Below are 288,358 nucleotides of genomic sequence, written 5' to 3'. Positions count from 1 at the left end.
GTTGGTTAAGCATCTAACTCTTGGTTTTGGCTCAGGTCATGATCTCACAGTCATGAGATCGAGCCCCACATTGGGCTACAAGCTCACAACACTGGGCTTGTTTGGGATTTTCTCTCTTTCTTCCTCTCTCTCTGCCCCTCCCACATGCACATACACACACACACACACACACACACACACACACACACACACATACTCTCTCTCTCTCTCTCTCTCAAATAATACATAAATTAAAAAAATTTAAAACTGAAGTATAATATGTACAAAAAATACACTAAACACAAATGAATTATCAAGAAATTATCACGAAGTAAATACCCAAGTAACAACCACTTGGTTCAAGAAATAGCACATTGCCAGCACACTGGAAGCCTCCTCTTTGTCCCCTCCCAACTGCCATTTCTTCTCTCCTCCAAAGGTAATGACTATCTTCTTGTCTTCTAATGGTACAGTCTAGTTTTACCTGCTATGAACTTTGTATTAATGGAATTGTACAATATGTCCTCTTTATGTCTGACTATTTTTGCTCAATATTGGTTTGGGGGAGTTATCCATGTTTTTGCACGTAGTTGTAGTTCCTTCATTTTCATTGCTATAAGACTTGATTATTCACAAGCAGTTTTACCTCTAACTTTGAAAGGGACCGGGAATTTATTTTACTTATGCCTCTTAAAAAGCCACGTGTTTAAGAATATGCATACTCTCTAGGCTTCTTAGTTTGTGAATCAACTAAAATCTGTAGACCTAACACATTTACAGAATTATCTAGGCAGCTGAGACTCATATCTAGGCAGCCTCAACCATACTAAAAGGAAAGCTATCTAGGTAGGAAAGTGACAAGATGGTCTTGGATGTACCAGATATAAGTACTAGCATTTGCTTTTTCCCAGAGACCTTCCAGAGTATTTTATAATTTAATGCAAGAGTTGTAATACTGATGAGATCAGGTCAAGCTGAAAGTGTGAAAGTTTGGAGGCAGATGGACCTTTCAGTATCTCTTAAATCACACCCACCATATAGGTAGATGACTGTTAGTTTTGAATTTATGGAACAATTGGTTCCAAATCTGAACAAGCAATGTCTTCCTGAGCAAATGCTTCTTATGAGGTACATTGAATTGAGCTCATATTGAAGAGTTTATTGTCCCAAAGCAAAGCCAGTGAACTGGCGTGTGAATAAAATTCTGCTTCACATCCAGGGCCCGCCTTTCTCTGAACTGATCTCTCCTCTCTTCCCTTTTCTCTCTCCTCCTTCTCCCACATCTGCTAGAACTATTTTCAGAATTCATTGTACAGGCCAACTCCTTTTGACATAACTGGCAGGTTGACTCATGTGACTGGTTAAATTAATCATGGGTCAGAAGTCTGTCATTATGGTATCACATTAGCACTATCATAACTCCTATGTTGTCTTTTGAACTAATTTTCTTCCCCTTGTCCTCAGCTTTACATCTCATTTCCATATTAAGTGAGAGATCCCTGCAATTGTCTTTTCTGTCTTGTTCACTATGCTGGTTTAATTCAGTATCTTCATTGCTGAGCTATTTAGAGTTGGACTGTTATTTCTTCTATTTTGGAAGAGATTTAAGTGGCTGGAAAATGGTGCAGAATTAAATAACAGAGTTTTTACAGAATGTATCTATTTTACAGGAAACACAGTTCTCATAATGATCTTTTGGGCATATAAACTTTTCTGATCATGGTAAGGTCACGGGGTCTTTGGAGCTCAAAGGAGGTCGGTTATAAGTTAGTTAAGAGACCAACCTGTCTTAGAGCACAGTAATATGATCACATTGGAGAACTTTTTTAGTAGCTATTTAGCAGCTATACTCTTCTGTGGGAATAAAACACAATGAAAGTATGTTGGATATATGAGATTTTTGAAAGTGGGACCTATGTTTATTCATCTTTGAATTCCTTGTATGTTAGTATTTGCTAAATATATGGCTGATCTAAAGGAGTTTCCCTTATCTATCCCCTTTCATTTATCAGTTACCTGCATAGATGTGTGATTTAAGAGACACTGAAAGGTCTATTTGTCCTCAAATTTTTGCCATTCCATTTTGGCATGGTACCTGAAGTTTTCACAGTGTTAACCGTCCTCTCAAAGGTCTCTGGGAACATGCTTCTGCTTAGGAACCTACTCCCTTTATCTCCCTGGTAAAATTGCTCACTTTTTTTTAATCAGTTCTGTTTTGAACACAATGACTTTATTTTATTTTATTTTTTTATTGTTTACTTTTGAGAGAAACAGAGAGAGAGAGAGAGAGCACCTGTGTGAACAGGGGAGGAGCAGAGAGAAAGAGGGACAGAGAATCCTAAGCAGGCTCCACATTGTCAGTGCAGAGCCTGACACGGGGCTTGCACTCACAAACCAAGAGATCATGATCTGAGTGGAAATCAAGAGCCAGTCACTTACTCGACTGAGCCACCCAGGTGCCCATTGCTCACTATTCTCGATGCTACTCTCACTTTCCCCACTCAAAACTTCTTTTTTTCAACTTTTTTTAAAAATTTTTTTTATTTTTGGGACAGAGAGAGACAGAGCATGAACGGGGGAGGGGCAGAGAGAGAGGGAGACACAGAATCGGAAACAGGCTCCAGGCTCCGAGCCATCAGCCCAGAGCCTGATGTGGGGCTCGAACTCACGGACCGCGAGATCGTGACCTGGCTGAAGTCGGACGCTTAACCAACTGTGCCACCCAGGCGCCCCATCACTCAAAACTTCTATATCTCCTTCCTCAGAACCTCCATGGAACGTCGTCTGTTTAACCAGATGGTTGTCACTGTCTCTGGTATGGACCCCACCAACCTTGAAGTAGGATTTAGTTATTCTTCACATTTCCCCAAAGAGTATCTGTTCCATACAGATAAGGAATCTTACTCGGGATTTCATGAGGGGTAGACCGAAAAACAGATTTATATATTTTAATTGTATTTCACATTTAATTGTCCACCAGGCATCTCTTTACAAGGCTCACTTCTTGGCTCTACCTAATGTGTCCTACTGTCTTTGTGTTGGTTCTTTCTTTTCTCTCCTGTCCTCCCTGCTCTCTTATCTCTTCCTCTTCCTTTTAACCCCTTCTCCCAATTCTAGTCCCCTATGGATCTCCTCTCTACTCTCAAGGTCTTCGTTTTCTCCTAGAATAGAGAGCAAAATAGTTGTCTCTGCTGCTCTAAAACTTTCAGAAACATTCTTACACTCTTTGCTCAATTAATCAACAGACTCTTCGTTACCCAACTGTACCCTCCTTCGAAGTCAAGGCATGACGATGAATAAGTTATTTCCCTGTGGCATTTGTAATATGTTAGAACCCTTTTTATAATGAATTATTGTTGGTTATGTGTTTCTTCTTCCCCACTGCTCAAGACTGTGAGAAGAAAGCATGCTTTTTTTTAAAGAGTTTTAGTCATCAGAATCTTACATCTTGTCTTGCACATTGTGCAACTATTTGTGGACTGCAGTCAGCTACAGATGCCCTGGATCAGTTAGGATTGTGTTCAGCTGCATATAACTGATAAGCTCTGAATATCAGTGGCTTAAAAATGTGTAGAATTTTCTTCCTCCGTCGGTGAAAGAAGACTGAAGTAGGCATGCTAGGGCTAGTATGGGGAAGTCTCAGACTTCAGAGTCCTCGGCTGCTTCCACCTTTCTACTTCATCATCCTGGTGCATGGCTTCAATCTTTGAGCTCACCTCATGGACAAGGTGGCTGTCAGAGCTCCAGTCATCCTATTTTAGTTGCAAAGCCAAAGAAGGAGGCAAGATGAAAAAGTAAATCAGGGGCTTATTTTAAGGAGCCTTCTAAGATTCGGCTTCTTTTGAGGTGTTTTTCTAATGGACCCACTTGATACTTCTGCTTGTATCTTATTGATTAGAACTTGGTTATATGGCCATCCTATCTGCACGGGAGGCTGGAAACGTGGTCTTTATTTCAGGCAACTATGTGCTCAGTTGAAGATTGGAGTCTCTGCCAAAGAAGAAGCTAAGAATAGCTGTTTAGAATGCTGCTAGCTGTCCCTGCCCTGTCCCTCTGTACTGTCTTTTTGGTATTCCTTCTCACATGACCTATTTGGGAAACATAGTGCTTGGGATAGCTTGATGAGCAGAAAACCATATAATACACATAAGTCTTCAGATGCCGCATGGAAACCGAAAACCAATTGAAGTCCCAGTCTTTTTTTTTTTTTTTAAATTTTTATTTTTTAAGGTTAATCCACTTACTTGGAGAGAGAAAGAGCCTGTGTGCACAAGTGAAGGGGGCTCAGAGACAGAATCCCAAGCAGGCTCCGCAGTGTCAGCACAGAGCCTGATGTGAGGCTCGAACTCATGACTTGAGCCAAGATCAAGAGTTGGATGCTCAACCGAGTCCCCCAGGCTCCCTGAAGTCCCAGCCTTTTTAATATGCTCGCCCTCCTTCATGGGGAGTTTTCCTGTCCTGTTCCTTCTTGCCCGTGATCACCCCAAATGCCCCTGATGCTCCGTCTCTCCCTTTTTCTTACCCTTACACTCAGCTTCTTAATATTCAGAGACATGCTTTGTTCTTCTACTGTTGGCTTGTCCAGAGCTCTCTATGTCTTATATTCCCCATAGTTACTTTTTAAAAAAGTTATTATTTTTATTTTAGAGAGAGACAGAGCATGAGTGGGAGAGAGGGGCAGAGAATCCCAAGCAAGGGCTCCATACTCTTCTTGGAGGCCTCATGCGGGGCTCTATCCCATGACCCCGGGATCATGACCTGAGACGAAATCAAGAGTTGGACGCTCAAGTGACTGAGCCACCGAAGCACCCCTGTGTACCATCTTGTATTGTTTTCTAATATTTTTTGTATTGTTTTCATGAACATAAGTTAGTTCTCCAACTATATTGTAAGAATTTGGAGAGTAGGGACTGTGTTGTTCATTTACTCATTCATTCATTTAGATTCTAATCAGTATCTAAGGCAGTATTGGGAAGGTAGTTGGTAATATATAAATATCTCTTACCTTAACAAACGAAAAAAAGTGAATATGACTGATATGTGCACGCAGAGTAGAGAGCAGAGAAACATTTTTGCTGCAGTGCATGATGGTCCTGTTGACATTCCCAAACAGCTGAAAAAGTTCATATGGAAACTTGCTTGTCATTAGAACTGTTGAGACCTAAGTGAACTCTGTTCAGGATGGTAAGAAATGGAAACTATAATTTTACTTACAGTAGTATTTTATATATATATATATATATGTAACTAATTTTCATATGTTTCATATATATATGTATATATATGTACATATATATGTATGTACATACATATATATGTACATACATATATGTACATATATATACATATATATGCATATATATATGAATATACATATATATGTAACTAATTATATATATATATATATATATATATATATATATATGTAACTAATTTTCAACTGTGCTTTCAGCATTTTAAAAGGGAGATTCACAGGCTTTGAGAAGAATACTCCCACTGGCTTCTGATGTCTGATCAGAGAAGTAAAAATTCTATCCTTGCTCATAAAATATCCACTATTGTCAGAGTATGATTTTCATGGGATTATTTAAATGAGCTTTGAGATGTAGAACTATATCTTAAAGTTTACATGAAAGGTTTAAATGAAAATATTGTTCTATTCCCTCCTCACGTCCACATCAGAGTTGCCTGTATCATGTTTCTGAATGCTCCCCAAGTGCCATTGTTTGAAAAAAAAAATTAGTCAGAGTCTCACTTTCCCATCACAGAATGCTCACAGAAAGTTCAAAATGTTTCAATGGGAAATTGCCCAGTAGAGAGTGATAATCAAAGAGGTTGGATTATAATTATAAAAAAAAAAAAGTACTGCTCTTTCCCAAGAATTTTTATCTAGTATTGCCTTCTCAGAATGTTTTTGGATTCTTACAAATTATGTCTCATTTCTCTTTGTTTTACATCTCTTTTACATTTATCTCCACAAATCTGTTATCCTTAAAAGTGCCAACAGGGACCTCAGCTGCCTATCTCAGAAGTATGCTTTCAGTTGTCACACTGTATCATTTTTTCCCTGCTCGTAATTGAAGACAACCATTGAGTTTTTCTTCTCAGATATCTTTGGCACTTTGATTATAAACAGGTTGGGAATGCAGTGAAGATATTTCTGAGAGTAAGGGAGAAATCTAATTTGCATGATGATGGAGGAAATGGTATCATTTTATAAGAAGCCACCAGCACTTCTATTCTCATAAAGATTCATTAGGGGTCTCGGGATTAATTTTTAAGACTGGGGGTTGGTGGGGAGGGAGGCACCACAGATACCATATAAAAGTCTTCTGATCCAGGTACACCTGGGTGGCTCAGTCAGTTAAGTGTCCGACTTCAGCTCAGGTCATGATCTTGCGGTTCATGAGTTCGAGCCCCATGTCGGGCTCTGTGCTGACAGCCCAGAGCCTGGAGCTTGCTTCGGATTCTGTGTCTCCCTCTCTCTCTGCCCCTCCCCCTGCCTGCATTCTGTCACTCTCTCTCTCTCAAAAATAAATAAACGTTAAAAATGAAAAATAAAAATAAAAAAATTTAACAAAAATGTCTTCTGATCCAAAGTTAAGGACATATGTCTTGATTTCTTTGAGAAAATAACCTATAAACAAAGAGTCAGACAACACTTGAGTGAGTCGTAGAGAAGGGCCATAATCCCACTGATGTGATTACCCTTAGCCATCTTGATAGGAATGGCAAAGGCAATATCAGCAGCAATGGATGAGAGTGGCAGCAGTTATAGAAGCCGACCTGCTAAGTAATGACTAGAGAAGAGAGCTGCTCGTGCTGGTGCTACAGAAGCAAGAATGCTGTCACAGCCTCCCGTGAGAGAACGCAAACTACCGGGTTCCATCTTGCCAATGGGGAAGATGAGGGACACATTAGGACCCTGTACATCTATTTGACACGAGACACTCTGGGGTCTCCTCTGTTGGCCCAGAATTTCCAGAGTACTGAGAAGAAAAAAGATCTTTCCACCATTTCCTAATAATAACAAGACCAACAATAATGACCCTGATGATGAGAGTAGCTAACACACTGTGCTTACTGGGTGCCAGGCAGTGTGCTAAGGGCTTCACAGACATATTAACTCATCCCTACCACTACTTCCCTTTTCCTTCTGACCCCCAAAAGCACCTGATTACTATTGCCAGTCTCTCAAGACCCACAGGGGGCACTGAGGATTGTGTGGGGAGAGGAGACCCATCATGGAGAGCAAACCTGTGGGTTGTTCCTTTGAATCCATACTTCCTCCTAAATTTTGAAAATTGCTTAAAAAACCCCTATTTTGTTCAATTCTTCTCCCCCTATCCTAAATTTGAAAGTAATTTTCACTTGGGAATGGCATTTCTAGGTCCCAGTGGGGAGCAAGTAGGATAACAGAGTGGTGCTGGGCAGTTATGGCTTGCGTGACGCATGATTTATGCATTGGTAGTTTTCCAGAAGAGCAACAGAGTTAGATGAAGTCCATAAAAGGAAGCAGACAAATTGTGCTTCTAGGACTATAGGTAGAGTTTTCAATAGAAGCTGACCATTTCTGCTTTTATTCCTCTCTTAGAACTGCCCCCCCCCCCCCCCCCGCCGCCCTTTTAAGTGAAGGTTTCCCCACAGGTTACTGGGCAATTATCCACTGCTATCTGGTTAAGTGTGACCCTTAATATACTTTGGCAAGAAAAGTGACTTTTGTATTTCAGAATAGGTCGTTGCCTCCCTGCTATTTGACAGTCAAAATAATGGTCAAAAAAACCTTATTCAGCAGTGTAATAAAAATTCGATTTGGTATTAGAGGAAAGCCAAGTATAGTCTGTGGAAAATTAACTGAAAAAACTGATTGTTTTCTTGAAGGTGCTGACACTCCATAGCTCTGATGTATCCTTAACCGAGACTGAAATTTTTTTTTTTCCGAGACTGAAAATTTTAAGCATGTAGAGGAGATTCTGTAACAGTGGGGGCAGAGCAAGAACAAGGTAGTTAGCTGCAAAAATAATAATTTCCAATTTTTATGAAAAGCATCACATACGCTAGAACCAATGTAGACAGATACATAGGAGATGGATAGAGCAATATCTAAGATTTTTCCTGAGGAAATGTTTCATGTTTTCCCTACAGACAGCTCTGATTTTTTTAAATCTTTAGGCAAATTTCTATAGACGTGAAAGCTCAGCCAAATTAGGTAAAGCCGCGTGAAATAAGCATTCTTTTTTTGATGATCACTCTTGTGTTGATGATTTTTTTGATGATGATGATTATCCTTTTTGTTGGACATTGTTGCTGTAGTGAATAGTTAGAATTAACACATCCGAGGGGCGCCTGGGTGGCCTCGGTCTGTTAAGCGTCCGACTTTGGCTCAGGTCATGATCTCGTGGTCTGTGAGTTTGAGCCCTGCGTTGAGCTCTGTGCTGACAGCTCAGAGCCTGGAGCTTGTTTCAGATTCTGTGTCTCCCTCTCTCTGACCCTCCCCTATTCATGCTCTGTCTCTCTCTGTCTCAAAAATAAATACAATGTTAAAAAAAATTAAAAAAAAAGAATTAACACATCCAAGACTCAAGGTTTAGATCAGTGTACTTTGCGTATTTGAATTTAAAAGGCAAGTTTTTAGTGGCTTTGAAACAGAGATTTAAGTTCTGGTTATTTGTAAGTAACAATTCAAATAGATTTATAAAAATTATATTTCTTATCAAGTGAAAGGGAATTCTAGTGCTATAGCTTCTAATTTTAGGTTCTAACATGGTCTCTAGGGGAATTTATTCTAAGGCTATATGGATGGACTATCAGAAAGACATTAAAGTTCTCCAGCCTGGGTGAATTAACACGACAATTAGAAATAAGAGAGTGAGCCTGCCTTATTTTTGCAGTCAGAAGCAAAACAAGGAAAGTGTTTTGTTTTTTAAAAGAAAAAGACTTGGCTCTGAAAAATACTTGTTTGTATGCTTCTGGCTACTCTGATATCCAGGTACATGACATTTCTGCCTAATGTAACTTTATGTGGACAGAAAATATCCTCAGGGGGCCTCAGATGCTGCAGTTATTTCCAACCAATGCCTCGATTGTGGTATAGAGGGAGACACCCTCTAAGTTCCCTTCAACTTTGATTTACTCCCAGTGTTTTTAAGGCCAAGAGGGGCTTTGTTTCTTTCCTGGTTGTCTCGTGGCTGAGTCTCCTTAATGAAGCCTTCCCTCTGGTTTTTACCAGGCTCTAATCATTTAATGGGTTGCTATAAGCCCACCTAACCAGGCCTAGACATGAGCCAGACTTACCTTTATAAAACGGAGATCTGACCGTGTCGTTTCCTCATTGAAAAAACATCCACATCCAGTCTCATACATTCCTGGCAAAGGTGTAGATTGGTACATGCCCTTGGGAACAGTGTTTACCAATATTAAGAATTTTAAAACTACATCTGTCTTTTGACTCAATGGTTCTATTTCTTAGCATCTCTCCTCAGCGAGTAGTCCCAAGCAAGATGCTTTATAAGCAGAGGTGTTTAATGCAGCATTATTTAAGGTAGTAAAAAACTGGAAACAAATTTAATGTATGTACATATAGGGAAGGAGTTAAATAGCCCATGGGCTACCCAGTCAATGAAATATTTTTTAGCAACTAAAAACACTTAATTGCACTATTGTATAGCGCATGGAATAATGTTTTGTAAACATATTAAAATCCAGAAACGTCAAATGCAGAAAAAATGTTGAAACCTCTCCTTTCCTCTTCTCATCTCCACTATCCCACCCTGAGCTGAGGTTAGGAAGTCATCTCCCTGGGAGGATAATAAATCTCCTGTTGCCTTTGACCACTGACAAAAGCTAGTCTTGGAAATGCCCTCAGAAAATGATTTGATACACTAGAAAAGAAAGAAGTAATTTCAGTGCTTTGCTCTGTCTTTGTGGAGCCAGAATGTGGCCATCAGAGGCAAGTGGCTGTGATGTTTGAAAAATATGCAGAAACATTCCAGTTAAGCACCAGCAGTCCTCTGGGAAGGGATTGTAAGCAGGAATATAAGAAATTGGGGTGAGAAGGTTGATACTGCTTTGCATAATAAGGTAAAATATCATCTTCAGTATAGATGGAAACCACATTAACACACACCTAGGAAAACGTTTCTCTAAATCCTTGGCATGAACTGAGGCTATACTCTATCTGAGAATTTTTCTTTGTGTCTGCGTGTGTCTCCGTGTGTTTGCACTTAACATATCAGTTACCTGCTGAACCTATCAGGCAGGAAGACGACATCTTGATCTCACAATGGTGGAAGGAATCCTTTCTATCTTTTATAGAATATTATTCTAGCCTGAGAAACTCAGGCTTTGGGAAGTGTTCCCCTGAGGGGTGTGCCTTCTGGGACTACCTACGTCAGGAAGGAGGTGGAAGGCAGGGTTTTGGGTCTGCACACAGATTCATTTGGTGGTGATGGCTCTCTGTCCTTGGACTATTGGAGCCGTCATATCTGGCACTGGGTTTGCATTTTTTCTTCTGCTCTGCAGTTCCCTTCCATTGCCTCTAGTCTTCCTGAAAGCCTGGTGTTCTCTTCCAACCTTCTGTGGTACTGTTGGGGGGTGATTAAGGGGCAGATCAGTAAAGACGCTCTGGGGCCCTTTCTATCTCATCCTTCTAAGGAGGTCAGTGGCTCAAATAGCATCACTGTTGTGGGAAAGACACTAGGTGTGAGTTCCAGGCACTGGCAGGCAGAGGAATGGGCCATAGCCAGAGCAGAGCTGAGAATGGCGAAGCAGCACTCCACAGGGAGGGGGCGCTATCGAATCGGTGCCTCCAAAGTGCACTGAGACCTTTGGCTACTTCTCCAAATACGTAGACAGAGGTTCCACCTCTGTCCACTAGAACCACCTGGAAGCTTTTCAAAGTTACTGCTTCCTGGGTTCCACTTCATAATAATTGAATCTGAATCTCTGGGGATGGGGTCTGGGCATCAGAATTTTGTAAAACTCTCTAGGTGATTCTGATGTGCAGCCAGGTTGAAACCACTACCTTAGAGAAAGGGATCCGGAACGGGAGAGACAGACCTTGTAATAAATACAGCATATAAATCTCAGAGTAACCCTGCAAAAAACTTCAGAAAAGTTTTTAGAAGTGTGCAAAGAAATACAATCAACGGTCACAATGGTAATTATGTCCAATAGGTCTGGGAACACCAAATTAGAAAATAGTGATTTGTTGTCGCTCCTGTACGTAGAGATGCATATCTCACATCGATTGTCATCTTAAATCCTAAAAACAAGTGATCCTGGTAGATTCTATTTTATTCTGCAGAGGAGAAAAAACAGAGTTCAGAGGTGTTGTGACTTGCCTGAGACCATTCCAGTAACAGGTGCCAGAGATGAGGTTCAAACCCGGCCCAACTGACCACAGAGCTGAAACTTCTTGCACTACACCATACTGCCCCCTACCGACTCCGTCCTCTGGTCATCTCTGCGTGAGAGCCCAAACCAGCAGAGCGTGGCTTTGTTCCACCTCGGTTGGAAACAAGTGCAGGTCCCGTGGCCACTCAGATTTTCCGTTGCTGGGTGCATTTCGACAAGTATTGATTTTGGAGTAACAAATAAATTTCAGCGAGCAGGTGAATATGCAAACATGGTGTCTGCCAATGATGAAGATCAACTATATTTAATAATATTGACAGTAATGGTATTTAGATAGAAGTGACCTTTGCCTCCTCATTTCTCCATTTTTCTAAAATTCCTTTCATGTGTACTTTTATAAGTAATTTTGTTTATTTTACTTTTATAAGATTGTAATTTAGTTTATAGTTTACTCTAGACTAAAAATCTTTTCCATGGCATCCATCTGTTTATAGCCCTATTTCTTCTAAAGTCTGGCTTTGACATATTTACATCAGAATTGCTTTTAAGTGCTAATTGAAAAGGTGTATTTCTGTCCGGCCCCTTTCAAAACTACTAAAATAGAATCTCTAAGGAACCCAAGAAGCTGCAGTTGTCAATGTCCTCCACGTTACTCTTACATATGCCAGTGGTAAAAGATATTTGCTCTTGCAGTCTCCAAAGAGTGAGGGTGAAGTAAGCATATTTCAGCTAAAGTGGCTGAAAGAATTCACCACTCAAAAGCCACTCTCGAAGAACTACTGAAGGCTATACTTTACTGTAAGACAGGAATTGAACCTAGGAGAAAGGATTGGGGTGCAAGAAGCAATGGTGAGCAAAACAGTTGGCAAGCATATGGTAAATCTGAATAATTGCCTATAGCAAACAAAACAAAATAAAAAGGGGGTGGTTAAAATGAAGGAAAATTGAATTAAAATAAGAGACTACCATAAAATGGGGGGAAAAAAAGGTGTTAAACCATTCTGAAATCTTTGTGGAGTTGGAGAGAAGAAAGGAGATGCTGGTTAAATTTTTGTTGGAGGCATAGAAGCATGACCTAAAGGCAAACAACAAGATAATAAAACTATAAAGTATAATTTTGAAGTCTGCAGGAAAAAAAAATAAAAAACTGTGATAACCATAAGAGAAAGGAAAACAACAACAACAACAACAACAAAAAAGCAAAGACAGGAGGAGAGAATGTTTCAAACAAAGAGAATGTGTGGGCAATGTAATAGAAGTGAAGACACTCTATTGTCAGATCTGAAATTTGATTTTATTCTATTTACATGCTAATAACTCAGTCTATTATGGATTCATGGGTGTTGGCAGAAGACACAAGATTCTTGGATAAGATACAAAAGACTTTATTACTCACAGCCTGGCAAGGAGCATAAGCATCATAAGCACAAAACAGCATGTTTGTGTCAGTTCGCTTGTTTCCGAGGCCCTGTGACAATGACACAGAGGGCCCACATAGATGTTTACACGCAGTAGGACATGAACCTGAGCTGGGGAACCTGTTCTTTTGTAGCAAGTGGTAAGCAAGCTTGCTCTTTGTCCAAGAGGGAGACATTGCCTCATCTCCAAAGCTTGCTTGCTGCAGACACAACTCAGAAATGGTCCTGGTAAAGATCGCTTAGGGCTTTGCCGGTTTGGTACATCCAGCAAGATATTTAGGAGCACCAGAGACCCATGGAGGAGTAGCTCTCAACACATATAAGTGAGAATCTGAGAGTAAATCGGTTGGCTGGACTGTAAGGTGCATTGGGTTGGAGAGGAGGGAAAGGAGTGGGGAAGGAGTGGGGAGAAGTAATGTAATAAAAAGTCCCACTGTTAAGGGCCGTTGCATGGCTGCTGTAACAAAATTCCCCACGACTAGGTGGCTGAAACAGCAACATTTACCTCTCAGAGCTCTGCAGGCTGGGAAGTCCAGGATCAAGGCCCCAACAGGACTTACGTAACATCTTAATATAAAGAACATAGGGGCGCCTGGGTGGCTCAGTTGGTTAAGTGTCCAACTTCGGCTCAGGTCATGATCTCACAGTTTGTGAGTTTGAGCCCCTCATCAGGCTCTGTGCTTAGAACCTGGAGCCTGCTCCAAATTCTGTGTCTCCCTCTCTCTCTGCTCCTCCCCTGCTCATGCTCTGTCTCTTTCTCTCCTTCAAAAATAAACTAAAAACATTAAAAAAATATGTAAAGAACATAAATTTGTGGAAAAGTGTCAAAAAAAAGTATTTTGAAAGCTTCTAGAGAGTGGCAAATTGTGGGAAGGCGGATATATGGAGAAAAATAATAGAAGATAAGGGTTCTTTCACTAAGGTTTCAGCAAGGTATGCAGGTATTACCGTCTCTGAGGGAAGAGTATAGAGTGGTCTCCAATGATTAAGAATGGAGACAGGGGGAGGACAGAGAAGTTTTTTTTTAAGAGTAAAAAAAATTTTTGTTAAGTACTCTCCATACCCAGTGTGGGGCTTGAACTTACAACCCTAAGATCAAGAGTCACATGCTCCTTCTACTGAGCCAGTGAGGTGCCCCAGAGAATTTTCTTTGTGCCTGTTTCCTCTCAGTTGCTTTCAGCTCGTAATAATCCTCGTGCCTGAGTGGCATATTTTGGGGGGGTATACTCTGAACCCCTTCAACCACTACATTCATGAATTATGTACATTTAAAAATATACATGAAAATAGATGGAAGAAAGATAAAATGCATAGATATATATATTCAACACTGAATATATTCAATATTCAAGTTCTAATATTTTCTTCCATCTTGCACTAGATTGTTTTATGTACCTTAGTACATATCACTCAGTTTGGAGACCATTGCATCTTAGGATAGTTATCTTTAGAAATGTATCCGTGATATCATAATTTATTTTCTATGATCTACTTACCAGCAATTGGGCTTTTTTTTTTTAATCAAAAAATGCTGCAATGAACATTCTTGGACAGAAATACTTGTTAATTGACGATGTCTGTAAAGTGAATTTTTTTATAGTAGTAATGTCGAATCAAATGCCATATGCATTTTACATTTTGGTAGATGTTCTCAAATTGCCCTATGAAAAAGCTACACTAATTCACATTCCAAATGATAGTCTGTAAAGGTCCTCCTTCCCACTTTCTATAAAACTTGGTATCAATCTTTACAATTTTGTCCAATAAAATAGGTGAGAAATAATATGGTATATAAAAATACCATTTAAAAATAATTAAATTCAAGTTCAAACATTTGAAATTGAAATTAAGCCACTGAATTGTGTGTTTATACCCTATGTCATTTTTTCCTCCCTTTTGGGTATGTATCTCTTAAAGCTCTGGGTAAATGAAGAAAATTAGCCCTTCATCACATATGCTGTGAATATTTTCCCAGGTTGCCTTTTGTTTGTTGAATTGTTTGTGACCATGCAGAAATGTTTATTATTTTTTTACATTTATTTATTTCTTTTGAGAGAGAGAGAAAGAGAGAGAGAGAGAGAGAGAGAGAGAGAGAGAGAGTGTGTGTGTGTGTGTGTGAGTGGAGGAGGGCAGAGAGAGAGAGAAGAGAGAGAATCCCAAGCAGGCTCTGCACTGTCAGCGCGGAGCCTGATGTAGGGCTCCAACTCCTGAACCACAAGATCATGACCTGAGTCGAAATCAAGAATCTGATGCTGTCTGGCTGAGTCACCCAGGTGCCCCTTAACTTCTTCTTCTTCTTTTTTAAAATGTAGTCAAATCAGTAGCGTTTCTGTAGAGACTTATGTCTGGAGCAGCATGAGGAAGGTGGTAACCTCAGCATCCACCTCCCTGAATGCCAGGTTCAGAGCTAGGGTGGGAGGGTGAGACTTAGGGTTTGTGGTGTGGGGGCTGTGGTTTGGGAAAGATCAGCAAAATGGGGGCAGATTAGGAAATTCTTAGGATAGCGAGATCACATGGGAAATATGAGTGAGGGCTCTGGAGCCAGCCTTTGTGAGTTCAATCCCAAGACTAATATTTATAGAATGACTTTGGCCAGGGGTGGGAGGGCAGGTAATGACACTTCCTGTGCCTTTGTTTCTTCATGGAGAAATTGTTAGTATTTTATCTGAGGTTTACATGAGATGAGGCACTGTGCCAGTGCCTGGCAGACAGAGTACTTTATAGAGAAGAAATAAAGAGAACTTGGGCTGGGTTGTAGGAGAAATAGGAATGAATAGACATATCGAAAGATTTGTAGGATGTAGGTGAGGAGGATCAAGAAGAATGCATCACCCCCTTTCTCTGGTTAAAATCATGACCATATTAGTGAAAACAACAGGGGAACACAGTGATGCTGTGGCAGGAAGGTTCAACAGAGACCCGAGAGCCACATAACTTGTTCCAAATTCCAACTCTACCCCGCACTAGCTTTGTACCATTGAATAAATCACTAACAGTTTGGAATAATGATTACATCTCTCTTATAGATGAAGAAATGAAAAGTGAGCTAATATATGTAAAGCACCTAGAATACTATTTGGCACAGAGTATGTACTTAAAAATATTAGCCATTATTATTATTATTAATTTTTTTTTTGCACTATGTCAGGTACCATCTCATTTGAGTTTTCTGAGATCCTTGTTCCTTTCAATATGCACGCACCAATTGTTAAGATGTTCCCCATTTCACCAGGTCCTAACTATTGGGGCTGACTTAAGTCTGCCTTTCCGTATTCTGGATCTATCTTATTCCATGCTAAGCTAATAGCATTCTGTGTTATTAATAGGCATTGATAACTTCATGTTATCCCTCTCAGATGACATTTGCATTTTAACAAGAATTTTCAAGGCCTTGACTCAAAGGAGTGAGTAATGTGGTTATTTTAGGTATCCTGGCAGAGAGAAACGGTCCTTGGGCTGGGCGAGCTTTCCTAAACTCTAAATTTATATCAAGCCAACAGCTGCCTACTCTGCTCACTCAGAATATGGTGTGGGGGTTGTATTGGTGATTGAAGAATGATTTTAAATCAATTAGCCAGTATTTTTGCCAGGAACTGTATTAGGTAATGTGGGGAAGAATATAAAGATGAATAATCCTTGTTTCAAGGAACTTATAATCTCACTGAAGAGATCAAGATGTAGAAAAATGAAAAAGGTAGTTATTCTCATTGCCAAGGTCATAACAGATGTGAGACTGTTGCCTAATGGTCAGTATACCAGTGTGAGGTTTTCAGGGCTAGGTCAAACCAGGAAGGAGATTATCTAAAAAGCTGCTCATAAGATCGTTTTACCACAGAGCCAAGGCAAGAACAAGTGCTTAGAAATGGAGCTGGCTCTGTGGCCAGAAGCACTGAAGGGGGAGATACTGCACTAAGTTTTGCATCAGATGGAGCATCTGGGTGAAGCATTAAGAAAGACTGAGAGCCTGGGCCAAGGACGTGGGAGACCCATGGAACCTAGCATTCTGGCATGTATTCACATGTATTCACATGTATTCTGGCATGACTTACTGAGGTGGGGATGGTTCTTAAGGAGACCAAACTGAGATGAACAAATAACATCTGCTTCCTTATTCGTAAAATGAGGAAGGTTGAAACACATGAGCACTGAAGTATTTCCCAGCTCTGGTAAGTAAATGATTCTAGGACCAGACAAAAGGCAGTCATAAGTAATATTCACATGAGCCACATAGACCCCGGTTTGCAAACCATAACCCATCATAGTTCTTTTGTTCATTTGCTGGGAAGTCTTTCTAGGTTCTTACCCTATCACTTGGATGTGGTAAGAAAATGTAGATTCCGTACCTCTCCAAAACTGAAATGATCTCTCTCCTTTACAAATTCCTGCAAAGTTACGAGAGGGAAGGACAAACAAATTTAGCCCAAGTCAATGATTGAAATAGTCTTCTTAATCTTTCGTCTTTTAGTTTTTAGCCTTCCTCTCCCTGCTTGCCTTACTCCAAGGTGGTGTCCTGATGTATTTGCTTATATAATCCCATGGTATTGAGTGGAGGGAGTCCTTGTGTTCACACAGCTGTGTCTCTGCTTCCTCAGTGATAACAGTCTTCTACCTGGTTACAGCCAGTCCTGAAAGCATTCAAGGCTGAAACCGTTTCCTAGTTTAATTTGTGTTCTGGCCTTCCAAGTTTGGTCAGGGCCCACTGGTTTCTCTGGCCGAATGGGTTGTGCCCCAGCCCTAGTACATGCTCTGGGAAGCCCCTGAGGCCTGGTTATGACTCCCATTTGGATCTGGCTCAATAACTCTGTACACCGTACATTCTGTACGTATATACATTCTGGCCCAGTAACTCGGTACACGGTACATTCATCTTCTGCCTAACTAACACTTTTTCTTGAAACCCCCTCACCAGGCTTCCAACTATAATTGAATCCCGTTACGCCACTTCTCCCAAACCATGCTCACCATTTGATTCACTTTGTTGATAGATAAGGTGATTGTGTTCCAGACGTTCAACATGAAGCAGAACAAAAGTTTTTTGCCCATGAAGTTCTCCCACTTATCTGAGTGTTTCTAAGTCCTCCTTAGCCTTTTAACCCATTCAGTCATTATATACTGAGTACCTATTATGTTTTAGGCTATCTAGGTGCTGGTAATGTAATGGTGAGCCATGGCGAAGAGTAGGGTCCCTGTTCTCACGGAGCTTATAGCGATGGGGGTTACGCCCAGTGAAGAACTCACCAAACAAGTAAATAACTGTGACTTTTTAAGTGTTATGAAAGAAACGAAAAGGATTTTGTGGTCCAAAATAATAGAGACTTATTTGAATACCTATTGTATCAGGAGTGGTTTGGTGAAGGTTTCTCTGATAAGGCACTTCACCTGAGAAGGGTGAGAGGTAGCCAACCATGTGAAGATGGATACAGTAAATCAAGGCATAAAGAACAGCAAGTGCAAAGGCCCTCCACGTTGAAGAGCCTCAAGATGGGTTGGAAAATGACTCACAGATGTAAGATTTTCCTTCCATTCTTATAGGCAAGTGACATAATTTTCAGGCATTAAGATTACTTATTAGAACTTGCTGAGTATTAACCAAGGCCCAGACTAGGGTGAAACAAGTGAGGCACTCACTTCAGGTACAAAATTTAAGGGATGAGCAAAAACTCACTAGTCACACATATGAAATCAAAATCAGTGTAAAACATGAAGGATGGATGGGGCGCCTGGGTGGCGCAGTCGGTGAAGCGTCCGACCTCAGCCAGGTCACGATCTCGCGGTCCGTGAGTTCGAGCCCCGCGTCAGGCTCTGGGCTGATGGCTCAGAGCCTGGAGCCTGTTTCCGATTCTGTGTCTCCCTCTCTCTCTGCCCCTCCCCCGTTCACGCTCTGTCTCTCTCTGTCCCAAAAAAAAGAAATAAACGTTGAAAAAAAAAGAATGAAGGATGGACAAAATATCAAAATTTTAAAGAAAAAGAGAATCAGTATTACTGAGTTTTCCTTTTGCCATAGGCTCCAATATGGCTTGGATGGCACTGGTATTAAGGATCGTTGTCAGGGTGCCTGGGTGGCTCAGTCGGTTAAGCGTCCAACTTCAGCTCGGGTTATGTTCTCACGGTTTGTGGGTTCAAGCCCCACTTGCACGCTGTGCTGACAGCTTGGAGCCTGGAGCCTCTTCAGATTCTGTGTGTGTGTCTCTCTCTCTGCCCCTCCCCTGCTCGTGCTCTGTCTCTCTCAAAAATAAAATAAAAGATTAAAAAAAAATATTGCTGTCATCTGTGAACAGAGATAATTTTACTTCTTCCTTTCGTATTTGGATGCCTTTTCTTTTTTTTGACTAATTGCCCTGGCCAGAGTTTTCAATACTACAGAAGTGGTTGAATAGAAGTTCTGAAAGTAGGCATCCTTGCCTTGTTTCGATCTTAAAGGAAAAGCTTTTAGTATTTCACTACTGACTATGATGTTTGCTGTGGGTTTTTTATATGACTTTCATTATATTGAGGTAGTTGTCATCTGTTACTATTTGTTTAGCTTTTATCATGAAAGGGTGTTGTATATTGTCAAATGCTTTTTCTGCATTATTTGAGATGATCATGTGGTTTTTATCTTTCATTCTGTTCGTATGATGTGTTACATTGGTCAAGTTTTATATATTGAACCATCCTTGCATTGAAAGAATAAATTTCACTTGGCCATGGTGCATAATCCTTTTAATATATGGCTGAATTCAATTTGCTAGTATTTTGTTGAAGATTTTTTGCATCCGTGTTCATAAGGGATATTTATTTGTAGTTTTCTTTTCTTATAGTGTCTTTGGCTTTTGATACCAGGGTAATGATGGCTTCTTAGAATGAATTAGAAAGTGCTTTCCATCTTCAGGTTTTTTTGTAACAGTTTGAGAAGAATTGGTATTAGTTCTTTAAATGTTTGGTAGAATTTGTCAGTGAAATCTAGTCTTGGACTTTTCAGGTCCAGGGATTTTCTTTGTCAGAACAAATTACTGATTCGATCTCTTTACTAGATATAGGTCTATCCAGATTTTCTATTTCTTCATGATTTAGTCTTGGTAGGTTTTGTGTTTCTAAGGATTTGTCCATTTCGTTTAAGTTATCCAATTTGTTGGCTTGCTATTGTTCAGAATATTCTCTTAAAATCCCATTTATTTCTGTAGAATTGGTAGTATTGTCTTCATTTTCATTTGTGACTTCAGTAATTTGGGTCTTTTTTTCTCTCTTAGTCTGTCTAACTGAAATTTTGTCAATTATGTCCATCTTTTTGAAGAACCATCATTGATTTGACTGATTTTTGCTGTTATTTTTCTATTCTTTATTTCATTTATTTCTGTTTTATTTAATCTTTATTATTTTCTTCTTTACGCTAGCTTTGGGATTAGTTTGCTTTTCATTTTCTAGTTCCATGAGGTGTAAAGGTAGGCTGTTGACTTGAGATCTTGGTTAACGTGAGTATTACAGTTATACATTTTCCTCTTAGTACCGCTTTCACTGAGTCCTATATGTTTTGGTATGTTGTATTTTCATTTTTGTTTATCTCAAAATATTAAAAAAAATAATTCCACTATAGTTGTTTTTCCCCTTGAATAAAACTATATATATGTGTATATATACACACACACACACACACACACACACACACACACACACATATGTATATGTATATATATAATTGTTGTCAAATTGGGTTCCATATAACACCCAGTGCTCATCCCAACAGGTGCCCTCCTCAATGCCCATAACCCACTTTCCCCTCTTCCCCACCCCCCCATCAACCCTCAGTTTGTTCTCAGTATTTAAGAGTCTCTTATGGTTTGCTTCCTTCCCTCTCTGTAACTTTCCCCTCACCCCTTCCCCTCCTCCCTGTTCTCTTCTGTTAAGTTTCTCAGGATCCACATATGAGTGAAAACTTATGGTATCTGTCTTTCTCCGCCTGACTTCTTTCACGTGGCATTAATGCTCTCCAGTTCCGGGGCGCCTGGGTGGTGCAGTCGGTGAAGCGTCCGACTTCAGCCAGGTCAGGATCTTGCGGTCCGTGAGTTCGAGCCCCGCGTCGGGCTCTGGGCTGATGGCTCAGAGCCTGGAGCCTGTTTCCGATTCTGTGTCTCCCTCTCTCTCTGCCCCTCCCCCGTTCATGCTCTGTCTTTCTCTGCCCCAAAAATAAATAAACGTTGAAAAAAAATTAAAAAAAAATACTCTCCAGTTCCATCCATGTTGCTACAAATGGCCAGATTTCATTCTTTCTCATTGCCAAGTAGTATTCCATTGTGTATATAAACCACATCTAATTTATCCGTTCGTCAGTTGATGGACATTTAGGCTCTTTCCATAATTTGGCTGTTGTTCAAAGTGCTGCTATAAACATTGGGGGTACAAGTGCCCATATACATCAGTACTTCTGTATCCCTTGGGCAAATTCCTAGCAGTGCTATTGCTGGGTCATAGGGTAGATCTATTTTTAATTTTTTGAGGAACCTCCACACTGTTGCATTCCACCAACAATCCAAGAGGGTTCCTGTTTCTCCACATCCTCTCCAGCTTCTATAGTCTCCTGATTTGTTCATTTTAGCCACTCTGACCTGCGTGAGGTGGTATCTCAGTGTGGCTTTGATTTGTATTTCCCTGATGAGGAGTGACATTGAGCATCTTTTCACATGCCTGTTGGCCATTTGGATGTCTTCTTTGGAAAAGTGTCTATTCATGTCTTCTGCCCATTTCCTCACTGGATTATTTGTGTTTTGGGTGTGGAGTTTGGTGAGTTCTTTATAGACTTTGGATACTAGCCCTTTATCTGATATGTCATTTGCAAATATCTTTTCCCATTCTGTCAGTTGCCTTTTAGTTTTGTTGATTGTTTCCTTTGCAGTGCAGAAGCTTTTTATCTTGATGAGGTCCCAATAGTTCATTTTTGCTTTTAATTCCCTTGCCTTTGGAGATGTGTCAAGTAAGAAATTGCTGCGGCTGAGGTCAGAGAGGTCTTTTCCTGCTTTCTCCTCTAGGGTTTTGATGGTTTCCTGTCTCACGTTCAGGCCCTTCATCCATTTTGAGTTTATTTTTGTGAATGGTGTAAGAAAGTGGTCTAGTTTCATTCTTCTGCATGTTGCTGTCCAGTTCTCCCAGCACCATTTGTTAAAGAGACTGTCTTTTTTCCATTGGATATTCTTTCCTGCTTTGTCAAAGATTAGTTGGCCATACTTTTGTGGGTCCAATTCTGGAGTCTCTATTCCATTCCATTGGTCTATGTGTCTGTATTTGTGCCAATACCATGCTGTCTTGATGATTACAGCTTTGTAGTAGAGACTGAAGTCTGGGATTGTGATGCCTCCCGCTTTGGTCTTCTTCTTCAATATTACTTTGGCTATTCGGGGTCTTTTGTGGCTCCATACAAATTTTAGGATTGCTTGTTCTAGCTTTGAGAAGAATGCTGGTGCAATTTTGATTGGTATTGCATTGAATGTATAGATTGCTTTGGGCAGTATTGACATTTTAACAATATTTATTCTTCCAATCCATGAGCATGGAATGTTTTTCCATTTCTTTGTATCTTCTTCAATTTCCTTCGTAAACTTTCTATAGTTTTCAGCATACAGATCTTTTACATCATTGGTTGGTTTATTCATAGGTATTTTATGATTTTTGGTGCAGTTGTGAATGGGATCAGATTCTTTATTTGTATTTCTGTTGCTTCATTATTGGTGTAAAAATGCAACTGATTTCAGTACATTAATTTTGTTTCCAGCAACTTTGCTGAATTCACGTATCAGTTCTAGGAGACTTTTGGTGGAGTCTATCGGGTTTTCTATGTAGAGTGTCATGTCATCTGCAAAAAGTGAAAGCTTGACTTCATCTTTGCCAATTTTGATGCCTTTGATTTCATTTTGTTGTCTGATTGATGATGCTAGAACTTCCAACACTATGTTAAACAACAGTGGTGAGAGTGGACATCCCTGTCATGTTCCTGATCTCAGGGGGAAAGCTCTCAGTTTTTCCCCATTGAGGATGATGTTAGCTGTGGGATTTTCATAAATGGCTTTTATGATGTTTAAGTATGTTCCTTCTATTCTGACTTTCTTGTGGGTTTTTATTAAGAAAGGATGTTGTATTTTGTCAATTGCTTTTTCTGCATTGATTGACAGGATCATACGGTTTTTATCTTTTCTTTTATTAATGTGGTGTATCACATTGATTGATTTGTGAATATTGAACCAGCCCTGCAGCCCAGGAATGAATACCATTTGATCATGGTGAATAATTCTTTTTATATGCTGTTGAATTTGATTTGCTAGTATCTTGTTGAGAATTTTTGCATCCATATTCATCAGGGATATTGGCCTGTAGTTCTCTTTTTTTTCTGGGTCTCTGTCTGGTTTGGGAATCAAAGTAATGCTGGCTTCATAGAATGAGTCTGGAAGTTTTCCTTCCCTTTCTATTTTTTGGAAGACCTTGAGAAGGATAGGTATTATCTCTGCTTTAAATGTCTGGTAGAGTTCCCCTGGGAAGCCATCTGGTCCTGGACTCTTATTTGTTGGGAGATTTTTGATAACTGATTCAATTTCTTTGCTGGTTATGGGTCTGTTAAAATTTTCTATTCCCATTTGAGTTTTAGAAGTGTGTGGGTGTTTAAGAATTTGTCCATTTCTTCCAGGTTGTCCAGTTAATTGACATATAATTTTTCATAGTATTCCTGATAATTGCTTGTATTTCTGAGGGATTGGTTGTAATAATTCCATTTTCATTCTTGATTTTATCTATGTGGGTCCTCTCTCTCTCTCTCTCTCTCTCTCTTTTTTGAGAAGCCTGGCTAGAGGTTTATCAATTTTGTTTATTTTTTCAAATACCAACTCTTGGTTTCATTGATTTGCTTTACTGTTTTTTTAGATTCTGTATTGTTTATTTCTGCTCTGATGTTTATTATTTCTCTTCTGCTGGCTTTGGGGTGTCTTTGCTGTTCTGCTTCTAGTTCCTTTAGGTGTGTTGTCAGATTTTGCATTTGGGATTTTTCTTGTTTCTTGAGATAGGCCTGGATTGCAATGTATTTTCCTCTCAGGACTGCCTTCACTGCATCCCAAAGCATTTGGATTCTTAGGTTTTCATTTTCATTTGTTTCCACATATTTTTAAATCTTCTCTAATTGCCTGGTTGGCCCATTCATTCTTTAGTAGGATGTTCTTTAACTTCCATGCTTTTGGAAGTTTTCCACACTTTTCCTGTGGTTGATTTCAACTTTTATAGCATTGTGGTCTGAAAGTGTGCATGGTATGATCTCAATTCTTGTATATTTATTGAGGGATGTTTTGTGACCAAGTATGTTATCTGGATTGGAGAATGTTCCATGTGTACTCGAGAAGAAAGTATATTCCATGGCTTTGGGATGTAGAGTTCTAAATATATCTGTCAAGTCCATCTGATCCAATGTGTCATTCAGGGCCCTCATTTCTTTATTGATTCTCTGTCTAGATGATCTATCCATTGTTGTAAGTGGAGTATTAAAGTCCCCTGCAATTACCACACTCTAATCAATAAGGTTGATTGTGTTTGTGATTGTTTTATATATTTGGGTGCTTTGGAATTCAGTGCATAGACATTTATAATTGTTAGCTCTTCTTGGTGGATAGACCCTGTAATTATTATATAATGCCCTTCTTCATCTCTTGTTACAGTCTTTAGTTTAAAATGTAGTTTGTCTTATATAACTATGGCTACTCCAGCTTTCTTTTGGCTTCTAGTAGCATGATAGATGGTTCTCCATCCCCTCACTTTCAATCTGAAGGTGTCCTCAGGTCTAAAATGGGTCTCTTGTAGACAGAAAATAGATGGGTCTTGTTTTTTTATGCATTCTGATATCCCATGTCTTTTGGTTGGAGCATTTAGTCCATTTACATTCAGTGTTATTATTGAAAGATATGGAATTAGAGTCAGTGTGTTATCTGTAGGTTTCATGTTTGTAGTGATGTCTCTGGTCCTTTGTGATCCTTGCAACATTTCACTCACAGAGTCCCCCTTAGGATCTCTTGTAGGGCCGGTTTAGTGGTGATGAATTCCTTCAGTTTTTGTTTGTTTGGGAAAACCTTTATCTCTCTTTCTATTCTGAATGACAGACTTGCTGGATAAAGGATTCTCGGCTGCATATTTTTTCTGTTCATCTCATTGAAGATTTCCTGCCACTCTTTTCTGGCCTGCCAAGTTTTAGTAGATAGGTCTGCTACGTTGTATGTTAAGGCCCATTTATCCCTAGCTGCTTTCAGAATTCTGTCTTTATTCTTGTATTTTTCCAGTTTCACTGTGATATGTCGTGCAGAAGATGGATTCAAGTTACATCTGAAGGGAGTTCTCTGTGCCTGTTGGATTTCAATGCCTGTTTCCTTCCCCAGATCGGGGAAGTTCTCAGCTATGATTTGCTCAAGTACACCTTCAGCTCCTTTCTCTCTCTCTTCTTCTTCTGGAATTCCTATGATATGGATATTGTTCTGTTTGACTGCATCACTTAGTTCTCTAATTCTCCCCTCGCACTCCTGGATTTTTTTATCTCTGTTTTTCTCAGCCTCCTCTTTTTCCATAATTTTATCTTCTAATTCACCTATTCTCCCCTGTGCATCTTCATTCCGCACTGTGGCCGCGTCCATTTTATTTTGCACCTCATTTATAGCATTTTTTAATTTATCATGACTATTGTTTAGTCCCTTGATCTCGGTAACAATAGATCCTCTGCTGTCCTCTATGCTTTTTTGAAGCCCAGCGATTAATTTTATGACTATTATTCTAAATTCTTGTTCTGTTATATTGCTTAAATGAGTTTTGATCAATTCGTTAGCTGTCACTACTTCCTGGAATTTCTTTTGAGGGGGATTCTTCCATTTCATCATTTTGTATAGTTTTCCATCCCTTATGCATTTTAAAAGCTTATTATGTGCTCTGCACCTGCGAGCACTGCTATATTAAAGGAGGGTCATACACTGTCCAGGGCCTGGCCCTTCAGGAGCTGTTTTTTGGAGAGTGTTACTTGCTCTCTGTTGTTGTGACTTTGGTTATCTTATTACCCTACTCATAGTGATATTTTGGACCTTCCACCAGATGTGCTTTGATTTGTTCCTTGGAGTAACCCTGAGTTCGCAATGGCAGAGGCCCAGCAGCCATTGCCTTCTCTTTACTTCCTGTCGGGTCCTTCCTAGGGGATGGGCAGGATCCAGAGGAGGCAGACTGTCTCCCTCTTCGAGCAGGGCAGGAGCCAAAACAATATTTATTTATATTTTTAAAAGAATATATAATTATTTTGGTGGTCTTTTTTCTCCACGTAATTCCTAATTATTTTTCAATTTCACTTCCTTTTACATTAAAAAATTTTTTAAAATGTTTATTTATTTTTGAGAGAGAGGGAGATGGAGCGTGAGCAGGGAAGGGACAGAGAGAGAGGGAGACACAGAATCCAAAGCAGGCTCCATGCTCTGAGCTGTCAGCACAGAGCCCGATGCGAGGCTTGAACTCACAAGCTGTGAGGTCATGACCTGAGCCAAAAAGTCAGACGTTTAACCAACTGAGCCACCCAGGTGCCCCCCAATTTTTTTTTATTACATTTCTTTATTTTTGAGAGGCAGAGAGAGACAGAGCACAAGTGGGGGAGAGGCAGAGAAACAGGGAGACACAGAATCCAAAGCAGGCTCCATGCTCTGAGCTGTCAGCACAGAGTCTGATGCTGGGCTCGAACCCAGGAACTGTGAAATCATGACCTGGGCCAAAGTTCGATATTCATCCAATTGAGCCACCCAGGCGACCCCTCACATCCTTTTACATTTTTAAGTTAAAAACATATTCTGGGAGAATTTGAGCCTACACTTGCTTATTGCTTCCCTATTGTCTTAAAAAAAATTTTTTTTTATATTCATTAATCTTTGGGAGACAGAGAGAGACAGAGCACAAGCGGAGGAGGGGTAGAGAGAGGGAGACACAGAATCTAAAGCAGGCTCCAGGCTCCGAGCTATCAGCACAGAGCCCCATGCGGGGCTCAAACTCAGAAACTGTGGTATCATGATCTGAGCCAAAGTGGGACGCTCAATTGACCCACCGAGCCACCCAGGCGCCCCTTCCCTATTGTCTTTGACAGATTCTTGAGTCGTTGTCTAAAATCACAACAGGCTGCTAAAGACTTGATTTCCTCCTACACTTGATAGCCTGCCATATCAGTTTGTTCCATGTTACAAGGAACATGTAGACATTCTCTTCATTAGCCAGACTTTTGAGTTCACTGTACCACATGCACGGTGTGATTCTTCAAAGTGTGGCAGAGATAAATCCTGGCCGGGAAGGTGCTAGGGGGCTAGAGGTGCGCAGAGTTAATTTTCTGGAGAAGAGACGTTTGGCACTGACTTTCTGGGTCCTGTTCTCAGAGCATCCACTTGGAGCATCGAGCGCGCAGAGACTTCAACTGCACACGGCGCCTCCACAGCAGCGGCGGCTCCAGCTCAGTGAAACGCAATGCGGCGCCTTCAGCCAGCGCGGGAGCCGCACTTGCCCACTGTAGTTAATAGACAGTGTTATGTTAGTTTCAGGGATATACTATAGGGATTCAGCCATTCTATACATTACCCACTGCTCATCATGGTTAAGTGTATTCTTTAATCCCCATCACCTATTTCACACATCTCCCCCACCAACCTCCCCTCTGGTAACCATCAGTTCTCTAAAGTTAAGAGTCTGTTTCTTGGTCTGTCTCTCTCTCTCTCTTTTTACTTTGTTCATTTGTTTCCGAAATTCCACCTATGAGTGAAATCATATGGTATTTGTTTTTCTCTGACTGATTTATTTCACTTAGTATTATACTCTCTAGCTCCATCCATGTTGTTGCAAGTGGCAAGATTTCATTCTTTTTTATGGCTTAATAATATTCTATTGTATGTATGCCATATCTTTATCCATTCATCTGTCAATGGACACTTAGGCAGTTTTCATAATTTGGCTATTGCAAATAATGCTACGATAAGCAGAGGAGTGCATATATCTCTTTGAATTAGTGTTTTTGTAGTTTTGGGGGTAAATACCCAGGAGTGTGATTTCTGGATCTTGGGGTAGTTCTGTTTTTAACTTTTTGAGAAACTTCCTCCCATTCTGTAGGAGTTTTTATTTTACTTTTTAAAAAATTTTCTCTTTATTTTTTTTTTCTCTCTCTCTCTCAAATAATAAACATTTAAAAAATTAAAAAAACAGTGGGGGGCGCCTGGGTGGCTCAGTTGGTTAAGTGGCCGACTTCAGCTCAGGGGATGGTCTTGCAGTCTGTGGGTTCGAGCCCCACATCAGGTTCTTTGCTGGCAGTTCAGAGCCTGGATCCTGCTTCCGATTCTGTGTCTCCCCCTCTCTCTGCCCCTCCCCTGCTTGCTCTCTGTCTTTCTGTCTCTGTCTCTCTCTCAAACAATAAACATTAAAAACATTTTATAAAGTTTCTCTTCATTGATAGTTCCATTTTGCGTACACATTATTTTCTTGACTTTCTTTACGTCTTCCGTTAAGTTCTTTGAACATGTTTTAGATAGTTGTTTTAAAGTGTTTGTTTAATATACCTGCCATTAGGTCTCTTTTAGGGAGAGTTTCTCTTACTTTACTTCTGCCCTTTGAATGGGTCATAGTTTCCTGTTTCTTTGTATGTCTTGTGATATTTTTGGTTAAAAGCTGGACATTTGAATCTAATTGTATGACAACTCTGAAAATTGGATTCTTCTCCTTCCTCAGGGTTTGCTAGTTTTGTTTTATTTTCCTATTTTTGCTTTTGGCTGTTGCGGGCTGTCTTTGTACCAAGTATCGGCCTAAGATGTAAACTTAGTCTTCTCGGTTCTTTTCAGAACCAGTACATTTCCCTGGCATGCGTGGAGACTTTTTACTTCTACCTGCATATGTGGTTGCTTTTTAATGTCCTAGTCCTCAACGCCTTGCTCCCAAAAGGAGAACAAAAGAAAAAAGGGAGGGTGGAAAGGTGCTGGCCTTTTAAATGCCATAGGGATCATTTCAGCCCAAGGGAGAAGGCTTGTAACAATTGAGGAAGGCACAACAACTATGCTGCTACCTTTTTGTCTACACTTCTGTGATCAGAAGCAACAGTTATCAGAGAACAGATTCCCAATGTTTGGTGTACAGGGTCCTTTTTACCCATCCTGGTTCCCACTGCTTGCATGCTCCTAGAACCTGCTATGAGGCCGTAGGGTGTGGGATGAGTAGCTGCTGTGCCAAGAGATAAAATTCACTGAAATTAACCACAATTTACCACCTAAGGCTTACCCTGAAAGTTGCAAACCTTCAGTAGGCTACAGAGTTCCAAAAATGTTACATCAGACAGATTCTGTCAATGCAGGTATCTAGGTAAGGTGACTGATTCCTGGTGCTTCCTACTCTGCCATCTTTCCAGAATCCTCTATCCTCCTAAGGATTACTAAAATTTATAATTCACAAAAGATGTTTGGAATGTCTGTAAAGTTTGAGAGGACTGATCTTTACGAGTACATCATATATGTTGATTTGAGTTGGTAATGGCTTTCTGGTGTTTTACTTATATTCGTTTAGTAAATATTTATCAACATATATGAAAAAATATATTTTGTGAGATATTTTGATATACTTTTGATATATTTTTGTAATTTTTGATATATTTATCAACATGTATGGATAATATAAATACCAGAATATTTTTCCTTTGTTAGATTTTTTTTTCTTGTATCATCATCTTGATTATTCTCAAATTCTTCTTCCACTGGGAATTGGGAATGGACAGAGTAAACCATAGAAAATGATTGAGAAGTGTCAATATATCTCATAAATCAACAGGTAAATTGGTTTGAACAGGCTTTATGGTGGTTTAGGGTAGAAATACGGTTTAGAGATTTAAGCTGCTATTTGACTCACTCACCACCTGAGAGGAGGTGATGGGCCAGGGTTGTGGCCAATAGGGCTGAGAGATGGGGTGGAAACTCCCAATGCAATTCCGTGGTGAATCTGAACAGAGATGTAAATAAAGCTGAAAACAGTTGTGTAGGAGTTCTGAGATTCAGGGGGCCATTAGGCAAGCTCTGGGGACAGCCACAGCTGAAAAGAGCTGGAGGCTGCTAGGACAGCCAGTGTTTAAAACAAGAATCATGACTTCCGTGGTTTCCCATCCTCTGTGTAGCAGTCAGAAGCATTGATTGGGGGGGGGGGGTGCTATGAGTATATTAAGAGTAGAATCAGACAGTATCACCCACTTAGTTAATCTCCTTCAGAACTATCTGAGCTGTGACCTTCTCTTGCTCTGTCTCTATGCCTTTGTTCAATTGTACTTAGATTGCAATCAGGTTAGAAAAGGCAGTTAGACCTCTCATTGTATTCTTTATCAACCTTACCACCCGACAGTTGGTTTGTTGCTGATTGTCTATTTTTCTGGACTGCTGAACTACTTGCACTGGGTAATCAGAAATCCTAAGGTATACCTATAGAGGAAGACCTTGGATATCAGTTGGCCAACTTCCAGAAGAAACAAGGCTCAAGAAAGACCACTGTCTTCATCCTGGATGTACATTGGTAACTATAGTTAGCCTAGAAAGCCTGGGAGTTTGTTAGTGTTCTCCTGGAAACACAGTTGCAGTCCCTGTACCCTTGATTCTGAACATTGTGCTGAGAGTGAGGCCACCTGTCCCTATATCTGTATTTTTTTCTCAAAGAGCTGAGTGATTGCCTAGAACAGCTGTGGGTATTTGTGTTTTATTTTTATAAGCCCTAAGCAACTGAGTGAAAAGCAAAGCCGATTATGCCATTGAGTCCTTTAATATGTATGAACAGGATAGCAGAAAACTGAGTCAACCATGGCAAATATAAGGTTTATATGGAAGAAGAAACACTGAAATTTGGTGGGGAATCAGTGAACAAAGAGGCCAAATATTTGCTTTTTGAGGGGAAAGACTGTTTTCATTTTCTTTACGTTCATTTTAGATAAACTATCTTTACACAAAGTTTCTTTAAGTCCTACAAACACTGACTTTATCAATGCAAGATGGCAGACGTAGCATGGTGGAGGACATGCTACATATAAGCCTAGCAAAGAGAGTTAGATCTTTATGAGCAGTAACCCCTACAGATTGGTTTGTTCTTTGGGCTGTTTAAAATAACGTTCCCTTTTTTTCTTTGAAGCCTACGGAGTTTAAATGTTACTGTAAAGTTCAACATTCACTCTGAAAACTTACTTGTGGCATCATAGCATTAAGTCAAGAATTTAGATAGCTGGAGCCAAACTTCTGGCATTCGTGTCAAATGCCAGAGGGCCTGTGGCCACTGGCTGTCATCAGTCTCCAGGTCAGTGTAAGTGAGAAGGCAGTTTTATTTAGTATTGTGTAGCATCTTACTTGGAATTAAAAGCATCTTGCATCCTTGGATCTACTACTACATTTTTGGTGGTGGTGAGTGGTGACATTTTGGGAAGTTAAATAAATAGAATTTCTAATCTTAATATGAAGACTCATAGATTCCTTCTAGCCAACAAAATTGTCCCCAAATTTGGGGCATTTTGCTCTTTCTTTTCCTTCTTATTTTAAGGTGAACCCAGTTTCTCGTCCCAGTTTGTTATATTTTTCTTCTTTATTATGAAAATGCAACTTAATTCTTATTTTTAAAGCTTTGGAAAACACAGAAAAACTAAGAATAAGAAAAATCCTATTCTAAAGGGCAAGTGTTGTTAGTATCTCTCTTATTTTGTGTGTGTGTGTGTGTGTGTGTGTGTGTTTTCATGATCAAAACCATATTATATGTACAATTCTGTATTCTTAAAAAAATTAACACTCTCATAAGCTTTCTCCAGTGTTATTAAAAATTCCATAAAAAATTCTACCACTGTCTCTATTTCCTTCCCATTCTTTTCCTTCAAAGGTATTGTTGGGGGCACCTGGGTGGCTTACTTGGCTAAGTGTCTGACTCTTGATTTCAGCACAGATCATGATCTCAATGTTGTGAAATGGTGCCCCACAGCAGGCTCCATGCTGAACGTTGAACCTGCTTAAGAGTCTTTCTCTGTCCCCCTACCCCTCCCCTTTTTGTGCTCACTTGCTCTCACTCTTTCAAAATAAATATAAAAAAGAAAAGAATTTATAAAAAAATAAAGTATTTCTTGTCTCACTTTTTTCTTTATTCTTTTATTTATTTATTTATTTTTTTGTCAAAATGCCATTAATGAAATGTTTGCTTCTGGACAAGACAGCATACTAGGGACTGACTTTTCCCTAAGGTCTATGAGGAGATGGCTGTGTCAGTCCAAGGAGGCAGCAGCTAGCTTTTGTGGGCACAATACCAAAGAAGAGTGAGCCTTATAGAAGTAAAGCTCTGAACATCTGAAGAGCATCCCCTCTGAGTTTCATCTGAGGACTTAACATATGTCCGTGAGGAAATGGCTCAAATTTAGGGAAAGAACTACCTAGAAGGACTAGAAAGAAAAGTAATTGGGGTTCATGTAGGGCTTGGAAGAGTTTGTATTACCCATCAGCCAGAGTGGATAGACTTCCCAGCTTACGGAAGTCAGTGCACTCAGGAGGATAACGCTGTTTAGCAGTGGGACAAAATTTGCTCCAGATTAAAAGATGTTCTGGTCTGACATTAAAAAGCATAAAAGCAAGCCTCAACAGGATTAAACTGTTTCCAAGTAACTTTATTCCAAGAAGAAAGCTCAAGAGTATTTGTAGAAATATGAGGGAAAAATCTAGCACCCAACAGAGTAATATTAACAATGTGAGGTCCAATAACAAGTTACTAGGTATTTGAAGAAGTATGAATATGTGGACTATCATGGGAAAAAACCAGTCAATAGAAATAGATATTTCTAGATATCTATCTAATAGATAGAATTAGTAGATAAGAACATTAAAACATATTGTAAATATTTCATATGTTCAAAAAGGTAGATTAAAATATGAATACATTAAGGAGAGACTTGAGAGGTATTTTCAAAAACTCAGAGCAAACTTTAAAAATTGAGAATACAATGTCTGAAATAAAAAAGTATACTAGATTGAATTAACAGCAGATGAATCACCTCAGAAGGAAAGATTAGAGAACTCAAATCTTTGCACTCTGGCAATAAAAACTACTTAAAAATGAAATACAGGATAAAAAAAGAAAGAAGAAAACTGAACACAACTTCAGTGAACTTATGACAAGGTCAGCCTAATGCATATATAATGGAAGATCCCAAAGTAGGTAAGTGGAGACAGAAAAAAAATATTCAAAGAAATAACAACTAAAAAATTTCCAGATTTGGTGAAAACTCTAAATCCACAGATCCAAGAATCTCCAGGAACTCCAGGCGTAAGAAACATGCAAAAAACCATACCAAGTTACATCATAATCAAATTTGTTAAAACCAGTGATAAAGAGAAAAATCATAAAATGAAGATGTGAAAAAAACAAAGATAAGAATAAATATAAACTTATACATGGGAAACAATACAATTAAAGAAAACTTAACTAATGGAGATTTAGCTGTGTTCATGAATTAAAAAATTAGGTGTTAAGATGGAAATTCTCCCCAAATTACAGTCCAGTATGTTTTTTGTTTTTTAGCAATTGACAATCTGATTTTTTAATTGCAAATTTTATTTTAATATAATTTATTGTCAAATTGGCTTACATACAACACCCAGTACTCATCCCAACAAGTGCCCTCCTCAATGACCATCACCCATTTTCCTCTGTCCCCATCCACCCTCAGTTTGTCCTCAGTATTTAAGAGTCTTTTCTGGTTTGCCTCCCTCCCTCTCTGTTTGCAACTTTTTTTCCCCTTGCCTTCCCCCATGGTCTTCTGTTAAGTTTCTTAAGATCCAAATATGAGTGAAAACATATGGTATCTGTCTTTCTCTGCCTGACATATTTCAGTCTCCAGTTTCATCCACGTTGCTACAAATGGTCAGATTTCTTTCTCATTGCCAAGTAGTATTCCATTATATATATAAACCACATCTTCATTATCCATTCGTCAGTTGATGGACTTTTAGGCTCTTTCCATAATTTAGCTATTGTTGAAAGCACTGCTATAAACATTGGGGTGCATGTGCCCCTATGTGTCAGCACTCCTGTCTCCCTTGGGTAAAATCCTAGTAGCCTTATTGCTGGGTCATAAAGTAGTTCTATTTTTAATTTTTTGAGGAACCTCCACACTGTTTTCCAGAGCAGCTGCACCAGTTTGCATTCCCACCAACAGTGCAAGAGGGTTCCGTTTCTCCACATCCTTACCAGCATCTATAGTTTCCTGATTCATTCACTTTAGCCACTCTGATGGGAGTGAGGTGGTATCTCAGTGTGGCTTTGATTTGTATTTCCCTGATGGTTAGTGATATTGAGCATCTTTTCATGTGCCTGTTGGCCATCTGGATATCTTCTTTGGAAAACTGTCTATTCATGTCTTCTGCCCATTTCCTCACTGGATTATTTGTGTTTTGGGTGTGGAGTTTGGTGAGTTCTTTATAGACTTTGGATACTAGCCCTTTATCCGATATGTCATTTGCAAATATCTTTTCCCATTCTGTCAGTTGCCTTTTAGTTTTGTTGATTGTTTCCTTTGCAGTGCAGAAGCTTTTTATCTTGATGAGGTCCCAATAATTCATTTCTGCTTTTAATTCCCTTGCCTTTGGAGATGTGTCAAGTAAGAAATTGCTGCGGCTGAGGTCAGAGAGGTCTTTTCCTGCTTTCTCCTCTAGGGTTTTGATGGTTTCCTGTCTCACGTTCAGGCCCTTCATCCATTTTGACTTTATTTTTGTGAGTGGTGTAAGAAAGTGGTCTAGTTTCATTCTTCTGCATGTTGCTGTCCAGTTCTCCCAGCACCATTTGTTAAAGAGACTGTCTTTTTTCCATTTGGATATTCTTTCATGCTTTGTCAAAGATTAGTTGGCCATACTTTTGTGGGTCCAATTCTCGAGTCTTTATTCTATTCCATTGGTCTATGTGTCTGTTTTTGTGCCAATACCATGCTGTCTTGATGATTACAGCTTTGTAGTAGAGGCTAAGGTCTGGGAGTGTGATGCCTCCTGCTTTGGTTTTGTTCTTCAATATTACTTTGGCTATTCAGGGACTTTTGTGGTTCCATACAAATTTTAGGATTGCTTGTTCTAGCTTTGAGAAGAATGCTGGTGCAATTTTGATTGGGATTGCATTGAATGTGTGGATTGCTTTGGGTAGTATTGAGATTTTGACAATATTTATTCTTCCAATTCATGAGCATGGAATGTTTTTCCATTTCTTTGTATCTTCTTCAATTTACTTCATAAGCTTTCTCTGGTTTTCAGCATACAGATCTTTTACATCTTTGGTTCGGTTTATTCCTAGGTATTTTATGGTTCTTGGTGCAATTGTAAATGGGATCAGTTTCTTTATTTCTCTTTCAGTTGCTTCATTATTAGTGTATAAAAATGCAACTGATTTCTGTACATTAATTTTGTTTCCTGAGACTTTGCTGAATTTTTGCAGATGAGATGATATACCTGGAAAATCCAATATGCTCCACCAAAATCTGCTAAAAAACCAACTCTTAGTTTCATTGATCTGTTCTACTGTTTTTTGGATTCTATATTGTTTATTTTTGCTTTGATCTTTATTATTTCTCTTCTGCTGGGTTTGGGTTTTCTTTGTTGTTCTGCTTCTGGTTCTTTGGGTATGCTGTTAGATTTTGTATTTGGGTTTTTGCTTGCTTCTTGAGATAGACCTAAGTTGCAATGTATTTTCCTTCTAGGACTGCCTTTGCTGCATCCCAAAGCGTTTGGATTGTTGAGTTTTCATTTTCATTTGTTTCCACATATTTTTTTAATTGCTTGGTTGACCCATTCATTCTTTAGTAGGATGTTCTTTAATCTCCATGAACTTGGATGTTTTCCAAACTTTTTCCTGTGGTTGATTTCAAATTTCATAGCATTGTGATCTGAAAGTGGGCATGGTATGATCTCAATTCTTGTATATTTATTGAGGGCTGTTTTGTGACCCAGTATGTGATCTAACTTGGAGAATGTTTCATGTGCACTCAAGAAGAATGTATATTCTGTTGCTTGAGGATGAAAAAGTTCTAAATATATCTGTCAAGTCCATTTGGTCCAGTGTATCATTCAGGGCCATTGTTTCTTTATTGATTTTCTGTCTAGATGATCTGCCCATTGTTGTAAGTGGAGTATTAAAGTCCCTTGCAAGTACCACATTCTTACCAATAAGATTACTTATTTTTGTGACTTACTGTTTTATATATTTGGGTGCTTTGGAATTCAGTGCATAGACATTTATAATTGTTAGCTCTTCTTGGTGGATAGACCCTGTAATTATTATATAATGCCCTTCTTCATCTCTTGTTACAGTCTTTAGTTTAAAATGTAGTTTGTCTTATATAACTATGGCTACTCCAGCTTTCTTTTGACTTCCAGTAGCATGATAGATGGTTCTCCATCCCCTCACTTTCAATCTGGAAGTGTCCTCAGGTCTAAAATGGGTCTCTTGTAGACAGAAAATAGATGGGTCTTGTTTTTTTATGCATTCTTATATCCCATGTCTTTTGATTGGAGCATTTAGTCCATTTACGTTCAGTGTTATTATTGAAAGATATGGAATTAGAGTCAGTGTGTTATCTGTAGGTTTCATGTTTGTAGTGATGTCTCTGGTCCTTTGTGATCCTTGCAACATTTCACTCACAGAGTCCCCCTTAGGATCTCTTGTAGGGCCGGTTCAGTGGTGATGAATTCCTTCAGTTTTTGTTTGTTTGGGAAAACCTTTATCTCTCCTTCTATTCTGAATGACAGACTTGCTGGATAAAGGATTCTCGGCTGCATATTTTTTCTGTTCATCTCATTGAAGATTTCCTGCCACTCTTTTCTGGCCTGCCAAGTTTTAGTAGATAGGTCTGCTACGTTGTATGTTAAGGCCCATTTATCCCTAGCTGCTTTCAGAATTCTGTATTCTTGTATTTTTCCAGTTTCACTATGATATGTCGTGCAGAAGATGGATTCAAGTTACATCTGAAGGGAGTTCTCTGTGCCTCTTGGATTTCAATGCCTGTTTCCTTCCCCACAGCAGGGAACTTCTCAGCTATGATTTATTCAAGTACACTTTCAGCCCCTTTCTCTCTCTCTTCTTCTTCTGGAGTTCCTGTGATACGGATATTGTTCCATTTGACTGCATCACTTAGTTCTCTAATTCTCCCCTCGTACTCCTGGATTTTTTATCTCTCTTTTTCTCAGCTTCCTCTTTTTCCATAATTTTATCTTCTATTTAACCTATTCTCCCCTCTGCCTTTTCTATCCTCATTGTGACCACCTCTATTTTTTTTTGCACCTCATTTATAGCATTTTTAATTCATCATGACTATTGTTTAGTCCCTTGATCTCTGTAGCAATAGATTCTCTGCTGTCTTCTATGCTTTTTTTCAAGCCCAGTGATTAATCTTATTACTATTATTTTAAATTCTTGATCAGTTATATTGTTTGTATCTGTTTTGAGCAATTCTTTAGCTGTCATTTCTTCCTGGAATTTCTTTTGAGGACAATTCTTCCGTGTCATCACTTTAGCTAGTTTTCTGTCCCTTATGTGTTTTAAAAGCTTGTTATGTGCCCTGCACTTGTGAGCACTACTATATTAAAGAGGGGTCATACACTGTCCAGGGCCTGGCCCTTCAGGAGGTGTTTTATGGAGAGTGTTACTTGCTCTCTGTCGTTGTGACTTTGGTTACTTTATCTCCCTATTCATAGTGTTGTTTTGGACCCTTCACCAGGTGTGCTTTGATTTGTTCCTTTAAGTAGCCCTATGGCCTAACAGGTTGTCCCGGTGGGTCCCTGGAAGCGACTCTGTGTCTTTTCCTCTCAGACTCTTGGGGTTCAAAGTTCTTTGACTTCAATACTGCTTTGTTTGAGAGATGAGGGAACTTCGGATCCCTCTGCCTCTCTGCCATGTTGGTCCCACCTCTCTGTTCCATCCCAGCTTCAACAGATCCTGTCACATAAACACAGAGGCTCTTCTTATTTTATAGACCAGAGACTGATGCACACAGAGGTCGACAGCTGCCCAAGGAAGGTTGGGAAGGGGTTGCGAGCTGGGCAGGGTTGCCCCAGAGTCTGTGCACACAAGCCCGGTGATATGCAATCCCACTCCTTGCTCAAAACCCTCCTCACTTTTTTTTTTAGATTTTTTTTTTAAATTTCTTTTTTAATTTACATCCACGTTAGTTAGCATATAGTGCAACAATGATTTCAGGAGTATATTCCTTAATGCCCCTTACCCATTTAGTTCATCCCCCCCTCCCACAACACCTCCAGTAACCCTCTGTTCTCCACATTTAAGAGTCTCTTATGTTTTGCCCGTCTCCTTGTTGTTATATTATTTTTGCTTCCCTTCCCTTATGTTCATCTGTTTTGTTTCTTAAGTCCTCATATGAGTGAAGTCATATGATTTTTGTCTTTCTCTGACTAATTTCACTTAGCATAATACCCTCCAGTTCTATCCACGTAGTTGCAAATGGCAAGATTTCATTGTTTTTGATTGCCGAGTAACAGTCCATTGTGATGTGTGTATATATATATATATATATATATATATATATATACATCTTTTTTATGCATTCATCCATTGAGGGACATTTGGACTCTTTCCATACTTTGGCCATTGTTGATAGTGCTGCTATAAACATGTGTCCCTTTGAAACAGCATACCTGTATCCCTTGGATAAATACTTAGTAGTGCAATTGCTGGGTCATAAGGTAGTTCTATTTTTAATTTTTTGAGGAACCTCCATACTGTTTTCCAGAGTGGCTGCACCAGCTTGCATTCCCACCAGCAGTGCAAAAGAGATCCTCTTTTTCCGCATCCTCGCCAACATCTGTTATTGCCTGAGTTGTTAATGTTCGCCATTCTGACAGGTGTGAGCTGGTATCTCATTGTGGTTTTGATTTGTATTTCCCTGATGGTTAGTGAGGTTGAGCATTTTTTCATGTGTCTGTTGGCCATCTGGATGTCTTCTTTGGAGAAGTGTCTATTCAGGTCTTTTGCCCATTTCTTCACTGGATTATTTGTTTTTTGGGTGTTGAGTTTGATAAGTTCTTTCTAGATGTTGGATACTAACCCTTTATCTGATATGTCATTTGCAAATATCTTCTCCCATTCTGTTGGTTGCCTTTTAGTTTTGCTGATTGTTTCCTTCGCTGTGCAGAAGCTTTTTATTTTGATGAGGTCCCAACAGTTCATTTTTGCTTTTGTTTCCCTTGCCTCCAGAGATGTGTTGAGTAAGAAGTTGCTCGGCCAAGATCAAAGAGGTTTTTGCCTGCTTTCTCCTCGAGGATTTTGATGGCTTCTTGTCTTACATTTAGGTCTTTCATCCATTTTGAGTTTATTTTTGTGTATGGTGTAAGAAAGTGGTCCAGGTTCATTCTTCTGCATGTTGCTATACAGTTTTCCCAGTACCATTTGCTGAAGAGACTATCTTTATTCCATTGGATATTTTTTCCTGCTTTGTCAAAGATTACTTGGCCCTACGTTTGTGTGTCCATTTCTGGGTTCTCTATTCTGTTCCATTGATCTGAGTGTCTGTTCTTGTGCCAGTGCCATACTGTCTTGATGATTACAGCTTTGTAGTATAGCTTGACATCCGGGATTGTGATGCCTCCTGCTTTGTTTTTCTTTTTCAAGATTTCTTTGGTTATTCGGGGTCTTTTCTGGTTCCATACAAATTTTGGGATTGTTTGTTCTAGCTCTATGAAGAATACTCATGTTATCTTGATAGGAATTGCATTGAATATATAGATTGCTTTGGGTAGTATTGACATTTTAACAATATTTGTTCTTCCTATCTAGGAGCATGGAATCTTTTTTCCATTTTTTGTAGTATTGACATTTTAACAATATTTGTTCTTCCTATCTAGGAGCATGGAATCTTTTTTCCATTTTTTTGTGTCTTCTTCGATTTCTTTCATAAGCTTTCTATAGTTTTCAGTGTATAGATTTTTCACCTCTTCGGTTAGATTTATTCCTAGGTATTTTATGGTTTTTGGTACAATTGTAAATGGGATCGATTCTTTGATTTCTCTTTCTGTTGCTTCATTATTGGTGTATAGGAATGCAACCAATTTCTGTGCATTGATTTTATATCCTGTAACTTTGCTGAATTCATAAATCAGCTCTAGCAGTTTTTTGGTGGGATCTTTTTGGAAAACCCTCCTCACATTTTAAATCCATCTGGTAAAGAAACTTTTTCAACAATCTGATTTTCAAATTCACATGGAATTATAAAGAAGCCTGGAATAACTAAACAACTTTGAAAAAGAATAAAGTTTGGGGCTTCTAATACTTGATTTTAAGACTTATTATAAAGATACTGTAATCAAGGCAGTATGGTATCAACATAACCTTGGAAAAATAGTAAAAATCAGTGGGTAAAAGTGACTTCATGGGAACTTTGAATACTAGGTAGGAGATGGTGAAACCCTAGTGCAGTCCAAGACCCAGGAGAGTTGTTTTGAGAAGACATGCTTACAACAAAGTGGCTGACTCACTGTGGTCCCAGCTACAGAAATAAAAACTATATTACTTAAAACAGTATGGTTCTAGGGGCGCCTGGGTGGCTCAGTCGGTTAAGCGTCCGACTTCGGCTCAGGTCATGATCTCGCAGTTCGTGAGTTCAAGCCCCGCGTCGGGCTCTGTGCTGACACCTCAGAGCCTGGAGCCTGTTTCAGATTCTGTGTCTTCCTCTCTCTCTCTGACCCTCCCCCATTCATGCTCTGTCTCTCTCTGTCTCAAAAATAAATAAACGTTAAAAAAAATAAAACAAATAAAACAGTATGGTACTGGCATAAAAATAGAATATGGAACAGTGGAACAGAATACAGAGCCCAGAAATAAACCCACTCACCTACAGTCAACTAATATTTTATGATGGAGCCAGGAAAACTCAATGGGGGAAGGACAGTCTCTTCAAGTAGTGTTAGAAAAACTAGATATTCACATGCAAATGAATGAATTTGACTCCTGTCTTATGCTACTCTCAAAAATTAACTTGAAATGGATTAAAGACCTAAGCAAGATCTGAAACCATAAAACTCCTCGAAAAACTCTTTGGCATTGGTCTTGGCAACTAGTTTTTGGATATAACACTGAAAGTTCAAGCAACAAAAACAAAAATAAACAAGTGGGAGTATATCAAACTAAAACTCTTTGGTACAGCAAAAGAAACAGTGAATGAAATGAAAAGGTTGCCTATAGATGGGAGAAAATATTTGCATACCATCTATCTGATAAGATGTTAATATCAAAAGTATATAAGAGACTCACACAAATCAAGAGCAAAAAACAAGTAATTCAATAAAAAATGAGTACAGGAACTGAATAGACATTATTCCAAAACAAAAAGCCAACAGGATCATCAGGGAAATGCAGATCAATGCTGTAATGAGATATCACCTCACACCTATTAGAATGGCTATTCTCAAAAACCTCCAAAACCCCAAACCAAAAAACCCAAGAGATAACAAGTGTCGATGAGGATGTGGAGAAATTGGAAAACTTGTATCTTGTGGTGGAAATGTAAGTTGATACAGCTGCAATGGGAAACAGTATGGAGTCTCCTAAAAAAATAAAATTGGATCTACCACATGATTCAGCAATCCCACTTCTACCTATCTATCTGAAGGAAATAGAAATCATTACCTTGAAGAGATATCTTCATCCCCATGTTCACTGCAGCATTATTTGCAATAGCTAAGACATAGAATCAACCTTAGTATACACTGACATATAAATGGATAAAGAAAATGTGGTACATGTATACATAGAATATTATTCAACCATAACAAGGAAGGAGATCCTGCCATTTACAACAACATGGATGCACCTTGAGGACATTATGCTAAGTGAAATAAGTCAGACAGAGAACTACAAATACTGCGTGATTTCGCTTACATGTGGAATCTAAAAACACCGAATTCATAAAAACAGAGTAAGACGGTGGGGTTGAGAGAAATGGGGAGATGTTGGTCAAGGTGCACAAACTTCCAGTTATAAGATGAGTAAGTCCTGGGGATCCAATATTTAGCCTGGTGACTATAGTTAACAATACTGTATTACATACTTGAAACTTGCTAAGACTGTATACTTAAATATTCTCACCACACACACAAGATTGTAATTACGTGAAGCAATGGAAGTATTAACTAACCTTATTGTGGCAACCATTTTGCAATATACGTATATGTACCAAACCATCACTTTGTACACCGTAGACTTTTTAAAGTATTATATGTCAATTATATCTTAATAAGACTGATAAATAAGTAAATGGGAAGACTTCTTTAGTCTTCCTTAGAGCAGAAAACCAATTACTAAACATAGAAGAATACATGGTATCAGAAAATCTTCATTTGGCAAAAATCAGAGTAATAATTAACAATAGTGATGATCAAAGCTAGTGAGTGAAAGTGAGGTGAAGACTGAGATTTTATATAGTGAAATTATCTTTCTTCAAAATATTATTGATTACAAAAAGGGGAAAGATATAGCATTACAGTTTTAGGGACCTGACAAATACAGTCTTAACCATGGGAAGTTAACACCACTAGCAACAGGACTTTTGTAGAGATGGGATGGACCACCTACCCAAAGTTGGTTCAGATTTCGAGACCGATGAACACACACTGACACACACAGTCACGCACACACACACACACGCACACCTACCCAAAGTTGGTTCAGATGTTGAGACTGATGAACACACACAGACACACACAGTCACACACACACACGCACACCTACCCAAAGCTGGTTCAGATTTCGCGACTGATGAACACACCCAGACACACAGATACACGCACACACACATGCACACACACCTACCCAAAGTTGGTTCAGATTTTGAGACTGCTGAACACAAACAGATACAGAAACAGACACACGCACACCACACTCACACACTCATACCCCAGGACGGAGAATAGGGCAGGACCCCATGCAGATCTGAAAATGGCTTGGGAGGGCAAGGAGGGTGACTGTTTTTGGCTTTTATTTTGTTTAAGGGATGGAGTTTTTAGGCACAGACCAGGGATTGCGTGGTTTGAATTTCTCACCTACACCAAAAGAGGGAGCATCTGAGCTTTCTTATCAGCATGCCCAGCCGCGGGCAGAAGGAGAGGGATAGAACTTGAAAGACATCAGCTGTCAAACATCTGAAATGAAATCACATTCTTTATTATAGGGGCCAGTTAATGCCATGCTCCACCCAGTAGATACAATGAGAAGAATACACCATCTGTGACAGTCTAGCAAAAATATATTACCTGGGTCTAATCCTAAGAAACATCAGACAAATCTGTGTAGAAAAGAGTTCACACAGGAGACTTCAGAAAAGGCGTTTTCTTAGAAAGCCCTCCTTGTGAGATTGGCCCTTGTTGGCCTCTGGGAACTTGGATTTCGGAAGTGTTCCCACAACACTAACCGACAAGAGTAGCTAGCTCACTGTGCCTAAACTGTACGAACAATGTGGTTTATGCTAATGCCTGTTTCCTTCTGGGAGCCTGGAAATTTGCTAGGCAGAGGTGCCTAATGTGACCGGCCCCCAGTAAAAATGTTGGGCACTTGAGTCCCTGATAAGCTACCCTGGTAGACAAAGTTCACATGTGTGAACTCTAGTCACACTCTAGAGTCACACTCTAGTATCTCTAGTCACTGCTGGGGAAGTTAAGTGTGTCCTGTGTACCTCCACTGGGAGAGGATTCTTGGAAACTTGCCCACAGTTTTCTCTGGACCTTGCCTATTGTGCATTTTCCTTCACTGGTTTTGCTTTGTATCCTTCAGCTGTAATAAATCATAGCTGTAAGACGATACGCTGAGCTCTGTCATTTCTCCTAGCAAATCATTAAAACAGGGGGTGATCTTGAGCGATCCTGACATTGAAAGACATTGTATAAAATGACTGTCCTATAATCTTTTTTTTTTTGATTGTCCTATAATCTAAAGGAATGTCAGAGTGATAGAGTCAAGAAAGGCATACCAGTTGGGAACAATAGGAGATCCTGGACTGGATGCTTCAATAAAACGGGCTACTTCTGGGATAACTGGCCAAACTTGAAATGGGTCTGTGGGTGATGCATATATCGGAGTTTCTTGTGCCAACATTACAACTTTTTTTGCTAAGTTTAGAACTGTTCTGAAATACAATGTTTTTCAAAATTCTGAAAGCATATTTTTACTGGCTGCATAATATTCTACTTAGTGATGCTACCATAGTTTCCTTAACCTAATGGTTCTCAACCCTGGATGCATGTGAGACTCACTTGCAGAATTTCAAAAAATATGCATACCCAACTCCTACCCCTAGATATTTTGAATCAGTTGTTCTGATACACAGCCTAAGCACCATTATTGTAAAAAATAGAGTTCTTTAAGGGATTCCCATGTACCACAGTTGACACTAGGCTTAAAAAACTATGGTAGCAACCAGTCCCGTAATAATTGACTACTTAGGTGGTTTCTATCCATAATATTTCAGTAAGAATCTTTGTACATAAAGCTTTTCCTTGACTTCACATCTGTGGGAGGCCGGGCCCCAGTGCCAGGCTGAGACCGGGTCGAGCAACGGCTCCCTGTTGACTCAGCCAACCCGGTGGTTCCCCCTCCCATTCCCCCACTTTCAAGGGCATACGAAAGCCTTGTCAAGGCTGAGAAAGTTAATTCCTGAAGCCTGTGGTCTGCAGGTGTTGGCAGTAATGCTACCTCCCTTTTTCTACCCCGAGTCAGATAGAAACAAACATGGGAATTGTGTTTTGCTAGCAATCTTATCAACAAGGTCTTGTGACCCGTCTAGAAAATGCACAAGAAACACAGAACTAAATGTTTTGGTTGGCAGCGATTATGTGAAACCTGATTATTCTTAGAATGACCTGATCCATAAGAGTCTTATATTATAAGAGATTGTGTACAGCAACAATAAAGCCGTCACTTGGGCCATCAGCCCAGGGGACCCTCCTGTTCCCAAACTGTCTTCTCTTCTCTCTTTTTTTCTTACATCCCCCTACCCTCAGGACCCTGATCTCGGTGTTTGTTGCGCCGGTCGCGACACACATCAATCCCAGAAGTCAAAGAGTATGAATATTTTTAAGGCTCCTTTTGCTATATTTCCAGATTGTTTTCTTTTTTTAAATTTATTTTTTTATTATTATTATTTTTTATTATGAAATTTATTGTCAAATTGGTTTCCATACAACACCCAGTGCTCATCCCAACAGGTGCCCTCCTTAATACCCATCACCCAACCACCCCTCCCTCCCACCCCCCATAAACCCTCAGTTTGTTCTCAGTTTTTAGGAGTCTCTTATGTTTTGGCTCCCTCCCTCTCTAACCATTTTTTTTCTTCCCCTCCCCCATGGTCTTCTGTTAAGTTTCTCAGGATCCACATAGGAGTGAAGACATATGGAATCTTTCCTTCTCTGTATGACTTATTTCACTTAGCATAACACTCTCCAGTTCCATCCATGTTGCTACAAAAGGCCCTATTTCATTCTTTCTCATTGCCACGTAGTATTCCATTGTGTATATAAACCACAATTTCTTTATCCATTCGTCAGTTGATGGACATTTAGGCTCTTTCCATAATTTGGCTATTGTTGAGAGTGCTGCTAGAAACATTGGGGTACGAGTGCCCCTATGCATCTAGATTGTTTTCGAAAAATAAGTATCCCAGCATCTATTTTACCACATGTACATGCAGCATTTTAAACATTTTTGTGAATATGATAGAGAAAAATGTCGTCTTGTTTTAATTTTTATTTATTTGATTTCTTTAGAGGCTGAAGTGTTGACAGTTGTTCTTGCCCCTAGTGTTTCCTCTTTTGGAAATAATCTTCAGAGCTTTTTATGTACTGGGGCAATAGACTTTCTCTGATAGGTTTATGTAAGTGCTTTATCATAGTCATTGCAGTATTTCCCCAGTTTGCCAGCTTGCCTTTTAATTTTGGGCATTTTGCTTTTTGAGAAAGAACATTTTCTTGGGAGTGAGAAAATATGCTGCAGCAGCAAGAAGAATTGCCAAATTCAAGGCTTGTTCTATATCTGGAAGGAGTTCCTAAGACAGAGGAGGAAGGAAATACTGCAAGCTTTGGCTAAGGGGCTCTGTGTTTTGTGTTTTTGAGGTATTTTGGGATAAGGAACATGTATTAAGCCCCGTACAGTATATTTTGATTTTAATCATAGCTGCCCTATTTTGAGGACTACATTAGAGTAAATGACACGCACTAAATGACTGTTTTTCTCCTTGGCCATAGAGTTCTTGGTAAGTTGGATACTAAATTAATTGTAGCACAGCCTTGAAAATAACAACTTGTTCAAAAAAGGAGTTCACGTAAGAAGTGCCATGTGGGTTGGCAAAAACAGATAGGAATAAGTGTATTGTACTATTTATTATTGAGAAGAATATTCTGGGCTAACCCCAGCCATAATCACTGCAGTATTCAGTGTTTCAGGACAAGAACTCATCACAAAATGATGTTATTTCTGAAAATGCTATAAAAACACATCAAAAGAAGAGAAATGGATTGCACATAGAGATGAGAAATCTGGGAGAGTCTGCAGAAACCTATTCACCCCCGCCCCCCAGGTTAGTGGATTGCTTCAGCCACGTGGGGGAGCTCACAGCTCACTTCCCTCAGCAGTTACTCCACCCCCCCCCCCCCCCCCAAAGAAGGTGACAGCAGACATTGCATTGGCCAAGTCCAAGAACACCGTTTAGGACACTGTGCTAAGGCCTAGAAGTTTTTCTATGCTGAAGGAAAAGTTACATGCAGTTCCTGGTGGCAGAATTTCTTTTCGGCTCCTCATTTTGTCAGGTTTTCTCTCTTTGATTGGCTTTTTGGGAAGACCAGTTTCCCCTTACAGCTGCGGTGATAAAGAGGGCCTTGCTTAGGTGGAGATACCTGCTGCCCCTGTAAGGTCTTGGGGGAAATGGATGGTTTCTAGAAACTAAGAAAAACTTTTCTTTCCTTCCTTGTTTTAATTGTGGTTTGACTGGAATTGTCTTTCTCTCCCCATCAGAGCCAAACAATGAGAATGACTGCAGGTCAAGCAACACCCTCTGGGTAATGAGAGAGAACTGATTGCAGTAGGTTAGGAATTCATTTCAAGGGCAAAGAAGGGCTCTTCTCACAACGGAGCTTCTCTGTAGAAAATCTTGGACTGATGGTGTCAGCAATTGTGGACAGTATATTCACATTCAAATGTTTTGTTTTCCTTCTTATCTTCTTATTCGTAAGTTGGTCTGAGATAAATCTTGATAAGGGCAGGAGCTTGGAGCACTAGGAATGTCTGATAAACCAGAGCTATGAAATTAATCACTAAACAGATGAAGAGCAATGGAAGTCCTTCTCTCTCTGTTATTTCCTTCCTCCCACCTTCCTTCTAAACTTCCTTCCCTCCCTATCCTTCCTTCCCTCTTTCCCAGCCTTTCTTCCTAACCTTCCTTCCTTCCCTCCCTTCCTTCTTCCCTTCCCATCCTTCCCATCTTCCTTCCTCTCCTTCCTCCCCCTTCCTTCCTTCCCTCCCTCCCTTTTCCTTCCTTCCTTCCTTCCTTCCTTCCTTCCTTCCTTCCTTCTCTTCTTCCTTCCTATCCTTCCTTCCTTCCTTACATTCCTCCTTCCCTTCTTCCCTCTTTCCCTTCCTTCTTCCCTTCCCATCCTTCCCATCTCCCTTCCTCCTACACTTCCCTCCTTCCTTCCTTCCCTCCTTCCTTCCTCTTGTCCATTCATCCTTTTTCTTTTGGAGGTGGTTCTATCTAAGATATATCAATAATTGCTTTTCCTGTTTAAAATTAAACTTTTAACTATATAAGTGATTCCTGAATGCTATATTCTCCTTCCAAAAAACCAGAAACCTACAGCTAACGCTACTGAGGAGGCCTATTGCAACACTATCCCAGTACCCCAGTGCTGTATCCCAGGCATGGTTGCAGAGTAACTAAAGGAGGGCTGGCACCAGATTGCCTAGGTTCAAATTTAACTCTACCGATTGGCTGACTGTGCAACTGTAGGGAAGTTACTTAACCTGTCTGTGTCTAAGTTTCCCTATGTGGAAAATGACAATGTTATTAATACCTACTCCACTGGGTAGTTTTAAGGATAAATGTTATAATATATGTAAAAAACTTAAATATCATATCAACTTAATAAACACATAATAAATGTTAGCTGCTATTATGCCATTTCCAACTTGAGATGTATATACTTCTCAATTTCCAGTGGTAACCACTATTGCGAGCTTTCAGAATATCATTTTAGTATTCTTTGTGTGTGTGTGTGTGACAAAATGATATCATATTATATATATATATATATTTTGCAGCTTGCCTTTTTCAATTAGCAGTGATGTTTTGTGATTTATTCATGTTGACACAAATAGATCTAGTGTATTCCTTTTAAAAATTTATTTATTAACTTTTTACTCTTTGTTTAAATATATAATTTATTGTCAAATTGGTTTCCATACAATGCCCAGTACTCATCCCAACAGGTGCCCTCCTCAGTGCCCATCACCCACTTTCCCTGCTCCCCAACCCCCCATCAACCCTCAGTTTGTTCTCAGTATTTAAGAGTCTCTTATGGTTTGCCTCCTTCCCTCTCTGTAACTTTTTATTTCCCCCTTCATCTCCCCTCTGGTCTTCTGTTACGTTTCTCAGGATCCACATAAGAGTGAAAACATATGGTATCTGTCTTTCTCTGCTTGACTTATTTCACTTAGCATAACACTCTCCAGTTCCATCCATGTTGCTACAAATGGCCAGATTTCATTCTTTCTCATTGCCAAGTAGTATTCCATTGTATATGGAATCTTCCTCATCTTCTTCATCCACATCTTCTTCATCCATTCATCAGTTGATGGACATTTAGGCTCTGTCCACAATTTGGCTATTGTTGAAAGTGCTGCTGTAAACATTGGGGTACAAGTGCCCCTATGCATCAGCACTCCTGTATCCATTGGGTCAATTCCTAGCAGTGCTATTGCTGGGTCATAGGGTAGATCTATTTTTAATATTTTGAGGAACCTCCACACTGTTTTCCAGAGCAGCTGCACCAGTCTGTATTCCCACCAACAGTGCAAGAGGGTTCCTGTTTCTCCACATCCTCACCAGCATCTGTAGTCTCCTGATTTGTTCATTTTAGCCATTCTGACCCGCATGAGGTGGTATCTCAGTGTGGTTTTGATTTGTATTTCTCTGATGAGGACTGACGTTGAGCATCTTTTCACATGCTTTTCACGAGAGAGGGAGACACAGAATCTGAAGCAGGCTGCATGTTCTGAGCTGTCAGCACAGAGCCTGATGCGGGGCTTGAACTCACAAACTACAAGATCATGACCTGAGCTGAAGTCAGATGCTTAACTGACTGAACCACCCAGCACCCCCCCCTTTTAAACTGTATTTTCATTTTAAGTTTTTATTTTAATTTTAATTAGTTTACAGTGATATATTAGATCTAGTATATTCCTTTTAACTGCTATACAATGTACTATTGTGTATCTATAATTTCTTTAGCTATTTTCTTTTTTTAAATTTTTTAATGTTTATTTATCCTTAAGAGAGACAGACAGACAGAGACAGAGCGTGAGCAGGGGTAGGGCAGAGAGAGAGGGAGACACAGAATCCGAAGCAGGCTCCAGGCTCTGAACCGTCGGTACAGAACCCCACACGGGGCTCAAACCCACAAATTGCGAGATCATGCATGACCTGACTGAAGTAGGTTGCTTAACCAACTGAGCCACCCAGGTGCCCCCTCTTTAGCTATTTTCTTATTGGTGGATGGTTAAAATGTTACTTATTTTTATCTATGGCAAATAGTGCTGCACAGAACCTTCACATAAGTGTCTGTGCCATATTGTGCATATGTGTTAGTTTCTTGCAGCTAGAAGTCTATATGTGGAACTGCTAGGGTGTAGGGTGGAATTAATTTATACTCTCTCCAGCAGTATCTGATAGTACTCCCTTCCTTAAAACCTAGCAAAAGCTCATTAATAAAATGAAACATTTCTGCCAGTCTAATGGAGAGAAATAATATTTATTTAAATGTTTAATTTTATTAATGACATAGTAGTATTTTAACTTGTATTTCCATGGTTTCTAGTGAGACTGAACCTGTTTTCATGTGTGTTCTGGTTATTTCTATTTTCCCTTCTGTAAATCTTCTGTTCATAACCTTTATTTGGATTTTTATCATGCTGTTAGTCTTCTTCTTATTACTCTGTAAAATAATCTTTTGTTAAGTATGAGGCAAATACTTTCTCTTAATCAGTTTTGCTTATTTTTTAGCTTTGTTCATGGAGTCTTAGATCATTCACACCTAAATTTGGATGTAACCGGGTTGATCAGTCTTTTTTCATGTGTTTGTTTATCATTTTACTTTTAGCATCTTATTTAAGACACCGTTGTGGCTTTAAACTTGTCACAAGTTTATAAGGATATCTATCTATATCTATATCTATATCTATATCTATATCTATATCTATATCTCTGTATCTATATCTATCTATAAAACCATATCCATATATCTGTATATATATGTATATATGTGTGTGTATATATATATATATATATATATATACATATATATATATATTTCTCTCCTCCCCACCCCCTGCAGTGGACCCTTTCTCTACAGGGCTGTGTCATCTTCTTGGTCTATGGTGCCAGAACACTTTGGTTCTACGTAACATGTTTGCTCAGAGACACAGGAAACACTGCAGACCAAGAGGGAGAAGGACTCAAAATCCAATTTGGGATCAGTAAAGGATTGCTTGGGCTTTGGAAGCGCAGCAAATCTGGAATGTGGAAAGGAACAGCACTAGCTTTAAAAATACATTTTTGTCTTGAGAGCAAGTGGAAAGAGAACAGCAGGAAGGATGCCATTGGGGGGATGAGTGTGAGCCCACGTGTTGTAGAGGAGGAATGGGGCCAGCCTAGGAACAGTGCAAGTTTGGAAAGAAACATCTGACTCTACCTGAAGAAATATGAATTCCTTGAGGGAAATGGAAATGGAACACAAGAGTAAGGAATTAGGTTGCATCACCTCAGCATATGAGGTAGAGAAAGCAGTATTGCTGTTGGCCTGAAGGAAAGTTGGAAAATACATAGGAGATGACACAGTGCTGTTTTCTGCACCACCAAAAGCTTGAGAAACGTCGCCCATGGTGACTCCAGCTCAGGAATTCACTGATGGAAGATTCTCCAGGTGGTACAAATGTGGAAACAGAAGGGAACTCGAACCCCAGATGAAGGGTTGTTAAGACTGAAAAACTCCAGGGGTGCCTGGGTGGCTCAGTCGGTTAAGTGTCGAACTTCGGATCAGGTCATGATCTCACGGTTTGTGGGTTTGAGCCCATGTTGAACTCTGTGCCGAGGGCTCAGAGCCCAGAGCCTGCTTCAGAGTCTGTGTGTCCTCTCTCTGCCCTTGCCCTGCTCCTGCTATGTCTCTCTCTGTCTCTCAAAAATAAGTAAATGTTGGGGCGCCTGGGTGGCGCATTCGGTTAAGCGTCCGACTTCAGCCAGGTCACGATCTTGCGGTCCGTGAGTTCGAGCCCCGCGTCGGGCTCTGGGCTGATGGCTCAGAGCCTGGAGCCTGTTTCCGATTCTGTGTCTCCCTCTCTCTCTGCCCTTCCCCCGTTCATGCTCTGTCTCTCTCTGTCCCCAAAATAAATAAACGTTGAAAAAAAAAATAAGTAAATGTTAAAAAAAAAGACTGAAAAACTCCAAAGTTTAAACCAGTCACATCTTCAACATAGATGACATCACAGCTTCAGCCAGCCAACCAAGCAAACAAACATATGACATCTGGTGGGGGAAAAAATAGAGATGAGCAAGAATTGAGACTATGGGGACTAAAGACCGTGAACAGTGGGTGCTTGGAGATGTCCCTTGTAAATGGGCAGCACTGTTATAAGGGAGCAGATACTTCACTCTTAGATGGGGTTTAGACTCAGCTCAGCATTTGGACACAGGAATATGGGAACAGATGTGAAAACAAATTAAGAAATTTCTAATATGCAGAATGAACACCAATAATAAGAAAAGGAACTTAGAAAGCTCTGGGAATTGGGGAGACTCTCAGTCTGAATTTCTGAATCATGCAGGAAGAGGGACAGTCTAAAGGACTGGTGGATTTTTCAAAAAATTTTGGAATTTTGTATTCCTATTAATCTCTTGATTGCATTTCTTCTGCGTTTAAGATCATGGGGGTCGATGGGGTGGAATCAGAAAAAATGCATGGATTATCCTGGCAATGTTTCTTTCTCTTTTACCTCTTTCTCTTTAGAACGTGTCTGTATTAGTCTTACAGCAAATATGCATTTGAGCATTATCCATTCCTCAGATGGATAATTCCTGTTGCCTTTGGTTAGATTGCTTCTGCGTGTTTGGAAGGAAGGCCATTCTTAAGCAAAACTATGATAGTTTTTAACTTCTGACTCCTGATGTGAAGATTTATCTATGGCTACATGGGTCTTTATTTTCTTTCCAAACTTCCCCATCAAATGGTGCTCTGAGTGTATCCTTACAAATTTCCACCTCTGCTCCAAACTTAAAAGACACAGCTATGGGGAAAAACCAAAATAAACAATAATTAATATTTTCATGGGCCAGAAATGGAAACACTCAACAGTAAGCCAGGATTGCAGCATTGGCCTCCTGGGCTATAGGTCTAGAAATAGGCAGAGTTAGGAGTGTCACTCCTGCAGGAGAATGAAAACCAAAGTGACCCACATGTGGTGAGGCACCAGGGCAAGCATCACTGTGTAAAAGCAAAGGCTAGGTGGGCCTTCCCTGGAAATGAAAGGCGGTTGAAATACCTCTGATCACTGCTTTCAGCTTGCTTTCATAAAGCTGAATCCCTGCAGGGGACAGGAGGAAGTAGAGCAAGCTGGCAGCAGGACTTGTTGGGCTTAGTAAGTGGATCTAAAATAGCCCCATCATTCTATGGTTGGTATTGTTCCTCTAGCGTAAGACCTGGTTCTGGACTTGGGTGGTAGGTCTCCCTGGGGACTGAGTGAAGGCAACTGCAAAACTTACAGAAAGGAGTGATCACAGAAAGAAAAAAACAAGACAAAACAACAGCAAGAACAACAACAGCAACAATGAAGACCAACTCCACCTAAGATTAGCCCATCCACATAGAAATCCACTTTTAGAAAAACTACTGCTAAAAAAGATAGTCAACAAAATAATCAGAAGGATTCACTCCTAATGAAGTGCAAAATAATAGGAGCATATCAAGTGATTTAAAAAATTGTGTTCCATATCTTCAAAGAGATAAATAAGAAGAAGTGACAAAATAGAAGTAGGCAGATCTAAGAAAAGAACGGATGGACTACAAACAAAAAGAAGTTAAAAATTGTGAGAGTGAGGGCATCTGGCTGGGCCAGTTGGTGGGGCATGCAGTTCTGGATCTTGGGGTCATGAGTTTAAGCCTCACATAGAGCTTGGGTGTAGAGCTTACTTGAAAAAAATGTGAGAGTGAAAATAAACTAATGAAGTAAAAAACTTAATAGAGTAAACACTATATTGGACACAGTAAAAGAGCACGTTAGTGAGCTGGAACTAAATAAAATTCTAAGTAATATCACATTTTCCCTCTTCCTCTGACAGTCTTGTCCATGAAGGTGCTTGTTAGATGGATCCTTCTTTCTAAGCTTCTTCACTCTAGGTGTTTTTCTACATAACTTGTTTTCTCCTATGGATTAAATTTCCTGCTATACCCCAAAGACATGAAAATATTAGTCACAAGAATAATTGTACAATTATCTGTAACTGCAAACACAGCAGATGATACATGGACCATGATAGCTTTTATTATTGAATCGTCTACTAGAATAGTAAAGCTGTTATTTAGCCAATATAAATGTTATACTTGCCACAAATTGGCTTCTAAAGTCTCCCCTGCTTTTCTACAATAGGCATTATGATGAATAAATTGCAGAGGTTCCATGTATTCATATGACATACAAGTTATGCTTATAGAATTATTCTGACAAGCTTATCTTCTCTTTACCAGTGTGTTCTCTTCATAAAATTGATTTTGAATTTTGAAAATTGCCTATAAGACTTTGGTCTTAACTGACAGGAAGGTCTTTACATATACCTACTTTGAAGGCACTTCATTTTCAGAATTCACTTAAGGAGGTAGACCCAACTTAAAAGGGTTAAATTTGCTGAGAAATCCAGAAATCAACTTCAAGTGCCAGTAGGACCGGTCTTAGCTATTTATGGGATCACATATATGCTTGGAGTTCCGAAAAAGGAATTTGGTTAGTGGGTAGAGTTTTTAAAAAAAAATTTTTTTTGTTTTACATTTATTTATTTTTGAGAAACAGAGAGAGACAGAGCTTGAGCAGGGGAGGGGCAGAGAGAGAGGGAGAAAGGAGAAAGGACAGGATTTAAAAACCATTAAGTCTCTATAAAAAGGGGAGCACAGGGGCGCCTGGGTGGCGCAGTCGGTTAAGCGTCCGACTTCAGCCAGGTCACGATCTCGCGGTCCGTGAGTTCGAGCCCCGCGTCAGGCTCTGGGCTGATGGCTCAGAGCCTGGAGCCTGTTTCCGATTCTGTGTCTCCCTCTCTCTCTGCCCCTCGCCCGTTCGTGCTCTGTCTCTCTCTGTCCCAAAAAATAAATAAACGTTGAAAAAAAAAAAAGGGGAGCACAGAGTCTGAAATTCTGCAGCTGGATACTGGCAGAGCTCTGGTGGGAAGGGCAAATCTCCAGGAGCAGACAGCAAGGTCCAAGGGGTCCTCAGGCCATACAGGGAGAGGCAGTTCCCCTGCTGGAAGAATATTTGGTAGAGGCTGTGCAGTCTTCCCACAGGCAAAGGTCCCAGTGGACCCTGGGGAACAACGACGTTTGCTGGTGTTGGAACAAGGACATTAGGGTGAAGCCTGGTGTCGGATGTGTGTTACCATAATACCGGAAACACTGCTGCTACACAATCACGTGAACTTTTTCTGGGGCAGGCTGGCACCCAGCCACAGTCTCTGGGCAGCGTGGTCATGCAAACATTCCTGGGGGTAAGCCGGCACCCAGCCATTGCTTGGCGAGACCCTTCCCCAGAGGGTTGGAGTGGGTCAAAGCTGCAGGGTCCTCATAAGTGAGGGGTTTGGAAACACAGTCCCATCTGAAATAAAACTCTGGAGGAAAGTGCTGCTTGGCAGGCTGATGGCTTGGTTGTGGACAGTGCAGAAGCAGGGAGTGGATGGAAGCTGGAAACAAAGGAGAGGTCCTTGATTGCCAGTTGGCAAGAGCACAGAGTTCTCTCTTTTTTTTAAAATTTTTTTATGTTTATTTATTTCTGAGACAGAAAGAGACAGAGCATGAGTGGGGGAGGGCAGAGAGAGAGGGAGACACAGAATCAGAAGTAGGCTCCAGGCTCTGAACTGTGAGCACAGAGCCTGACGTCAGGCTCAAACTCACAAACCGTGAGATCATGACCAGAGCCGAAGTTGGTCGCTCAACTGACTGAGCCACCCAGGCGCCCCGAGAGTACAGAGTTCTGATACTAGAGACTGGGTAGCTGGGTGACACCATTTTCACTCCTGCACTACAAGGATCCACCCCAATAAACTGAATAGTGCCATCTGGTGAAGAATGAAGCCGTTACACCAAACCCTGTCCAATTGCACCAACCACACTCTAGAGGAACCCACAAGTCTCTGTCTGCTTAGTTTACAGACTATAAAGTGCTTCATAGTTTGGCTTCTAGGGGAAACTTTTTTTTCAATTTTTTTTCTTTTCTTGAACACAGAAAGAGAAAAAATTTATTTTTATTTTCCGTTTTTATAAAAAAGATTCTTCTTTAATTTTTTTCTACTATTTTTTTTACTTCTTTGTAACTTTTTATTTAATATTTTTAATGTTTATTTATTTTTTTTTGAGAGAGAAAGAGAGAGCGAGGGGAGAGGCAGAGAGAGAAAGGGAGACACAGAATCTGAAATAGGCTCCAGGATCTGAGGTGTTAGCACAGAGCCTGATGCAGGGCTTGAACTCTGACCAGAGAGATCATGACCTGAGCTGAAGTCAAACGCTTAACCAACTGAGGCATCTTGGCACCCCTTTTGTAATTTTTTAAAAATTCTATTTTACTTTCATCATTTCATTTTATTCTGTTTTATTGTATTCATTTAAAAATTTTTCAAACATATTTCTTCCCCCCCCTTTTTTTTCTTTCCCTTTTTTTCTCTATTCTATCAATCTTCTTTCAACAACCAGACCAAAACACACCTAGAAGCTGATATCCTTTATTTGATTTTTTTGTGTTGTTTTTAATTTTTAAATATTTATTTATTTAATTCTTTTTCTTCCTCTAAAATGATGAAATGAAGGAATTCATCCCCAAAGAAAGAACAGGAAAAAATGACAGCCAGGGACTTAATCAATTCAGATACAAGAAAGATGTCTGAACCAGAATTTAGAATCACAATAATAAGAATATTAGGGGTTGAAAAAATAATAAGAAAAATACTGGGGTTGAAAAAAATATAGAATCCCTTTCTGTGGAGATAAAAGAAGTAAAATCTAGTTAGGATGAAATTTAAAATGCTATAACTGAGATGAAGTCTTGAATGGGTGCCATGGAGGCAAGGATGGATGAGGCAGAGCAGCAAATCAGTGATATAGAGGACAAACTTATGGAGAATAATGAAGCAGGAAAAAAAAGAGGGAAAGTAAGGCAAAAGGGCACAATATAAGAATTAGAGAAATCAGTGACTCATTAAAAAGGAGTAACATCCAAATCATAGGGGTGCCAGAGGTGAAGAGAGAGAAAAAGTAATACAAGGTTTATATGAACAAGTAATAGTAGAAAACTTTCCTAACCTGGGGAAAGACACAGATATCAAAATCCAGGAAGCACAGAGAACTCCCATTAGATTCAACAAAAACCGACCATCAACGAGGCAAATCATTGTCAAATTCACAAAATACACAGACAAGGAACAAATCATGAAAGCAGCAAGGGAAAAAAGTCCTTAACCTACAAGGTAAGACAGATCAGGTTTGCAGCAGACCTATCCACAGAAACTTGGCTGGCCAGAAAGGAGTGGCAGGATATATTCAATGTGCTGATTCGGAAAAATGTGCAGCTAAGAATTCTTTATCCAGCAAGGCTGTCATTCAAAATAGAAAGAGAGATAAGTTTTCCAGACAAACAAAAACTTAAGGAGTTAATGACCACTAAACCAGCCCTGCAAGAAACTTTAAGGGGGAGTCTCTGAGGGGAGAAAAGATGAAACAAAACAAAAAAGACCAAAAGCAACAAAGACTAGAAGGACCAAAGAACACCACCAGAACATGAACTTTACAGGCAACACAATGGCAATAAATTCATATCTTTCAGTACTCACTGTAAATGTCAATGGACTAAATGTTCCAATCAAAGACATAGGGCAACAGAATGGATAAGAAAACAAGATCCATCTATATGCTGTTTACAAGAGACCCACTTTAGACCTAAAGATACCTTCAGATTGGAAGTAAGGAGATGGAGAACCATCTATCATGCTAATGGTCACCAAAAGAAAGCCAGAATAGCCATATTTATATCAGACAATCCAGATTTTAAAATAAAGACTGTAACAAGAGATGAAGAAGGGCATTATATCATAATTAAGCGGTCTATCCACCAAGAAGACCTAAAAATTGTAAACATTTATGCTTCAAACATGGAACACCCAAAAATATAAATCAATTAATCACAAGCATACAGAAACTCATTGATAATAATACTATAATAGTAGGGGACTTCAACACCCCACACACATCAATGAACAGCTCATCTAAACAGAAAATCAACAAGGAAGCAATGGCTTTGAATGACCCACTGGACCAGATGAACTTAACAGATATGTTCAGAACATTTCATCCTAAAGTAGCAGAATACTCATTCTTCTCAAATGCACATGGAATGTTCTCCAGAATAGATCATATACTGGGACACAAATCAGCCCTCAGCAAGTACAGAAAGACTGAAATCATATTGTGTATATTTTCAGACAACGCTATGAAACTCTAAATTAACCACTAGAAAAAATTTGGGAAGACAACAAATACTTGGAGACTAAAGAACATCCTACTAAAGAATGAATGGGCTAACTAAGAAGTTAAAGAGGAAATTAAAAGGTACATGGAAGCCAATGAAAATGATAGCACCACAGCCCCAAACCTCTAGGATGCAGCAAAGGTGTTCATAAGAGGGAAGTATATAGCAATCTAGGCCTTCCTAAAGAAGGAAGAAAGGTCTCAGATACACAACCTAACCATACACCTTAAAGAGCTGGAAAAAAAACAGCAAATAAAATCCAAAACCAGCAGAAGATGGGAAATAATGAAGATTAGAGCAGAAATCAATGCTATCAAAACCAAAAAAACAGTAGAACAGACCAATGAAACCAGGAGCTGGTTCTTTGAAAGAATTACCAAAATTGATACGCCCCTAGCCAGTTTTATCAAAAAGAAAAAGGAAAGGACCCAAATAAATAAAGTCAAGAATGAAAGAGGAAAGATCACAACCAACACTGCAGAAATACAAACAATAGTAAGAGAATATTATGAGCAATTAAATGCCAATAAATTGAGCAATCTGGAAGAAATGGGCAAATTCTTAGGAACATATAAACTATCAAAACTGAAACAGGAAGAAATAGAAAATTTGAACAGACCCATAACCAGTAAAGAAATCAAATTAGTAATCAAAAATCTCCCAAAAATCAAGAGTCCAGGGCTGGATGGTTTTCCAGGGGGATTCTACCAAACATTTAAGGAAGAGTTAACACCTATTCTTTTGCAGCTGTTCCAAAAAATAGAAATGGATGGAAAACTTAAAACTCATTCTATGGAGCCAGTATTACCTTGGTTCCAAAACCAGACAAAAACCCCACCAAAAAAAGAGAACTACAGACCAATTTCCATGATGAACATGGATGCAAAAATCCTCAACAACATACTAGTGAACTGGATCCAATAATACATTAAAAGAGTTATTCAGCATGACAAAGTGGAATTTATACCTGGGATGTAGGTTCAATATCCACAAAACAATCAATGTGATACATCAAATCAATAAAAGAAAGGACAAGAACCACATGATCCTCTCAATAGATGCAGAGAAAGCATTTGACAAAATACAGTATCCTTTCTTGATAAAAACCCTCAAGAAAGTAGGGATAGAAGGATCATACCTCAAGATCGTAAAAGCCATATATGAAAGACCCACTGCTAATATCATCCTCAATGGGGAAAAACTGAGAGCTTTCTCCCTAAAGTCAGCAACGTGACAGAGATGTCCACTCTTGCCACTGTTATTCAACATAGTATTGGAAGTCCTAGCCTCAGCAGTCAGATAACACAGAGGAATTAAAGGGATCCAAATCAGCAATGAGGAAGTGAAACCTTCACTCTTTGCAGATGACATGATACTCTATATGGAAAACCCAAAAGATTCCACCAAAAACTTCTAGAACTGATCCATGAATTCAGCAAAGTTATAGGATATAAAATCAATGCACAGAAATCAGTTGCATTTCTACACAAAATGATGAGGCAACAGAAAGAGAAATCAAAGAATTGATCCCTTTTATGATTGCACCAAAACCCATAAAATACCTAGGAATAAACCTAACCAAAGAGGTGAAAAATCCATACACTGAAAACTATACAAAGCTTATGAAAGAAATTGAAGAAGATACACACACAAAAAAATGGAAAAAAGATTCCACACTCATGGATTGCAAGAACGAATATTGTCAAAATGTCAATACTACCCAAAGCAACCTACATATTCAATGCAATACCTATCAATATAATGTTTTTCACTCAGCTAGAACAAGCAACTCTAAAATTTGGAAATGGAACCAGAAAAGACCCTGAATAGCCAAAACAATCCATCCTGAAAAAGAAAACGAAAGCAGGAGGCATCAGAATCCTGGACTTCAAGCTGTATTACAACACTGTATCATCAAGACAGTATGGTACTGGCACAAAAACAGACCCTTAGATCAATGGAACAGAATAGAGGACATGTATGGCCAACTAATCTTTGATGAAGAAGGAAAGAATAGCCAATGGAATAAAGACAGTCTCTTCAGCAAATGGTGCTGGGAAAACTGGACAGCAACATGCAGAAGAATGAACCTGGACCACTTTCTTACACCAGACACAAAAATAAACTCAAAATGGATAAAAGACCTAAATGCAAGACAGGAAGCCATCAAATTCCTCGAGGAGAAAGCAGACAAAACCTCTTTGACATTGGCCGCAGCAACTTCTTACTCAACACGTCTCTGGAGGCAATGGAAACAAAGGCAAAAATGAACTATTGGGACCTCATCAAAATAAAAAGCTTCTGCACAGCAAAGGAAACAATCAGCAAAACTAAAAGGCAACCGACAGAATGGGAAAAGATATTTGCAAATGACATATCAGATAAAGGGTTAGTATCCAAAATCTATAAAGAACTTATCAGACTCAACATCCAAAACAAATAATCCAGTGAAGAAATGGGCAAAAGATATGAACAGACACCTGTCCAAAGAAGACATCTAGATGGCTAACAGACACATGAAAAGATGCCCAACATTACTCATCAGGAAATACAAATCAAAACCACAATGAGATACCACCTCACACCAATAAGAATGGCTAAAATTAACAATTCAGGAAATGACAGATGTTGGTGAGGATGCAGAGAAAGAGGAACCCTTTTGCACTGATGGTGGGAATGCAAACTGGTGCAGCCGCTCTCGAAAACAGTTGGAGTTTCCTCAAAAAACTAAAAATAGAACTATCCTATGATTTAGCAATTACCCTAGTAGGTGTTTATCCAAGGGGTACAGGTGTGCAGTTTCGAAGGGGCACATGCACCCCAATGTTTATAGCAGTGCTATTGACAATAGCCAAACTATGGAAAGAGCCCAATGTCCATCTACAGATGAATGGCTAAGAAGATGTGGTATATATACAATGGAGTATTACTTGGCAATCAAAGAGAATGAAGTCTTGCCATTTGAAACTACATGGATGGAACTAGGGGGTATTATGCTAAGTGAAATTTGTCAGAGAAAGACAAATGTCATATGATTTCACTCATGTGAAATTTAAGATGCAAAACACATGAACTTAAGAGAAGGGAAGCAAAAATAATATAAAAACGAGGAGGGGGACAAAACATAAGAGACTTTTTAATACAGAGAACAAACTGATGGTCGTTGAAGGATTGTGGGAAGGGAGATGGGCCAAATAGGTAAGGGGCATTAAGGAAGACACTTGTTGGGATGAGCATTGGGTGTTATACATAGGGGATGGATCACTGAATCTACTCCTGAAATCATTATTGCACTATATGCTAACTAACTTGGATGTAAATTAAAAAAAAAAAAAAGAACATGTGGGAGTAGATAACAAAGAAGATGGAATATTACATGGCTGTAGAAAAAGAATGAAAGCTCCCCATTTACAATGACATGGATAGACTTAGAGGGTATAATGCTAAGTGAAGTAAGTCAGTCGGAGAGAGACAAATACTGTATGATTTTACTCAAATGTGTAATTTAAGAAACAAGTCAAACAAAAAAGAGACAAACAACTCCCCCACCCAGACTCTTAAATATAGAGAAGAAACCAGTAGTTACCAGAGAGGAGGGAGTGGGAGGATGGACGAAATAGATGAAGGAGATTAAGAGTACACTTATCATGATGAGCACTGAGTAATGTGTAGAATTGTTGAATCACTATATTGTACAGCTGAAACTAATATAGAACACTGTGTGTATATGTACACACATAAACAAAACTGAGTTAAATTTGCAACAGAAATGGAAAACGTGTTTGCACGAGGCTGGTGGGCTGGGAAGAAGAACTTGATAGTAATCGTACAATTATAAACTAAATTGTAAAATACAACCAAATGACACGTTATATAGATTATTTAATTATATAAATGGATAAATTTTTATTTCACATTGTTTGGAAGATTCTGACTAATGCAATTAAATAAGAGAAATAAATCAGAAAGGAAAACAAAACCAAAAACTTAGTGGCTTAAAATAGCAACTGTTTTATTACCTCTAATTGCTCTGTGTGTTGATTGAGAACATTTGGTGGTGTTTGTGGTCTTTTTTGTGGCTGCAGTTAGATGCTTACTGGGGTCCTTGAACAGCTGGGCCTCTCTCCCTGTCATGTAGGCTCAGAATTCTCTCCACATGACCTCTCCATATAGTCTTTGTTTTTAGTAGGGTGGCTGACTTCTTATATTGTGGCTCTGGACTCCCCAAACTAAATTCCAAGAAGGAGAAAGCAGAAGCAACTTATCTTCCTAAAGGCTTGAAGTGGCACTGTATTACTTCTGGCACATTTTGTTGGGAGTCTGGAATCCGTGTAATAGGAGACTACACAAGGGTATGGATTCCATGAGGCACACACTTTGAGAGCCATCTTTGAAAATTAGCCCCCCGCAGTGTTTGTGGCTAGATGTTTGCCATTGGAAGACAGCAAAAATGAGGTAATAATTCCTTAATGATGGACATGATTGCCTTAGAGGTTTTGCTCCAGTTCAGGTAGAAAGCTCCCTATATGTATGTGTATGTAGACATTTGAATATTTGACAGTGCCCACACTTATTGCCTAATGACAGACTATTCAGAGAACATTTATACCTTACTAAGTGAAGTGATATGGGGCTTAACGTCACATACAATGAACTTGAGGCTAGAAGCCAGGGAATTCCTCATCTGAACCAGAAATTGCTGCAATACAGTAGTGTGACTTTGAACGAGTCTAAACTTCCCTAGCTCACTCTTTCCTCATCTGTAAGAACCCTTCTGTGTTTGAAATTCTAGGACTCTAATCACCTGATATTAGGACTGTAATCACCTCATCAGTCCAATACTACTCTCAAGACTGAGCGAAAATATTACCTCCTTTGTCATGCCCTTTCAACATCTAAATCATGACCTCTGTAGAGTGATATAAATTTCTCAGATTTACAGCAGGCAGAGTATGCAAAAATGTTTAAATGTTTAACCACACTTATACAACAATTGAATTGCTAAATCAGACCATAATTCAAATTATTTAGCAATGGGCTGAAACATCAAGTTTGTCATTTTTTTAGTTTCTGGATATAAAACATAGGGGTATGTTTCTTTTTTTTTTTTTAATTTTTTTTCAACGTTTATTTTTGGGACAGAGAGAGACAGAGCATGAACGGGGGAGGGGCAGAGAGAGAGGGAGACACAGAATCTGAAACAGGCTCCAGGCTCTGAGCCATCAGCCCAGAGCCCGACGCGGGGCTCGAACCCACGGACCGCGAGATCGTGACCTGGCTGAAGTTGGACGCTTAACCGACTGCGCCACCCAGGTGCCCCTTTAGGGGTATGTTTCTATGTAGATGCCTGTTTTAATAATTGTGTTAATAGCACTCACTTTGGCAGCACATATACTAAAAAAAATTGGAATAATTGTGTAAATATATATAACCATGTCTGTTTTAGTTGGGATAGACTAGCTGCTAAACAAATAACCTCAGCATTTTTTTTGGCTTTGCATAATAAAAATTCAGTTTTCGCTGATGTTCAACATGGGTTTTGGTCAATATTTCTCTGATGTACCAAATGCTCCATTAGAAAAAAAGTCTTGGTTTAAAACTGATAATTCATTATCAGCTCAAGTCTTGCTTTATAGTAATTCCTTTGATTTCCAGCACATTAAAATCCAAAGTGATTGGCAGGTTGTACTCTGAAGAATGAGAAGAAATACATTTCATCATTTCAATAATTTTGCATCTTGGTAGCTCCCTCAGCTCTTTACCATTTTCACCTCCAAATAGCCAGTCGTTAGAAGCATGGAATTGCTCACTCTCTAGCCCACTAGAGATAGCGCTGGCTAGTACTTTGATAATGGGCTTATCAATGCTCACACTCTCAGATTTATGAAGTGGAAGAAAGATATTTTAGTAATGGGGCAAAATTCACTTCCAGGGAGGATATCTCAGCCATATTGCCGGTTCATGTCAAACACAGATCAGTGGAAAGATAGACTCCCTGACCATATGCTAAGGCTGTACCCTTTTTTGGTTAACTCTCCACATCTGTCACTGGGATAAGTGCATCTCAGTAATAACATGTTGAAGGTGAAAAAGGCAATAAAAAGATATTGTATTTTAATTGTCTTTATGTCTGTTATACAGTATCTTGTTTCCAGAAATGGTTTAAATTTAAAAATTGACTTAGCTGGAGTTGTTCGGGATGGAGAGAGAAGTCACTATCTTTAAAGTACAGAAAATGTCAAAGTTTAACCGCTATTCTCAAGTCTAACAATGACTGCAGACTAGATTATGAAAATGGAGTTGAATAGGGTCTTTTTCAAGCTTACAATGAGTCTGTTTTAGTCTCACTGATGTTTTGGCCAAAAAATTTTTTCCCTGAATGCTAATTAGATCCTCCTCCTTAGTTATACTTAATCTTCCACTTTGAAAATTCTACTAAGTACCACCTAATGGTTAAATTTAGAATAGAAATTAAGGAATTATATTGCTGCTATCAACATAAAGTTAATATATTTCCATTGTGCTAAATTGAAAAATGCAGAAAATAGAAAAGAGAATGATAATTGCCCCAATCTTATTACTCAGAGACATCTACATTTATCATCTTGGAGTTTTCTTTTCCAAATATAGATACTTTTTACAAAAGTTAAATGGCTGTAGTCATACTCTTCATCTTGATTTTTTACTGAGTATCATAAGCATTTTTCATCTCATTACAGATTCTAAAAACTTGATTTTGCCGAGATACTTTATAATTATAAAAATGTCTCAGTATTATTGTAGAAAATTTAGAAAATACATAAAGGTAAAGAGAAGAAAACGAAAATTTCCCCTAATGCCATCAACCAGTAGCTCTTTGGCCATTTTTTTGGATATGAATATTGTACATATATTTTAAATGATTGAAATTATAAGTCATATTCAATTTTGTATTCTGTTTCTGTCACTTAATAGTGCAGTATAAACATTTTCCTATGTTATCAAAACTCTTTGTACATTAAGTTTTAAAAGTTTTATAAAATTTGAATATACGATAATTTATTTTATCAATACCTTGTGTGCAAAAAAATGTTATGTTGAGTATCTTTGTATATAAAATTTTGTTTGTATTTTTGAAATTTTCCTCAGGAGAGATTTCTAAAAGCCCAGAATTTGAAAATATTAAGGCATATAGTTCACATTTCCAGAATGGTGTACCTGTTTGCATTTCTACCAGCAATGAATGTGTACTTGTCTCACACTACATTTTAATATTATTAAAAAAATGTGTAGATGATAGATGAGGACCAACATCAGGTCCCTCTGATCAAGCTGATTCTGAATGGTCAGTTCAGTATCCTGGGGACTTCAGCCATTTGAGTCTTATACCCTCCGTTCTGAACTTAAGGGAGGTTTCCCAACTGATATTTTTAAGTACTGTATATAGTGCAAAGATATCAAGCCTCTTGGCCTTTGGAGTACCTAGGTGGGATCTGAGGTGACCGGAACCCTTGGGATAGTCACCTCTGGCAGACATCAGATTTTTCTGTTTACCTCAGTGTGCCATACAAATATTATTAAATATTATTTTTAATGCAGGCCTGAATGTGACTAATATTGGGGAACACCGCTTCCCAGTTATCTTGATCTTTCTACATTTTTGTCTTCCTCAGAACTACAGAGTCATGGTCAAGAACAAATACTTTGTGAGCCAACCAGTCTTTCTTCATTGCCCCCCATCATACATACATACATGCTATGATGTTCACGGTGGTGGGGCATGCTCACAGTATCTGCAACCTACAATATAACTTGGTAAAGCTCAACATTTCTTATTGTAGGCTGAAACAAGCTCTCTGTAAGGTTGCAAGACTACCTGGGACAAAGAAAATCTCTATTTCTTGAAAGTTTAGACAGCATTTAGACAAGGCTCTGCACTACAGCGGAAAAGATCACACTTTCAGAGATCTTTAAGAACTTTCCTTTAATCAGGGGCACCTGGGTGGTTCAGGTTACGTGTCTTCGTTTTGGTTTTGGCTCAGGTCATGATCTCACAGTCCATGCGATTGAGCCGCACATCAGGCTTTGCACTGGTAGCTTGGGATTCTCTCTCCCCCCTCTTTCTGCTCCCCCTGCCCCCATTCTTTTTCTCTCTCTTTCAAAGTAAATAAAGAAACATTAAAAAATTAAAAGAACTTTCCTTTAATCATACGCTTCTGATGTGACAGTGTAGTAGCAGTAAATATTTTCCAATAAATCACTGCAACTTGCAGGCAAAGCATCTGGGTAGAAGCAGCTTCACAGTCCCCAGGTGCTCCCGGATTTAACAGTCACCCAACTTGACAGCAGACTGTCAAGATATGTTCAGTTTAGTTTTGGTTAAATTCAGTGGGAAATTCTCAGTCCCAATCTTCCTTTTTCTATCAAGCACTGGCACAATTGATCACCCCCTCTTTCTTGAGACATGACTTTTACCTGGCTTCCAGGCACCACACTCCTCTGGTTTTTCTTGTGTCTCACAAGCTGATCCTTTCCAGTCTTCTTGCCCATCTCTCCCTCCTCTTACAGTTGGAGTGCTTCCAAGGTCAGTTCTCAGTTTTTCTATCTCCACTCGTTTCCTTGGTGATCACGTGCAGTGAGGTGATCTCATGGCTTTAAATACCACCTACATTATGACTCCCAATTGTATCTTTTCCCTATGAACTCCATTTTCATATATCCAACTGTTGCCTGTTATAGTAGGAAAGGCCAAGTGGAAGGCACTAGAACTGACTCTATTTAGGAAATTGGTAAACCCAAACCAATATTACATTCCTGAAGGGAGTGTGGAGATTAGTGTTATCATCAAGAACTTGAAAGATGTAGGAGTGGTGATTCCCACCAAATGCCCGTTCAACTGTCCTATTTGGCCTGTGCAGAGGACAGATGGGTCCTGGAGAATAACAGTGGATTATCATAAGCTTAACCGAGTGGTGTTTCCAGCTGCAACTGCTGTACTGTCTGTGGTTTCGTTGCTTGAGCAAATTAACACATCCCCTGATACCAGGTTCGTAGCTATTGATCTGGCAAATGCTTTTTCTCCACCCCTACCTGTAAGGTCCACTAGGAGCAGTTTGCTTTTAGCTGGCAAGACCCAGCAATATACATTCACTGTCTTACCTCAAGGGTATATCAACCCTCCAGCCCTGTGCCATAATTTAGTTTGTAGGGATCTGGATCACCTTTCCCTTCCACAGAATGTCACATTGGTTTGTTATATTGGTGACATTATGCTAGTTGCACCTAGTGAGCAGGAAGTAGCAACGGCTTTAGACTTAGTGTTAGGACGTGTGTATGTCAGAGGTTGGGAAATAAATCCAGCTAAAATTCAGGGTTCTTCTACCTCAGTGGCATTTCTAGGGTGCCAGTGGCATGGGGCGTGTATTTTTTATTCCTTTAAGGTAAAGGATATGTTGTTGGCTTCTTCCTTAATCGAAAAAAGAGGCACAACACCCAGTTGACCTTTTTGGATTTTGGAGGCAGCATATTCCTCATTTGCGTATGCTACTCTGGTCCATTTCCTGAGTAGCTCAAAAAGCTGCTAGTTTTGAGTGGGACCCAGAGCAAGAGAAGCCTCTGCAATAGCTCCAGGTTGCTGTGCAAGCTGTTCTGCCACTTGGGCCATATGAGCCTATATATCCAGTTGTACTAAATATGTCACAGGCAGATAAGGATGCTGTTTGGAGTTTTTGTCATGCTCCTATAGACGAATTGCCACCTAGGCCCTGAGGATTTTGGAGCTAAGTCCTGTCATCCTCTGCAGATAACTACTCCCTTTTTGAGACAACTCTTGACCTGCTATTGAGCCTTAGTGGAGACTGAAAACTTAACTATTGGAAACTAAGTTAATGTGCACACTGAGCTGCCCATCATTAACTGGGTGTTATCTCCCACCAAGTCATAAAGTTGGATGTGCACAGCAATACCAGAGGGAAGTGGTATGTTTGTGACTGAGCCGGAGCAGGCCCCAAAGGCACAAGTAAGTTACGTGAAAAAAGTGGCCCCAAAGCTCATGATCTTTCTGGAATAGACACTTACTCTGGATATGGATTTGCCTTCCAGCATGCAATGTTTTTTGCCAAAACTACCATCTGTGGACTTACAGAATGCCTACCCGCTGGCATGGTATGCTGCACGCCATTGCTTCGGATTAAGAAACTCAGTTCAAGCAGAAGAAGTGTGGCAACGGGCTCATGCTTATGGGCTTCTTTGGTCTTACAGTGTCCCCCACCATCCTGAAGCAATTGGTTTTAAAGAATGGTAGAATGGCCTTATGAAGACTTTGTTACAGTGCCAGCTAGGTCACAATATCTTGCAACCTGGGGCAAGGTTCTGTGGAAGGCTGTATTTGCTCAGAATCAGCATCTAATATACGGTGCTATTTCTCCCAAAGCTAGAAATCATGGGTCCAGGGAACAAGGGGTGGAAATAGGAGTGACATGAGTCACTGTTACCCATAGTAACCCACTGGCAAAATTTTGCTTCCTGCTCCCATGACATTATTGTCTTCTTGCCTGGGGTCTTAGTTCCAAAGACAGGAATGCTTCCTTCAGGAGACATACTGGTGATTCCATTGAACTAGAAGTTAAGACTGCTGTCCAGCCACTTGAAACTACTCATGCCTCTGAATCAATAAGCAAAGAAGGGAGTTAATGTGCTGGCTGGAAAAAGTGATCCTGCCGACCAAAGGAAAATTGGACTACTACTCCACAATGAAAGTAAGGAGTGTATCTGGAATGCAAGAGATCCCTTAGGGTCTCTCTCTCTCTCTCTCTCTCTCTTTTTCTCTCCAGGTTAATTAAGATAATTGACATATAACATAGTGTAAGTTTAAGGTGTATAGTGTGATGATTTGATACACGTATATATTGTGCATTGATTAACACGGTAAGATTTTTTAAAAATTTTTTTTAACGTTTATTTATTTTTGAGACAGGGAGAGACAGCATGAATGGGGGAGGGTCAGAGAGAGAGGGAGACACAGACACTGAAACAGGCTCCAGGCTCTGAGCTGTCAGCACAGAGCCTGATGCGAGGCTTGAACTCACGGACCGCGAGATCATGACCTGAGCCGAAGTCGGATGCTTAACCGACTGAGCCACCCAGGCACCCCTAACACGGTAAGATTAACACCTCCATCACCTCACACAGTTACTTCAAAAAAATTTTTTTTAATGTTTATTTATTTCTGAGAGAGACAGAGACAGAATGCGAGTGGGTTAGGGGCAGAGAGAGAGGGAGACACAGAATCTGAAGCAGGCTCCAGGCTCTGAGCTGTCAGCACAGAGACCGATGCGGGGCTCGAACTCACTAGCCGTGAGATCATGACCTGAGCCGAAGTCGGACGCTCAACCGACCGAGCCACCCAGGTGCCCCTCACATAGTTACTTTTTATGATTTACTCTCTTAGCAACTTTCAAGTATATAATACAGCATTGTTAAACTTTAGTCATCATGCTGTACATTAGATCCCCAAAACGTATTCATCTTAAAATTGGAACTTTGTACCCTTTGACCAACATCTTTTCATTTTACCCAATCCCTCGCCTTTGGCAACCACCATTCTACTCTCTGTTTCTATGAGTTCAGCTTTTTTAGATTCCACATGAATGAGATTATACAATATTTGTCTTTCTCTGCCTGACTTATTTCACTTAGTGTAACGTCCTCAATGTCCATCAATGTTGATGTGAATGGCAGGGTTTCCTTCTTTGTTATGGTTGAAGAATATTCTATGTGTATATATACCACATTTTCTTCATCCATTTACAGGTCTATGGATACTTAAATTGAATCTATGTCTTGGCTATTGTGAATAATGTTACAATGAATATGGGGGTGTAGGTATCTCTTCAAGATTGTGATTTCACTTCCTTCAGATATATACCTAGAAGCTGAGTTGCTGGATTACCTGATAAATCCGATTTTATTTTTTTAGGAAACTACATACTATTTTCCATTTTGTCTGTATCCCTCCAACAAGTGTACAAGGGTTCCAATTTCTCCACATCTTCACCAACACTTGTTATCTCTTTTTTTTTTTTGATAATAGCTTTTCTAACAGGTGTGAAGCAATATCTTATTGTATTGATTTGCATCTTCCTGATGATGGGCATTAGTGATGTTGAACATCTTTTTATGTACTTGTTGGCCATTTGTATGTCTCTCACCATCGAATGTAATGTTACCTGTGGGCTTGTCATATGTGGACTTTATTACACTGAGGTACATTAGTTCTAAAGCGACTTCGTTGAGAGTTTTTTTTAATCAAAAAAAATATTTCTATGATGAATGGATGTTAAATTTTGTCAAATGCTTTTTCTGCCTCTGTTGTGAAGTTGGGTGCTAACTGCACTCTGTCTCCCCTACAAGGAGGTGTTTCTTTCCATGCTGGGCTGGCCAGGCTTGAGAAAGTCATGACAGGGGTAATGAGAAACTCTTTCCTACTGGCTTCAGTCAATTTTTCCTTATTTTTGGGCTCCACCCAGGTGCTGTAATGCCTCACCTGGAATCTATTTTCATGCATGGATAGTTATTCCAATTGGTGTTGCTGGTAGGAGACAAGTACTAGAAATTCTTATACTGCCATCCTGCTTGGGCATCTCTGAGTATCACCATGCCCCATGGTAAAGGTCAATAGAAAACTACAACAACCAATCTAAACAGGAAAACTAATGACTCAGACCCTTCAAGAATGAAGGTTTGGGCCATCCCACTAAGTAAAGAATTACAATCAGATGAAGTGCTGTCTGAAGGCAAAGGAACTACAGAATGGGTTTTGGAAGAAGGTAGTCATAAATACCAGTTACAGGGGCAAAGGAAATACAGAATGGGTTTTGGAAGAAGGTAGTCATAAATACCAGTTGCAGGGGCATCTGTTGGTTGCGCATCCAACTCTCGATTTTGGCTCAGGTCATGATGTCACAGTTGTGGGATTGAGCCCCGCATCAGGCTCTGTGCTGAGTATGGAGCCTGCATGTGTGTGTGCACACACACTCAATAAATGTGCACTCAATAAATGCAATAAATAAATAAATAAATACCAGTTATAACCACATGACCAGTTACTGTAACTGCCATGAGTATTTCCTCCTTGTAAATTTTTTTGATTACAAATGTGTATTTTTACATATATACATGTTTATATTTATAGATATCCACCATATATATCTCTATCATATATATTATACATATATATGACATACATCTCAAATGTTTTTGTTTTCTTCCCTCTCTTATTCCTTTATTATGTAACATAGATGTATGGAATTTATGTCACAGTATTTATTGTTAAATTTACATCATAGTATTTAAGTTACCAATTTGAGTTATGGATATCAAGGAGAAGAATAAAAGTCACTCAAGGACTTGATGCCCTCTTCTGTGGAAAGAGCTAGTCCATTTTTGTTTGTATGCATGATAGTTATATCATGTTTGGCAGAATTATGACCTTGTTATTTTCTTTATTCTGAGATTAAGTATGGTTTACAGAGATTTATATGGGTGCCAAGCTGACAAGGGGTGGACTTTGTGAATGGTTAATTTTACGTGTCAACTTGACTGGGCCACATGGCCCAGATATTTGGTCAAACATTCTGCTGGATGTGTCTATGAGAGTTTTTGCATGAGATAAACATTTGAATTGGTAGACTGAGTAAAGCAGATCGCCTCCCTAATGTGAGTGGGCCACATCCAATCAGCTGAAGTCCTGAATAAGACAAAAAGACTGACTCTCTTGTGAATAAGAGGGAACTCCTCCTGCCTATTTGAACTGAGACATTGATTTTTTTCTGGCCCTTCGACTCAGACTGAAACACTGGCTCGTCTTTGGTCCTGAGCCTACTGGTTTTCAAATTGGAACTTACACCATTGGCTCTCCTGGTTCTCAGGCCTTCAAAGTCAGGCTAGAACTATATATTGACTTTCATGGTTTTCCACCTGCTGACTAAGATCCTGAGACTTCTCAGCCTCCGTGATTGGGTGAGCCAATTCCTTATAATAAATTTCTTTACGTGTATGTGTGTGTGTGTGTTTGTCTGTCTGTGTATGTATCATATTGGATATATTTTTCTCTAATACAGTGCTTTTTTGAGTAATATGAATTACCAGAGTTCCAAGCCATGAGACTACCTTTAATAAAATAAACTAGAGTTTAGATTTTTAATGTACTCATAACTAATACAGTATATAAATATTACAGTAAAACTATTTGATCAGAATTTATAATTATTAATCTAAGATGATAATTTTGCTTTTTGCCATATACCAATAGACATTTTTTTAATGGTTAACCCAATTTTTTTCAAACTTCTAAATCCTGTTTTAAAAATCTTGTTTAGTGTCTACTACTAACTAACTAGTTTGGGGCAAGTTACTTAAATTTTTTGGGACTCACTTTTCCTATCTCTAATATATAATGATACTGAACTAAATATTCTCCAAGGTTCCTTTCCATTACAGTGAGTGATCTGTGGCATTTCAGAATCTTCTGAGGTGAGAAAGAACATGGTGGACTGTATTTTTCAGAGGGCCCAATAAATAGCTGCCTAGTTGTCTCAACAGATTCTGTACAATTTAAAGGAGGGCTGGAGGCTGAAACATCACTCTGTTACTGTTGGAGGACTTCTACTCTCTGTGGGCAGCTCAATCCCAGTAGAAGAGAAAGGGAAGTTGGTCTGAGTATGCCCAGCTCAGATTATTCTTTTCAATTTTACTCATACTCATCAGATAAATCTCATCTGTACCCCAGGGGTGGAGACAGTAAAGGGACAGAGAGAAGCTAGGAGTAGGATGTAATAGACTTCCAATATGCTTTGGAAAGAAGCATAGAGAATGGAAGAATAATTTCTCATTACCAATATGTCAGAGCAGAAGGTATAAACTGGGAGATTAAAATAGGTAACCATGTGTTAGATTACAGAGGCACTTGAAACCAAAGACAATAGAGAGTCTCTGTAGGTACCTGAGAAGGAGCAAGGTGAAAACTAAACAAAATTTAAAGAAAAGCACAACCCAGTGATAAATTAAGAAAAAAAAAATTGGAGAGCAAAGAGGGATTGGATGGATTAGAAAGGAAAGAGGTGATAAAGGCTTAGGCATTTTGTTTTTGAAGGACATATTTCAAGAACAGAAGGGAGATACATGAAACAGGGTTATTCTGTCTTGATCTGAAGGACAGAGTTCATATGATTTAGAGTGGAAGTTATGCCACTATGGTCTTTGGTTCAGTGTAAGAAAGAGTTCAGGATTAGAACTATTGAAATGTGTGTTGGGCTACAGTCAGGTTTTTTTGCAGAGCAGGAGGAATGGTTGTGAGCCAGGTGTGGCTCGCTTTCACGTTGTCTTTGAGTTCAGGAGGTATTTTTATTTTATTAATTTAATTTAATTTAATTTAATTTATTTAATTTTTCTTTTAAAAATTGTGTAAAGTTTTTTGTATTACTTTTATTTTAGTTAGTTAATATACAGTGCAATATTGGTTTCAGAAGTAGCATTCAGTGATTCGTCACTTACATACAACACGCAGGGCTCATCACAAGTACCCTCCTTAATACCCTCACCAACCTAGCCCATCTCCCACCATTTTAAAACATTTGAATAAGTAGTTAATAATTAATCTCTTTTAAAAGTCACCAAAAGTCTGGATTTCCAATTCCTCTTGAAAAATTAGAAGATCTAGCAGCAAAGGGCCCATTTAACTGAAGATCACAACTGGATAGAGCTATGTAGGGACTGCCCCATGTAGACAAGGCACCTGTTCCCTTTTGGCCACAGTCCCAACAACTTCTTCTTCTTCTTTTTTTTCCTTTTCTTTTCTTTATTTATTTTGGGGGGGGAGAGATAAGGAGGGAAAGACAGAGCTCATGCATGCAGGGGAGGGGCAGAGAGAGGGAGAGAGAATGAATTCCAAGCAGGCTCTGCACTGTCAGTGCAGAGCCCTGTGCGGGGCTCGAACTCGCGAGCCGTGAGATCATGACCTGAGCCGATCCAAGAGTCCGACACTTAACTGACTGAGCCACCCAGGTGCCCCCCCCACCACTCCTAATTGCATGATACCTTCACTTTTTTCATTACCTGTCTGGTCCTTCTAGGCATTTGACTTTTCTATTCCTGTTATAGATGGAATCTCTGTTCTGAGAGGGAGGATGAATTTAATGACTTTTGACCCATAACTTCTTTGATACCATGATTTCTTCTATTTTTGTCTAACTTTATTTTATTTTAAATATGACCAGCTTCCTTCTGTTGTGCTATTTTCATTATCCAAATTTTCAATATTCCGGTAATATTTCCTTTTGCTTTGGAACAACCGTGTGAACTTCCATCTGCAATAAACAAAAATGGCCAGCAGAATCTGCAGATAGGCTTGATCCCAGGCAAAATGAGTATGTGGCCAAATTTGTTAGAGGCATTGCTTCTCCCTCTCCCATCCCAGTACTTCCTCATTGAAAATGGAGGCTCCCTTGTTATAGGCGCATTCTTTCAGCTTACCCTCCCTAATCGTTGCTTAACAAAGCCCCACAGCACTCTGCATGGTTCCTGGTTGGCCTATTGGACTGTTTAGCATATCTTAATTTCTGAGAAATTATTCCAAAGCCATGACAAAAAAGCTATATACTCCATAGTCACCCTAAGGAATACTGATCACATGGGATTAGATAAGTGAGAAAATGATTCTAGAAAAGCTAGGGAGAGCTGCAAGGACAGTGAGGGGACAGAAGCAATGGGAAGCTAGATGGCCAAGGGAGCAGTGGTAGGGCAGGGGAGGGGCTGGCAGTGAAGGGATAGAGCAAAGTGTGGGTGCATAACAGAGTGGGTATAGGTTGAACTTCTTCAAGTAGAGATCATAACTACTGTTGTTACCTTTATGTATCCTGGTACTGGACTGGAGGTGGTTCCTTTTGTGTTTCCCTCACCTGGTTGACTGAGCATGGCTTGCATCTCATTTCTTTATAGTGATTGACAGAGAGCCAATAAAATAGATGAACACTTGGTATGATGATAAAAGGAAAAGAAACCCTAGGTACTAAGGAATATATATATTAATAATAACAAAACCCCTACAATATAATATGTATATGCAGTGCTCTACCCCATACGGTGGCTTTTCACTCACAAACATTGCCCCATTTCTCAGAAGAGTCCCAGAAAATGAAATGAAATACGCATCCTTGGGTACCACCAAACTACGGCTGATGATTTGTCCCAAGGCTCATGCTATAGTAAAGCATCATTGTCTTCCATGAGATAAATATTAAATATCAGAGACATAAACCAAACCTGTTACTTCCTTATGATAATTTTATCAACCAGCAAACATTTAACTAACTGTAAGTTCCAAAATATGATCATTGGCAAGTTTGCAGTATGTTAGAATTTATCAAACACTTTCATAGATACCACTTTTAAAATTCCTCATAAGGCTGAAACATGACCTTTGATTCTTCAGCCTTGAGTTGCATGTTCCTCCCACTGCACAGTTGTGCCTTCTGCTGTTCCCAGCAGTTCCTGAGTTTTGCGAAAGTATGTTTCCCATATGCTGTTCAGTAAGGCAGATCAACACCAAATGTGTTGTGTATCCCCAAAAGAATAATGTTGTAATTGAGGATTGCCTTCTTGACTTAGAACGTGAAATACCAGGGTCAGTAAATCAAAGATTAACTACCAGTATTTCTCTTTAAAAGACAATAAAATGGAAATGAATGTGTATACATTTTGATTGCACAGGGCTCAGATATATCATAAAGTTGATACAAAGACCAGAACAGGGGCGCCTGGGTGGCCCAGTTGGCTGAGCATCTGATTATTGATTTCGGCTCAGGTCATGATCTCGCCGTTCATGGTTTGAGTCCCGTGTTGGGCTCCATGCTTGCAGCACAGAGCTTGCTTGGGATTCTCTCTCTCTCTCCCCCATTTGTGCTCTCTCTCTCTCTCAAAAGAAATAAATAAACTTGAAAAAAAGAAGACCATAGCAATCCTAGCTCTACTATATTATAAATATGCCCCATCTAAACAAATACATTGGGTAAAATAGCCATCAATTACATGTGCAAGAAGCCCTACGTATTTAACGTAACAGTATAAAATATTCAATGATACTGTCTTAAGTTCTACATGCAACCATCCTTTAAGAAACTACCACGTGTGTAGTTTTAGTTTAGTAGCAAAGATGAATGAGGCATACTTACACTAAAAATTATTCATTATTTATCTGACATTCAAATTTAACTGAATGTCTTGTATTTTCATTTGCTCCATCTGGCAATGTAAGCCAGAAAGGTCAGGCATTTATTTGTTTATAAGTTTTTTATTTATTTTCTTAAAATGTTTATTTTTGAGAGGGGGGGGTGCACAAGTGGGGGAAGGCGAAGAGAGAGAAGGAGACACAGAATCCAAAGAAGGCTACAGGCTCTGAGCTGTCAGCACAGAGCCCCACGTGGGGCTCGAACTCACGAACCGTGAGATCATTACCTGAGCCGAAGCCGGACGCTTAACCAACTGAGCCGCCCAGGTGTCCCTGTTTATAAGTTTTTTAAAAGTTTATTTATTTATTTTGAGAGAGGGGGAGAGAGAAAGAGAGAGAGAGAGACAGAGAGAGAGAGAGAGAGAGAAAGTGCATACATGTGTATGCGTGAGCAGGGGAGGGGTAGAGAGAGGGAGAGAGAGAATCCCCCAGTTGAGTAGGGCTCAGACTCATGAACAATGAGATCATGACCTGAGCCGAAACCAAGAGTTGGAAGCTTAACTGGCTGAGCTACCCAGGCGCCCCAATAAGTTTTTCATTTTAATTCCAGTATAGTCAACATACAGTGTTATACTAGTTTCAGGAGTACAATCTAGTCATTCAACAATTCTACACATTACTCAGTGCTTATCATAAGAAGTGTAGTCTTTAATGTTTATTTATTTACTTTTTTGAGGCAGAACGTGAATGGGGGAGGGGCAGAGAGACAGAGAGACACAGCATCTGAAACAGACTCCAGGCTCCGAGCTGTCAGCACAGAGCCCCACACGAGGCTTGAACTCACGAACCGTGAGATCATGACATGAGCCGAAGTTGGACCCTTAGCCACCTGAGCCACCCAGGTGCCCCGACAAGTGTACTCTTTAATTCTCTTCACTCTATTTCACCCATGCTCCCACCGAACTCCCCTCTGGTAACCACCAGTTTGTTCTCTATAGTTAAGAGTCTGTTTCTTGGTTTGTATCTTTTTTCTTACCTTGCTCATTTGTTTTTCTTCTTAAATGCCACATATAATTGCAATCATACGGTATTTGTCTTTCTCTGACTGATTTATTTTGCTTAACATTATACCCTCTAGCTCTGTCCATGTTGTTGCAACTGGCAAGGTTTCATTCTTTTTTTATGGCTGATAAGTATTCCATTGTATGTACACACACCACCTCTTTAAAAATTTTTTTTAACATTTATTCATTTTTGAAAGGCAGAGAGACAGAGCGTGAATGGAGGAGGGGCAGAGAGAGAGGGAGACATAGAAACTGAAGCAGGCTCCAGGCTCTGAGCTGTCAGCACAGAGCCCGACGCAGGGCTCGAACTCACGGACCGCAAGATCATGACCTGAGCCGAAATCGGACGCCCAACTGACTGAGCCTCCCAGGCGCCCCCACCACATCTTCTTTATTCATTTATCTATTGACAGACCCTTGGCCTGCTTCCATAGTTTGGCTGTTGTAAATAATGCTGCAATCAATATACAGATGCATATATCTGTTTGAATTAGTGTTTTTGTATTTTGGGGGTAAATACCTAGTAGTGTGATTGCTGAATTATAGAGAAGTTCTGTTTTTAACTTTTTGAGGAAACTCCATGCTGTCTTCCACAGTGGCTGCACCAGTTTACATTCCCACCAATAGTGCACGAGGTTTCCTTTTCCTCGCATCCTCATGAACACTTATTGTTCCTTGTATTTTTCATTTTAGCCATTCTGACAAGTGTGAGGTGATATCTCACTGTGGTTTTGATTTGAATTTCCCTGATGATGAGTGATGCTGAGCATCTTTTCATGGGTCTTTCGGCCATGTGTATGTCTTCTTTGAAGGTATGTCTGTTCATGTCTTCTACCCATTTTTTATTGGATTATTTGTTGAGTGTTGAGTTGGGTCAGTTCTTTGTGTATTTTGAATACTAACCCTTTATCGGATATGTAATTTGCAAATGTCTTCTCCCATTCGGTAGGGTGCTGTTTAGGTTGGTTGATTATTTTTTTTTTTGCTATACAGAAGCTTTTTATTTTGAGGTAGTCCAAGCGGTTTATTTTTGCTATTATTTCCCTTGCCTCAGGAGACATATGTAGAAAGAAGTTTTTATGGCCAATGTTAGAGAATTTTCTGCCTGTGCTCTCTTCTAAGATTTTTATTGTTTCAGGTTTCACATTTAATATATTCTGAATTTATTTTTGTGTATGGTGTAAGAAAGTGGTCCAGTTTTATTCTTTTGCATTTAGCTATCCAGTTTTCCCAACACCATTTGTTGAAGAGACTTTTTCCCATTGCATAGTCTTGCCTTTGTCAAAGACTAATTGACCATATAATTGCAAGTTTGTTCCTGGGTCTTCTGTTCTGCTCTATTGATCTATATATCTATTTTTGTGCCATATACTGTTTTGATTACAACAGCTGTTTTGATTACAACAGCTTTGTTATATAACCTGAAGTCTGGAATTGTGATACCTTGAGTTTTATTTTTCTCTTTCAGCATTGCTTTGGCTATTTGGGGTCCTTTGTGGTTTCATACAAATTTTAGGTTAGTTTGTCCTAGTTCTGTGAAAAATGGTTTTGGTATTTTAATAGGGAGTGCATTAAATCTGTAGATTGCTCTGGGGAGTGTAGACATTTAACAATATTTATTCTTCCAACCCATGACATGGAACGTCTTTGCATTTCTTTGTGTCATCTTCAATTACTTTCATCAGTGTTTTCTAGTTTTCAGAGCACAGGTTGTTTACCTGTTTGGTTAAGCTTATTCCTAGGTATTGTAATATTTTTGGTGCAACTATAACTGGGATTGTTTTCTTAATTTCTCTTTCTGCTGCTTCATTATTAGTGTTTACAGATGCAACATATTTCTGCACATTGATTTTGTATCCTATGACTTTATCGAATTTGTATGTCAGTTCTATTTTTTGGTGGAGTCTTTAAGGTTTTCCTCATACAGTATCATGTTATCTGCAAACAGTGAAAGTTTTACTCCCTCCTTACCAATTTGGATGTCTTTTATTTCTTTTTCTTGTCTGGTTACTGTGGCCAGCACTTACAGTCCTATACTGAATAAGAGTGGTGAGAGTGGACATCTTGGTCTTGTTTCTGACCTTAGGGGAGAGGCTCTCAGTGGTTCCCCATTGAGTATGATGTTGGCTGTGGGCTTTTCATATAAGGCTTTTATTATGTTGAGGTACATTCCCTCTAACTCTATTTTGTTAAGGGTTTTTTATCATGAGTGGATGTTGTACTTTGTCAAGTGCTTTTTCTGCACCTATTGAAATGATTATATGGTTTTTATCCTTTCTCTTATTGATGTGATGTATCACATTTATTGATTTGTGAATACTGAACCACCCTTGCATCCCAGCAATAAATCTCACTTAATTGTGGTGAATGGTTTTTCAAAGTATTGTTGGATTTGGTTTGCTAGTATTTTGTTGAAAACTTTTGCATCTCTGTTCATCAGTGATACTGGCCTGTAGTTCTCTCTCTCTCTCTTTTTTTTTTTTTATGGTGCTTTTATCTGGTTTTGCTATCGGGGTAATGTTGGTCTTCATAGAGGAAGTTTTCCTTCCTCTTCTGTGTTTTGGAATAGTTTGAGAAAAATAAGTATTAACTCTTCTTTAAACGTTTGGTAGAATTTTCCTGAAAAGCTGTGTGGTCTTGGACTTTGTTTGTTGGGAGTTCTTTGATTACTAATTTAATTTCATTGCTGGTAATTGATCTGTTCAAATTCTCTATTTCTTCCTGCTTCAGTTTGGGTAAGTTATATATATCTGGGAATTTATCCATTTCTTCTAGGTTGTCCAATTTGTTGGCATATAATTTTTCATAATATTCTCTTACAATTGCTTGTATTTCTGTGATGTTGGTTGTTATTCCCCCTCTTTCATTAGTGATTTTGTTTATTTGAGTCTTTCCTCTTTTTTTTTTTTTTTTGAAGTGGTCAGGCCTTTATATCCCTCCCTAAACCAGTTCAATGTGGATCACCCATGGAATGGTGTGATCTTAGGCATGCCTGGGAGTGGTATTACTCTCTGACATTGAAGCAATCCCTAAAGGGGCTGACATCTGAGAGTGTCTGCTGATACAAGTCCCATCAGCTAGGGCAACAAACCTTTTTTGAGGGACATTCTGGGCATCACAGCTCCATGTTAATTATACTATCTTTTTGCTATTTTCTTAAGGTAAGCTCTGTGCTCAACATGAGGCTTGAACTCATGACCCCAAGATCGAGAGTCACATGCTCTACCAACTGAGCCACTCAGGTGTCCCTATTTTTGTTGTTTTTAATGTTTCCCTATAGTAACCAGAAATAATAAAAAATCATTTAATTAACTTTAGTACAACAATTAAAGTGAAGATTTTTTTTTCAAAACCAGTCTCTGCAATATTCAAATACTGCATACAAAAGTAAATATGTAAGAATGGTCATTGTTCTTTTCTTTCATTATTGTCTATTTATTAATAAGGACTAGGGGGGCCATACATATGAGTTTTTCTAAGACATTTTTGGCTTACATGTCCTCTTTTGGCTTAAATATGAATAACACCCGTTTCACTCTCAAAAGTTCCTCGGTTTGGAAAAGAAATTCTTTAGTTGTCCTTATTAGGATCCTCTTAGTGCTTCTCATGGCCAATGGGCATTATTTTCAACTTCTGTACAATGAGAAACGATACTGTTGAGCTTTATAACCCCATAGAGGGACCCACTCTCTTTTTCTAGTTTCAGTTTAAGAAAAGTTCTTATAAGGCAAGGATCTCCCCTCTCCTTTTCTTTTCTTTTTAATTTTTTTTAATGTTTATTTATTATTGAGAAACAGAGACAGAGCACAAGCAGGGGAGGGGCAGAGAGAACAGGAGACACAGAATCCGAAGCAGGCTCCAGGCTCTGAGCTGTCAGCACAGAGCCGGACGTGGGGCTCAAACTCACAAACCACGAGATCATGACCTGAGCCGAAGTCAGACGCTTAACCGACTGAGCCACCCAGGCGCCCCTCCCCACTCCTTTTCAACATCATACTGGATTCTAGCTAATGCAATAACACAAGAAAAGGAAATAAAAGGTATACAGATAGGAAAGGAAGAAGTAAAATCATATTTCTTCACAGGTGATATCATCTATGTGGAAAATACAAAAGCATCAACAACAGCAAAAGTCCTGGAACTGACTAGCAATTATAGCAAAGTTGCAGGACACAAGGTTAATATACAAGAGTTAACTGCTTTCTTATATACCAGCAATGAACAAGTGGAATTTGAAATTAAAAACACAATACCATTTATATTAGAACTCCCAAAAGTAAAATACTTAGGTATAAATCTAGCAAAATATGCAAGATCTATATGAAGAAAACTACAAGACTCTGATGAACAAAATAAAAGATACTTCATGTTTATGGATAAGAAGATTTAATATTGTCAAGATGTCAGTTCTTTCCAACTTGATCTATAGATTTAATGCAATCCCAATCAAAACCTCAGCAGGTTATTTTGTGGATATTGACAAAGGTACAGTCCATGAAAGAAATAATTGATAAGCTGGACTTCATTAAAATTAAAAATTTATGCTCTGCAAAAAACAATGTCAAGAGAATAAAAAGACAAGCCATAGATGGGAGAAAATATTTGCAAAAGACACATTTGAGAAAGGACTGTTATACCAAATATACAAAGAACTCTTAAAGCTCAACAATAAAAGGGGTACCTTGGTGGTTCGGTTGGCTAAGTGTCCAACTCTTGGTTTTGGCTCAGATCATGATCTCATGGTTCATGAGTGTAAGCCCTGCTTTGGGCTCTGCGCTGATGGCATGGAGCTTGCTTGGGATTCTTTGTCTCCCTCTCTTTCTGCCCCTCCTCCTCTCTCTCTCTCTCTCCCTCTCTCAAAAATAAATAAATAAACATTAAAAAAAGCTTCAACAATAGAAAAAACAACTGAATTTAAAAATGGGCCAATGACATGAACAAATATCTTGCCAAAGAACATACACAGATAGAAATAAGTGTATGAAAAGATGCTCCATGCCATATGTCATCAGGGAAATGCAAATTAAAACAACAATGATACCATTATATATCTATTAGAATGGCCAAAAATCTACAACACTGATAGCACCAAATGCTGGCAAGGATGTGGGACAACAGAAGTTCTTATATATTGAGATGGGAATGCAAAACGGAACATTCACTTTGGAAGACAGTTTAGTGGTTTCATATAAAACTAATCATATTCTTACCATATGATCAGCAAGCGTTCTTCTTGGTATTTACTCAAAGGAATTGAAAACTTATGTTCACACAAAAGCCTGCACACAGGTGTTTATAGCAGCTTTATTCGTAACTGCCAGAACTTCAGAGCAACCATGATGTACTTCAATAGGAAAATGACTAAATCAACAGTGGTGCATCCAGACAATGGAATATTATACAACACTAAAAATACATGAGCTATCAAACTATGAAAAAATGTGAAGGAATTGTAAAATTACTACTAAGTGAAAGAAGCCAGTCTGAAAAGGCTACATAATTCCAAATATATGTCATTCTGGAAAAGGCAAAAATATGGAGACGTAAAAAGTTTAGTAGTTGTCCAGAGCTGGGGGACGAAGGGTAAATACGCAAAGCACAGAGGATATTTAGGGCAGTAAAAATACTCTGTATGATACCATAATGACGGATGTATGTCATACATTTGTCCGTATCCATAGAATGTACAACAACCAAGAGTGATAGTTATGCAAACTATGGGCTTTTGGTGATAATGTGTCAGTACAGGTTCATCAGTTGTAATGAATGTACCGCTGGTAGGGGATGTGATAACGGAGGAGGCAGGGAGTATACGGGAAATTGCTGTACCTTGCCTTCAACTTTGCTGCAAACCTTAAACTGCTCTAAAAAAAGTCTTAAGAAAATTTCAAGTAAGGACTTGATTGGCCATAGTGAGTCAGTCAAATGTGCCTGGAAGATCAAACAGTGTGAGTGGTCCATCTTAGGTCAGGTACCTGATTCTAAATGAACAAACTATGGCTGGATTTGGAGAGGAACTCGGGGAGCAAGACCATGGATTATAGACCTAATCATGGGGACCTATTTCTTAGAACATTTTCAGAAGTGGGGAGATACCTGAGTAGGGGAGGTTCCCCAAGAAGGGTCCACTACAAATTAATTTAACACAATGCGTGGTGCTACTTGTTTCTGGCACAAAATCTATCACTCAAATTTCAGATGCTACCCCTTCATGAACATATTTTAGGATTTGGATGGTTATGCTCACCTTATATACCCTGGTCATGATTTTAAATTATTATTTTTTAAAGTTTATTTCTGAGAGAGAAACAGGGCATGAGCTGGAGAGAGGCAGAGAAAGAGGGAGACACAGAATCTTGAAGCAGGCTCCAGGTTCCGGGCTCCGGCTCTCAGCACAGAGCCCCACGCAAGGCTTGACTCACAAATGGTGAGATCATGACCTGAGCGGAAGTTGGTCGCTTAAGAGACTGAGCTGCCCAGGCGCCCCATATACTGTTCATGATTTTAAAGTCTTTGAAAATATCCTCTCTCATTATTTATCTTGCCAGATGGTATGGTTCTTATCTTTTTAGGTGTTTTCATCTGGCAGCAGCTTGGTCATTTAAAATGCCTTTTCCTGGATCATGTTTAATTTCTTTTTTTTTTTAATTTTTTTTTCAACGTTTATTTATTTATTTTTGGGACAGAGAGAGACAGAGCATGAACGGGGGAGGGTCAGAGAGAGAGAGAGGGAGACACAGAATCGGAAACAGGCTCCAGGCTCTGAGCCATCAGCCCAGAACCAACACGGGGCTCGAACTCACGGACCGCGAGATCGTGACCTGGCTGAAGTCGGACGCTTAACCGACTGCGCCACCCAGGCGCCCCCATGTTCAATTTCTTTATAGGACTTGTATGTCATACTTTGGTGTGTCATATTTTCTATTTGATTATCAGTATTGTTTTGCTGTCATTTTTAGATAAAGTTGTTTTATTCAGGAGGCAGTCAATTCCAGAGTCTGTTTCCCACATTGGAGTTGAAAGGGTGTGTGTGTGTGTGCACGTGTGTGTGTGTGTGTGTTATTGCCAGCTGCAATTTGGATAATAAACCATGGGTGCAGTGATGTTTGAAGGTGGGATGTATAGCTATTTAGATATATAAATAGGTTACTCATTTCAAAACTTACTTGTTGATAATAAAATTCTTTTATTAGTTTTTTGGCCATGTCACACAGCCTCAGAAAATTTGTTTATAGTTTATCTCAGTTCACCCAAACATTTTATTACATGGAAAAACTTACTGTGTTCTGCAGGATAGGGCATTTTAGCATGCAATATACCCCTCAGATAATTTATCAGAATAGCAAGTAAAAAGTCTTAAAACTTGTCTCTGGAGAATCCTCAAGTTTCTCTTTTCCTTCTGGAGAAGTGACTTTCTGTGTCGATCATTTGTTCTCTGTCCCTCAGCCACGTCTGTATCCACGATATGAATAGTCTAATCCCATGACAAGCTAACAGAGATAATCTAGCTGGCTCAGCTTTAATTTATGTGCTGCAGTATAGGAAATGACAAAAGGTGAGCAAAAGCGTATTATATGATGTAAGGAGCTCTATAAATGTTAGCTGTTCTTTTTGCCTTAGAAGAACAGAATAAAAATATATAATGACTACTGATCAAGGTTTAAGCTTTCATAGTTATGTCTTTAGAAATCTCAACACGTTAATATCTTGGCAAAATATAATATTAATGCTTAATAGGGTAGATTAATAAATGTTGCTAATGATAGTGTTGATCAGATTAAACTAAATCTAATGGGTGATGACGTGGTTAATTTAAAATATAGAAAAAATTAAATTCTCTAGTAAGTGAGACTCTTGGCCCTCTCTTAATGGAGTGGTACTTCAAAGTAAGAAACAAATATCTGCACCATAATTGGTTTTGTTTTGGAATTATACAAATAATTGTATAGAATGGCTGCATTCAGAATTCTCTAGTAAGGAGTTAGGAACATAATTCTGAACAGTTCTGTGTCTGGATCAATATGTCGGTGGTTTTAAACAGACAAAATACAATTTTAAATTGTATTTATAGCCAAGTGCCATGATTTAAAAATATTATAGATCCTTTTTTTTTTTTAATTTTTTTTCAAAGTTTTTTATTTATTTTTGGGACAGAGAGAGACAGAGCATGAACGGGGGAGGGACAGAGAGAGAGGGAGACACAGAATCGGAAACAGGCTCCAGGCTCCGAGCCATCAGCCCAGAGCCCGACGCGGGGCTCAAACTCACAGACCGCGAGATCGTGACCTGGCTGAAGTCGGACGCTTAACCGACTGCGCCACCCAGGCGCCCCAAAAATATTATAGATCCTTTCAAGAGACAGTTTCAGGTATTTTGTTTTGGGGCGGTGGTCAAGTAGATTTTGCTTCTTTAGAGTCAGGCAAACATGGCTCCTGACCCAACTCTGCTTCTTAGTGGTCACATGACCGTGGACATGTCTTCACTTCCCGAAGTCGCAGTTCCCTCCTCAAACTGGGGGCAATAATAGTAGCTCCTTGGGCACCTGGGTGGGTCAGTCAGTCAAGTGACTGACTCTTGATTTCGGCTGGAGTCATGGTCTCATGGTTTGAGCCCTCATCGGGCTCTGCACCGACGTTGTGGAACCCATTTGGGATTCTCTCTCTCTCTGCCTCTCGCTCTATGTCCCACCCCTGTTTCTCTCAAATAAATAAACTTTAAAAAACGTTAAAAAAAGTAGTTCCTTCTTAGAATTGCCTGAAATTAAATGAGGTGTCTAGATAAAGGGCTTAACTCAGTATCTGGCACACAGTAGGTGCCGTATAAACAATTCCTCTTCTCCTTCCTCCTTCTCCTTGTTATTGTTTTGTTTTTATTATTTCTTGTGTTCTTTTCTGTTTCTCACCGAATTTGGGACTATCTAAAACAGGATTTAAGAAGCTACAGTTGTCGAATTCTGAAGATATACTGAAGGTAGTACAAGAAAATTCACTAGATGAGAAAATTATCCCTTGGAAATATCTGAGACACAAAAGACTAGAGAGGTAGGAGAACAATAGCTATTGTATTTGGACGGATTCCCTCCGAGGTTGCATGGGGCCTCCCCCACAGTACTTTTCGTTCATGTTGGACAACTTCCAGTGCTGTGATGCACGGCTCCTTTATGCAGCCAGACTATGGGACTGGGTGTAGAGGGACTGGTCCTATTGGGACCGAGACTTCAGAGCTACAACTTTCTTTGTGTTTACAAAGCAATGCCATATGGGAGATCGGAAATGGATTACACTGTAGACTGACCAGGATTTTTGCAAGTCAATTTTTTTTTTTTTTAAACAAACCATGTACAAAGCATGATAGAAAGTACTGGAAAGCCTGGAAAAAGAAAACCTGAATCCAGTCCCAGCTCTGCCACAGATTGATGTGACCTTGAGCAACAAGCTTAAACTCTGCTCCTTTGCTTCCATGATTGTACACTAATGACTTTGAATTCCTAGATGATCTCAAAGGTAATTTCTGACTCAAATTTTTTCTAATTCTATATTTTCTTAAGTCCTGTGGCAATTATACTAAACTGTGTTTTGTTTTTTTTTTTTTTTTTGTATCATTCCTGGTTCTGGTTCAAGGTTAACTTGTGAAAAGAGCAGACATGGGGAAAAAGACCTCAGGAACAGAACAGGACTTGAATTCAGGGTTCCAATTCCAGTTATGATATCAAGCAGCTGTATGATCTTGGGAAATCCATTGGCCCATTGCATTTAACCCTAGCTGCACATTCAGTTCATCTGGGAGGATATTAAAAACACTGATGTTGGATCCCACTCTTGAAGATTCTAAATTGTCAGGCATTGATAAGTTGTTAAAGCTCTCTAGGTAATTGGATGTACAGCCAGGGTAGAGAATCATTGCAAAATCAGTGAGCCTTAGTGTCCTCACATCTTAAGATAGAGCTTCTAAAACATGGTAGTATTTGCTCTCTCCATGTCACAGAATTGAGGATCAAATAAAATAAAACAGATAAAACTACTTTGTGATGTGTAAATGCACAGTAATTATTAAAGCAGACATTATTAAAGGGCTTAGCTATTGTTATTATGCAAATGTTAGGGATTATCATAGGTATATTAATTCTGTTGCTGGAGTTCTAATCTTTTCCGATAAAATTCAATTGTTGTCTCTAAAAGTAGTTGAGGTCCCCCCACCTCCCACCCAATCCTATGTGGCAGTTTCCTTCTGCAGAAATTCCTAGTGTTGCTCTGGGACCTGGTGAAGGCTTAATGATTATGTGTTGACTCAGATTATTCTTATTAACCACAATTCCTCTAAGCTTTGCATGGCATATATCATCACCACTAATCACTACGACATGCTGCTTTATCCCTTTGCTCTACGGCTTGTAAATGCTCTAAACTGTGGGTAAACTAGCCTAATGTGTGTGACATGGGGAAAAAAAATTAAACTGTGTTTCAAATGTATCTTATTCTGTCAGGAAGTCTTAATTATCCTTCCTATAACATAATATTGTTAATATAACAATTGTTATATTGTTATAAACTTAATTATAGTTTTTTCTTATTTTAAAAATTTTATTGGAGAGAGGAAGAGAGAGTGAGAGAGCATGCATCAGTGAGGGAGGGGCAGAGGGAGAGAAAGAATCTTAAGCAGGCCCCCTGCTCAGCACAGACCCCAATTTGGGGGTCTGATCTCACGATCCTGGGATCATGACCTGAGCCGAAATCAAGAGTTGGATGCTCAGTCGACTGAGCCACCCAGGCACCCCCTTAGTTTTAGGTTTTAAGAGGGGTCACCTTTCTTTAGATATTTTCACACTTCGGCAGTTTGATACATTTTTGTGTGTTCAACTATTCCCCTAGAAATGTCTGTGGCCGTTGCAGTTTTGATAGTAAATATCTTTTCTTTTCCCAGAAAAATAATACTGTTGGAACACTGTTGGAATAAGTCACATCTTGACTTCTGGAATTGTTCCACTGTGATCTATTCTTCAGAACGAGCACAGGTATATTTAACATAGACTTGTAGACTGATTTTTCATGAACTTGAAGGTTGCCTGAGATGTTGGGTGTGGCCCTGTGTCAGGAGAACATACTTGTTGCCTCACAGCCTCTTAGGACTGAGTTTTGGGGAATGCAGGCAGATCACTGATGGCAACAGGCTCCAGGAAGGGCTGCCACTGAGCGTTACTCCATCCCCTCAGCTGTCATGGCTGTAGCATTTATTCAGCATCTGTCTGCTCACCAGAAAATACACCTTGGCAAAACAAAAGAAAAGTCTGGGATCTTTCAGTATCTGTGCTTTTTTGGGAAATGGTTTCTGACATTCCCCTCCATTGTCTAAGTTTGGGAATTATCTCTAAAATAGGGCAATGCTGCTTTCCTTAAGAATCCCTTCAAGTGATGCATGTGAATTAAGAATGAAGCAACTACACGGGGCGCTTGGGTGGCTCAGTCAGGTAAGCGTCCGACTTCGGCTCAGGTCATGATCTCACGGTTCATGGGTTTTAGCCCCGCGTCGGGGCTGTGCTGACAGCTCAGAGCCTGGAGCCCACTTCAGATTCTGTGTCTCCCTCTTTCTCTCTCTGCCCCCTCCCTGCTCACATTCTGTCTGTCTCTCTCTCTCTGAAATAAATAAACATTAAAAAAAAGTTGAAAAAAAGAATTAAGCAACTATATTGTTAATTAAATGGATAGTTAAATTTCAGTGAGAAGTGGCTTTGTTTGGAGTTAGAGTCATGTAGAGCATTGCATATGCTTTTCTGCTCACAAGCATAGGAGATAGTGCAGTTGATGAAAAATGTTAACCTTAAGATAGATATATATACACACATATAGTTAAAAATGGTAAGTTGACAAACTAGGCCTGTAGACTGCATGCTTTTTACATTTTTAAAAGGGTTGTAAAAAAAAAAAAGGAATACGCGTCAGAGACCATATGGCACACAAGGCCTAAACTATTTACTATCTGGCCCTTTATAGAAACTGTTTGCTGACCCTTGAACCACGTGCAAAGCACCAATAATAGATCTCACTCCTTTTTTTTTTTTTTTTTTTCACTTTCCCCAAGAAGCACACTGTCTTCTTTCTTTGGTGATATTAATTGCCACTCGCAAACTCAGTCTTCACAGCCATTCTAAAAAGAGAGGGAGAAACCTCCCTGAGTGGAATCTGTACCGGATCTGCCCCCAGCCAGCTCTCTTGACACTGAGCCCAGCCACCCTTGGCCCTCCTTGTTTGTGCTGTTGCTGTCACTCTGCAGACCGCTCGCCGACATCATTGCCATCCACTGGTTTGCTGCATGCCTTCTTTGACCTTGGCTTTTTGGCCAAATCGTTCTTCCATTCTAATTATACTTGCGCATCTGCTCTGTTACATCACCCTCCTTTTTTGCCAGCTTTCACCCACCAAGGCCCCTTTTCTGTGATGCTTTTATCTCCCTTCTCCCCCAGAGTCTCAGTGCGCTAGAGGCAGAGGCCTTCCAAATCTAATATTTCTACCCTTACTTTTACGTGGTCTTGGCCAGGCCCAGTTTTCTCACTGGCTATAAAGTGGGTCCAGTTCTTCCCCCTGTAAAGAGAGGACTTCTGGTGTCTTCCAGAACCAGACCAACGGAACCACTTACGTGAGCAGTATGGCTACTCTTTCTGGACACGGGTCGCACATCCCCTTATTTGCGTTCACTTGGTGTCCATATCACTCGGTTAATTTCCTTCCCAAGGATCTTCTGGTCTCCTGCCTTCACCTACGACTGCAGCAGATTTCCATGCCTGCCACTTTGACCAGGCCACTCCAGTGGTCGCTGATGTCCTTGGAATGCAGCACACATATCTAACCAGAGCTATCACAGCACTCACTTCTCATACCTCCCTTTCTACATTCTAATCCAGCTTGCTGAATGCTTCCCTCTTCTGCCTGTGATTGGCTGTCTACTCAGCACACATTTATTGAGTGCTGACTCCATTCCAGGTACTGTTGTAGGCTCTGGGCATCGGAGATGACCAGGATGCAGCCTAGTTCAGTATTTTTTCGAGAGGGGAAAGGTGACAGCACAAACATGAATATAGAGCAAAGCACCAGGTGGTGATTAACGAAGTATTAAATATCACAAGAGCACAGATAATATTTGGAACTAAACTGCATAACCATAAATATTCTAAACTATCTGATAAGAATATTTCCAAACTAACAAATTATCCACTTAAAGAATATTTAATTCTGGGTGGGGAGGGTACCTGGGTGGCTCAGTTGCTTAGGCGTCCAACTCTTGATTTCAGCTCAGGTCATGATCTCACAGTTGTGAGATCCAGCCCTGCACTGGGCTCTGTGCTGGGTACAGAGCCTGCTTAAGATTCTTTTTACCTCTCCCTTTGCCCCTCCCCCAACTCATACGCATGTGCGCACACACAGGCTCTCTCTCCCCCCTCCCCTCAAAAAAAAATTTTTTTTTGATTCAGTTTTTAACCTTCACTAAAATATATGGTTTAAGGAACAAACTTCTGGTAAGTTTTTCTGAGTGATTTACTCCTTCTGTAACTCACTATCTCATTTGCCTCCAGCCGTGCCTGTAAACATTAAAGTTCTGCAAATAAATGCAGTCTTTTGATTATAGTGTAAAAGACAACTTCCTGTAAACACTCCTGCTCCTTATTAGAAACTGAAATGAGTCCTCATTCTGTTCCTTGAGTGCATGGAATGGTGGCTTAAACTGGTGGATGTTCACTTGGTCCAGGTTGACAGATAGCTTTATTTACTGGAATAGACTTTTTTTTTGCACTTTATTATTATTTTTTAATATGAAATTTAATGTCAAATTGGTTTTCATACAACACCCAGTGCTCACACCAACAGATGCCCTCCTGAATTCCCATCACCCACCCTCCCCTCCCTCCCACCCTCCATCGACCCTCAGTTTATTCTCAGTTTTTAAGAGTCTTTTATGGTTGGGCTCCCTCCCTCTCTAACTTTTTTTTTCCCTTCCCCTCCCCCATGGTCTTCTGTCAAGTTTCTCAGGATCCACATAGGAGTGAAAACATATGGTATCTGTCTTTCTCTGTATGACTTATTTCACTTAGCATCACACTCTCCAGTTCCATCCACGTTGCTACAAAAGGCCGTATTTCATTCTTTCTCATTGCCACATAGTATTCCATTGTGTATATAAACCGTAATTTCTTTGTCCATTCATCAGTTGATGAACATTTAGGCTCTTTCCATCATTTGGCTATTGTTGAGAGTGCTGCTAGAAACATTGGGGTACGAGTGCCCCTGTGCATCAGCACTCCTGTATCCCTTGGGTCAATTCCTAGCAGTGCCATTGCTGGGTCATAGGGTAGATCTATTTTTAATTTTTTGAGGAAACTCCACACTGTTTTCCAGAGTGGCTGCACCGGTTTGCATTCCCACCAGCAGTGCAAGAGGGTGGAACAGGCTTTGAGACATTGTCACTAATTGCAGGAGAGTCCTTTCAAATAACTGCATCTTTGCGTCTTTCATTTCCTTCCTTTTTCTCATTCCTTGTACACCTCCTTCCTCCCAAGCCCTTTTTCAAGATAATAGCATTATATCAAATATAAGTTGGGAAAACTTAGCCAGGACATGCTTGTCTTGAGACACCCTCAAGAACACTGACATACAAGTAGGAACTACGGGGAGGAAGAAGTGTTCATCAGCTTGCTCCAGTGTGACTCCTGCTATAGTGCACCACACATTTTTGTTTATTCATTGATGACATATTTTCTGAGCGCCTTCTTGGTGCCACAAACACCATACTAGGTTCTAGGGACAATACTGAGCCAAAGGGAACATTACTGCTGCCCTCATTTGGGGGAAACCAGCATTAGTTACAAGTTTACATTAATACATGTGTGATAATAAGTTAATATCTTAGTTATGATATAGAGAGGATGAGCTAATATTAGTGTTTAACCCCGTAACAGCTCTGTGATCTCTGGTCTCTGTATTATCTGTCTGCCTTCCTCCCTCCTTCCATCTCTCTCCCCACTCCCTACCTCTTCCTTCTTTGTTAAATGGGGGTTGTTGGGGTGGAAAAATTCTCCTCTATGTTTCAAAGGTTCTTCTGGCCGGTCTAAGAGTTAAACTGACACAAGACAGATTAAAGGAGAAAAATAAAATTTAATTTCATACATATGAGAACTCTACATACATGAGAGTTCTCAAAACAGAAAGGTGAACTGAGATATATACACTACCCTGGGCTGAGGAATGGGATAGGCGCTGGGGGTTCCAAAGGAGAGAAGGTCGGTGCACCTGGCAATAAGAATAAGCACATGTTTGGTAATTAGATGTTTGCATTGCTGTATGGGGGCCACTCAGATAAATGTTATCCTTGGTAGTAACTCTTATTCTGAGAAAGATCCCCAATTTAAATTCTTTTAGGCAGTTAAAGGAGGGGCAAAATTTTCTCTTGAGCCCACAGGGTTTCCATTGCCTTCAGCTCTAAATAATCCACATGCCAAAGTGGCACATTTGGGGAAGCCTTTTTCTGAACCTCTTTAGGGTGGAGAATATGGCCAACAACACTAAACCCTGTCATCACTATGGTGCTTTATACTCGTATTTTTTTCTTTTAGTTTTGGAACTCTGGATCCCCCGCAGTGGATGTTATAATCTCCATTTTAAATACTAATAATGGAGTAAGACAACATTGTTATCACTCACTGCCATTGGATGGATGAATAAAGGAAAGCTTGCATTGTGGGGCTTTGGGGGCAGAAATATGTCACAGGCCCTAAATGGAAACAAACCATAGGATTTAGTGGCTGCTAACCTACCTAACTCAGGGACTCTGGATTTACATTTTTTTTACAGCAGCAAGAGAAAAATCGCCCCCTTACTCTGAAGAAGTCAGGGCTGGATCTCAAAATCTGTGGTGTGTCCTCCCCAGTGCAAGTCCACCCATATGGCTGACAAACGATGGATTTCCCAAAATAGCTGCCACACACTTGGTTTCTAAGTCTTCCCAGATACATCCAGTGACGCTTTCTGAACTTTTGAGCAAACACCCTTCCGGGTTCTTCAGCTTTCGGAAAAGCCCCTACGCATAGGCACAGGGGACAGAGGCCCGGGAGTGGGGGTGGGGCGGAGGGGGAGCGCCCCAGCTCTGGGGATTCCTCCTGGGGAGTCTGGCTCGCTGCGAGGCCTCCTGGCTCAGCGCGCCCACCAGCCCTCACCAGCCTGCAACGAGCAAACGTGCGTCGCAGTCCTCTTTTCACCGGCTAAGAGCCAGCTGAATGAGGAGCAGCGCTATTTTTACCTCTCCGGCCGCAATCCTTTGTATTAATTTGCAGGAAGGAAATAAAGGATTAGGAAGGAAATGCTTGGCCTTAGGGTCTCCCGGAGAAGGGGGTTGGAATTGGAGGGGGGAGTATTTAAGATCTGGGGTGGTGGGAGAGGCAGGTAGATTTCTCTGGTTGATTGTTTCTCCCAAATCATCTTTGTCTCTGGCCTGGAAACCGCGGTACGCTTCTTTCTTCCCCTCTGGCTAATCTCTTATTGCCAGCCACCCCCCTCTCCCGCCCCCACCTCTGAAGATGCCACCGTCACCTCTGATGCTGCCTGGGATGCTGCATCACTCTGCTGCTTTTTTTCCCCTCTCCCTTTTCCTCCACGATAAAGCATGCGCAGTGCGTCCTGTGCCAGGCAATAGCAACGGCATCCGTATCGGCATCAGCATCAGCATCAGGACCCGAAGGCGCGCTCGGGCGCGCTCTCGAGGGCGGGGCGCACGCCCGCGCCGCGCGCCCCCGCGCCGCTCGCTCTCACGCGCCGTCTCAGCATCCTCAGCCCCAGCAGCAGCCCCCGCAGTTGCTGGAGCGGCCGCGCCCGCCGCAGGGAGGGAGGAGCATCTGGGGAGGCTCCAAGTTGGCGGAGCGACTAGGACCCCCGGACTCTTCAGCGGCCGCCCGGGAGGGGCTGAGAGGCGAGCAGGGGAGGGGGCGCCGCCCAGCCCCTAGTCCCGAGCCCCGAGCCCCGAGCCCCGGCCCCCTGCCCGCGGCGGCACCATGCGCGCTGAGCCGGCGTGACCGGCTCCGCCCGCAGCCTCCCCGCAGCCCAGCCCGGCGCTCTCGCTGGCCACACCGAGCGGCGCCCGGGAGCTATGAGCCATGAAGCCGCCCGGCAGCAGCTCCCGGCGGCCGCCCCTGGCGGGCTACAGCCTTCCCCGAGCCTCCGGCGGCCCCCGCGGCGGCCCCGCCGGCCCGGCGCCTGCCCGCGCCCTGGCCCGCGCGCCGCCCTGCCGCCTGCTCCTCGTCCTTCTCCTGCTGCCTCCACTCGCCACCTCGTCCCGGCCCCGTGCCTGGGGGGCTGCTGCACCCAGCGGTGGGTATGGCCCCGGTGCCCTTTGCATTGCCTTGCCTGCGGGGCCCTGCAGAGGAAAGCGAAGGGCACGCGGGTCCGTGCGCTCCGGACACGTCCCGGGCCCGGCCTTTCCCAGCCACCCTGCCTGCCTCTCCACCTCTTTCCCAAACCCCTGTTCATTCCAGTTCACTTTTTGAAGTCCGTTTCTGTTGCATTCACTAAAAACCCATTCCAATTACTGTCGGTTCCACTGGAAGGTATTTAGTGGATGCGGGGTCCCTCAGCGATCTGTGTAACTTGGCGGAGGGGAAACCGGTGGACGGTAAATGCAGTGAGGGAGCAAGTTGCTTCTTGGGTGGAGAGCCTGAATGTGAATGCGGGAGGCTGTAATAATAATAGTGGTAATGTGTTGTTTCCTCATATCGCCTGCTGGGTTTATTCACTGCTGTGGGACTTAAGATGGGGGAGGGAAACTTCGGAGAGAGAGACCTTTAGTTTGTAATTCTCAAAATGCTTGTCATTATAATGAACAATTAACATAATATGATATTCAATACGTCGATGATTGGAAATCAGTGGAAGCAGAAAGCTGGCCTTGGCAGGAAAATAAAAGGAATTGGAACGCTGCCAGCATCTGCTTCCCTCTATGGCAGAGAATTTTTGCTCGTCTCAAAGTTCAAAGAAAAAGGAATTGTCTGTTTTGTTTAATGAATCAATTAACAACCCGTGCCCGTGAATTCAGCACTCCAGTTATCTTAGGAGCATTCTTAGCTCTCCGATGGGATACTCCTAGTCAGAGTCCCATTGAGCTTTCTGTAGACTCAAGGGATGGAGAAGAGGGTCAAAACCTCTGAGCATGTTCATTTAACGTCTTCCTTCAAGTCCATTCCACCCCCCACACCCCGACTCCCCATACTTAGAAGTGTAGATTTGAGACTGGTTAGAAATACACATAAAAAACACTAAGACAATAAATAGTACATCGTCGTATATGCCTCACTGGCTGTTAACCTATCCAGGCCATTTCATTGTTGGGATAACTTGCTTTGCTGTGTCTCTACTTCTTACCTGCTTATAAATGGAAAACTTTGGTTTTGCAATTGATGGAAAAACATTGTAGTACGTATGTATTTATTGGGCATATGTGTGTATTTGTGTATCTTTGTGCACCCCCCCACCCCAGCTCCGCATTGGAATGAAACTGCAGAAAAAAATTTGGAAGTCCTGGCAGACGAAGATAACACATCGCAACAGAATAGCAGCAATGATACCAGTTACAGGAATGCAATGCAGAAAGAAATCACACTGCCTTCAAGACTCATATATTACATCAACCAAGACTCGGAAAGCCCTTATCATGTTCTTGACACAAAGACGAGACACCAGCAAAAACATAACAAGGTAGGCATGGGTCTGGGTATGTAAAAGTAGCTGCCACGGAGAGTTGTCTTTTGATTTGATTTGCTGCCAGAATCCGATTTCAAAAATTTTACTGCAACATTTTATTAGGAAATCAATCAATATTATGATAGAGGAGAGACTGGAGGAAGTAAACCTGGGATCTACTGGGATAGGATTGCTGTTTGTTTTTTTCTCTCTGACACTAATGTGGAATTTGAATTTCTTATGGCTTTTTTAAATCCAATAGCTGAAATGGGGTCCATGTGTCTTTAAGTTGCATTGGACACTGAAGGGTAGTTAAGTGAGTATGCTTATGGTCCTGACTTATTTCTGTGAGGCTTTTTATAAGGGTGCAGTGTTCTACACCCCATGATGAAAACTGCTTTCAGTCTGCACACAGAAGATTGCTCTACGAGGCTATTTGTCTGCAGAGTCCCTATCACTTTCACGTAGAAACTGAGTGTTTAACTTTGATTTTAAATTTCTTTAATCGATCATAGTAAAAAATACTTTTTTTCTGACATATTTTCAGCAGGTAAACAATTTGGCATTTAAAAAGATTATAGCGAATATATACAAACTGTTTATGTAATATAGAGACCAGTTTGGGCCATCATAGTCCTTCAAGACTTCATCTGCATTCGTTGTGAGTCGTTGCTTTACTTTCCAGTTGGTTCAGAAAGTGACACTGATTTTTAAAAAGGCACTCAACAGAAGATGAGGGGCTTAATGTCCAAAGAGTTTGAAGGATCTTTTTTTCTTGCTACTGCTCTTTATTTGAGTTAGTAATATTTTGGGTGCCAAGCAGATTTATACAACAGGTTGGTCATCAGTGCCTGTGTTCTTTATCAGGAGCAGAGAATAGAGTTTGTATGTTAGATATTTTACTTTGGACTATACCTGTTCAATTGAGAAAAGCAGTAACTGTCTAACATCTAGCGTTTAAGAAAAGTATCTGTGGTTCATATCATTGTTTTCTAAAACATAGGTAAGTGGTAATGGTATTTATTCCTATTTTACAAACGAGGAGTTAGAAATTTAAGGCTTTTGGGTGATTTTCCAAAGATTGTAAAATGGCTAATATAAACTTCAAGAGGCCTGAACATTTCATTTTTATTATTTTTTACAAGTCAGGTTTCTGAGAAAATGCTTCCTATTCAATACAGAATATTATTGGAGCAGCTAATTTTGTTTCACAGTATTGTGATGGGGCTGTTACCCACCTTGGCTGAGATGAACTCCAGGACTCTGTTCTCACAGCCCTATGACATCTGCTCCTATGTAACTTAATGGCTTGACTCCTGGATCCTGTCTGCCCATTTATCTTGTTGATGGGATGAGTGGATGGTGACTTTAAGGAAGGCGAATCCAAGGCCCTTTTGAGAAGTGCATTGAGGCCCATTTTCTGGCTGTCCTAATTAATGAAACCTTCTGTGGTTGGGTGGTAGGCTCTCGAACTCCGGTGCCTTTGCCTAGGGTGTTGGAGGAATAACACACACACACACACACACACACACACACACACACACACAAGTTGCCTTAAAGTGTATTTCAAAGAATGCTCAATTCCTCCTGAGCTGAGACTTAAAAATATTTCAGAGGATATTTTTATAACTCAAGTTTTAAGGGCTATGACTGACGCCTATCTTCTGGTCTAATGTTATGTGGTTGCTTTTTGGGTAGGCCATGGTTTGACTCCTCTATATCTTAATTTTTATGATAATATGGTTTGTTAAACCTTGTCCTGCCACTCACGTAGATTTCTCACCACGGAACACATACTTGCTGTTGGGGCGAGGTGGTGGGGGTTCTTTTTATCTTTGAAAAAAATGCTTACACAGAAATTATATTTGGAAGCGTTTTTCTCCTTTTCTTATTAGTTCAATTCAACACACATTGGTTGCACATTTTTCCCGTGCAAAGGAGTGTGCTAAAGATTCAGAGATAAGAGATAAGGGTGCACAGATGGACAAGGCACCGTCTGACCCCCAGGAGACACTAACATGAGATAAGCAAGATTCTAAAAAGTGCCCCCCGCCGCCACAGGTATAAACAGCGTCTTGTGTCGTGAAATTTCCCTTTGTGTTCTGTGATTTCCCTTTTATTTCTGTTTTTAAGCATTTCTGGAATGAGGTGACAAAAAGTGTCCCATATGTTTCCTGCTGTGTCTTAAGATAACTGACTTGCCAGTAATAGTCATGGGAGACACTTGTCAGTTCAGCTGCTTTACAAACGTTTCAGCAAAGAGAGATTCGATAGAGTTTCATCATCCTTGCTTTTATACAAGAAGTTTTGATTTTAGTGTGTGTATTATGTATCTTTTTTTCCTTTCCTGATTTCATTGCACTCAAGCACATTTTAATGAATGCCTTAGAAATGCTGAATCACTGTGCCATTCTCGTGGATCCTCAGACCGGGGGTACAGGTGGATAGGGAAGTTCCCAGAGAGGGGTGGCAAGGCAGAGTTTTACATTTATTTCACAAACATGGAGTGTTGATCAGTCCTTATTACTTTACAACTGTGAAAGTGAAAATGTTATTAACTCTTTCACAATTCACGAGTTTAAAAACAGATGATGCAAAGCACCTCCGTAATAGTAGTGTTTCTAAAAACCTTAAAGTTCTCTTTGTCAGAGATTGTTTAGGAATCTTTTTGTCTCCAGATAAGGTGATGAATAACTTATTGTCCAAACTGTGCCATTTTTGAGAGTGACAGTGGGCACGCTTAATCATCAGGCTAGGATAATAGACATAAACCGAGATGGTCAAGAGCAGATGGGGAATGTGGTCACCTTGGATTGAAATGGTTATATTCCTTGAGTTTTGGTGCTTACCGCAATTCAAGTTTCTTTATAGACAGTTTTATTTTCTGATGAATTAGCGTAAATTTTTCCTTACTTAGGAAGTCAGTTTACCACCTTGTAGAAGTTTCAGGGTCTGAAATGGAAACATTTAGTTTTGCTTTGTTACCAAGACTTACCTTTTTTATTTTTTAATGTTTATTTTTGAGAAAGAGAGAGAGAGAGCTAGCGTACGCAAGTCGGGGAGGGGCAGAGAGAGTGGGGGTGCAGAAGATCTGAAGCCGGCTCTGTGCTGATAGCAGAGAGCCTGATGTGGGGCTTGAACTCGCAAACTGCAAGATCATGACCGGAGCCACAGTTGGTCACTTAACTGACTGAGCCACCCAGGTGCCCCAAGACATTTACAAGCAAAAATGGATGATTACTAAGCACAAGCATTTTATGGACCACTAATGCAATATATTAATTAAATGGACATACATTTAAAAAGAGGGAGAAACAATTTGGATTCATTCACTCATTCATTCATTCATTCATTCATTCATTCTGAGATAATCCTATGAGATCTGTTCCTAAGAAAGTTAATGAGCCTGTAGAAGAGGAAAAATAAATTTCCCTCTACCCTTCTAAGTTCTGGGCTGAGCCACACCCTGCAATAAAAGACAGCTTAACAGGAGGAAAACAAACAGAAGTTTTATAACATGTGTACCTCCTGTATGCATGGGGGAGACCCAGGAAAACTGAGTAACTCTTCAGAATTGCCCAAGTCACTACCTTAGATAATATCTTCAGCTAAAGACAAAAGAAGATGTTGGGGGTGGGTGGGTGGGGATCCAGTTGTGGGAAGCTATCAGGAAAAACACAGTAAGTGGTGAGAGAAGACTCTGCTTTCTCCATTGAAGAGAGTTTCTAGATGTTTAGAATCATTGTCTTCCTGAGAGAGAGAGACCCTTACAAATGGAGAGTTCTTATAAAATGGAAACCACTCTAACAAAAGGATAACTTGTGCTCTGGTTTTCAGAACTTCTCCTGTGTCTGCTGTTTCTTAGAAATAATCAGACTAAAGTAGTTCTTATGTCAAAGAAGTATATTTAGGATGGTGTATTCTTTCCCTTTTAGACCTTTTCGCGGAACTTTCCTTTAGTAACAAATTACTTACCCTGTATCCTGCTCCCTTGGGATTCTTTTCTCTTCCTGTTGGGAAGGGATGGAAGAGGTACACTATGCATAGCACAGAGTCTAGGGAAAAGAAATGTCACCTCCTTTGACTTTAGTTGGCCTGCACACAGCTCAATCTTTTGTTACCTTCCCTATTGTGGGGAGCCAGAGCTGGTGTGTGGAATTAAGAATATGCAGAGTGAGGGGGCACAAGCCACCCACATAGGGGTTGACAGGTAGGTCTCCGAGCACCTGAGCAGTCCTCCGTCCCAAGTCACGATGAGCAGGACATAGACAGCAGAGCAGCAAGCACCTGTTACTTATGAGGCATTTGGGGCCGAGGTCACTAAGTTTTCAAGGGCTTAACTTCTAAATGCTAATTCTATTTTATTTTTTATTTTTAAAAATGTTTATTTATTTATTTTGAGAGAAAGAGCATGAGCAGGGGAGGGGCAGAGAGGGGGAGACATCATCCCAAGCAGGCTCTGTGCTGTCAGGGCCTGATGCAGGGCTCAATCCCATGAACCGTGAGATCATGATCTGGGCCGAAATCCACAGTTGGACATTTAACCTACTGAGACACCCAGGTGCCCCCTAAGTGGTTATTTTAAAAGGTGCCCTGGGAAAACCAAAGTGGGAACTGAGAGTGGGAATCCTGAACTCAAGTTCTTATCTAAATGTCCAGACTCTGGGTGTGAACAGGGTTATATCAGGCTATAAAATGCTTAGGCAGCAGCTCAGAAACAACAACAAAAAAGTTGTTTTTCTCATCACAATTGACCCTGTGCTGCTTAGGAATTAATCTTTAGGAAAAATTTTAGGCACTGCCAGGATGGTGGAGGTATTAAAAGGCACGGGCAGAGTTTTGGTCACGTAACCCATGAACATTTGAACAAAGCAAAATGTCAGTAGACACGTGACAGTTTGAAATCCTGTCCATAACCATTCCCTTCTCTTGTTGAGATCCAGCCAAGAAAATAAAGCCCTTGAATAAGGTTAAGGTATTTGTTTGGTAAAACGCTTGGGTGAGGTTATGAAATACTTGTACCTGTTGGGCCATCTTTTGTAAGTTTCCCAGAATTTGTCCAGAATTACTAATACACATGCAGCAGGTGATTCCGTTTACAGCGCGTATACCTCCTTCCTTGGCCAATAAGTAATCTGAAGCTAAACAGTTATACAAAACCACCTCTGCTAAAGAATCATGTTGTTGTTGCGTTAACGACGAAGTTTTGGTGGGGCGCCTGGGTGGCTCAGTCGCTTAAGCATCCGACTTTGGCTCAGGTCACGGTCTCACGGTGCATGGGTTCGAGCCCCGCATCGGGCTCTGTGCTGACAGCTCAGAGCCTGGAACCTGCTTTGGATTCTGTGTCTCCCTCTCTCCCTCTGGCCCCTCCCCTGCCCTCACTCTGTTTCTGTCTCTCTCAAAGATAAATAAATAAACATTAAAAAAAAACTTCTTTAAAAAGACTCGGGTTTGGTGTAACAGCCCAATGTATTCAGCTGGAGTTGCTGGCCGGTGGGTGTGTGCCTTAATTTGCTTTTGGGTGCCTGATACAGCAGTGCCTTGTCCAGTCCCTATGAGAGATAGTAGCAGGCCTGCACCTGACGTAATGGGGATGAACCCTGCACACTGTTGATGTGAGGGAGGCAGGAAGACAGACTGAGGGTTCTGCTTAGTGGTTTGTGAGGGTAGTCCTGGGGAGACTATAGTACACGTATATAGACAGACAGGATTTCCCAGGGGCCAGCAGGGATGCAGATGTATTGGAGGTTGAGGGAAGAACCAAGACCATGGGGACTGTGCTCCTTGGGACAAAGTGCAGGTCGCATTCATCCGTGTGGTGTCGGTGCCTGGGGCAGATATGGAGGATTGTAAAGGGCACATGCGGACAGACTCCTGCAGGTGCCACATGCTGTCTCGAAAAGTGTCCTGCATGGGAGCAGTTGAGCACCACGGAGAGCTGCGGGCAAGCTGCAGGGACCGGTTGAGTGCCTTCTGTTGGGCAAATGGGGGCCGAGTCAATAAATCAGCTGAGTAGAAACTTGGGAAATAGCCTTTGCTGAGCTCGGTAACATGCCCAGCAGTTACAGCAGCCCCCCCCCCCCCAATGAGCTTGATTTCTGTCCATTGTGTAAATATATTAAGACTATATTGGAGGGCTTGAACAGGAGCTCTGAGTAGTGGCTGTGTGGGAGGGTCCCCCCAGGGGGGTGTGGAGAGGTGACCCTGTAACTGTGGTCCTTCCAGCGGGTGTAGAAGGGGATGCTGCGGTGGTGGCAGGATCTGCAGTCAGGAAGGGGTCCTCTCAATGGAAGTTAAATTCACTGAGCCCCAGGAGGATGCATAATGTGGGCCAATCTAATGGGTGTGGGGAAGGCAGGCAACCGAGTGAAGTGTTTAAAAGGGCTCCCATAAGGTTGTGAGATGGACTCATACCCTGGCCTTGCCAAACTCATAGGCACAGCAGAGAGCAGCTCGGCAGCCAGAGTCCCACCCCACACCTGAGCAGCCAGCATTGTGGTAAGCAAGAGGTTCTGGGGTAAACACGTTGTTAACTGCAAAATACCCCCCAAGGGGGTCATCACTAGGGAGTTTAGATAAACAGGTGTTCAGTTCCTCAACCAAGTCTGCTGTGTCTTTTCTGGGTGTCATCTCTGCCATAGTGCAAGGTTGCAGAGGCGGTGTTTGGGATGAGGTTGTGTCCCATGACGTTGTGGGCTTGGGTGTTGTCATCTCCAGCGTTGCCACCGGTGGAGGGAGCCATCCCAGAGAGAGGGGTGGCTCTCTCAGGTAGTTACCCAGGAGGGGAACTGAGGGATCAAGGGGTCTAATAAGGTTGCAGAGATTTGGGGTGCCCAGATTAAGGTTTGCTTGAACCATCAGGAGCATTTACTAGTATCACAAATTCTCAGTAAATCTGAGGGGTCGTTGGGTGCACCTTGTAAATAATTAGGCAGTACCCTTCTCCAAGGAGGTCTCCATCCATAAGTAGTAAGGGTTGGAGGCACATGTGTAGCTTGGTTTAAAGAAAACTTAGTTATATGGTCCCAACAATTTAATGTTTGGCTATCTATTACCAGAGATGAGTCTGAACTACATAAGCCTATCAGCCAATTAGGGTTGAAATTAAGGCAATGTAATGGCCGGTACCCAGAGGTCAGGATATCTGTGAACATGTAATTAGGGCTGGTGGCCTTTAAGCTAACATCCATACCTGGTGGCTTTTGGGTGCCACACCTCTAAGGGCTGACTTCCAACACGTGCTGTCCTTCCATGCTGGGATGCAATTGTGAGTGAGTGCTTTATGGTCTGGCGACTTTGTAGTATTGCTTCTCTGGGCTGAGGAGAAGCCCTATGACCTGGAGGGCACTCAAGGCCCAGAGTAAGGCCAGCAGCAGTGAGCATCTGTATTTTATAGTTTTGCACCTCCCCACTGACTGCCCCATGTGAAGATTTATTAAGGGGTTGTTGTGGGTCAACAGTTCATTGGTAGCCTCCTCCAAAGCGGGGTAGGGCCAAGTGGTGTAATTGTATCGCCATGTTGTCATCTCCTCATGCTGGTGTCAACCAGCCTGAGTGCCTCTTCCCCCCCCCCCCCTTTTAGAGCTCCACGCCATCCCTTTAGTGGGTCTTGGTGCAAGTATTTCCACCTCCTTTGGGGAGGTATGGTTAGGAGAAAGCAGCCCTCCACTAAAGCCACCATACCTTGGAATTTCAGGCGAAATTTGCATGTCAAGCAGGTAAGTGTGCTCCAACAGCAGCACAGTGGGTCGATGTTCTTATGGGCCAGGACTAACTATGACCAGGGGGTCATAGCCCCCTTGCCCCTGATTGGGTTGCCAAGGAATTTTGGAAGGTGAGATGATCAACATTTTAAGTCTGTGACGGGACTCAGAACTGTTGGGAAAAATGTAGGTAATATTGTCCTGTAAGACGAAGGCATCAAATTCCCCCACGATCACAGTCATAGGGAGCATGGCCTGGTGAGCCCAGTTGGTATGATGATCATGCTGGCCGTATGGCCTAGAGTTTAAAGTGGTAAGTGCCCTGGCAGCCAGAAAGTCCATTTAGGAGTCCAATTACTACCCTGTAACTTAAGGGGCAACTTGGGAGATGAAAGTACCACTGGATACCCTGTAGGAGAGCCCAGTGCGGTGTTATATGGGCAATAAAATGAGATCCTTGATCTGTGTCAGTGATGTCTGGAGGGCCAAATGGGGACAGGATGTACTTAGAAAAGAAAGAGATTACCTGCCACCTCTACAGGGAGGTGTAGCAAGCAGTAGGCCAGTAGAACTCTCCATACGTTAATTGTCAAGTGGATAGTGCCTGCTGACAGAGGGAATGGCCCTATGAAATTAACCCCCAGAGGCGAAGAGAGTGGTCCCCTTCCAGACCTGCAGCATGACAGGGCAGTGTGCAGTCTTTGGTTTAGGAGCATAATTTGCAATTCAGAACAAGCAGAATGCCCTCTGGTGGGCCCAGGTCATTGTGGCAGCAGCTCCCCCATGACCTGAAGAGATAAGGGACCCTTTGGCCAGGGAATAAGGAGCATGGAAGTGGTGACTAAGAAAGGTCAGAATGGTGGAGCCAACAATTGATTGATGCATGTGTGTGTGTGGCGGGGGGGGAGCGGGGGGAGGGGCTGTAGTTTGGTGATGGCGGGTGGAGCAGGTGGAGCCGGTGGACTCACTGGTAAAGAGTTGGTGGCTGAGCTCCAACTGGTAGTGACCTAGCCAGGGCATCCACCTTTCAGTTAAAGACAACCCCTGGAGTGATAGCCTTTGAATGTGCTGGAAGTGGGTAACCTCAATTATGACTAGTGCCTGGCCAATGTCCCTTCAAGTTGGGGCACCCCCAATGGGATGGCCTTGAATGGGAAAATTGTCCTGCTGCCATTGGCCTGATCAAAACTCTAGTCCATTAGCAACCTCCCATGAGTCAGTAAAAATATAGACAAGAGGCTTGTCATGGGCAATGGCGCTCTGCACAGCCATTTGTACTGCTATAAGCTCAGCGAGCTGAGTTGACCAACTGGCCATCTTTGGTAAGTGTGGTGCTGCTGGCAGGATAGTATGTTGTCGTTCTCCAGAAGGCCCCACTGGGTACAGTGGTGGTGCTGCCATTGGGGAAATACACAGACTCCCCTTCTCATTCCATCAGCTCTTCCCTGGGGTTATCCCAGGTCACCAGGAACTAAGGCAATGAACACACTGTCCATCAGTTCTTCAAGGGGACCGAGAGGACTGAGGAATGGGGAAGTCACATCCTCCTGTAATTTGGAAAGACCTGTCACATCAGGTTTAATCTGTTTCTGAAGGAACCATTCCTGTTTTAGCAGAGAGGTGTTTATAGCTGTGTGAGCCTCCATTGGGAGGCATCCCTTGTCCATGTCATAATGGTAATGTGGGTATAAAGGACAATAGGCTCCATTCCCACAAAAGCCTCTGTTTCTTTCCTTTGTTTTTTAATTTAATTTTTAAAAATTTACATCCAAATTAGTTAGCATATAGTGCAACAATGATTTCAGGAATAGATTCCTTAATGCCCCTTACCCATTTAGCCCATCCCCCTTCCCACAACCCCTCCCATAACCCTCTGTTTCTTCCCCATACTTAAAAGTCTTTTAATGTTTTGTCCCCTTCCCTGTTTTTATATTATTTTTCCTCCCTTCCCTTATGTTCATCTGTTTTGTCTCTTAAAGTCCTCATATGAGTGAAGTCATATGATTTTTGTCTTTCTCTGACTAATTTCGCTTAGCATAACACCCTCCAGTTCCATCCATGTAGTTGCAAATGGCAAGATTTCATTCTTTTTGATTGCCGAGTAATACTCCATTGTGTATATACATACCACATCTTCTTTATCCATTCATCCATCAGTGGACATTTGGGCTCTTTCCATACTTTGGCTATTGTTGACAGTGCTGCTGTAAACATTGGGGTGCATGTGTCCCTTTGAAACAACACACCTATATCCCTTGGATAAATACCTAGTAGTGCAATTTCTGGTCATAGGGTAGTTCTATTTTTAGTTTTTTGAGGAACCTCCATACTGTTTTCCAGAGTGGCTGCACCAGCTTGCATTCCCACCAACATGCAAAAGAGAGCCTTTTTTTCCTCATCCTCATCAACATCTGTTGTTGCCTGAGTTGTTAATGTTAGCCATTCCGACAGGTGTAAGGTGGTATCTCATTGTGGTTTTGATTTGTATTTCCCTGATGGTGAGTGAGGTTGAGCATTTTTTCATGTGTTGGTTGGCCATCTGGATGTCTTCTTTGGAGAAGTGTCTATTCATGTCTTTTGCCCATTTCTTCACTGTATTATTTTTTTTGGGGGGTGTTGAGTTTGATAAGTTCTTTCCAGATTTTGGATACTAACCCTTTATCTGATATGTCATTTGCAAATATCTTCTCCCATTCTGTTGGTTGCCTTTTAGTTTTGCTGATTGTTTCCTTCGCTGTGCAGAAGCTTTTTATTTTGATGGCGTCCCAACAGTTCATTTTTGCTTTTGTTTCCCTTACCTCCAGAGATGTGTTGAGTAAGAAGTTGCTCGGCCAAGATCAAAGAGGTTTTTGCCTGCTTTCTCCTCGAAGATTTTGATGGCTTCTTATCTTACATTTAGGTCTTTCATCCATTTTGAGTTTATTTTTGTGTATGGTGTAAGAAAGTGGTCCAGGTTCATTCTTCTGCATGTTGCTGTCCAGTTTTCCCAGCACCACTTGCTGAAGAGACTGTCTTTATTCCATTGGATATTCTTTCCTGCTTTGTCAAAGATTAGTTGGCCCTACGTTTGTGTGTCCATTTCTGGGTTCTCTATTCTATTCCATTGATCTGAGTGTCTGTTCTTGTGCCAGTGCCATACTGTCTTGATGATTACAGCTTTGTAGTATAGCTTGACATCCGGGATTGTGATGCCTCCTGCTTTGTTTTTCTTTTTCAAGATTTCTTTGGTTATTCGGGGTCTTTTCTGGTTCCATACAAATTTTGGGATTGTTTGTTCTAGCTCTATGAAGAATACTCATGTTATCTTGATAGGAATTGCATTGAATATATAGATTGCTTTGGGTAGTATTGACATTTTAACAATATTTGTTCTTCCTATCTAGGAGCATGGAATCTTTTTCCATATTTTGTGTGTGTCTTCTTCAGTTTATTTCATAAGCTTTCTATGGTTTTCAGTGTATGGATTTTTCACCTCTTTGGTTAGATTTATTCCTAGGTATTTTATGGTTTTTGGTACAATTGTAAATGGGATTGATTCCTTGATTTCTCTTTCTGTTGCTTCATTGTTGGTGAATAGGAATGCAATGATTTCTGTGCATTAATTTTATAACCTGCAACTTTGCTGAATTCATGAATCCGTTCTAGCAGTTTTTTGGTGGAATATTTTGGGTTTTCCATATACAGTATCGTGTCATCTGCGAAGAGTGAAAGTTTGACCTCCTCCTGGCTGATTTGGATGCCTTTTATTTCTTTGTGTTGTCTGATTGCTGAGGCTAAGATTCCAATACTATGTTGAATAACAGTGGTGAGATTGGACATCCCTGTCTTGTTCCTGATCTTAGGGAGAAAGCTCACAGTTTTTCCCTGTTGAAGGTGATATTAGCGTTGGGTTGTTCATATATGGCTTTATGATCTCGAGGTATGATCCCTCTATCCCTACTTTCTTGAGGGTTTTTATCAAGAAAGGATGCTGTATTTTGTCAAATGCTTTCTCTGCATCTATTGAGAGGATCATATGGTTCTTGTCCTTTCTTTTATTGATGTGATGAATCACGTTAATTGTTTTGTGGATATTGAACTAGGTCTGCATCCCAGGTATAAAATCCCACTTGGTCGTGGTGAATAATTTTTTTAGTGTGTTGTTGGATCTGGTTGGCCAATACCTTGTTGAGGATATTCACAGCCATGTTCATCAGGGAAATTGGTCTATAGTTCTTTTTAGTGGGGTCTCTGTCTGGTTTGAAATCAAGGTAATGCTGGCCTCATGGAAAGAGTTTGAAAGTTTTCCTTCCATTTCTATTTTTTGGAACAGCTCAAGAGAATAGGTGTTAACTCTTCCTTTAATGTTTGGTAGAATTCCCATGGAAAGCCATCTGGCCCTGGACTGTTGTTTTTTGGGAGATTTTTGATTACTAATTTGATTTCTTTACTAGCTATGGGTCTGTTCAAATTTTCTATTTCTTCCTGTTTCAGTTTTGGTAGTGTATATGTTTCTAGGAATTTGTCCATTTCTTCCAGATTGCCCATTTTATTGGCATATAATTGCTCATAATATTCTCTCATTATTGTTTTTATTTCTGCTGTGTTGGTTGTGATCTCTCCTCTTTAATTCTTGATTTTACTTATTTGGGTCCTTTCCTTTTTCTTTTTGATCAAACTGCCTAGTGGTTTATCAATTTTGTTAATTCTTTCAAAGAACCAGATTCTGGTTTCATTGATCTGTTCTACTGTTTTTTTTGGTTTCGATAGCATTAATTTCTGCTCTAATCTTTATTATTTCCTGTCTTGTGCTGGTTTTGTTTTATTTGCTGTTCTTTTTCCAGCTCTTTAAGGTGTAAGGTTAGGTTGTGTATTTGAGATCTTTCTTCCTTCTTTAGGAAGGCCTGGATTGCTATATACTTTCCTCTTATGACCGCCTTTGCTGCATCCCAGAGGTTTTGGGTTGTGGTGTTACCATTTTCATTGGCTTCCGTATACTTTTTAATTTCCTCTTTAACTTCTTGGTTGGCCCATTCATTCCTTAGTAGGATGTTCTTTAGTCTCCAAGTATTTGTTACCTTTCCAAATTTTTTCTTGTGGTTGATTTTGAGTTTCATAGTGTTGTGGTCTGAAAGTATGCATGGTATGATCTCGATCTTTTTGTACTTGCTGAGGGCTGATTTGTGTCCCAGTATGTGGTCTATTCTGGAGAACATTCCATGTGCACTGGAGAAGAATGCGTATTCTGCTGCTTTAGGATGAAACATTCTGAATATATCTGTTAAGTCCATCTGGTCCAGTGTGTCATTCAAAGCCATTGTTTCCTTGTTGATTTTTTTGTATAGATGATCTGTCCATTGCTGTGAGTGGGGTGTTGAAGTCTCCTACTATTATGGTATTACTATCAATGAGTTTCTTTATGTTTGTCATTAATTGATTTATATATTTGGGTGCTGCCACATTTGGCGCATAAATGTTTACAATTGTTAGGTCTTCTTGGTGGATAGACCGCTTAATTATGATATAATGCCCTTCTTCATCTCTTGATACAGTATTTATTTTAAAATCTAGATTGCCTGATATAAGTGTGGCTACTCTGGCTTTCTTTTGGCGACCATTAGCATGATAGATGGTTCCCCATCCCCTTACTGACAATCTGAAGGTGTCTTTAGGTCTAAAGTGGGTCTCTTGTAAACAGCATATAGATGGATCTTGTTTTCTTATTCATTCTGTTACCCTATGTCTTTTGATTGGAGCATTTAGTCCATTGACATTTAGAGTGAGTACTGAAAGATATCAATTTATTGCCATTCTGTTGCTTGTAGAGTTGGAGTTTCTGGTGGTGTTCTGTGGTCCTTCCTAATCTTTGTTGCTTTTGGTATTTATTTGTTTATTTGTTTGTTTATTTATTTATTTATTTATTTATTTATTTATTTATTTATTCATATTTTCTCCCCCCAGAGAGTCCACCTTAAAATTTCTTGCAGGGCTAGTTTAGTGGTCACAAACTCCTTTAATTTTTATTTGTCTGGAAAACTTTTTATCTCTCCTTCTATTTTGAATGACAGCCTTGCTGGATAAAGAGTTCTTGGCTGCATATTTTTCTGATTCAGCACATTGAATATATCCTGCCACTCCTTTCTGGCCTGCCAAGTTTCTGTGGATAGGTCTGCTGCAAACCTGATCTGTCTTACCTTGTAGGTTAAGGACTTTTTTCCCTTGCTGCTTTCATGATTCTCTCCTTGGAAGACCTCTGTTTCTATCAAAGCCCAACAAGCGGCCAGAATTTGATGTTCTAAGGGGGTGTAGTGGGTGGCTGTGGAAGGCAGCCATGAGGTGCAGAAGCCCGTAAGGTAGCCAGGAGGAGCTGTATTTAGTTCATAGATAGACTCCAAGGTGCATAGTCCATGGTGGCCAGTGCCTCAACCCAGAAGGAGGAGCTGTGGGGATCTGGGGGTCAACTGATGAATTGATCTTTGTGCCAGCGGTAAGGCTGTTGTTGAGTCTCTCCCCAGTAAATGTGGGGGATTTGCATGTAACTGCATAAATGGGTTTAAGAATGATGTGTTGGGGTGCCTGGGTGGCGCAGTCGGTTAAGCGTCCGACTTCAGCCAGGTCACGATCTCGCGGTCTGTGAGTTCGAGCCCCGCGTCGGGCTCTGGGCTGATGGCTCGGAGCCTGGAGCCTGTTTCCAATTCTGTGTCTCCCTCTCTCTCTGCCTCTCCCCCGTTCATGCTCTGTCTCTCTCTGTCCCAAAAATAAATAAACGTTAAAATCGGAGTAGCCATATATTAAAAAAAAAAAAAAAAAAAAAAAAAAAAAAGAATGATGTGTTGTCTCCAAAATATGATAAGACACGTTGGACTTGCCATAGTATGATGGAGAGCTGAGGAGTTACTAACTCACATTTAACCACAAAGGAAATTTCTCGGCATTTAGAGGACCAGTTAATACTCAAAAATTAAACAGTTGTGGCTTGTCCTTGAATTTTATGTGGGGCAGTAGCCTACCCTCTATGGTGTGGGTGGGTCACCAGCTGTGTTGGGGCCTCTTCCACCCCATCCTCCGATGGGCCCTACATTAAAATGTCATCATTACAACACCAGGTGGTGCAAGTGACACTGTGAGGGTATTCAGGTCTTGCTGGCCAAGACTGTGGGCAATAGCCAGCTGTTAAGATAGCCCATAGGCAGCCAGGTGAAGGTATTTTGGGTGCCTTCAAACGTGAAGGTGAAATGCCATTGGGACTCCTCAGCGACTGATACTGAACACAACGTATTAGCTAGATCCATCATGGCAAAGTAGTGCCCTGGAGCCCTCTGGATGTCCTCAGTTAACTGGAAAATGTTGAGAATGGGAGCCTGAGCTCTCATAACAGGGGGCGCCTGAGCATTTAAATTTCAGTAGTTGGCTGTAAGACACCACTCATTAGTAGTGGGCTTTAATATCAGCCAGATGGGAGAATTGAAAGGAGAAATGGTGTGTTTAATGACTTCTTCCTTTAATAAATCTTGAATTATAGACTGCTGTCCCTCTGTCCCCTGTCACAAGAGATATTTGGGGGGCATTTAACATCTTAATTGGGAGCTAGCAGTCATATGGACTCCGGTATACAGCTCCCACTAGAAAGATCAAGAATTTGGGTTTGTTCCAGATGGCACAATGGCATGTCAAGGCAACCACACCTGTAACAGGAAAGGGTAGGGCCAAAGGGGCCATCACCACTAAAAGATTTTTCATAAATATTGTTCCAGTAGTGACATCCAATAGAAAACGAATACCTTGTACTATCCTGTTACTCCTTGTTCCTGGCTTATGTTTGGAGGGATTCCTGAGAAGCACTATAATTTGGGCTCCAATGTCAATGAAAGTGGTAAAATGTCTGGTATGTGTGTCATAATGGATAATTAGGGAAGTCCCCAGAGGAGGGACAAGTTCAGGGTGCCTAGGGCAGGGGCATTGGCAGCCCCTCTCAGAGATGAGGGTATGGGACCCTGGATCCTGCCGCTGGGCCTGGAGCGTTCTGAGGGGTGATGGTATCTGCCCTCATTGGGGTTTGTAGGGGATGGCCGACAGTCCCTTGAAGTGCCCTCAGTGCCCAAGCAAAGGCTTCTAACTTAGTTTTGGGCTGTGCAGAGATTAAGTCACCAGGGACTGTGACTGGTGATCTCTGGAGTAGAGTGGCCAATACAGCGAGGCCTGATGGTCATCTCAAGAGGGAGGGGGATGGGTCAAGGCACTACCTGTCGGTGAGGACTGAAAAGAGTCCCAGGAACCCCCAAATCCCCTAGAGCTCCTCCATTGGCTTCCTGGCTGAGGGAGCAGTGGGTTCTGTTCACCTTTACTAGCAAACAAGTTTTGGGCTTCAGGAAAATTCTTTTTCATGTCTTGCTACAGCAGTGAAGCAGTCTAAAGCCTGTTGTATTGTGTCTGACATTTCTGTGAGTTGTAATAGCATGTTCTTATGCCTGGTGGTGGGGGGGGGTTGCCATTTAAGAAGAACTTTGATTATGGCCCTAAGGGCATCTCCTCGGGGTTGGAAATGGTCAGGGAGCCCGTGAGACCATGATACTCAGCAAAACGATATACCCATCAAACCATCCCAATTTGACATAAGAGGAGGTGCTCTTCCTCTAGAGTTGCCTACTTGTAGTGACCCTAAACTTGGTGATAATGCAACAGGCAGATGGGCCCCATGCCAAACTATAAAAATCCAAGTCAGGAGAGGCAGTGTCTTCCTCTTTATTCCTGTGGACTCTGGAGGTGTGGGGTGGTCTCTTCCTCAGAACCCATCCCCTTTTTTTTGTTTTGTTTCATTTGTGTCTCCTCTCCTGGTGGCTTAATGCATTTGGGAGTGCCCCTGCTGTGGTGAAAAATCTGGGGCTCCTTTAAGGTGTCTCTAAGGGCCCTCACTACTTTGGGATTTTTAAACAAATTATGAATTTGGGGGTCTTTGACCAGTCTAGCCAGCTGGTGCATCTCAGCTGCTGTAGGCAAAAGCTTGAGGCCAGTTCCAAAGACTCATAAGAGCCAATCAGTGCCCTTCTTCTCCTTCCTTTGGGCAAATTTTTCTAGAAAATGTTTCATTGGTATCGTGGTATAGTTAGGTGTCTCTGTTTTTCATTCATGCTGATTGTCATTCAATGTTTTGGCATGATGGGTAATAACAGGGGACACCTGGGACAGAGGTTATTTTTTCCCCTGGCTCATAGGCTGCTGCCTCCTTTGCTAGGGTATCCCAGTCAACTTCCAAGGAGTTGGGGTCCACCTCCACTAGTGAAATGTTAGCCAGTGTACTGGGGAAAGCCCCCAAGCCCCAAGAACGTAGCATTAGTGATTAGGCATATATGTATGCCACTATGCTAAGTAAAACCTAAGCCATTTGAGCAGGGGTCTTACAAGAATCTGACCTCTTCTGGGAACTTGGGAGGGGCTGGTACCAGATGCTTGGGAGCCCTACTTAATTGAGAATTTGTTTTGCTGCACCATGGCAGGGGTGGGACTTCTGGTATCCCAGGGAGTTGGGGACAATCTGTGACAGCAGCCAGGAATGCAGCAATGTAGAAGAAGCTTGCCTTGGCAGTGTTTGCTCACCCGGGTGCCATGATGCCCCTGGTAGAGATGTCACGGGATAGGGCTGGTTTCCCAAGCTCGGCACGTGGTCCTGATTACTGATGCACTGGGCCCAGCAGCCTGCCTCCCCTTTTGGCATTGACCTAGGGAAACTCTCCTTAGTTCCTAGGACCTGATAGCTGGAGCCCCTGGTCCCTGCCTGAAGGATCATCCTTAGTTATCTCACCTTGGCTCAACGCTGAACTTTTGCATATAATCATAGCCCATCATCTCCAGACGCAACACACAGTGGGGTCTCGTTTAGAGACTAATGGAAAACCCATCCACCTCAGACTGAGTTCTGCTGGTTGTTCTCTGCGGCAGAGTCTGACCTTGCACAGCACTCTCAATTTAGGGTGGGGACTCGAGACAGTACCTGGCAGGAGCAATAATACATAGCTGCACAAAGCAACTCCACAGACCACTAGCGAGTAGTGGTTCCTTCCTAGGGAGACTGAGTAGTCTGGGAGAGGAAGTTCATAAGCCATTTGCGGCTCAGAGTAATCGTATGGGATACAAACTCTGCCCATATTCAGTCCTCATTGCCAGTTGGGAATCCTACACGCGAGTCCTTATCTAAATGTCTGGACTCTGGGTGGGAGCAGGGCTCTTATGCTGTAAAAAGTCTAGCAGCAGTTCAGAGAAACAAAAGTTGTTCTCCTTATCAGATCTACTCTCCACCACCCCAGACTGAAAAGAGAGAAGAGAGATGTTTAAATGAGTTTAGATCATGATGATCATTATTACATCCCACTCTAATGCAGAACAAGGCTGGTTCCACATTTCCTCACCATCCAGAAGCCAGCTGCTCCCTTGTGCTTGGTGTGGGACAGCAGAATGAGTTACAGGGTCCTTTCGCAGAATTGGTACAGCGGTGATGGTTAGGTTATATGATATTACAAACTTTTGTGCTGGCCTCACCGTTCTGTCCCGGTTTTCCAGGTGTTCCTAAGCAGTTATTACAAAATCGTAGTATATAAAATTCAGGCTTGTAATGGTTTTGTATGTAATTCCTGGCATGTTGTAGGCTGTCACTAAATAGCTGTTGAATGAATGGAGGATTGGACACTCATATGATAGAGTACAGTGCTTTCTGTGAAATTTCATGTTATAATCGAATTGGCATTCAAAAGATCCTCATGTTACTGTTGAGAATTTTTGGCATAGTTACATGTCAGTAGGAGAGATAATTTTGATCTTGAGTTTTTAGTGCTGGATAAATCACACTTGCTATATATTTACATTACCTAAAAGAGTGAAATTATCTATATCAACAGTTCTTAGATCATCCCTATCACTGTCACCCATTATTAACCATTAATGTGGATAATCAAGAGCTGACCACGTGGCAGTTTTTGTTATTGCTGTGGGTTAGTTCTCAATGGTGGAACAAGAGGTGTATCCACTCATGGTTTCCAATAAATCAGATTTACATCTGTTACACATTCAGTTCTGCTTGGTTCAGCAAACATTTATTGAGTAACTCTTTTTTTTAATGTTTATTTATTTTTGAGAGAGAGAAAGAGAGAGCGAGCAAGCAAGCACAAGCAGGGGAGGGGCAGAGAGAGAGGGAGGGAATCTTAAGCAGGCTCTGCACCGTTAGCGCAGAACCTGACGCAGGGCTCGTACCCATGAATAGGGAGATGATAACCTGAGCCAAAACCAAGAGTCGGGTGTTTAATTGACTGAGACACCAAAGTGCCCCTTGAGTACCTGTTAGGGATCAGGCACCGTGCTAGACTCTGAGAGAAGTGGCAAAGAGTAACGCCCAGTCCCTACCATTGCTCATAATTGAATGGGCATCAGAAACAAGGCAGTTGGTGGTGAGTGGTTCATGTCAGTGCAGTTGCCAGTTGTAAGAACAAAAATCTGTGGGCACCCAGGAAAGTCCAAGAAAACCTCATGGAGGAAGAAACAATTGAGCTGCCCCTAAGGAGCAGTTAGGAGGTAAGTTTTCAGGAGGTGGAGAGGGGGTGGAGGGTGGAGGGTGAAGGACACCTACAGAGTCAGCAGGCAAAGGCTCTGGCCTGTTTGGAGGCAGTGGGGAGTTTGGTGTGGTGGGTGTAAGAAGGAGAAACCGGGGCGCCTGGGTGGCTCAGTTGGTTAAGCATTGGACTTCAGCTCAGGTCATGATCTCATGGTCTGTGAGTTCGAGCCCCGTGTCAGGCTCTGTGCTGATGGCTCAGAGCCTGGAGCCTGCTTCATATTCTGTGTCTCCCTCTCTCTCTGCCCTTCCCCACTCATGCTCTGTCTCTCTCTGTCTCAAAAATAAATAAAAACATTTAAATTAAAAAAAAAAAGAAGGGGAAACCCAAGTGTGGGAAATTCAAAATTATTAGGCATTAGTGTTATGTTTGTAGTCAATTAAAAAGAAACTCACTAATTCCTCTAAAAACCCAGTAATGTACATGCTTGTAGATATGGCAGTATTTATTTCCTTCACAGTGAAATAAATAAACTTATTTATTTATTTATTTATTTATTTATTTATTTATTTATTTTAATTTTTAAAAAAAAATTTTTTTTTTTCGACGTTTATTTATTTTTGGGACAGAGAGAGACAGAGCATGAACGGGGGAGGGGCAGAGAGAGAGGGAGACACAGAATCGGAAACAGGCTCCAGGCTCTGAGCCATCAGCCCAGAGCCCGACGCGGGGCTCGAACTCACAGACCATGAGATCGTGACCTGGCTGAAGTCGGACGCTTAACCGACTGCGCCACCCAGGCGCCCCTAAACTTATTTATTTATTAAAAATCAGGTACAAATGTATTTACTTATGAGAAGACACATCACAAGTTAACAATTTTGTGTGTGTGTGTGTTTCTTCCAGTTGTTTTCAACTGTTTTTTTTTCTTTTTCTTTTCTTTTCTTTTTTTTTTTGCAGTTGAGATCTATAGTTGGTGTCTTTTTAAAGAACAAACAGCTAGTCAGTAGCAGACAGAGCCAGGATTTGAACCCATGTCTTATCCTTCACAAAGCGCATGCAGGAGAGAGACTAGGGTCCATGGGAGCGGTCAGTGGTGAGTGTGAAAGTCAAGGGGTTTGGATATTCCAACTCAGATGGTGAAGCCCTGCGAAGTCAGGAGGTGAGCACATTATCAGTGGAATGTTGATTGAGTGTCAGTTCTGTGACTCCTCAGGGAATTCACCTTCTGGTGGCAGAAGATAGACCATAAACATAGCAAGGGCAGCACCAGCAACAGGGACACAAAGATGTCAGGGATTGACAAATGCTTGAGGAAGAAATAGTGTATATGGTAGAAGATGGGGTGGGGTGATTCTCTTGAAGAATCAGAAGATTGGGACAATTGTCTTGGGTGGGAGTCACTCCTCTTTACATGGGGTTAGCACACGCTGTTGACTTCAGTCTCCCCACTCCTTGCTGCTGAACACCCAGCCTTCCTCGTTTCTGATTCTTGCTTGGGCCCTAGAGATGTTTCTTTGATCCTTTGGTCCCATGTAGTCTGGACTGTATTTGATCACTTCACCCTGGATTGATTTGATGGCCACTGTGCCTTTCAGCGGTCTGTGCTGAGCTGTGCCGTTCAAAGTCTTGCTTCAGTATGTGTTTCTAGGTAATGTTTCCTACTCTTTCTGCATAGGGGTTGACTTATTCCTGCTAACTATGTAACTATAGTAAAACATTGGTTTGTGAGCATAATTCGTTCCAGAAACATGCTTGTAATCCAAAGCACTTGTATATCAAAGGGAATTTCCCCATGAGAAATAACAGAAACTCAGATGATTCATTCCACAACCCAAAAATAGTCATATAAAAATGATTACAATACTGTAATATAATACACAGTGATAAAGGAAACACAAAATACATAAAAAAATTAACCTGCACTTATCTTTGAAAATCTTCGTGACTGGTGTGAGGGAGACGAGAGAGGAGGGTTGTTGTGTAGGACGACTTTCACTATCATAATGGAATCACTGCTATCTCTTGGCTCATTGGAATCTGTTTCTTTTCGTGCAACTTTAACAAGGAACCTATCCAATGACACTTGCTTTTGCCTCCATTTGAGGATTTCGAGGAAATGTGACATTGCATTGATGATCGTCCACAATCCCGTAGCGAGAGAGGAAGGCAAAGAGGAACCGTTGGCTCAGTTGGGGTCATGTGACATTCGGCGTCACATACTACTCGCATTGCGAGACATCTCTTGTTTATCAAGTTAAAATTTATTAGAAATGTTTGCTCGTCTTGCTGAACACTAGCAGAACAAGTTACCCGCAATCCAAGGTTTTATTGTAGTAATGTCAGTCTGTCTCACTTATTCTCAGGCTTTGTTAACAGATTAGGCCACTGTCCTTCTCTCTGGAGCCAGGCAGTAAACCAGGACCATTTAATTGCTTGATGCAATTGCCTGGGCTTGGTGTCATCACCCAATCTGAGAGTCAGGTCAGTTGGGAAGAGAGCTGTCCGTCTGCCTTCCTCCTTTTCCCCAGTGGCACTGCTGTTTTTCAAGCCATCTGACAGTGAACCTGGGGAGTCATCTTTGACTCTTTTCTCTCCTTCATCTTCTCTCTATAAATAGTCACTTATTAAGTCTTGACGTTTCTCCCTTGAATGCATTCCTCCTCCTCTCTCTGTATTGTGTTCTTGTCATTACCTCTTGTCTCTCTCTGTCAGCCCATCAGTCCCACTGCTGACAGATTAATCTCGGAACACCTACTTTATCCCATGACTCCCTTTATTCACATGCAACAAGCATGATTTCAGCTAGGTGGATTTTACTTGTGGAGCAAAGGAAACAATGTGAGGCATTCTGGAGAAGAGCTGGCGCTTCCCTTGCGCACACTGTATATGTGTTTGCTGTTCTGCAGTCCCTTCGGCATGTTTCCAGGCCTGTTTACCCAAAGGTCAGCTCATCCCAGGAAGTCATTTTGTCTGGATGATTCCACTTATATCCGTTCAAACTCTGGGGATAGTTAGCAAAAATCCTTGTGATCAGTGGTAACAACCTAATCTGTCAGTAATGAGTTCTCAGGCCTTTGTTTTAGAGTCAAATACTCTTAAATTCCTGCTTCAGAAGATCCTGTCTTCTCCATCTTTAAGATCTGAGTAATTAATTATTTCTACAGTATAAGTCTTTATGAATAAAAATATTTTATGCCTGTCCAAAATGTACGTACTCACAAGGCTTTATTCACACAAAGTGTTTGATTCACAAATGACGTGGGTACCCTTTAACCTTATGAAAGACTCATTCATTCACATAATTCATTCATTCATAATCTGCTCAGCATCTGAGTTTGGTAGTTTTACAAAGGAGTTTTTTGTGTTTAGAATTTATATAAATTCAGTACAATTTTAATCAAAGCCAATGCTAGGGATCTTATTATAAAAAGGGTAGGTCTAGTTACCGTATTTTTCTCAGAGTAATGAGAAGTTGAAAACAATCATGTTCATTCATAGCAAATTAGGCTAAAGTTTTTGCTTTTTATAGAGTAACATGAAAAGTGCATTCTTCATCATGGGGTACCCATCCTGGGACAGAGCCAAATCTGTGAATTGGCTCGATGCTCCAAATAGGTATTTATTTATTTATTCATTCATTCATTCATTCATTCATTCATTCATTCATTCATTATATAGGCTCCTCCCATGGCTAAAGAGTAGACAGAGGCTACTTTCCTCATCTGAAGGATTTCAAATTAATGAGTTCAAGGTCTACTTTCAATTCTGTTGTGAAAGATATTTATTTGTTAACTAAATGTTCTATTTAGAAATAAAAAGGATGGAAATTCAAGTAAGTCTCCTCTACTGATAGACACTAATTGGAGAGAGTTAAGTTCAAGGAAACCAAAGAACAGAAGTATAAATAGGACCCGATAACTAATAACTGTATTGCTGTTTAATTTTGATCTATTATTATATAGTCGAGGACATTCACCTTCTTCTTATCTGCGTGGCGTGCCCACTTGAGGGAGTCATGCTGGCTCATTTTTAACCCTAGGTGGATAGTGGGAACAGGATAATCGCATGCTCCTGGACCACTTCCTTCTGCCTTCAGTGGGGTAACGATCAATTTTAGAAGTCAAATCTAAGCACACCTGGAGGCATATCATAAAAATATTCCAGGGCCACGAATAAGTTGATTTTTGAGTATTGCCGATGGGCTCCATTAATAATATAAATCAATCAACACTTAGGGGAGTCCCTCATCTTCCATGTGTCTTCTTCCTTTTTACTGTTTCAGCTAAGCTGAATGCGTTCAATCAGCTTGCAGTTCACTCCACCATACACTGACAACAGCAAAGATAGTATGTTGCCTTTGTAGTGACCTAAACAGTTTTACCGAGGCGTCTTCACATCTAAAACCTCGCATGGTCCTCGAAGCCAACAAAACAGCTTTTGTTACTAGTGATGCTTATTTCTGTGTTCTAGAAGAGAAACCCAAGTCCAGGGACGTCAGGTCAGTTGCCCTGGTCTTGAAGAATCGTTGGCATGATGAGAATGACCTGAACTTCCAGTCCCTTAGTCCTTCATCGAACACATCTGTGGGTTGGACAGGGGACGTTTCCGTCCCGTTTAGACAACTTTCCTCGCTCTGAAGAGGGTCTATGAACTAATGACACCAGAAAACACAGCTGCGTATACTTTGGCCTTCTGTACCCAGTTGGTGTTTTTGCCCTTGCCCCCGCCCCACATGAGAACTCCAGATAAATAATTTTGCTTAAACTCCTGACATGTTTGCAGCGTTTTGCTTATTTTTTTTTTTAATTTTTTTTTTCAACGTTTATTTATTTTTGGGACAGAGAGAGACAGAGCATGAACGGGCGAGGGGCAGAGAGAGAGGGAGACACAGAATCGGAAACAGGCTCCAGGCTCCGAGCCATCAGCCCAGAGCCCGACGCGGGGCTCGAACTCACGGACCGTGAGATCGTGACCTGGCTGAAGTCGGACGCCTAACCGACTGCGCCACCCAGGCGCCCCGCGTTTTGCTTATCTGCCTACCATTTCTTGTTACTCTTCCTTAACTTTCTTTTTTTTTTTTTTTTCTCTACCGGATTTCCTTCCTTGTTAACTGAACCAAGGGCGTTCGTATTTGGAGTTCCCAAACTGTAAGTTAGACATTTGACCACTCTAGAAAAGCTTTTCTCTTTTGGAAAAATATTCTCTAACACAGGAGGCTGTAGCCTGAAGAAATAGGTCTTTGAAACAGGCTGAATTTACTAAGAACTAGTTCACTTACCCTCTATTTTTTACTAACACCCGATTTAAACTTTTTGTCAGCATGTGATAACCAGTGCTCCTACACAGACATGATGTTATTTCAGTGCAAAACGGGGAAATTGACACCTTAATGATACAGTATAGGCATTTATTTGTGGGGAGAATATGGCTTGCGCTAGGTTGTTTAGAATATCAGATATTCTTTGCCTTCCTTTACTAACTCGTTTGCAACACGGTGTGGGGGAAGGATGGTTGGGGACGCAAGGGTCATATCTGTTAATACCAGCTATGCTAAAGCTCCAGTTTTCTTCTCAATAACATGGACATAATGATAGCCCCCACCCCAGAGGCTGTGCCTGGCTGAAATGGGATTGCCCGTGTAAAGTGGTTTGCACAATGCCTGGCGTATAGGAAGTACTCAGTAAATGTCACCCATTAATTGCTAGGTGTAGGCCTAGGGAATCCAAGCTGTGAACTGCCCTTTTGTGAATAAAGGATTGTTTTGCTCAAAAAGAAAGTGGGCTTGAAAGTAATTGTGAGGACATTTGTGGGGAGGGGTGACGCTCAGGGTCTCCCTGGTTTTACGGCTGCAGGTGAGCTTGACTGAGTCACCTCAGAGGGAAGCGGCCTACTTACGCAGGAGTAAATACTCGGAGATGTGGGGTGGTGTCTTAGGGCCGCAATCCTGTGAGCCAGGTTGAGGCAGGAGTATGTCAGCGTGGTGTTTGTACTCTGGAGCATAGAGGAGTCTTCCTAAACCCTCGGCAACGATCAGGACTCTCTGGGGCAGGCTCAGAATCAGGCATTTTGTTGTAAGGTGAACTGTTTTCTTTGCGGAGCTAATTACAAAGCTGGGTACGGTGTGGCACCAGATACTATAAATAGCACGTATCTGTATATTTTCCCTAAAAAATGGCCCAATTAGATAAACATCCACATACTTCTCCTCCTTCTTCCCGCTCCCCAAGTCCCCAGGCAAAACCAAACGAAACCCAAGAAATAGTTTCATCTGCAGTGCATGGTTTTCTGGCTTGGAATGAAATGTAACAATGATAAAACTATAATAAATGGAATAATCGATAGACCCCCTAACCGGAAGCATTTAAGAAGGTGAAGATACCAGAAATAGAATTCTGGGTTTTCAAAAATGTTTATTTATTTATTTTGAGAGAGAGAGAGAGAGAGCGTGTGCACGTGCACGCACATGCACACGTGTGCCCCCGAGTGGGGGAGGGGCAGAGAGAGAGGGTGAGACAGAGAGAATCCCAAGCAGGCTCTATGCTGTCAGTGCAGAGCCTGGCATTGGTGTTTGATCTCATGAACCTCGAGATTGTGACCTGAATCAAAATCAACAGTCAGGTGCTTAATTGGCTGAGCCACTCAGGTGTGTCCCCTCCACCCCACCCTTTTAATTAATTGATTGATTGATTAATTAATTAATTAATTTAGATGCTGGGATATTACTAAACATGCCGTGACCAGGAGGCAAAATTTTGAGCTTTGCGTCTTAACTGCCATTAACCAAGAAGAGTTCATATACTGATTCTCTTATAAGTCACAGCTAAAAACAGTGAATTAATTATTTTAACCGTTTTAAGTGTATATTTCTGTGGCATTAAGTAAATTCACATTATTGTGCACCAACGCCACCATCCACCTCCAGAATGTTTTCATCGTTCATTCGGTGGATGTTCTCACTGAAACTCTGTCTCCAGTAAATATTAACTCTCCCCTCCCTCCTTTCCCTAGTCCCCAACAACCACCATTCCTCTTTTCCTCTCTGTGAATTTGACTATCCCGGGTACCTCGGATAAGTAAAATCATACAGTATTTTTCCTTTTGTGACTGGCTTATTTCACTTAGCATAATGTCTTCAAGGTTCATCCATGTTGTACCCTATATCAAAATTTCTTTTCTTTTTAAAGCTGAATGATATTCCTTGGCATGTATACGCCACACTTTGTTTATCCCTTCATCTGTTGATGGATACTTGAAATGTTCCACCTTGTGGCTGTTGTGAATAATGCTGCTGTGAACATGGGTGTATAAATACCTGTTTGAGACCCTGCTTCCAGCTCTTTTGGGTTCATACCCAGAAGTCGAATTGCTGGAGCATATGGTAATTCTATTTTTAATTTTTTTGAGGACTAACCATAACATTTTCCACAGCAGCTGCATTGTTTTACAATCCCACCAGCAATGCACAAAATTCTAATATTTTTCACATCTGTGTCAACACTTGTTTTCTGTTTGTTTGTTCAGTAATCTTAATCCTAATGGCTGTAAAGGAGTATCCCCGTGTGGTTTTTATTTGCACTTTCTGATGATTAATGATGTTGCACACTTTTTCATTTGCTTATTGGCTATTTGTATATCTTCTTTGGAAAAATGTGTGTTCAATCCTTTGCCCATTTTTTAATTGGGTTTGTTGTTGTTGTTGTTGTTGAGTTGCAGGAGTTCTTTATATATTCTGGGTATCAATTTCTTATCAGATATATTTTCTCTTGTTCCATGAGTTGAGTTTTCTTTTGATAGTATACTTGAATGCACAAAGTTTTTAATTTTGATGAAGTTCAATTTATTTTTTGTTGCTGTTGCCTGTGCTTTTGGCGTTATATCCAAGAAATCGTTGCAAGATCCAGTGTCATTAAGTGTTTCCCCCTGTATTTTCTTCTAAGAGTTTTATAATTTTAGCTTGTACATTTAGGCCTTTAGATTCATTTTTAGTTTGTTTTTGCATATGGAGTAAGTTAAGGGTCTAACTTCATTTTTTGCATGTGGATATCTAGTTTTCCCATCACCATTTGTTGGAAAGACTGTCCTTTCTCCATTGACTGGTCTTGGCACCCTTGTCCGAAACCATTTGATCGTATGTGCGAGGATTTATTTCTGGGCCCCTCAGTGCATTGGTCTGTATGTTCATCTTTATGCCAGTACCGCACTATTTTGATTACTGTAGCTTGATGGTAGGTTTGGAAATCAGGAAGTGTGAGACCTCTAGCTTTTTTCTTTTTCAAAGTTGTTTTGGCTATTTAGAGTCCCTTGAGATTCCATATGGATTTTAGGATGGATTTTTCAATTTCTGCAAAAAATGTAATTGGGATTTTTTTCTTTTTTAATAGGGATTGAGCTGAATCTGTAGATTGCTTTAGGTCATGTTGACATTTTAATAGCATCGAGTCTTCCAATCCATGAACACAGGATGTTTTTCCATTTGTTTGTGTTTTATTTTATTTCTTTCATCAGTGATTTGTAGTTTTCACTGTCCAGGTTTTTCACCTTGTTCATGTATAAAACTGAAGCTAATATTTGTATGTTGATTTTGTATCCTGCAACTTTGATGAATTGATTTATTAGTTTTTATAGTTGTGTGTGTGTGTGTGTGTGTGAGAGAGAGAGAGAGAGAGAGAGAGAGAAAGAGAAAGAGGGAGACATCCTTACGGTTTCTCATAATTCTGAGATTCTCGCATGTTGGGAGGTGAGTAGGAATTATCTCGTGTGGACTCTTATTATTTGAAAGTGAGACAAATAGCTCCAGCAATAGTTGGTGTGAGGTGATGCCGGGAGAAAAGAGTTTTTGAAAAGTAGAGTCAGAGGAAGCGTAAAGAATAATTTTCCAGAGATGCTGCCGGTGGGATCATAGTGCCCTCTGATTTACCACCAAGAAGTCCTCGCTGGGAGCTTCTGGTGGGGAAATTCCAGAGAGCAGTCTTGAGACTCAGAGGGAAGGAATATCATGGTAGGTGAAAAACTGATGACAGATTTTCATATATAGACATGCACAGCCTCACTTGTAAAATTAGTGCAAATAGCTGTGAAAAATTAGTAGTTACTCTACTTTGTGTACATGGTTTAAGAATTCAGAGTTCATAACAGAATAAAATGAAGAGTGAAAGTCTCTCTCCCGACACTCCCCAAAGGCTGCTAAATTTTTATTTTTAGTTCTTTTAACATTGAATAATTTATCTCTGCCCTATTTTTAGATCCATCAACCTAAGATATTATCTTTTGTCTGCTTGCTATGAAATGTGAAGAATATATCACACTATGTTACGCTCCTTCCTTTCTTTCCCTTACTTCTTGATGTTTCCTTCTCACATATTTTTAATTTTCTGGTAGCTTTAGAATGATTTTTATCCTCAAAATGGACTTGGAGAGGGAGGGCATAGCGTTAGAATTAGTGGCAAGTTGCCGTCTTCGGCCTCCGGAGAGAGCTGGGGAGGACAGTGAAAGCAAAGTGCCTTCCTTCGATGAGTTGCCAGGAGCTCTTCCTCAGCCTTGGCAGGTTGATGGGGAGGGAGGGAGAAAAATTCTGTGGAGGAAAACATTGTGTATTTCCTTCCTCCATTATTTTTTAAAGGGAAGAAAGGACCGGAGGCTGAAGGGCCTGTTAGGATTTTGTTCTAGTTGTGATGGGAAGCCGCTGGTGAGTTTTAAACACGGAAGTCACATCATCTGATTCGTCTTAAACAAAATTATTCTGGCTGTGTCACAGACGGTGGGCTGTACAGGGGCAAGAGTGACAGCAAGGAGACGAGTTATGAGATGCTTGCAGTTGTCCAAGGTAGAGTCTGTGTGGCCATCCCTAGGGTGGTAACAGAGGAATTACAGGGAAGTGGGATTTGGGATGAGTATTAGAAGTCGAGCTTCCAGGTTATTGGTGATTTGAGGGTGAGTGGGCTAGTAAAAGAGAGGAGCTGTGGTAGACAGAATAATGCCTTCCCCACCCCGAGATGTCCACATCCTCATCCCCGGAACCTGTGAGTATGTTACCTCCCATGGGAAAAGGTGGCTCTGATCACCAAATTCCAATGTGTGGAGGGATTCTCCACCCCAGCCAGCGATTCTCAGGACACCAGCAATTCTGACACTGTTTACCAGGGGGGATAACATCAGATCCCACAGGTTAAGGGGTCAGACCTATGAGACTGCTCCTCAAACCCCACTTCAGATACCAGTTGCAACCCCAGGTTACCTACCACCTGTGCTTTTGGCTATAAGTAAGATGTTTCTACAGCCCCCTCTTTGGGGTTGATTAATTTGCTAGAGTGGCTCGCAGAACTCATAGAAACACTTTACTTGCTAGATTACGGGTTTATTGTAAAAGGATGTAACTCAGGAACAGCCAGATGAAAGAGATGTCTCGGCAAGGTGGAGGTAAAGGGTGCGGAGTTTCCTGCCCTCTTGGAATGTGCTACTCTCCCTAAATCTTCACGTGTTCACCAATCTGGAAGCTCTCTGAACCCTCTCTCTCCTTTTAGGTTTTTATTGAGGCTTTATTACATAGGTATGATTGATGAAATCATTAACTATCGGTGACTGATTGAACCCCCAGCCTCTGTGTCCTCTCCAGGGGTTAAGGGTTGGGACTGAAATTTCCAAACCTCTATTCATGGTTGGTTCCCCTGGCAACCAGCCCCCATCCTTAGGTGCCTTCCAAAAATCATCTCATTAACATAAACCCAGTTGTGGTAGGAAGGAGCCTGTCATGAGTAACAAGATGGCATTGCACCATTATGGATCTGAAGTGATTTCAGGGACTGGGGACAGAAAACCAAATATTACAACAAATGGCACTCCCATTGCTCTTATCTCAGGAAATAGAAGTGTTTTTGGAACTGTGAGCCAGGAACTGTGGACGAAGACCAAATACATATGAGAAATATCTTTTGGTCATCTGGATGACTAAATATTTATATTTCTTATAAATCACAACATTGCATGTGGCAAAAAGGATTTTGTAGATGTGATTCAGTTAAGGATCGTGAAATTGGAAGGTCATCCTGGAATATCTGGGTGGGCCCAGTGTCATCCCAAGGGTCCTTGTAAGAGTCAGAGTCAGAGAAAGAGATACCATGATGGAAGCAGAGGTTGGGGCCACATGAAGGAAAACCTAGAAGCCAAGGCAAATAGGCAGCCTCTAGAAGCTGGACAAGGTAAGGAAACTGATTCTCCCCTTGAGCCTCCAGAAAGACTCTAGACTTCGATTTGGGACTTTTGACCTCCAGAAGTTTAAGATAATAGTTTGTGTTGTTTCAAGTCACAAAATTATGGAATTTGTGATTGCAGTAAAAGGAAATTAATACAGAAATCAAGAACGATTATAAGGCTTACAGAAGTGTTACTATTTCCCAACATGGAAAGGGCTGGGGAGGAGAGTCGAAAAGAAGGCTAAGAAGAAACTGACTGTGTGCCCTTCAGGTGGACTGTTGGTCATCTGTGTGGGTATGTTGATGAGTAAATTGGCCATGGTCTCAAGGACGGGTCGGGATGAGATAGAACTATGGGAGCCACCAGTATATAAATGGTATTTGGAGACCTGGGGTTTTATACCCACGGAGGAAGCATATTACATTAATCATGGCAAGACAGCTCAGTAACTTCTAAACAGAAGCCACATACTGACTTATTCCCCCTCATTTCATGCTGTTTAAATTACAGCTGTTTTCTTTTGAGTCACCAAATGACATTTCAAAAGATAATAAGAAGCTGCCACTTTGGGAAGAAAAAAAAACAACATTAAGCATCCTTGCAAAAGATCAAGTTTCAGGACTGCGTAGCTGCAGTATTTCTTCATTGTTTTTGGAAGAATGCATATGAGCTCATTTAACAGATTTAAACCTATAGCTTTATTTAGGGGGTTGTCTATGGTATAAATGTTCAGAATTTGCTTCTTATTGGTTAGACAACATTTAACTTTTGAAAGAACCGAACTCTCCTTTTCTGTTGGTATCAGTTGCTTCCTGCTGTTTTGTTTCAAGGGCTTTGGTAACAGCTGAAAATGAACTTGGAAACCAAGGTTAAATTTTGTGTAAAGGCAACACATCTAGAGGAATCTACATAAATTCGTAGATTTCCTGACCATGTAGAAAGAGGGTTCTCAACCAGGGAAGATCTGCTCTCCCCGGGAGACATTTGGCGATGTCGGGAGATAGTTTTGGTTGTCATACTGCGGATGGGATGCTACTGGCATCTAGTGGGTAGAAGCCAGGGATACTGTCAAACAAACGTCTGGCAGTGCATAGATGCATGCAGCCTAAACTGTTAGCAGTGCTGAGGTTGAGAAACCATGTTGTATAGAACTTTCGTAACCCTACGTACGGGATAGGGAAATGGCAATGCTTTTCTTTCTGTCCTTTAACGTATACACTGTTTCCTACATGAATCTAGTTGTGCACTGAGACTTTTTATCTTTTACTGCTCTGACATGAGTGCTACAACAATCTTGCAGACTCCATAGTTTCTATTTTGTGAGAAACTAACTAATTTAGTGTTAACTGGAATGGAAGGCAGAAAGAAAAGAATTTGCTTGAAGTCTTAATTGAAATGGCTTTTTTCTTTCTTGGCTAAGATAAAACTGTTAAGACTTTTTTATAGTCTTATATTTACGGAAGGATTTTCATAGTCCATAAGAAGTTTTTTTTTTTTTTAATGTCTATTTAGTTTGGAGGGAGACAGAGAGAGACAGGGACAGAGCGTGAGCAGGGTAGGGGCAGAGAGGGAATGAGACCCAGGATCTGAAGCAGGCTCCAGGCTCTGAGCTGTTAGTGCAGAGCCCGATGGGGGCTTGAACCCGTGAACCACAAGATCATGACCTGAGCTGAAGTTGGACGCTTAACCAACTGAGCCACCCAGTCGCCCCATATAAAAAGTTTTTATTTAAAAAGTTTTAGGGGCACCTGGGTGGCGCAGTCGGTTAAGCGTCCGACTTCAGCCAGGTCACGATCTCACGGTCCGTGAGTTCGAGCCCTGCGTCAGGCTCTGGGCTGATGGCTCAGAGCCTGGAGCCTGTTTCCGATTCTGTGTCTCCCTCTCTCTCTGCCCCTCCCCCGTTCATGCTCTGTCTGTTTCTGTCCCAAAAATAAATAAACGTTGAAAAAAAATTAAAAAAAAAAGTTTTTATTTAAAAAGTTTTAAAAAAATATTTATTTTTGAGAGAGAGAGAGAAAGACAGAGAGACAGAGAGAGAGATAGAGTGTGAGCAGGACCTGGGGAGAGGCAGAGAGAGAGAGAGAGAGAGAGAGAGAGAGAGAGGAGAAACATAGAACTTGAAGCGGGCTCCAGGCTCTGAGCTGTCAGTACAGAGCCCAACGTAGGGCTAGAATTCACAAACTGTGAGATGGTGACCTGAGCCAAGCTGGACAGTTAAGCCAACTGAGCCACCTAGGTGCCCCAAGAAGTTTTTATTTTGGACTATTTATCAAGTATTCCTAATATTGTGCCCTCTCTAGTCATGACTAATTAGATATCGCCCTGATATAGTTATTTGCTTATTTTAGGGAAAAAATCACCTAAAATAACTATAATTGAAGTAAAGTGAAATTTCAATTATTGCTTTATCTCTTTCTTGCTCTTTGGAACTGTTGAAACAAAAACATTGTGATTTAAAAAAAATAATCTAAGAAAAATTTCCTTACTGCCATTTGGTAACTTAAGTAGCAGTTCAAGGAACAGATTTAAGAATGAAGAGGTTTATACAGTGCTCTCGAGTCTTCTCATTTCTAAATTTTGCAATATAAACTTTAATTACCAGGTTGGTTAGAGACTTTTAGAAATGTACATTATTCAGTAGGGTGGTGTGGAGCATACCTTGATCTCTGTGACTTAAGATCAGCCTCCTAAGATGATAGATACAGTTAGTAAATTAAAATCAGTAAGTGTATACGTTTAAAAGTTTCCAAAAAGTGGTATAGTAACAATGTATACCTAAAAGCAGTGATGTATTTGAAATACTAAAAGCTGTTAAGATAGTGTGACTTCCAGAATATGGAAATTAGCGTGGGAAATCAAAGGTCAGAACTGTGTTGTTTTATAAGAATACCATATATATGCGTACGTATGTACGTATATATATGTGTATGTATATATATACATATATACACGTATATATACATACACATCCATGCATATAATCCATGTACTTTGTTAGGGAACTAATCTCCTCATTTGCTGATCATTCTTTTGTAATTTTAGCACATACATACAAGACATGAAAATGATGCTCTTGGACTTCAGTTCTTTTGAGGGGGTTTGTGGTGCATAATATACCTCTTGGGTTCCAAAGTGACACTGTTTTAATTGAAAATGTTATTTTAAAGCCCAGTGGAGTGGGTTGCTTTGTACTGACTTCTTTAGTTTTCCCCCAAGTTATCTTATTTTCTCCTTTACACCCTCGCTATTTCAGAAACTAGGTTATCTGTTGAAGTATACACTCCTCACTAGTTCTTTTACTGGAATATTTTTGTATTCCCAGTATTAATTCACTTATTCACTCATTAATTCGAGGCTTAATCCTTCATTTACTCACTTATTGCTTCTTAAAGTACGTAATCACTCAGTAAACATTAATGAAAAGATATATCTTCGTGCCTTATATCTAACTGCCTATTCTACATCTCCGGTTGGATATATAAGGTGCATATCAAACCTAATGGTCCCAAACAGAAGTCTCTCTATCACTTGCTCTTTCTGTGGTGTTGCTCATGCCACTACATTGCTTACTTCTTCTGGTTATTCAGGCCAAAAATTCTGGACTCTTCCTTGTCTCCTCTAGTTCATTCATAACCCGTATCTAATCTGTAAGCAACTCCTGTTGACTTTGCTTTCATCATGCACCCAGAATCTGACCGCTTCTTGTCAATTCCACTGTTACCCCTAAATCCAATTTACCGTCAGCTTTTACCTGGATTGTTGCAACAGTCTCGTAACTAGACCCTCTGCTTTTTCCCTGCCCCCTGCAACCCTTGACCTTTCGGCTGTTGTCAACACAGTAGCCTGAGTGAACTTTGAAAAATGGAAAGGAGGGGCATCTGGATGGCTCAGTTGGTTGAGCATCTGACTCTTGATTTTGGTTCAGGTTATGATCTCGTGGTTGTGAGATTGAGCCCTGTGTCGGGCCCCATGCTGGGCGTGGGGCCTGCTTAAGATTCTCTCTCTTCCTCTGGCCCTCCCTCACTCACCCTCTGTCTTTCCAAAAAAAAAAAAAAAAAAAATGGAAAGGAGATCATGTCACTCCTTAGCTTAAAATATTCAGTGACTTCCTATTTCATTAAGAGTAAAAGGCAAAGTTCTTAACAGTGGCCTACAAAGCCCTGTGTAATTGACACCTCATTGCTTCTCTAATTCATTGCCTATGACACTCTCCTTGACCTATTCCACTTGGCTCAAAATTGGCTTATTCTTTAACATACCAAATATACCCCTGCCTCAGGGCTTTTGCAACTTGCTGTTCTCTCTGCCTGAAATTCTCTTTTCCCAGATATCCAGGTGACTTGTTCCTTCATCTCCCAAACTTTGCTCAAATCGAGAGTCCTCCTCTGTCTCCCTCCCCCCCCCCCCATTTAATACTGTCACCTCTCCATACTCTGCAACTCCTAAATTTCTGTGCCTCTTTGCTATTTTATTCTTTTTTGCCTACTTGGCTAAATTTATTCCCAGGTATTTTATTCTTTTTGGTGCAATTGTAAATGGGATTGTTTTCTTATTTTCTTTTTCTGCTACTTTTTTCTTAGTCTGTAGAAATGCAACAGATTTCTGTATATTAATTTTGTATCCTGAGACTTGATTGAATTCATTTATTACTTTTTTAAAAAAATTAATATTTATTTATTTTGGAGAGAGAGACACACAGAGTGCAAGTGGGGGAGGATCAGAGAGAGGGGGCACAGAATCTGAAATGGGCTCCAAGCTCTGAGCTGTCAGCACAGAGCCTGATGTGGGGCTTGAACTCACAAATGGTGAGATCAGATCTGAGCCGAAGTTGGACACTTAACTGACTGAGCCATGCAGGTGCCCCCCTTCATTACTTCTAATAGTTTTGTTTTAACAGAGTTTTTAGAGTTTCCTATAAGTAAGTATCATGTCATCTGCAAATAGTGATAGTTTTACTTCTCCTTACCAATTTGGATGCCTTTTATTTCTTTTTCCTGTTTGATTGCTGTGGCTAGGACTTCTAGTATTATGTTGAATAAAAGTGGTTACGTAGACATCTTTGTCTTTTTCCTGATTTTAGAGGAAAAGATTTCAGTGTTTCACCATTGAGTACGATGTTAGCTGTGGGTTTTAAATATACAGCCTTTATTCTATTGAAGTATGTTCCCTCTAACCCTACTTTATTGAGAGTTTTTATCATGAATGGATGTGGAATCTTGTCAAATGCTTTTCCTGCATCTGTTGAGATGATCATATGGATTTTATCCTTCTTTTGGTTAATGTGATGTGTCACAATGATTGATTCGTGAATATTGAACTGTCCTTGCATCCCTGGAACAAATCCCCATTGACAGTGGTGAATGATCTTTTAATGTATTGTTGAATTTGGTTTATTAATATTTTATTGAGGGTTTTTGCATCTGTCTTCAGCAGGGATATTGGCCTGTAGTTTTCTTTTTTCTTTCTTTTTTTTTTTAAAGTTTACCTATTTATTTTGAGAGAGAGGGAAAGAGAGAGAGAGGGAGAGAGAGAGAGAGAGAGCAGGGGAGGGGCAGAGAGAGAGGGATGTAGAAGGAATCCCAAGCAGGCTCTGCATCAGTAGTGCAGTAATGCAGTTGAGCCTGACATGGGCTCAAACTCTGAACTATGAGATCATGACCTGAGCCCAAACTAAGAGTCAAACACTTAATCAGCTGAGCCACCCAGATGCCCCTGTTGTTTTCTTTTTTTCATAGTGTTTTTGTCTGGTTTTGGCCTCAGGGTAATGCTGGTTTTATAGAATGAATTTGGAAGCTTTCCCTCCTCTTCAATTTTTTTTGGAATAATTTGAGAAGAAAAGGCATTAAGTCTTATTTCAATGTTTGGTAAAATTCACGTGTGAATCCATCTGGTCCTTGTTTCTTGAGAGTTTTTTGATTACTAATTCAATTTCATTACTAGTAATCACCCTGTTCAAGTTTTCTATTTCTTCCTCTTTCAGTTTTGGAAGATTGTATATTTCCAGGAATTTACTCATTTCTTCTAGGTTGTCCGATTTGTTGGCATATAATTTTTTGTAGTATTCTCTTATAGTTCTTTGTATTTCTGTGATATCAGTAGTTATTTTTCTTCCTTAATTTTTGATTTTTATTTGAGGTATCTCTTTTTTCCTTGATGAGTCTAACAGTTGGTCAGTTTTATCTTTTCCATTATTTTTTTAGTCTCTGTTTCATTTATTTCTGCTCTAATCTTTATTATTTCCTCTCTTCTACTAACTTTACTTTATTCTAATTTTTCTCATTCCTTTAGGTGTAAGGTTCGATTGTTTATTTGAGATTTTCTTGTTTCTTGAGATAGACCTGAATCACTATAAATTTGTCTCTTGGAACTGCTTCTGCTGTTTCCCAGAGATTGGACTGTTGTGTTTTCATTTGCATTTGTCTCCATGTATTTTTTGATTATTTCCTTTGATTTCTTCATTGACCCATTGGTTATTTAGTAGCATGTTGTTTAGCTTCCATATGCTTGTGTTTTTTTCCAGTTTTTTTTTTCTTGTAATTGATTTTGAGTTTTAGACCGCTGTGGTTGGAAGAGATGCTCGATATGATTTCAGTTCTTAAATTTATTAAGATTTGTTTTGTGGCCTAACATGTGATCTGTCCTACAGAATGTTCATGCGCACTCAAAAAGAATGTGTATTCTGATGTTTTTGGATGGAATGTTCTGCATATATCAAGATGTTTAAAAAAATTTTTTTTAACGTTTATTCATTTTTGAGAGACAGAGAGAGACAGAGCATGAGCAGGGAAGGGGCAGAGAGAGGGAGACACAGAATCTGAAACAGGCTCCAGACTCTGAGCTGTCAGCACAGAGCCCGACGTGGGGCTTGAACTCACAAATTGCGAGATCCTGACCTGAGCCAAAGTCAGACGCTCGACCGACTGAGCCACCCAGACGCCCCTGCATATGTATCCAGATGTTAACCAGGTGTTAAGTTCATCTGGTCTGATGTGATACTCAAAGCCATTGTTTCCTTGTTGGTCTTCTGTATGGATGATCTATCTATCTATTGATGTAAGTGAGGTATTAAAGTCCCTTACTATTTTTTTAAATATTTATTTATTTCTGAGAGAGAGACAGAGTGTGAGCAGGGGAGGGGCAGAGAGAGAGGGAGACACAGAATCCAAAGCAGGCTCCAGGCTCTGAGCTGTCAGCACAGAGCCCGATGCAGGGCTCGAACTCACGAACCGTGAGATCATGACCTGAGCCGAAGTCGACGCTTACTGACTGAGCCACCCAGGCGCCCCTAAAGTCCCTTACTATTATTGTATTACTGTCAATTCCTCCTTCTTTACCTGGTGAATTTATCATCATCTGACTTGTTTTATTATTCTTTTTAAAAATATTTACTTAATTTTGAGAGAGAGAGAGAGGGAGAGAGAGAGAAAGAGAGAGCACATGTGCACATGAGTGGGGACAAGGGACAGAGAGAGATGGAGAGAGAGAACCCCAAGTAGGCTTCATGCTGTCAGTGCAAAGCTCCGTGTGGGGCCTGATCCTACGAACTGTGAGATCATGACCTGAGCTGAAATCAAGAGTTGGACGCTTGACTGACTGAGCCACCCACGTGCTCCACACTTGCTTTTAATTTATTTGTTGATTGTGTTACTCCCCTTGCCCTCCAACACACACTAAAATACAAACTCTGAAAAACCAGAGCTTCTGCTGAAACACGGTAGATACAATAATTATCTCTTGAATCAGTAAATTATTTCATATATGATGTAGATGCCAATGAGGTAGGATGTAAGCTGAGAAAATGGAGATATTTCAAAGTACTGTTTTATATGTTTTTAAGATTCTGTGTAATTCTGGGTTCTTATCTGGAGATTAAAATGGAGTTTCAATGAATCTAAAACGTTCTGTAGACATAGTGAGATTATTATTTGCTTACCAAAATAGGCACAATATTCTGTGTAATAGTCAACATTCTAAATGTTAGTTTCAAAAATTACGTGACTACATGCTGAATGGTTGGCATTTTGCAGAATTCTGTGAAAGATGAGTGTTAGAGAAAATTAGCTCACATCAATATTAATTTTTCCATATCTAGCTTTGAGTAAAGCATGTGTATGTAGCACACATGATACCTGTTTTGAGTAAAATTGTGATACATGACAATTGTTGAGTCTCCATGTCCAGAAATAGATCTTAGTAGTGTTACTGAGGAAGTCTAATGGCACCTGCATGCTTGTAAAATGGGAAAATCCATTTTTGGGTTGGCCCCTAATTTGGAAGTTACTCTTACTATCTAAAAGGGCAGAACACAACACATCCATGGCCATAACTGAGGTCAGAATTTAGAGCAAAGGACAGAACCAGACACAACTGAGAACCAGCAAACATAGAACTCTCTTTACATCAAAAATGTGGATGGAGGTGGATTCCTGTAGACAAAAGGAAGGTCCACCCCGTAACACAAAATATTGTGCCACATATCTCCCAGAGAGTAGTTAAGGAAAGCAAAGACATCTTGTGAAGACTCCGTCATCACACAGCTGTGTATTTCTGATGAAGTCATATGTGTAGCCTGAGAAATTTCTTCAAATAGAAGTATAGAGATCCCAACACAAATCAGCTTTGGGCAAGAACAGTGTGAGACCCACCAGTGAAGATCAGTAGAATCAAGATGCCTCAAGAGATGAGAGATCTGGCTGGACAGGTCTGTTTAGCCTTCCTTGGAAACTGGAAATTAATATTTCAATTTATATCATTTGTGATTTGCTGGATATAACGGTTTTCAAGTGAACTGTGTATCGTAATTTTCATTTTTTATTTCAGACTTATTTATTATTAACTAATCCTATGTGGTCATCATAAAGATCCAAGTTAAAGAACTTTCTTTGCTCTGGCTAGATATTTGAGCCCTCTGGGGTCTTGTAGCCAGCATTTCAAGGACAAGAGTAGGAAGACAAAGAAGATAGGGCTTCTCATGGGGTGCTATTTTACAGAAGTTTTTTTTCTTTGGGGATAGTATTAACATTATATAAGCAAATTAACAAATCTGTCATGTAATGAGTCACAGATATTCAGCATGGAGCTTGGTGGTGTTTGTTTTCAAAACGTATGCCCTATTTCTATTCTTTTATTTAAATTATTAAGTGGGTATTCAATAATTCTGGCTAGAAGGACAAAATATGTTCTCTTTTATGACAAAGAGTGTTAGCAGAGAGAGAATCACTCCTTGGGGTTGCACAGTTTGGTCATGTAGAAATTGATGAGGAAAAAAAGGTGAATCACACCTCAGCTACTAGATTAATGCATCAAATTAAATGTTACTATTCAGGAAGGCAGCAGAAAGAAACTGCTTCCATGGTAACTGTTGTCATAGTTGTATTTTTACTCGTCTTTCAGAAAATGTATGAAAGCTAAATAATATAGCTGTAGTGATGCTTTTAATGATTTGCCCATTTTCAAATAGCAAGAGCTCTGGAGGCTTATGATTTCATCTCTCTCTTGAGTTGGTATTGTCAGCTTAATATCCAGCAAACATCAATCACTAGGGGTAAATGTATGGAAGGCAATCCATAGAAATGTCCAAAGATGCTTTGTCACTAAAGGTGTATTTTTTCCAGAGTTCTCCGGGGTTACTAAATGATCACCCAGGAAGATCTTAGTGTGGTTCTATAGGGCTAAAAAGAGGCCCCTCCCAGGTATTTCTCGCTTCTCTTCTTTGGCTGGCCATGAGGAATATTAAAACTACATTTTTAGTGGAGCGCCTGAGTGGCTCAGTCGGTTAAGCGTCGACTTCGGCTCAGGTCATGATCTCGTGGTTCATGAGTTCGAGCCCCGCGTCGAGCTGTCAGCCCCGAGCCTGGAGCCTGCTTCAGATCCGTGTCTCCCTCTGTCTGCCCCTCTGCTGCTTGCACTCTGTGTCTCACATTGTCTCAAAATTAAAAATAAACATTAAAAAAATTTTTTTAAATACATTTTTACTGCAACTACCTCACGATTTATAAACTGGAATATCTGTTTGGATTATCAATACCTGTTTTTCCTCTTTCTCTTCAGGATCTATCTTTTGTCTGTATCAGATTTAGAGAGCACTTCAAACTGAGTGACAGTAGGTGAGAAGAAGGAAGAAGATGAAAAGTGGATTCTCTTTAAAACTGGTTTATTTAGCAAAACACTCTTGGAAAAGATTTGGTCAGATGTTAAAACTCAACATGGCATCCTTTTTTTCTGAATCATCAGACTGGAGAGTTGAATGTTGGCTAGATTTCTTTCAGAATAGAAGTTCTACCTTTCTTGGCTAGGTTGGCTAAGGGAACAAGGTCAAGCAATGACTTGCCTCCGTCACCGGGAGAGGCTGATCAGTCTGTGGCCTGTGAGAACAGTGTGCTTTGCTGTTGTTGTGGTGTTGTTTCTGTAATATCCATCACGGTTGGGATTCCAGCTTTCTAGTTGAAGGCTAAAAGATAGATTGATTACAAAATACATTGGTATATTTTAGACTTGTGTGTGTTCACACACAAAATATTGTGTGATCTCGTGAAATGCTTTATTTTATATTAAACTGCCATGTTTTGGTTCCGACCACAATTCAAACTGTAGTTTCATGTTCCAGAATGGAAGGCATCCTGTGTTTTACTTTAAAAGCATGTTTCTTAGGTCTCTGTTTGTTAGCAAACACTTAGAAACACCTTGAAATTTCATCCTGTTAAATCAATTTTAGGGCTACGTGAATTCTAGCTATGTTTAAATGCCGGGAAAGACTTCTCCAGTAAGCTTTTCTCAGCCCTCTCCAGTCCTCAGCATTCTGGCTCCTTATATTTAAATGTACTTGTTACCCATACCATACAATTGTTAACATTAGATTGGGGAATTAATTGTGCTTAAGTTGTCTGTGGCATCTTTATGGGTACTATTCATCATTATTATTATTTAACCGAAGTATTTAACTCCAGTTTCTTATTCTTTGTGGTTTCTCATCTCATTCCCCTTACTGCATTGTAAACTTTCATATAAATACTAATTCTTCTATATCTTTGCATCTGTCACGGTATCTCCCACAACGTTGGGATTCAATGCAAATTTGCTAATGGGTTAACCAGTAATCCTGTGAATTGGAACATGCTAGAAGTAAACATGATAATGTTCTCTCCCACAAGCTACCTATTTAAATGCATCTTGGGAAGAATTTTCAGCAAATTACCTTAATTTGCAAAATTGCCTTCATGTAACATTTGCAGCTGTTCCACGTCTCGGGAAAATGATTCATATTATTTTAAAGACACGGCAACTTGAACAAAGTCAAAGCATAATGACACGACAACTTGAACAAAGTCAAAGCATAATGCCTAATGGTAATTAGCAATAAAAAATATTAAATTTGTGAATTTTGCAGAGGATAAATGCACACTGGATTTTCTAGAAGGTGGCCAGCTATATTGGGAGGGAACTTTTAAGGTGGAGCTGACTGATAACCTTTCCAAAACATTAATGTAGTTTTCTTCTCCCCCCACCTTTGTCCTTCAACTTTGCCCCTTCTTCCTAAATTATTGAGCTCTTTCTATGTGGCCAAACTTTTCTAGGAACTTCTTTCATACTCATCCTGTTGGTAAGCTATTATTATTTATATTTTAATGACCAGAAAACATTGAGGTTGGATGGATAAGGACTTTTGGCATAACTTGGCACTTTTTCCTCACTGAACTGAAGCCAACACTTCATCTTTCTTCCTTTGATGTGTGACCTTGAACAAAAAAAATCATTTAACTTCTGTGTGCCTTCTAAAAATGTTTTTCTTCTACAAAAGGGCAATCACAACGTCTGCCTACTAAGTCAACTGCACAGGGTACCATATTATTCTGATCGGTCGAGATAATTAAAACACAAGGAATATAGGGCGTTGTTATTTTCATTATATAAAAGTCTTGATCACATTGGTGATCACCAGTGTGCACACTTAGGATCAGGGGTTGGAACCAGATTATAGTTAAAATGATCTATTAGTGTTTCCTTTTGAACATTCAAACTCCTAAGATATATTTACATATTTGAGTTTTTACACTGTACAGGAAAAAGATCCACAAGCTAGATTTCTGTGTTTCTTTAGCTGTGTGTGGGATAGACCCAGATGCGCTATTTACAGAAAAGCCTGTGTGATCTAAAGAAGGTGAAGTATTTTCCTCAAATGTATTCCAATTTAAACTAGATAGTTTATTTCTTATTGGAATTTAATTATTCAGGTTGCTGGATTCTGGGCCTCCTGTGACACAGAAGAGAAAACCACTCTGTGTAACCCAGTGATGCAAGGCTGCATAGCAAAGCTTCTTCCTTCAACCACTCAATCCGTTACAACAAAGCAGGCTCCTTGTAGGATATGATTAGCTGTTCTCTTTCTTCCTTCCAAGTTGGTGAATTTCCAAATCCATCTACTCTGAAACCATAAAATGTCCCGAATCTTAAAAGAAAGTGGTGTTTGAGATTCTGTGAACTTTCCCCACTGTATTGAAGAAAAAGGAAGAGAAACTCTTGAAGGGTCTATTGAAAAATCAAGAGTAGGGGAAAAAACTATAAGCAAAAACATAAAAGATGAGAAGAATATTTCCTGAAAAACTTATAGTTTTTTTTTTAGTTTTTAAAGTTTATGTATTTATTTTGAGAGAAAGAGAAAGAGGAGAGAGAGGGAGAGAATTCCAAGCAGGCTCTGCACTGTCAGCGTAGAGCCTGACATGGGGCTTGAACTCACGAACTGTGAGATCATGACCTGAGCCAAAACCTAGAGTCAGATGCTTAATGACTGAGCCACTCAGGTGCCCTGAAAAGCTTATGGTTTATACACGCAGATGGAGACCCACACTCGCTATGAATATAATATTTTAGTGAACATAGGATGAGCAATATTATGGCAATGAGGGACATAAAAATAAGAAAGAAATTACCTCCAGTCTCACTAGTAATCAGCTATTTAGCTGTTTTACTTTTTCCGTGATTCTTTGCAGTAGAAAAGAGAGTTTATTGATCCTGGGTTCCTGGGTTCTAACTCTAATTACAACATTTTGATTTCTCTAGCATCTTCTTTCCTAGAAGCCCACAGCTCTCTTCTTTAGGAAACAGAGCTGGAATCATCCCACAGCTGTCTGCTCAGGACTGCTTCATACTTTCCAGGGCTTCTGCAGGCCATTTGGAAAGCATTTGTTTGTCTTACTGATATGCCGCTCCAGACAGGTTTTCTTCATTACTTCAGTGAGTGTTTCCCTAAATAAACTGAATATATCTTAAGAGCAGGGAAACTTCTTCCAAACTTTCTTCTGTTTCCCAAACCATATACATTACAGAGCATATTAAAGTACATTACCCGCTCAGAGGATGCTGTGATGGACAGTGTAGAGACCTCAATTCAAGTAGCTCCCTTTCTACTGAATTATGACATTCAGTCTCAAAATATTTTCTGAATTCAGGGAAAGTTTAAACTTTCCACTTCCTATATTTAGTTTCAGTTATGTGTACGAGTCCTTGCCAAGTAGTGAAGAATATTGATTGAATACTCATTATGTGTGAGGCGTTTTTGCATGAAAACATACATACTCTGGAAATGTCTGATTCCTATTACTAGAAGTCGAGAGAGTCATCTTTTTCTCTTGTCTTCATGTCCATATTAATGTTAACTGTTCTAGAATATAAGTCCCAAGAAAACGTAACTATGTATCTTCAGCTTATGTAATGTACATGATTGCTCAATATCATAACATAGCTCGCTAAGATGCAAAACCAGTCTTAAGACGCAAAACCAGTCTTCACTGAGGAACCCGACAGTCTTCCAAAGTTATTTAATATGATACCATTAGGTGCCATCTACTAAAAAGAAAAAAAAAAAAAACCCTAGAAATACAAAAGCACATTGTTAAATGTGTAAATTGTTCTTCAGTGAAGGAGGTTTGTGTATATAATTGAGTTTAGTTGTTTTTTGTTTATAGCGTTCCTGTAATTTCACTGTTCCAGATTCTGAGTCAAAAGAAAAATATCGAAGTGCTTAGGCAACAGCTGTTTTCAGTCCTTCAGGGTGTAATTCTGAGCCCAGGGCTATGCTTATTCTTGTCGTGAAATGATGCTCTTTGACTGTAAAACCCTGCATTCTTTCACACTGCTTTTATAGTGACTGTCCTTGTAAAAACAAGTGTTAATCATCAAGTCTGTTTAACAAATATCCCAAAGGAGAAATAATCCATTACGACCTTATGTGTGGTTCATGAACTTTTCTCTAAAGTATATCTGTGATCCAATTTTGTGTTACTGAACACATTTCTAAACCTCACCGTATGGTTCCTTCTTTGTAAAAAAAGGCACGTGTTATAAAACCTTGTACTCATCTTGGCCATTCTTCTGATGTTTCTGTCATTTGAAAGGAGGTTACTATGAAGTAAAAACAATATCCAAAAATGTAATTTGTAGAACAATAATGATGAGGACTTGTTTTACCTGATTTGAAAACATATTTTAATTGGACAATTTTCAAAACTGTATAGTATTTTGTAACATAAAAAATGATCAGTTAGTTGATATGGAGTAGCAGAGATTCCAGTAGTTAAAAACTATTTTAATCACGTTTCAGACAGAGCAGAAATTACAGAATGATAGGGGAGAAGTAGCATTTGTCAGGTACTTATTTCGATATAGAGAAGAATCTGTTCTCTGTACAAATGCTGAATGTATGACAGTGGAAAGAGAAATGAAACATAAGAAAAATAATGTATACCATTGTATTGAAATTCCTTAAGATGGATACAAATGTATTAGATGAATATACCAATTCTATTTGATATATGTACAAGGAAAATGAATGCTTGGGGAAATCTTAAATCATTTATAGGAAAATGTGCTGCCTCTTTGCATTAAAATAAGTTAAAATGTTAAAACATTCTTACTGATAAAGGTAATACGATCAGATATTTTCTTTCCCCATGGAGAAACAGGGATGTTGTTGATGGCACTGTAAGTGTTTCAGTTGTTGTGGACGGTAATCTGTCAATATGATTTAGTTCTAATATCTTCGTTGATGATGGTGGTGGTGGTGACTGGGCATGTGCCAGGCACTGTGCTGAGTAAGTGCGGGCACGTTTGGAGGAATGCTTGCTGTCTTGGCCACAGATATGTCTGTGTGACCAGACATGTCATTGAGCATATCGCGCAAAGCCCCACAGTCTCTGGAGCACCTTTTCAGATTCATTGTTTGACATTTCCTTCAAAAGCTGTTTGTTTGTTTTTTAAGTTTACTTATTTATTTTGAGAGAGAGACAGAGAGAGAGAGTGAGCAGGGGAGGGGCAGAGAGAGGGAGAGGCAGAATCCCAAGCACGCTCCGCACTGTCATCGCAGAGCCCGACACAGGGCTTGAACTCACCAACCATCAGATCATGACGTGAGCTGAGATCAAGAGTTGGACGCTTAACCAACTGAGCCACCCAGACGCCCCTCCCCCAAAAAACTGTTTTCTTTATAGGCCATATTAATTTTTTAAAAAGTAAAAAAACCTTTTTTTCCATATTCATTTTTTACTCTATTGTTGTAAATGTTTCCCCTCATGCCCTGAATGTCTTCTCTTCGTCTGGCAGGTGGATTCTTTTTCATCTTTTGGAATTTTGTTCAGACTGCACCTGGTCAGTGAAGTCTTGGTCCCTGTGGCACCTTAGACCCACCGAGGCTGGCAGGTCTCCCTGGAGGGGAGGGGCTGTGTTCCAGTCATCCTTATGCACACAGTGAGACTTAACACCTGTGTGGAGAGTGAATGAATAAAAAAAAAAAAAAAGGGAAAATCCCAATAGTAATGTTATTTGCCTGCTCTTTCATTAAATTCTGTTAAACTGAATCTTATCACATTGGCTCAGTATAAGTTTATTTAATCCTAGAACTCCCAACAAGGCTATAAAATGGGGTAAGCAGTTATTACCAGCTACCTTATCGTACAACAGGCTTCTGTTGGGGTTTGTACTTGTCTCGTTGCTTATTTGCTGTAAGATGAGCCTTTCAGTGGTTAATGTCAGGTTCTTTTAAGTTGCTTAAGGCAGTAATTTATCACCCTTTTCAGGCCAGGGTGGCATTAATGAACTCTTCTCTCTATTTAATATTCTTAACAGAAAATATGCTTAAGGGCCTATCTTTTTTTAAATTTAAATCCAACTTAGTTAACATATAGTGTAATAGTGATTTCAGGAATAGAATTTAATGATTCATCACTTACTTGTAACACCCAGTGCTCATCCCAAAAAGGGTCCTCCTTAATTCCCCTTGCCCATTTAGCCCATCCCCCAATCACCTCCCCTGGAGCAACACTCAGTTTGTTCTTTGTATTTAAAAGTCTCTTATGGTTTGCCTCCCTCTCTGTTTTTTTAAAAGAAAAATTTTTTTAATGTTTATTTATTTTTGAGAGAGACAGTCAGAGCATGAGTGGGAGAAGGGCAGAGAAAGAGGGAGACACAGAATCCAAAGCAGGCCCCAGGTTCTGAGCTGTCAGCATAGAGCCTGACGCTGGGCTCGAACTCAGGAGCCATGAAATCATGACCTGAGTTGAAGTCGGAGGCTTAACTGACTGAGCGACACGGACGCCCCTCCCTCTCTGTCTTTATATTATTTTTGCTTCCCTTCCCTTATGTTCATATGTTTTGTATCTTAAATTCCACATATGAGTGAAATCACATGGTATTTGTCTTTCTCTGACTTATTTCACTTAGCATAATACACTCTAGTTGCATCCATGCTGTTGCAAATGGCAAGATTTCATTCTTTTTGTTTGCCAAGTAGTATTCCGTTGTATATATAAACCACATCTTTTTTATCCGTTCATTAGTTGATGGACATTTGGGCTGTTTCCATACTTTGGCTATTGTTGATAACGCTGCTATAAACATTGGGGTGCATGTATTAAGAGCCTATCCTATTCTCAAGAAGAAAGTTGTTTTTTTCCTTTAAACTTTTGGGACCCAGAAATGAAAAAATTTCCCTTGTATGCATTATTCATCAAAATCTTCATGCAAAAATTAATGCTTCAAGACACAGAATGAATTTAGAATAAGAAGAATATGGTATTTATGTCAGGAGATAAAGGTTCTGATGTAGATGACCGAGACCTCAGTTAACAAGACAGGAGTTTCTTTCTCTGTCATGTAGTCATCTGGATGCAGGAAGAGCCCGAATCAGATATGATGACCGTATTCTGCATGGTTGTTTGGGGTTTGGTGAGTTGGGCCAAGGTGTTAGGTATTTGGGCTCCTTGTTTCTCATTGCTTTGTATTTAAAATTTAATACTTATTAATTTCATTTTTATTTCATGTTTTGATTATTATTTTTAATTTTTTAAATATTTATTTTTGAGAGAGAGAGAGAGAGAGTGCAAGCATGAGTCGGAGGGGGGGCGCAGAGAGAGAGGAAAACACAGAATCCAAAGCAGGCTCCAGGCTCTGAGCTGTCAGCACAGAGCCCGATGTAGGGCTTGAACTCAAGAACTGTGAGATCATGACCCGAGCTGAAGTTGGACGGAAGCTTAACCGATTGAGCCACTTAGGCACCCTATGTTTTGATTATTGTAGTGATTATGCGGTTAGCAGTTGTGCTTGACTGGAAGTAGAAGTTATGGTTTATAATATTTTATGGGTTTGGCGTGGCAAAATAGTCCTGACAATAAATATTTGGCTTAGAAGTTCATATATTTTGAGGAAGGGCCATTAATCTCCAACTGTTTGCAATACCCTTGTGATACAAGTTGTCCAGGCTGGGATGGAAAGTGAGCCCACATCATGGTGCAGAGTAGAAGCAGATGAAGTGTTCCTGGAGCCCTGAGGATGAAGGGTTCACTTCCAACCTGCGTGTGAAGGAGGGCTTTGTGGAAAGTAATGCAGTTGGGCTGCCCTTGAAGGATGAGTAGGGTAGGACGAAGACAGAGAGGAGCATGGGTGGTATTGCCGGGAGGGGTCGGGGAGGGGAGGAGGGGAAAGTACCAGAGCAGGAGGATGCAGTGTCTGGTTGCCATGCAGGTAGCACTTCACAGATGGTTTGTGACACCAGCGTGCCTGAAGAATGGAGTTTGCAGGAAGGATGTTTTTGAGCAGGGAAGGGAAGGGAAGGGAAGGGAGTATAGATGTTGCATTTATTCTTGTCTTTAAAAAAATTTTTTTTTCTTGATGGAAGGATAGAGGGGAATTTTATCTTGGGTAAGACTTTAACAAAACTCCATTGATTTGTTAACTTACATTTTTCGAGATAATTCTGTGAGCTAAACTAATCTTTAACACCTAGTACATATGACTCCTGTTTAGATGGGATTATCGTTGTGTTTTGAGTTAAGGCACAGTAACGACAGTATTTGTTCTTTTTTCTTTAGGTGTATTTATTTATTTATTTATTTATTTATTTTTTTGAGAGAGAGAACATGCATACCAGCAGGGGAGGGGCAGAGAGAGAGGGAGAGAGAGAATCCCAAGCAGGCTTCTCACTGTCAGCACAGAGCCTGACTTCGGGCCCAATCTCATGAACTGTGAGATCGTGACCTGAGCCGAAACCCAAGAGTTGGACGCTCAGCCCACTGAGCTATCCAGGTGCTCTAGTAATGACAGTATTTGTAAATGTGTGACTTTTTCAGGGGGACATACACTCTGAGGGTTCATGAGGGGCATGGGTCTAAGTGCTTTCTGAAGTTAAAAGGTTGTGGATTCACATTTTACTGCCACATTCTGCTGATAGATCATTTATAGAAAGTTCCAGTTTCTGATGAAGAACAGAGTGCTGACATGAGTTTTCACTTAGGTGTGCAGAAAGAATTGGTTAGCTTTGTGCGCAAAATAGGCTGAAATCCAGCCTTAATTAGTCAGACTTTTGCATAATTCATCGCAGTCACTTTGAAAGTCCAGCTGAATATGCTCTTGATTTTGATCACAATGGGTTCATTTTAAAGGACCGATTGTCTTTTATTAGTTCCGTGCTACACAGGTATTTATGTCTTCCAAGTAAAGCCATGACAATGCACCTAGTATCCTTTTAAAGAAATGGATTGTTACACAGGGATCCATAAAGAAGTGCATCAATGCATAAAAATGTTTTTCTTATTTAATATCATTGCTACTAATCTAATCAGCTTTAAAGACAGGAAGGTAAGCTAAGTTTGTTTCTGTCTCTTTGAATCCATAGGCTGTCCATCTGGCCCAGGCAAGCTTCCAGATTGAAGCCTTTGGCTCCAAATTCATTCTTGACCTCACACTGAACAAGTAAGTGTTTAGTTATAATCCTGTTAAGAAGCAAGTGCAGTAAAACTTTACTTCATGATAATGGTTTAGTCAAAATAGTGTCTGTTGTTGAAGCAATTGATATTTTTTAGCTGACTATGTCATGTTGCACTTAAAGAAAAATATAAAAGTCTGAAGCGAAGTCTGTCTTTTTTTCTTTTCCTGAAAGAGAAGGCATTTAACATTTAACTTGTTAAATATCTCCAGTAGAGTACTTACATATTATGATTTTAAATGGAATAAGTCTTTGAAGTAATGCTAGTTAATCAGTGTTAACTATGGTCATTACTATATATAGGAAACATGATGAATTACTGACTCAAGTATAATTAGACTTCAGTCTAGAAATTTCTTCCATTTTACTTTTCATTATGCAATTCACATGACTTCTGTATGAAGAACAAAGAAAATCATGACTTGCGATACCTATTTTGAGAAGGTTCTTCCTTTGTAATTTTCTCTAATACAGGTTTTTAGAGATTGGTCCTGATGAAAATCCACCCAGTTTTTCTCTGAGCATGTGTTTATGTTGATATTTAAATGCCGTTTCCCAAGTTGGAACCAATTGTACAGATATCTTTGTACAAAGCGTGAGCAAGCGCTATTTACTGAAGCAGGCCTCTTCAGCCTCTAATTGAGCTAGCAGTGAGCCTTTCTTGGGTGAAGGAGATTTCCTGTATGGTTCTCTTCAGCTGAGGGAGCCAGGAGCTCCAGTGAGTATTTTAAATTCTCCTCAGTATTTTGACCAGAACTGAATCTTTGCCAGAAAGATACCACATAAGGCCATCAGACACTATAATGTAGGCAGCCACAGTCAATATCTGAGAAATTGCAAAGGAATATATAGAACAACTATTAAATTTCTTATATGCCAAATTCTGTGAGCTCGGCAGAAAAACAAAACAAAACAAAACGCAGAGTCAGCTTGGGTGCTCCTTACTCAAGTTTTGTTGCAGCTTTAAGTCAGAATGAATCAGCAGAACTCAGTTTCCGGTGGTAAAGCTGTTGCGGGTTTTCTTCTTTGAGTCTGCTGAGCATTGGTTGAGTGCCTTTTCACCCCGCTGTGTCAGCACTGTACCTGCCTAGGAGATTTGTCTTGCCAAATCTTAGACTGTGTTGAGTCGCGAAGCATGGCTAATTTTAGTTTGTTTAAGGTCCTCTGTTCCTTTAACTCTTACTGCAATGGAGACTGTCATTCCAAACTGAAGGGTGGTCATAGCAGCTGACATTGCCATGTATTTTGAACATTAAAACGTCACGGCCACGACTGAGCCTCCCAATCGAATGACTGAAGAAGTCTCCAGTGGTCTTAGAGATCTGAAAACACACGAGAAAATCATTTACCAGTAATATTTAACATGCAGAGTAACCAAGTTGAGCACCTACTGTGAGTGGCCCTTGCCTTGAGGAGCTTCTTGTTTAGTCCAGAAATGTTGATAGGTAAATATACAATTTTAGAAGAGTGTGAAATTTGCTGTGCTAGAGATAAACGTGGAGTTCTGTGGTAGCACCAAAAAGGCAGCTCTTCAGGCGGGAACAGTGTGGAAAGGCATCCTGGAAATGGTGACAATTGAGCTGAATCTTCTAAGACAGGTGCTAGTGAGGAGGAGAGTTGTTGGGGAGAGGGATAGGAGAGGAAGAGGAAATGGAGAATTGTGTCTAGACAATTCTTAGTGTGTGCTAAGGAGCCAGGCACATGCAGCTGTGGGGCATGTTAAGGAAGCATGAGACTTTCATTGAACTTCATGGTAAATTACAAGGTTGAGGCAGAGGGAGATGAGTCAGAATAGGTAGGCCCAGGGACAGCTCAACTCAAGCAAGATCTCGTCTGTCATGCTTCAGAGCTTGGCTGTTATCCTCTAGAGTCTGAAAAATAAAGTAAGGGAATAAACTGAAGTTCTGTTCTTAACAAGTGCCCAGAGGCGTGGAGAGAGAATGCTCTCAAGAAATCTTCAGTTGATAAAAATCATCAGGATTGCTTTGATATGGATGACAAGGCAGAAAGAAGAGTTAAAGTTAATAGGTGCCTTGATCAGATAGCTGAAAGGTATCCAGCTGAAATGGGCAGCACAGGGAACAACTCTTTAAATGGTGAAAAGGATGTGAAATCAGAATAGACATAATTGATTTGAAAGGTTTGGGACATACATGGGGCCATGCCTAGGAGGTAGGTGGAAACAACAATCTGAAGCTCAGGGAAGAGATGGGGGCTGGAGATAGTAGAGAGTTATTTCCATATAATGTTAATGACAAGCATGGTTGTGAATGAGATTGCCCGGGAAAGGTAGGTAGAATGAGAACATAAGCTGGAAAGACAGTTAAGAGTTGAGGAGAGGCAGAGGAATCCACGCAGGGACAGAGAGTGAGTGTTCAGAGAAATGGGGGGAGAATCAGGACAATGATTAAATTGAGAGTTTCAGAACAGGAAGATGTGATTTATAGCCTTACATGAAAAGGATCTAATGAGATAAGGAGCCAAGATTACCCTCTGTATTTATCCATTAAGTATTCACTGGTCTGAAGGCAGTAGTTGCAGTGAAGCTTTGGGGGCAGAAACCAGGTTACGACAGGCTGGAAAGGACTGAGAGGAGGTGATGTGGGGACAGCAAGGGCCCACCGAGGTGGTCTGGGTGAGAGGAAAAGAGAACGAGAGCAGTGGCTAGACGAAGACACTGGGATCAAGGGACGGGCTGGTAGGGGTAACACAGCAAGTTGATAGGCTGAGCAATGGAGCTGGAAAGAGGGAGAGGTAAAGATACAGAAGAGACAGGAGATAATTTATGGGGCCAGATCTGAGTGAGGACAAAAGGGAGTGAGACCAGTAGCACAAGGGCAGCGTGTAGTTGTGAACCAGGAGGGACAGTTCATTCCCAACTTATGGGCGTGTGCAGGTAGAGATTGGTTTGCAGGTAAAGGGGTGACATTCAGAAAACGCCTCTCTGGAGAGTTCCTTCTTGGGGACAGCATTATCTGCCGTAGGAATTGGGATAGAGAGGAGGGGTGGGTTGGGCTTGAGGAAAATGACAAAAATTTAGGCTCATCGCTGGGAGGAATGGGTGAGGAAGTTTACCAAGGTCATGTTAAAGAATGTGTGAGCGACTGTCATTAGATATCAATCGTGTGTTACGTGTCAATCTTTGAGTCGTTCTTCCCGATGGTGTTCTGTTTTGTTTTTCTTAACCTGGGGTGCTGCATCATTGCAGCATGTGAGGGTAGGAGGGGAGGCAGATTGTAGCATGGATCAGGGTTCAGATTTTCTGGTGGTAGCACAGGTGAGGAAGAGTGGAAGCACAGCTCTTTGAATGCTGGTCAATAACTTGGGTAGTTAAGTACCAGGATCCAGCCTGGCCGAGGAGGGAAATGATGTCAGGAGGAGGCTTCGGGACTGGACTGGGAATAACTGGAGGTCTCTTTATACAGGGAAAAGTAAATCAGTGGGAGGGAGGCCATGAGAGCTGTACTCGTGCAGTATCTCCCCCGTGCAGAGTCTCGAGCCTTCTGATGCAGCTTTGAGTATGCGCTACGGGTATGACGTAGAGACGCGAGGGAATTGTGTCAGGGTATGACGTGTGCAGGCCAAGGTGGGTCGCTAATTTAAATGACTTTCAATGGCTGGGGTTAACTAAAAAGTCTGATTCATGTTAGAATAAATTAAAGAGAATTTTTTGATCAGTCATGGAGGAATCAGAAGAACTTTTGAGGAAAGAGGGATCTCCATTTCCACCACGGAGTGGTCATCACCACACTACTTACAACAATTTAAGTTGTCGGAGAATGGAAAAGGGAAAAGGTACGTGGCAAGTTCATGGGCTCGGTGAAGGAATAAAAGCATAAAGATATCAACATAAACTAATCAAAGTGGTGGCCGCAGAATCTAAGTGGTGAATGAGCTCATCGGGCCTGGACTGCCAGCTTGTGAAGACTACCCCAATGTGGGTTCCTGAGAGGAGAGTGTTTTTGAGTCTGTGCTTTTATAGATTGAAAAAACGAGGCCTTGGCTTACTGAGGCATCTCGTGGCAGAGACGTGTGTTTTATTGGTTTGTTCAGCAAGTGTCGAGCAAGCATCTGTTGTCTGCCTGGGACTCCTGTGGGTGCTGAAGCTGCTGAGAATAGGATGGGGCGGGGTCCCTGCTTCCGGCCATGGAGCTTTGTTCACTAAATAAAGCTAGATCACATGTGATCACGGGGACTGCAGGTAGGGGTGGCCAACATGATTTGGATGTCACAGAAGCCAGAAGGTCTGTCAGAGGAGGAACAGTGAGCTGAAACCTGATCGTCAAAGATGAGCCACCACCGAAGCTGGAAGGCTGAGGACAGTGGGGGCAGTAAGTGCAGTGGGGGTAGACTGAGGAGATGAGGTCAGAGAGGAAGCCATGAAGCCAAATCGTGAAGGGCCGTCATCTGTGGAGATGTGTCTGATGGGAAGCTATCTGAGGGCAGCAAGCATGGATGTCACACTACTGGAGTTACATTTCATTTAGCCAAGAATCCTAGTTGTGGCCTCAGAGGACTTTTGGTCATTTTCCTTTTAGGATACTTCCTTTTTCAATTTTGTTTTGTTTTTCTTCTAGAATAACTTTTTCCAAGTTCAGAATGTTTAAAAAGGTTTACCAGATTGAATGCTTAATGTGTATTGATCCTTGGAAATCCTGGAGTCCAGTGATTGTCTCCTCCATACGTGTGATTGGAATCATGCCGAAGTCCATATTACCTATCAATTAGGTTTGCTGGTGTGTTCAATAATTGTTTATAGGGAGTAAGAGTGACCAGAGCTGCATAATGGTTGAGATCACAGTTCTGGAATCATATAGACACAGGTTTGAATCTGGGGACTATCATTTATTAGCCATGTGACCTTGGGCAGTTTTCTTTGTTTTTTGTTTTGTTTTTGTTTTTTTAATGTTTATTTATTTATTTTGAGAGACAGAAAGAGAGAGAGAACAGGGGAAGGGCAGAGAGAGAGGGAAACAAAATCCCAAGCAGGCTTCACATTGTCAGCATAGAGCCTGATGCAGGGTTTGAACTCACAAACCATGAGATCATGATTTGAGCAGAAATCAGGAGTCAGATGCTTAACCAACTGAGCCACCCAGGGGCTCCACTTTTTTTTCACAGCAGTTTTTTTTAAGGTTTATTTATTTTGAGAGAGAGAGAGAAAGAGAGAGCACATGCAAGTGGGGGAGGGGCAAAGAGAGAGGGAGAGGGAATCCCAGCTAGACTCTGCACTGTCAGTGCAGAGCCTGACGTGGAGCTCAGACTCATGAACCACGAGATCGTGACCTGAGCTGAAGTCAGGTGCTTAATGAATGAGCCACCTGGTACCCCAAGTTTCTTTGTTTTAATAACAGTTTGAGATATAACTCACATGCCATAAAATTTACTTCTTTAAAGCATACCATTCAGTGTTTTTTGTTATATTTGCAGATGTATGCAATTACATCACCATCTAACTGAAGAACATTTTTGTTGTTCTGCAAAGACCCTGCATGTTTCCCATTCCCCTCTTCCCCAAGCCCTTGGCAACCACTCATCTATTTTTGTCTCTGGATTTGCCTATTCTGGACATTTCATATAAATGGACTTATGCAACTTGTAGCTTTTTGCGATTGGCCTCTTTTGCTTAGCATAATGTTTTTGAGGTTCCTCTACGTTGTATTAAATAATATGCCATCATATGGATATATTCTTAACTTTTTAAGCTTTAGTTTCCTTCTTAAGCTGTAGGCTGTTATAAGGATTAAATGAGATAATAATGTGTGGTATTTATACATGTCTGCTAACTGGAAGGGTGTGTTAATGCTGTGGACTGAAATTTGTCTCTCTAAAATTCCTATGTTGAAGTCTTAACCCCCAATATGACTGTATTTGGAATTAGAGCCTCTAAGGAGGTAATGTTAAATGAGGTTGTAGGGTGGATCCTTGATCTGATAGGATTAGTGTTCTTATAAGAAGAGACACCAGAGAGCCCCCTATCTCTCTTTGTGTTGGGGGATTCAGCAGTGAAGAAAAGATTCATTGATCTCATTAAGCTTCTGATCTAATGAGAACAGGACAGGTCCACTTCAGTGTCAGTCAGTATTTTTTTCTGATTTTGTAAATGAAAAGAGGGTAGTGTACTGTATGATCTTCTTCCTGCTGAAAGGGGACTGAAGAAGAAATTAGAGATGGCTGGCCTGTGGTTGATATGCACTCAAAGTGATGAGTATGGTTGGTCAGAACCTGACATCCATTGGGCCATAATCTAGGTACTAATAGGTAGGGTTGCTTTATCTAAAATAATGGAACTGGGCTTTGAGGGCTTCTCACACTAACATCTGTTCCTGGGTGAGGTGGGCAATCCCTTGGTTCTTCTATATTCTATTCAGCAGTCAGAGCACATATTCAGGTACTTATTATTGTAGCTCTTCTGTGTGAAACTGGGTAGCTGGGCTGAATCAGTTTACCTCTGCGGGCTCCCTGGAAAGCCGCTTTGTCTAAGGTTCCAGCCACATTCTTCAATGGCACCTATTAGGAAAATTGTATGTGGGGGCTAACCTTTGTCCTATATATGGCCCTATCCTTTTGTGTACATATTCTGTTGGCTGGGACATGGAATGGTGATTGGCCCCCCAACAAAGGTTAGGCCTCTGTAACCTCCAACAAACACTGGAGAAGACACTGCTTGACCTGGATCATATCAAGATTGGGCCTTGGGATACATATGTACATAGTGGTGACATTTGACATTGGGCCACCAGGAATCTCAGAAAAGGAAAATCAGTGTAGCATGCCTAGTTGAGACAGGTACCCAGACCTTCTACATGGAGGTCATTGCATTGAGTCACAGTGATGTTTCTCTTCACCCAGGGATGGGGTTTGAGGTGCTTACTGATGAGTGCATGCAGGATGGTGGGGGTAGTGCCAGGGCACAGATGATTGAAGCAGTCTTAGTGTCACCACGTGGGAAGGGATCTACTCCAAGGAGTGGCAAGTACAGGCACGATGAAAGGGTGAAAGTAATGTGTTCAGTAAGGTACTGCATTTAGGAAAAGGTCTTTGTTTCTTTGTTGTTGTTTTTGTTTTGTTTTGTTTTTTGAATCAGGGGTGTTTGATTTAAGATGAATATCTAGAAAATGCTGATTTAAAGAAATATATGCACAGTAATTTGCCTACGAAAAGTAGTTCATGCAATGCTTTTGAAGGAAGAAAACAGCCACACTGATGTAGTTTCGGTTAGGTTAAATCAAGAGCCTGACTTTTGTGCTAATTATTATAACCAATTTACTCTTCATTTAGTCAACCAACATTTATCGAGTATCTTTTTTGCATAAGGTACTGTGCTGAGGGACCCATGGAATTCAGAGGTCTGTAAAAGAATTCTCCTTCACAGGAACCCACAGTAAAAAAAAAAAATGAGATGAAAACATATACAAATAGTCTTAAAATATCATAGGAAGTGTTTTGTGAGGGCTAGATGCTGAGGGAAGGTTTTATGTGGAAGGTGGGATTTGGTGTTCATCTTAAAGGATGCTATCTTGGCTTTGGTGGCAGACCCTGAGGTAAGGATTCCAGGAAATACCTTCAGGGTGTAAGGAAGTGAGACTTGGAAGAGAAAGGAAGCCGAAAAAAATGCGATTTCCCACTGGGGCTCATTCCTGCTGAGGAACCTTGGGCGTTGGGTGGATTCTTCTTCAGAATGTCCTCCAACTGAGTGATGAGGAAGCTGGGGTTTTGTCCACCAGCTGCCAGTCTGTTGTTGGTCGAGGGCTGGTTCTGGGGGCAATAACTCATGAGTACTTTCACTGCCTCCTCTTGGAGACAGAAAAATGCCCTGAGGCCAGGAACCTAGGTCTTCCCAATCAGCTTCCTGCCGTGTGTTGACGTGGCTGCTAAGAGCCCACGGGTGGGACAGGGCAGAGTCTGCGACACACGCTTTTCACTTGGGAAGATGTGGGAGGGAGAAAATCTCATTGCACGCAGGAAGGTGGTGGAGTAAAGGTGTGGGAGTAGGAAAGCACCAGATTCCTGTTGGGAGGGAGTGAGGACTGGTGAACCCATCACTCAACGAAGCTGGAAGTGTCAAGGAGCAGATGGAAGGCAATCTCGTTGTTTGGACTCATTGGATTCTAAGTGGGAAATTTAGTCTCTTTCGGCTCTGCAGATTTGGAGATACGAACTTCAATTTGGTTTGTAACAAGGAACGTGGGGAGCAGAGACAGGCCTCCTCCTGTGCCATTTGTCTTTTGCGAGTGAGTAGGACCAGGAGTTAGGAGCTGTGGCTGGAGAAGAGGGTACAGCAGACGGCCTGTACTCTAGCCCGAGATGAACTGTTGCGGTCTTCCATCTTGGCTTGTAAATTTGCAGGACTTCTGAACCGAGATCGGCTGGGCCAAGTGTGCCAGTGCTGGCCCCCCACTCCTGTCCTACTTTCTGCTCATCAGTCTGCTAACTCATAGGCTAAATGCTCTATTTCCTAATTTTCGAGGTCTGCAGAAGGAAGCCTTTCTACTACAATAGCCATGATGGTGACAGACCAAATGCTAAGCCCTTTACCCATTTTCTCCTATTCAAGTTCCTTTAGAACCCTGTGAGGAAGATGTGATTATTCCCATTTTCCAGCTGAGCAACTTGAGGCCTGGTAAGATTCAATCACATGCTGGGACTAAGCATGGGCCCTTAGTCTTGAGTCTTCTTCTGTGTCTGCTTTGATCGCAACACTGGACTATCAAATTACAAGCAAGCTGGGCATAATTCTAACGATTGCTCATCTGTTCACATAAAGTGGGGAAAAAAGAATTGAACTATTTTAGTCAGTTTTTAACAATATAAAGAAAACACACAATTCTCCAATAGGATTTAAAATAATCCTGTTTGTTGAGCAGACCATCTGTTGTGGGCTGAACTGTCTTCCTCCAAAATTCCTGTGTTGAAGTCCTAACCCCCAGTGCCTCAGAATGTGACCAGATTTGGAGAAAAGGACCTTAAAGAAGTAATTAAGTTGAAATGAAGTCTTTAAGGTAGGCCCTAACGCAATATGACCAATGTCCTTATAAGAAGAAGAAATTTGGACACAGACCTATGTGTGCACAGAGGAAATGCCATGTGACGACAGTGAGAAGGTGGCCGCCTGCAAGCCAAGCAGAGAGACCTCAGAAGAAGCCAGTTCTGCCCACACCTTGATCTTGGGCTTCTAACCTTCAGGACCGGGAGGAAATAAATTCCTGTTGTTTAAGCCACCAGGTGTGGTACTTTGTTATGATAGCCCTAGCAAATTAATATACATCCTAATGCATTTATTGCTTACTTATTGTAGTGAGACATTCAGCATTAAATGTTGCTGTTTGTTGAACGGGAAATCTCTCATAGCTAATAATCCTATAATTTCCAAGTGCTGTTTTGAGAGATTATGGTCTCTTTTGCATTTATAGAAAAGGAAAGGTTAAATTATTTTGGTAGCTTTGAAAGAATTTCTGTGATGATAAGGAAGCTTGAGAGGCAGAGATTCCCCAAAGTTGTCATAAGTATCGATTGCCACTATGTCATGTGCAATATGATGTAGGTGAATATTGATTTTCATATGTCCTAGAGGCCCTAGAGTATACTAAAGTTTCCAGTGCTGTGGGGAATGAGGTGCTGTGGGGTATTCTTCCCCCCCACCCCCCCTTTTTTTTTTTTTAAAAAAAAATAAGGCTTATTTATTTATTTTGAGAGAGAACGAGAAAGTGTGAGAGAGAATCCCAAGCATGCTCAGCACTGTCAGTGAGGAGCCCAGTGCGGGCCTCGAACTCATGAACTGTGAGATCATGACCCTAGTTGAAATCAAGAGTCAGATGCTTACCTGACTGAGCCACCCAGGTGCATCCTGCCTTTAAGGCATCCTTTCCTGTCTGGCTCTAAACATTTTGATTCTATAGTGCTGGGTGGCTCCTCTTTTTGCTGTATTTTCTCTGATTAGGTGAGGACCTATCAAATCTCCCTTAGGCATTTCTCATTGGAGAGTCAACCCTATATTGGATGCTTTGGATGTTATAACTATCATTTGCTTTTGATGACCCATCTTTATGCTGGTAGATCAGGTCCAGAAACTCTTGAAAAATGTATAATAATATAAGTATTGCCTACATATTGATAGGTTCTAGTTCTCTTTTTTCGGGTGTGTATCTGACCTACTTTCAAAATGGTTTGACAGTGACTTCCACAGTCAAACGTAATAATAGCAGAAACATTAAAAATAAAATCCCAATGAAACCACTGGGATTTATGTACTGATTCTTTATTTCCATAGGTAGACATGATTTAGTATAACTCTTAGGTAGTGAAGGACAATGGATGTTTGCCCTCTAACTGTAGTAATTATGAGACTTCCTTACCCCATGCCCTCTTGCCTGTCGACAGTAATTGTTATGGGTGATGGGACCCAGGGAAGTCAAACACCAGACTGAGAAAATCAGAAGGGCCATAGAAGCTAGGTTTAGGCTCTAAGTTCCAAGATTGTCCAGAAAGGAGAAATCTGTGGCTATAGTCTCTAGAACCACAGAGAAAAAAAAAGTCATCTAAGAATTTCTAGCAAAATCAAAGGGCTCTAATTGTCCATGGAATCACAATGCACTGCTTACTTAATCTAGGAAATAGAAGATATCTAGTGAATTAAGAGACCATGTCTTAACTAATGGATTAAAAAAGACCCTTTGCAGGTATCCACCCTAATGCAATGTGGGGAAATAAAACCTGAACTTGGTTCATTCTTCAGACCACTTCTTTGTCTTTTTTATTTTTTTAATTTTTTTTAAAGTAGGCTCTATACCTAATGTAGGGCTTGAACTCAGCACCCTGAGATCAGGAGTTGCACGTTCCACCACCAAGAGCAAGACAGGCACCCCCATTTCTTGGTCTTTTGAAGACAAATTTATAAAAATTGCAGAAGTTAATCTTGACAAAAAATTGGAAAGCATTGAGGATTAGATGATACCAAGCATCTGTGATGAGTTAATTATGGTAGTTATTGAATTTAGATCTTACTTTTCTGACAGGTGAGAAAAGCCACACACTGGCATATGTAATTACCATTATCTGATAAAAGAAGTTTGTCTGTCTGGAGATATAAACATTTTCCTGTCAAAGAGGAATTTATCCCTTTGGCTCCGATACTGGCAGGACATTAGGTAGCATAATGGTTAAAGTCTGCAACCATGGTTTTGTGAATGATCAGAAACGTTACACTTAGATGGATATTTTGTTTTGACACTCTGTGTCAGCCAAGTGCATGAAGTTCTTTGCAGCCTCAGTGGATTGATCAGTAGATTTCCATGGATTGAAACCTTTTCTGAACCATTCCAAGCACTTCTTATTTCAGAAGTGTTTATTTAGTACCTGTTAAGTGCCAGACACTGTTAAAGCCACCAGAGAGAAATCCTTCCCTCAGGAAGCCAATGGAACAATGGAGGAGAAAGAAATCTACAGCCATTTAAATGACAGTCTGGGACGTACCATGGTGGGAGAAATAAAGGATGCTTTTATCACACATAGGAGGGGTGGGAGGAGATAGGGAACTAAATGTCTAAGCTCAGACGTAAAACTTCAGAGTTGGCCAGACAAAGGTTTGAGGGTTAGAGCGTGAGAGCCTGAAGAAGGTAAGTAAGAGAGGTGAAGTATGGAGTGAAAGAAAAGGCAGGCTTGGAGAAATTAACAAAATCACACAGCCACTGAGCGACAGAGCCAGGATCAGAACTCAGGATTGCCCACCGTCACAGCCTTTGAGAGCTGAGACCCTTTTCAGTGATGAAGGAATCCCACTGAAGTTATGTGTGAAAAGTTCTATAAAGATGGACGGAGGATGAATAAATTTTGCCTCACTTGTCTTTTACATCTTGCTTTGCTTCCAGTACTACTCTGCCTTGTATAAATCTAATGCTAAGCAATAATTCTATTAAAATTTTCTCTTACTATTGTAGAGATTTCTATAAAGTAACCGCTTGACATCGGATAAAAGGGCTCATTAAGATTCTTGGCTATCATCTGCCGCCAGTAAGAATTGTGTTATCTCTACAACCATTGTTTTTGATGATTCGTAGACTGGCATCATCATTTACAGTCGTTTTCCCTAATCTTTTAAAATTAATTGTAATATTGGAATCCCCAATATTAGAATCCTATTGTTTATTATGATTTGTTTATAAAAGTGATCTCTTTAAATAATCCGTTCTAATTCATCTTCCATGATGACATACACGTGCTTTATCATTTGGTTATGTGTAAAAACAAACCAGTCTATATAGGCTTTTCCATAAGACCATTTCTGCAAAAAGTTTCAAGTCCTTATTTCAATTAAGATAATTTTAAAATGAAAACTATATTTATCTTTCTTGTAGGAATATTTTTCAAATAAGAGGCAGAAATCTCTAACACATTGTAGAGTGCACGTGCCATTTCTTCTTCCTTTATTTTTTGCGCAAATGACTTCACACATGCAATAAATCAGACTAAACTATGTGACAAGAAACATTTCACGGCATAAGGACAAGACTATGTCTCTTATAAATCCCTAGAATTTCTTAGAGACTTAATTGTGCCTGAGCCTCTTCCTCATTACTATTAGTATTTATGCATTAAGCACAGCCTGACCTGGTACTTGACCCTAAGGAGATGCTTTGCTCTTTAAAGCTATTCAGATGATGGTAAAGGGTTTCTTTATGTGACTTCTAGCGCTTGGCCGTCCTCGCTCTGTCTCTCTGTACGACGCTAGTTTAGGGGGAAACAAAGCAGAATAAGATGCAGCTTCTTTAAGGAGCTCATCATTTAGGTGAGATTAGGGAAAGCTGCACAGAGGAAGAGGTGCTTAAGCTGAATTTTGAGGAAGGAATAATTCAGGGATCAGTAGATAATACTTTCGGATGGGGGCGGGTGGGGCAGGAACTCTTTTGAGCACTCATTCTTACTGGTGAGTCAATGTTTTTGATAGGGAATGTTCTCCACTGGATACATATGAGTGATGGGCTGTTAATACAGGGTAGTTATTTTGAATCTTTTCCTTGCTAGTATCTGTATCTGATACAGCGTTGTAGCCAGCGGTAGTTTTCTGAGGTGTAAAAATTAAGTACTGATATTTTACCGAGGTTAAAAATACATATGTGCCCTTTTCTCTTTGGGAAGTTTAGTTAACTCTGTTCCTATCCGATCGTTAATGTGCTCATGACTGAATGTAAACATTTAGTGACAGCAGTGCTTTGAGAAGTAAATAATATATCTGTCTTTTCATCCAACTTTGTGTCCTTTCGACTTGGAGAACTGTAAAAAAAAATGAACCAACTGCGCAACATTATCGGATATTCTTTTTTATGGAAGCAGTTTGAGGCAGGGTTTTCAGGTCTGTGGATTAAGGGAGGCAAACGTTCCTGCACTCGGCATCATCACCAAAATGCCCATACTGCATTTCCCTTGTTCTGACTTGATAGCTCTCCTCAAGATATGCTGTTCGGAAGTGCTCTTTATGATTAAAAACTGCATAACTTGTTTTAAAAAAATTGTGTGTGTGTGTGTGTGTGTGTTTTCTATGCAGGAAATTCTATTTTCTTCCTGTAAGTCCCAGTGAGGAAGGTTTGCTTAATACCTGGTTATATCGACTGGGAGATACTAATGTCAGTGCAGAGCAGCTCATAATGTTGTACCCATTGTCCTAGAGCAAAGCTGTATAGAAAGCCAAAAGAGAACCAGTATTTTTTGGCTCGTCTTTGAGGTCCACTTCCTGGTAAGTAATAATTAAATGACACGGCTCTCAAAGTATAAAACCCCACTAATCCTTAGGTGTTACCTAGCAAGTGTTCAACACAGGTATGTGGGTGATTAGACATGATGATGGACGATAGTAGCACATTCATGAAAACTGGCCTTTCGTAAGGAAACAAGACCTTTTATGTTATGAAGACTTAGCTCTGCCACGGCGGTGGATGATACAGGCCCTGGAATCAAAATGTTTTTCTCAGTATAATTGAACTAACAGCACTGTAGCAATGCGTTTTCTAGAGTAGCATTGAAGCCCTTCTCTTTTCCTTCCTGATCCAGAGGGTCAGCCTTGTCTTTGCTTTGTCCTTGGCATGAGAGAAGTCCAAGAACATAAGTGTGTGTGTCTTTGAGCTGAATCTGCTGTCATCCACCTCCACCTGGGAGGGGAGCTTTGCGTTTCCATCCATTGACTCTGTCATCTTCCACTTCTCAGTTTGAATGTCTCACTCTGAATGTCGCAGCCTCATGCTTTTATTTATTTGTTTTTAAAAATTTTTTTTTCCATGTTTTTATTTATTTTTGGGACAGAGAGAGACAGAGCATGAACGGGGGAGGGGCAGAGAGAGAGGGAGACACAGAATCGGAAACAGGCTCCAGGCTCCGAGCCATCAGCCCAGAGCCTGACGCGGGGCTCGAACTCACGGACCGCGAGATCGTGACCTGACTGAAGTCGGACGCTCAACCGACTGCACCACCCAGGCGCCCCTTTATTTGTTTTTTAAATAAGGATGTTTTCTTAATATTTGAAGAAAGCATGGTCCAAATTGCGTTTTGAGAGTTGGATTGAATTACAGAATATTTTCTATTCTGGTGTTCTTCAGGGTCTTCAAATATAATTCAGTTTCTTCAGATGTAAATGTCCTTTTGATTCTTAAATTCCACGTGAGAGTGAAATCATACGGTATTTGTCTTCCTCTCACTGACTTATTTCGCTTAGCATGATACACACTCTGTACCTATTCACGTTGTTGCAAATGGCAAGATTGTGTTCTTTTTTAGGCTGAGTAATATTCCAATCACAACTTCTTTATCTATTCATCAGTTGATGGACATAGGGGGAAAAGGAGAGAGAGAGGCAAACCATAAAACAGAGTCTTAACTATAGAGAACAAACTGAGGGTTGATGGAGGGAGGTGGGTGGGGGATGGGCTAGATGGGTGGCGGGTATTAAGGAGGATACGTGTTGTGATGAGCACTGGGTGTTATATGTAAGTGATGAATCACTAAATTCTACTCCTGAAACTGATATTACACTATATGTTAACCAACTACAATTTAAATAAAAACTTGAAACAAAAAAATAAATAACATAATGTCCTTTTGAAAGGTCTTGTTTCTTGTATTAAAGTAGAGTTGGGTGGGCTTCCTGCCTCTGTTGACTTGGCTGAAGTGTGCTACTTTTCAGTCTCCACTTTGAAATCAGAAGGATTTACAAAGGCTCTACTTGTGACTTCTGAATGAAAATGATTACAGGTATATTTGTGTATTTGGTTCCTGTTTCCAAGAACAGCTTACAGCTTCTTTTTGAATTCCCTTTGAATCATGATAGAGCAGGCTTAGATGCATTAAGACTCATTCAGTGTAACCCCCTAGCTGATATTCACATCTCTTCTTACCCTACTGAGTGGTCTTCTAGTGTGTTCCAGAACACCTCCGGGCCTGAGGTGGCTGATTCTTGGTCTGTGGCTGCCTTATGAAGACCTTGTTTTTTTCTATCTTTCTGTAATTTTTTACCTCCCAGTTTCAGATTTTGTACTTAAAAGCCTCTCAATCATAAAGACCGAGTATTAGTCTACTTCATTCAATTATCAGCAGTTTTCTAGAAATTGGTTTGTGAGATTGCTCTCGTCCCTTCAAAATAGCTAAGATTATGTTCGTAGGTGTTCCCCTAGAATACGAAATAAGAATACAGATCATCTTCCAAGAAGAAAAGATTGGAAAGTTATAAAAAGAATTTTTCTAATACTTGAGAAGTATTATTTTTTAAGCATGTAAGAAGTTATTTATAGTTTCTCCCTGCCAGTGCTCAGTACTATTAAACAGCAGGAGGCTTTTGCAGCCTAAAAAATGGTATTTTCAAATCTGGAAGAACTTTCTACAAGGTGAAAGCCATCTCAGGTTGAACTGCCAGATTTTTTGCCTCTGTGTGTTTTACAGATGAGCTGAAGGTAATGCAGTCTATTAAGAGAACATTTAATAACTAACTACCCATTAGTAGATATAAAACCCAATGTATTAGGTATAATTTCGTTTTTTTCCCCTAAAATCGCATTGAAATATGATAATATATTTTAGTATTCTGGGTAAAATTAAAATGTAGTAATTTAAAAATGTTTTCAGTGTTTTCTTTGGAGATAATATTAGGCTATTTCAGAAATCAAATTGGATGTCCAAATTAATCTCCATCTTATTTGATCATATTGGGAAGAATAATATCAAAACACACTGACTTCCTTTGCCTTATTTTGGAGAGTGATGGTGGTATATAGAAAAATCATCTTTTACCATTGGTATGAAATACCATACTTTTGTGTATTCTTTTATTGTCATTTTTTAAATGTACATTTTTAAATTCCAGTGTAATTAACATATGGTATTATGTTAGTTTCAGGTGTTAAATATAGTAATTCATCAATTCTATACATTACTTAGTGCTCATCATGATAAGTGTACTCTTAACAAAGGCAAAATTAAACTATTGGGGACTACATGAAAATAAAAAGCTTTTGCACAGTGAAGGAAACCATCAACAAAATAAAAAGTCCACTGAATGGGAGAAGTTATTTGTAAATAATATATCCTAGAAGGGGTTACTATCCAAAATATAAAATATATTTATTATATTTATTATATTTATTATTCTTAACACATCTACCACCCAAATCTGATAGAATATTCTTTATATATGCACACAGCAGACACTTTGAGTTCAAGTGTGTACACTTTAAATTGGCTAAGTTTTTGGCCATTGTCTTCACTCAAAAATAGGCCACCTTCTGATGAATTTATATAAAAACGTTTCATAAATAGTTATTTTCTCCTGTGTTATCTGTGAGCCAGCAAAAGCATTTCTTCTGTGTTTATGAATTAAGTATTTTTTGAATCCATGTGTTTTTTTTCAATAATGTGTTGTTTATTGAATCTTTACTATGAACATCAAATACTAGTGGTAAAAATCAGTATTTTCCATTGACTTTGAAGAATAGTAGAAAAGAAATCAAGTGCTCAGATACAGCATGTTTTGGTGATTATGACTGATATGATTTTGATTTGCACATAAACTTCAGGTGCTAAGGGCTGCTGTGCACAAACATTCAGACCATTAATCATCTTTCTCATTCATGGCACATTACATCATTGGCCTGGATATGGCCCAATATTGTTGAAAGTTTTCAATCTTGTCTATCTCCAGGCCCCTTCTTATACTCCCCACCCCATCCTAAAATGTTTTACATGGTTTTTTATTTGTATGTGTTCTTATAAACATAGATATTATAGTTTTGTGGGCATTTAATTTTATTTTATAAATAGTGTTATACTACAAATCTCTACTCAACACCATGTTTAAAAAAATCTATGCTTGTATGTAACTGTTGGAGAGTATCCATGGAGAGTGTCTCACTCTCTTCCATTTCCCCAGGGCACGAAATCTAGATTTCCCTTTGGCTCTCTACAACCGTAAGCCATATGGTAATGGACCTGTGGATGCATTGCCTGTGTAAGAATTTCTCAGGGGCATATACCCAGGAGCAGGACTGCTGGTGTATACATAATTTAATGTAGTATAGCTGGATTGCCCTATAGAAAGTCTGTGATAGTCTACTCTTGGTGCTCAGTAGAGTGTTTAAATCCCATTCATTCGTAGGCTGGGCCGAGTGATTTTTTTTTTTTTCCCTCTAGGCATAGTTATTTTTTGTATGTTGGGAAGCTATTGCTTATTTTTATTGGCTAGTGATTTCAGAAATATAATATTAAACCTTATAAGATAAAGTAGCATCTCCTTCAGTAGAAATTGGTTCTCTTGGGATTGTGTTCATTTGGCGAGGCCACCATGAGCCTGAGGTAATGGAACTTTACCCTTCTAGTGCACTGTATTGTCCGATGTTGTCGTGGTGTGAACTTGTAAAGTTTGCATGATTACAAGGGAGAAGCATATTCACTTTAAAGAATTGGATTCATATTTATTGAAAGCCAAGGATTATTACCGTATGCCAAGAGAGCCCTTGGTAACTGTGGAATAAGAACAGTTTGTAGGGTGAGAGGTGACAATACTAAGAGGGACAAAGGAATACGTGGTTCATCAGCACCTAGCACGTTGCTGGACACAAGGCAGAGGTGCAGTCAGTATTTGGGTGATGAGAGAGTAAGTAGTGTGGCGTGGCGGAGAGTGTGCATTAGGTTACAGCTAAATGTTTTGACTTGCATTCTGATTCAGCCACTTGGGGAATAATGGCACCACTCTGAGCCTCAGTTTATTAAGCCAAAAACAGATTGACGGGAGAACTAGGCGAGGTGCAGAGTGGGAAAAAATGGAATGTAGAACAGACCCTTACAAGGTGTTCAGTTCCTTCCACAAAGTGCACTTCCTACCTCCTGACTCTTCACGATCTCTTGCCAGTGTTCTGTCATAAAGCGATCCTGGTCTTGGCTGGTATAAGGATTTCTAAACAGTCTCTTGTTTTCTGTTTTTCTATTCACAGAAGCACTTAATTGAAAACTGTAGTAAGGTTCTATTTAAAAACAACTCAAAATGATCATGGCTTCCCTACACAATTGTGGATCCCGACACTATGTAAATTTTGACCTACCTTTTCCCATCACCTAAAACCTACAAAAGACTAGTTTTAAAGGTCTGATATTACGAAACGTCGAAGATACAAGGTTGCTGAGGCATGGATTGTTCCACATTAAGCGGGGTTTGAAGATATGCTAAACTTAAAAAAAAAATGAGTTGTTTTTGAAAGAATCCTTCCAAAGTGGGTTAGATATTTTTCTGTTTCTTTGGTAGACTATGTATTAGGTGTAATTTCACTTTTTGTTTTAATATGCCCGGTTGCTGTTTGCTTGCTTGACCTGCAGTGTAATAGGCATTGCGGCTGTTTTCGTGCTGTGGGCTGTAATTTTGGCTCCTATTGAACCTGCTGCGTCATTCCAGCTCTTTTAGTTTTTAATATGTTATAGCTAGAATAAGGAATAACAGAAATTATTAGCATTTTAGATAAATCAGGAGTTAATAACCTTGAATAAAGTCTCTAGCCAAGCGTAAGAGTTGCTCTGCCTTTAAAATAATGATTTCAAAGACTCAATGAGCCCTTTCCCTTGTGTCCTGGATGCTGGCTAATTTCCAGGTGGCTAAGAGGATCAGCAATCTGAGGTCTGGAGAATAAGGGGTATTATTTTACTTTATAACAGAATATCTTTAGAAGCATAGCTATCAGCTTGGCACGTACTCTGTAATTTATAGAGTCATAAAGTTTGCACCAAATTTTACCATTTACAGATGAAGACCCTGAAATTTAGTAATAGTCTCTTTTGCCCAAGGTGACCCTGGTACGTGTGGAGTCCTAGAACCCAGGATTTTCAGCTCATAGCTCTGAACATTTTCCTTTCCCAGTAAGGAATGTGTTGCCTGGAGGGCTCTCACGTATGCAACAATAGATTATGTGCTTGGAATTGTTAAACTGTATACTCTGTAATAAATCTTTTAAGTTATTTAAATAGTAAAGATTCAGTAGAAGGAAGAGTGAGTGTATCAGAAACTGGATGAGGATTCTGGGACTGAGAGTCTAGATTTCGAGGTATGAAATACCGGACTTGATTCCCATGAGGTTTCCTCTCCTGAACTGGTAGACAGGCTTGCAGAGCAAAAAGGGCTGTCAAACCTACCAGCTATTAAGTTTGCAGGTGGGAACACATTTGGAACCTAAGGCTTCTAATAACAGTGGTTTAGATCTGGTTTTCACCTCCAAAACTATCAGCAGAAGGATAACAATTTTAACTCAGACAGACAAGGTTAGCAAAACTTGGGGTTCAAGCAAAATGACAATAATAATGGACATATTGAGAACTTCTAGTGTGGGCCACGTTTCAGAAAACCTTATGTGAATGGACTCATTTACTCTTCACAACAACCCAAGAGATGATGAACCAAGATGATAAAACCAAGGCACAGATTATTAGACCTTGCATGTTGAGATCATGTGTCTAGTTAGTGGTAGCCTGGGGTTTAATCAACATATTAACTCTAGAGCTGCATGGCTTCTCTGAAGAGGCAGCTCCATCTAGCTGTAAGGAAATCCAGGTTTCCATCCAGTTTTTCCTGTCCGTGAGAGAAAGTTTGGTGTCTCTGGGGTAACTCAGATTCACGTTGATTCCTAGGAAGGTCTAGCCTCAGTTCAGTTCTGTGTTGACATTCAGTGGGCCATTACATTAAGAAGGGATAGACTTCAAAGTTTAAAGTTCTCTCACAAGACTGCATCATTTCTTTCCCCCCGCATTAACACATGCCGCTCAGAGGCCACCAGACCCCTTGGAATGCCTTATCAAGACTCTAGATAAGCCACACATTATTTCTTAACACTGCAGTCTCTACAGACAAACGGCCATCTTTATGTTCATCGTTATCCTTCGTCATATTTGAGCAAGTTTTGCAGAGGAAAGCGCTTATGGGAAGGAATTAGTTACCACGTGCTGACTCTGAAAAAGGCAGGCTGATGGTGGGGGGGTGGGGGGTAAAGAGGGAATGGGGTGGAGACGCAAACAAACAGTGACTTCGACTGAAAAAGAAAATGTGGTGGTCTTAAGCCTCTGTTCCCGAGGTTCAGCAAGTGGTTGGTGTTTTTCCCGGGTGGAGGAGAACCTAAGTGTAGGAGTCTTCCTCCAGGACTCCTCTGCCTGCTCACAATATAAGCTGTCATGCTCCTCAATATTCCCATGTCCCCACTCTCTGGCCTTCACTCTGTCAGTTACAGTCTGGAACCCATGTTTACATGTCCAGGGAAGCAGGCTACTTTCACTTGAATTTTACCTTCTAGTATTGCAGATTCAGTCTTTTTATTTTTATGGATGTTTGCTGTTGGGTGGCTAAGGCCTTCTGTGCTTTCTAATCAGTTGGGAAAAATTTTAATTTCTCTGTTGCTGACCAAACAGTTAATTTCTTAACAGATGTGTAGTTATGACTCAGCTTTGTCCAAGTGGAATGACAAAAACCTTGTTTTCCAGTTAGCCATACTTGTAGTTTCACACTGAGCAGTAACCGTTTGCCTAAATTAATGATTGGCTAAACCTAGAAAGGTAAATGAAAGCGGGTGAGATGACTGAAATAGTTTTTAAAAATGTCAGAAAGCGTTCAGAGGATCTGAAAAACATTGTGGGATTGTACATTATCTTGCAATAAAAGAAGATTCACATCTATTTAAGGACTTTTGCTTTTCAACGTTGACATAGTTAGAAATAAATGCAGGGCTATTTTTTTTTTTTTTAACAAGAAGAAAGTGTATTTAAAGTTCTGACAGTGGATAAAGTCATGACATTCTAGGTGACAAATTGCAGTCAGATCCTTGCCCGACAGGATTTACTATATGGAGTTTTACCAGGGGCTTCATTTGAAATGTACTTTCTTAGTGAGATTTTGTCTAAATGTCTACTGTTGCGTATTTTCGAGTCATAATTTTATGCTTCTGTTTGGTCTCACTGATAGAAAAATGCAAACATGCTTTTTAGTTTGTAGGTGGCTATAAGCTTTGCAGGAGTGTTCTTTTTTCATGGTAGACTTTATTCAAGCCCTTAAATCTATAGGCTAGGAATAGATGGTGATTATAGAGCACAGATCTATAGGGCAGTCATCACTGTGCAGCCTGCTGGGACTTCTTCACGTCCAGGTCTGTTTTCCAATGGAGATAAGGGTATAAAGGGAATGGGGAAGAAAAAATAAAAAGATAGCTTTTCTCTTTTTTTTTTTTTTCTCATTGCCCACTTCATTTTAAATTCCTTTCCCAATAGTATTTAGAAAAGTAAAGGGCTTAGTGAAGCCTGCTGCTTTTCAGGTATCACTTATTCAAGTAGATGTGAGCATGCATTGAGCACCTAGCAAGCCTCATGTACTGAACCAGGCCTTTTGTATTTGAGTAGTAAAGATCTTTTCTTATTTCTGAGAAGTCAGCACCAACAAAACACTTGTAACAAAGCACCCCTTAGTAGTTCGATGGATCATTCTCTCAACTTTCCTCTCTGAGACCATTGGCAAAGTTCAGTCGTATTGATTTCCATCCAAAAGCAGAAGTTCATTAGAGTGGCAGCTTGCCATGGCTAAGTAATGGATATCCCAAGTTACTCCTTCATCTTCAATATGGAAGTTACAGACCGATTGTTACTGAACTGTCATATAAAAAGCAGCTAATGGAGGATGGTTAGTTTCCTTTTAATTGTCAGAAGTCTATACTTTTGAGGCCTAGAAGAGTAGCTGTTAAATCAAAAGCAATTTTCTGAAAAATATTTTATTGTTTTTTGTAAAGATGATATTGCTTATTATAAAATTTAAAGTCAGTACATGAAAGTACAAAGGAAAAAGTTAAAAATTACCATTCAGAAGTAGCCATTGTTAATATTTGTCAGTTTAATTCAGAGACCTTTCTATACATACAGATGGAAGGTCTGGTAGAGAGTTTACAAAAAAGAGATTATTCAGGGCTCCTGGGTGGCTCAGTCAGTTAAGTGTCTATTGATTTAGGCTCAAGTTGTGATCTCACGGTTTGTGAGGTTTGTGAGATCGAGCTATGCTATCAATAGAGTCCACTTGGGATTCTCTCTCCCTCTCTCTTTGCCCCTCCCCTGCTCTTGTGTGCACTCTCTCTCTGTCTCTCTGTCTGTAAAATAAATAAACTTTAAAAACAATGACGACAACAAAACCAAAAAGAGATTATTCTATAATGATATTTTAAACAAATGACTACATTTAAGAAACTTGGATTTAATAAATATTAAATATAACAGAAGAAAAAGAAGTGAAATTAAAGAAATTGATGAAGGCAGATGAATATTTCTTCATGATGAGATGTTACTTGCTAGACAACGAACATTGTTTGGAGTCATTAAAGAAAAGGATGTGTTTCAGCTAGATTGTATATTTGAATGAAGAACAAATTTACATACTTATACTTCTTCCACTTTCTTTCTTACCTGTTAGTTATAATATTCTTTTTACATTGTCAAGGTTTATAACATTTATATTTTGTTCAATAATTGCAGTTCCCATAACTTAAGGGGTTCAGTGCCCAACTTGAATCCTTTTACCGTGGCTTCTAGAACTATTTTTCCTGAGTTGTTTGTATTTTGTTTGACTGGAATTAACTGAAAAGTTTGTTGTTCAAGATAGATTTTTGGGTGTTATAGTTCATGTAGTTCATGAACGTAAACATGTTTGTTTATTGCCATTATACTTGAAGAATAACTTGACTAGATATAAAAATTTTGAATCATACTTCCCCCAGGACTTAAGGGGATGGCGCCACTGTCTTTGGGCATTGAGAATGCTGTGGACGAGTCAGAGGCAACCTAGTTTTCTCTCTTTAGAGAGATTGCTTCTTCTGGCTTAACATGATTATATGACTTTTCCATATCAGTAGCTTCCCCAAGATTAATAACACTATCCAGTATTAATGGTGCTTTATAAGCTTTTCCAGGAACATGGTTTATTTGTTTGTTTGAGCTGCATATTCAAAGCTTTTTTTTGATTTTAGGGAATTTATGTTCTATTTTTGTCTAGTTTTTCTCTTCCATGTGTTTTATTCTCTTCAGGAATAATAACAATGTGTATTTGTGATCTTCTGTATACCTCATCTCTATATTATTTTATTATTGATTCCTGGCTATGTTTTTTCTTTCTCTGTTTTCAGCTTGATTTGCATCTGTATAACATTTATTTTTTTCATTCTTTTCCTCCCGAGCTTTGCCAACTTCCTTTTTATCTTATTCTAATCTTTTATGATGTTCTTTTGAGCTCCTTTCAAAAAAGAGGTCATGTCTATAATTTCTTTGAGGTCAGAGGGAAATATTTATCTGAGCATTTCCTCTGTTTCCTTGTGATGTATATCCTTCATCTCCCCTGGCTTTTTTTTCTTTTCTTCCTTATATCAATGCTCAAGTCCCCTGTTCTTTTCTTTTTGATTATGATGACGCCATGGTTGGGATCAGCTGTTTGCTGAAGCATTGTGTGGGAGAAGAGGGAGTGGCAACAGGGAGGGGGATGGTGAGCCAGGGCCCCACAGCTCCTTTGGGTATGTTTCCTGTTCACTCTTCACAGTCCATGCCTCTCCTTGGGAGAGGCCATCTGACTGGGGGTGTGAGGGGGTCAGTGGAGCTCATTGCAGAGCTCCTGGGAGCTCTGTGTGCTAAACAGAAGTTTGCTCTTCTGCCTTCCTTCACCTCTGAAAAGTCCTTTGACCCATTCAGATTCTGGGGGGATACACGTTGGCTCAGAGTTTTCAGTATTTAGCTTTATAGTTTTTAGTAGCTTGAAATTAAGACCATTTCTCTTTGTAGGGAACATGGAGTCTTCTTTTGCTTCTCTAATTTTTATTCTTCTTTTGTTATTTATGAGGAGTTTATGATCTGTGTAAGGAATAGGATATGGGAAAGAAAAACAATGATAGGCTTAAGACAGAAAACGAGAGGGAAAGAAACATTTTCAGTTCTTGGAAGTATGATCATTACGCATTTCTCTTAGATATTGTTATAGTGGCAGTACCCTTGGATTTGTAGAATGGATGAGTCGGTAAGAATGAGGATCTATTAACTAGGAACCTTCACTGAGTTGACCTTCACTGAGTTGTCCTGTGCTAGTTGAAGATGACTGGGGTTTGGGCTGTTTAGATCATCGCTTCAGTGACACCTGTGGTGAAATTGGGTGATATAATCCAGATAAAAGAGCTAAAGAGAACTGATATCCATGTGCTTGTTATCTGAGGTTATGGGATAAAAAAATTAGAATTACCTTTCATTTTTATTTATTGTTATTTTAATGTTTATTCTTGAGAGAGAGAAGAAGAGAGAGAGAGACAGAGACAGGCCACGGACAGGGGAGGAGCAGAGAGAGAGAGGGAGACACAGAATCTGAAGCAAGCTCCAGGCTCTGAGACGTCTGAGATGTGGGGCTTGAACCCATGAACCGCAAGATCGTGACCTGAGTCGAAGTTGGACGCTTAACCAATTGAGCCACTCAGGTGCCCCTAATTGTCTTTCATTGTTAAAACAAGCTGTTTAATATTCTTTTAAAAGCAAACTAAAAAAATTGTTTTTTAGTTAAGAGTTATAGGATGATCAGGCATAAGGCACAGAAAAAAGGAAAAATCCTCATTATGCTATTACTTTACTCATCCTTTCGGATTTTAGATTGTACTTTAGTGTGCGTATTCAAATTATTAGTCATCTCAAAAATATCCTCTCGTTTTAGATATTATTAGTCATCCAAAAAGGCTAAGTGCCATTAGATGGCCTGAGGATTTTTAAAATTGTGCATAAAAATAGAGCCATTTATAATACTGATCTGACCCTCTGAGCATACATGTGAAAACACCCTAGAATAACCTATTTCAGAATTATTGGATGTGCTAAATATTCTAGCACTGTAATATATTTTCCTTGATGAAAAAATAGGAACTCTGAAAAAGATTTTATCTTGTTGAGCAAAAAAAAGGTCTGGAAGTGACTTGTGCTGTATGAGTGTACCTTGCTATAGTTGTGACACTGGTCTTGCTTTTCCTCAGATCCACTGCTGGTGTTATCACTCACGAATTCCACCTTCCTGTGTGCAAATAAATCTCTTAAATAATAGGAGAAGGTGGGAGTGAGAAAGAGGAGACATTTGTTGGCATTATGAATTCAGAAATATGTTTTAAGATAATTATCAAACCACCCAAGACTGATTTTTTTGTCCAGCCCTGGTAGTTTTGGTGATTGAAAACCAGTATTTGTTTTTTAAAAATCAAATTTAAATTTGTAGATTATCCCAGTGAAGGGTATGGGATGGTATCACTTACCACGTTCTTCTGAAACCAGTTATCAGCCATGGCAGCTCTCTGTGGGGTCTGCCCTTAACCTTGCCCCATGCACATCCTTCACTGTCCTTCTGTAGCTCCACAGAAAATCAGTGCACGGGAAGATTTTGTTTGTCTCACGCCTTTCATCATCAGCTGTCTAGTTCAAGAGTTAAATATTTTGGTAATAAAGTCATAGTTCAAATCCTGTCTGGTCTATTACCATTGGTTGTATTTCTGGAACTTCTTTTCTGTACTTTGGTATTCTCCAAGAACTTCTTTTCCCTTTCTAAGTTCTACTCTTTTAATAGAAATGGACTCCTACATGAACACTGGAGTCTAAAAATGGCCTAATAAGCCTGCTATTTTTAGGGAAGGAGAAAGTTGCCTTTTGTTCTCTCCGTGCTTTTCACTTCCCACATGTTCTTTAGACATTTTTCCCCTCTGGTCTTGGTAGTGATAGCTTTTTAATTCCAGATGCCTTTTCCTTGGTCAATTTCTGGCTTGATTTGTCTCATACTCAACATTTTTAATGTCAGAATTGGACTGGGCTCTTCTGTTTTTATTACTTGTAGATATTTTGGATCACTTTCCTCTAATTTATTAAAATTATGAAATATTGTATGTAAAAGAGTAGAAACATTTTTGCAGTCTAAGGAAGAGTTAAATGGACAACCATATATACTCACCATGCAGGTTGAGAAACGGGATATTACCAATGTCTTAGGGGCCCCTTGTGTGCTTCTTCACAGACACATTTCTTCCATCCCCACCCTCCACCCAGGCAACCTCTCACCCTAAAGCTTGTGTAAGAGATTTTGGGAGTGGTTTTTTGTTTTTTGGTTTTGTGCTTTTTTTTTTTTTTATGAAAAACCAAAACCCAAACCAAACCCAGCAAAATAGTAAATAATAAGTAATAACAATAGAACTTTCAGAAGAAAATAAAGAAATAAAGAAAATGTGGATGCTTGTTTATTTCTTGCATCCCATAAAAAAAGTTGTGTAGGATTGTAAGAAGGATTGTTAATATTGGAAGGGTCCAGTAATTCATGCTGACTTACTGAAATGAGAATTAGAGTAAAATGAAGAGGTCAAACATATGCAAGGAAATATTCAGTGGACTGACACCCAGCATACCTTTGTCAAATGTTATAAGAAGCACTTAGAAATTTCCTGTTTTGGTCTACTAGTTTGAGAGCATACAACTTCTTTTTACCTCATTGACTCCTGGTCTTTGGGGATACCTATTAGCACCATTTCCATGTCTTACAGTTTGTTATAGATAGCCCATTAGATTATGTGTGCATACACACACACAGATGCAAACACACACACACACACACACACACACACACACACACACACACACTCACACTCCTTTCATAAAGCTCCAGGCAGAGGTTGAAATAGTAAGAGACCTGCTCTCATCCTTTCTTCTTTCCACCATACATTCCCACTCTTCATGCACTTACTGCTTGGGACTGGTTTTTGACTTTGTGGATACTTACCTAAAGATAGAGACAGAAAGTAACCCGAGTCTCAGTTTTCTTGCTGCCATGTGTTATCTCAGGCCTCACCTTCCTTACTTGGGGCTGAGCTCTGGTTGTAGGACCTTCAGGTTCCCGTGGATTCTTCAGACTGGAGTGTGGTGTGCCATCTTGTCTTTTGTTTCTTGAGCTTCCTGGCTTGTAGACTCCTTAGCAGCAGAACTTTATTAGGATACCTCCTCTGTGTAGGCGACAATAACAAGAACTGTGGATACAACATGGTACCTGTCATTTCTATGGGGTGGTAGTTTGGAGAGTCTCCTTTGCCTATCTGGTGTTCACATGCTGGTGATCTCTAGACTCTGTGTGTTTCAACTCCTGAATGTTCTCTTGGCCCAGAGTTTTGGTTCTACCAGACTACTAGCTTCTGGATATTTCTCGGAATATAGTCCACACCATTTTCTACTCTCATTGTGAGTTACCAAACTGGGATGTGAATCAGTTTACTTAGGATCTTTCTTCTTACTATCATCTCCAACTCATGATTCTGGAACTTACTGTTGATACTTAGTGAATTTACCACTATGGATCACATAGTTAATTGTTAGAATTTTCACCAGGGTTCTAAAAATGTCTGGTTTTAAGATTAAACTAAAAATAGCATCTCTGAAAGGACCTAAATAGAATAGTTTCTCCTTTTTTCTGTGTCAGTCTCTCTGGGATTTGGCTGCTTCTAGAATCTTATGAAGGTTTTGCTTTTGATCCAAACATTGAGAGGCACTTTAATTGTGAATGTGGGTAAGATTGTCTACATGGACTTAAAATTTTAAGATTGGATTTAATGAAAGTTTTCTGGCTAGAGGAAAAGCCCATTTATAGAAATTGGCTTGAAACTCTGCTGTTTTAGATATCTGTTGTTCTGCTTTTTTTTTTTTTTTTACCACCACTGATTTGATTTTAGCACCAGCACACTATATACATTGAAATAGAAAGAATGTGTCTGCCTACAAATTATTTTAAATGACTTAAGACATATATTTAGAGAACCAAGTGCCAATAGTTAATGATTTGAGTAGCTTTTAAAAGATAAAAATTCAGTTTTAGCATTATGCAAAATGTCCAGACTGTATAATTAGACTGGTATAGATTAAAGGATTCACCTGTAGTCATGATTTTATATGTGTCTTTTAAAGTGACATGAAATGCCATCAGATTTGCTTATCATTAGCTCCCCAAGCAGGATAAATACTTATTTTTCCCTGTTATCTTTGATCTTCAGTATCTTTATGATAACGCATGTTAGTATGACTTTAAGTCTTTGAGATATTTTTAGTTACAATCAAGTAATGGTTTTGTAATTCTTATCTGATTTTTTAACACACTGCTTAAATAGGTTAGTATTAATATAGATATAGCTTCAGCAGTTCTTAAATATTAGCTCTTAGATTAGTTTTTATGTGTAAGTTTTTCGTTAATTATTAATTCAATCTGTAGAGGGAATTTATCACTTTACATCTTGGAAAGGGAGGTGTTTGTTCTTTTTTGGTTGAGGTACATGGAAATATGTAGAATAAGAAAAAAACTATAAAGTGGCTTTTTGCAGTACATATGGAACATGGATGGAGCTTTTCTTTTAGCACCATTCTCCAAAATGTTGGCCGAAGTCATTCCAGTATATTGACAGTTGATTATTTCACAAAGCATGTACTGAATAGACGAGCTATGTGGGTTACCAGCCCCTAACTTCCAGCTTAGCACAGGTATATTTTTAGGGTAGGAGGTAATAGTAGGCATTCACTATTTTATTACTTACTTATTTATTTATTTATTTAGAGAGCATATGCAAGCAGGGGAGAGGGGCAGAGGGAGGGAGAGAGAGAGAGAGAGAGAGAGAGAGAAAGAATCCCAAGCAGGCTTCACACTCAGCACGGAGCCAGATACAGGGCTTGATCCCACAACCCTGAGATTACCACCTGAGCCGAAATCAAGAGTTGGATGCTCAACGTAGCCACCGAAGTGTCCTTAGAGATCCTATAACCCAGTGTTCTTGCTATTTGTAAGAAAACTTATACAGTATACATCCTTGGTATTGTTGCACAATATTAGGGACTTCTCCAAGGTCTCAGAGACAATCAGTGTCATATGCGGGCCAGGAACCGGACTTCTTGATTCCTGTTTACCTATTCCTTCTTTAATTGACATTAACTCATTCAAGCAACCAATACGTCTGGGTGCTCGTTTAGTTCAGGCATTCTTTCATAACTGAGGATACAACGGTAAGCAAAGTAAACAAGGCCAAGTTAGCTCTGTAATGACCTACACTGAATCTGAAAGTTCACACCATTTTTAAGCAATCCCTTTCCAAAGAAGCTACAACACGAATAGTTTTCCTGATAAATTCTGTACTTTTCAGAAGTCTGTATTTTGCAATTATGTTGAAATAGTACATAATTTGGAAGTATGAAAAATTCTCTGGCTAAAGAAATTAGCTGGGCTTCAGAAATTCATGATTTTTTTTTTAGCAATCAAAGGCCCAGTGGATCATTTTTTGATGCCATGAAATGTGGAATGAATTTGAAGATCATTCTTATAAGTGGTAATTTTAAAAATGGGTGCTATTTTGTATAATAGTAATTTTGTACTTGAAGAAACCCTTAAAAAGTTCTCCTCAAAGTTCTCCTCTTCTTCCCTCTTTCTCTTCCTTTCGCTATTTTGTATTCTTATCTCGCCTTTTGGTTTGATATTCCTGCAGAAGTATGTTTCTCATTGCTACATTGTGACAGTTTCTTAAACATATATAATATTTAGAAAGGACAGTGGTTGCCATTTCTAAACATCCCTGTGTTGTATGTATGAAGTATCCCATGATTTCATAGAATCCTGTTTTCTGCTTAGGACAGAGAAATCAGGGATGACCATTTTGAATGCCTTTTCCTTTACTGGGTTGTGCAGCCTTGTCGTCTGTCAGTCTGGGGCCTTAGGTCTCGGTTTAGCCAGCAGACGGTCTCCAGGCTCTGGTTGGGGCAGTACCGGTGAGAGAAAGGATTAGACTTCTCCCACATAGGGGAAGAAGAGAAGAGGAAAGCATACAAAAGATCCTTCTGGCTATTCTCCAAAAATCTTACTCTTCTTTAACTATTAAAAGAATAGGGGCACCTGGGTGGCTCAGTTGGTTAAGCGTCCGACTTCGGCTCGGGCCATAATCTCACGATTCGGGAGTTCAAGCCCTGCATCACGCTCTGTACTGACGGCTCAGAGCCTGGAGCTTGCTTGGGATTCTGTGTCTCCTTCTCTCTCTGCCAGTCCCCTGCTCGCACTCTGTCTTTCTCTCTCTCAAAAATAAATAAAAACAATAAAAATAAATAAATAAAAAGAACATAAAATTGCAGAGTTCACACTAGCATTTGCATAGATTTGAGGACAAAAATCTATAATTTACAGTAAAAATGTTTAAAGAAATGGAAACATTTAAGTAAATATTAAATAGCCTTTGTTGATCTTTTGTTTGACCCTTCTCTGTTTTGTTTCTCACTGGGTCTTGAGCCATTAATTGAATGAGTGAAGGAAAGTTAAAGCTACAGGTTTTCATATGTGGAAGGCCTTTTCTTAGTGTTTCTGCCGGTCTCTTGCTGTTCTCTCCTGCTGCTAACATTAATTACTTTGCAGATGGCTCTCATTGACCCAGTAAAAGAAACTTATCGGTGTTCAGCCCTTCTCAGGCCCGAAAGTCTTTACAGCTTCTGAGGACACAGAGCATACTGCACGTTTTCAGGTCTGACAGAAAGCAGAGCGTGGTCGTCCAAGTTCCGAGTTCCTGATGCTAGAGTGCCTTTCTTTTTCCAGGTTACAGCTCCTTGCTTAAACCGGTGTATTGCCTGAGCCCAAATCTGCCTTTTTAATACCACTGCCACTATGATGCCCTGGCCCAACTGGGCTTTTAGCTGCTTCCTGAATATGCCTCCCTGTCTGCACACCCTGGTCCCTTTGTCTATCTGACCTGCTCTTTCCTGCCTATATTTTCCTGAGCGTATTTTGTCACGAACCTGCCCTGGCCTTTCTTTCTTACAGAAAAGTTCCCGATCATCTTAGTTGAAATGCATTTCCTCTCTGAGGGCAGCTTGATGCTTTGTTATTAATACTGGGGTACCTGCGACCTTGTCTTACTTAGGTAGGAGATTATAAACACCTCGAGGAAATGGACTGTGTTGGTTTCTCTTTCTGTCCTCACCCACTCCCTGTAGCATGGACAACCTCCAGGTGGTAAGTGAATGTCAGGAACATTGAGTTGAGGGGGACAGAGGCAGACAACATGGCCCCTGCCCCCTGAGTGATAGAACAGGCTGTTGGTCGCATTGCCCGTGTCTGTGATTCTTTTCCTTTCCTGGGCCTAAAATTAGCCATTAATTAATTTTTTCCTAAAGGAGCTATGTTTTTCTTCTTTTAATTTTTTTTTTAAAATGTTTATTTATTTTTGAGAGACAGAGATAGCACAAGCAGGGGAGGGGCAGAGAGAGAAGGAGACACAGAATCCAAAGTTGGCTCCAGGCTCTGAGCTGTCAGCACAGAGCCCGATGCAGGGCTCAAACTCATGATCCATGAGATCATGACCTGAACCCAAGTTGGATGCTTAACTGACTGAGCCACCAGGTGCCCCATGTTTCTCTTCTTTTAAAAAATATAGCTTGTCTGTTTCCGATTCTGTGTCTCCCTCTCTCTCTGCCCCTCCCCCGTTCATGCTTTGTCTCTCTCTGTCCCAAAAATAAATAAACGTTGAAAAAAAAAATTAAAAAAAAAAAAAAGGGGTGCCTGGGTGGCGCAGTCGGTTAAGCGTCCGACTTCAGCCAGGTCACGATCTCGCGGTCTGTGAGTTCGAGCCCCGCGTCAGGCTCTGGGCTGATGGCTCAGAGCCTGGAGCCTGTTTCCGATTCTGTGTCTCCCTTTCTCTCTGCCCCTCCCCCGTTCATGCTCTGTCTCTCTCTGTCCCAAAAATAAATAAACGTTGAAAAAAAATTTTTTTAATTAAAAAAAAAATATAGCTTGTATTTTGGTTTCTTATTTTAAAAGGTGAAATATATTCATTGTAAAAGCTTTAGGAATTAACGGGTAAGCAAAAGAAAATAAAAACTATTCAAAGTTCTACAGAAAACAATAGCTCACTGTTAAATTTGGCTGTGTATATGTTGCAGATTTTTTTTCTTTATGTAAAGTAAACATAACTTTAAAAAAGTTACCAAATGTAATATTCTTTCATTTGCTTTTTTCACTGAACAATGTTGTAAACATCTTTCCAATTGTCTGTAAAAGCACATGTAAACCGACTCATACCTACAGCATCATCAGAGAATCATCATATGTGTGTTAGTGTTTTTTTTTTTTTTGTCTGTGTGTGTGTATGTGTATGTGTGTTTGCTCTTATCAGTTATTTCTTCAGGAAACCTTTAAAAAATTTGACCTGAGCCAAAGTGCGATGCTCAACTGACTGAGCCACCCAGGTGCTCCTGAGTTTTTACGTTTTTAAATAGTTGAAAAAAATCTAAAGACGAATATTTCATGACATGTGAAAAGAATATGAAATTGGGGCGCCTGAGTGGCTCAGTCGGTTAGGTGACTGACTTTGGCTCAGGTCATGATCTTGCGGGTTGTGAGTTCGAGCCCCGTGTTGGGCTCTGGGCTGACAGCTCAGAGCCTGGAGCCTGCTTCAGATTCTGCATCTCCCTCTCTCTCTGCCCCTCCCCTGCTCACGTTCTGTCTCTCTCTTTCAATAACAAATAAATGTTAAAAAAATTTAAAAAAAAAAGAAAAGAATATGAAATTCAAAATTCAGTGTCCAGGAAATACAAATCAAAACCACACTGAGATACCACCTCATGTGGGTCAGAGTGGCTAAAATGAACAAATCAGGAGACTATAGATGCTGGAGAGGATGTGGAGAAATGGGAACCTTCTTGCACTGTTGGTGGGAATGCAAATTGGTGCAGCCGCTCTGGAAAACAGTGTGGAGGTTCCTGAAAAAATTAAAAATAGATCTACCCTATGACCCAGCAAGAGCACTGCTAGGAATTGACCCAAGGGATACAGGAGTACTGATGCATAGGGGCACTTGTACCCCAATGTTTATAGCAGCACTCTCAACAATAGCCAAATTATGGAAAGAGCCTAAATGTCCATCAACTGACGAATGGATAAAGAAATTGTGGTTTATATGCACAATGGAATACTACGTGGCAATGAGAAAGAATGAAATATGGCCTTTTGTAGCAATGTGGATGGAACTGGAGAGTGTTATGCTAAGTGAAATAAGTCATACAGAGAAGGACAGATTCCATATGTCTTCACTCCTATGTGGATCCTGAGAAACTTGACAGAAGACCATGGGGGAGGGGAAGGAAAAAAAAAAGTTAGAGAGGGAGGGAGCCAAACCATAAGAGACTCTTAAAAACTGAGGATAAACTGAGGGTTGATGGGGGGTGGGAAGGAGGGGAGGGTGGGTGGTGGGCATTGAGGAGGGCACCTGTTGGGATGAGCACTGGGTGTTGTATGGAAACTAACTTGACAATAAATTTCATATTAAAATTTTTTTAATGTTTATTTTATTACTTTTGAGAAAGAGAAAGAGACAGAGACAGAGTGTGAGCGGGGGAAGCACAGAGAGAGGGAGACAGAATCCAAAGCAGGCTCCAGGCTCCGAGCTGTCAGCACAGAGCTGGCTGGACGCACGGCTCAAACCCAGGAACTGTGAGATCATGACCTGAGCTGAAGTCAAACGCCCAACCGACTGAGCCACCCAGGCTCCCATCCTCAGGAAACCTTTATAAGTAGCACTTACGAGATTATAAAAAGTTATGAATTTAAAAGAATATGTTTTTTGGACTTTGATAACTGTTGCCAAATTGTCCCAGCAAGGCATACTAATCCAGGTTCCCAACAGTAATGCGTGGAGGGCTCCTCTACACTCTTGCCAGCTCTAGCTGCTACTATTCATTTCTACTTTGTAAACCGAAGGGAAAAATTGGTCTCTCACGGTTATTTTAATTTACAGGTCTTTTATTACTAGTGCAGTTGTGCATTTGTGTGTAATTGAGGGTCATTAGTATTTCTCATTTTCTTTTTCTCGTGAATTGCATTTTGCACATTTTATTTTGTGAATCGCCTGCCCACATCCTTTGCCCATTTTCTATTGAATTGTTTTTCTGTTTTTATTGGTTTTCATTTTGGCTTCTTGTGTTAATTATGGCAATCCTTTGTTTTTCATATATTTTGGGAATGTTTTTTCTTAGTTTTCCTTGAAATTTTGTTCATGGATTTTTTTTTAACTCCTGTAAGTTAAAAAGTTTTTTGTAGTCACATCTATTGTTCTTTATAATTCTGTGTTTAATATAATGCTTCAAAAGGTCTCTCTTCCTAACATTCAGCTGTATTTTTATATCAAATTTATGGCTTTATTTTAAAACATATATATCTTTAATGCATATATTTTTAGTTTGGTTTAAGATATGATTAGGGATCTGACTTTTCCCAAAGTGTTAAATCACTTGTCTCATATATATTTATTCTTTATTCTCTCTTTTACCAATTTAAAATGCCATTATTTTAATACATAAGGTTTTTGGTATGAACTTGAATTTCTTTCTGAACTTTCTTTCCTGCCCTTTGGGCCATCTGTCTTACCAGGTAAGTGCTCTGTATGTTGCTTATTACAATATTAATGTACGTAATATAATAGTAATATCCTATTGTAACTCTGCTTTTAAGGAAAATGGGTGGTCATAAACATTTGTGTTTTGAGATGAACTTGGGAATAATTTTGTCAAGTTATAAAAACTTACCGAATTTTGTTTAGAATTAATATTAAAGTTATAAGGTATATGTACATCTATACATGTGTACATTTATGTTTATGTATCTACATATATAACACATCTATGAGATTTGTTTCTGTTTTTGTCATTGTTGGTAGAAACTTTCTCGCTAGACTACTTCTAGGTGGTTTTTGCTGGTGCACATAAAACTGTATTTTATTTTTGCATATTTATCTTATAAGTACCTACCTTGTTTAACTCTTACTATTTCTGATAGATTTTCCATTGGTTTCTTTTTTTATTCTTTTTACCATTTCATGTATACTTGGAAAGAATGGAACACTATGTACACAAATGTGCAGTTTTCCTGATAAAATGAAAAATAGAAGTAGGGAATTCTTGTCTTAGGGCGTGGCAAGAATTAGACTTGGCGGAGAGCTGTCTGTCCTGGACAAGGTTATGGGAGGTCAAGGGGTGGGTGACAGGTCGATATCCATTCCCTATGATGTGTGTTGTGCCAAATTTAATGGTTGTAAAAAGAAATGTTGGGCATATCAGAAGAGCACCCACATTAGCAATATTCAACACACGAAAATATTCACTGTTAGCTTTAAATTTGTGCATCAAAGCATTTCAGTTATGTGTAATTGTGTTCAAAAGGTATGACATTTTAATTTGGATTCAGTTTTCCCTGTGTTTAAAAATCTTTTTTGTTTCATGATATGTGGGGGTCAAATCACATAGATGAGAATACCCAGAGTTCTGCTACGGAGGAATCTCAGAATTACTGGTGTGCACTTGCAGAGGTATTGGCAACCACAGCTAGGAATGTGTTAGCCACTTCATATGGTCTGACTTCAAAGCCGAGGAAGAAAAATTAAACATCTTTCATTTTTACTTAATTAAAGATGTCTGTTGATGCCACCTTTTCAGAAGGGAACTCTTAATTGGCTACTCTCCTTGGCTGATCAAGCCAGCTTGGGTGGTGGTCACCAGCTTTCACATCCCCTCGAGTTCCTTCCTCCTTTTTCCCCTTTGTCTCCTCCTTTGTCTACTTCCCTATCTATTAACTTGCAGCGCTGCTTGTGTCTCCTGTTACATTAGACGAGGGTGTTCTCATCTGTATTATGGTGCATGGGGCCATCACCTATGAGTTGCAAGAGTGCCTCCACATTGAAATTTCAGCTGCAACCTCTCATGCTACTTAGTAACTCATTAAATTCCTGTTGTGACCCTCAAAGAGGTTTACACTCCCTCCATCCTGCTTATGCTGAGTTTTCTCCACCTGCAGCTCTGTTCCTATGAAATATGCCCACATTCCCAGCCCTCGCCTAGCAGGCCGTCTTTGTTTGACTTAACACAAAGCTTCTATTCAATCTGTAATTACTTTTCCCCACTTAACATAGCATTTCTACACTCTTAAATTCCAACCTCTTCGTGCCTACAATCCCTCAGCACGGCTTCAAAGTCTTATTGTATTGTTTACACTCAAGGGATTATATATTTTCTAGCTGAAACACTTTTGGTATAAAAATTATTGTAGGTGGGATGAGTAACTTTTTCCTAAAACCTGAGAAAAGTGGTGACTGAAAGATCATTTGACTTGTAAGCCTATTATTTTCAAAAAAGGAAAGCGATAGAAGGACAGAAAGATAATTATAAGGTCATAGACTTATGCCTGTATGAATGTACTGAGGTTAAATTCTATGTCTCTCTTCATCACAAGTTATAGTACCTTATACAAGGTACAGATTACTGTACAAATAGTAATTATTTGACGAATTGAAAATATGTACGTGTATAAAAGGAAAAAAGAGAAGCTTCTAGTGTAAACAGGGGACAGGCATGGTGCTTCATTGTACATTGCTGTTATATGCTTGAAGCCCCATGAGGTTGCGAATCTCCATAGTGACCAGCGTTTGTTATTGAATGAATGAATGCGGGGCCTGGTGGAGAGGGTGGCAGGAGACTTTGCCAGTGACTCTGTCAAGGGCCATTTGAGATGATCAGGGCTTCCAGTATTGAGAAGCTAATCACTGTCAAACAGAAGGTCATCAGGCGAGTGAATTTACATTATGAAAGTGGACATTAGTGGCAGTCTTTTTTCCTAGACACAATTTAATTTTTTATTCTTTTGCTCACATAAACGTTGACCTCTGTTCCAGTCCCAGTTTTGAATCCCTATGCAAGTAACTTATGAGTTTCACCACTAAGAACTAAATTAAAATATTTATGCTACCGTTCACTTAAGAACAAAGACATCGTGTGACAAGGAGCGTGGCTAGTGAAGGCCTGACATGTCTGGTCGACTGCAGTGAATCTGGATTCATTGCTCTCTGGCTTCTGCATCTTGGACTGCTGACTCTTCTCCAAGTACCTACCTCCTGATGTTATACACTCAAAGAGAGAGCCTAAGGGGACTGCCCAAGGTTGCCCTCAAACAGTGGCCATATGAAACATAGTCACAGAGGTCAAAAGCAACTGGGAAAGAGACATACTCACAGACTTCTTGCTTAAATAGCATCTCAGCTTTAAGGTATTTTTCATCTCCTAGACTAGCCTGACCTTCCAAGATGGCCTGTTTTGTATGATAAATTATATGACCATCCAGTTGTTAAGCTTTGGTGCTTGCTCTTTTCTTCCTGACTTTTCCCTAGCTCTGATGGTGAAGGAATGCCCTATTGGCCTCTAGGTCCCTTCAGAAGAATGTATTCTGCTCCTAGCAACCCACACAATATTTTAATCAGAGGTATACACTCTGAGGGCTCAACACAGTAATTTCAGTGAATGTAGACTTCAGAACTGGGCTTCTAGAGACTGATAGTTTGACTTTTTTTTTTAATAAGGAAGTAAATTATTCTTATTCATGTTGACCAGATGGTTTCCTTCTGGTCCAGTGTTTGTCTTTCCTGGCATTTTTCCTTATAGCCCAAGGCACTGACCTTTACATTGTCTCATTCTGAACAATGTAATTTGCTTGATTAGCCTACTTAGCCTTTCCTGACAGAGTCACCCAAAAGAAAGCATAGGATTCTTTCTTTAAAGTAAGGGATTCAAGTTATTTTCCAAAAACAACCTAGGAGTTATCTGCCAGTCTTGGTTAGTAAGATTTTTAGGCTCTAGGGATGCCTGGTAGCTAACTTTTCCAGTTACTGGATCTTTGGCTTCTCCATAATGAGCCTCCCTGTACTGGAAGATATAAACCTTTGGGAGTTTTGATCACTTGATTATTCGTGTGCCTACTTTCATTAGACATGTAAATCTCAAACCTGAGGACTCTCCCCAAGGCATATTTCTCTCTTTGTTTGAATTTCCAATGCTTAGATCTTACAGAAGCTTTCTTTGTCGATTTGCTGATGATTCTGAAATTCTTTAAACGTTAAATTTCTAAATATTTCTTTGTGATAAATTTTGGAATTAGGATAGTTGAGGCCATGTTTCTGTAATAAAGATGAAATCTGGGATTTAACACTATAAAATTTTGTCTCTTACCCACACATTATGGTCTAATACAAGTTGAGTGGCTTTCCTAGGAAGCGTTTCTCCAGGTCAGGATGTAGGAACCTAGGCTGCACCCATCTTACAGCTATGCCATCTGGGGCATGTGGCTTCCAGAGCCGCCATGGAAGAGAGACTTTGGATAATCCTGCATGGAATATAATGGCCACACCAGAGGCGTAGACCTCACTTCCTGTTCTCTTTTATGAGCCATAATTCAGTCTCTTGGCCTCAGCCTCACTGCTGGAGAAACTTTGAAATATAGTCTTACTGTGCCAGGAAGGGGAAAATGAAATGGGATATGGTGGCTACATGGCATTATTTCTACCACAGCTCCCTTCACTAATCTGATTCTTAGCTCACCGTGCCCTGTTTTAATAGTCTTACCATTCTCCTGCTCTTAGAGTTCAGGATCTTCAAGCTGCTCACCCTTGTCCTTCATATTTGAGTAAAATCACATTCTGTCTGTCTCTAGAGTTCATGTTGTTTTTGCTACCTCTGTCATACAGATTGACCACAAAGGTGCAGAGTGAGGGGGTTAAAGAGAATTTCCGTATTCCAGTTCTGCTCTTTTCCACCTTGCTTTGAACTTCGTCCTGCGTTTATCCCTTGACTTCCAAGGATCATCCGTCTTTCACCAGATAACTGTCATGAAAAGCATTGTAGTAGCCATCGTATATAGTTTTTCTGTAACTTAAATGATTAGAAAAGGATGTTTATTTCAGAATTTAGGGTGTTCCAAAACTCCCTTTTATCGGTTTCTGCAAGTAATTAAGCACCCCACTGGCTGACTGACAAAGCAAAATGACCATTTATGCTTGGGACCACAATTGCCATGTAGATTAGCATTGGCAGGTGAGAACATTCTGATTCCACAGGACATTCTACTGGGGCAACCAGGAGAAGCAGAGGTGGGGGAAATGCCTTGAAGGGCATCTGCAAGCAGGGACTGCAGGACAACTCATCCTTAGGTGTCCAGAGCTTGAGATTACCTGCTCTTTCTCTGCTGGGTGGGGCTGGGGACACACTGCTGCATGCTTAATTATTCATTTCTTCTTTCCAGTGTTACTTGTCCAGCTGAAAGATCTTACTTCAAAATTACTTTAAAACTGTTACAATCAGGGACATCTGGGTGGCTCATTTGGTTAAGCGTCCGGCTCTTGGTGTCGGCTCAGCTCACGATCTTGTGATTTGTAGGTTCGAGCCCCACATCAGGCTCTGTGCTGATAGCATGGACCCTGCTTGGGATTCTGTCTCCCTCTCTCTCTACCCCTCCCCTGCTTGCTCGTGCTCTCTGTCTCTCTCTCTCTCAAATAAATAAATAAACATTAAAAATAATTTTAAGGGGCGCCTGAGTGGCGCAGTCGGTTAAGCGTCCGACTTCAGCCAGGTCACGATTTCGCGGTCCGTGAGTTCGAGCCCCGCGTCAGGCTCTGGGCTGGTGGCTCAGAGCCTGGAGCCTGCTTCCGATTCTGTGTCTCCCTCTCTCTCTGCCCCTCCCCCATTCATGCTCTGTCTCTCTCTGTCCCCAAAATAAATAAACGTTAAAAAAAATAATAATTTTAAAAAAGGCTTATGATCAGATTACATTTGGTTGTTAATTCACTTTTAGGGAGATTACAGATAATATTTAGGGTGAGACGACTAATCTCATACATTTGTGCTGATTTTGTTTAGTGGCAATTTCAGAGAGTTGCATTCTTCATCTCAGCCTCCCAGCCCGTAGTGTGGGCCTGGCACGTAGTAGACGTTGGCAGATGTTTGATTACTCAGCAGGTGTCGGTTAAGGGCCTACCATGTGCTAGGGATTATGCCACGTGCTAAAGATGACGCGTTGAGTGACAGAAACAGTGTTAAGGGAGAGTGCCGTGATCAGACAGGAAGAAAGGATGGAGCAGATGGGAAGGTGGTGCTTTTTATAGGAGGTGGAGAGTAAAATGGTGCGGTGACAGGAGCGTATGGTGTTACGTTCAGCTCAGTGTCTGTCACAGGCCCCTCTAGAAGTCTCTTTTTTTATTTTTTTGAGACTCTCAAATGCAGGAGATGTTAGATGTCCACAGTGAGGGAAAAGCCCTTTAAAAGGGGTAAATAGGATAATTAAAGGGACCTTTATCAGGGGAACCTGAGAGGCTAAGTCGGTTAAGCAACCGACTTCGGCTCAGGTCATGATCTCATGGTTCGTGAGTTCGAACCCCATGTTGGGCTCTGTGCTGACAGCTCAGAGCCTGGAACCTGCTTCGGATTCTGTGTCTCCCTCTCTCTCTACCCCTCCCCTGCTCATGCTTTGTCTCTCTGTCTCTTTCAAAAGTAAGCATTAAAAAAAAAGTGACCTTTATCAGATTTGGCAATCAATGGTTAGAATACCTTTGTCATCACAAGCAAATAACTTTGTTTTCAACTCTTACACATGCTTCAGTGATTGTGTGGTTGAGAATCTTGAAAATAATGCATTACCTGTAGAGAGAGATAATTAGAGGGTAGTTAGTGAAGCCCCTCTGCCTCCTCAGAGAAATGTTACCATCAATAGCCTTGTTTATGTATATTCACAGTGCTGGTAGCTGACTTAATTAACTAGATATGAAAGAAGTTTCTACACCCTGCCAGGTATTTTTAAGTACATAGAGTTAAGATGTCCTTACATTGACTCCTACTTAGATTTAATTTAAAAAAAAAGTTTATTTTTGAGAGAGAGAATGAGCTCGAGTGGGAGAGGGGGAGAGAGAGGGAGGCAGAGGCTCCAAAGACAGCTCTGCACTGACAGCAGAGAGCCCGACGTGGGGCTTGAACTCACGAACTGTGAGATGGTGACCTGAGCCACAGTCAGATGCTCAACCAACTGAATCACCCAGGTGCCCCAAGATTTTTAACAGGGAATGAGTAGATGTACCCATAATTTAGTTTCAAATGTAGAAACATCAGTAGATATACATTTGATTAGTAATTTCAGTAGAAAAGCGTACCAGCATCTGCCTTATTTCTGTGTTGTAAAGGTTGGCCTTCGGCTTACGTGGGGACTATCCTGGATGCGCATGTGGGCCTCCCCCTCTGTTGACTGGCTCCAGGCTGCCTCCAGCCTTCCTCACTGGGGCATGTTAGAACTGCATCAGGCACAGTTCTCAAAATGATGCAAAACCACTGAGTTCTTCCATACTTCTGTTAAAGAGGTAGTGTCAAGACTTCCTACCAAGAAAACCTACACATAGACAGAATCATAGAAAATAGAATGTCAGCGTAGGAAGGGACCTGAGGAATCATCTACTCCAGCCCATCCTTTTGCAGAAAAGCAAGCGGAGGCCTCCAATTAGGGCACACATCTGGCTCATACATGGTAGAGCCTACTTTTGTCCTCCACTTACCATTCGGATGAAATGAATTGAACTCTTTATAGCCCTTGTGCAGTGCCCGAACATAGTGAGTGGTCAGCACGTGTGAGTCATCATTTGTCATCAGCATTTGTAGTCGCAGAGCCCAGAGAGGAACCCGGATGCCCTAATAGTGCCATGCTCTTTGCGTGGCTCGTATTTTGCATTCCCCACATGTGTAGGGAGAAATGTGTTTGAAGAAGCTGAATTGAAATAAAAGCAGTGATGGCCTCAGAGCTCATTGCTGGGCACGTACTTGGTGCTGAGCTCTGGGCTAAGCCATGCATGTGCTTTCATTAACTCTCCAACATCCCATGAGATTCGTACTCTCTGTCGCCTCCATTTGACTCATGGAAAGGCTGAGGTGGATAACTTGCCTGTGGTCACACCACCAATATGGGGCCGAGCTAGGCTTTAAATCCTGCTTTGCCCGATTCAAAGTCTATGTTGTTAACTGTCATTTTATTCTAGGGGTTGGCAAACTATGGCCTGTAGGCCACATCTAGCATACCTGTTTTTGTACAGTCCTCAAGCTAAGAATGTTTTTTTTTTTTTTTTGCATTTTTGAATGGTTGAAAAATTTAAAGAAGAAACAATTTCATGACACATGAAAATTGTGTGAAATTCATATTTCAGTGTGCATAAATGAAGTCTTGTTGGAATATAGCTATGCTCATTTGTTTACATTGCCTGTGTCTGGTTTTGTGCTAACTCAGAGGAGTTGAGTAGTTGTGACGGAGACTATGTGGCCTGAAAAGCCTAAAATATTTTTACTCTATACTTTTCCTCAGTGATTATGTTTTGAGATTCCAGTTATTTAGAGCATAATTGTGGGATTTTTATAGGGTCTGTCTCCTCCTGTTACTGGCTTTTTCGGTTTGTTCCATATCAATGAACCTATCAGTCAAATGATGCATCATGTGAATAAAAAGAATTCATTCTTATGTTATCTATATTTTGTCTTTGTAAACAGAGTGAGGAATGATTTGTTCCTGGATAACAATCGAGGCTTTTGATGAGAACCTGTTCTTATTGTGGACTGCAGCTCTTTGTGGTTTATAGGCTCCTTGCAGACGTCTATTGAGCTGATTATTTTTAAACCTCCAAGTGTCTTAGATGCAGAAATCACTCTATTTTCTTTCCTTTGTAGTGGTTTGCTGTCTTCTGATTATGTGGAGATCCACTATGAAAATGGGAAACCACAGTACTCTAAGGTATGGTTAATAACATGGGAATCCTGTAGCATAAATATACTCAATCATAGGATTGTTCATTGCACACTGCATCATTTTGATGTCTATCTCAATAAAATTATCTGTTCTCTTGTACAAGGGTACTATTTTTAAATTTCAAATAAATTTAGGATAAATTTGTTAAGACTTACAAATGTTTGAGATAACATTGGAGATTCTGCGGATTCAGGCCCATAAAGATATAATTATTGTTTTGGTTATACATACTGTTAACTTCTGTCAGTGGATGGTATGGAGAGCTATACAGTTCCATATCAATACCTTCAAGGAGTAGACAACCAACTCATGGTCACAGAATCTGTATCATAAGACTGGATGGACTACTAGAATGGCTCTTCAGTCCAAGTGACTTTGGTGCCCAAGAAGGTTAGAGGTCAGGTTGGGGAAGGGAGATTCAGGGAACACTCTCCCTCTTAACCTTCACAACAGTTTTGGGAGAGGGATATTATTGTTTCTGTTGTGCAAAGCAAGAAATTGAGGCCGAAAGAAGACAGATCAACCTACTCAAGGCCCCCATGCATTGTAATACAAAGGTAATTGGGTACTTGATTTCCTTAGTTGGAGTTTAACCGTTCTCTTAACAGAATGTCAATAAGGAGCAAGCAGGTTTAGATTACAATGAGGTTATTTGTATGTAAGGAAGACAGTCATCTCCACCAGTCAGGATGAATATCCCTGGAATGGCTACATTCAGAGACTCTGATGTGTAGGAAGTCTACGGAGTGCCACTGAGCCTAAGCAGTGTCTGCAGGGTGGATACCACAGGTACAGGAGAGGAAATAGGGAAAGAAAATATAGTGGGAAACACTGGATTCCTTCCCCCCCCCCCCCCCCACCATATTGCTAATGAGTATTGGCGCAGAAGTGGGCCTTTTATGTGTGGGCTTGCTGGGTTGTACAGCAAGAACTGGGTTTTTCCAGTGTGACAGCCTCTCAGCAAATATTTGTGGGTGACCTTAATTGTAAACACTGCCCAGGGGGTTATGGAATTTCTCAGGATTTACAATTGTGCGATTAAGTGGGCACATTTGTAATTTGATGTGTGTTTTAAACCTCTGAATTTTATGTCGCAGATTAAGGACTTCAGTTATTATTCTTACTATTCTGTCAGTTCTTGCCTGAGGCTTCATCTTGGGGGTTGTTGAATCTCCCTAAAAGTTAATGCTGTGGAAAGCAAGCAGAAATGCTAAATCAAGCACGGGAACGGTGCTTTCTGGCATTTGTACAAACCGAAGCTTCCGTCAGCTGTGCCAGGGCCCCGAGCACTGCGGATGCTGAATCATGAGTCTGGAGTAGAGAAGATTGCATGAGAACTTTATGAACTCAGCAAAGGAGCCACCTTTCCAGGCCACAGTAACCTGAGTCAAACTTCTCACTAACAAGTTCAGTCAGTTTTTTTTTTTAGAATCGGAGTAGCTAATTGGCCTCCAGAGGTTATTAGAGGTCCCAGAAGGAAGCCTTGTCATCAACAAGACACATCGAATCTCATATCAGTTATAACTAGAATTTAAAAGAAAGGGCATTTAAACTCTGGCAAAGGAAGTGTTTACTGCAGTTTGTTTTCGTTTTCATTGCTTTTCTCTTATTTATGCCTCATTTTCTCCAAACAGATCACCTTTCCAAACTTATTTTCTCCCGATACAATGAATTAAGCATAACAGTTTGTTTTTTATGTGTCTATATTTACATATATACCCCAGAAACTGAGTTGACATGGTGCACTATCTTGAAGCAGAATTAAATAAAAAAATTTTTTAAGTTTTTATTTCTTTTTGGGAGAGAGAGAACAAGAGAGAGAGAGAGGGAGCGCAAGCAGGGAAAGGGCAGACACACACACACACACACACACACACACACACACACACACACACACACAGAATCTGCAGGCTCCAGGCTTTAAGCTGTCAGCACAGAGCCCAATGCAGGGCTCAAACTTGCGAACTGTGAGATCATGACCTGAACTGAAGTCCGACGCTTAGCCAACTGAGCCACCCAGGTGCCCCTTGAAGCAGAATTTTTAAGAAAGCGAATAACATTATAAACATTTTAGCATATTAAATAATCCTCTAGACTTTTATTTCTAAAAATACATAATATTCTTTCCTATTAATTTGCCATAATTTATTTTGAAATCCCATAGTAATAGACATTTAGATTGTTCCCAAACTTTCACTATACAAATAATTATAAGGAAAGGCCCTCCTGATACATGTTGAGCACATCTTTAATAATTGCTTAAGGATTAATTCTGAGAATGGGATTTTCTGTGTCAAAGAATTGGTACTTTTCTTTAAAGGCTTTTGGTACATACTGATAGTTTTTCTTTTTGAAAGTTTATTTAGATCCACCACACTCCCACTACAATTACACACGGTTTTTAAAACTTTCTTTTTAAACTTCACATTGCCTTACATGTTAAGAAAATCTTTGTTTTCTTTGTTTCACAGAGTACCAGTGAAGGAAATTAACATGTAAAGATGATTAGGTTCATTAAACCTGTTTCAACCCAGTGTGCAACTTTTCTTCCAAAGCCTTCAAACTATTTAGACAAAAGTATATGTATACATACACACACACACACACACACACACACACACACACACACATTGGAAAGAATTACTTGGAAAGAAATGGAAAGAATACAAAGCTTATTTGGTTTTGACCTTCAATATAAATGTGGACATTTAAAATATTCTGGAAATTAGTTTCAGATAGAATGATGAATCCCCCCTTGGAGAAGCTTGTCTAGTTCCTGCTTCACCACTACCAAGCCTCTACCTGGTTCCCACTTTTTGCTAAGAAAGACCAACATCTTAGGCTTTTATTTTTATTGGACAAAAGTGGGGTATAAGGACTTCTTTCCTTGTGAAGCAAAGATAGGAACTGGAGAGGTAAACAAATTAAGTAGTCAGGATAGAATAGGTGCCAGGCATCAGTATGAATATGGAAGAACTTTGGTTCTGCCTTCCACAGAGCAAGAGCTTTTGTTAGAGTTCCTACACGGTGCTTTACACACACTATATGGCAAAATAACTTCGTTGATTTGTTGATCAACTTTGTTGATGAACCTACTAAAAACGAGTTAATTTTTACCGTTTTAGTTCTTGTAAAAGAATTAGGTATCAGTATGAGAGTGTAAAAGTACTTTTCAACTTTAACATATTTCTATTAAGTCCCTGTTATGTGAACCAATAACTTTGAGCGCTTACTAATACTTTGGTTTCAATTCTGCTGATGAAAAGAACTATCAGCTGGCCAGCAATGTGAGCCTCAACAGATTGGTGCTGGACTCCTATCCCCGCTTCCCTCTATGTTATTACTCTTTATCATTATTGGGGGGGGAAAAGGCCCTTTCCTGGCTCTGTTTACTCACCCTGGCTTCTTCCTGTCCCCTTGCTCACTCCCACCCTAGAAGGAAGAGCAGTTCAACTGATGGGAAGGAGTTGGGTATGTCTGTGTAGTTCTTATTCCTGTCTTTCATGGTGTCCATTTCCTTATAGGAAGAGCACAATTTCTGTACTTTTCCACACTCTAAGTTGCACAGTGGCAGCCCAGGGTGTGTGTGTGTGTGTGTGTGTGTGTGTGTGTGTGTGTGTGTTTGTGTGTGTGTGTGTGTGTTGGTGGTGGGGGTTTGTTGTTCCATGTTGTCTACCCCTGGGTTGGTAACTGTAGCCACCTCATGGGTGAAGCATTAGCAGACCTACTGGATTCTCAGCTAATCCTCTCCTCTGGTATATCAAAAATTAAGGTGGCACTTTGATCTGTTTCAGTCCTGTTTCAGCCCTGGGTCACTCTCTCATTTGATTTTTAAACTTGTGTGGGTACTGCTTCACACACTCTAGGATACCTGTAACCAAGGTGCTGGCAACAGTTAAGTGTTGGTGAGGACATGAAGAGCTAGGACCCTCATCTACTTCTGGTAGGAATGTACAATGTTGGAGCTGCTTTGGAAAACATCCTGACAGTTCCTCAAAAAGTAAAGCAGAGAATTACCTATGACCCAGCTGTTCAACTCCCGAGTAGATATCCAAGTGAACCGAAAACATAGGGTTAAGCAAAAACTTGGATGTGGATGTTAACAGCAGCCTTATCCGTAATTATTCAAAAAAGTGGAAACAACCCAAATGGCCATCAACTGATGAATAAATAAGATGTGATATAGCCACACAAGGGAATACTATTCAGCCACAAGTGATGAAGTACAAATACAAGGTACGGCACGGATGAATCTTGTAAACATTATGCTAAGTCAGAGAAGCCAGCCATGAAGGACCATATGCTATATGATTCCATTTATTTAAAATGTGTAGAATAGGCGAATCCATGAAGACCAAAGGTAGGATATGGCTGCGAGGGCTGGGGTAAGGAGGGATGGGAAGTGACCACTAATGGGTACGAGGTTTCCTTTTGAGGTGCTGAAAATATCCTGGAATTAGGGGTGATGGTAGGATAACTCTGTGAGTGTACTAAAGGCCACTGACTTATACTCTTCAAAAGGGTGAATTTTCTGGCTTGTCAGTTATATCTTAAAGAAAACATAACCCCTCGGGTGGGGAATGGGGACTTACGTACCCACCTTCTCAACAAACATGAATCCTTTGCTCCTTTAAGATTGGTCTTGTCATTCAGGCTCATAAATAAGTCATCCGTATTCATTAAACACACACCGATTTAGCTTACTGTGATCTAGTCCCTGTTCTAGGTACTGGATGTACATTAGTGAACCACGCAGATAAAAATCCCTGTCTTTGTTCTTTTCTTTATCACTATAATCACATCACCCTCCTAGAAGTTTTTGTGCTTTTTTAAAAATCAAATCATCACCATGGCTCAGTTCAAGCTCACTTCATGAAGCGTTCTTGGCAGGGATTCCTATTGGAGGAAAATGAGCCTCTGTGGGCATGGCTCCTGGCCGGGAAATTTAAAAAATTCAAGAGAGCAGACAACAGTGGGTCCTCACAAAGCTATTTTAAGTTTGAATAGGATAATTTTGTATGAACTGTTAAAAATTTACATAGCATTGGTACAGCTGAACTGTTTTAATACTTGAATATTTTTCTCCTATTGAGTTTAATGAAGGTAAACTAAATTGGTATTGGGGTCGCAAGTTCCCTGATTTTCCGAAAAAATTTTTTCGTTTCCTTATGCTGCGGTATTCAAATTCAGGTATATGTGTCCAGGGAAAGATATCTTTTTCTCTTTTGCTATCAGCCATCTGACGTGTTAAATAGATTGATAGACCTTGATGATTGATAAGTTTGAATGTAAAGATATGCATGTCGAATAATCATTTGAACAGAGGGTCATATTTCATTATTATATTCAGCACCTGAAATATCAAAATATACACATTTGTGAGTTAAGACCTGTGTAGTTTTTTTCTCATATGTTTACCCAGAAGGGCAGGAGTTTATTTGAGCTTTTTAAGCAATGAAGATAATAATAACCGGTTGGCAGACCTTTACTGATGTGCAGGTGAGCTAGTTAAACAGACACAAAGGTAGAGCAATTTTAGAATAAATCAAATTGAAACAATAGGTTCTATTTTCCAATAGGTTGTATTTAAAGTGAGTAGAATCACACTGTTTCTGTCATTTGATCGATAATACCAGGGAACCAAATCTTTGTTTCCCCCTACACGTTGTTAGCATTGGACTCACAGAGCTGTTATCCCAAGCCACCTCTGATTAGGAAGTGTTTTAAAGGATACACACTCAGTGTTCCATTACTTGCAGGAATGGCCTGGTGGTTTCCAATGGGGTTCTGAGCTTGGAAACCTCCTGGAGCACAGTTGCTATTATTTAAGCATTATCTGACTTGCAGAGTGTTCACCTGTGTGGCAGTGGTAGGTTGGGGAGCATATGTACTAGGATTTTTAAGTTCTTTCGAGTGGCCAATAATTTCCATGTATCAGATGCTCTGTATTTGTTGAATTTAAATAACCAACGGACAGTTTTGAATTCGAATATGCTGATGCCTATGGGGACTCATATAGACTTATGTCATGTGCTGAATGAGCCCATTTGGGTTGTCCTGCCTGCTGTTGGCCTAGTCACAGATCTGTGATGTGCTCACAAGTGCTGATCTGGAAGTGGCTGGGCAGTGCTATAGAACTGTCTGAGTCCTTCCCAACTGGGGAAAGAAACACTAACTCGAGAGCCTAAAAAACGTGGCATTCAGTTTGGTTTCTTGCTGTCTTTAGCAGTCTTTTAGCACTTTGTCTCTGTCTCCCTATCTGTACATGGAGATAGTAGTTACTGTGAGACAATGAGTGTTCAAGATGGTTCGATCCTTGGGTGGAAGGCACCCTCAGAGCTGACTATCCAGTGTCACTGCTCACAAATTCTCTGGGAGTGGCCTCTTTGCACTATTATCGCTGTTACCCAAGAGGCAATGCCTCTTCTCGGTTAGGACTTACTGGATATGAAATACTTCAATAGGTTACTTTGCACTGGTATTTATAAAAGGCTACATATATCTGGAGAGTTGCCAAATAGTATTTGTATGGTAATGCTCTCTTAAAAACTTATATATTTAGTAATAAGAAACTCAGAAAATCCTCGAATACTACCAAATACTAATACTTAGAGTCTGCCAAATTGCTCACAGTGCTTAATATAACTATAGAATTTAGATGTTCAAGCTTTCTAATAACAATCATCAGGGATTTCATGTTACCTCAAGTCTTATTTAAGGTTCAGAAAATATGGTGATTCCCCTTCATATACATGGAGAACCAAAACAATTCCTTCAGATAATATCCCATCTTAATTAAAACAACTAGCAATGACCTTCGTACTGAGAGAGCATCAACCTTCAGTTTCCAATGTGAATGAAGCTTAAGTCTAAGAAAGGACTTGGAAATATTTTCTGGGAGAAAAAAGATTATTTTTAGGAAAATCTGGGAAATATAGCCTTTCTTAGAAAGGTCAGGTAACTATGACAGGGTTTGCTATGCTTTTCTAATAATCACCTGACTTAAGATAGCCTTTTGGTGTGATACAAAGTGCTAAATAACCAGTTTGATGGAATTTACAGGTCCCTGTGGTTGTTTTTAGAATCATGTGAAGAGTTTGGAATTTAATTGCAGAATATCGACCCGGATTCCCAAATTGCTGAGATGTGTGATACCATTTGTCCTTATAAGTCCCAGTGTTGACTATGCAAATAAAACTTGTCATATTACATACACGTCAATATTTATATAAAAGGTTGCTTTTTGAGAACCAAACCCTATACAAATGCAACCTTTTACAAGATATTAACAAGGTTGAAATACAAAATTTAGACAACCAGCATTGGAAATGTGTTTTATAGTCTCGAGGAGGAAAGAAACTGAGTTGGTTGGGGAGTGGTCATTTGATGTATGGGTAGACACCTTTAGTCACCGACGAGCCTCTGAGACTATGGTAGTACAGTATAATGAGCAGTGATCAAAATAACTGTAAATCATCGAGAAAAGTCAAAGTGTGTCCAGTACATTCTATTTAAGAAAACCAATAAGAAGCTTCTGGTTAAACAGTGGATTCAATGCTTATATTTATCTCTATTCCATCCCATTAACCTACTCAAATAATAGTTAAAGAATAAAAAAGGATATAAGCCCAGAAGGACAAAGACAGGAGAAGAAAATACTGCAGACAAGAGGTATCCATAAAATTTTGGGAGATAGAAAGCAGGTGGATGAGGGGTAACCGTGGGGTTTGCGCTTCGTCTGTTCTGCTAATTTCCATTAGGGGAAAACCAAGAAGAAGCAAGCCAATTGAAGAGCCAGGAATTGAAGACACATGAAAACAGAAGGGTTGATTGAAAGTGTGTGTGGAGGGCACTTACAGCCATATAGCCAGGCAGACATCACTTCTCTACTCTAATAGAAGAACTCCATTTATAGAGGAAAATGGAAAGGAGGGAATTATCAGAGAAATAATAAAGGTTTCCTAGAACTGAAGTTCATGCATTTTCTTTTTTAAAACAATTTTAAATGTTCATTATTTGTTTTGAGAGAGAGGGGGGGGGGGAGAGAGAGAGAGAGAGAGCAAGAGAATATCCCAACCACGGTTCCCACTGCTAGTACAGAGCCTGACCTGGGGCTCGAGATCATTACCTGAGCAGAAACGAAGAGTCAGATGCTTAACTGACTGAGCCACTCAGGCGCCGCTGCATTTTCTTGATTAAAAGGTTTGACAGAGTGCTCAGCACAATGAAAAAGCAAACACCTGCTCCAAAGCATGTCATGAGATTTCATAAAAATGGGGATAAGTAAAATTCCCTCAATTTCTCTTGAAAGGGGAAATTCTATTTTATAAAAAAATATCTAACATGAGAATAACATCCATTTCTCAGCAGCAACATCAGAAGTTGTGCACAATGCTGTTGAAATGCCAAGAGAAAGTAATTTCCAATCTAGAATTCTCTACCCATCCAAATGATTGATCTAGGGTGAAGATAGAAAAAGAAAATTTTATATGTGCAAGTTCTCACCAAATCTATCTTCCATGATCACTTTTTCAAGAAAGTACCAGAAGATGTGTACCTTCAAAAAAAGGGAAGGTGAAACCATGGATGGTGAAGACATGGGGTCTAGGATTCTATATAGAAGGGAGGCAGAAGACTTCCCAGGATGACCCTACACAGAACTCCTGGTTGGTGGCTCTGCATCAGGCCTGGCCGGAGGTTGAGGGGAGACAAGAGGGCTGTCTGTAGGAGTAAAATGCATGTGATAAATTACCCCGATATGTCTGACCATAGGAGAGGAGTTGTAGATAATATTTCAGACAATGAGAAAGATGTAAGTGCTCAATACATGGGAAAATAAGCCAGCAAATAAACGAATCAAAACATCTCAAAAAATTAAAAGTGGAGCAAGAACGAAAATGTAATCATAGTGACACAGCTGTGAACAGTATTTGCAGAGTCATAATGAAAACACTAAATACCAATTTAACCAAAAACTGGTGATGTGGGTTGGCATGTATTGGGAGCAAGAGAGGTTTCCGAGATTCTACATTAGGAAGATAATTTCTAAAGTGAAATAAACCAGGATGTAGCAGTATAAATATTCCATTGAGCAATACATAGGTAAACAGTAGGAGAAATCGATAAAAGAGTTAAAGATGGTTGCCATGGAGGTGGGGAGAGAGGGAGAAAGTAACTGCTCTATTTTTTTAAATAGGCCTTGTAGTTACTACTTGAATTTGAAAGTTAAGTTCATATAATACTTCTGAAAAATTTTTAAACTAATTTAAAAGGTAGAAGGCAAATAATAAGGTTTTACGTAGCTTTCCATCAAACACAATTATTAGCAACACCTTTGGGGTCTCTCCTCAGGTAGGTAGAAGACCTTATTCCATAACAACATCAGGTACGTATCTACTCCCTTACATGTTTACAAAAAGTGCATAAGTTGTACCAGTTGCTTTGGTTTTTTTATTCCTGTTATGGTTTTTTTTTTCTCCTTCATTAAATTTAATAACACAACATCATTATAGAAAAGCTGAAAAATTGCTTAGTGCCTTTTCAGATTTCATATCAACCAAGAGCAGTTTCTAGGACCATCTTTGCCATTCTTTTGGTTCACAGAAGCTTCCATAAGAGTGAATGATGACAAAGAAAGCTTTGTTAATCAATTAACCCTTCTGCTTTGTAGGGTGGGGAGCACTGTTACTATCACGGAAGCATCCGAGGTGTCAAGGACTCCAGAGCAGCTCTCTCAACCTGCAACGGACTTCAGTATGTGGGATTCTCAATGGGAGAGTGAATTTGCTTTCATCCATTCACCGTTTCCATCTTTTCTTTCACAGATGTTTGTTGTAGTCAATCTTCTGGGCTGGTCCCATGTTCTGTTAACATTTAAAGTTTGCAGGAGATTCAGAGATTAAACAAGTGATTACACAGATTAATATTTAATTGCCATTCTGGTAATTGGAACTGTGAAGGGGAGCATCAGGGACTTACGGGGTGACCAGGAAGGTCCAGGAAGGTTTCCCAGAAGTGTGTGACAGAGGACAAGCAGTCAGGTGGTATTGGTCAGGTGAGGATGGGGGGCCAAAGAGAGAAGTTCGTACATCGACTTCAAGGCAGTCTCTAGAAAAACCTCTTTAAACACCTTTTGCATGCAAATAGTAACACTTGATGTAAGGATCTAGTTGTGGCCATGGGGTGGAAAAGGATCTTGAAAATCTTATCTTGCTACACCTCTTAAAATTAAATGCAACAGAGTCATACTGCTTAATGGAAATTCACGATTTGCAGCCATAAGTATACTTCTGTTTTCATCTTCAGAATCAGATGGTTTTATTTTTTATTTTTTTAAAGTTTGTTAAAATGAGAGGGAGAGAGGCAAAGAGAGAGGGAGAGAGAGGTTTCCAAGCAGGCTCCACGCTGTCAGCACGGAGCCCCATGCAGGGCCCGATCCCATGAACTGTGAGATCATGACCTGAGCTGAAATCAAGAGTTGGAGGCTCAACTGATCTAGCCACCCAGACACCCCAGAATCAGATGGTTTTAGATTATTCTAATGTACAAATTACCTATTTTCTTATAGATGATGTTAGATTTGTGTAACAAGAAATTTGTACTAGTTGTACATTGTCTGGAATTATAACTTGACATACTGGAACTGTATGAATAGTCTTGTTCCAGATTAATCGTCTGATCTGTCCATTTTGTTTCAAAAATCAATTATAACATTTATAATATGTATGCTTGTGGGATAAACTTTAATACTTCCTGTAGCCCATCTGCTGTCTAGTATAGTGCTGAGACCACAGTGGGATTCCATACAGATACATGAATTAGATTTGGGGCAGTATAAAGACATTTGTCCAGATATACTCTTCATTTTTAAAGATGCAATATGAAGCTCATTTGCTGTTTCTTGCTGTTTGCCATATTTATTAATTTTCTCCTTGTGTGGTTTCTTGTCTTGTAGTGGTATGTTTGAAGATAATACCTTTGTGTATATGATAGAACCACTGGAGCTGATTCATGATGAAGTAAGTCTGTGACCTTAGTTTCCTTATGGTGTTTTATTCTTTTTTTTTTTTAATTTTTTTAACATTTATTTATTTTTGAGAAGAGAGAGACAGAGCATGAGCGGGGGAGGAGAGAGAAAGAGGGAGACACGGAATCTGAAACAGGCTCCAGGCTCTGAGATGTCAGCACAGAGCCCGACGTGGGGCTCGAACTCACGGACTGCGAGATCATGACCTGAGCCGAAGTCGGACGCTTAACTGACTGAGCCACCCAGGCGCCCCATGGTGTTTTATTCTTTTATCATCTTTGCCTTTGAGCCATAAAGAATATTAAGCGGATGTCAGTGTGCATTTATATGCAACACATTTTTTCAAACGTAGAATGACACCGTGAGTTTTGAAGTTTAAATTGCACATCCCAGGTATGTTGAGAAGCTGGTGCTGGTGTGTTGAATTTAGAATATGCAGATTATGACCTGCTGAATGGGGGAACACAAGCCACATACTTAGGCTCAGCAGGTGGCTCCCTTAGCATCCGAGCTCCCACTTCAGGAAAGTGAAATCCATGGTTGTTTGGATTGACGATGCTGTTCCAGTACACTCACACAGGGGAAGTACAGTCATGGGATTTATTACATACAGATCCTGGGAATACTGGTGGGGCAGTAAGCCAGAGGCAGGGCAGTCTTCCATCCCAGGCCACGAGTGGGCCAGGGATAGAGAGCAGGATAGCAAGCGCCTATTACTTACGAGGTGGTTGGAGTAGAGGTCCCTAACTTTTAGCAGGATTAATTCCAAGTGGTTATTTTATTTTTTTTGAAATTTATTGTCAAATTGGTTCCATACAACACCCACTGCTCATCCCAAAAGGTGCCCTCCTCAATACCCATCACCCACCCTCCCTTCCCTCCCACCCCCCATCAACCCTCAGTTTGTTCTCAGTTTTTAAGAGTCTCTTATGCTTTGGCTCTCTCTCCCACTCTAACCTCTTTTTTTTTTCTTTTTTTTCCTTCCCCTCCCCCATGGGTTTCTGTTAAGTTTCTCAGGATCCACATAAGAGTGAAAACATATGGTATCTGTCTTTCTCTGTATGGCTTGTTTCACTTAGCATAACACCCTCCAGTTCCATCCACGTTGCTACAAAAGGCCAGATTTCATTCTTTCTCATTGCCACATAGTACTCCATTGTGTATATAAACCACAATTTCTTTATCCATTCATCAGTTGATGGACATTTAGGCTCTTTCCATAATTTGGCTATTGTTGGGAGTGCTGCTATAAGCATTGGGGTACAAGTGCCTCTATGCATCAGCATTCCTGTATCCAAGTGGTTATTTTAAAAGGTGCCCTGGGAAAACCAAAGCAGGAACTGAGAGTGGGAATCCTGAACTCAGGTTCTTATCTAAATGTCCAGACTCTGGGTGTGAGCAGGGTTATCAGGCTGTAAAATGCTTAGGCAGCAGCTCAGAAACACAAAAGTTGTTTTTCTCATCAAACAGGTCACACACCAGTAAGGGATGATAAGAGATGACAAATCTAGGCTTTTGGAAGTGAAGGCAGTTCTTTCCAGTCTATAGAGCAGAGAGGACATTTTATTTTGTAGTGACCATCTTCTTTTCCTTTAAACTAGCTTTTATTACCACCGCTTCTTTAGATAATTGTATACCCATATACCTAACTTTTATGAGCCTAAGAATCTTCAGTGGGGAAATGTATAGTTGAACTATGATTATATTAGATAGTATTTAGTTTTCTTTAGAGGGAAGGAAAAAAAATGATGCCTACAGTTATGCACAGGCCAGCAACCTAGATAGGAAACCATGAAGGCATTATGCTAAGTGAAATAAGTCAGAGAAAGACAGATCTTGCTTATATATGGAATCTAAAAATACTGAACTCAGAAATAGAGAACAGGTTAGTGGTTACCAGAAGCCAGTGGTGGAAATAGGTGAAAGTGGTCAAAAGGTACAAACTTCCAGTTAGAAGATAAATGAATTCTGAGAGATAATGTACAACTTGGTGACCAGAGTACATTTGTATATTTGAAAGCTGCTAAGACATTAGGTATTAAAAGTCCTCATTACAAGGAAAAACATTGTAGTTGTGACATGACAGATGTTAACCACACTCATTGTGAAGATTATTTTGCAATATATACATATAGCAGATCATTACATTGTACACCTTAAATGTATACAACATTATGTGTCAATTTTATCTTAATAAAATTAGGAAAACAAGAAATCATATACTCTTAAGAGTGTTGCTCACTAATAGAATGTAAATAGATCTGAAATTTGGTCTATATTTGTTAGGTATTGTAGTGAAAGCCAACTACAGGCTGGGCACTATTTTAGGTGCTGGGGATAAAGTGGTGAACAAGACAGACATAGAGCCTGAGGCTCATAGAGCTTCTAGTCTACAGGGGGCAGACAGCTATAAACAGGATGAGTAAGTAATTACATATTGTATGTTGGACAGTGGTACGTGCTAAGGAGAAAAAAAAATGAAGCCAAAATATGAAGGTAGAGGTAAACCTTCATATTAACCATCCAGAGAAGAGCGGAATGAGATGGTAGTTTTGAAGGAGGACTTTCAAAAAATTAGGGAGCTGGAAGAACGTTCCAGGAGAACAGCAAATGCCCAGGCCCCGAGGCAGGATTGTTTCTAGCGTGTTGTAGAAACTTTGAGGAACCCCGCTGGTTGGAGAGGGGTGGACAAAAGGGAGAATGGTAGGAGATGAAGACGCTGACAGGTGGCAGTAAGGGGAGTCATAGCAGTGAAGAGAGCTGCTAATGGGAAGATAATATTCTGAGAGTGATTGAGTCAGAATATTGCAATCATTTGATGGGGAGGAGAAAACAGTTTTTTTTCTCTTTAGAGATTTCACATGTAGATAAAATAAGTTTTGAGACAGGTACTGGTCATTTAGACTGTTGATAATCACAATTGAACAAACACGTATTTTCTTTGTTGTGGCGATGTATATAGAAATACCTTGTAAATTTCACATTTGAGACAGAAATGCCATTAAATTTTAAATGTTTAAACCTGTTTTCTTAAACCTTATCGTTTTTCAACTGGTAAATTTAAAAACTACTGGATAACAAAGATACTCTCCCCCCCCCCCCCCCCCGATAAAGACATTTTGACTAAGTAAATGTTTTTCCCTTACTGTAGTGGTAGGGAAATAACTTGTATATGGCAAGATTATTTGACTCGGTCAGCCAAAAATTGGCTTTGATTTCTTGCATTGATGAATGGTCCTGTTACCCTAAACAGACCCCCAAAGAACAAAACAAAAAACCCAAAATAACAACTCCCTAAGCCTCAGAGTTTTTGAAAATATAAAATAAGATAATTTTTCTGTGCATCCCTAATAGGTCAATTTTTCAGGTTTGATGAATTCATAAATGTACGTGACTATGTTTAATAAACTGTTGAAAAGGTTTATAAACAAATTGTTATTGTCATAGTATTTCAAGTATTGGTTTTATGTTGTTATACCCATAATCATATTCTTCAGGGGCTGATTGTTACATGCTTAATGCCTTTTCTCTTTTGCCTTCCTCCTTACTGCCTACCTTCTGTTCAATTAATAATCTGCCCTCGTCTTCACATGGGGAGAGGGAAAAGAACAGTGCTTGAAACTTTTAAATCAGTCAGTTTTTAAAATTGCGCTGCTAATCCAATTGTGAGTTTCATTGCTCTAGATATCATTTCACTTGTTACCAGAATTAAGAATTTACCAAACTGGAATTTAGATTTTTTGATGTTTAGTTTATTATTATTGGTTTTCGTATGCTTTACAATAAATCAAGTACTATGGATGGGATATTTCTAATGAGAATTCATATTATCTCTCAAGTAATGAGCAGCAAAACTCTTAATTATTGTGAGTCTTTTATGTAATCTATTAAGAACACTCTTTTTATAACTTCCTGATTAAAACTAGTACATTGTAGGAAATCTGGAAAGCAAGAGAAGCCAATACTTAACTACATGGTAATTATCCATTATCCCATCCCCAAGAGAGAATTTCTCTTCACCTTTCAGTATACATTCTTCCAGTTTTTCAATGATATGTTCTCATATATGTTTAAAGTAAATGGGATCATTATTCTGTAATATTATTTTAGCTGAATGATGTATCTGTCTGGGCTGCAATATTTTTATTTGTCAAACAAAGGTAAAATATGCATTATATAGATCTCTTGTGAGGATTAAATCAGGTACTGTGTACCCTAACAGTATCTGGCACATACCAGGCACTCAGTAATGGAAGCTAATAGTAATAATAGTAATGGAAATAAGATGCTTCTAAAAGCATAGTTACTAGGGCAAAGGATATGAATATTTTCAAGGTCGTTGATAGACATTGCTAAATTTCTCTTTGAACTGTGCTCCCAATTTACTCCTATCAGCAGAGTATGAGAGTGCTTTTTAACTTGCCACCATAATTAACTATGGTTATCATAATTTAAAAACCTTTGCCAACTTGACGGCAAAAATTGGTATGTCTTTTTTTTAATTTGCATTTTGAAGGAGTATTAAAGCATTCATTATATACATATGTATGTATATATTCGTTGAGCATTTGTGTTTCTTTTTTTGTGAGTTTCCTATTCATTGCTTTGAAGAAAGCTGAAGTTGAAAAGTAGCTAATAAAACTATGCTTTTATCTACACTGGAGCAATTGGATGGTGCTCTATTTTATTTAAAATTAAAGTTTCAATAAGACATACTTTTCATTGTTGATAGCTAAAATATTAGCATACAAATGTTCCCATTTTCAGAAAGATATGGTAGAAAGTTCTAACACTGTTCCAAAGAAGCTTGATCACATCTTGCTTTTTAATTGTCTGCCATTGTTTTTGTTTCAGAAAAGCACAGGTCGACCACATATAATCCAGAAAACCTTGGCAGGACAATATTCTAAGCAAATGAAGAATCTCAGTAAGTTCTAATTAAGGTAGCCATTTTATATTGTGTAATAGGAGCCGTGACTTGGTGGAGCTCAGTACACGCAGGCTTAGTGGGAGGTGGAATTGGTCAGTGGCGAGCAACGTGGGTGGGCAGTGGCATTGCCTGCGGCTGGCGTGTACTGAGGCTTGGAGAGTCATTGCTGATGGAAATACCGAAATATGAAGCCCGGGAGTAAAGCTCTGTTAGGAACCAGAGAGTGTGGCTAAATTTAATGGTGATCTGCAATCAGGTGCATCCTTAAATTTCCTTGGCAGTTTACTGCTGTTTAGCCAATTTGTATTATCTCTCTCTTATGCTCTGGTCCTGAGGCATCTTAAGCACGCTGATGTTGACAAAAGCTTCTTTTGGATTATTGGGGTATTTGATATTATTTCTGTATATTAATGCCAAAAGTCTTTGATAGTTTATGCAAAATCTTATGCCATACATTATTTTTAATTCTAAAATGAATTAAGCACAGTGAAATTCTCCCAAATTTTCAGATATTGAGGGTCAGGTGGTTGTAGGTCAAATATGCATATTCTAATGAGTCTTGAACAGCTCATTACATTTTGGGTGATGTTTGGAAGAAAATGATATTTGCATTATAAATTAATTAATTTGTGAATTATAAATGGAATTAGATTTGTGACCATGAGGATGTGAAATGTTTAATGATTGGCATACTTTTTTCACCTTAGTTTATTTTGATTTTGAGATGATGTGTGTTATCAATGTTGCTGTTCCTTCACGTAGTAATTTTATTTTATTTTATTTTTTTTTTATCATGATAAGTGTGCTGTTTAATCTCCATAACCTATTTCACCCATTTCCCCTCCAGCCACCTCCCCTCTGGTAACCATCAGTTTGTTCTCTGTAGTTAAGAGTTTTTTGGTTTGTCTCTTTCTCTCTTTTTTTTCCTTTGCTTATTTGTTTATTAAATTCCACTTATGCATGAAATCATATGGTAATTGTCTTTGACTTATTTTGCTTAGCATTGTACTTTCTAGCTCCATCCATGTTGTTGCAAATGGCAAGATTTCATTCTTTTTTTTGTGGCTGAGGAATATTCTATTGTATATATATATACCACGTCTTCTTCATACATTCATCTATTGATGGACACTTGGGCAGTTTTCATAGTTTGACTATTGTAAATAATGTTGCAGTAAATATAGGAGTGCATGTATCCTTTTGTATTAATGGTTTTGTAGTTTTGGGATAAATATCCATAGTGCTATTGCTGGATTGATTGTAGGGTAGTTCTGTTTTTAACTTTTTGAGGAAACTTCATATTGTTTTCCACAATTACTGCACCAGTTTGCATTCCCACCAGTAGTGCAGGAGGGTTCCTTTTTCTCCATATGCTCGTCAACACTTGTTTCTTGTGTTGTTGATTTTTAGCCATTCTGACAAGTGTAAGGTGGTATCTCATTGTAGTTTTGGTTTGCATTTCCCTGATGATGAGTGATATTGAGCATATTTTCATGTGTCTGTTGGCCATCTGTATGTCTTCTTTGGAGAAGTGTCTGTTCATATCTTCTGCCCATTTTTAATTGGATTATTGTTTTTTGGGTGTTGTATCAGTTCTTTATATATTTTGGATACTGACCCTTTATTGGATGTTATTTGAAAATATCTTTTCCCATTCGGTAAGTTGTCTTTTAGTTTTGTTGATTTTTTCTTTTGCTGTGCAGAAACATTTAATTTTGATGTAATCCCAATAGTTTATTTTTGCTTTTGTTTCCCATGTCTCAGGAGACATAGCTAGTAAAATGTTGCTATGGCTGATGTCAGAGACATTACTGTCTGTGCTCTCTTCAAGGATTTTTATTGTTTTAGGCTTCACATTTAGGTTTCTGATCCATTTGAGTTTATTTTTTATGTGGCAAAAGAAAATGGTCCAGTTTCATTCTTCCAACATGTAGCTATTGTTGAAGAGACTGTCTTTTTTCCATTGTATATTCATTCTTCCTTTGTTGAAGACCAATTTACCATATAATTGTGGGTTTATTTCTGGGTGTTCGGTTCTATTCCATTGATCTATGTGTCTGTTTTTGTGCCGGTACCGTACTGTTTTAATTACTACCACTTTGTAATATAACTTGAAGTTTAGAATTGTGGTACCTTGAGTTTTGTTTTTCAGTATTGCTTTGGCTATTTGGTGTCTTTTGTGATTCCATATAAATTTTAGATTGGTTGTTTCTAGTGCTGTGAAAAATCCTCTGGTATTTTGATAGGAATTGCATTAAATCTGTAGATTACTTTGGGTAGTGTAGACATTTTAACAATGTTTGTTCTTCCAACCCATGAGCATGGAATGTCTTTGCATCATCTTGAATTTCTTTCATCAGTGTTTTATAGTTTTCAGAGTACAGGTCTTTCACCACTTTGGTTAAGTTTATTCCTAGATGTTTTATTGTTTTTGGGGCAATTGTAAAAAGTATTGTTTTCTTAATTTCACTTTCTTCTACTTCATTATTAGTGTATAGAAATGCAACAGATTCCCGTCCATGGATTGCATATCCTACGACTTTGCTGAATTCATTTATCAGGTTTTTGGTGGAGCTGTTAGGGTTTTCTGTATATAGTATCATTTCATCTGCAAATAGTGACAGTTTTACTACTTCCTTACCAATATGGATGCCTTTTATTTCTTTATGTTGTCTACTTGCTGTGGCTAGGACTTCCAGTACTATGTTAAATGAAAGTGGTGAGAGTGGAGGTCCTTGTCTTGTTCCTGACCTTAGGGGAAAAGCTCTGTTTTCCATCATTGATTATGATGTTGGCTGTGGGTTTTTCATTTATGGCCTTTATTATGTTGAGGTATGTTCCTTCTAGACCTACTTTGCAAAGGATTTTTGTCATGAATAGATGTTGTAGTTTGTCAAATGCTTTTGCTGCACCTGTTGAAATGATCATATGGTTTTTACTCTTTCTCTTATTGATGTAATGTGTCATGTTGATTGTTTTGTGAATATTGAACAGCACTGGCATCCCAGAAAGAAATCTCACTTGAATGTGGTGTATGATTTTTTAAAATCTATTGTCAGATTCAGTCTGCTGATATTTCAGTTCATCAGGGATATTGGCCTGTAGTTCTCTTTTTTTGCGGTGTCTTTATCTAGTTTTGGTATCAGGGTGATACTGGCCTCATAGAATGAATTTGGAAGTTTACCGTCCTTTTCTATTTCTTGAAATAGTTTAAGAAGAGTAGGTATTAACTCTTCTTTAAATGGTAGAATTCATCTGTGAAGCTGCCTGCTCCTGGACTTTTATTTTTGAGGAATTTTTTGATTTCTGATTCAATTTCATTGCTGGTAGTGGGTGTGTTCAAAGTTTTTATTTCTTCCTGCTTTAGTTTTGGTAGCTTTACATAATATTTTAAAAACATACTCCCATTGAACTGTAGTCAAGTATACATTTTGGTATTCTTTTTTCCTTTACACAGGTATGGAAAGCAGTGACCAGTGGCCCTTTTTATCCGAATTGCAGTGGTTGAAAAGGAGAAGAAAGAGAGCAGTGAATGTGAGTGTGGCATTGAATCATGGTCAGGGCCGCTTCACTCAGTTAAATTGTGTGCCCAAAATCACATAGTATCTCAGTGTATCTAAAGCAGTTTAAATTTGGGCAACTTCCTCTTACAAACAAAAACAACCAACCAAACTCCTTCTGTGATTTGAGTCTTATGGGCATATCAGCCTTTTCCATTAGTGATATAAACGGATTCCAGTGTCCTATGAACACTGATGGAGTGTATTGTATTAGCTTCCTTTTCAAAGCATGTTCTTACAAAAATTACAGTGTGTTTTTTTCTATTAAAAGTACAGCAGACTTTTTCTCACATGGCTTATATAACAAATTTGAAACATTTTGATAAACAAAAAGTGTAAGGGGAAGCATTAGATTTTGAAATGTTGGCTAACTATGCTTATTTGTATTTCTTTCAAATTAAAAGTTCTGCTACACCAAAATTTGAAGCTGGATGTGTTTTTCTAAGGATCTATTTGATCATTAGTATCATGACAGTTACTAAATAAGAATCATGTAATTATAATCAACAACAATCATATAGCTCCCATGTATTGATAAATGTATAGGAGCTTTGTCATTGAAATTATGTTCCTAGTCTTTTTCATAATAGATTAGAAAGCTGTAATGATGGGGACTGTTTCGTAATTACATGGTGAATGCTATGTAACCGAGAATTAATTCCACAGCATATAGATTACATGGTAATTTACGAGATAACTTAATGAGTAATTATACTGAAAATTGCACATTTTAGATAATGTTTTGCTGAATGTATTTTTTTGTGAAAAAATTAGACCACCAGCCATCAGAAACTTAGTTACAGGTTAAATCGTCCTCTCTTTTATGAGCCTTTCTTCATATTATGGTGATTATGGATACAATTTTTGCTTTTTTACTTAGAGACTTTTTTCTTGTTGTTTTGCTTGCTCTTGAAGGTGTGGTTGGTAATAATAAGTGTTATATAGGCTACTGATATTTCATGACAGTCCACCCTTATCAAATGTAAACTGATGAATGACCTTGTACATAAAGAAAAAAGAGTCATCATTATTGATTTCACAGTTATGAAAAAAGAAAGTCCAAATGATGGCTAAAATGCTTAGCACTTGCTTTTAAAATTATCTAGTAATAATCAAAATTTAGAAGAACTTGGAAAATAGTAATTGTCAATGTTTGTTCCTTTGGGAAGTTGTGTGGTTAAAGTGTAATATGTTATTATTATAATTTCACTCCATTGAGTTAATGTTTCTTTTGACTATATGTATATATTTTAATTTTTTTTTGTTTATTTACTTATGTTGAGAGAGCACATGCATGCAAATGGGGGAGGGGCGGAGGAGAAGGGAGAGAGAGAATCCCAAGCAGGCCCCACGCCATCAGCATGGAGCCCGACACAGGGCCTGAACCCACAAACCAATGGATCATGACCTGAACCTAAACCGAGTCAGATGCTTAGCTGACTGAGCCAGCCAGGCTGCCCTTCTCTTAACTATATTGATAGCTGTTCCACGTGTGCTGTGCTATTCTTATTAAATGAATTTTAAGTAGATTTTCTTTGAAGTTTGAAGTAGATATGAATCTTTTTTTGGTCACAGTTTAATGCCAAAAAAATTGAGATTACTTATTTTAGCAGAATTATACTGTGCATTTTTCTCTAGAATATTTTTACATATGAAAATCATATAAAAATAACATGGGCTGTTCTTTGATGAGTATCTTAATGATAATTAAATACAATTCTTCTCTGAATACTTGAATGTTTGCCCACACTTTACAGTCACTTTCTTTGATCCCCTCACCAAGTTTCCTCCAGGGTGTTTATAAAGGTTCTTTGGAAATTCAGAGTCAATCTCCAAGTTCAGAGTTAGCATCAGAGATACAGCTGACCACTCTGACCATATATGTTTATTTTCCACAGCCATCTCGTGGTGTGTTTGAAGAAATGAAATATTTGGAACTTATGATTGTTAATGATCACAAAACGGTAAGAATATAAGGAATTAGTGAGTTTTAAACCTGGTAGCTTGCTTAAGAAAGAGTACATTTCACTTTATATTTAAAAATTATTTGTTACTTACTAAGGCCAATATATTTAGATGTTTTATTTCTTTGGAACTATTGAATGGCTTGATTTATTTCATGGTGTTTAGAAATAGTGGGTTTTATAGAATTTTCACAACTCTAAACTTTCCTTTTATTTAGTGATTATAATTAATGAGTTTAACTATCTGTTTGATGTCTTTTACACATCTTCATTTAAAATTTTTATCCTCTACTTTTCGTCATCTATCTATTTGGCCACTACGTTTTTAATTTTATCACGTGTCTTTGTTCTGCTAACATTTTTTTCTTAGAAATTATTATGGCCTGTGACAAAAATAGTTATAGGAGATAAACATGTATAATAAAGGCATATCCAAAGAGACTATCTTTGATGATTTATCTTCTTTAAATTTTAGAAAGATGAATAATATTGTGTTACTTATGTCAAAGTAAAATGTAGGTTAGCGTGTCACCTCAGTAACACTTAAGAGACATGAAAAATGATTATTGCCTCCTTTAGCCCTTCTTGAAAATAGAGTAGAAACTTTCTTAACCTTATTTTGCTTAATCATGCCCCTTATAAAATGGGTTGGCTGAAGCCTACAGCTTTCTAAAGAGTCTAACCAACACTTGATTTATAATGTTTGCTGATATCGGCGGTATAAATACTCCCATCGTAGCTGATTTCAAGCTACCCAAGTGAGGTCACTAAATGAGGAGCTGGAAAAAGTTGCATCCAGTTGGCTCTCATGAACTGTTGGGAGGGGGCTCCAGAACCCCATGGCCACACTTCCCAGACTGGGTAGGCCAGTTGTAATTTTTGTTGTAATTACATAACTTAGTTAAAAAATTATATAAACTAAAACAAAGAGTACTTGCTTTGATGAAAACTCAGTTACATTCTGGAAAGATGAGAATCTTTAAGAAATACCTGAAAGTCAGGTTTGGGTGAAAAACCTGTAAAGGATTACAGCAAAAATTCAGATTGCCTCGCATATATCATTAAGTCCTTTTTTAAAAAAATTTTTTTTAACATTTATTTATTTTTGAAAGACAGAGAGAGACAGGGTACTAGTGGGGGAAGGACAGAGAGATAGAGGGAGGAGACACAGAATCCTAAGCAGGCTCCAGACTCTGTTGTCAGCGCAGAGCCTGATGTGGGGCTCAAACGCATGAACTGTGAGATCATGACCTGAGCTGAAGTCAGATGCTTAACTGACTGAGCCACCTAGGCACCCCAAGTCCTTGTTTTATTTTGAGGAGACCAAATTAGATTAGCAGACTATAGGGTAAAATGACAACATGAAATTCTAATTAGTAGAGGCTACTCAAAAAAGGCCTTGAAAAAACCGTATATTTAAAAATGTGGTGACTTAATTTATTTTTAAACTTTTATTTGAATCTCTACTTTAGCAGACATTTTCCATTAAGTTGCCAAGTACTAGTTCAGTTATGTTAAATATTATTCAGTGGAATACCTCTTCATTTTATGTGCAGATTTATTTTATTTGCCAGTAGCTTTTTTATATATTGCTTGCTATATGTTAGAAGCAGTAGAATTTATCAGAATTACATGCAATTTAGGAGAGGTCTTTTCTGGTGGGAAGGAAAACCAAATGAATTTTAGCTAAAGAACGCTAAAAAAGGAGTTTCAGAAGGACATTAATTTTCTTGAAACCCCAAGATAATTTTTCATCTGAACTATTTTTGTTGATTGGCCCAATGAGTTTTTATCTAGCTACTTCTCAGTCCTTAGCACTGTGGTATGTTGTGAAATTAGGGCTTTAGACACTTAAGCTTTTTCTAATACCCATTATATAAATACTTTTAAAGTAGTGGAAGCAATAATTAAGCTACATGCAATGCCTTTAAATTCACAAAGTACATTCGCATATAGCTGGGAATTAATAGAACAGTTCTCCAACCGATTACTTGTAATTCCACATTTCCTGGTCCACCATACTCTATTGGGAAGGTACATAAAGCTATAAATCAAAGAGTAGATAGCAGTAACTGTATAAATAGAAAAAGAAAAAAAATTTAAATTTATATGCTTTGAATTTATTTTTTAATCCTTTTAAATGGAAGCATGTGAATAATCTTGTCTTTGTCTTATGAATGGTACAGTAGCACCCTCCCATTAAAATACCATTTTCGTAAATAGAGATTTTCTGCACATTATACCGTATATTCTGTGATAAAGTTAACTTGTTTCCGCTACCAAATTTGTTGATGGTAAACCTTGGTAATTATTTTATTATAATTAAAATTGAGTGAGAACTAGGCATGATATGTTCATTTATCTTTGAAGCTAGAAGAAAAGAACCGTAATTTGCAGTGATACATTTGGAGGCAATGCACAGTCAGAAATGAAAAAAAAAAGTTTTTAAGTAGTTGTTGAATTTGATTGACACAAAGAAGTAGTAATTCAGAACATGGATCAGAGTACTGAAATTCATGTTTTGAAAGTAAAACTGAAGTAGAATAATTACCATCTATTTTTTTAATATCTGAATATTTGCTCTTGGGTTTTAGAATGATCATCCCTGGAATTACTCATCATACAATCTGTGCTAGATGAAGCAGCACAGTTGTTTTGATAACCGTCATCCTTGGGTTGAAAATCAAGCTTTAATTTTAATTTTTTCAAAAAGCAAATTTCTTAAATGTTGTAATTGTTCAGGAAGGAAAGTAAATTTGGCACTTTAAATGTAAATTATTTTCAGTGATCACAAAATGTGAAAGTCAGTTTTATCATAAATGGAGATTGCACAGTTTCTTTGTATGCAAAATTAGTTCTCATTCATTCAGGGACTAGAAACATTTTGCCTACATTCACATTCAAGCTCACCTCTTTATTTTTTTATTTTATTATTTTTTTTAATACATTTTCTTTTTTTTTTTCTTTTTTTCAACGTTTATTTTATTTTTGGGACAGAGAGAGACAGAGCATGAACGGGGGAGGGGCAGAGAGAGAGGGAGACACAGAATCGGAAACAGGCTCCAGGCTCTGAGCCATCAGCCCAGAGCCTGACGCGGGGCTCGAACTCACGGACCACGAGATCACGACCTGGCTGAAGTCGGACGCTTAACCGACTGTGCCATCCAGGCGCCCCAAGCTCACCTCTTTAATTCAGAGTAACCTAATATTGGCTTCCTGAAAAAATGCAGACACCTTACTTTGAACAAGCATCATGTTTTCAGTGGCTTTCAATTAGAAAAGAAAAATCCCTCAATTTTGTAGAAAGCATCTTAGTAGCTGTCTGGTGGAACCTAATTTGTGAGCCAATTATAGCCTTGATAAGGGTCTGCAAACGTTTCTTTGAGCCACTTGGGCTAAATATAAATATGAAAAACCTTACTCTAATAGACAGTTGGTTGAAATATTTTAAAGTGCACAAGAAAATGTCTTGCTTACATTTTTGCCATGTCCTTATGTATAAGTCAAAGAGTGCAGGTGTGTTATAACTCAGACATTTTTTTCAATTTAAACTTCAGTTTAAACCCTATTTTAAAACCACCGTATTTATGGGCACCTAACCAATTATGAGTTCTCATCAATAATCATGATTTATCGGGAATATACATAAACTATTTTATAAGAATTGTTAACGGATAAGATTTAGCTCCTGTCTGAACCCAGAGTAGGCATTGAATTCCATCTGTGTGACCTTGGATAAGTTCTTTGTCCTCTCTGAACCTCATATTTCTAAAAGGGGGCTAATAAACGCCACCTCATAGAATCGTGAGGCGCATATATTTGTTGTAGCAGAAACACTTACTGGTCCTGGTAAATCCTAGCTGCTCGGGTAAATGGCACTTCAGGTGAACAAATCCAGTGAGTGCTGCTAGCTGTCATCATTGGTGCTCTCTCAGCAGCCTTGGACGCGGCTCAGCACGCTCTCCTATTTGAAACATTTTCTTCATCCCTCAGCTTCTGTGACACAACAGTCCCCCCCACCTCCCTAGTTATTTCTTCTTAGTCTTGTGTACCTGGCCTCTAGCATTTTGCGAATACCCCTAACTTGGTTTTGGGCTTTCTTTTCTTTCTAGAACTCCCCCAGAGTGCCCACTTCCAGTCTCAACCTTTAACTAGTATCATGACTTTAAACTTGACCCTCTCTACTTTATGCCTCCAGCCTCCTGAATCCATCCTTATGTATCCACTGTCTACTTGCATGCCTACTTCCGTCCTGAATAGGCTCATCTCCAACATTTCTGAATCACAACTCTTGATTCCTTGGTCCTAATCTTCTCTTCTCCTAGTCTTTCTCATTATTTTAAATGGCACCACTATTCCCCCAGCTATCCAAGTTCAAAACGTAGGAGTCATCTTTTATTTTCTTCTTTCCTCACCTCCCACATCGTATACATCGGCAAGTCGTGGGACCCCTGCCTTCAGAGTGTGCCCACTTACTTCTCTGTCCAGATACCCAGCCTTCCTTATCACTTACCTGGACCATTGCAGTAGTTTCCCGGCAGGTCCCTCTCCTTGCATGCTGGACCCTCTCTAATCATTTACCCCACAGTGGGCAGAGTGGGCTTTCTAAAAAGGAAAATAGAGACATGGAAATTACAAACATGAAATAAGTGAAAAACATCACATTTTGATAGACTTCCAAAAAAGACCTCATTTTGTTAAATTTTTTTAACTTGCATGTCCTATTTTTCCAGATAATTATATTATAAAAAGAAGTCTACAAAATGGACAAATTAATGTTCAGAAGAAAATAAAGTGAATTGTAATAGGTGCCTTAGAATAGGTGTCAGCTAATATCTTTCCTTTCTTTTTTGTGCTTCTTCACGTTGAGACTTTTTAACATTTTCATCACCCCAAATGGACTTAGTGTTGAGACTTTTGCTTTTAGCGTAAAAAATGTCTTTGACATTTTTTAGTCTGTAGAATTTGCTGGACAACTTAAAATCCTTAGCTATTTACAGCAGCTTCTTTATGCTAGGTTTGAAAACCCTGTTAAAGTACCTTAAATTTTTTCAATCAATATGATGTTTTATGGCCCAGTTATATGCACAGATTTATGTTCACTACCAGTAAAGAACACATAAAGATAGTTCAGGTCAGATTGGAATGCACAGTGGCAGCAGTAACATAGAGCCTGAGTCTGTTCTGAGTCCAAGTCCATTCAGGTTGGCGTAACAAAATACCACAGCCTGGGTGGCTTATGAATAACAGAAATTAATTTCTCAATGTTCCAGGGGCCAAGGAGCCCAAGACTGTGGTGCCAGCACGGTTGTGTTCTGGTGAGGGCCTGCTTCCCACTTCATAGCCAGCACCTTACTCGGTCCCCATTTCTTCTAGTAGAAGGGGCAAGGGAACTCTCTGGAGCTTCCTTTATGAGGCACTACTCCCACTTATTAGGATTCCACCTCATTCCACCAAAGCATCTCCCCCAAGCCCCGCCTCCTCAGACCATCATTTTGGGAGTTAGGATTTCAACATATGAATTCGGGGGAATACAAACATTCACACTATGGCAAGTGTTATAAATGTAAATGGTTATAAATAAACGAATGCTACCAAACCAATAGGATGGTACTAACTTATGGCACATTTTTCATGGGTTGTCACGTATAAGATATGATAAAAAATAAATATCAGGTATCTAAGCATGAAGACCTAGATTCTTTGTTTAAAAAAAACATAGTACTACGGGTAGAGAGAATGAAATGAAGGGAGCCTGACAAATTTATAGTGTGAAAAGTGGGCAAAGGAGAAGAAAAAAGGAATATCATGAGTTTCCAACATAGAAACATTTTTAATAGTTGTGAAAGACATGTTATTTTAGTAATTGTGGTTAAAGACAGATTTTAAGATTTGTGGTGCAAATCGGATTCAGTAGCTTTGAGTCTGTTTTCTTTTCTCCTCGGTAGAGGGCGTGATCCCCCTGTGTAGATGTCAGTTTTCCAATGCCCTCTCAAAGACCTGCTGCGCAGTATTTGCTAAAACTGTAGCCCTCCAGATGTTGTTGTGGAATTATTCTGTTAATTGACTTTTGTTTATTTTCTCAAATAGTCATAAATAACCATAAACATTCTTGAAAGCTTCCTGTGGAGGAGGCATTCTTCTGAAAGAATATACTGAAATGTATGAAAAAATGCATTCCATATCATGGGCAGTATCTAAAATGCTGCCGAGGAAATTTTCTTGGTGTGTGTATGGTCTGGAGTTTAAAGTGAGAAGGGTGTCATATTGGGCCTAAATTTCTTGGCTAAGCTCTTTGTAAACTGGTAAAGGTGCTTTCAGTGAAAACAAAAAGGTTGCATTTGTAGACATTAAGACTGAATTAACAACTTACTTCTCAGGTGTAAAGCCTCTCACACAGGTTTCTTTTTTTTTTAATTAAAGTATTTTTTTATTATTACTATTTGTAATATAATTTACTGTCAAATTGGCTTACATACAACACCCAGTGCTCATCCCAACAAGTGCCCTCCTCGGTGCCCATCATCCATTTTCCCTCTCCCCTCCTCCTACGCATCCCCAACCCCTCCCCCATCCACCCTCAATTTGTTTTCTGTTTGCACAGATTTCTACAGGCGCTCTGCTTACCTGGAACTGGTAAGGTGTTTTAGATAGAGTGTTGCTGCTTAACAGAGAAATAAAATAGAACACCACCATATCCAACATGGCACAAGCTGAACTGTGTATTTTTGATCCCCATTTGTACTATTGCTGTGAGATTTCTGCTTTTACTGTATTTTGAAATTTACCATGAAATTATGATTTAGCAGTGACTGGTTTATCCTTTCCCCCCCCCAGTATAAGAAGTATCGCTCTTCTCACGCACACACCAATAACTTTGCAAAGTCTGTGGTCAACCTTGTGGATTCTGTAAGTATCCTGATTTTCTTGAACCTATTTTTCCAAGATGGAATGGTTTATATTTCTACCTGTTTACTAGTTATTTGAATTCTTTCTTGGGCAAAAGTAAAAATGCCATCCTTAAGCTCATCTGGCTAAGAAGTTATAGGGTAGAAACTTCAAAAGAGTAGTGTCCTCAGAGCTAAGAGGGCTGCTGAGTCATTCTCAGTATCCCAGAGATGCATTAGTGCTGCTTATAAGTGATGTCCAGACCTGTTTGTCACCAAGCCTATGAAGGACAAAAACACAAGAGAAAATAAACTACCAAAAGAGTATAAATTATACTTGACAAATGAGACTTTGATGATAATAACCAGTTGAGCTTATTGTCTTAAATATATGGCAAGAGAGCTAGTAGATTGAGGTGGAGTATGTTTGGAGAATATAGGACATACAGTTTTATTTTGTTTTGTTTTGTTTTGTTTTGTTTTGTTTTTAACTAACATTTACTTTCTTAGTAGTGAATGCTTCAGATTTTATTTCTAGGTGACAACGTTAAGTGCAGTCCCCAAATGAAACTAATTTGAAACAGTAAAATCTGTATCTTCTTACAAAGACTTCTAACTCTATAAAATCGTTCATATCAATATTTTCCCCTCTCATTTTGTAAGTTACAGAGAATAATGGTTAAGGTTTTCTTCCTTGTTCCTGCTTTAGCTTGAATTCCATAGATGTGAACATTATTTGCTGTGTTCCAATAACTAGTTCTATTTGCCATAGCCATAGGCTAAATATAGCATACTGCCTTGTGTTCTAATGTAAAGTGCTCTTTTGTTCAGTTAAATATATTTTTATCTTATATTTATTATATGTCCCCTCTTACCTGGGAAACGAAGACTTTTTATGAGTTGCCAGCTATCTAAATGATACTTGTTTTCTCCAAAGAACTGCCTCCTTTTCTGCCTTTGAAACAGTCCCCGAACCTTCAATGTTGTAAATACTCATAACATATGACACCTGCAGGGACAGCTAGGTAAAGGCATAATACGGGTGGATGAGCATAGTGGGTCATACAGAGTTAGGACTGAAATTCTGAAAGCCAGTTTACACGTGGGTTATTAATTTTCCGTAATTTCAGCTCTTGTCAGCCGCCTTCTCAGACAAAAACTATAAGTTAATATGGAAAAGAGAGTATCGGGCACACCTTCTTCGCTGCCAAAGTTGTTGACTTGGTAGCATCTTTGTGTTGGTCATTCTACCATGATTGAATGGAATCACATCTTGCAAAGTGCAGTTTTTGTTTTGGGCTCTCCTATAAGCTGACCAGCTCTAACTTGCTTGTCGTAAAATCATTTTAGCTTCGGGTTGAGTCAGGCACGATGATATTTTCTTTCTTCGGTGGGTTCAAAGACATCCATTATTTTCTTAATTAGCTTGAAAATAGGACAAAGTGACAGCAGTCTTTGAAGTCGCTTAATTGTGTGAATTGTTTAGCTACTGGGCCAGAACTGGAGAAAGAGAGCCGAAAGATACAATTTAAACGTTGTGAATGATGCCACCCCGTGGCGAGGGTGAGGTGGGTGATACGCATCTGCTTTTCCCTGTTGTGGCCCAGATCCACGACTCCCGCTGGCTGTTATTCTAGGTGTCATGTCACAAGGCCGCCGAGGGCAAGCCAGCCGTGTTGCTGGTGCTTGTCCAAGGATTTACCAGACTATTCCAATCCTGCAGGACTCGCTGGTCACACTGCGCTTACCCGGAGCCAGTATGTCAGGCTCCTACGTGTCACCTCCTGTGAGGTTTGGAAGGGTGATTTTACTCCACCCTGTTTAGAATTTATGTCCAGACTTTCGAATCTTGACATCCCTACTGTCCATCCCCCAGTAAGATGCCTGGCCACTAAATGTGCTCATTTGGGATTGAAATAGTCTAGTAGGAGAGAGGCTGAATTGTGTGATTGTGATTTCTTTTTTTAATTTTTGCTCTTGGAAATGAGAAAGGAAAGAAGATTCTTTATGATGAGCTAATTGTGACCTCATGTTCTCCTCTCACCTCCCCTCCTGTCCTTCCACTGACTCTGAATCACTGATTGTGCATGTTTGACCCAGTGTTTTCCTCCTGCACCTGTCCTGTTGTATACCCTCAGATTTACAAGGAGCAGCTTAACACCAGGGTTGTCCTGGTGGCTGTAGAGACCTGGACTGAGAAGGATCATATTGAGATCACCACCAACCCTGTGCAGATGCTCCATGAGTTCTCCAAATACCGGCAGCGCATTAAACAGCATGCTGATGCTGTGCACCTTATCTCGTATGTACCTGTGGTCTTCAGGTTGACATTTATCTTGATCCCTTTATTGGACCATCTAAGTTATACATAAGTGTATGGATCCTGAATTGATTTCTTTCTCTGGTTATATACGTAGCAGGGAGGTAAGCCTTCTGGTGCTGGGAAGGTGGTTCCATGGTCATAAGATTTACCTTCAGAGCATGATCTTACTTTCACACTTTACATCTTGCAGGTGAACTCATGATTCAAGGTGGCTGCTGGTGCACCAGCCTTTATTACGGGCACCAGGAGTACAGGGAGGGAAGAGTGCAAGAGAGCACTCCTTCCAGCTGAGTTAGCTCCATTAAAGTGGATTTCCTGAAAGCTTGCACATATCAATTTTTACCAGTAAATCATTTGCTAGCCCTTTGTCATAGCCACACCTAGCTGCGAGAGAGACTAGGAAATATAGTCTTTTGAGGTGAACCATTGAATAAAATTGAGATTTTATCCTTAAGGAAAAGGATTGCCATACTTTCTTTTAATATAATAAGAGTTTTCCTTGTTCATTCATTACAAAGCTGTTTTCAGACCATCCTCTAAGACCAACCAAATTCCTCCTTCCTTGCCTCTCACCTTAGCTCTTTACTCGTTTCTCTCAGTCCATAATCAGCAACTTCTTTTTTTTAAATTTTTTTTTAATGTTTGTTTATTTTTGAGACAGAGACAGATTGAGCATGAACGGGGGAGGGTCAGAGAGAGAGGGAGACACAGAATCCGAAGCAGGCTCCAGGCTCTGAGCTGTCAGCACATAGCCTGACGTGGGGCCGCAACTCACGAACCGTGAGATCATGACCTGAGCCGAAGTCGGAGACTCAGCCGACTGAGCCACCCAGGTGCCCCCCAGCAACTTCTAATAATTTATAAATTTATAATAATCAGCCAGTGCTTCGTAGGTGCTCAGTTAATGTTTGTTCTACGGAGATTGCTTAACATAACATAAATCTAAAGGTATTTAGAATGTAGTTTTTGATTTCCTGAGGGAAGTTGAATTTGGGGTATTCAGTGTAGAGTGAGTAGACATGTTTTGGGACATGATGGTCCCATATATGATGGCCACCACATTGGCTTCCTGATTGCCCTTTCTTTTTCTGTAGGCGTGTGACATTCCACTATAAGAGAAGCAGTCTGAGTTACTTTGGAGGTGTCTGTTCTCGCACAAGGGGCGTTGGCGTGAATGAGGTAAATTTGATCAATTTTCTTAAAGTAGAGCTTTATCTTTGCACCTGATCTCTTTCTTCCCTGTGGCCTAGTTTACATCCCTCTTGGGCTTGTTTAAAATGGCAGTGACACCGGGAATAAGGTATAAGTGATTTCTATTAGTAAATAGAACCCAAAGTGGTCTTTGGTGTTAAAAAAGAGGTATTGCTTCATTTCATAATGATAGTATTTCATATTTATCAGGCAAACGCATGCCAAAGATTGATCCAGATATTTTTTTCAACTCTATGGATAAGTTTTTATAAACTTATTACTCCTTTCCTGATAACTTTAAGCTATAATGCTCTCCTGCGGATGTTAGGTTTTAATTCATTTAAATCAAAGAATGTGTGATTATATTTAATCAGTATCTTTGGTTTCTCCCTATGTAAAATTTTCATTTTTATGCCTTCTACCTGTCTATCTATAGAATTCATTGAAACAAATGTTTCCTTCATCTCATTGTTTGGATTCCAGTACCTTCATTTATATAAAGGAAATTCTTTTTAAAAAAAATTTTTTTTTCAATGTTTATTTATTTTTGGGACAGAGAGAGACAGAGCATGAACGGGGTAGGGGCAGAGAGAGAGGGAGACACAGAATCGGAAACAGGCTCCAGGCTCTGAGCCATCAGCCCAGAGCCCGACGCGGGGCTCGAACTCATGGACCGCGAGATCGTGACCTGGCTGAAGTCGGACGCTTAACCGACTGCGCCACCCAGGCGCCCCTAAAGGAAATTCTTACAACAGTTGGCGACAGCACTCAAAAAGGCTGAACCAACTATAGCTAAACCCTGATAAATGCCAGGATATATTATAACAAGTTGTAGCCAATAGCCATCATTCAGTAGAGGCCTCTCTGAGGCCTCTCTGAGCCATCATTCTGTCAAGGCCTCTCTCTCGACATATTTCTAGTAAGTTGAATTTATTCTTGGTTTGGAATGAGTTGGATTGGGGCACAGCCTTTTACAAATTGTATCTTATGTTTCCATGTGAGAGCATCAAGTTCTGAGAGATGCCACATAGGAAGAGAGGCGTTCTGCTTCTTGGGCCCAGTTGCAAGGAAGAGGTGCTGAGGAACGTATGCCGTCTTTTGATGCTGTGAGGCTCTGCTTAGGGAACTGAGATGATATGTGGTGATGATTAAGAAATAATAACTAGCTTTGTGCACTCTCTCAAATGTTTCCCACACACTTTCAACTCTGAAAAACAGTATGGTCTTCCAATGGCAGTGGCACAAGTATTATCGCAGAGCCTGGCTCAAAACCTTGGAATCCAATGGGAACCTTCTAGCAGAAAGCCAAGTATGTACATTGTCCTTCTTACTCACTTTCATGTGCCATTCTGTCTATATAATGCATGTCCGGTCAATAAATAAATATTGTTCATTCCTAAGTCATTATAGTTTAATTGTAGTCTACTTCCTTCCTCTTAAAAAAGATGATCAAATGAGCGACTTAAGGTAATTTTTAATCCGTTTGGGTTGTAGATATCTCTCCTTTAAAATTCATAAAATCATACTCACTTTCTCAGAGTGGGATCAGGTCTTTCTCACACTGCAGAATGTTGGGGGTGAGGTCGATGAGTACTTACTCTCTGGGTTCTAAGCAGCGGAGTATAGAAACTGGATGCCAGTGAGACTCCATCAGGGAGTTAATAATAGTACATTTGGATCAAGGAATAGCTTAGATCTACTATAAGAAAGCAGCGCCAACTCTAATGAAAATTCCCCACCTACCTACCTCCAAATGAACTCACTCACATGGTCCCATCAGAAGAGTTCAAGAAGAAGCCTCCCCTCCAGGCAGCTCTGCCCTAGGGCCCTTTAAGCCTGGGAATGGGTGGTAGATGATAACACTCTAGTGGGCAGGCAGTGCCAAGAGGGAGTCCACACAGGGCCCCAGATCCCATCCAGTGGGAAAGTGCAGCCAGTGACAGCTGGTGTCACTCTTCTCACTAATCAGAAGAGAGGAAGATGGAAAGACCGGACTGAGCTTCTGGTAGCCAAATATCCAAGGCCCACAATGGTTTTAGGAGTCCATGAAAAATTTGAATTTCTTTAAAAATCAGAATGAAATCCAACCTGGATTATATTAGTCTTTAAACCAACAAAGTAGCAAAATACAATTTCTAATACACTTTGGTGGCACGAGGCCAAAGTGCCTAAGGCTCACAAAAATAATAATGCGACCTTGTGGATAAAAGGACCGAGGTATTCACTCAAATTATTCTCTTAAGTGGAAGTCTGCTCCCCTCTGTGAAACTATCAGACGCTTAAAGTAAAGGTCTCCTTGCCCAGCTCACTTCCCCAAAGAAGAAAAGGACAACAATCTACGTTCACATTATTCTACATTTTATACTTTAAAAAAAATTATTTTTTAATGTTTGTTTACTTCTGAGAGAGAGAGAGAGAGAGCTAGAGCACAAGCAGGGGCAGAGAGGGAGGGAGACACAGAATTCGAAGCAGGGTCCAGGCTCTGAGCTGTCAGCACAGAGCCCTATTCAGGGCTCCAACCCATGGGCCGTGAGATCATGACCTGAGCTGAAGTCAGATGCTTAACCAACTAAGCCACCCAGGCGCCCCGATTTTATACTTTTTTGACAACTCTCAAATGATTGTCATTAATGCACATGTTATGGGAACTTGAAACAAAATACATATCCACGGGCTTCTCAATTTCCTTTTTGGACGTATTAAGTCATCACTTTGTGGGTGTATTAAGTCTGGTGGCACTTTGCAAATATCCATAAACTTTCATTTATTAATATCTTGCTCAGAGTATTTGCTTTCCCAAGGAAACACACAGTACACATCAAAGGAGGTATTTGGGGTTCCATCAGCGGGATAGATGGCTTTAAAATCTGAAAGAGTAGGGCCAGGTATATGGCCTTGTTTGAGAAGGCTGGGGCTGTGAAGAGGCCAGCGCTGGGGTCAGCAGAGACCTGTTACAGAGTTGGGTGAGGGTCTGCGGTGAGAAGTAGGGGTTCATTACTGATGCCTGGAGTAGTTCCTTCCTAACATGTTTTATTCCTTTGTGAATTATTTGTTTAGGTAGATAGTTCATTAGTTCTGAACTTCGATTTTTGAAAAAATCCCATCTGGAGTCTTTCTGTAAACACATCTGTGTTTATGATAGAAAAAAGAATAGGAAAAATAAAAGAACAGCCCATTACTGTATCAGTATGGCAGTGTCTGACATCCATGTTGAGTTTGTGACTATTGTTTAATTTAAATGACTATTTACACTTTTATTTTAGAATGCTCTCTTTTACTAAACCTTTTAGCGTAGTGTTCTTCAAGTTCCGGCCCAACCTCACCTTGACTCGAGCAAATGGAATTCTCTCCTGGAACCTCCGTGTGCTCTGTTGGCGGAGCTTCAGTGATGACTCGTTATATCTGTGCAAGCGAGCCTTCCAGCTCACAGAGCACATACAGGCACTCATCTTGCATGAGCCCGCAACCCACTCTGGGAGATAGGCAGAGAGGTTATTCCCCGTTTTCCTCATCAGGTGGAGTTTGGACCAGAACTCAGGCTTTTCATTTCCAGACCAGGCTACTTTTCCCTAAACGTTAATTGAGTTCTCTGAGTTACAAACACGAAGAGAGGCACAGTTTTATTCCTTAGCAGCTGTTGTCTTAGGGAGCAACCTATACTTCTGGAAAGGATAAAGAAGTATTGTTTTAAAAGAAATAGGTTTTGTTTGGAGAGACCTCACATTCTGTATCTTTAGGACATGAAATTGGTGATGAGAATTATCTCAAGAGCTGCAGTGCAAAGTAAAGATGTGACTTTTGTTGTTTCTCTCTTTTTTTTTTCTTGCTTATTATTTCATCGGACTAGAATGTGACTGCACAGAGTCCTGGGGTGGCTGCATCATGGAAGAAACAGGGTAAAACTTCATTATATATGCATTTGAAATATACCTTTCACTGAAATTTCTGTTTATGATTAGATACACAGTCTCCCAAGTACTGGTCTCTTAGGTTCAATACTCAGTATAAATTCAATAATTTATTATCTTATATTTTAAAAATGGAAGGACTAATTTGCCTTGTATTTTAATTTTTGGCTTAAATTTGTTGATAATAAAATATAGTAATAACTGCTGTTTCTTTCTCTTGACCTTTAAAGGAAGCACATTATTAAATGCTTCTAAGTATAGCAGAGGCATTAATTTTTTAGTGCACTTAGAATAAAAGCTGGTTGTCTGCCTGAAGCAGTCAATGAAAATCAATTTATTTATCAATTTATATTTTATGGAACTCTCCAATAGACATGTTTGCCATAGTAAAAATTACACTATATTGCTTATATAATCAATACAGCTTTTTTGGTTCTTAAGATAGCTTTATTGTGTCTAAATTAGGTATCTCCTATTGATAGACATTTGAACGTTTTCTCACCTATCTCTTCTTGCGAGGACACTTTGGGAACTAGCACCCCTTTCTAGTTGCCGTTGCAGCTGTGAACCAAAGCCTGGAAGCATTGCCCCAGCCCCTGCACCCACGGGAGCCACTGGCCCATGGCCATCTAAGCTAGAGCCCACCCCTTCTAGCTGGAAGAGGTTTTCTCACCCGTTTTGTCTCTCTTGTTCCTTCTGCCCATGCCAGATATCTGCTCAACACATCACCCATTTCTGGTCCTACCCCCCTCCCGAGGAGCCCCAGTGGCCAGAGGCCCTGACCTACTCATGCAGAGTCCCTTCCTTACTCTTCCCCGGGAGTCCTGCTCATGGGGAAAAGATGAGTGTGAGTGTGAGGGTTTGCAGAGAGAGTCAACATTCCTCCTGCTGCTTTAGGACATAGGTTTCTAGAAATGTGGTTTAAACGTGAAACCATTAACCTTCATGCTCCCCTTACTGTTGCACCACAATTTAGTAACATTATGGGTTAAACAGCATTTTCAAGGACTACTCTAGGAAGGTAACACTATTGATAATATTGCTTCTAAAGGGAGCTGCTTTCTGCCTTCTGAACTCCCAGTTTCTAAATGAATTTTTGGACTGACCACCCTTAGAATATAAAAAAAACTACTTAAAGTTTGTGTGTGTGTGTGTATTTAAATATGTGTATGTATGCCAATTTATTTCCTGATTTGAAAATGCAGTCTTATCAGACTTTTAGAGGAAATGCCAAGCCTCTTTAAGAGATCCCTGTCAACAATGGTAGGTTTTTCCTACTTCCATATACTACCCTCATGCACCAGGTTACAAAAAAAACTATTGGATTACATCTCGGAATAAGCGGCCTGTCACTCTCAAATCAAGTACTGTGACAAATATGCCCGAGGAATCAGCGTGTATGATTCCATTTAACCATGACCATATGTATAATATTTCCCTATGCACTGACCTAGAGAGAGTAATTTGATTAATTTCATCACACAGGCTTATATTCCTGCTGAGTCATTAATATCACCAAATAGTTTTTGAAGTTGAGCATAAGGAGCTATTTATTACCTAATTCTAATTCAGAAGGAGCTTACCCTATGTGCCCAAAACATATATACAGATATCCGTGTGTGTGTGTGTGTGTGTGTGTGTGTGTGTGTGTGTGTAGTATAATACTTCTCTTTAGGGTTTCCTTGTTTGCCTCAATTGTGTTCCTAAAGCCTGCATTATATAATCTTTAATAAATTAACTGTCACAATTCCTTCCTCCAAAGTAGAATCTGGCAGGTTCCCTTGTGTCTTTTATTCGGGACAGAGGCAAAAAAGTGCTTGCCTTTATTGAGACAGAGCAAATAAAAATGACCACATTTAAAAATACAGCCTAGGTGGAGAAGTTTTGTGATGGGCTTTCTAAACCTCTTCTAAGCCAAGGCACAGAAGAGCTTGGCTGCTGAGGAGGTTGTAACCTGCCTCCCAATCTGTGGTTTTCTTTGAATTTCTATTTTTGTAAACTCTACCACACATACTTATTTGGCAATTGGAACATAAATGCCTTGTCAACATTTGTGTGGAAGCATCTAGAGCCAGAGTGAACATTTTGTTCTAGTTCAAGGGTTTTAATTTTCTTCTTTGATGACTGCTTTTGGTAAATTATTTACATAATTGATTCTTTATTTTCTCAGGGTGTCCCACTCCCGGAAGTTCTCAAAGTGCAGCATTTTGGAATATAGAGACTTTTTACAGAGAGGGGGAGGAGCCTGTCTTTTCAACAGGCCGACAAAGGTTAGTAACTCAGAAAGTGTAATCATTTGTCCAATTTTGTTTTTGCTTCTAAGAAGTTCATTTAATGTGCATAACACTTAGGAAAGCAACAGCCTTTGAAATCATATATACCTCAGATCTACTCACAAATCTCTTATTTGTAGGAAAAGACTTAAAAGCCATTCTTGCATTTTACTGCTTGTGAAATGTTGAAGAGTAGCTTAATAAAACTAGATGCAGAAAGACTTATCTTTTTACAGTGGAATACTGCCAAACGTCAGATACTTGTCTTGGAAAACAGGTTTTCTTTCTGTTGATCAGATTAATATTTATAGACGCCATTATCATCTTGAAGAACTAGTCCTGTTTAAATGAATGATAAAACCATAGTTTCCCTGCTCTGAATCTCTGATTTTTCAATGCTGGCTATACCCCTCCCACCCTCCCCTCCAAACAAACATCCTTCAATTAAAATATTTTTGAAATTTTCATATTAGGGTTTTCCATCCTGCTGCTAAGAGATTGTGGATTAGATTAAGACATATTGCTTTAGGGACGCCTGACTGGCTCAGTCGGTTAAGTGTCCGATTGAGGCTCACGTCATGATGTCACGGTTCGTGGGTTCGAGCCCCGCACCGGGTTCTGTGCTGACTGGAGCCTACTTCGGATTCTGTGGCTCCCTCTCTCTCTGCCCCTCCCCTGCTCACTCTCTGTCTCTCTCTCAAAAATAAATAAACGTTAAAAAAATAAAAACAAAAAAACAACAAAGAAAGATATATTGCTTTAACCCGTTTCTCTGACAAAAATTCTATTTTCCTTTGGCATTCTCTCAGGGCTTTTTTTTTTTTTTTTTTTTTGAGTGGTCTATTCTCCTAGACAGGAAGCATTACTAATATGAGCCAGCCAAAAAATGGCTCGAGGTATTTATGGATCTCATAAATACATATGTGTATTTAGTATTTATTATGTAGTCCCTCTGTGTGGGAAGGTCCATGTTGTCAAATGGCACTTCATCAAATTCATATACACAGTGTCACAATCCTTATCCATAATTCCTTAATTCAAAAAGCTCAGAAAATTGGAAGTATTTTTTTTGAGTTTTCATAGAACGTGTCAAGGCAGTAAAACTTGTCTTGGAAAACCTTTATTATCTCCCATAGTGTAAATATTCATAAGTCTTACTGCAGAAATAGAAATGTTTTTGATTTTAGGGTATGCATGAGGCCCCTCAGGGCTTTTATATAGAACATGGTAATTGCATCATACTTTTCTAAAATCTAGCAAAGCCAGACTTTCAAACTCACTGGCTACAAAGCTTTTGGATAAGAGATTATGGACCTATAGTAGCATTTTTGGAAATGAATTTTTCAACAAGCAAAGAGATAGGATTGCTGCTAATTCGCAGATGGTATAGAAATTCTAACATTGCACATTTCATATTGCTTTTGACAATACTACTTCATAAGCCAAATATATATAACCCATTTGCTATACAAAAAGATTTAATGCTCTATGAATTGAGAGAGCAGTGAAATCATGTTAGCCTTAAAAAAATAAAAATCAGTGACTAATGTGGATAGTTGACAGACTAATTTACTACTATCCTCATAAGTAAGTGATACTTCTGTAGTCAGAGGATAGTAGTTTGATGTCTAACACCTATATGAAGTCTCAGTAAGGCTGCAAAAAAAGAAACAGGAATTTTAAAGTGACCTTGCATCATGAAATTCAGCTGTCTGCCTTTCATGGCATTGATCTCAATACAGGAAATCTGAAATTTTCAAAGTGTTTAAAATGGGGGAAATGAGTATTAATGAATTAATGTGAGCTGCTGGCTTTATGAATTGCAATGTATGTGACTAGTTTTACCTGCCTTGTGTCTCGCCAGCTAATTATAAGTAGCATGCTTGAGGGAACAACACTGAGTTCTAAAGTTTCTAGAGTGTGTTAAAGGATCCACTAGTAGGTTTCTGAAATTGCCTGTGAGTAGAAAGAAAATTATTCCAATAACTTGGAAACTAAATAAAAATAACTATACATCTTCAATTTTAAAAATTAGTGAATACAGGGGCACCTGGGTGGCTCAGTCGGTTGAGCGTCTGACTTTGGCTCAGGTCGTGATCTCACAGTTCATTAGTTTGAACCCTGCGTTGGGCTCTGTGCTGACAGCTCAGAGCCTGGAGCCTGCTTCAGATTCTGTGTCTCCCTCTCTCTCTGCCCCTCCCCTGCTCATGCTCTCTGTCTCTCTCTCATCTCTCAAAAGTAAACACAAAAAAGTTAAAAATTAGTAAATACAGATTTATTTTTTTAAGCTACATGGCGGAATTATTTATTTATTCATTCATTTAGTTATTTATGAGTTATTTATTTATTTATTTATTTATGAGTTATTTATTTATTTATGTTTTGAGAGAGGGGGCGCACTCATGAGAGATGCCAAGCAGGCACCGTGCCATCAGCGTGGAACTCTACGTGTGCGGCTCCATCTCATGAACTGTGAGATCATGACCTGAGCCAAAGCCAAGAATAAATGCTTAACCAACTGAGCCACTCAGGTGTCCTAGAAGGATTTTTTTTAAGCCCCCATGGATTCCAGTAGAACTGTTTATATGTATGCATGAAGGAACTGACTCTTTTTTTCTAAGTGCTTTTAGTGAGTGTATGTATGCATGCGTGGTTTCCATGTTATTTTCACATTATCTGTGTGTCTGTTTTCTGTGCTATGGGACTCTTCCCACTGGCCATGTTTTCCACTCAGTTTGTGATAGTGGCCTGTCACAGGATGGAAGCAGGGTCCAAGAATGAAGTCTAGCAGTTGATTCCATGCGGGGCCTGATAGAAAGTGCTCGCCATGTTCCAATCTGAGCTTTCCGTTTCCATTTTCTCCTGCCTCCTGATAAAATCCCATGGAGATTAGGACTCCTGATTTCACTCAGTGGACTTTCCCATAGGGGAGTCCGACTCCACCCAAGTACCCTGGAAACCTTTCTTGTTTCTGATAAGAGTTTTCCCTTCCTGCAAGTGGAAGGAGAATTGGGTCTTTGTCAGGTGGACTCAGTGGAAGGCAGCCCTTCTTTGGGGGCGGGTACTGCTGCTGGCGAAGGAGTCTCTTTTGCCCTCTCATGCTCATGGCTTTGAGCATTTGGATTGGGATGTGCTGTTCCAGTCTCCATCCAAGTGTGATGGACGTGCCCAGGGAGATCTGGCCCCAGCTGAAGGAAAATAGAAATGTTTCTTGTAAATAATCAACTGCCTCTATCATTGGTTGCAATACAGTTTATCTGGCAAGCAAGTTCATAGCACTAGCAGTGTGAGTCATCCTAGAAATTTGACTCTTCCGTAGCTCCAGAAATGATTGAGGAATTTCTATAGAGCCATGCATATGTCTGCACATTTATGTAATATGCTTTGGACAGTACAGATTTCTTTTCAATGAGAATTAATGGGCAGCACTTTTTCTAAGCTTATTTGAATTTCCTTGATTGTGTATATCACATTTGGCTGTGGCTGAAACATTTTTATCTTTTTGACAATTTTATGTTTTCTCAGCCGACTTGAGATAAGTCACGAAACTAGATATCTGTGAGCCTTAGCAATGCATTTTAGCTCCATTAGCAAATATGATAAGTGATCTATTCTTTTTGACAGCTTATTTCCATTAACAAGTAATTCTCATGGTAGAGGTCATCTCTGGGGCCCATCTCCAGAGAATCCTCCAAGAAATATTACCCCATTTGGAATATGTTTTTTAGAAGTGTTGTTAATAAGTGAACAGTGTTTCCCACACAGACATCATTTATAGGTGCCATCACAACAAATCACAGAAGAATATCACATGATAGCTGATTATACGGCCCAATTGGTGTGTTGACTTTCTGTGATAAATTAAAACGTGTTTCCTTTCTCTTCCTAATCTCTTTCAGCTATTTGAGCCCACAGAATGTGGAAATGGATATGTGGAGGCTGGAGAAGAATGTGACTGTGGTTTACATGTGGTAGGTATAAGAGATCTTTTCTGTCTTCAGCACAGTTCTTACCCAGAGCAAACAAGAATAGCATTAGTGAGAAGCCTATACTGGCCTTCTCAGTGGTCTTTCTGATCTATTAATGCTTAATCCCAGCTCAGACAGGTTAGAATTAATCATGTCCTTATGGCCCCATTTGAAAACAAAAACAAAAAGAAAAACAAAACAAAAAAAACCAAATGGGTTCTTCTAATCAAATCTCCTCCCTCTTAAAAATCCATAGTTCATTTTCATCCCACTCAAATTTTACCAAATCATGAAGCATGGTGTGTGTTATTTTTGTCTTTATAAAACTAGATAGAGTCTGGGGGCACCTGGCTGCCTCAGTTGGTGGGGCAGGCAACCCTTGATCTCAGGGTAGTGAACATTAGCCCCATGTTCGGTGTAGAGATTACTTAAAAAAAATCTTAAAAAAATAACTAGATAGAGTCTTAAGAATGTATTAGAGCTAACCAATGGTGAGGTGCCTGCTAAGAGATGAGTTTACTTGTTGGTAGACAAGCCTTTTCACGGAAGATCACCCTTTGATGAAAAATAAGGCAGGAAGGACTCTTATCATTGTTTAAAGTGATTACTTCCTAAAGTATTTGCTTGCTATTGTATAAGTCTCCCCACGTGGAGTACACAGGTGGAGACAGGGTTGAATGACCAGCTCGTAAGCTTCCTCGCTTACTCACGTGAAGTGTTTCCTCTAGGAATGCTATGGATTTTGCTGTAAGAAATGCTCTCTCTCCAATGGGGCTCACTGCAGCGACGGGCCCTGCTGTAACAATACCTCATGTCTTGTGAGTTACCTGACAATTTTGTCTTCCTTTTCATGGACATATTAGCTAAATATCTCAGTGTGTACATACAGCATTTTTAGAACTTGCTACAAATCTGTTGATTGATATGTGCCTCACAGTTTTGTACAATCAATAAATCTACCTAAAACCTGGGGGTCAAAACATCTACCTTTACTATGATTCACTGTCAACTATCCTACCCTTCAATACCTCCTTAAGAAAATATACATATACTCTTTCCAAATAAACATTGAGAGTTGCCCTGAATGCGGATGAAAGCCACATTAAATGGTTGAATAGAAAAGGGACAATTCCTGTGGTCTTTTTAATAATAGTTCCTACAATAATAATAATAATAATAATAATAATAGGACTTAACCTTTTTCTTTAAAACTTACCCTAATTTATTTTGGACAATGAACATAAAACCTAGTGCTTACATTTTATGTTTGGTTTTTGAAATCCCTTATAAAGGCAAGAAAGCTAGATAAGGAATGTTCATACGTGTATATATGCAGCTTATGTGTGTGTGGACACAGTTAACTTCCATCTTAGGACCTCCAGTGAGCTTTTGAAAAGTCACTTTTTAAACATTCCTTTTTCTCATTTACCAAACCTCTAATATTACTTAGAACCATAAAGTTACATGATTTTATAATTTTATTCACTACCAATGTATGATGGCATTTTAGGACATTCTAGCTTGATTGTCTTATGTTCCCCACCAGATTACAAATTGCTTGACATCGATGGTCTCTTCCCTTCATCTTTTACCCCCCCCCCCCAATGTGATTGGTGTCACTGAAAGGAGTTCATATGAATTCACTGAAATTTGATTGTGTACATTTAGCTACAGCAAGATTAACATCCAAGCTCATAGGTATAATCAGTGTAGACTGAGTGTGGATATCAATATTCACAGAGATCTTAAATGTTTCTATTTTAGTGATTTGCTCTTTTGTCCTCAACCACACAACTGTATCTTCTTCACGTAATTGCCGTCACTTTGTTTTCCAAAAGTAATACTCTTGAGACCGTGGGTTTTGAAGTCTAAAATTGAATGCCTTGGGTTAATGATTCATATGTACTACAGAGAGTGGTACCTGGACCTTGTCTCTATTCTGCAACTGCCTTGCTATTTCATAAAAAGAGTTTGGTGATGGTTATGATCGTTGGTGAATAAAACAATACTATTTGAAATAGTAATTTAATACTAGCTCCTAATACTGAATTTTTATCTGCAGTTTCAGCCACGAGGGTATGAATGTCGGGATGCTGTGAATGGGTGTGATATTACTGAATATTGTACTGGAGACTCCGGCCAGGTATGACAAGCTGAGTTTTTGAACAATACATTTTACTTGCAAGTATCTTACACATTGGAAAGCTTTCAGGTTGGACTACGTGTGTGAATATGATTTAGTTTCTTTGTTTTTTGTTTTGTTTTACTTTGTTTTCTAGTAATGACTAGATCTCCACCATGCCTTGATTTTAGGAACGTATGTTGTGTTTCTTGGGCCTAAATCTCTTTTTTCTTCCAAATTTCCCCTTCATGATTAGTTCCCTTTATGTGGTTTCTATCCAATGAGTTAATCTTTCTTTCTATCCCAACATCTAAAATAGTATGTTCACATTCATGAAGAATTAATGTACTGTTTCCAAACATCTTTAAGCCACAAAGCCCTTTCTTGTAAGAAAAAAAATGGGTTGGGGGGGGCGCCTGGGTGGCTCAATCGGTTAAGTGTCTGACTTTGGCTCTGATCATGATCTTGTGGTTTGTGAGTTCCAGCCCCATGTTGGGCTCTGTGCTAACAGCTCAGAGCCTGGAGCCTGCTTCAGATTCTGTGTCTCCTCCTCTCTCTGCCCCTCCCATGCTCATGCTCTGTCTCTGTCTCTCAATAATAAATAAACGTTGAAAAAAAATTAAAAAAAAAAGAAAAAATGGGTGGGATGCCCACTGTAGAAGGCAGAGAACAAGTAGCACTGCTCTGATTGGAGGGGGATCACAAGCAGGGGCCCCCCTCTCTCAGTTCTGTCTCTCTCCCACTTACATTGTCTGGCACCATGGCCCATATGCTTTGGTGTGGACTTCTTCACGTTAAAAATTATTATACCATTATCATTGACGTTGCCTACCAGCATTCCTTCTGTATACGATTTTTATGTTTTAAAAGTTTACATTATGTTACTTTAAGGCTTTATTTTTCATTCCAACGAACATTTGTCGAGCACCTGCTGTGTATGTCAAGCACTACTGTAAACGTTGGGATGTGGTAGTTAACCAGACAGACAAGTCCTTGTCCTCACGGGACTTACTTTTGCTGGGTGGAGAGATAAGTGAACAGAAACATCTATGGTGGGAAGTGCTCAGTGTAAAATAAGATGATATGAGATGTGGGGTGGGTAGCGTTAGGTGGGGTGGTCAGGTGCATCTTCCTGGAGGAGTTGGCATTTAAGTAGAAACACAAATAAGATGGAGCTAGTCAGAAAACAGCGAGTAAGGAAGCTTATCTTCCTCAAGAAATGGAATGAAGGCAGGGATTACTGGAGAGTAGTGGGAAAAAAATCGAGAGGAAGTCAGCAATCAGGGCAGTAAGGGAGTAATAAGAATTTTGGGTTTCATTCTACATTTATCTTTGCTCTGACATGACTTCAAAAACATTTTCCTGTGCTATTACACAGTTTTTATAAATGTCCTTTTTACCATTACATGAGAGTCTGTCATGTGGATTTATCATTTGACTTGTGACTTGTTATCCAGTGGTGGATATTTGGGCTGTTGGCAGTTTTTCGTTATTATAATTAATATGACGGTGAACATCTTTATGCATCTTTAAGAGTGTTTCTTGTTCCTAAGGGTTTGCTCCTTAGGATAAATTGCCCAGGCGTGGAGTTATCTATTGCCAGGTACTGTGGTTTCCAAGAGGCTCCCAATAAGTAGAGTACAGTTGGAGGTCAAAATACCCTTTTTTCTATTGCATTGAGAGCTAAATGAGCCTCTTTCTAGATCCCATATTCAGGCTGTAGCAACAGGTTGTTGACAGAGGTGGGTCTGGAGCGACTTCTCCCTGCAAAGGTGGGTCCTTGCCTTGTATGTCTCTGTGGAACAGTGGGGAGAGTATACTTTGTGTGAGGAGGCAAAAGAAGAAGGCAGAACTGAGCCAAACTGCCCGGTAGTTCTTCCTCGCTTTGTCAATCAGTCAGGCAGTCTACTTGCCTGGAGCAGGTGGGGGAGTGGGGGAGTGGGGGGAGGGAAGCAAGTATTGGAACAGAGTAGCTAGAATTACACTGAGTTCCCTTGGTGGGGGAGAGGGGTAAAGAGGAGAAGGAGGCAAAGGTTTTTAACTACCTTTTTGAAGATTCTCAATGTATATTATCTGAGAGTCCATTCAGAGGGACCCTTCTAAGGATGTGATACAGTGAAATATCTTCAAGCTATTTTGTATTGACTTTGTGCTTCTCTGTTTCTTCTCTTTAGATATGTAAATAGGTTTCCTTGCAATTTTCCTATGATATAGTGAAAGAGCGTAAGAACTGTGGGTTCTGTGTTTCGTGCCAAGTTTTATGTTTGGTGACAATCCCGATACACTGTTTCACTGGGTTGTATTTTTAGTTTTGTAGAATACTACTATTTTTATACCCATCATATATGGTTTTGGTTCTGTGTGTTCAGCTCTTTTCAGAGTACAGCTTTTTTCATTTCAGGCTTTAATTCCTGAATTGCCATAGAATTTACTGGAAGTAAGGCTTTTTTAATGAGGGCTCTATGTTCTACTTAATATTCTGTAGCCTGAATTTTTAAAACATTCTTTTTGCCTCATGTGTATAAGGTGAAAATTATACTATTATACTATACTATTCAATTAATATCTCAGTGGCATATTGGAATAGCATGTTCTTTTAGCAATCATTTCCTTATATGACCAGAATGTGCCTGAAATAGATAATTGGGATAGAGGAAGCTAAGATCCGTCAGAACTCTGCTTTCTAACAGGCAGTGAACTTTGAATTTAATTGGTACTAATTATGATTAGGAAAATGGGATCGCTGAGAATCTCTGCATCTCTGAGAATCAATGTCATTGGCAACATCATGACTTTGTCTTGTATCTCAAATTTTGCTTACTTTTGGTGTTAGCATTTGCTTATCCGTTTGGGCTGGTTTTTAAATTCACGGTTTATCACAGAATAAACAATACTTGTGCAACTGAGAGAAATCCTTGGCAAACAATACCGGATGATATAATAAAGGTATTTTTGAAAGATGTGGGAAATGTTTCTTGTTAGCACTATGAAACATGGCATCTAAATGGGTGGCATAACACGATTTAAAATAAGCACATGTAAATGCTATTGCACTGCTGAAGCCTGCCTCGTGTGAACCTTCCTGCACAGCATGAAACTGGGGGCTAGAATGGCATTTAGAGATGGAATCCAGAGCTCTGCTCACAGCAGAACAAAGTATACAGATGAATGGTTCTTTTGTTTTAAGTGTCTCCAGAGAAGTAAGACATTCTGTAATTTCCCACGTTAAACATTTCAGTAATAAGCAACTCACTTTTATTAGCCTAAACTGAAAATAAATTGATTAGAAATCTTGTATGTAGCTGTGACAGTTTATAATAAGGGCTTTTTTTCTTTTAATTGGTAAGAATTCTCACATTTCTTTTTAATTGCGACCTCACAAAAGTCAAATGTGATAAAGTAATTTTAGACCCTGGTATACCTATTTGAGTAGCTACGTTTCTTTTGCATTTTTGTTCAGTGTGATTGTATTTGGCTCAGAGTACGTGAATAATTAATGTTAGTTGATTAATAAGATAATGATTGTGTTTTGAGTGGATTTGGATGGATGAAAGAGGCCACTTTTTGTGGCCAGATCTCTGTTTTTGTGCCATGGGCCCAGTATGCTAGGTTTTAGTGCTAATAATTATGTCCTTTGAATAGTCACCATCAGATTGATCATAAAGCTGTGGTGAATGAAAGCTTATATGAAAGCCAGTTTTTCTTTAGAAAGGGGAAAAACCAAAGCATTTTATCTCAGTGTTCCTCAGTAAGCTAGTGCTTCTTGGCAATTGTAAATTCTAAATTGGTTCTATTGCCTTTCTGTACTGAACTTGATAAACAGCTTGATATGTGGAGAACAGAGTAACTTAATTGTATCTGCGTAAGTCATTCATTTATTTATTCCATTAGCCAATACTAATTGAGCACCTACTCAATAATAATCGAGCCTGGCTTCGTTCTAGGTGCTTGGGAGGCAGCAGGGAACCAAACATAAAATCCCCGCCTGCCTGGAGCTCACACTGGGAGGGGGACAACAGACAAACGAGTAACATATATGAGCATAAGGTGATAAATCCTAAGGAGAAGGAAAAACCAGGAAATGGGGAACAGAGAATGCCAACATGGAGGGGTCATAGTTTTTGAGAGCAAACCATAGTTTTTGAGAGCAGAAGTCTGGGGGGAAGTGTGAAGGAAGAGCAGGGCGGAGGCCGTGGGGGGGATGCGTGCCTGGCAGATTTGAGTCACATCAGTCACGGCAGAGTAGGGTGGGAACAGGGCAGCCAGTCGGAGGCTGTGTCGCACTTCAGGTGAGGGATGATGGCGGATTGGGCCGAGTGTTAGCAGTGGAGGTGGAGAGAAGTGGTCAGATCGTGATTATAGTTTGAAGGTAGAGGTAGGGAGATTTGTTGACAGACTGGAAGGAGGGTGTGAGAGAAAGAGAGAAACAGAAGACGACTTCAAGGTTTGGAGCCCGACCCATTGGAAGAGTAGAACTGACATTTACTGACAAGGTGAAGACTGGGGGAGGACCCAGTGCCTGTTGTTGTGTTTCTTATTCCCTTGTTTTACCTGTATGCATATTGCTTTTTTTCTTTTCACATTTGCTTTGAACACGGTACCAGGGCCTTTGGCTTCAACTGTCTTCAGGTCTCTCAAATGTGGCAAATAAAATGCATAGATAGTAAAATTTTTAAATTATTCAGGGTAACTTTTTGGGAAAGTGAAGTGCACTTTTTAAACAATGGTTTGATAAATAGACCCAGGGAAAGAAAGAACCATCCCGCCACGATTGTTCTAGTGACAGGCCTGTAGTTTGAGAGGTTGGAGATGTTCGGGGATGCAACACTGACATTGAGTTGAAAGAGTATTTCTTCTTTCTCAGTGATGTGGCCTATGGGTGAGCGTCAGGGGTGTCGAATGCAGATCTGACATTTCACAGGGCTGAGAAAGGTCTTGTGAATTAGTTCCCCAATGTGTCCACTCCTACATATCAAGGTGATTCATTCCCTTGGTTGTCTGTTTCAATTCTTTTTACTTTTAACTGTAGGCAAGTGAATGTAATGGTATAAAATACCCATTGCATGGATTAATTTAATTGTTATTTTTACCAGTAATACGAAGAATTTTACCGAGAATAATTACCAAGGATAATTTTACCAAGAATTAGTTTGGATAACCTACTTAAGATGACTCATGTTTTTCTAAACATTCCCGATTATATATTCACCATGGTTGGTTTTTGTTTTGCATTTTTGTATATTGTACATAGAATCTGAAGGTATTTATGTTGAACATTAACTAAACACATTATATTTTTCAGTGCCCACCAAATCTTCATAAGCAAGACGGATATGCATGCAATCAGAATCAGGTATGCTGGGTGATAAACTTTAAATGTAATTTTAAAAGGATTAGTTTGAGTTCTTTTTTTCTTTTTGATAAATGTAACTTTGAAGGGAAATTGCAACTCAAAGAACAATAAATTATTGCAGTGGTCTTCTAATTCAGCATTGCTTCATAGCATATCAAATACTAAATATAGTATTATATTTAACCCTGGTGACAAATTGTCTGATTGAGGGCAAGGGAAAAAATGTAACAACTAAGGAATTACAAATTTAATTTATTGAGTTGTGACCCTCTTTCAATAACGCCAGCTTATTATGGGAAAGTCTGACTGTTATAGTGTGCTGTAATCTGTTATAATTAGGATTTTTTTCTTTCCTGAAAGCCATGTTGTAATGTAACATTCACACCCAAAAGAAGCTAAAGGTCATTCTGGAATCACCCAAGAAGCGTACCAACTTTTGTTTTCCATAAAATGTAAAATTATAGATGATTAAGTTTTGACTTCAAGAGCTGTACCCTGAGGTCTGTTCTGGGTTTTAGAATTTAACTGTCTGTTGTACTTCCCTTAAGATGTTTGTGATTTTTATTTTCACTGAAAATATTGGGGTATCGAGTGAAAAAAAATCAACTTATCTAAAACAACAAAAGGAGATCTTGCAGTACAAGTCTGGGGGAAACGGAACCGACTGTGTGGGCCTCCTAATGTGTGTCGCTGTCCTCAGGGCCGCTGCTACAACGGGGAGTGCAAGACCCGAGACAACCAATGTCAGCACATCTGGGGGACGAGTAAGTCATGTTTTCCTGCTTGGTGGCTGCACACAGGTTTCTCTCCATACTATCCTGCACTGCCAGTCTTGCTGAAAGACATGTACAGCTTGGTGTTTTCTTTTGTTTTCTTTTCTTTTCTTTTCTTTTCTTTTATTTTTAAATGATTATTTATTTATTGAGAGAGAGAGAGCATGAGCAGATGAGGGACAGAGAGAGAGAGAGAGAGAGAGAGAGACAATTCCAAGCAGATTCCATGCTATCTGTGCAGAGCTGGATGCAGGACTTGATCTCAGAAACCATGAGATTATGACCTGAGCCAAAATAAAGAGTAGGATGTTTAACCAACTGAGCCTCCTAGATGCTCCCGGAGTGACGTTTTCAAAAATACTCTAGGAAAGGATGAGAGTAAAGAGGACTGTGAGTGTGATCAGAAACAGAAAACAACTGTTCAAGCTGAGGACTTGTTATCAGAACCAAGTCGTGTCACTCAGTGATCTGGCTGTCAGAGAAGGGGTCACTTCCACTTACAAAGATTGGGTTCGGTGGGATGGTCACATTCATTGTCGAGACACTTGCGTGATTCACTGTGTACCTTGGGTTTAACTTTTACCCCTCAAGTTAGCCTTCTGTTCTTTTACCCCAGAAAAGTACCAGACTTTTTAAAATTCTGTAATTCTATTATCTCACTTGGAAGGGAAGAAGTGCAGGTCCTTCCTGAGGGGCAGACACATAGAGATTGGGAACATAGTCGTGACTCTCAGTACATTCCCTAAGTGTTAATGCACCCCTTCTCTTCCTGACATTTACAGTGCCTTTCCAGCGAACTTCAACTTCAGCCTTTGGGGGCCAGACCACAACAGACAGAAAAGGGTCTGTCTTGTGGTGGAGGCTGGGTCACCCCCAAAGGAAAGAAAGCACATGAAGGGACAATAGAGCCCCTGCAGGAGTGATTTCAGTGTTTGGCAAATATCATTTAACTGAAAGGTTTACTTTCAGTGCTTCAGTTTTGACAGAGGAAAGATGATAGAGGCATATTTGTCTTTTAAAAGGTTTATACATCAAAACCCAAGTGTCGATACAAAATCTTAGCTGCCTAAGACTTTATAGTATATTTTAATATTAATATAAAACAGACCTAAGGTTCTTTTTTTTTTTTTAATTTTTTTAATGTTTATTTTTGAGAAAGAGAGAGACATAGTGTGAGTGGGGGAGGGGCAGAGAGCAAGGGAGACACAGGATCCGAAGCAGGCTCCATGCTCAGAGCTGTCAGCACGGAGCCCAATGCAGGGCTCAAACCCACAACACGTGAGATCATGACCTGAGCCAAAGTCAGATGCTTAACCAGCTGAGCCACCCAGGCACCCCAGGCCTAAGATTCTTTATTAGTTTTCTGTATGCCACTTTCCCTAATGCCTGCTGATGGCCATTTCTACCTCCCTCCCTGAAACCCACCAAACAAGAATTTGGGAATCAGTTTGTTTTTCAAGTTAAAAACAGGGATGTGTTAGCACTGTCTTGTAGTAGCTTGCAAGAGCCAAGTGTTAAATTTTCAGGAATTTCAGAAGCCTGTTGCCATCACATTGACGGTTGAAAATTAGCCATGTGTTAATTAGACCATGGAAATTTGCACAGTGGTATTTACACCATGGAAATTGGCATGGAAATTGGCAAATGCTATGAGTCAGGATTTTTTTTTTCTTTTTGTGGACAACCAGTTGTTAAGCATTTACCTGCACACTGCTGGTTGTGAATAACAAAGATGACTAACACAAATTCTCTTCTCTTGCTCATCTCCAAAAGAGGCTTCAGGGTCTGACAAGTTCTGTTACGAAAAGCTGAACACCGAAGGCACAGAGAAGGGAAACTGTGGGAAGGATGGAGACCGATGGATCCAGTGCAGCAAACAGTGAGTGGTCAGCTTCAGGGGCACAATGAGTGACTTGGAAGGCCTGGCTCAAATGTGACTTGGGCACAAAATAAGTGTTACTGATTTTTAATAAACAGTCAACGATTGAAAATGTTAAGAGTATGTACTTTAAGAACACATTAGTCTATCTAGAAGCAAATGGCTATGGACTAGGCAGTTGCCGTGGCACAGACTCACAACATTTCTGTAAAACATTTCTCCCATGTTGTCTTTTACCTGATGCTTGTCTGAAAAGACACTTTGCCAAGTGTTAAGACATAATATTGGGTCTTAATTTGCTACTTTTGCTGGAAGGTATGGCCTATGAATGTACTAGTATACACAAAGTTCTACAAGCACAATATGTGGATTGTCTATATTTCGGGGACAACTCGAAGTGAGGTGGTACATATTTTGGATCATTCCGTGAGTGCAATACCATTTGATTTAATTAAGCATCTAACGTCTATATCAGATTTTCCCCCCACTTCTAAAAAGCCTCTAGTTAGTGCATATTGGAGGCATCTTTACTCAGGAAATGACATATTTTTAGAGGACACTGGTAATAGTTTTCCCTGGATTAGTTTCGGAAAGTGAAAATTGTGATTGTATAGTTTATTAAAGTTAACTCAGTGACATGATCTATGGGACCATTAAGTTATGGGCCAAATTTCCTTCATTATCCTTCCGTATCCATAAGGATTCTCCCAGTTCTGAAGCAAAGCAAGGAGTTTTATTTTTCTAGTTAATGATCTCTCTGTGGTACTTTATGAAACTTTGCTATTCCATGTAGTCTTTGATGGTGGATGAGGCCTTAGGAGACAACAAATCTTTGACCAAAATTTCTTTAAAATTAAACCAAAATAATAGAACGTAACTTCTCAACTAATGTCTCACAGGTGAGGCACAGACATTCCAAAATATTGCTTCTCTTTCGAAGGTGACAGACAGTAGGAGGGAGTGGGGCCTAAAGTAGTAAAAATGTATGTGGTTGGACACCTAGATTTCATTAGCTTCATTCATTAGCTTAATGTCCTGGACAAACCTATCATTTCTCTGTGTCTGTGTCACTTCAAAAAGTTTTGGAGGCATTGGATTGGATCATTGTAAAAGATAGCTTTTGAACATCTAGTAATAGAACATCCAACCCCCAAGGGGGTAAAGAAAATTAATGCGTGGTTTCTGAAATGTTTAAAAATCGGGATATATAACATGTAAGCAGAAAAGTGAATAACACACAAATATTTAGTTTGCCAAATGATTATTACATGAATCTCCATGTCATTCCTACCTGGATCAAGGAATAGAACTTGCAGCATTGCAGAAAACGTATCCTTCCCTGCAAGGTGCCCTTGTCTCTCTCCCGCAGGTACTGCCATCCTTTTATGGCAATTACTTTCTTGGCTTTTACAGTTTGGCTTTCATCCTTAAACAATATATTTTGCCTAAGGTTTTGGTATAAAAGGAATCATACTTCATGCATTATTTTCTATTTTGCCTCTTAAGGTCAGCATTTTAAGCATCTTCCGTGGTGTGTGTTGTTGTTCATACGTATTGTTCATTTTTTTTATTTTCATTCGTATTCATATTCCCATCCCATGATATATTTCTCCGCTCTGTGTTAATTTAGGTAGTTTCCATGTTTTGGCTGTTAGGAACCATACTGCTGTGGGTATTCTTATACGTGTAACTTAGCGCACACTTGTACATGTTTTTCTAAGGCCGATACCCAAAAGAAAAATGGCTAGGTTGGAGGGTATGTGTCTTTTCAGTGCCACCCAGATGATGTCACAGCTTTCTAAAATGGCTGTACTAGTAAACCCAACCGTCAGTAGTATGCACATGAGACTTTTGTGGAATCACATACTGACCAACACTTGGTATTAAAAGACGTTTTACTTTTATCCTTTCCGGTGGCATAAACTGCCATTTTATTTTGGTTTGAATTTGCATTTCCCTGATTGCAAATGGAATTTAGTACATTTCTGTAGTACATTTGTAGTACATTTATCGGACATGGATTCCCTTTGTTTTGATGTGTCATTTCAATTCCCCGCCCTTTTTTAGGGGAGAGTTCATTGTTTACTTAACAAATAAGCTGGAGGTAGCTGCTCTCATGGGGGCGGGGGCAGGGGCGGGGGCGGGGTGTGTGTGTGTGTGTCATTTAACAGTGTCTCTAAGGACCCAGATGATTTTGACCCCGTAGCATGTTGGAGTGTCTGTCCTTCTGCTTGTGAACTCACGATGGCAAGGTTGGATACAAAGGCTGCACATTCAAAGACAGGCAGTGTGAGAGTAGGAACAAAAGGTCTTCTCCCTGTTGGGCTCTGACCTCTTATCCAGAAAGCAGCATTCTCCCCAGCAACTTCCTATCTGGCTCCTCTTCCATTCACCACACCCAGGGGCCACTTTTAGCCCTATTAGGGCAGGACAGAGGGAAAGTGGCCGTAGGGGATGGGGGTGCCAGACTAGCTCAGACACCGGTCATGATCCATCTCTTGAGGTTGGGCATGTCGCTACCCAAACAAAACTGCGATCCTGTGAGCAAGGAAGGCGTGGGTCATAGCCAACCAACAGTATTTGAACACGTCTTTATTTAGAAGGAAAGAAAATATTTTCAATTTTTGAATAGATGTGGACTGAATAGTTTTGATTATTTTGAGCTTGATTCATCCTATCCTGTTCTGTTTTTGTTTTTATTTGACATGCTCAGTGATGTGTTCTGTGGATTTTTACTCTGTACCAATCTTACTCGAGCTCCACGCATTGGTCAACTTCAGGGTGAGATCATCCCAACTTCCTTCTACCATCAAGGCCGAGTGATTGACTGCAGGTAATATATTAAATGTTTGAAAATCTAATGAATCACGAGAATTACAAATTCAGAAAAATCAAATGAATTTTTTCTGTTTCTCACAAGAGGACTGTTGACTTTAATTTTATGATCACCTTTCATGTTTAGAGTTAAAAAACAAGGTTGTATATTGATTTGCAAATTACATTTGCTCAAAAATGGGACCACTTATTAGTAGTAGGGTCTTCTTTGTAATTATAACTGTTGAGTAGACTTACAGTGTCCATTTTGACCTATGGTTAAAGCTTTGAGCATTGTAATAGCTCAGTATTTGAACACTATGTGTGTTTTATTTTTTATCATAAAAAATAGACTTTATACTTCACGCAGCATATTTCTGCTTTAGAAGATGGTTTAATACTCAACATATAGAGCATATTTATTAAGATGTTATTTATAGTTGTAGGCATACATTTGATATCCAATTATCTGTGAGTATAGGGCACAGGAAGTATGAGGCTTATTTTTTAAATCACATGCACATGGTACTGTTGTGGCCCCAAACACATCTGGGATTCCCCTACAGAACCGCTTTTAGTGTCTGCAGACTTTTATCCGCAGTGTCCTTTGAGTAGCTAACCTTCATCTTCTGTGAGTGAATGTAAGATTTGGAAACATCCAAAAAAAAAAAAAAACAACTTTTGAAGAAGATTTAGTAAAGTGGTTGGGTGAGCAAATTGAAAACTGTTCTCTTGCTCGAATGATTGCTGGTTTTTGTTTCCTTTAAACTGCTCTGAAAACAATTCTAACCAGGTCCTAGACAATAAGATCCTTCCTGGAATAAATTTGTAATCTAATTACTTAGACACACATTCTTTGAATGTGTAAGTTTTCACACATCTTTAGATACGACAGCCTAATTAAATTATATATTCTAAACTAGTATATTATGTAAAAGCTGGCTTCTTTTGTTCTTAGGCAACTCACCCTTAGTCTTCATGCTGGTCTTGACAGCAAGTGAAGATTTAGTATATACTTTGTGCCGATGACATTTTTTCCCCAATGACATGCAGTGCAATAATGGCAATGAAATGTATTTCCTGTCCTCATGTTCTTTTATTGAAGGGAGGTGGGAAAGGGGGAAAGGCAGGGAGAGGTGGAGAAATGCTAGTAGCCATCTATGTCCACTGACAGCCTCTTTAATTTCATGAAGAGCAAGCCTCTTTCATGTTGGCTTTCTGTTTCTAACTATGGTGCTAATGGTTGCATGAATATCTTTCTCCTTTTAGTGGTGCTCATGTGATTTTAGATGATGATACAGATGTGGGCTATGTAGAAGATGGAACGCCATGTGGTCCATCCATGATGTGTTTAGATCGGAAGTGCCTACTGATTCAGGCCCTAAATATGAGTAGCTGCCCACTTGATTCCAAGGGTAAAGTCTGTTCAGGCCATGGGGTAAGTAGGCATCAGTGTTCCAGTTCAAACCTTTATTCTCTGGCATCCTCAAAGTTCACAGTCGTCAGACTTGCATTTCAGCCGTTCTCCTTTTGCGTCTGCTGCCAGTGTCTATGCACTATGATAATTTCCAGACTATCCTCACCTGCTAAGGATAATACCCATAGGTACCGAGATGGTTTTATTTGTGTTGTTTGTTTTATCACTGGCTATTTGTATTTCCCACATTGTCTATACCTTGCCAGCTAAAGAGGTGGAAGAAATTGGTAGGGTTCCTAAAAGAACTGTAGACCCCACGTGAACTACTTTGTGCCATTCAAGATAACTTTAGTCCTCTCAGTATTCCCTTTCGGCTACTCAGCATGTGTACTGAGTATCTGTGTGTACAAGATCACATAGACTAGATGTTGAATCACTGATATAATTCACATGTTTAAAATTGTATAGTTCTGCTCCGCCCATTGCCAGCTGAAGAGAAAATGCTTTCTCCACTCACACCTGTATGTGTTTGTAATTCTGTGAACAAGGTGGGCAGACACTGCCTGGCAAACTGAGACTTAATATCTCGACACAGAATTTAATAATTATTTAAAAATTTTTTTTTCAACGTTTATTTATTTTTGGGACAGAGAGAGACAGAGCATGAACGGGGGAGGGGCAGAGAGAGAGGGAGACACAGAATCGGAAACAGGCTCCAGGCTCTGAGCCATCAGCCCAGAACCTGACGCGGGGCTCAAACTCCCGGACCGCGAGATCGTGACCTGGCTGAAGTCGGACGCTCAACCGACTGTGCCACCCAGGCGCCCCGAATTTAATAATTATTTAAATTAGCTTAGTAAAAGAAAGACGTTTCAAAATTTATACAGACTTTAGAAATGGGAAAAAAATAGACATGAAGAAATTGAGAGTGATAACATAAAAGGAAAATGCTGGAAGGAAGGCAAAAATAATCAAAATATAGCTAGCTAGCAGAGGACGTGGAATACAACAAGGTAGAGAGGCCTTAGAAGGAAATGCCTAATGACTATTCAGGGTTTTGGGTTTGGTTGAATCCTAGGCTCACCAGTATAGCTTAGTGATTTAGAGCATGGTTTTGGAGGCTAGAAAGAACCATGGGTTTGAGTCCTGACTGTGCCCCTTGGTCTCCTGGTGACTTTGGGTAAGGCACTTACCTTCTCTAGCCACCAGGGTGATGGGTAGTATGGGGATTAAATTAGATGCTATACATAAAGCACTCGGCATAGGTACCTAGCACATAGTGAATGTTCAGTAATCACTGTTAAAATAAAAGCACTGGACAGACATTTCAGTAATTTCAGTTACCTCTCTGAAAACATCATAAAACTTAATGTCTAGAAAGGCCCTTCTTAATTCTGTACTTTTCCTCTTTTTCATCCTGTTAAATAAAAGGTCAAATTCAACCTTGTTAATCGCAATCATGCTATTATAACACTTCAGATTAAAAAGCTTCTTATACCAATAGGCTGATATTCAGTTTATCATCTGTAATGATCTGTCTCTGAATGTATTTCATAGGCAGATAAGAATTTAAACACCTCTATCTCTAGTTTGCATGGTTGTTTATTTCATCTAAATTAGAAGTCCATTCCAGCATGCTGTTTGGTCCCCAGGACAAGCAAAAGGAGACAACAATCATTCTAGGAGGGTCTTCAGCCTGGCTGACTGAGAGAAGGGTGATACCAAGGGCAGGCAGGGAGGTGGGTGTTGTGCTCATTTGGACATGGTGAGGTAAAACAATGCATTGGTGATTTATTTCATCTGGTGTTTAATCTCTGGCCCTGCCACTGGAGCCCTGTATCTGTTAATTTCTTGAATTAAGCATATGTTTCTGAAGTATGTTCCTAGAAACAACTACTTCTGAAAAAACGACATTGTCAGACGTTTGTGTAAATAATATCAACATAAACAATTAACATTTAATTTAAAATTTTCTTCCATTTGGAGGCACCTGGCTGGTTCAATTGGTAGAATATGTGACTCTTGATCTCAGGGTTGTGAGTTTGAGCCCCACGTTGGGTGTAGAGATTACTTAAAAGTAAAATCTTAAAAAACATTTTTTTCTTCTTTTAATGGGTATTTCTCTATAATTAACAAGAAAACACCACTCAGCAATTTTATGTATATGTTGTCTCCCCTTTTCAACCATGGGAGACTTAAAAAATTCAAAGTGGTTTTTAAAGGCTTCCGCCCTGCCCCACGTCTCTTTTACATTCATCACCATTAGTCAAAAAAGCAGAATGAGGTGGCTCAGTTGGTTAAGCGTCCGACTTCAGCTCAGGTCACGATCTCGCGGTCCGTGAGTTCTAGCCCCGCGTCGGGCTCTGGGCTGACAGCTCAGAGCCTGGAGCCCACTTCCGATTCTGTGTCTCCCTCTCTCTCTGCCCCTCCCCCGCTCACGGTCTGTCTCTCCCTCTCAGAAATAAATCAACATTAAAAAAAGATGTTTAAGAAGCACCATGAAAATGTCCCATTTCTGTTTTTTGTCCCTCACAGGTGTGTAGTAATGAAGCCACCTGCATCTGCGATTTCACCTGGGCAGGGACAGACTGCAGTATCCGGGATCCAGTTAGGAACCTTCACCCCCCCAAGGATGAAGGACCCAAGGGTTTGTGCGATTTCAGTTTCAATTCATTACATGCTGAATTTGTTGGCACTCTTCCGATGGTGCCAATATAACAAGTGAAACGATTTGAAAGGAGACATTCCAGAGTATCTCTTTTGCCATTCAAACATATAATTCATGTTACTGAAGCATTAAGGATTCTAGAGTGATGTAGTGAAGCGTTTGAATTTCCCCTAGTTTAGAACTGAGATTAGAAAGAAGTAAATATACCAATTTCCTCCCTTGCAGTTTCCTTTCTTTCCTATAAACCTCCTTCCTTTTCCATAAGCACATATGTTAATCATTGTACAGTTTGTCTCCACTCTGCCAGTTTTCTAATAGGTAAAATCTTTTTGGCTAACATGAGACTCTAGTCATTCCTCAGAATTAGAATCCTCCAGAGGGAAATTGCTGTCTTCTATGCTCTGCTTAAACACGTTTTTGATTGGGAAGAAGTGGAAAATCTTCACAGAACTATATATATTTTTTAAGTTTATGTATTTATTTTGAGGGAGAGAGAAAGAGCATGTGTGAGTTGGGCAGGGGCAGAGAGAGAGAGAGAGAGAAAGAAAGAGAGAGAGAATCCCAAGCAGGCTCTGTGCTATCAGCACAGAGCCTGATGCAGGGCTCGATCTCACAAACTGTGAGATCATGACCTGAGCCAAAATCAAAAGTCAGACGCTTAACCAACTGAGCCACCCAGGTTCCCCCAAAATCCTCACCGAACTTTAATTCTTCAAAGAGAATATGAAAGATCTGGACTTTGTTTTAGTCAGTTATCAGAAAGAGAGACATTAGAATTTTAAAATTAGAAGGAGTCTCAATGGCCATCTAGAACCACCCTCATCTTGCAGATGAGAACACCCAGGCCTTGAAGACAGGTGACATTTTATAGTTATCCAGGTAGCCAGAGACAGAGCTGGGACCAAGACCCAAGTGCCCGATCTCAGGCCCAGTCTTTTCTGTTACGTTGTGTTATAACATGCTCTTTATCATCATAAACTTGGTAATCACTTTCTCATTATTCCTCCCCCATTCCCAAGCCCTCATATGATTTCAAAGATCATATGAGTCATCATATGATTTCAAAGATCAAATAAGTCATCAATTGCAGTAGGCTTATTACAGCATCTATAGCATTGTACCTGAGAAACCAGAGTTTCTAGAGCAGGGGATGTGTCCCAGTGACATCGTACATCACGTTCTTTTTCATGGTGCCACTAATGATATTTTATAAATAACTATCATGATTTTTTCCTGCAGGTAGGAAAAGTACCTATAGAAGTAGTGTCATTTTGATTTGCCTAGTTTTGCATGGGAGCTCATTTAAACTCTCTGAACTTCAGCATCGGGAAAATATTGGGAAAATATGACTTTGAAAAGTATATGAAGCGCCATGCTCCTCAGTTCCTGAAGAGATTTAGCTCATCTGGGTGCATGTGTAATGTTCAGTAATAGTGGGTGTGTTAAAAAGTCTCCTTGCGTTTACTTAATATGCCTATGATATTGAAATTCTGTAAGAAGAACCATAGTCACACCCTCACAGTCTATTTCTGTTCTCCTACTTCTATTTGTAAAAAGGAACCAGTTCCACTTTTACATTTAGTCTTAAAACTGGAACAAAAAATTCTTGGATCCACCTTCAGAAGTTAGATTTAGAGCAGATTTCAAACTCTGACTAGAGAAGCAGACGTTCATTCTTTCCGAATTTTCTCTCCCTGGCACGTCTGTGATTCTCTTAAAGATCTAGATGCTGTTTCTTCAAGTGATATATAAAGAAGAGATGAACAGAGCTAAATTGGCTTAGCCTCTGTCCTTTTTCAGTACGTGGGGGTAGAGGGTTAGCAGTTGTCCGATTCTATTTCCCATTCCTTCACCCACCTATGCCTAGAAAGCTTAGTTGGGAGGGTGTGAAGCAAACAGCTGCATTCTGGAAAAGAGGAGATTCACAGCCGCCTTCTGTTTTGTTTTCCTTTTCCCCATGGTGCTCTTCTATATTATCTTTTAAAAATAACTTTTATGACCATTCAAGTAATACTTGTTTATGGTAGAGAATTTTGGAAATAAGGAAAAGATTAAAAAGAAAATAAAAATCACCCTTAATGCCACAACTCAGAGGTAATCAGTATACACATTCTGGTGTATTTCTTTTCTGTCGCATGTTTTCTTTTTTCATTATTAGTGAAGACAATGGAGTCACGAAAGTAAAGGCACCCCCTCGTTCTAAAATTGCTAAAATCCTCGTGACTCTGGTAATCTTTATTAAATAGAAAAAAGCCATTAATTACTATCTATGAAGAGCAGTTATTATTGTAAATTATTAGATTTCTAGAAAAGTCAAGTAGTTTTAGCATGACTAAATAATAGCTTTATCTATGATGGTTATTAATATCTTTTCAGCCTCTATAAACAATCCGTTAATACATTAGTAAAATGAGAAAGAAACAAAATCACAATTTTAACACCTTGTTATCGGTTTTATGATTTTGTTTTTGATATTCTGGTTAAAAGAAAATGATAAGAGAGAAACTAGGTACTTCTAATTGTATCCAGATAGCAAATATTTATTGGCCATCTACTATTTAAAAGGCAGCACATCCTTGGCATATTGTAGGCACTCAATAAATATTACATCCTTTCCCTTTGGGATCATGTGAAGGAAACAAAATGGTGCATGCTAGTGCTGATTTTCAGTTTGCCAGTAACCATTTGAATTGCGTTGTCGAAGAGTAGCAGGTCATGAACTCAAGACACTGAAACAATCTGTACTTTCTTGACTGTGGGTGCCAAGGTTGCTTGTGAGGTGCTAAGGTTTTTCTGTAACTGATTGCCATATATTCTTTTTCATGATCGAAGTAGTTTGGTTGGCACTGGCCTTATGGATCACAGTGTTTGGGTGCTTCTCAGCTGCTTGCCATATACAGTGGGCAAGACCCAAGTGATCTGACCTGTCATATCCACGGATGAAGGCTTTTCTGTATAGATACAGTGACAGGGTATTAAAACATACTTAGTTTTATTTAATTTTAGTGTGTTTTCTTGTTATGGAGGAAAAAATTCAAAAACAAAGCTGAGAATATTGCCTTTTGTATTATTAACATGGGCATAAAAGATAAATTGTATACAACTGCAGGCCTCTGAATCAAAACATAATTAGTAAAAAAAAAAAAAGGAGAACTCTGTGACTTTGTTTCAGCTGATGAGGGTGTCAGAAGTGAGCCAATGTGTTTTGGGTATTTCTCTTATTTTAACAGAAAGTTTCTGGAAGAATAAAAACTCAACCTCTCCATCTGGGTAGGGGCAACCCCCCCCCACACACACACATAAAATATTGCCATTCAATCAAAAAGAATGAAATCTTGCCATTTACAACTACGTGGATGGAACTAGAGGGTATTACGCTGAACAAAATTAGCCAGTCAGAGCAAGACAAATATCATATGACTTCATTCATATGTGGAATTTAAGATACAAAAGAGATGAACATAAGGGAAGGGAAGCAAAAATAATATAAAAACAAGGAGGGGGACAAAACATAAGAGACTCTTAAATATAGAGAACAAACAGGGTTGCCGGAGGGGTTGTGGGAGGGGGGAAGGGCTAAATGGGAAGGTGCATTAGGGAGAACACTTGTTAGGATGAGCACTGGGTGTTATACGTAAGGGATGAATCACTGGAATCTACTCCTGAAATCATTATAGCTCTATATGCTAAGTAACTTGAATGTAAATTAAATTTAATTAATGAATTAAAAAGCTAAAAAGAAACATTGCCATTGAAGTTGGCTCTGCACTTGTTGACCCACAGTTTATTTGCTCCAATGTCTCAAACCAAAATTATTAAAAGACAGGAAATAGCATTTCAAAGCAGAAACCATGTGAGCAAAGATTTTTTTAAAAAAGATTTTCCATTACATACTACTTCACTCATGTTTTCTACACTGTCATTTATTTCCCATATTTTTACATATGAAGATTCTTCTGGTCCCTCATCTCCCAACATGTGTCCACTGAATTCGCTGAAAGAAGTTATTTTACTTCATCCTAATGGGGTAGAATAAGTTTGCGCCTTTTAAAAGGCCTGGAACTCCCACAGGCTGTAGGAGAGTCAGTAGAAGTACTGATAATTTTTGTCAATTTGTGGGCATTTTTTCATGGTGCTTATTATGCAACGCAATGGAACTTTTCTCACTGGATGGTTTGCAGCAGCATTCAGGAGGAAAGAGAAGAAACTGATACATACCACATTTTCATCGATAAGGAAGGGCAGAGACGCTGCTAAGAAGCTTTGGTTAGACCCTTTCATTATGTCCACAGTCATCACATCAGAGACAGAAGGGCCTTCGTGGCCATTCAGTCCAGACCCATTGTTTTACAAATGGGTCTAACTTAATTCCCAAGGGTAACAGAGCCAAGAGTAAAACATAGACCACCTGGTCTTGAGCCTAATACTTTTTCTGTTATTGCACACTGACTGCCTCACTGAAAGCTGAGTATTAAGTTACTCTGCGGGTTCTCACAGCATAGTAATAAGTAGAAAGGGTGAGGCAATAAGCAGGTAATGATTAAGCATATTAGCTCATCCATTGCTTCTCAAGGGAGTATTATATTATTAGCATTTCGTATCTTGAAAGCAATAATTTCTAAGTCTTAATACCTTAAAGAGCATTATTAATGTTTACATTTACCTTTTGTGTATATCTGTTGCTTCCTTTGTGAATGCACACATCTTTGATTTTGTAGTTCAGATGAGTAGATATGAGGTATTATGGTAGTATATGATTACACTCTTGCAGAATTATGTATCACCTATGTATTTTTCTCGTCAATAATGGCCTCATCAATAACTTTTAAGGGTTTACCAGGTTTTAAAAGTTTTCAGTAACTGAGTTTATTTTGTTTGGGTTCAGAAAAACTCCATGATATTTCCATTGACAGTGTCTGAAATAATATTCTTATATGAAGTTAATTTGTTTTTCGTCTTTTTAGACATTTGTCCCAGTGTATCTGAAAATGAACTTAACTTTTTAAAAAATTCATGGGAAAGAGTAAGGAGATCTGATTGTGTGTCTGACAATGAAATACGGAGCTAGAAAATATGTGTGTCATGCCAATATTGTATTCTAACATATAAAGAATATATTTAGTATTTATTTCTAATCCTAAATGTTAGCAAAATCATAAATTCCTGCAGAAAGAACTTTGATTTATAGAGCACAAATGATGGCTTTGATGCCTCCTGCCTTTGAAGTATTCGGGATGCAGGATTATAGCGCCTATTGCTCATTAGAGTCACATGGATGAAATAATGCACCTTTTTGTTTCAGAAACTCTCTAAAAGTAAGAAAAAAGCCCCAACTACTCAGTTTCAAAAGCGCAATTTCACGCTATCTGAAGCATGACTTGTCTGTGGAAGAATTCTACATATAAAGTAAGAATGTCTTAAGAAAAGGAGAAAATTTACAGTTTGTATCTTAATATTACATACTTATCAAAAATTCTGCCTGTTAGCACATGTGAGCCTAGGTAGCAGGGAAGCAACACTAAAAACAATGATAATAATAAACCAACAAACATCAGAATTTAATAAAACAAAAATGAGGACATATTGCTAGAAAATAATTTCCACAAACAAGTTATAATACAAAGGTAAGTACGTTAAAGAATCAGGAAACAAAGTCACATCCCTAATAGGGGGATTGCGTTATTAGTTATGAGTCTTTACAAGTTTCATCTCCAGGTTTGGTGTAATGCAAAGAAAGTGAGGTATATCATCATGTACCCAGCATAGTTCCTGGGACAAAAAACACATCTAGTAGATAATGAATGAACAAATAAATGCGTGAATGAATGAACAATTACAGTTACATCATAAATAAGTTAGTATAGAGGTCAAAAGGAGAGCCCCAAAAGTCCAAGGGAGGTTTTTTTCTCAATAAGAAGGTAAATCCTTTGTAGCTCTGGGGAGCAGCTGAAACCTGTTTTCAAATTTGTCCCCTATAAAAATCTACCCACTTGTGAGCCAAGCAATTCATTCATGTCAATTTAACAGCAGGTTGAGTCACTGCGCGCTGGAAGAAATAACCCTGTTAAGTATCGCGGTCAAGAGTCAAGTGTATTTTACATACCTTTGCAGTACACCAGAATTAAAGGTAGCGGGCAAACAAGGAGGAGGGGGAAGACTTTTGAAAAAGCTTTTTTCCCCACTTATTTTGTCTTGTTTTGGTGCTAGCAGTGGTTATCAGTTAAGAATTGGGAGATAATTATTCTTGCTCAGCAGAGATTATAGACTGTATCCGTTTCTCTGGAATGCATATTTGAAGTGTCTGTAGGGATGCCTTGCTCCTCTGGTTGGTTTCTAACACCCACATGATGGATTGCCTAATTCTCTTTATGCTACAGAGAGGAATTATATCTGTAGCAAATAAAAAGGCCTTTTTAAATTGTTATTCATCATTCATGCAGTTATAATTGTTAAAAATTAGCACACATTCATTTACTATCACATTTTACAGGTGTGTTGTGTGTGTTTTTCCTGCAATTTAGCATATGTAGCTTATATAAACATTGAAGAGTTAATAGGAGTTTCAGGTATTTTGGCTCTGAGAGCCAATGCCTAAATCTTAAGCAAAAAAAAAAAAAAACCCAAAAAACCCCCCCAAAAAACCAAATTGTAATATAATATGTCCTTGTTAATTTAGTATTTTGAAGGCAATTATTTTCGAAGATCTTAAAAAATGAGTATTTATATTTATAGTACCTTTCATTCCAGTATTTGCCTCCACAGCTGAGAAATCTGAGATATGGTTTGGTTATTTTGAATTCTAATGTACTGTCATATCTGGAAAACATCACCACCACCTTGTATGTTGGTCTTTTTTCCATTCCCCTCAATGCGCTCGGTAGACTTTCTGTTTTCTGTTGTGTTTCCGTTTTTTTTGTTTTGTTTTGTTTTGTTTTGCTTTTTATTAACAACTCAGGTTGTGCCTAGCTTAGGATAAAAACTAGAATCTCTCACTCTTTTGTTTGCCCTGCGATTAAGTGGATGTACCCCTACTCACCAGCGTTGGCGATCAAGGTTCTCTCTCTTCTTTGGGAGAGTAGTTGGACCCAAAAGGTCAATGAACACAATACTAAGCCTTAAAAAACTGTGAGTTCAAATCATGGCTCTTTGTTTTCCTTCACCGTCTCACAGCACACAATCTGTGCCATGCAGCCTTGTCAAAGTTAATCTCTCTTTTCATTAGTAAAGTGATTTGAAGCCAGCGCTTTTGATCGCATGAAGATAGGAGATAAAGTGTGTATATGTCCACACGCTTGCACGCGCGCACACACACAGACACAGTCAATCTTAAATAATCTGCCTTCCTGCCCCAGCACTAAACTTCTTGCCTGTGTGGAGAGCAGCCTGGGCACCTCTGGGCAGTGCAGACCCTTTTTGCAACATCTGAAAGCTCAGAGCTCAGCACGGAAGTGGTGATGTGCAGGGGTGGAGTGTCTCCAGTCAGTAATCTACCATTGGGTGATCTGAAGCAATCAGTGCTTCCCAGCGACCCTGACTTTCTCCGAGTGCATAGTTTATGCCCTGCAAACTGTAAACAACCACCAACAACAACAACAACTAAACACCCAAAGACTGTGCCAGAAACCCGAACATTGCAGAGTTATGTGCAATACACTTTTCCAGGTGAAAATGTACTTAATTTTAAAGATAGTCTTTTAAATTTGTAGGATTTTCATAAAATTGAACGTAAGTTCTAAAGTTTGAAAAGATGCAGCTTCTTAGGTGTATTTTACAGTTTGAGAAGTTTGTGAAGTATGCTAACGGTCTGTTACTTTGGAATTAAAATCCAGACTTGCTGTTATGCTGTTTAAATGACATTTTCATTCCAACTCATTCCTTGTAGGAACTGTAACTCAAATTAGATTATTTATATGTTTAACAGTATTTATAAGAGAGGATTTTTTAAGTAGGGTTTGTAGAGTTTGAAGTTAAATTAGCCTCAACATTATTCTCCAGTATTTTCAATGTGTATGTAGACCTTCATTTTAAATTTTGAAGCAGAGATGTCAGTATTTAACTGACTTTCAAAGCATTTCCTGACTAGATTATGTTGTGTGTTAGCGCAATCAGTGTGTGATTCATTTCCTTTGTTAAAACCATCTCCGTTTTCCCTCCACACAGTGCACATGACCACAAGCAGGCTAATAGGTGCTGTGGCAGGCACCATTCTGGCCCTGGGGGTGATTTTTGGAGGCACAGGGTGGGGAATAGAGTAAGCATCTTTGTGAGTCTCGGAGTGTTTCTGTTTGGTTCCCGGTGTGTGAACTGACTGCTGGTACCTAATCCCCACCGCGTGTTGTCTCGTTGACGTGTTCCCCTTGCAAGTGCACCTTGTGGTGTTATTTGGATGTGTCTGTGTTGTGTGGTTTCCTCGTGCAGTGAAGAACCTTCTCCTGTCTGGAACAATGTGGGGCATAAAATAATATTGGGGTGCTTATGATGTCTTCACAGTTGAGACGATGGTCCAAAAGCTTCCATTGTTCTTCTACTTATAAAAGTAATTTTAAGATACAAACCTGTTATTGTCATTATTTTTTATTGACAAAAAATGCTTTTATGTGAGTGTTTTATCAGTATTCTTGAAATGAATGCAATCTTCACCGAATAAATCCACGTTTACAGCTGGGAATTATTAATAGTTGCAGCTTCTTTTGAAGATAATTTGAGTGATAGTCACTAATATTCCCTCCATGTATTTAAAGTGATATGGGAAGCTTTGGCTTAACTTTTTAAAGAAGATACTTAGTGTATTGCCTTCATTTTTAAAATAGAAAATAGATTGATAATTCAAATTAGAAGCTTCCATAACTGCGTGGGACCAAAGAGTGTGAAGAAGAAAAAGATATTTATCCAAGCCGGCAAAACCTTAAGGGGAGTAGTTGCAGATTATCTGGTGGCTTTGTCTTAAAAATAGCCAGTGCACAAATAAATTGTGTGTCCCTGGCCCGCGTTGATCTTTCACAGAAATACAGGTCTTCCGGTACCTCTATTAAGGTTGCTGTGTACTTGATCCAAGCCTCAGAATAGCTGTCCGTTCTCCATGGGATATTATTTTCATGAAGTTGCTGATCTGTAGACTAAAAGGTTTTCGTGATTCCCCCCTCTCTCTAATTATAGGAAGAACATTTACAAATGACAGAAATACCCTTTCCCATGCTGTCTCTGTGTTCACGGGGATGGGTGACACTTCACAGTGGCCCCGGATGAATTACTGGTATCTTAAGGAACCACCAGATAGCCTCTACTCAACCTGTCCAAACCATGGGCACGTTGATCGTGTAACACGCATTCCTCCTTAGTCCCAGTGATTGTGGCCCGCAGATGCCCTTCCATACCAGTACTGGGAGACCCAGACACCGAAATAGTACAAGGAAAGCAGGCCTGTAGTTCCCACTCTGTGTGGAAGATTACCCGAACCTTCTCTCCCCTGGTTTCAAGGACTTTGACTAGATTTACACCTGCCAACTCACCTCCCATGGGTACAGACTGTGAACTAGTTAACCCAGGGCAGCTAGAAAGACTGGAAAAGATATTTTGTTTCTCTTTACCTATTAGAATATAAAGTTTTAGAGCAGAGGTAACATTTAGAGAAAACAAAACTTTGCCTTGTAAAATTTCACCTTAGATCTGCTGACTGGATTACCTATAGAAGTAACATTCCTTTTCCAGGGGAAATTCTATACATACATTTATGTGAAATTCCTCCTTGAAGAAAGGTAGTTTTTGAAAAAATCATCCCAAGTGTGGTTTTAGATTATTTATTGACCATAATTGTGATGTGCTGCAAAGTACCAACTAAGGGATGAATTTTAATAACTTTCCCTTTGAGTCTTAGAGCTAGGCAACCCCCAAGGCATTTGTTGTAAAGCATAGTCCTTGTGACCAGTGTCTGTTTTCATCATCCCTTCCAGTCTTGTTGGTTTGTGGCTATTTCTGGTTGTGACAGGTAAGTCTGTATACGTGTATTATTTTTTCTAAAAATAGATTTGTTATTTATCATTCTTGGCTTATGCACTATTTTTTGTTTATTAGTTTACTGATTGTTTTCCTTCAAATTCTAAATTTTGTCATAATTGCTAAATCATACAGTTTTTTAAAAAAAAATCCATGATAGTACAGTATACATTGTTTTAACACCTCCTGGCTTAGCTAGTAGTGTAATGTTCATTTAGTCACTAGAAGGTTTGGAAGTTTTTTGTTTGTTTGGGTTTTTGGGAGCAGGGGGCAGGGGGTTATTTCTACACCTTAGTTTATAATTGTAAATCAGGACTCATTTGTCATGAATTATCTATTGATTCTAATCCCAACCTGTCTTCTGAGCTAGTAAAGTACAAATCATGTCTAAAGCCTAAGGTACATGGAAATATAAATATTTTCTAAATGTTTATTTCAAAATATGTTTCCTTGTTAAAATGTGGGGAGGAAATACATATAAGTGGACTGTTTCATTAGAGCAGGGGTTAGCAAACTTTCTGTAAAGGGCCAGAAGGTAAATAGTTTTGACTTTGCAGGCCACAGGATGTTTGTCACAGCCTTGTGACTCTGCTGTCTTAGCACGAAAGAAACTGTAAACCACATGAAAATGAATTAGTGTGGCTGTATTCCAACAAAATTTCTTTGCAAACCAGTAAGTGGAGCCAGATTTGGCCAGTGGGTTATATAGTTTGCTGACCCTTGATTTATAGCATAAGCTTTGGAGTCAGACACATCTGTGTTCAAATCTTGCCTCTGTCACTACATTCTAGAAGCCACTGTTTCTTCATCTAATAAACAGGGATAGTCATAATTCTTACCCCGTATGGTTTTTGTGAGGATCCAGTGAGATGTTTTGTCACATGGTTAGACCCTCACCTGGTACACAGTAAGTGCTCAGTGTAGAGTAACTAACCTGCTTTGATTGCTGTCACATTACTCTTTATTCTTATTTGTGCATTTCGGAAGGCCACTGAGATTTGGGTTCTGTAGAACCTCAGTGGTTAGTTCTGAGAATGAGTCACGAGCCCATGCGCCCGAAGAGACCGCATCCCCGAGACCTCCGCTGCAGCTGTCTCCCACCTTTCCACTCACTCTCACAAACCCTGAGTGGTCTCTGAGTAAAAACATACAACACACACGATTTTAGTGCTGCTAAAAGTGGCATCCGTTTGTGTGCACAGTTGAGGGCACTGATGTGAGCAGAAAAGAGAATTTTTTTTATGCAGAAATGAACATATACACAAAGTCAAGGATTTCAGGGGAAATAGCAAAATTGGCCTTATGACTTCTGAAATGGGATATTCAGTTACGATCGGAAGTATTTTGTTGTTGGGGGCACTCTACCTGTTAGCATCCGGAAGGATGTGAGGTGCAGAATAATTCCTGTGCTAGTTAACGTTGCTTACATTTAAAAATCGTGAGCTAAGGCATTTTCCCCTGTGAGTGGAAAGGATGTGCTGTCATATGCGTTAAGTCTTTCTTACTCGATGGAAACCCCACTTTGTATTTTCTTTCTTGCTGTCCTTTCTACTCCCTTTTTAAACTCTATCTCCAGGCCTCGAATTTCAAATGGGAACTTGAAAGATAGTCTCAGTTGAGCCGGCAGAATCTTTTTTCCATTTCTACAGAATTACCCGGATGAGTTTTCCGCTTCCTCCCTATCTTGCCTTTGGAACCGCAAGTTGTTGTTTAAACACTGTATGGATCTTTACAGTGAAGAAATGCCTCTCTGAGCACAAGGCTTTCAAGTCAGATCTTTATTAGTAACCTCCTTCTGACTTTTTTTTTTTTCAATGTTTATTTATTTTTGGGACAGAGAGAGAGCATGAACGGGGGAGGGGCAGAGAGAGAGGGAGACACAGAATCGGAAACAGGCTCCAGGCTCTGAGCCATCAGCCCAGAGCCTGACGCGGGGCTCGAACTCACGGACCGCGAGATCGTGACCTGGCTGAAGTCGGACGCTTAACCGACTGCGCCACCCAGGCGCCCCTGACTTTTTTTTTTTTTTTTAATGTTTATTTATTTTTGAAAGAGAGACAAAGTCAGAGACTTTGGGGGAGGGGCAGAAAGGGAGGGAGACAGAATCTGAAGCAGGCTCCAGGCTCGGAGCTGTCAGCACAGAGCCCCACACGGGGCTCGAACTCAGGAACGGCGACGTAGTGAACCGCGAGGCTCGAACTCAGGAACGGCGACGTAGTGAACCGCGAGGTCAGGACCTGAGCGGAAGTCAGACACTTGACCAACTAAGTCACCCAGGCCTCACCTCCTTCTGACTTCGAAATGTTAATTGTTTCCAAGTGGGGGCTAAAAAAACAAACCGTAGCATTCCGACAACTTTGGGTGCCGCTTGAAAGAGCACTTTATTAGAATATTTTCCCTTCTTTTCCTGCCATGATTTGCCAGTAAGATTGAGCTAATTCTAATGCATCCATGTTCTTTATGTGCTCTTTTGCTTGCTTGATTCATGATACTGGGAAAGAGGAGGAGAAGAAAGACTGGTGACGCTGGCAGTTGGGGCACATTTGCTTCAAATTCTGTGGAAGGTGAATGGAACGGAACTTAACTGTCAGCGGTGCAGAAGCTTTAGATTCAGAGGCATTCGCGTCCAAGCAGTAGCTCTCCCTCGCATCAGAAGTGCGATTACACTAAGTCAATCAAGGCGATTTAAGCGTTTAGCAATTTTTTATGCAGGGTATTTACTTCCGAAAAACCGCGGAACTGCCTTTCCCTTGTGGTGACGACAGTAGATGGCTCATATGACTTTCTTCCCATGATCCTTTGTCACAGGTCCTAGTGCCACCAATCTCATAATAGGCTCCATCGCTGGTGCCATCCTGGTAGCAGCTATTGTCCTTGGGGGCACAGGATGGGGATTTAAGTAAGCAACGCCGCATGTCTTCTCCTCGGTGGCTCTGGCATTTCTCTTTTCTGCTTACATAACCAGGTTTTGAGTTCCTGCTACAAGATTTCAAGTTTTAGCAGTAAACTGTTAAAAATGAATATTTTTATTCAGAAATGGGCTAGAAAAGAAGAAACGTGGAAACCTCAAACGTCATCTTCAGGCTAGTGGGAAAACTTGAAATGTAGAAGGAATTCACATGCACAAGTTTAAGGAGAACAAAGTAGAAATTCTTCAGTAGAAGCCGTTCCAGCTTTTAGGAGCAAGCATTCTGAGATAACGTTTTTTATACACGATAATCAGGACACTTTGCAGTTGGAAATAAGGGGATATAAATCCTTTGTGTGTTTAAAACTCATTTATATGCCATTGACGTTTTGAATTTTTCACAACCTAAGTAACTCTTTGTTCAATATTTTTCACACGTAACACATTATGTGTAGCTTTGTGATTTGAAAAGCTTTGTGATTTTATAATAATCAGATTAAAAAAATTATTAATTCCCTAATCATCTGCATTGGTTTCACATTGGAATTTGAAATCTGTGGCTCTGTGATACTTAAATATTTTCTAATTAGCTGCAAATTAACTGGCCTGTTTCCATAGTGACTTTTAGTCATTTAGTCATTGGATTGTGCATTGATCACTGAACTACGTTTGTTTAAATAGACATGGCAGATATTCACAAATAAACCTTCATTATGACCAAAATTTGTAAGCCTAGTTTATCAAGTTTTGATGTTTCCATAGTTCAGGTTCATTGGATAATTGCTTTGTATATCTTTTCTTCGGGCTGTGGTGGCTTGATTATTATGATTTGTAGATAAGACTTCCTATGCCAAATATTCCCTCTGATAAATTAAGTCCCAACCAGATCTACAGAAACAAATTTAAGTGGGAAATAAGACCATTACCTAAATTCAAAACCCACTTTGCCTCCATCTGGTTACTCAATAGAGGAAGCTTTTTACTTGAATTCTCTGAATAATTGCATTAATTATGAACTTGATTCTATTTAATATTTTGAATCCTGAATTCAAAATATTGAAACCAGGTAAAATGTTATTAGAAACTGATTATGGAAGAAAAACAAAGTACATGATGATCTAAATAAATTCAACATTTTCTGATAATTTTGTTATCATATTAGATTTAATGAGTAAGCCTACAAGTTTTTCAGTAGCTTGAACTTGGAAAGTTGTTATCAAATGGTACTTCGTTTCTACAGAGATATTTGTAAACTTGAACTTGTTTGATGAAATAGTAGTTTTGGCATCATCGTGTTTTCAAAAACACACACAAAATGGACAACTCACATTTGAATTTCTCATCGTGGTATTAACAAGACATTGCCCAGATAATGAGTCACTCATGGTCCCTAATATATGGCACTCTCCTGAAACATATATATATATATATTATATATTATATATTATATATTATATATTATATATGTGTTATATATATTATATATATGTTTGTTTTGTTTTGTTTAGGCCGGCCTAATTCAAGCAACAATTTTTCTTCGTGCCATATTACTGTAAAAAAGTCATTGCACATGATAGTAGTCCCATGATCTGTTATTATTTTAAAATACTTCCTTGAAATTTTTCATAAATATGCTTTAAGAAAAATAAATTTGGCTCGTGCCCAAGCTTCTGCCTTTTGGCATCAGGAAGCCTTGGTTTCAAAGGACTGGAAAATAGTCCTGTGCATCTCTGACGTCCAGCCACATGCAATGCCAAATTTACTATCTCAGCCTTTGGAGACAAGAGCACTATTCTGTAGCAGGACCTCAAAACAGTGGCCTGGCCTAGCGCACAGCTTGAATTGCATGTTTCTTTGGGGAAAAATGGAAAAGCCTTTATCACTGTGTATATAAGTGGATTAGGCCCTGTACAGATGACTTCTATCTGAGAGAGATGTCTACTCATCGGAGGAACAGAGAAGAGGAAGGGGAGAGGGACACTTAGTGAGGTGAGAAACCGCCTCTCCCAAGGGCCGAGAGGGGACCGCTGTGCAGACATGCGCACTGATGCGCTAAGCCAGCGCCTCTTACTGTGCCCTATGAGCCTAAGAATTACTTTAAAGGAAAGCGTTGTAGGAAGGCACACACACAATCATATGAAGTATCTTTATGCCCTAAAACACAGGAAAAACTGAAGACAGAAGAATTCTTGAATGGTAGTATTTAAACCTGGAGACGCCACTGTTCTTCATGATGATTGTTGGCCACTATATGAGGATCTGAATTTGCTTTAGATCTTAAGAGCAGCCATGTGGTTTATATTAAACATTAAAGAACTACTTCTACTTTGCAAGAGAAAGCTTTGGGTGCCAAATGATACAGTTTAGGTTTTCCCACCACTTGGGCAGTTTTGGAGATTATTAATCTAAAAGTTATTTGCTAAATGAACCGAGTTATTTGAGTTTCTTGTTGAGTTCAATGTAAATACAAAAGAGGGTCATTTAGAATCAGACGTTGAAAATAGTTTGTAAAGGGGCTTGCTCTGAATACTTTTATTGGAAATCCTTCCTGAATTACATTTTACTAGAAGAGAAAAGCAAAGCAAGTAGCAAAGTAGCCTGAGAATTTGAGGCTACATGAACTTTTAGATTAAAGGAAAACATGGTAATTGCTCAGGGGAAGTGTTGCTTTTTCCCAAAGTCACATTTCTTGAGGCATAACACTGTGAGTAATTTCAGTGTGGAAGAAGTGTCATACCGCACATGACCTGTTCAAATACAAATGAGAAAATAGCTCTGCTCTGATCCCTGACATTCTCTGCCCTTCTTTATAGCTTTTGTCCTAAACCATATTTCCTCTGAAATAGGTGGTAAAAAGCATGAGTATATGTGAGTGTGCATGCATGTGTGAATGTGTGCACCTTTGTGTGAATACGTGATAATGAAATTTTGTTAAGATAATGGTGATAAAAAATAATATAAGCTTAGATGACGTCTTTTTAGCAGAATAATAAGAGTCTGCAGGCTTTGCTTAATGCAAACAAGACTTCCATAAGCAAAGCTGTAGAACTCCTGAGAAGAACAAAAAATGCCTTATCTGGTAGGTTATTTTATTTAACGTATTCTGATATATGGGGTATTGTGGTAGGTATACCTTAGCAACTTCAGTTAATCTGCATACTCCAGAAGTATGAGGATACTAAGGGTGACTTAGTTTATGGATTCCCAGTCTATGGGGTGTTAGAAATTGTCTGTAAGAAATCCTGTGAAAGATGAAGATAGGTTTTTGGCACACCAGTTTGTCCCACTTTACCCCCATATCTGCATTTATTTACATCCCTCCCACCCCCATGTTCCTTTTCTTCTCCATCACCTACACACGCAGAATAAAGCTATGGACTGTGCCGCAGAGTACTGCCAACCTTGGTCCTGGTCGACTGATGAAAACTCACAGCCGCTGTTCAGTTTTGAATAGTAATGCTGCTGGATTAGATCCTTAGGGCTGTTGCTTTTACTTGACATTAGAAAAATCAAGTAGATGAAGAATCATTTTAGTACCCTCTTCTCTAAATCTTAGGAAAGATAACAAATCTATGAAAAGAGGATTTCCTGTTTCCATTTAAAAATGACCAGAATTGCTCTTACCACCCTGGACGTGGCTTTTTATTTGACATCCCCTAAATTCGAATACAGAAATTTAGATGTGAGCAATATAGTCGTTTACCTTGCGTATGAAGTATGTGAACACTTGAGGCGATGGTGGTCAGGAAGAGAAATTCTAGGTGATAGTAGGAAAACAACTTGAAGGTAACAGTGACATGATTTGACGATTTGATTTGAGGATTAGTACTGAGCTCTTGCAACCATCTTGCCATGCCTCAGACTGTAGAGCCCAGTTAGCACGCCCCACCACCCCACTGCTTGCTCCCTCGGTACGATTCAGTGGCAGTAGTGGTCATACTGGCCTGGCAGAGCTGCTCTTGACCTTAAAAGTGTTACTTTAATAAGTCTGTATAACAATCAATTGTGATTTCCTCTCTATGAATAGTTACTTGGGTTACAAGTTCTTACTGAGCCTGATGTGGGCTGATTTTAAGCACTTCTGCTTGGCCTGTGTTCCGTTTCGTAGGGCGTACTAAAGAAAAGGTTAAAGGAAGGTAATCATGTAACTGACATGTAAAGGATCACATCTGGGTTTATCACGAGGAAGGTTGAATTGTTTGAACGTCAAGTTGGATGAAATTTGAAAGGAATTTAATATTGCCAATTATAGTTTCTCAAAAGGGTAAATGCCTTTTTATTTTGATTTTTATAGAATTAGGAAATGGAATCAATTTTAGCTAGTCTTTCCATGAGGATAACGAGACTTCGGCTTCTCTGAATTCCACTACCATATCCCAGTGGGGAATAAGGAGCCTAATTCCCGTAATTCCTGCAACTCTTGGGTTAGGCACTTTCTCATTGAGACCTAGCAGGCTGGCCCGGAAGAACCAGGTCAGCTTCCTGCCTCAGCCCCCTGGGGAAGTGAGCTCAGTCAAAGGTGGCCTAGGAGGGGTTGAGGGGAGGGTTCTCGGTGAGTGGTGATGACCCATTGTGGAAAGAGAAGAAGGCGATAGCAGTGGGTAAATATATAGCCCTGAAAGAACTAAAGCCTTCACAAACCTTCAGGGTATTGTTACCTGAAGAGCACTGTTCTAATTTTGTGTAAATATATATGTGTATAATGTATATTGTAGACAAAAGTGTAGGCTTTTCACATGTCGGAAAGATTGGTGAAAGCTGGTCGATGGATTATGCTCACATTTTATAACGATCCAGAAATACCGTACGGGTTATGATGAGAACATTCGTTGCTTTTCCAGTCCTAGTGAGCAGAAGGAATTCAGATGAAACAGCTGTGGAAGGAAGACAGCAAACATCCACCCATGATAGTTGTGCTCTCATATTACAAATGAGCAAAAAGACTTTTTTCATATAGAAAATTCAGGACAGGCAGTTCTCAATACACGGTGAGTTCTCACAACTCACCATGGTAGTTTTGCAATTTATACATGAGGAGCCCTCACGGTCAGCCTGCCACAGGAGGGTCCCTCTCTGCCGTCATCACGGGGCCCTGCCTTCCTCCTGCTGGGGGATCTGTGGAGGAGATATAGTGCCCTGTTGGTATTCAGAGTCCATTTTCCCATAGAAATAATGGTTCTACAGGATGATTTGGCTTCTTGGTCTGACCTGGGAAACCGTTCATCCTGTAGAATATGTTTTCTTTAAAATAATATAATCTACGTTTCAAACGCTGACTTCAAAGGAGCACGATCTTTTGGGCACTGGGGGTTGACGGTATGCCAGGCTGAAATGGAATTTCATATCTCCACTTAAAAACGAACTGGATTGCATTTAAGACCTTGGACATGGCTACTTATCTGCCATTCCCGGAATTTGAATAAGGGAATTTAGATGTGAGCAATGTAGTCATTTGCATGCGCAGCACTAGCTCCCTTGATCTTTCCTCTACATTCGTTTTAATTGAGGGGATGTTAGTTTCACATTTCTCTTCAATTCCAGCAATACAGAGCTAAATTGGCCGGAACCCCTGGTCCTTCAGGGTCATTTGGCAAGGTCAAGCAATCTTTGTTTTTCCCCACCTGACTCATGGGTAGAGTTGATCTTGACACATCTACCTTTAAGGGCTGTGAGTGTGTGGGTAGTAGGCACAGATCCTGTGCTCTGAAGCGAACGAGCTCAGTGCATTAAGGGGGATGCATTAAGATGCATTAAGGGGGACGTCCCTTTTGGTCTCAAAGCAGCAGCAATGGCTGCTTTAGAAAATACTGACACAAGAGAAGGTTCTTGGAGGTGGTGGGGAATAGGGAAGAAAGGAAGTAGCACTGTTGCAAATAGAGTTTGCAGCAATGGATTACCTGCTAGGCCAACAAACCACAGGCTTAGGCCATTAATGAAGACATTTTAATGAAAACTTTTCAAAGAAAAGGGAGGTTTTCTTTCAAGATTTTTTTATTTTTGCTATTTCAAAAGAGAAGCGTCAAAGTGGCCATCTGGGAGAAATGAGCACTTTGCAGGATGCCTTTATACATATTTTGAGCTTTGGTATTGTTTTAATTTTGAATGACGTGCGGGGGAGGAGGAACACACTGTCATTTTTCGGCACGGAGGGCTGGAAGGGTGTTCAGCCGGCCCCGAGTGGGCAGGGGCGAGAGGGGGCTCGGGGACCCCTCGCTCTCCAGTTTTGCATGACGCCGCGGTGGCAACAGCATTGCACCTGCCCAGCGCGCACACTAAATGCATGAGCCCCCTTGCTTGATGCCCCACATGAAGCCAGACCATGGGGAGGTTGCAACCAACTTTTGTTGTTGCCTTGTAGTGTCTTGCTGGTTCTTTTCTCTTCTCTTTTTAAACAACAGGAACCACTTTTTAGGAGACTGGACACTGAGAGCGAGGCATTTTAACTTGCTTATTTCCACCGAGCTTAACTGCTACATTCGCTTAACTAACCCAAGCCCGTGTCCATTCTCCTTTGAGTGTGCCGTCTTACTGTGCACTCTGGTTTTCAGCTCTGTAGATATGAAAAATGCTTGTTCCATGGTGGGGTAAGAGCTCACACACCCAAGGCAGCAAGATAGAACAAGGCTCCTTGCCGTCTTGGCAAAGGCCGATCCGCTGACACAGAACTCTCAAGTCCTGGAAGGAAGCAGCTCGAAGCCCTTCGGAGTTGTGCGTAGTTCCCCTAAGAGCTCCCTACAATGTAGGAAGAGCCCTCTCTGTAATGTTCATCTAGTTAAAATTAGATCGTTTACTTCTGAAATAAGAGACAAATTGGGCTGCGGAGGCTTCCAGTGATTTAAAATGAACAACTCGAAGCCGCTTTTGGTCTTTACAAATGGATATACTCTAGTGGAGATGTAAAGACATTCGAAAGTGTGAGCTGTTCTGTGTTTCAAGTTATTTTGGGAAATCTGCCTCCGTGTGAGTTGATTACTTTGCTCTGGAACTAGCGTGGTTGTCATTATCATCACCCTCCTCTCGCCACGATCTGATTAATATTGTGGATTTTTCTCTCTCCGCCTGCGTCTCTGGAAGAAATGTCAAGAAGAGGAGGTTCGATCCCACTCAGCAAGGCCCCATCTGACGCTGCAGCACCGGGTGAGCGGTGCCTCGCACTGTTGGGTTCTGGGCGTGACAAACTCACAGCACCCTTTCCGGAACTGTTAAGTCTGTAAACAAGAACGCTGGGTGGTAATGACCACAGAACCGAAGCTGGGGGACAGGGACGGGGGTAAAAAGAAACTGTCCTTTTGGGAAATAATTTCAAAGAACCCCTCTCACCGCCGGTCAATAAAAGGGGATAAAAGACAATGTTATAAAAAAGAACTATTTCACAGAATCTTTTTTTTTTCTAACTAAAGGAAGAAGGAACAATAACAAAAAAATGAAGTGCAATAAAAGAACCGTTAAAGAAATAGCAAATGATTTTTTCTTTCCTCAGCCTGCCGGCACTTAATATCTTCTAAATGAGTTGGCATGATTTTTTTTCCCTTTCCTACCGATGACACACTCCGGTGGCATAAAGATCTCATTTCCGAAAGGGTCAAATCTGCATGGCATATATACAACAAGCAGCTAGCAAGCCAACCCACAGCCAAACCTGCAACTGAATTCCTAAGGTGAAGATGAAAGGCAAACGCGTGGAGGCTGCCTGGCCCTCCATCCCTAGCCTAGACCAGGCCACGAAGGACTCCGGACCCCTGCTCTTGTTGATTTACTTCCCCGTTGTCTGTTCTCCTGGACCGAGCATCCTTTGCCAATGGGAGCTGGGACTTGAACAATGATGCTACTGTATAGTCCTTTTATAAGTGTAAATATGGAAATAAGAGATTTTGACACATCATTTTCACTTGTCTGTACTGAAATATTTTTCTCGTAAAGGTTCTCTGTAGATTTGAGTTTATTGTCTGCTCCCCATCTTTTGGGTTCTTTTCTCTGTTTTCTCTCTCTCTTCTCTCGTCACAAGACCAACACGTTGTTCAGTGATTTGGGGGCTTGTTTAACAAAGACAGACATAGCCACAGATGAAGGGAGTTTGGGCACAAGACAGGTACAATTTACAAATGAAATGCTTTGAGTGAAATGAAATGCTTGAAACTAAACATAAGCAAAAGGGTGGGGGGACACAAACAACTAAATAACCCTTATTAAAAATACACAAATTATGTAAATGCAAATATATGTACTGACAAGTCTAAAACTTTTTGATGTCGTTATAAACGTATGTACATAATGTAAGAAAGTAGACGCCCTCTCAAATTAATCACAGAAGTGCCAAGCTCGTGGTTTTTGTTTTTTGTTTTGACAATTTTCTTTCCCTGTCTTTAATGTGAAAGAAGGATAAACTTAAAGCCTTAAATTAAATAACAATTTTTAAGCGTTAAAAACTTGGGGGAAAAATTAAGCTTTCCATTTTATTTGTATCTATTACTGTCAGTATCTCATTCATGCTTCATTTTCCTGCCTCGAAATATATATGGTAGAACCCCACTGTGAAACTGGGAACGGACACAGAAGCAGCAATTACCTTCTTGGGAGCACCGCTATCATAGGCTTTAAGTCTGTGTGTTGTGTTTTCAGCAAATCTTGTTGGGCCCATGGTGTGTTCCTGGTCTGTGGAATGTTCTGGATTATGATGGGATTCTACTATTCACAAGCTCATGGTGTTCTTTTGCCTCCAGGCAGATGTGCGGATGTAATCTGGGTTCCCAAGTCCCTTCGAGTTTCCTTCATTTGCACTGACTTCTTCTTCCATTTATGATCGAGACAGCTTCCGTTCAAGTGTTAAGTATATACATCAATAAAGAAATTTGGTCCTGACTTTGTTTTGAATATAAAAACTTGTACGTGATTCCTTCAGTCAGCATCCTTCTAGAGACGAGCTTTCCTGACGGCCCCCAAAGAGCCCGCTCTTCCCTAACGTCCCCTTTTCAGGAACAGGACACGCAGTTGTACTGTTTGCTTCATGACAACCCAGTGACTTGCTAGATTTAGCTTTAAGTCGCTTTTCAGCAAGATTCATGACACCAGTCTCACAACTTTTGCTTTGACTTTGGAGAGGCTTTAGGACTCTTGTCCTAAAAATCTACTGCTTGAAACAGTGGGGTTTTTTTTTTCCCAGATACATTTAATTTTGGAAGTCTCACAATCATAGAGCAGAAACCTTAATTTCTGTATGCTACAGTAGATCACAGCCTAACATCTTAATCCTGTTACTGCTTTCTGAGTACTAGGTGCTACCCGGGCCTGCGGTCTTTCTCTAGAACTAGCTATCTGTTTATATTGTAATAACAGGGCTATCTACAAGATTTATCAGCCTTATCTCGGCTTCGTAAGACACAGGCTGTATCCCTCCACCTAGTGGCGATGGCTCTTTCAGCCCAGAGGAAACTCAGATTACTTGGCATCTCTTCCTGTCGCTGCATTGTTTCTGTCTGTCTGTCGCTGGATCCCACCCACTAGTGGATTCCAAGCTGCTACCAAGCACACCATGCACATTTCACTGCTCTTCCAGAGGCGCCATGGTGACTTAACGGAAACAAAACCATGGTGGTTACAAAACAGGTTGAATCTCTACTATTAACTTTTGAGCATTTCACAAACAACATTGTAAGTGTGCGATGTTATGTTTTAAATCAGACCACAGTGGTCCCCAAATATTATGTACATAATGGCAAATGTCAGTGTAACTTTTTGTCACACTGGCAGTTTCATAGGTAACCAAACCTATGTTCCAATGTTAAATTATCTGTGTGTATATGTAAAATACACAAGCTTTAAGCCATGTGTGTATGAATATGAAAGAGAACGCAACCATCCCAATCGTAAACAATGGATGATAATCGTTTCTGGTGGCATTCGGTTATGTCGTTTCAGACTCTTTGTTGTCTTTTCTCTTGCACATGCCATTCGTTTGCTGATTTTGTGTGTGTGTGTGGTGAGAATAGTCCTTTCTTATTAATTTGAGCTCAAAGCACAAGCGTTATCACCGTCGTAATGTTACCCAACAAGAGTTAGTGTTAAGTGATGGCAAGTTCCCATTCCACCTGCTATTCTTTGCTGCATTAACCAACGACACCTGGATGAGGAGGTGTGCGCTAACTTCATTGCTCACTGGGATACTGCATGAGCCCACTGAATTAGTGCTACTCCTATTAGATAAATGAGCAGTACCCATAGGTGCATGTTATGAAACACGAATCACGTGGAGCTGTGGAGTTTTACCAAGTGGTATGCGTGTTTTTTTGTTTCCGTTTTTGTTTTCACTATGCAAAGATGGGAAATGCACAAACTTTTCAAAGACTATAGTGTCTGAAGAACTTTACAAACAATACTTGAACCTTTCTTTAAAGTCATCCCATCAGATTTTAGAGTCATTGTTGCTTCCGTTGTTAATTTTCATTTCTAAATGGTTTGTAATTTTTTAAGTGTACAACCTGAAGTTTTGTTGGAAGTTAATAAATTCATTCATAATCTTGTTGGCTGCCTATGAATGGAGATTCAGTAGTCACTGTATGCATCTTTTAGACAAGTGTGTATTAAAATTTTTGTTAACATAGAATGTTGTAGCTTTATACTGTCATTATTTTTCTTAAACCCTTTTGTGTTATCTTGTATTGTTGATTAAATGGCCGTGTGCCTGATATCAAGAGTTTTAGCACGGGTTTCTCAGTCAAAGGCTCACTGAAAATTTAAGCAGTCAATGGAACAAAATAAAATCTCTGATTAATGATTAATACATCCCTGATTAGAATTCAGTTTCATTGGTTTTATTGGAAATGCTCTGCCTCTTATAAATCAGGGGCAAAAAAAACCAAACCCCACCTTAGGATCACATTATCATTTAGTTTTCTTTAGTGTCTCTCTTCTGAGTCTAAAAGGAGATGGCTAGCAATACTTTTGGCATGATCCCAAATTTACAGTCAAGCTATAAAGAAAATAGAAGTATTTGTATAAATCGTTTTATCAAAAACATTCGAAGAAAGTATTTCCTCACACGTCACATGGAATTGATGACCAATTCCTTCTTTATAAATATCTTTCAGTGTATCTCCTCCATCCAGCCTCACTGCCATCCCTTGGGTTGGCCTCAGCAGCCACAGGTATGTTACTTACATCTATCACCTTGACAGGGAAAGAAGCTGATCTGAACACATCGTTCCTCTGATGAAAGTTTGTAGGGTCTCTTCATCTCCTATCAGATAAAATTCAAGCTTAATAATATGACTTAAACTTCTGCCTCCCTTGCATAACCTCAACCTGGTTTGTTTTTCTAGCTATCATTGGCTTATCCTCACAGCCATCTTACTTAGGATCCCCTTCAAAGAGCCTCTTCTACCTAAGCTAAATAATCTCATGGAAATTTTATATCCATTCACCATAAGTCGTTGGTTTCTATGTCATTTTATGTAATAAAATAGGAGCCCTTTAAAATAACATGAATAGGGGCACCAGCGTGGCTCAGTTGGTTAAGCGTCTGACACTTGATCTTGGCTCAGGTCATGATCTCACGGTTCGTGATTTTGAGCCCCACATCGGGCTCTGCACTGACAGTGTGGAGCCTGCTTGGGAGTCTCTCTCTCTGCCCTTCCCCGATCATGTTTCTCTCTCTCTCTCTAAATAAGTAAATAAACTTAAAAGAATTATCTGATTTTTTTTTATACGTTTTCCTTTTAGTCATTCTGTTTTTGAAGTTGACATTGAAAGGAGTTCTATCCCGTGCTCCCTTGGTAACTGACTAAGAAAGGTGGCCTGAAACCAGAAACTCCCTAGCCACAGAACAGCAGCCCTAGAGTTAAAATTTTGTTGTGAATAATTAAGTAGATAATCCATATGCTCACAATGGAATTCTTAAATAGCTTTTGAAATTTAAAATGGGCACCTTTTAGGTTAATGTGCAAGAGTTAGGGCCTTCTATTCATTCATTCATTCATTCATTCAACAAGTATTTACTAAGCCTCTAGGCCCAGAACTCCTTGTAGAAATTGAAGGAACAAAAGGAAATTCTTGGTCTAAGCTTGCTCACAGTTCAGCAGAGAGAGACATGATAAATGTGACAAACTCAGGAATGGGAGAAAGGAGAACTGATGAGGAGCAGGCGGGAGAGGGATGCAGGAAGGCTTCCCGAAAGAAGTGAGTTTTGAACTGTCTTGAGAGATGACAAGAGGTCACTAGTCTAAGTGGGAAACACACTCAAGGTACAGGAAGTGACGTGCCAAGACCAAGAGGAAGAGCTGCTCAGACCTTTGGTTAAAGAAACGCTAAGCGTCCGTATTTCCTTCCAGTCTTCTCCCCTCCTTCCCTCCTTCCTTCTTTTCTTCCTACCTTTCACAAACACTTGATCTGTAAAGATCCTACAGTATTGTGCCAGGTCTCAAGGTCACAGTGATGAGCTCTCACTCTCAGATGCCACATGTAAAAACAAGGTGATAAGTGCCCTAGCAGACATAAGTTACTTAGGCACTTCAGAAGAGAGGAGAGAGACCCTATCTCTGCCCTTGAGATAAAAAATGGCTTCACAGAGGAGGTGGCATTTGAGAAAAAAGCTGTGTCATTGGACCTAGTACCATGATCACTTATTGTTATGTTAACCAGGGCTCATTTGGGTTGATGCAAGTTCACTCATCAATATCTTGAAGAAGAACAACCTGTAATGCTCAGTCTAACTTTCAGACACCTGAATTCTTTTGGCTTACAGCGAGATGATTGTTATAAGATTCTCCATCAGAACCTTGTATTTTTAAAAAAATGTTTTACTCATTTTTGAGAGAGAAAGCATGAGCGAGGTAGGGGCAGAGAAGAGAGGGAGAGAGGATCCAAAGTGGGCTCCACGCTGACAGAAGTGAGCCTGATATGGAGCTCGAACTCACAAACCGTGAGATCATGACCTGAGCCAAAGTCAAATGCTCAACCAACTGAGCCACCCAGGCGCCCCAGAACCTTGTAGTTTTAAACTATTTTCCCACTGATGTGCTCATCATGGCTCAGTCTTAATTGGGGCCATCAGTTACTAACGTCGACGATATATCGTTGTCGACTTTCTATATTTTCTTCACATAAAGATCCCTGACTAATTTCAGTCAGGAGCGAGGGGGTGAATAAAAACCACAAATGCTTTTAAAGCATCATTAGGAAGTCCTTCAATTAATGAAGGGTCAGAATTATTTTCCAAGTGCAATTGCACTCCCAGTCCACTAACGTTGGTGTTTATCTCTCTGTTATGCCTTGGGGAGAAGGTCACCATTCCTTGAGCTTTTCTGAAACCTGTCAGCAGGTCTGGCTCCTTGACTGAAACAAGTTCTTGGCCACGTACGTGATTTCTGGAGAGAAAGCAAATGCCATGATCCCTCATTACCTGAAAATAGTTGTCCTGCTGGGATCTGCCGATGCTCCTCTGCCAGCTGATTGCGTCCGCACACACTTGCCTTGGTGTGGCTGCAAAGACTGCACTTGTGACCCCACAGAGTCCGCCCTTATGAGAACATTTATCCGACTGTGATGATCATTGAAAGCCAAATTAGCTGAGTAAATCTATTGGTCCTACAAAAACAAGGCAAAACAAAGCAAAGCAAAATAAAACAAAATGAAACAAAAATCTTTGTCCTGAATGATCAGGAGTATATCAAGGGTTCTTCAGCTCTCTTTGGAGCTTTAAATAGCTTCCAGTCTTCAGGGGGTAAATGAGCTTGCAGGAGAGTTCCTTGCTTCTTCAGGCCCAGGTCTCATGGTGAAGACACAAAAAAGGTAACTTGGATTGTAAATGACATCAGAGATGCCTCTGGTCTGCAGCAACAGACATAGCATTATGGGGCGATTATAACTCCCACAGAGATCGCGAATGGACTCTAGGCAGTAGCTTTTCCTATGTAGGTGAAATGGCTATCAAGCAAGGTTGGCAAATTATCACAATGAGCAGAACAGTGCAGTATAGGAGACCAGAGGGCTGGGGAAACTGAGCTGGGCTAGAGAGCACTTACCCTGTCTTTACTCAGCTCCAGTCAATTGTCACCACATGGAAAATTGGTTCTTTCCTTGGCCCTTCCGTTTGTTTTTTTCACAGGAGCCAGAAATCCAGGTTTGTTTCTATTTTTTAAATGGTGCAGCCAATTCATATTTTAAAAGCACTGTGTGGGTCAAGGTGATGTAGCCAGAACCTGTCTTTGTGTAGGATTGAGCCTGTTGGCCCCTAGTATGTAACTTCAACGTACATCAGTGAGACATTTTCGCACATGGCCCCCTGAAATCTTCTGACAGCCCCAGTGAGTACACAGACATGGCCTTGCTCCCAGGCGGGGTTGTAGGTTTCCGACTGAAGGGTCATGCAGGTGTTCACATGAGTTCCCACTTACAATGCTGACTTACCGTTGTTTTGTGTGGATGGCGGCACAGCCATTGAAAGCAGGCCACCCGAAGATACATCCTGTTGGTGGTGGTTTGTGTGCCAAGCTTATTCAGATGTGTTCATTTGTAAGCAATGAACCAATCCTGCATTGGCAAATGGGCTTTTTCTCAGGGCTCATTCCTCAGTGCTCAATGAGACCTTGTCTCAATGCTCATTAAGGCGCTTAGTGACTCCTGGATCCTAAGCCATGTCTGCCACCTGTTAGAGAGGGTCTGGGGTTGATTATGAGTGTCTGTGACCTGGCAAGCTTAAGTACTCGACTAGATTCTTAAGACAGCCTTTCTTTCTGTCTTTGACTCTCAAAATCAATCGGATGTAGGTGTGAATCAGCTAATCCAGAGGTCCTATGTAATTTTCTGGATCCAGGGAAATAGGGAAAAGATTTTTGAGCAAAGAGATGCTGAAACATTCAGCAGGAAGGAACAACTTGAGTTGTTTCTGGTTAATTACGAAAAGCTACATGTCTATTGCAGAAAAGTTGGAAAACAAACAAAATTCAAAGAAAATCAAAACAACTATAATCTAGTCGGCAAGATGTAACCCCCCTCCCATCAGTATTTTGCTACTTTCTTGAATCTTTCATTTGTTTTCTCTCACCACTACGGAAGCAGCCCACAAAAGTAGGCAGCAAGTGGGTCTCTCTGAGGATGTGTTTCAGTCCCCCTCTCGTGTACGTGTGTGTGCTCAGACGTGTGTGTCCTGTGTACTATGTTCTGTGTTCTGCTGGCTCCAAAAAAGCATGAGACTATCAGATCATTAGGGCAAGGAAGTACTTTCTACTCTCTTGGCCTTAGCTCAGCCTGTTTCTTCTGCTGGGAAGACTTCCCTTACAGCCCCGGTCAAATTTCAGTGCCTCCCCAAGTGTCACTTCAAATGTTGCCTTCTCCATGAAGTCTTTCGTGGTCCTTCCACTGCTTTCTGGGGATGCACAAAGATGGCGGCTCCAGGTAGTGGTGGAACTGGAATGAAACCGCAGGTATTCTAAGCTCCAGCGTCCATGGTCTAACCACATTGCTTTATTGTCCCTCTTTATCCCCATTTTACAGTTAAAAAAAAACAAAACACAAAAAACCTCAATGTCGAAGAGGGTTCTGTAAGTGACAAGGCAGACTCAGGACACGGGCAATCGAATTCTGGGTCTTTTTCGGAACCCAGGAGAACATGGAATATAGCACATATAACACAGGAAAATGAGCAGGTGGATGTTAGTGGTAGATCCTTGGAGAGAATCACTTGCTGCCTACCCTTGGGGGCTGGTTCAACAAGGAGTACTGTTGGAACCACTACTCGCTGCCATCGCTGGGAGACAGGGAGTGTCCAAGTTCAGAGAATCTGTATGGTAGAATCTTCCATTTCTAAATGTAAATGTTAACCTTTTGTACAACTAGAGAGAGAGAGAGAGAGAGAGGCTAGTAGGACTGAAGGAAAAGCCTGAAAATCAGTCCTATGGCATTTCACCTAAGAGGGAGGGAATACGTAAACCAGCGCGAAGTATCTGCAGGACATTAAGTGAGAGAAGAGATAGAATTTTTCTGTTACCTCTGATGAGTGAAGCAGTTTTCCATTATAAAACCGATGACTGAAAGGTTACAGAAATGCTATGTGCAATTCTGTATGAAGAAGAACTTCATTGGGTCAATGAGTAATATGAAAATCTTCTAATAAAGGCACTTTGGCTAGTTATGGTGGGTCAGGAAATATGATGCCCAGATGTTGCCCTGTAGGATGTTATGGTTTGATAAAGGAGCTGAGAAATAGGGGAAGAATGACCATTTACGATGAAAGTGTCACACTAGGTAAAGGAAATGCAGCTAAACTATGGAGGATCAGAAGAGGAAAATGCTACAGAAGTGAAGGAAGGAGATCCACATGAGGAATAAAGGGAGCATAAAGGATTTATTCCTCTATCTGCTGAGAGTAGTGCCAGAAGGTGGGCATCAGCTGTGCATCCTTTTGAGGTTTGCCTCTACTGAAGAAAACTGCCCTTGTTGAAGCGGCCCACATCCAGTGGTGGATCAATGTGGGGTTATCGAGGCCCCAATGTGGGGTTATCAAGGCTCCACCTTGACTCAGGACAACTCTCAGGGCCAGGCCAGCTCCAAGAGCCCCTCCTCTTTGGGGCCCACGAAGAAGTTCATCTCCCTCTGCCCAGTCCTATTCCCTTCCCTCCCTGGTGGACAGCTTGTCCCTACTATGCCCCAGAGTCTGCTTCCCAGGGAATCCCATCTGGGACAGTCGCCAAGCAGCTATGGGTTTTATCAGAGCGTAGAGGATAAGGAAGAAAGGAAGGAAGTGAGGATTGACCTGTAGCCCTGGATAAAGTTGTAGATTCTGAACTGTCGTGTGTGGACTTATTTCTCTAGCAGTTGGAAGCAGGTTTATGACGATCAGGGTAAGGGAAGCGGTCTGGCAGTAGTATATAAGATGGATTGTGGGTCAGAGAGATGGGAGGTACCATCCAGACAGGTTAGGATGCCAGTCCCATACCGCAGATCCAGGTAATGAGGAATTGACATTGGGCTCTGGAAAGGCAAAAAAAAAAAAGAGTGAAAGAGGCAGATCACACGGGTAGGATCAACAGAAGCTGGCAGCTGGTTGTGGGAAGGAAGAGAGAGGGAAGGGTAAAAGATGAAGGCCAGGTTTGATACCTGGTAGTTGGGATGAAGGGGGCAGCCTGGAGGAGATCCTGAATTAGGGGCAAAGATGTATTCCATTTTGGATCTGTTGGCATCGAGGGGCTTGATGAAAATCAGGTGAAGTTGTCCAGCAGGTTAGTGAAATGAAGACATAGAATATCTTGGAGGGGTCAGGATGGAAATATTTAACTCGAGTACCATCTATAGATGTAATAATTTGAGACATAAAACTAGAGGCAAATTCTTGAAGACATATTACAGAAAGGGAAAGGAAGAGAGTGAGGGAGACAGAGAACTGATGAGATTGGGCGAAAATATGGAATAAATGGAGCAGAGGAAGAAGATGACTTCCATGAGATCAGCGCTATGTGCTAAAAGATACTACCAGCAGTGGAACTGAATTCCATTGGTAACAAGGACAGAACGTAGCAAGAGAGGGTGAATCCAATCTTCCTGCGGTAGCCATGATTCCAGCCAACTTGAAATCAATAATGACTTTCCATTAAGGGAGTATCCAACTCCCCCAAGTCTTGGGAGCTTCACTAGGATATATTTAATTTTTTTGAGGAAAACTGGGATATCCAACCTTGAAAAAACTTTTGACAGGATCTCCATATAGCAAGAGAATGGATTAAAAAAGATCCTTTTGCTTCCATTACTGTAACCATAATTACACTTTCTTTAGTCCACAGCTGAAATTATGAGCATTTGGCATTCCAGGAACGAGAGATGAGAATGACACTCCCATACTTATAAGAAGCCAGATATTGATTTATCAGCAGAGTGGTTGTTTCTTATCAACACCACGGTGGCTCTCCACAGAAAAATACTGCTCCTGGGCCACAATGATGTAAATGCAGATGCATGGCATAAGGTGGAACACAATTAAGCCGTCAATTGTTCTTCAGTCTCAAAATTACATTCGCAATACTACACAAAGAAGCAGGGAGGTGCTGAAGACATTTTGTTGGGCATTTTGAGAAATGTGAGTTGAACAAAGGAAATAAAAGAAGCCAATCCAAGTAGAAAGTCATGGTTATAGGTAATCAAAACGACTCTGTAGTTCAGTGAATTCTCAGAAAGTTGTATAACCTCTTCCTTCCTGGTGATGTATTGCCCAGAGCCGCATTTCATTAGCTATGGTTAGAAATGAAGAAATAAATTCTTCTTTATTAAAGTTAAAAAAAAAAAAAACTCTGAGAAGACCTTGTACTCAAATATTTATATGAGACCAAACGCTCAGATGAAAGGAGGAAAATGTAGTCAATTCAGTCCATTTTGGCTTTGTTCTCAGGATATATATACCGAGTAGGTAGTTGTCCATATAAAATAAAAAGCCTTTTGCTTTTTAGAGATGAATGAATTACAGATGAATGTCCCTGGAAGAAGTCCTTTGACTATCAAAGTTTGTACCATTTCCAGTGAGTTACCCGGAAAGACAAACAATTCATATATCCACATTTCACATATCACTTATATTAGTGGACTATTACAAATATTTTATAACATAGATCATCTCTTTGTTTGTCTGACTTTCCCTTTGTTTGGCTATAACATGGATCATCTCTTTGTTTGGCAAAACCTTATTTTGAAGGTTAGTTAAATAGCTCTGGAATTAGTTTGGTTGGAACACTTTGTGTATATTTACTTTTATTATAGTGAAAGAGAAAGATGAATTTTGAATTCCTTACACAAAAAGTGATCGATATCTAAAACTGAGTTCCTTGCATAAAATGTGATTGACAGCTAAAAATAATGTTGACATCTTGCTTTTGAAGTAAGAGAATTTTTTCCCCACCACAAAAGATTTAAAACCTGGAAGCACCCCTAACCGAATAATCCCAGCCCTTCGTAATACTCTTCTCCCCGTCTAGATTTTACGAGAGCCTGAGAATGCCTTCAATTCCCCATTCAGTATGAGAGAGGCTGTTCTATAGGATGTATCATGGGGCTAATGCTTGTTCTGGGAACCATTTTAGAAAAAGGGATAAATGTGGGATCATGGTTCTGGACAGAGTGTGGTTGAACTATAGTGATTTAGAAATGAGGTGGGTCATGTTTGTGAATATGACTTTTCTCAAACATGGTCAGTGAGACAGGTCATGAGTCTATTAGCATACGAGCATGGCTTTAACTTTGTTTTGTTTGTTTTGATTTTCTCCTTAATTTTACTGTTTTTTTATGGCTTAAACATTTACAACTGAGGCAGATAAACAAGAGGTTCAATAGTCTTTACAAGCAGCAGCTCACCAGTGTTGCCAAAACTGCCAGGCATTTGATGAAATGTTAAAATAATAACACATGCTTCTGGTTATGTGGGTCATTGCCTGACATCCTTCTGGTCTTGAAATGGATTAATGCAATGGTCATATAGTCATATCATAGATTTCCTCGAAAATTCTCTTGCTCCTGTTACCTAGTAAGCCAGAGGTGTTGAACTGAAAGCTCAAGAAATTTGTTCCAAAGTCAATGTTTTCTGCTGGGGATGGCAAGTTATGTTGGACGTCCAAGGTAGATGTCATGTTTGAGTACAGAAGTGGTCAGTTTTCTGATAGCAACTCTGGATCAGGTTTACAAGTTGAAAACAATCACAAATGTATACACAGGAAGTGATAAACTTCTCACTAAGAGTTAATCGATGCCTTGGCTGATGTCACATCTTTGTTAGAGTCTAGAAGTTTTCTGCATGGTCATTAGTTCAAAGTCAACTATGAATGGGTGTCCCAAGATGTTAGTTAGGTATGAAACTTCATCTGAATATGGGATCCCAAGATGGGATGGAGGTACATATACATACATACATACATACATACAAACATCTATATATACATATATATTTGAATATATAACCTGCTTTTCCATATCTGTGCCTATGTAAATTAGGTATAATTAAATTCCCTTAGAATATAACCCTCAGATATGTCAGAAGCATGGAGCCTGCTAAAAGAAATTCACTCTTCTTCAGGAGCTGCTGGCCATTAGGGAAGGGGTGGATCTCCTATTATTTGGAAGGTTTTCAAGGAAGAGGTTGGGGAAGGGTTAAAAAGAAGCCTGATTGCAGAGTGGTTGACTGGTGAAAATGCACATGCTCTCCACATATCTTGGTAGGTTTCAGTAGTTTCGCATGTGTATGCCTAATGACACTTGAATTTGGTTGATACAAGTCAAATTTATAAGCATAAGGGGCTGATTATGTTCTAATGAATACTAATGCAATCTCAAAGCTTCCATGGATTGAAGGCCTAAAAAAGTTAGAGGACTGAAGTCACTTGTGCAATAAAGCCATGTTTTTCTTCTCAATCTCTATTGTAATACATGATTTTATTCCCTATATTTCACTCTTGCTCTTAAATGATCTGGTTTATATATTTGTTTACTTAAATATTTTTGGTCTTCTCTAGTAGAATGTAAGTTCCATAAAAGCAAAGATTTTGCTTACCTTGTTTATTGATATATGTCCCCCATGCCCGTAACAGCAAATGGCATTATGTGTGTGTGTGTGTGTGTGTGTGTGTGTGCGCGCGCGCGCGCGCATGTGTGTGTGTAATATTGAACAAATGAATTGCTTTGGTTTGGGCATATGCGTCAGTATATTTCAATACCTTATTCTTTGCCTGTCTTCATCTACTATGTTCCCCACTAGGTTCTGGATTTATGAGTGGTTTAAAACATATCTTGATGGTCTCTCATTGCACTTAGTAGAGGACATGCTTTCAAACAGTAAATATCCAGTCATCTCAACAATCTCCTTTCTTCTCAGGAAGATGCTGTGGATGGACCCTCACATTTTATTGTCCTGACCTGACCCCAGAGAAGGAGCACGGGGATGGGGACTCATCAGTCCCCGTCAGTCAAAGGGAATAGAGTGTGGTTATCCCAAGAGGGACTGGAGTTCAGGACAGGGTGTTATATATTTCCAGTTTCCCTCCTTGTTTTATTAGCACTAGTTAAATGACTAGGTGCTCTAATAGAAGACATCCTAAATAGCCAAGAAATTCTTTTTTTGGTGAATGAAGTTTTGCATCATTTGTTTTATCTGAGGAAAGAAGAACATTAGCTCAATAAGGTCGTTCTTAAAGACCTTCCATAGGTGATATGGACTTAAAACAATTTTTTTTGCTTGAAATATAAATAAACAGAATGGGATTAGTCATAATTCTTGGTCCTTGATATACTCTTTCATTAATCCATTGAACTTTTGTATGCAGGTATTTCTTTACTTGCCTACTTATTTATTTAAAAGTCTATAGTATATATAAAGAATGAATCTACTATTCACTGTGATGGTCAGAACATTCACAGTAACTAACATTGTCTGTGTGAAACTCTGTGTGAAACTGTCTTGTCCAATGACTCTTCCCTCCTAATGTAGTTACTACCTTGATTCCTATAATAATTTTATTGCCATTTGAAATACACAGTTATATTCTTTTAAATATTCCTAATAAATGTGTTGCTTGGTTTTAGTTGTCTTCACTTTATGAAAAGGGTATCTGCATTTGTATATAATCTTTTGGGAGTTCTGTTTTCCTTTTCAATATATTTTTAAAGCCATCCACGGTGTTCCAACTAGCCATACTCCTTCCGTTTTAACTACCGTGAAATAGTCTGTTGTGTGACTATACTACAATGTATTTATTTATTCCCTACTTTTTGGGATTTTGTGTCATTTCTGGTTTCTTGCTGTATGAATGGTATCTCTGCGAACATTCTTGTGCATATTTATCAATGTACAAATGCAAGCATTACTCAGGTGTTTACACTGAGAAGTGTATACTTACTCATAGGGTATAGCAATGTTTAACTCCTCTAATCTATAAGAGAGATTATAGAGATTATAATCTCTATAATGATTATACCACCTCTAATTCTTAATTTCAATGATTTTCTAAATCCATCGTTTCTAGACATTTATTTCATCAATGGATTATTCCCATAAATCATAGATAACAAATTGAGAAATCAGAAAAGACTTTTGGAATTATATAATTGGACCCATATCATTTGCAGCGAACATTGATGCGTAGGAGAGCTGAAATGCCTTGCTCAAAGTCCTAGAAACAAGGGGCTTTCAGTTGTATCCCCAAGTAGCTTATGCAGCCATCACTGTATTTTTACTAGCATCTTCTATTTCTCAAAGAAAAGTGAATATTATTAGTGAATAATAGTGAAACTTCCAGTTTTAAGATAAAGAAGTTAAGACCTAGGAAAAGAAAAGATAAGCCGCAAAAGAGTTATCCCAATTTAGGGTTAAAGTTGCCTCATTTTCCATCAGTTCATGTTGCCTTGTGGGGCTGGCTTTGCTGTTTGCTTCTCCCAAAGCCATTCCCAACTCCCTGCACAAAGTACTTTACCCCCTTCCACTGGAGCTTTTTTTCCCCAGACTTACCTGCATCTATAAATGACCATGTGGCCTAGGTGTAGCCTATGAATTTAATGCTAAGTCCATGGTTTTAGGAATGTTTTCATTTTCTTGATTAAAAAGTAACAGAGGTAGCTGGGCCGGAACAATCCTTCTACTTATTTCCTGCCTTGAGTGTAGATGTGACGTCTGGAGCTGTGGCAGCTAACCTCAGGGTCCAAGGCAAGGATAAGGGAATCAGAAATGTAGGGCCTGATATTTTTGGTCACTGAAGTAATATTAGCACCCACACTTCTCCAGACCTCTTCTTAGGTAAGAAAAAGAAATCCCTTTTTATTTAAGCTACCGTAGTCACGTTTTTTGTTATTGTAGCTTACTGTGTTTCTAGCTAATACAACATGTCACCAAAATGATCTCAAACTAGATTTAGCACGTTTCGCATTTTCCAGTGACTGGAAGTTAAACTCTTGTCATTGAATGGGAGATGTCTTTTCTCAAGGAAAATGATTTGATACTTTCATACTTAGCATCTACTTTTAGATTATAGTCTTTCAATAAAAAAATTGCATTTCAGAGGATGTATTTATAATTAAATCAAAGTAAGATCTCCATCCAGCAAAAGTTTGGGCACTGGATAAAGAATGAAAACTTGGGGCGCCTGGTGGCTCAGTTGGTTAAGTGTCCGGCTTCGGCTCAGGTCATGATCTCACGGTTTGTGGGTTTGAGCCCCGCGTTGGGCTCTGTGCCGACAGCTCAGAGCCTGGAGCCTGCTTCCGACTCTGTGTCTCCTTCTCTCTGTGCCCCTGCCCCACTTATGCTCTGTCTCTCTGTCTCTCAAAAATAAATAAATGCAAAAAAATTAAAAATAAAAACTAAATTGGCTGACTGACATTTTAATTTCTTTGTCCAGTCATAAGAAAGAAATATGACTAATGCAGAGTTGTTAAATGACACTCACTACCCCAGTCTCAGGTTCAAAATGAGACTATTCTCATAAATAAATTCAATCCACACTGATGGGGCTTTAAAGCTGAGAGAGTAGTCAGACATGATCCCCATTCTGAAGGAATGGTTTGGGTGGGAGTAGGAAGGTGAAGAGAGACAGATAAGCATGTATATCAGTTAGAATATAGTAAGTGCGTAATGAAAGTATGAACAAAATTGTGGCAGAACAAAGTATGAACAAAATCTGGGGCAGAGAAAAGCTAACTCCCTTAGAGGCACATGGGTCAAGGAAAAGTTCCTCATCCCAGGAGCCCTGCTCATACTGTGAGATGTTTTTCTGCCTTCGACATATAGGTCTGTGTCCTTACTGTTCTTTCGCAGATGTTTTCTTCTGGACCAAAATCCATGATTGTCACTGGACCTCTGACTTTTTGACTGTGAACCCCTCTACTCCTCCCACACATGGTGAGATAGAGGTTTTATGTTGGTTCTTTTTCCGCTACTCTATCATAATTAAAGCCTTAGGGAAAGAAACTTGCTAAAACTTCAGACCTTTGTCATAGTTGCTTTGGTATACAAACCAAATTGAAAACAAATCACTGGGGTTGTAGTCTCCTTTGGAAATGAGTAGCCCAAAAAGACAGGACTTACAATGGTCATTTTTGAATGACTGGGATTCTTGTAAGAGATAAACTCAGCTGTTGACAAAGCCATAAGGATACCTATTGGCTTTGCAACCTACTAGAAAGAATGTGCAAAGGATGGCTATATCTTGAGAAGTACCTCCAAAAAACCCACCATTGTGCCTATGATCACAACTACAGTAGCTTCACTTGTACAAGCAGGAAAAACATGAATGAACTATTCCTGTGTCACGGAGTAACTTTCCTTTTCTGCACATTTTAGAATCAATGCCCAGTATCATCTGACTACTTCACTGCAATGTGTCCTTATGAATTTGATGACAATTAAAGAATGACTCATCCACTTACCCCAATGGGCATTCCAGGAAATTGTCCTTGTTTATTGCCATCTTCACATTATGGAAAAGCATAAAAGAATGAGAGAAAGTAATTATTTTTACTATCTGATCCTAAATGTTAAAGAAGCACCCTATTCTTAAAGGCTGCCCCCATCATTTGCAAATTAATGCACTGCTGAAGATGCAAACTATCTATATAACTGCTCTTGAACTTCATTAAAATTAATCGGAAGTCCTTTTTAATGTCTTTGAGAATTGCTTCAAGTGGCAAAAATCAGGAAATCTACCCATGGGGCACATTCAGCTAATTGCGATTTACTTCTCAACTAGTCATTCTTTCGCCCAAGACTGCAACTGCATAAAACTGAAACAACTCTTTGGATGACAAATGCCAGTCAAACCAGTTTTTTGGCATCACGTAATTTTAAATGATCCATTGGTTCTCCAAATATTTTTAACAAGTCAGAATGATGATATGATAGATTGATTCCAGATATAGCTTATTAAAATGATTCTCTAAGTTGGACCCGCCATATCCTCCCTCCCAGTTGGTACTGGGGACATAGAGGAGAATAACGATAGACTACACAGTGAAGAGAATAGAGAGTGACAGATAGTAAATGTTCTCATGTTCTCATTCTTACCAGCTCAGTCACCCAGGGAAAATCCCTTAACAGCAAAATGGGGGAAGAGGAGGATAACATACGTTTTCCTTAGGGTCACATGAAACCAGGTATATGGAAACAATGTTTTGTAAAATGTTGCTGACTAAAAGTCATCATCGTTAGGGAGAGTTTAGTCTATGGAAATGAAGTCACAAGGATAAGATATGAAACTAAACATTCTAATATGTTATACAGAGCATAAAGTGTTTTATTCAAATGATTTGGTGGTGGCTTTCTTTTTATCTAAATTCCAGAATTAGTCTGCTATTTTTCTCTTGCGATTATTAAGCTGATGAGAAGGCCCAGATAAAAGGCATATATTTCTTCCCAAGAATCTCTCCAGGTTTCTCTGATAACCGAGGAATGAATACTGAATATACATTACAACAGAGTATATAGTCATTAGGATCTGCTTTTAAATAAAAATATTCAGGCATGCCTGGGTGGCTCGTCAGTTGAGCTTTCAACTCTTGATTTCGGCTCAGGTGGTGACCTCACAGTTGGTGAGATTGAGCCCCGCATCGGGTTCTGCACTGACAGCACAGCACAGAGCCTGCTTGGGATTCTCTCTCTCCCTCTCTCTGCCTCTCTCCCGCTCTTTCTCTTTCTCTCAAAACAAGTAAATAAACATTTAAAATAAATACATAAATAAATAAATACATAAAATATTCAATAATTTAATTTTCAAGTGTAAGCTGGTGAATCGTGTTTATGAGAAAGGTTTACAGCTCATTGTTTTCCAGGATGGCACTACAAAAGTTATACTGAAGGTCAAAACTTCCAGTCCCCAGTAACTATATTAGAAAAAAAAAAAGATATGAGTAGATACTAGCTAGACTTTTTTTTTTTATTTTAAAATATTTTTTTTCAACGTTTATTTATTTTTGGGACAGAGAGAGACAAAGCATGAACGGGGGAGGGGCAGAGAGAGAGGGAGACACAGAATCGGAAACAGGCCCCAGGCTCTGAGCCATCAGCCCAGAGCCCGATGCGGGGCTCGAACCCACGGACCGGGAGATCGTGACCTGGTTGAAGTCGGACGCTTAACCGACTGCGCCACCCAGGCGCCCCACTAGCTAGACTTTTAAAAAATGTATTTTTTAAAGCCGTTACTCCTATTAGCAAGAGCTGTAAGCCGTCCCACTGGGATAGCAGTGCCACACATCCTCAGCTTTTACAAATAGCGGCGACCATTTCAATTCATGATGTTCACACTCACAGGAGAGGTGGAGCTCAACTACAGGGGTCTTTACCTTCAACCCATTTCGGCCGCTCCTTTTAGGGGTTGTGCTCAGAATTCAGAGCTGTCCCACCTCTAAAATGTGAAATGTAAATATCCCTCTCCTTGATCAGAGCCTCTCTGCCTTTCAGTACCTTCCTTCTTTATTCCTCTTACACCTGCCTTTTCCCTCCCTTATTGAGACCTCTCATTGCCTCCATTTCCTTCTAGTCTTTCCTTCTCCACCCCAGTCTCTTCTCTTTTGCTAACTTATAAGTTAGTCCTTGAGTCCTTTGCATCCATCTGTGTCAGCATTTACCCAACTCTAACACTAGGCGAATGTAATAATGACCATTCTTTTCTCCTACGTTCGGTCAGATGAACGCCGCAGGAGAAAAATAATAACCAGCATTTTTCAAGTACTAGCTACACGCAGCACCATTCTAAGTATTTTCTGTGTACGATCTCGTTTCATTTTCACCAGCCACAGGAGACATTTTTGCTCATTTTACATGCAGGAAAACTGTTTCACAGAGGTCAGGTTGCCCATAACGTTACATCAAATCACGAATGCGGTCAATTGTAGACATCCTATTATTTTAAAAAAGCAAAGGAAAATGCTGCAGTTCTAAATGCAAAGTACCATCAGCTGATAGATACATTCTGATTTCAGTGGTGTTAAATGTGAAAAAAATGCATCTAAGAATCAATGAAATATGACCTATGAGAAAGATACGGTGTAAGCCCAGCTAGTTTGGCTACAGAATGTAATAGTCTTCATTCATTAAATTATTTTGCCTCATAAAAACCAGGCATGCATGCATGCAAAGTTGTGGTCTCAAACTTCGCCTGGACTTTTAGTACTTTCTTTAGTCTCTCTTTCTTTCTTATCTCCTCTCATATCTTCAGTGATTATCCCAAAGTCTTTTCACTCTTAAGTTCCCTTCTTAACACCTCCCTTCATTCATATTTTTGTGGCTGACTGTGCATCTTCATTAGGAAAATTGAGACCATCGCTCACCATCTCAACTTCTGCACCGCTGCCCACCTTTCTACCTACAGATATCCAGAGAGAGCCCCCTGCCCCCACCTTCCTCCTTGTTCATAGAGCAAGCTTTGCCCCCTTCTGGAAAACACTGGTTTGTTTTTATTTTCATTCCTCTTCTTGTTTCCTCTGAGACTGTTAGTTGTCCTTCTCTCCTGAATTTCGACTTCTCTCTCTAGTGGTTTCTCTCCCTCAGCCTGGAAACATGATAAAGACCCAACCTCCAACCTTCTTTCCAATCCATCTCCCTCTTCTTTTCTCAACTTCATAGAAGGTGCTTCACAGCGCCTGTCTGCATTTCTTCACTTTGCATTTCTCCTCAGCCCCCGACTCCTTCTCCCCGAACACTCAACTGAAATTTGTTCCTAATAAGCAACTTGGCGGCCTCCTGTTTTTTCAAGTCCAATGGAACATTCTTTGCCTTCATTTTATTGGCCCCTTTTCTGAATCTGTGTGATATGGTTGATTTCCTCATTCTTTGTGAAAACCTCTGCCTCAT

General features: G+C 39.9%; 1 protein-coding gene across 1 annotated transcript; it reads left to right on the top strand.

Moving 5' to 3' along the window:
* Positions 1 to 94,197: 94,197 nt before the first annotated feature.
* Positions 94,198 to 270,987, top strand: ADAM23 (ADAM metallopeptidase domain 23). Its single transcript, XM_047868782.1, has 26 exons — positions 94,198 to 94,411; positions 95,574 to 95,791; positions 145,348 to 145,424; positions 188,530 to 188,593; positions 198,279 to 198,361; positions 199,563 to 199,626; positions 204,489 to 204,561; positions 208,022 to 208,098; positions 210,023 to 210,088; positions 216,926 to 216,997; positions 219,114 to 219,277; positions 220,393 to 220,477; positions 221,708 to 221,798; positions 224,337 to 224,385; positions 226,568 to 226,667; positions 230,570 to 230,641; positions 231,367 to 231,456; positions 232,701 to 232,781; positions 238,063 to 238,113; positions 238,814 to 238,877; positions 240,660 to 240,765; positions 243,479 to 243,598; positions 244,849 to 245,017; positions 247,532 to 247,643; positions 260,466 to 260,556; positions 267,640 to 270,987. The coding sequence occupies exons 1-26, from the start codon at positions 94,198 to 94,200 to the stop codon at positions 267,686 to 267,688; spliced, it is 2,502 nt and encodes an 833-aa protein (XP_047724738.1). The 3' UTR covers positions 267,689 to 270,987.
* The last annotated feature ends 17,371 nt before the right edge of the window (positions 270,988 to 288,358 follow it).

Source organism: Prionailurus viverrinus, chromosome C1 (genome assembly GCF_022837055.1).
Source record: "Prionailurus viverrinus isolate Anna chromosome C1, UM_Priviv_1.0, whole genome shotgun sequence".
NCBI lineage: Eukaryota > Metazoa > Chordata > Mammalia > Carnivora > Felidae > Prionailurus > Prionailurus viverrinus.
The sequence above is the reverse complement of the archived record's forward strand: the minus strand, read 5'-3'. Positions and strand labels throughout refer to the sequence as shown.

Bases quoted from the DNA above. Each gene is read 5' to 3' on its own strand.
- ADAM23 (XM_047868782.1), top strand. From the start codon at position 94,198: ATGAAGCCGCCCGGCAGCAGCTCCCGGCGGCCGCCCCTGGCGGGCTAC. The intron at 210,089-216,925 runs GTAAGAATATAA...TCCCCCCCCCAG, and splicing joins TTGTTAATGATCACAAAACG to TATAAGAAGTATCGCTCTTC. The intron at 245,018-247,531 runs GTAAGTAGGCAT...TGTCCCTCACAG, and splicing joins AAGTCTGTTCAGGCCATGGG to GTGTGTAGTAATGAAGCCAC.